Source organism: Esox lucius, chromosome 17 (genome assembly GCF_011004845.1).
Source record: "Esox lucius isolate fEsoLuc1 chromosome 17, fEsoLuc1.pri, whole genome shotgun sequence".
NCBI lineage: Eukaryota > Metazoa > Chordata > Actinopteri > Esociformes > Esocidae > Esox > Esox lucius.
Window position 1 is genome coordinate 28,925,299 of NC_047585.1, and position 230,713 is coordinate 29,156,011.

At 40.4% G+C, this 230,713-nt stretch overlaps 11 protein-coding genes and 1 long non-coding RNA gene across 20 annotated transcripts; 9 read left to right on the forward strand and 3 right to left on the reverse strand.

Moving 5' to 3' along the window:
- The first annotated feature begins 3,973 nt into the window (after window positions 1–3,973).
- Window positions 3,974–5,862, forward strand: LOC105017166 (protein mono-ADP-ribosyltransferase PARP3-like). Its single transcript, XM_010881552.4, has 3 exons — window positions 3,974–4,177; window positions 4,268–4,411; window positions 4,721–5,862. Exons 1-3 carry the CDS (start codon window positions 4,105–4,107, stop codon window positions 4,915–4,917), a joined length of 414 nt encoding a protein of 137 aa, XP_010879854.1. The 5' UTR covers window positions 3,974–4,104; the 3' UTR covers window positions 4,918–5,862.
- Window positions 5,863–19,355: 13,493 nt separating this feature from the next.
- Window positions 19,356–21,931, forward strand: LOC105017165 (snaclec coagulation factor X-activating enzyme light chain 1-like). 2 transcript variants are annotated; one of them, XM_029114302.2, is made up of 6 exons: window positions 19,356–19,395; window positions 19,534–19,621; window positions 19,754–19,869; window positions 21,029–21,142; window positions 21,266–21,350; window positions 21,433–21,931. In XM_029114302.2, the coding sequence occupies exons 2-6, from the start codon at window positions 19,570–19,572 to the stop codon at window positions 21,513–21,515; spliced, it is 450 nt and encodes a 149-aa protein (XP_028970135.1). In that variant the 5' UTR covers window positions 19,356–19,395; window positions 19,534–19,569; the 3' UTR covers window positions 21,516–21,931. The 2 variants fall into 2 exon arrangements, with proteins under 2 accessions (XP_028970135.1, XP_028970136.1); XM_029114303.2 differs by having other exon boundaries at window positions 19,377–19,395; window positions 19,539–19,621.
- A 66,711-nt stretch (window positions 21,932–88,642) lies between these two features.
- LOC105008840 (protein mono-ADP-ribosyltransferase PARP3) lies at window positions 88,643–104,203 on the forward strand. 2 transcript variants are annotated; one of them, XM_010868206.3, is made up of 11 exons: window positions 88,643–88,720; window positions 94,552–94,757; window positions 96,435–96,560; window positions 96,701–96,883; window positions 97,483–97,621; window positions 98,750–98,976; window positions 99,256–99,414; window positions 100,272–100,358; window positions 101,903–102,080; window positions 102,173–102,316; window positions 102,693–104,203. In XM_010868206.3, exons 2-11 carry the CDS (start codon window positions 94,572–94,574, stop codon window positions 102,860–102,862), a joined length of 1,599 nt encoding a protein of 532 aa, XP_010866508.2. In that variant the 5' UTR covers window positions 88,643–88,720; window positions 94,552–94,571; the 3' UTR covers window positions 102,863–104,203. The 2 variants fall into 2 exon arrangements, with proteins under 2 accessions (XP_010866508.2, XP_034142896.1); XM_034287005.1 differs by lacking the exon at window positions 88,643–88,720 and adding an exon at window positions 90,703–90,825.
- A 622-nt stretch (window positions 104,204–104,825) lies between these two features.
- Window positions 104,826–112,653, forward strand: gpr61l (G protein-coupled receptor 61-like). 3 transcript variants are annotated; one of them, XM_010868209.3, is made up of 3 exons: window positions 104,826–104,961; window positions 105,052–105,178; window positions 110,943–112,653. In XM_010868209.3, exon 3 carries the CDS (start codon window positions 111,043–111,045, stop codon window positions 112,333–112,335), a length of 1,293 nt encoding a protein of 430 aa, XP_010866511.1. In that variant the 5' UTR covers window positions 104,826–104,961; window positions 105,052–105,178; window positions 110,943–111,042; the 3' UTR covers window positions 112,336–112,653. The 3 variants fall into 3 exon arrangements, with proteins under 3 accessions (XP_010866511.1, XP_012993736.1, XP_010866513.1); XM_013138282.3 differs by having other exon boundaries at window positions 104,826–105,178; XM_010868211.3 differs by lacking the exon at window positions 105,052–105,178 and having other exon boundaries at window positions 104,826–105,006.
- An 11,325-nt stretch (window positions 112,654–123,978) lies between these two features.
- LOC106024224 (C-type lectin domain family 3 member A) lies at window positions 123,979–126,776 on the forward strand. 2 transcript variants are annotated; one of them, XM_029114299.2, is made up of 6 exons: window positions 123,979–124,013; window positions 124,144–124,242; window positions 124,367–124,482; window positions 125,925–126,038; window positions 126,165–126,249; window positions 126,331–126,776. In XM_029114299.2, the coding sequence occupies exons 2-6, from the start codon at window positions 124,188–124,190 to the stop codon at window positions 126,411–126,413; spliced, it is 453 nt and encodes a 150-aa protein (XP_028970132.1). In that variant the 5' UTR covers window positions 123,979–124,013; window positions 124,144–124,187; the 3' UTR covers window positions 126,414–126,776. The 2 variants fall into 2 exon arrangements, with proteins under 2 accessions (XP_028970132.1, XP_028970133.1); XM_029114300.2 differs by having other exon boundaries at window positions 123,981–124,013; window positions 124,149–124,242.
- Window positions 126,777–143,997: 17,221 nt separating this feature from the next.
- LOC114828939 (C-type lectin domain family 3 member A-like) lies at window positions 143,998–146,753 on the forward strand. The gene is made up of 5 exons (XM_034287490.1): window positions 143,998–144,077; window positions 144,202–144,317; window positions 145,760–145,873; window positions 146,000–146,084; window positions 146,166–146,753. Exons 1-5 carry the CDS (start codon window positions 144,023–144,025, stop codon window positions 146,246–146,248), a joined length of 453 nt encoding a protein of 150 aa, XP_034143381.1. The 5' UTR covers window positions 143,998–144,022; the 3' UTR covers window positions 146,249–146,753.
- A 2,856-nt stretch (window positions 146,754–149,609) lies between these two features.
- LOC114828880 (caveolin-2-like) lies at window positions 149,610–153,519 on the forward strand. Its single transcript, XM_034287215.1, has 4 exons — window positions 149,610–149,636; window positions 150,385–150,651; window positions 152,847–153,034; window positions 153,234–153,519. Exons 1-4 carry the CDS (start codon window positions 149,610–149,612, stop codon window positions 153,382–153,384), a joined length of 633 nt encoding a protein of 210 aa, XP_034143106.1. The 3' UTR covers window positions 153,385–153,519.
- Window positions 153,520–165,831: 12,312 nt separating this feature from the next.
- LOC105017030 (early activation antigen CD69-like) lies at window positions 165,832–168,486 on the forward strand. The gene is made up of 6 exons (XM_013138183.3): window positions 165,832–165,883; window positions 166,022–166,112; window positions 166,236–166,348; window positions 167,792–167,905; window positions 168,032–168,116; window positions 168,197–168,486. The coding sequence occupies exons 2-6, from the start codon at window positions 166,058–166,060 to the stop codon at window positions 168,277–168,279; spliced, it is 450 nt and encodes a 149-aa protein (XP_012993637.3). The 5' UTR covers window positions 165,832–165,883; window positions 166,022–166,057; the 3' UTR covers window positions 168,280–168,486.
- A 3,479-nt stretch (window positions 168,487–171,965) lies between these two features.
- Window positions 171,966–181,200, forward strand: cav3 (caveolin 3). The gene is given in 2 exon segments (NM_001311004.1): window positions 171,966–172,229; window positions 180,221–181,200. Coding segments are annotated over 2 exon segments (459 nt in total). The 5' UTR covers window positions 171,966–172,112; the 3' UTR covers window positions 180,563–181,200.
- Window positions 181,201–184,985: 3,785 nt separating this feature from the next.
- Window positions 184,986–198,891, reverse strand: oxtr (oxytocin receptor). 3 transcript variants are annotated; one of them, XM_010881323.3, is made up of 3 exons: window positions 198,766–198,891; window positions 197,125–198,208; window positions 184,986–186,154 (listed from the first exon to the last, which is right to left on the reverse strand). In XM_010881323.3, exons 2-3 carry the CDS (start codon window positions 198,044–198,046, stop codon window positions 185,982–185,984), a joined length of 1,095 nt encoding a protein of 364 aa, XP_010879625.1. In that variant the 5' UTR covers window positions 198,047–198,208; window positions 198,766–198,891; the 3' UTR covers window positions 184,986–185,981. The 3 variants fall into 3 exon arrangements, with proteins under 3 accessions (XP_010879625.1, XP_010879624.1, XP_034142941.1); XM_010881322.3 differs by having other exon boundaries at window positions 184,986–186,232; XM_034287050.1 differs by lacking the exon at window positions 198,766–198,891 and having other exon boundaries at window positions 184,986–186,232; window positions 197,697–197,750.
- A 26,732-nt stretch (window positions 198,892–225,623) lies between these two features.
- On the reverse strand, window positions 225,624–228,661 carry LOC114828879 (proline-rich extensin-like protein EPR1). Its single transcript, XM_034287216.1, has 3 exons — window positions 228,599–228,661; window positions 226,854–227,280; window positions 225,624–226,738 (listed from the first exon to the last, which is right to left on the reverse strand). Exons 1-3 carry the CDS (start codon window positions 228,659–228,661, stop codon window positions 225,624–225,626), a joined length of 1,605 nt encoding a protein of 534 aa, XP_034143107.1.
- Window positions 228,662–228,946: 285 nt separating this feature from the next.
- LOC105017027 lies at window positions 228,947–230,495 on the reverse strand. 2 transcript variants are annotated; one of them, XR_002198051.2, is made up of 3 exons: window positions 230,225–230,495; window positions 229,925–230,007; window positions 228,947–229,804 (listed from the first exon to the last, which is right to left on the reverse strand). It is a non-coding gene; the product is annotated as an uncharacterized LOC105017027 (long non-coding RNA). The 2 variants fall into 2 exon arrangements; XR_828498.3 differs by having other exon boundaries at window positions 228,948–229,804; window positions 230,236–230,495.
- Between the last annotated feature and the right edge of the window lie 218 nt (window positions 230,496–230,713).

The following is a 230,713-nucleotide window of genomic DNA, read 5'->3' on the forward strand; positions in this document are numbered from 1 at the left end:
TCACTAAAATCAACTAAACATTGTGCAGTGCTCACAAAGCAAACACTTTACTGGAATGCTATATGTAACTTTTACGCAATGATTCATACACACATTTGTGAAATTAAACAAAATTACTTTACACCAGTCTGCAGTAAGTAGTTCTGTTTTCCTAAAGCCTCTGAGGTCAAATCAAATTCCCCATATTTTATGTGTAATCTTACTGTTATATATATACTACTAATAATTGAAGGAGCTTATACAGCCATTGTTACAGAATCTCAAAGAGCTTCAAGAACATAAAACCATAATACATCATGAGAGGTCAACTGATAAATACTGTCTCTACTGCAACTGACTACAAATTATAGTAGCCTGTTGTCCTCACTATAAAACCCTCATCCTCAGTACTACTGTATTGACCTATCTAATATTCTTCTCATGCTTCAGATAAAAGCATATAAACAAAATGACAATCTAAATGTGCATAACTGATACTGGATGCTGTGAGGAACTTGTTACAATAAGTCCTGATGGATCAGAGTTCCCTATTTATTAATCCATAGTAAAATGGACCATGAGACACCACCGTAGATAACAGCATAGCATTGAGTTGTCAAATTACCTTGCATTAAGATTCGTTACCAAATCGCTCTAGAAATGTAATGTTATTGTTTATTATTATTATTTCACTTGTGGCTTCTACACATCATACAAAGAATCCCAAAGAACTTTAAAGCAACAAAAAAAGACAATTTAGAAAAAGTACACCGACACAGCTTTCACAGGCTAAGTAACTTTAAATCCGTCAATCCTTGATCCCATCCACCTCTAAAAAACATTGCATGAAACTGCTTTCATATCTTAATTACCATGCACATGTATTTCTTGCCTTTTCTTTTGTAAACGTTTGCGTGTTTGTATATATACATATAAATAAGAGGTTTTAAGTACATACTGTGCCCTTTAGCCCATATGTACTATGCATGTCACCAAAACGTTTCCCAAACAGTACACCCTGTCTAGTTCAGTGCAGTATGTACCATATTTAATGCAGCCTAATGCAGCCAGTTCTACTGGATATCAGTTTATCAAAACAGAATAGACAAGTCAATCATGTTAATGTAACTCAATTGGGCTGGATGCCCCCAAAGCTCTGAGCAATAATGCTTACCTCTTCTGGCGGATCAGGTATGAAAGAACAGAGACTTTGTCAATTGTTAAACGCTACAGAGTTCAGACTTGCACACACGTACACACAAAAGAGTCAGACAGACTGAGATTCATAAAAGACCATCACCAGATTCACAGGGATCAGCCTTTCTATCAGAGATTTTTACCAGAGAATTGTCAGGGAAACGGTCTGTGAGCTGAAGCTGAAACACAGCAGGACTCTGCAGCATGACAGTAATACGAAACACACAAGAAAGTATACATATGGATGCTTGAAGAACCGAGATTTTAAAGTGATGCAATGGCCTAGTCAAAGTCCAGGCCACAGTGTACCACATCTCCTTCGTCTTCATATGCTTTGTTTTTGTGTTGTTCATCGTAATTACTAATTACATATATTTTCTATGCATGTACTTGGCTCTTTTGCCACAAGGGATGTTGTACTGATTGCCCAAGTATTTTTGACAATAAGCAAGGTTCATGGAAGGAATGTACATTTTATGGACATTTGGTGCGAGAGGTGCCTCTTGGCACTATTCACAGCAAAAATAAACACATTTGGGGCATGCACCCAAGTCCTTTTGCTATTTGATTAGCAGTTCTCAAAAATAATTTGTAAGTAGCTAAAAATATATGGCTACATTTTCTAATTCATACCTGGTTTTTGATTTAGTTTGCTATTAAACATTTTTGGAGTAGCGTAGCCACTGCTATGTAGTGCCTGCTATTTTTTTTTTCTTTGCAGGTACTGGGCATAAAGAAATAATGGCACCGAAAGAAGGGCTGCCTCAACCACTAAAGTGGATCGAAAGAAGGTGAAGCAAGAGCCAGACAAACCAAAGGATGCCTTTACCTCTGCCAAAGAGGCTCTGAAGGCTGCAGGGCGCCAGGTCCAGGGGGAAAGGAAGGCTGATGAGCATTGCTGCCTGTCAGAGCAGCATTCAGGAGTGGTAAGTTGGACACCATGCCCATATCCAGGCAAGACTGACTCACCGTACCACTTACCAGACCAATTTATGCTGCATTAAGGCTGCATCCTTATTTCATGGTTATGGGTATAGTCCTCAGTACTTGCCAAAATTAATTCTACTTATTGAGGAATCTTAAAGGGGTTTATCTACTTGAGTTAATTATTCTTTAAAACTAAAATTAGCATTTTGTAAGTCTGTAGTTGGATAATTAAGATGCATTCACACGTTTCCTCTTCCTCTCCTCTACTGTGCCCCTGTACTACAACCAGACTTCTGTAAAATTATGAGATCCCAGCAGGCGACAACAGCCCAATGAAACACATTGGGCATCATCCCCTTTGCTGTGGCTACTATAATCAAGTGTTTGTGTAGAGGCATGAAGTTCGCTAGCTTTGTTGATATCAGTGTGTTTTTATTAAATGGATTTGATTATAAATATTCAAATACACACACTGCTTATTACTTTTGGTAGCTGAGTAAACACTTAATTTATTTTTTTTAAACATTAAACATTGGGTATAAAAAGATCATCCCAGAGAGGATGAATCTTTCAAAAGTAATAATGGGGAGTGGTTCACCACTCCTTGAAAGACTGCGCAGGCAAATGGTACAAACATTTTAGATTAACATTTCTCAATGTAAAATCACTGCATGGGATCAGGAACACTTCCGAAAACCATTGTTGGTGAACACAAGTTCGGCTTGGGTAAGCTTGGGAAAGTTGGTGAGAACACCAAACATGCTCTCAACCGCACTTAAGGTTTGAAAGCGCTCTTATGTTTTCTCCTAATTAATACGATTATTTAGATTATAAGTTAATTCAGATAGCTAACATCACCTGACACTATTGTACCTGCTCCACTTTTCTTTTGTGCTGTAACTGATAAAAATATTTAAACAAACAACTTAAGAAAGAAAAATCACAACGAAACTGGATTAATTTATGTTGCACTTATCGTTGGATGAACAAATAGGGTGCGCTGCAAAACATTTCTGTTAGCTAGCAAAACTTGCTTGGCCCAACGTCTTTGTTCAATATAACTGGTAATACAATATTGGCAGCAATACTGATATCTGCACATCTAGATGTGGTGAGAATAATTTGTTTTAACTAGTTATGTAATTAACGTAGTCAAGCAAACAAACAACAGGTACCGTAACGTGTGTTACTCTGGTGACAGGCCTGATCTGTCTGCTTCCTGCTGAAATAATTTATTTCACGCGCAATGCTCACAGGGTGAGCGACCGTTGTTTCGAATGCGGTAATGAATGTTTCTCATATATAACTCACCCACACAGCGCGTATTGTTGGCTCTGATTATGACATTGCGTCCTGTGTTTCTCAAATCGCATGCAGAAAATATCACATTGAGCGAAATATTCTTTAGAAAGATGGTTTACCCCGACAATTATTTGTCATTTGGGGTAGACACACTTTTTCCCACTGTCTGTCTAGCTTAGCTCGTTAGCTAGCTTAGTGCGCTACATTTCAAATAGCTTAAACCAGAGACAGATGCTTTAAAAAACATCCATAAAAACATACCACTATACTTTTTTTTAGTTTCTTCCTCATCTTTCCTCTTCTTTCTACACTGAACAAAATTATAAATGTAACACTTGTTTATGCCCCCATTTATCATGAGCTGAACTCAAAGATCTAAGACTTTCTCTTTATACACAAAAGGCCTATTTCTCTCAAATATTGTTCACAAATCTGTCTAAATCTGTGTTAGTGAGCACTTCTCCTTTGCAGATATAATCCTTCCATCTCACAGGTGTGGCATATCAAGATGCTGATTAGACAGCATGATTATTGCACAGGTGTGCCTTAGGCTGGCCACTCTAAAATGTGCAGCTTCACTGTATTGGGGGGGTTCGAAAACCAGTCAGTATCTGGTGTGACCTGGAGACCTGGTGTCTGTTGTGGCACGTTACCAATGTGGCGGTGGTGGCAGCCATCTTGAAGGGCGGCCTGCGGATTATGCCCCAGTCAGGGGGCCGCTTGGGCAGAGGGATCTACTTTGCCTCTGAGAACAGCAAGTCTTCAGCATACGGTCAGGCTTTAAGCATTATATAGAGAAGTATGCTACAGAGGTGTGTTTAAAAGGAGAGTTTTAACCGTCGTGTTTCTGTCCCCTGTGTAGTGCATACTTCAAAAAGCACAGGTGTGATGTTTTTGAACGAGGTGGCATTAGGGAAGGAGCACACCATCACCAAGGACGACAGCTCCCTGACGAAGCCGCCTACAGGCTACAACAGCGTGGTGGCTCGAGGACAGGTGGAGCCAGGTACGTCACGTCACACCACTCACAGTTCAACACTGACCTAATGTCAATCTCTTGGTCAGAAAACACTCACCTTGGCCATGACCAGTCTGTCTCCCTATACACTAAACAAGTAGTCACAGGAGTTTTAAAGATCTCCAGGTAGCAGCATCAGTACAGTATAATTGAATAGTGAACACTTGTGTGTTTCAGGTGTAGCGTTGTGTAGTGAACCCCTGTGGTTGTGTTTCAGATGTAACGTTGTGTAGTGAACCCCTGTGGTTGTGTTTCAGATGTAACATGGTGTAGTGAATCCCTGTGGTTGTGTTTCAGATCCGTCCAGAGTCATCTTCCTGACTTTGGATGGTAAGAAGGTGGCTGTGCCTCAGGGTGAACCCGTCAATCAGCCCCAGTACAAGGACAGCTACTTCGGCAATAGCGAGTGCTTCATCTACTCCCTGCAGGAGAACTTGAGTGCGGTGTCCCTAGAATGTTTTTATGTGAAACTCTTTACAACGATGGCTTGTTAGCCAATGATGCATGTTTTTAATAATGCATTCACTGTCAGTAATATATGCAATGTATGTAATGTGATTTGTTTGTTATATGATTATATATCGAGCGTAGGGACATCTTTGGAGTTTCTCAGAGACTGGTGTTTGTATGTGGGTTATTGCTTTTGGAAGGACTCTGGGTCTAGGTATGTTTGGATTATGTTATCATGGGCCGTTGTTGTGTTATAATGAGCTAAATGTGTTATGTCGATTACTGATATTGTATCGGGTGTGATGTGCCATTTGACAATGAACATCTGATTGTGTTTGTTCTTTTAGTGTTGGCCTACGCCACTTAGAGATTTGTAGGACTTCAGCACTAAGCACTTTATTGTACAAGTCTGATCTGTTACAGTGGATTGAGTTTGGTCCAATTGTGTCCTCAATTGGGTTATATTATTACTGTTCTTATTATTGTTTTGTTTCTTGAATGAACTCTTTTGTACTTTATGAGAACTCTCTCACTACCAGCCTCTTTATTGAAGGTCAACCTGGTTGTAAGTTACTGGACATTACAGTTTTATTCATGTTCAGTCTCCATCAGCTTGCATGTCTGGCAATCATCTTTTACAGGCCCTTTAAGTATAAACTGTATTGGCCAGCAGAGAGTGCTATGGTGCCATACAATGATTCTAACAATGACTTATCACAAGACTTGTGTCAGCAGATGGGTGTAAGTACTACATTAGTGCTGTAATGTTTTTACAACACAATCACATCCATAGGATTCATTCTATTCTATGTGTTTTATGTAGAGACACAGGAAGGAGTGATTCTTTGGTTTAATGTTTATTACAATAGCGAATGCAATACAATTGGTTTTAATCTATGAACAACATACACAAAAACATTTTGCAATGTTCCAGAAGGATCCTTAGACCATTTCCACAAACCCAGATGCACCATTCAAATGTCAATACATTATTGGCTGGCTATTACATTATTGGCTGGGTTAATAAAAAAATTCTAAATATTATTAAAATATATGTGTGTATATATATATATATATATATATATATATATATATATATATATATAATTGTAATAACTGGCGCTTATAAACTTATATTACTGTGTGTTATAAGTTTACCCTTACTTTTGCTTCTTTCAAATAGCTGCTCAAAAACCTGACCAATCCTGACCCTGAATCTTAGTCCTAACTCTGAGAAAACACACAACACACTCTCTCTCTTCTTGAATAGATATTTCAATAAAAAAAATTTAAACGCATGGCTATTGCTGTACTCCTCCATTTTCAATAGTACAAAAAGTAATTTTAAATAAATATTCTATAAAATATCACATATAACTCTGGAAACATTGGAGGGAGGTAACCTAGAGGCCCTGTCTAATAGCAAAACCTAAAAATGAGAGAATATCGGGGGTTTTCAATCTTTGAGGGCTCATAACTAGGTAGCTAATAATCAGATTGTTCTCGCTCATTCTCTTTATGGTAAGTATTTTTTGTCATACCGTACCACGTTTCAAGGAGGGAGGCGGAAGCAAACGCAGGAATAACTAAGATGGTTTAATATAATGAAAACAAAATGAGCACCAAAAGGAAGCACTACAATGGCCAAAAACCAACAGCCAGGAATGTAACAAAACAATGATCCACAAAGACTGGGGGACAAGGCCTGAACTAAATGTCCTTGTTTGGAAAGACTAAACAAGGACATGAAAAATAAAGAACACAGAGAAAACACGAACCGTAACAGTCCGGCTGAGACCGTTACACATATGAATAGACACAATCCATATTCATAACAACAGATATTCGTTATGTTATGAAAAATTAAATAATTGTTTGGGATACAAAGAAAAATCCACAGGTAACCTCGGGGGGAACAGGTTGCTCTGGAAAAAGACAGTGTGATTGTTTCAAGGAGCACAATACGAAGATACTGGAATGGTTGTGTTGCCAGAAAGAAGCTTTTACTGCACCAACGGCACAAAAAAGCCTGGTTACAATATGCCCTCACAGCTTCTGGCACACTAATTTGGAGTGACGAGACCACAATAGAGCTTTATGGTCACAACCATAAGCGCTATGTTTGGAGAGGGGTCAACAAGGCCTATAGTGAACAGAAAACCATCCCCACTGTGAAGCATGGTTGTGTGAGCTCTAAAGTCATTGGAAACCTTGTGAAAATTGATGGCAATATGAATGCAGCATGTTATTATGAAAATACTGGCAGACAATTTGCATTCTTCTGCACGAAACCTGCGCATGGGACACTCTTTCCAGCACGACAGTTACCATAAGCACAAGGTATGCAAACTTTTGAGCACAACTCTATATTATTGCTATAATTGCTATATCTATAATATTCGATACTTCTACTCATAATATTCATATTCCACTCCCAACTCCTAAAATTGCTGCTTGTTTACATTGTTATGTATATGATTGCTATATTTTGCTATGTTTTTGCTTTATATATTTCTTCATTCATACTACATAGATATCGTGTGCCATGTCACAATAATATTATTGTGCAGGATGACCCTGTGTTATTCGGTGCATTTCATAAATAAACGTTTGAACTTGAACTTATCCCGACCCCTGAATCTTAGTCCTAACTCTGAAAAAACTCTCCTGATTCTTCAATAAATATTTCTATTTGTTTTTTTTTTATTATGTAACTTTACGCATGGCTATTACTATGCTATACCAATTTCCATTGTTACAAAAGTTACGTTTTGTTAAATTCTGTAAAATGTCACACTTGTTAATGAAAACAATGGAAAGAGGTAACCTAGGTGTGATGGCTTTAAGGAAGGAGAAGTAGGAGGCCAAGGCGATGCGTATTTGTTTGTTTAATTGTAGCGAAGCGTAACAGTGCTTTTATAAACGAAGAGCGACAATAACACACAAAGACAGGGGAAGCAGAGGGAACATATATACTGGGGGGAATGATGAGGATGAGAACCAGGTGCGCTAAACAAGACACAGGTGAAATGTATGATGAGATGGGCGGTGGTGTCAGAAGGCCGGTGACGTCGAACGCTGGAGCCTGTCTGCTGCAGGGGGAGGTGAAGCAGCAGAGGGCGCATTTGTCACACTAGGGGCCCAATCTAATAGCATACCTAAAAAAAGGAGAATGCAGGTTGTTTTTTTTTTATCTTTGAGGGCTCATAACTAGGTAGCTAGTAATCAGATTCTTCTCTCATACTCTCCATGGTCGTTTCTTTTGCCATAAACAGGGGGAAATCATCGTGGTAGATTGCATGGTCGTGCAACGTATAGGGTTCGTAAAGGGGTTGTTAATTAAGAATGAATTGAACGCTTTGAAGGTTACCTTTCAGGATCAATAACTAACGAATTACACAGTAAAATCCTCTGATCCGGTTACAACCTTTAGAAACAAGTGTGTAGTTGCCAATTTAAAAGTCCCAAAATGTTACCTATTGTTATTTTGGCATGGTGGCATGTTGAGTGCAGTTACGAACAGTCAGCATTTAATGGCAATTTTGATTATAATTTCATAGATTCTTTGCCATATCTTGGGATTGGGATATGATACAGGTAAGCTGCTTCCCCCATTACTTCAGGTGTAGTCCCCAGTTGACATATCCAAAGCACAAGTTTTTTCAAATTTTACACCCTGAGGTTATGTGTCGCTGCATGAGCATGATTTAAACATTTTGAAGGGGAATTTGTAGGATCAATAACTTCAAAATTCCACAGTAATATTGACTTACACTCACCTAAAGAATTATTAGGAACACCTGTTACTGAAATGGCCCCCACAGTCACCAGATCTCAATCCAATAGAGCATCTTTGGGATGTGGTGGAACGAAGTTACCAGAGTGAAGATGTTACATATTGTTGTTTTTGCTACAAATGCCTTGTGCATTTTCCTCTGCTCCACCTGGGAGATGACTGTGTCGCAGGCCTCCTTCATCACCGGCGCGGTGGTGGTTATTCGTCGTCCTGGCTCGTCTATTCCATCGTGACCCGTGGCAGCCCATTCATCAGTTTGCTTCCGCCTATTCTGGACATTTTCCTTAAAACGGGTGAGCGCACTGCTAATCCCAGATGCATCGATGCTCCGTTTTTGCAGAATGTTGTATAAAACATCAACTTCTGGCATAAGGAAGAAAAAAATATCTAGCAGCTGCAGAAAGGCTCGGTCCCAGATGTTTTTTGACTGGCCGTATGCCTCACTTATGGTGGCCTCATCCCATCCTGGTTGTGTGCGTATGTCCTCCATACGCAGGAGCAGCGCAGCGTGTTTTTCTCAAACTGCATTGACAGTTCTACTTTTAAAGTTCAATCTTACAGTGGGTGGCCTTGGAATGCGTCTCTGTGTTGCCTCAGGAAGTGCCGCAACACGTTTTGGAGCGCCAGTAGCCCTCAGACGTTTCCACTCATTACAGCCGCACTATCTTAAGTCTGAGCGATCAGGTTTTCTCCCAGCTTCAGTGGTTCCAGCACACTCTTGATGCTATTAGAGAAGCCGAGTACAGTTTCATCATTGACTTGTCACTGTATTGTATGTATCGCAACACAACCACCATTTGTGATTTACAGGAGACATCAGTTGTCTCATCTGCCTGTATGGCAACACATTATGTCTCGTCCACTTGCTTGGCTCTCTCCTCCCTGTATACTTCATACATACAGCCTAACAGTTCATTTTGTACAGTGCTGGATGTCCCTATGTAGATGGGCTGAGCGTCATAGTGCATCTGAAGTCTCGAAAATGTATCTGAATATTCCAGGATTCAGGGAGTTCACCGACTCGTCGTGCCCCCTTAGTGCTGTTACACATTTTCCTCACAGTTTAATACATGTTATGATCCGACTGAAAACGTACCTGTTTTCCTCCACCTGTTTGTTATACTGCTCAATGGAGCGCCTGTATGCACTGTCAACTTGGGCTGCGACATTTACCCTTCCAAGTAAGACCAGTTTCACAGCATTGTCCAGATGACTCCCGCTGTTCTCATGTTTTGCAATCCTTTCAGAAAGATGTTTTAAAATCTTTGTAACCCGTCCTCAACCAAGTACCATCTCCACCAAACAGCAGACATGGAAAACAGAAGTGCCTTCTTTTGTATGTTAACCGTTAGCCACTTTTTCTTCAAAAAAATATCTGGGTTAATTTTACCATTTATTTGATTGATGACAATATCCCGTGGCTGATGGGTACCAAGTCGCTTTACTTCAAGTTTCTCCTCCAAATGTAGGGTTTCAAACAGGTGCTCAAGTATGAAATTCACTTTATTAATTTTCTTAAGTTATCTGGCGTTTGTAAAGCTAACAAGCTAGCTAAGATAATCTACCCTCCTCGCTCTTTTTGCTGACTAATGTTGGCGGCAGACAGACAGACAGCCAATCAGGTCTGAAATACGAAATTATGCTGTAGTGGGGCTACCGGCTGTCAGCCCCACTTGGCATAAGATTTGTGTGATCTACATTGATCACACTAACATTCTGAGCATGCGTATTCATATTTCCACACGTACAATGTACATTGCGTTGTGAGAGAGGGGCTAGCCCCACATTCCCGCTTAGCCTATGGCCTACTACTGCAAACTTGAATCGGCAGAACGCAGTCTGAAGCAGCAAGGCAGGGACCAATCAACATGAAATAAAATTCTAACACAAATGATATGCAATTTAGGAAGATGCTATATTTATAGGTAATATATTATAAAAATAAATTATAAAAATAACATAATTTTGTTGAAGTTTGTTGCAGCTGTGCCCAACCTGCCCCTAATCACCAGTCGCCCCTGTTCTTTCCTGGCTGTACAGGTGATTAGAATCACACTGCACAAGCTAGCTGTTTTCATCCTCAGAGACCTATATGTTGGCTTCAGCACTGTGAACCATCAGATTCCCCTCTCTATCTGTTCAGGGCTGGGAGTCTATCTGTAGACTGTTAAATTGCATCCTATTTGGCAGGCTGCCCTGGATTCATTCAAGACTATGTCGTCTCCACAGGCTCTCACGGCTGTTGTCCCCCTGGTCTCGGGTTCTAGACCCCTTTCTCACTATACACTGAGATACTTGACTCTGTCATATCCAGACATTGTCTCTCCTATCATTGCTATGCAGATGATACACTACCAGTTTCCTCCATCCCTCCTGACACCCACATGGATAACATGCATTTATATGTGCCTGGCAGACATCTCTGCTCCGTAAGCAATTCGCGAGGTATATTAACACATTAAATATTGTTCTTGGTGAAATCCAGTATACAGTATGCATCTATTCGTTGTGGTGAATACTTATACAAAAAGGTGTATATGTCACACATTCATCTACAGTGAAGATTCAAGCTGCTATTGCAACACAACTTCCTGTGCATACGTCTATAAGCTGTGTCCTCACTTTCTATTGAATTTCCTTTGTTTGCATTGCGTTTTGTTGTACAATTGTTGTAAGTTACTAACTCAAAATCAATTATTGTAAGGTGTCAACATTGTATTCATGTTGGGAAATAGATTGTGAGTTATTTAAAAACTCAAATATGTGGTGTTACAATAAGTATTTGATGCTTTTATTTACATCTGTCAGCTTAAGAATCGTCTTCAGGCAGAGCATTCTACAGTGCCATGGCTCTATACATAACTGACCAGTGCTGTCAAACACTGAAGAAACCCATTGTTGTGTGCCTGGTGGGGTATGTAATATATAGTTAAAGCAGTCAGTCTCTCCTTAACCCTCAGCTAAATAGCGTAGTGGTTAGAGATATAGACCTATGGACTATAGGTCCTGAGTTCACATCTTCTTGCAGTTAAAACTACCAGTGGCAAACCCCATACATTGACACTATTTGTGGTGGAGGTAGACTTTGTAAGAAACATTAGTCAAGTTTAACTGAATCAATGTCATTCATGAATTGGCCAATTAACTGTTAAAACGGCCAGTAGCAAAAGAGGATTTGTTCAGGATAGAGACAAGAGACTATATTGACACCCAGCAAATGTACAGCTCTGTGGTGGTTCATGATGCAGCTTTTCATATGGGTGTCCCGGGTTTGTATCTCGAGCGTGCAGCACTTTCAATTGTGGGCCGGCTGAACTGGGCTTGCCTGGTTTCTTGTTTTCAGAATATAGGCTACTAGCATAGTGTTTCGGCCTGAGTCATAATCCACAGCCACAGTGCTTTCGGAAGGTATTCAGACCCCTTCACTTTCCACATTTTGTTATGCACACTAGATATTCTAAAATGTGTTCAAGTTTTTCCTCGTTAATTTACAAACAGTACCCCCATAATTATGAAGCAAAATCAGTTTTTATTTAATGTTTTCAAACAGAAATGTCCTCTTTACAACAACAGAAATATCATAGTGTTCAGAGTGTTTCACTCAGTGGACGGTTGTTTCTCATGGTCTGCCTAGCATCCTGGAGTCATCTCTTCACTGTGTTTTGCGGGTACTATATGGTGAAGCTGCCAGTTGAGGACCCTTGAGTGTCTGTTTCTCAATCTAGACACTAATATATTTGTCCTCTTGCTCAGTTGTGCACCATGGCCTCCCACTTCTATTTCTATTCTGGTTAGAGCCAGTTTGCGCTGTTCTGTGAAGGGAGTAGTACAAATCGTTGTACAAGATCTTCAGTTTCTTGGCAATTTCTCACAAGGAATAGCCTTCATTTAATGGAACAAGAATAGACTGATGAGGCGCATCTCATCTCTCATCTCATCTTCATCTGCTTATCCGGTATCGGGTCGCGGGGGCAGCAGCTCCAGGAGGGGACCCCAAACTTCCCTTTCCTGAGCAACCTTTGCCAGCCGTTTGTACTTGCAATCTTGTTCTTTCGGTCATGACCCAGCCTTCATGACTATAGGTGAGGGTAGGAAGGAAAATTGACCGGTATATCGAGAGCTTTGCCTTCCGGGTCAGCTCTCTTTTCGTCACAACGATGCGGTAAAGCGAATGCAATACCGCTCCCGCTGCTCCGATTCTCCAGCCAATCTCCCATTGTCCCCTCACTCGCGAACAAGACCCCGAGATACTTGAACTTCTTTACTTGGGGTAACGCCCCATTCCCTACCCGGAGGAGGCACTCCATCGGATTCCTGCTGAGAACCATGGCCTCAGATTTAGAGGTGCTAATCCTCATCCCAACCGCTTCGCACTCGGCTGCGAACCGGTCCAGTGAGTGCTGAAGGTCACAGACCGTTGATGCCATCAGGACCACATCATCTGCAAAAAGCAGCGATGAGATCCCCAGCCCACCGAACTGCAACCCCTCCCCACCCCGACTACGCCTCGATATCCTGTCCATAAAAGTTACAAACAGGATTGGTGACAAAGCGCAGCCCTGGCGGAGGCCAAACTCCACCTGGAACGAGTCCGACTTACTACAGAGAACCCGAACACAGCTCTCACTTTGAACGTACAGGGATTGGATAGCCCTAAGAAGGGACCTCCTCACCCCATACTCCCGCAGCACCTCCCACAGTATCTCCCGGGGGACCCGGTCATACGCCTTCTCCAGATCCACAAAACACATGTAGACTGGATGGGCATATTTCCAGGCCCCCTCCAGGATCCTTGCAAGAGTAAAGACCAGGACGGAATCCACATTGTTCCTCTTCAATCTGAGGTTCGACTATCTGCCGAACCCTCCTTTCCATTACCTTTGAGTAGACTTTCCCAGGGAGGCTCAGAAGTGTGATACCCCTGTAATTGGCACACACCCTCTGGTCCCCCTTTTTGAACAGGGGAACCATCACCCTGGTCCACCACTCTTTAGGCACTTTCCCCCGACTCCCACGCAATGTTTAAGAGGCTTGTCATCCAAGACATCCCCTCCACACCCAAAGCTTTCAAAAATTCTGGACGGATCTTGTCAATCCCCAGAGCTTTGCCACTGTGGAGTTGTTTGACTACCTCAGTGATTTCTGCCATGGAGATTGACGATGCTTCCCCATCAGGCTCCAGCTCTGCCTCCACTATAGAGGGCGTGTTAGTGGGATTTAGGAGTTCCTCAAAGTGTTCCTTCGATCGCACAATTACCTCCTCAGTTGAGGTCAACAGTGTCCCATCCTTACTGTACACAGCTTGGATAGTTCCCCGTTTTCCCCTCCTGAGGTGGCGGACGGTTTTCCAGAAACACCATGGTGCCGACCGAAAGTCCTTCTCCATGGCTTCCCCAAACTACTCCCACCCCCGCTGTTTTGCCTCTTTCACTGCAGAGGTTGCAGCCCTTCGGGTCTATCGGTACAATGCAACCGTCTCCGGAGTCCTCCGGGATAACATATCCCGGAAGGCCTCCTTCTTCAGTCGGACGGCTTCCCTGACCACCAGGGTGTTCGAGGGTTACCGCCCCTTGATGCACCTAAGACATTTTGACCACAGCTCCCCGCCGCAGCTTCGCGGCAATGGAGGCTTTGAACATCGACCACTCAGGTTCAATGCCCCCAACCTCCACAGGGATGCCAGAAAAGCTCCGGTGTGAATTAAAGATCTTTTGGACGGGGGCCTCCTCCAGACGTTCCCAGTTCACCCGCACTACCCGTTTGGGTTTTCTCGGTCTGTCCAGACTTTTCCCCCACCCCCTGACCCAACTCACCACCAGATGGTGATCGGTTGACAGCTCCGCCCCTCTCTTTACCCGAGTGTCCAAAACATGCGGTCTCAGATACGATGACATGATCACAAAATCAATCATCGAACTTCGGCCTAGGGTGCTCTGGTACCATGTACACTTATGAGCATCCTTATGTTCGAACATGGTGTTCGTGATAGATAATCCATGACTAGCACAGAACTCTAAAAACAAACGACCACTCGAGTTCAGATCAGGGAGGTCGTTCCTCCCTATCACGCCTCTCCAGGTGTCTCCATCATTGCCCACGTGTGCGTTTAAGTCCCCCTGCAGAATTATGGAGTCCCCTACTGGAGCCCCATACAGGACTCCATTCAGGGTCTCCAAGAAGGCCAAGTACTCCGAACTGCTGTTCGGGGCATATGCACAAACAACAGTCAGAGATTCCCCCCCCACAACCCGTAGGCGTAGGGAGGCGACCCTCTCATCCACTGGGGTTAACTCCAACATAGCGGCACTCAGCCGGGGGCTTGAGAGTCTGCATAGGGGTGGCCTTCACTGCCACCCATATGGCAGCGCACCCGACCCCAGCGGTTCCTCCCATGAGTGGTGAGCCCATAGGATGGAGAGGGGGGTGCCATGTTGCTTTTTCAGGCTATGCCGACCGGGCTCCGTGGCAAATCCGGCCACCAGGCGCTCACCGGCGAGCCTTCCCTCTGGACCTGGCTCCAGACGGGGGCCCCGGGCTTCCTCCGGGCAGGGTAACTCCTCCTCTTCCTCGTTTATGCATTATTATTTTTTTTTTAACCATTCTTAGTCTGGCTCCTCCCCTGAGACCACTTTGCCATGGGAAACCCTACCAGGAGCACTAAGGCCCGGACAACACAGCCCTCAGGTTCATAGGAACACACAAGTCCCGGAGAGGAACTTAGAGTTTAAAGCGAATTAAATAGGTACTTAAAGAGTTACGTGAAGAATTCTAACATGATTATTGTTGAGTAGAATACATCTTACCATTTTGAAATAGGTTAGCTAAGAAATAACTAATTTGATGGGATGAATAAGTGACTATGGGATTGTTACTGTTCAGTTTGTTTGATATTTGATTAGAAGTAATCATATTAATCTCATGCATTATGGAATGAGTGGGTAAAAACATGCATGGAGCACATTTTGTTATTCCTTATATGTTTACTAAGTTTTGCTATGTTTTAATTGATACTGAGAAAGTAATTCTGCATCAAGTTCTATTCTAGAAAACCAAGTTGAGAAGTTCTAAATTGTAAAGAGAGGTACAGACCCCCCCTCACTAACACAAACACCAGTGCGTGGGGTGGGGGGCTGTTTGAGATGGGTTTTTTGACTTGTTTGAACTCTTTAGAAGAGAAACAGACTTACTGGTGACATTATCAAGATTGGGTATTCTAATTCGGCTTCATTATTCTGCTTCGGTGTTCATTATTCTGGTTTTGACTTGAAGGAACCGGAAGTGTCAATTCCATGTTTATTTACATATTCAATGACTCTTCATTATTTTTATAGACATGTATACCTATGTACGTAATTTCTTTCATAGTAGGCAATCATTGGAATGTTAATGGTTAACAGATGTTTTTGTTTTTTTTGGTGTATGTTGAGGCAAAAAGGTTTGCTTGCTATCGACTAGCTGGTTTGTTTCTCAAGATAACAACAATGTGTCCCTTATTGATAAGGGGACCATTCTTCAAGACTAGGGTCTGTTATACTTAGGTTAGTAGACCATCCCCCACTCTAGGGTGAGCTCTGGGGTGATAGGGCATAAAAGGGGGGGTCATGATTAATGACAGGATAACAATGTCTTATGGGTCAGTGCTTAGCAGAAACTGACACTATGCAACATTGGGTGTAGTAATTAAAGGTTAAATAAGCATTTTAAATTTGTGTTAACTGTATGCATTTTGTGTCAAAGCAACAAGAAATGTGTTAATTGTATAGCCTACAAAGATGGATGTTGTGCTAGCCGTGTTAAGAGTTTAGGAAACTTGTAAAATGTATTGAAAAAACTGTCATAGCGATTGTAAAAAACTGTAACACAAATTTAAAATGCTTGAACTTCTTTTACACACAGGCTCAACCAAGACCAAAACAATGTAATTTTACAGTCAAATTTACAAATGCTTTCACACTGTATGTCAGAACAGATAACACCATGTTCTAAACCTAACCTTACAGGCTAAAGTCAAGGTAAACAGCTGTGTATATTGTGAATTGAAACACAAATATATTCCCTGTATCTTATTCCATTGCTAATGAGAAACAGCTTATTGAAGTTATGCAAATATATAAATCACAGCTGATTCCCATCTAGGAAGCACACTCAGGTGTTAAGGTTCTTTCAATCGCATGATCATATGTTCTAAAAGAGTACTCTTTGGGCTGATATTGTGTGGAAAAGGAACAATATGGAGCAACACAAAGAAAGAAAGAAAGAAAGAAATGCCTGCACGAAGGAGAGGAAGACGAGTACCAGGACAAGGGAGAGGAGTGGGACAAGGACAAGGACAAGGGAGAGGAGTGGGACAAGGACAAGGGAGAGGAGTGGGACAAGGACAAGGGAGAGGAGTGGGACAAGGACAAGGACAAGAGAGAGGAGTGGGGCAAGGAAAAGGGAGAGGAGTGCTTTTTTTATTATTCCAGTGCTTTTTCTGTTTGTATATCTTGCAGCAATGTCCTTTTACAAATAAAGTCTTTACTGCAGCAATTCTGTCTCTGTCTTTTTTTTTTCATAAACTGTACATTCTATAAAGCTACTCTAAGATGCTCATTCATTTTTTGTATTGAATTTCTGCAGCAAAAGAAACAAAATGCATGCATTTACTAAACCCAACAAAACAAAAATGTAGAGAGGCATCAAAAGAAACTGCAGTGCAAAACACAATCTATGATCAATACAATATACTGTCTATTGTATAAGGGCAGACCTGATGCATAAAATAATGCAGTTTCTGTAATTTCAGCTGATGATAGTGTTTTTTTTGTCATTGTGTTATGATTGACTAAATGTTCCTGTTGGAAGAGAACATGTGTTAGTGTTTTGAATAATTATTTGATTTTGAAACATGTTTGCAGTGTTTTGTTAGACATAGTGTATTGTGTTAGTGTATTATTGTATTTTGTAAATTAGTTTTGGAGTTTAGTTTACAATGTGTGATTTTGAGCATGAAATTAACCGTTTTGCCAATTGTGTGTTTTAGGTGTGTTGGTGCGTTAAGAGTTTAGGAAACTTGTTAAAAGTATTGAAAAAACTGTCATAGCAATTGTAAAAAACTGTAATACTGTTATTGTTACTGTTCTTTAATGTGTTCAGTCACAATTTTGTAAAATAGTAAAGTTTTCATGTGCAGTTTTTGACTTATGTCCTTTCTTTACAAAAAATAAATTGTTCTGATCAGTTTTGACCGGGAACACAGCATTTGTTATTTTGTGCCACTCTTTAATAATTTTAAACGGTTTCAAAACAAATGTCCTTTTTGAACTTTGATACAATGTAGTATATGATAAATAGCACAATGTTTCATGTGAGTATTTGATAGTCAAAATAATTCATCCAAAAAAATTGATGGAGTTCATTCAATAGATTTTTCTGTTCACTGCAGGGTTTACGTTAGTGGGCAAATGCTGGCTTTTCGCCGGTATCAGGTGTACGATATCTCCGTTGTTGTTCCCGTGTGGGTTGCGTTGGGGGTGGAGTCATGGCAGTTTTCCTGTGATGTCACTAGGGGGGGGGGGTACAGGGTACTATCTGCAGTGGAAAACCACCCGAGGCGAGCCGTGTAGAGCCGAGTCGAGCTGGTACCATGCAGTGGAAAAGCGCCACAAGTCAGAGCCGGGCTACTCAGCCATGGCCTAATGTCTAACTGGCCCTGGCCCATATCAGTGAAAACTGAAAAAAGTCTGGACTTTAGGGTAAAACACCAGTGTTTGGCACCAATGGAAGAGTAGCATTTGTGTGTCTGTAATGAGACCAAACATTCAAGGGTATGTAAACTTTTGATCAGGGCCATTTGGGTGATTTCAGTTATCATTCAAATTTAAAAGGAGCCAAACAACTATGTGATAATAAATGGCTTCATATGATCACTATCCTTAAATATAACAAAGATCGGTCATATTTTCAAAATCATTGCCAAAATATCAAATTTTCTGCTAGGGTATGCAAACTCATAAGCACCACAGTACATACCTAGCAAATTAACCGGACTATTGACTGTATTTACTCCAACTTGCTCGACATCGAGCAAGACAAAATATATTATCTGTAAGTTGAATGTTACAGATGTTATTTTGTGCCACTATTTAATAATTTTATACGGTTTCAAAACAAATGTCCTTGTTAAACTTTGCCACAATGTAGTATATGATAAATAGCACAATGTTTCATCTGAGTATTTGTTAGTCAAAATAATTAATCCATTATGCTTATTTTACCCAAAAACAAGTTCTACATGTATGAGCTCAGGTCAGTGAGACCTACAGGCCATAAATAGCAAATAGAAAGTTCAAAATGTATAATGTTCACAAGAACTTAAGTTGTTAAAAAGATCTAACACAACTTCAAGTGATAATATTTGGATTATTATGGATTTATAATCAGCTGTAATGCCGCGGTCATTTTGGATCGGGAACACAGAATTCATTAACATGAAAAAAACACAAAAGGAAGTTTAAGAGTTCAATTCTTTTACTCAAATTGCACACAATTGCATTACAAATTTTAATGATTGATAAGTGATGCAACATCTGATAGTGATTAAGTTCCTTAAACAGAGAACAAAAACATGACTTGCTGATGATATATCTTTCAGCACTTCCCCAAATCTCTATTTATAAGGCCCTAATTTTTAATAAATAAAACACTGGAACTGTCAGAAGACATCAGCTTCTCTTTCTTGACTGTGGTAAGGATATATATGATCTTACTTAATAACAAATCTATGTGTGGCAAAATGAAAATAATTGATGTTGTACCTGTTTCTCTCAAAACAAAGTAAAAGTGAGTAATTGTGCATTTTTCATGGACATGAAAATTACGACAGTGAAGCCACCAGATCACCACCGTTCTCCACATCATCATGGGAGTCATGACTGTGTCTGTTTTCTGCATCCTCATCTTCCTGGTGACTGGTAAGTGACAGCCAGACTGTTTTGAGACAAAAAGAAAAATAGAAATGTTTCTCCATAATTTAATTCCAGATTAATTCTGATATGTTAAATCATTTTTTTTTATTGTGGAAATGATGACTGTCTTCTTCCCAGGGGGTTCTGCAATTCCAGGCCAGAATTATTGTAAATCTGGGTTTTCTCAACCAAACCCTTACTCACAGATTTGCTACCTTGCGGTCTCAGAGTTAAAATCTTGGGCTAGCGCACAGGTAACCGACATCCCTGACATGCATCCCGTTTAGAGTGTTGGTATTTGAAGTGGAAGATGAATAACAATAATGTTAATCCTGAATATTTAAATATTCTGGCAAATATCTGTCATTTAAACCTTTGTAAGTAGGACAATTATAATTTAAGGGGAGTTCACCAATTTTTATTGGCATCCTTGTCATCCTTTGTCATTGACCACAATGTATTGTGAAAATGAGTGTAAAGCATTTAGACAAAACAAACTACTAATACATCAGAATCCAATATTTTTGGGTTCTGATGAAGAGTGAATGTCTCTTACTGACTGAGTGAGTGACTGCCTGACTATTTGCCCATTTGTTAAATAATTTGACTATTTGTTAAATAATGTAGTGGTTAAAGACGCAGACACCAGAACAACAGGTCCTGTGTGTGAATCAAAGCAAACTATGCATTAGGCTATGTTCCGGATAGATACAAACATTGCTGTTTACCACCTGCAAGTAGCTGTTTTACAGTAAGTCTAAAATAAAACTGCTTAGCCTAAATTGCGACTATTTCTGGTGGATTTTCAAAGTACGCATCCAGGAATTATTTTTGGGGTAATATAGGCTAGATAAAAACCCATGCGGCATTAAGAGTAGGGGTTTTCACAATTCTCTGGTCTTTTCACTTGACAGAAATCAGTTATTGTCACCTATATTGAATGCTATAGCTATTGTATCATTTCATAAAAAAAGTTTTTTTCATTCAAGTCTGTGTTGTGGTCTCAGTCCATCTTTGGTGACAAGAGTAAAGGAAATGTGCATAGACATCATTCCAAAGTAATTTGAGGAGTTGGTTTAGAGTGTTTTGGTTTGGAGAATCACCTAGACAGTGTTTTTTAACCCTGTTCTTGGACACACCCCTGCTCTGCATGTTTTAGATCTCTCTCTGCTCTGTCACACCTGATTTAAATGATCAGCTCATGTAGTCCTTCATGAGCTACATCAGGTATGTTAGGGCAGGGAGAGATCTAAAACATGCAGGGCAAGAGGGGCACCCAGGAGCATGGTTGAGAAACACTGACCTAGGAGCATAGAAAGAGTGCAATTAAAGACACATAAAAACAAATTCCCATTTATTAAAAGAAATGACAGGCTTACACGTCAATTCCATGCTTTTCCTTTCTTAATACAGGAGCTGTGTCGTCAAAAAGGTGGAAAACTAGCTTTTATTGAGAACAACGATCAGTTAAAATATGCTTATGACATGATACCAAGCGGATATTTCTGGGTTGACGGAGACCATGAGGTAATGTACTTTTCCTCATCCTTGTGTCGTTTATTTTGGTTTGTCAAGCAAATCAGCTCCTACTAACTACTAGCTAAGTAAATGCTGATACTCATTTTGACTTTTTCCTTTTCTCCTCTGTAGTCCAGATTTATCCAGGAGAACTGGATGAAGGGTTATCAGCCAGATGGGATACACACCAACTGTTTGGTATTGGGTAAATACTCTGGTTAGTATCCGAAACATATTATTGCTTCCATAACATAAGAGTCATAAGAGCTACTGACTCACAAGAACATTCTTCCCAACAGCGGTAAAAGGCTTTAGGCAAGCTAGTTGTTCAGAAAAAGACAACACTGCCAACGTTCTCTGCCAGGCGGATGTTATCTACTGAAGAGTCCACTCGGAGAATGCAAAGGGATCTTGTTTTTGTTCTATCACACGCACACTTTTACTTTAAGTAAAAATGTATGCAATGGCTACCTACATAATTTTTTCAGTTGTGACTTTTTTACGTTTTCTTTTTTCACAATGGAAGTCCCTGTAAAATATAATGCATGACCGAATGTTTTTTTTTTTAATATATTTTAATATTTTTACACTATGAAGTACACACTGAAATTGTGAACATTATGATAATTCCCAGTTTGAGTAAAAGCAGTTTGACAAAGATGCATGGAATGTTGGGGGTTTATTAGCCATATAGTGATGATTTAAAAAAATACTATTACAAAGCATGCATGTTTGCTTTTTAGACACATTACCAATATTGTGGTACCAGTAAATTGTTATTTGGAATATTTAAATAGTAAGTTGTAAATAGTGTCTTGTTCATTCATCATTGCTTTTTTGCCTCTTTTTCAATAAAGACTTTCTGAAATTATTAAACTCTTGGATTGTTCCCAGATTTTTTTGTGTCACAAAGCAAAGCTGGTAGAGTCTTATTCAAATAGACTAATGGCTGTAATTGTGGCCATTGATGTTTACCAAATATTGACTAAAGGGGGTGAATACTTATGCAATCAATTATTTAATGTTTTGTATTTAGGTGGCCAAGCAACGAAGTTGCTGGAACCCTTTTATGTTTGTACATTTTATTATTATCATTAGGGGGCCAAGCAATGAAGTTGCTGGAACCCTTTTATGTTTGTACTTTGTATTGTTATTATTAGGGGACCAAGTACCGTAGGTATGGGACCCTATTGTTTTTGTTGGTTTTATTATTATTGTTATTATTATTAGGGGACCAAGTACCGTAGGTACGGTACCCTATTGTTTTGTTGGTTTTATTATCATTATTATTATTATTAATATTAGGGGGCCAAGCAACGAAGTTGCTGGAACCCTTTTATGTTTGTACGTCTTATTATTATTATTGTTATTATTCTCCAAGGCCATTTTCAGAGGTCCATAGCTCGGTCCCCTCTGGCTCAATATGCTCCAAACTTTCCTTCGGACCTTGGCCATCATGGTACCCATAATCTTCATGGTGGCGCTGTAGCACTCAGTCGAAAATGGAAAAAGTGAAGCTCAGATCTCATGAACCGAATGTCGTAGAGACATGCAACCAAGTTCCAGATATATCCCTTCTCATGCTGACCAAAAAAGTCTATGGGGTCTTTCAAATTCGCCCCTTGGATTTTCCTCCATTTTGAATTCGGTGAAAAACAAGTTAACGACATCTCCTCTGAGACTGCTGAACAGATTTGCATGCCGTTTGGTGTGAAGGACCTTTGAACCATTATCTTTAACAGCTGTGAAACGAAACATACTAGTACATGTGTCTCTCAAGAATGGACAGAAAAAGTCTCATACAGAAATACCTCTTGAGGGCGCTATAAACATCACCGATGTTTCTCACGATTTTGCTGTTAATAAAAACACACTTAAACGACATCTCCTCCGAAACCACTGAACAGATTTGGTTGACAATTGGTATAAAGGACCACTGGACCATTGTCTTTAAAAGTTATATAAGAAAAGTTGATATCTCAAACAATATGGCCTCCATTTTGACTTCTGTGAAATACTCGTTAACAACTTCTCCTCCGAGACAGCTGAACGGATTTGCATGTCGTTTGGTGTGAAGGACCTTTGAACCATTATCTTAAAAATGTATACAAAGAAAGTTGATATCTCAAACAATATGGCCGAAATCAGCGAATGAAATTGAGCTGGGCGGGTCTATGACTTTAGACGTCCATTAAACCCAAATAGAACATCAAACAGCTACGTAAATGTGTCTGCTAGGAATGGACAGGAAAACTCCCATACAGAAATACTGCTTGGGGGAGCTATAAACATAACCAATGTTTCTCACGATTTTGACGTTGATCAAAACACACTTAAACAACATTTCCTCCGAAACAGCTGAATGGATTTGGATGAAAATTTGGTGTAAAGGACGACTGGACCATTGTCTTTAAAAGTTATAATATTGTAAATGTTTCTGGTGGATTTTCAAAATATGCATGTGTGCTATTTCGGTTATTATAGATCACAACCCGGTGAGACAATTCAGTTTGTCTGCCAGCCCTGTGGTGTAGTGGGAACATCCCAGTCCTTCAATATTGTGACCCCCCGTTCGATTCCCTTCTCAGACGTTCCAAATTCTGTATTTCATAAATGCTTTCCACTAAGTGCTTTTCAGCCTTCACACAACAATACATATGTGAAATACCACAATTTCAATTTATTTGAGAGAACAATTGTATTACGTGACACTTCTATGCTGTTATTGTTTTCCAAAGAAAGGAACCAGCCACGGAGTGTATGGAGTCAATGATTTTGTTTTAAGTAGGATGTATAGCTAGCCATTTATAATAATCTTTGTACTACAGTACACTTTAGTTCCATTACAAACATTTGTTGCCAACTTTATCTCAGCAAAATTGTAATGGCTGGGGTAAAATTTACATTTGGAGAGGATAGAGAGCTGTAGGGACAACCTGTGGTGTAGTTGGGACATTCCTGTTTTGCAATATTCTGATCCTGGTTCAATTCCCCTCTGAGATGTTCCAAATATTGTATTTCAGCCTTCACACAACAATATAGACTCACCTAAAGGATTATTAGGAACACCATACTAATACTGTGTTTGACCCCCTTTCACCTTCAGAACTGCCTTAATTCTACGTGGCATTGATACAACAAGGTGCTGAAAGCATTCTTTAGAAATGTTGGTCCATATTGATAGGATAGCATCTTGCAGTTGATGGAGATTTGTGGGATGCACATCCAGGGCACGAAGCTCCCGTTCCACCACATCCCAAAGATGCTCTATTGGGTTGAGATCTGGTGATTGTGGGGGCCATTTCAGTACAGTGAAGTCATTGTCATGTTCAAGAAACCAATTTGAAATGATTCGAGCTTTGTGACATGGTGCATTATCCTGCTGGAAGTAGCCATTAGAGGATGGGTACATGGTGGTCATAAAGGGATGGACATGGTCAGAAACAATGCTCAGAAAGGCCATGGCATTTAAACCATGCCCAATTGGCACTAAAGGGCCTAAAGCGGCCTAAAGTGTGCCAAGAAAACATCCCCCACACCATTACACCACCACCACCAGCCTGCACAGTGGTAACAAGGCATGATGGATCCATGTTCTCATTCTGTTTATGCCAAATTCTGACTCTACCATCTGAATGTCTCAACAGAAATCGAGACTCATCAGACCAGGCAACATTCTTCCAGTCTTCAACTGTCCAATTTTGGTGAGCTCGTGCAAATTGTAGCCTCTTTTTCCTATTTGTAGTGGAGATGAGTGGTACCCGATGGGGTGTTCTGCTGTTTTAGCCCATCCGCCTCAAGGTTGTGCGTGTTGTGGCTTCACAAATGCTTTGTTGCATACCTTGGTTGTAACGAGTGGTTATTTCAGTCAAAGTTGCTCTTCTATCAGCTTGAATCAGTCAGCCCATTCTCCTCTGACCTCTAGCATCAACAAGGCATTTTCGCCCACAGGACTGCCGCATACTGGATGTTTTTCCCTTTTCACACCATTCTTTGTAAACCCTAGAAATGGTTGTGCGTGAAAATCTCAGTAACTGAGCAGATTGTGAAATACTCAGACAGGCCCGTCTGGCACCAACAACCATGCCACGCTCAAAATTGCTTAAATCACCTTTCTTTCCCATTCTGACTATCAGTTTGGAGTTCAGGAGATTGTCTTGACCAGGACCACACCCCTAAATGCATTGAAGCAACTGCCATGTGATTGTTTCATTAGATAAGTGCATTAATGAGAAATTTATCAGGTGTTCCTAATAATCTTTTAGGTGAGTGTATATGTATCAGTACAATAGTAACATTTTACATTATATTTTAGTAGTAGAATTGTTCAGATTTTTCTATGGAATTGAACACACTGGCTATAGTCAATCATAGCTTCAGTTGGCCTATAAGTATTCAAATAAGTCATTTGCCACATCATGCCTTATTCACTTCCAACTGGGCTGAGTGTTTACTGGTATGTTGGTGAATAATATTAATCACCCATTGTAAATTGATAATTCTGGAAAATTGTATGGTTTTTGATTCGTTAGTAAAAAAATGCTGTTTTAAATTCTTCAAAGCAGTGTGCAATGGGTGTTTAGTAGTGTCACTTAACCTATCAGCTTGCAGGTCTGGCAATCACCTGCCAAACTTTACTCGATATAAACTAATTGGTCAAATATCTATTTTAGAGTTTTACCAACGCAATATTTATCTGTTGACCTCTTACCCAACTTTTCTACACCGGGACTCTTTTTGGACATAATTAATATAACTACTCACCCCTGAACACCTGAGGCTAAGTATCATTACAATGCCTTATCACTGTAATTGTTGTAGCAACAACACGGAGGAGAATGTTCGTCTTAAGTTAAAGATAGCAGAGTTAGAGGCTCGGCTTCTGACGCAAATGCCAGGCAAGGATTATGCTAGTGTAGAAATAGAAAAATCTGCGTCAGTGCCACCAGGTAGAAACGATAGTTTTGTTAGTCCCCCGGCACAGCTCCTGCAGCAGGGCAATAACTTTCTCTTGGTCACTGGGAAGAAATGCCGTCGACCAGTTAAACCTGAATCGTTGCTAAAACCAACTGAGACTTTGAACAGGTTTTCCCCACTGGAGTCGGAGTCAAGGCCCGAGCCGTCTTCGGAGGGGAATGATCGGCAGGCATGTTCTACCGGTGGCCTTGAAAAACTGAAAACTTTAGTCATTGGCGATTCCATTACACGCAGTATTAGACTAAAGAATCAGCCGGCGATCGTACATTGTTTACCGGGGGGCAGAGCCATCGACGTAGCCGCAAATCTGGGGTTGGTGCTAGCGAAGTCTAAAACTGGCAAGTATAGAGAGTACAGAGATATTGTTATCCACGTTGGCACCAACGATGTTAGGATGAAACAGTCAGAGGTTACGAAGCAGAACATAGCATCAGCGTGTAAATTAGCTAGAAAGATGTGTCGGCATCAAGTAATTGTCTCTGGCCCACTCCCAGCTAGGGGTGGTGATGAGCTCTACAGCAGACTTGCGCAACTCAAACGCTGGCTGAAAACGGAGTTCTGCCCGTCGCAGGAGGTAGAGTTTGTAGATAACTGGCCTTCTTTTTGGGACTCTCCCAGAAATAGAGCCAGGCCTGATCTGCTGAGGAGCGACGGACTCCATCCTAGCTGGAGTGGTGCTCTTCTTTTATCTAGGAACATTGACAGGAGTCTCACTCCTATTGCTTTAACATGAGATAGGGTGCAGGTCAGGCTGCAGGCTGTTAGCCAGCCTGCTAGCATAGTGGAGTCTGTCCATAGCATAGCCAGAGTAGTTAGTACAGCTTTACCTATTGCCACTGTGACTCGTTATAGGCTGAGAAAAGTTAAACAAGGTAGTGCTAACAAAAACAACCTTATTAAGATAAAGCCTTCCTCCACCTCGGTCAAAAATAAAAATAATTGTATCACTTCGCATCTCAAAAAGGGACTCCTAAATATTAGATCTCTTGCTCCAAAGGCGGTTGCAGTAAATGAATTAATCTCTGATCATAAACTAGATGTTATTGGTTTATGTGAAACGTGGCTAAAGCCTAATGAATTCACTGCCTTAAATGAGGCCTCTCCTCCTGGCTATACTAGTGATCATATCCCTCGTGCGTCCCGAAAAGGAGGGGGTGTCGCTAATATTTATGACAGTAAATATAAACTTACTCTCAAACATATCACACAGTTTCATTCTTTCGAAGTTTTACTCATGAAAGTTAACCAGGCCGATAAATCATTTTACATAGCTACTATTTATAGGCCTCCCGGGCCATACACATTGTTCCTCAATGAGTTTCCAGAATTCTTGTCTAACCTTGTAGTCATGGCAGATAGTATTCTAATTTTTGGCGATTTCAATATTCATATGTAAAACTCCAATGATCCTCTTCAAAAAGCCTTTGAAGCCATAATTGACTCAATGGGTTTCATCCAACATGTCTCAGGTCCAACACATTGCCAAAATCATACCTTAGATTTAGTCCTGTCACGAGAAATAGATATTGTAGATCTAATAATTTACCCCCAAAATCCTGGATTATCGGATCACTGTCTTATTACATTTACCGTTAAAACAAGAAATCCACTTGCCCCCCAAACAATGAGTTTCAAATGCCGTACTATAAATTCTCGGACTACAAATAAATTCCTTGATATTCTTACTAGTTCGCTCATTAATGACAGAGTAAATAAATCTGTAAACGATCAAATCGAGGATCTAAACTCAATACTGCGAAATACATTAGACATAGTTGCACCACTAAAAACTAAAGAAATACGCAACAAGAAACTTGCTCCCTGGTACACAGACAATACTAGAGCACTTAAGCAAGCCTCCAGAAAATTGGAGCGAAAGTGGCGCTCCACCAAGTTGGAAGTATTTAGACTAGCCTGGATAGACAGTACAGTACAATACCGAAAATCACTCACGTCTGCTCGATCAGCTTATTTCTCCAACCTGATTGAGGCGAACAAAAACAATCCAAAGTTTCTCTTTGATACAGTTGCAAAGTTAACAAAAAAGCAAAGCTTAGCAAGTGAAGTGGGTCTTCACTTTAGTTGTAATGAATACATGAACTACTTTGATGAAAAGATCGTCACCATTAGAAAACAAATAACTGACTCCTTAAATAGTTATGGTCCTCAAAATCTCAGTTGTCCAAAACATTTCCTGAACCTTCCTGACCAGGTGTCAATGGGGACACTTGAATTTTTTGATACCGTATCGCTCGACACATTTACAAAATTTGTAATGAGTTCTAAACCCACAAACTCTCAGCTAGACCCGATTCCTACAAAATTACTTAAGGAGTTATTTCCTGTGCTAGGTCAGCCAATGCTGAACATAATAAATTGCTCCCTTTCCTCCGGATGCGTACCAAACTCACTAAAAATTGCGGAAATTAAGCCTCTCAAATCTAGATCCCGACATATTAAACAATTATAGGCCAATATCGAACCTCCCGTTCCTCTCAAAAATCTTAGAAAAATGTGTTTCCCAACAACTGAATGCCTTCCTAAAGACAAAAAACATTTATGAAATATTCCAGTCCGGTTTTAGATCCCATCATAGTACTGAGACTGCACTCGTGAAGGTAACAAATGACCTTCTAATGGCCTCAGACAAAGGTTCCGCATCCGTCCTGTTGCTTCTTGATCTTAGTGCTGCTTTTGACACTATTGATCACTCCCTTCTCTTAGAGAGACTGGAAACCAATATTGGGCTACGTGGACATGTTCTAGCCTGGTTTAAATCTTATTTATCTGAAAGATATCAGTTCGTTAGTGTGGATGGCATATCCTCTGACAAGTCAAAGGTATGCTTTGGAGTTCCTCAAGGCTCGGTTCTGGGCACCTTACTTTTCTCACTATACATGCTCCCTCTGGGCGATGTAATCCGAAATCACAATATTAACTTTCACTGTTATGCTGATGACACACAGTTATATATTTCAATGAAGCATGGAGAAGCCCCTAAATTAGCTATTTTGGAAGCATGCGTTTCAGATATTAGGAAGTGGATGACAGAGAATTTCTTGCTCTTAAACTCAAATAAAACAGAAATGCTCCTTTTAGGACCCAAAAAACAAAGAGCGTTGCTAGCAGATCTCACTGTGAACCTCGACGGCTGCATGGTCGTATCCCAAAAAACTGTAAAAAACCTTGGCGTTACCCTTGACCCTGACCTCTCCTTTGAGGAACATATAAAATATGTCTCAAGAGTTGCTTATTTTCACCTTCGAAACATCGCAAAAATTAGAAACTTTCTATCAAAAACTGATGCAGAAAAATGTATCCACGCTTTCGTTACTTCTAGATTAGATTACTGCAATGCTCTTCTCTCTGGTTATCCAGACAAATTAATAAATAAACTTCAATTAGTGCTGCACACGGCTGCTAGAATCCTAACTAGAACAAAAAAATTTGAACACATTACTCCTGTCCTGGCGTCCTTACATTGGCTGCCTGTTAGGGTTAGGGCTGATTTTAAGGTTTTACTCTTAACCTATAAATCAATACATGGACTTGCTCCTACTTACCTGGCTGAAATGATCCAGCCATACATACCTACACGTAACCTTAGATCGCAAGATGCAGGCCTTTTAATTGTACCTAGAATTTCTAAACAAACAGTTGGCGGCAGGGCCTTTTCTCATAGAGCTCCACTCCTGTGGAATGATCTGCCAATTAAGGTTAGAAATGCAAACTCAGTGCAAACTTTCAAGTGTCTACTAAAAACTAATCTCTACAGCACGGTTTATGATTAGGTCTAGCCTGGCCCGGGGGCGTGAAGGTGAACAGTAGGTTTGATACTGTCCACCCTTGCTGTCTTGCCAGGTGGGCTCTCGTCGCCACTGGGATGCCCTCCCTCCAATGCCTTTCGGGGGAAGAGTCACTGGCTTGTTGTTGACTCTCTGTTGCGCACTTGTGCAATTGGGCTGTACGCCGCTAGCAATACTCGGCCCTCATTCAGGGGGGTTGCGGTTGGTGGGTGTCCCTTTGGTTGATGCCTGGCAATGTGGTTGGATTGATTTCCTGCCTGTTGGGCCCTGTCCGGGGCCTCCCCCGGGTAGGGCCACAGTGTCACCGGACCCCCCCGTCTCAGTTCCAAGGTGTTACGCTGCTATATTATTGTGCTGGGGGATATGAGGGATGTACTACTAACTTTTCTCAGTTTCCTCCAGTTTTAAATTTTAGAAGGAGATGAGGTCCTGGTCCACACCTGCGGATTACCTGGTTCGGGGGGCCCGTTGCTGTCCCTGTCCTTGTCCACCTGGTCATACTTCTGACCTAGTCTAAATTCAAATAGACTCTGGATTTAGCCCAGAGAAATTTATTTATTCCAATTGGACTCTTAATATCTCACCCGGCACAGCCAGAAGAGGACTGGTCACCCCTCTGAGCCTGGGTCCTCTCTAGGTTTCTTCCTAAAATTCGACCTTAGGGAGTTTTTCCTAGCCACTGAAATTCAACACTACTGTGGTTTGCTCCTTGGGGTTTAAGGCCGGGTGTCTCTGTAAACCACTTTGTGACAACTGCTGTTGTAAAAAGGGCTTTATAAATAAATTTGATTGATTGATTGATTGATCTTTTACAGGCCCTTTAAGTACAAACTGTATTGGCCAGCAGAGAGCGCTATAGAGCCATACAATGAGTCTAACAATGACTTATCACAAGACTCAAGCAGATGGGTGTAAGTATTACATTAGTGCTGTAATGTTTTTACAACACAATCACATCCATAGGATTCATTCTATTCTATGTGTTTTATGTAGAGACACAGGAAGGAGTGATTCTTTGGAACACAATACAGAGTGGAGACTGAGGAATGTCAAAAAGCAAACAGATAGCATCCAGACAACCTCAGGAAATATGTTAAATGTGTGATTATGTGGTGCTGCCAGAAGCATCTTAAAGGAGAGGAGCATGAGTGAGCCATTCATTTGCCTGTCAGACCCTCACCTCATCCAAACACCCATCCCCTCCTCCCCTTCTGTCCGCCCACATGCAGTGGTTCGTCATCAGACAGTCCTTTTCTATCAAGCCCAAGCTTTGTTTTTGACACTTCCCTGATGACGGTTTGGTTATCGAGCTCCTATAGGTACAGCTGTATGGTGAGTGTGTATTAGATTAATCTTGTCAACCTGCCATTCACACGTCCCTAGCTCAGCAGGTGTCTGTCCATGTCTCCATGAATGATCAAATCCTTATCAGAATGGGCTGGCAGGCAGAGAGTAGCAAGCAGTGGACACATTTGATTTGATTTGTTAACAGGCTCAACCAGTGGATGTCTCTTTGATTAGTTGAAAACTGCCTGCCACATGTCAGCTGTGGTATGTTGAACCATATTTCCATCTGATTTATTAAATACATAAAAGCTGGGGCATAGGAGGAGACAGTAGCCTGTAAATTATTCACACAGACTAGGATCTATCACACAGACACACACACAATCACTCATTCTTGTTTAATTACACTCCAACACACTGACACACAGTGAAGATTCAAGCTGCTGTTGCAACACAAATTCCTGTGCATACGTCTATAAGCTGTGTCCTCACTTTCTATTGAATTTCCTTTGTTTGCATTGCGTTTTGACGTACAGTTCGACTGTTTCTGGCATGGAAAAGTTCATCTTCAGTCTCGCTAGAAAATGCTCAATTCTTATGATTATTCCTATAGGAAGTTAGTAGATACTAGTAAGCCTATAACTGGCTAATAATGAAATAGCTTTTTCAGATTTGCAAGCAATTGCTCAATCCTTATGACTATTCCAGTAAGTTAGTAGACAGCGGTAATGCTTATTACTGGCTAATACGCTGTTAAAACGGCCAGTGGCAAACGCAATACATAGACACTATTTGTGGTGGAGGTAAACTTGGTAAGAAACTTTAGTCAGTTTAACTGCATCAATGTCATTCACGAATGGCCAATTAACTGTTAAACGGCCAGTAGCAAAAGAGGATTTGTTCAGGATAGAGACAAGAGACTATATTGACACCCAGTAAATGTACAGCTGTGGTGGTTAATTATGCAGCCTTTCACATGGGTGACCTGGATTCGAATTTCGAGCAGGCAGCACTTTCTATTGCAGGCCGGCTGAACTAGGCTTGCCTGGTTTCTTGTTTTCAGAATATAGGCTACTGGCATAGTGTTTCGGCCTGAGTCCTAATCCACAGCCACAGTGCTTTTGGAACGTATTCAGACCCCAAACAATACCCCCAGAATTATGAAACAAAATCTTTTTTTTTTTATGTTTTCAAACAGAAATTTCCTCTTTACAACAACAGAAATATCAGAGTGTTCAGAGCCTTTCACTCAGTGGACGCTTGTTTCTCATGGTCTGAGAGACCTTTAGGTGCCTAGCATCCTGGAGTCACCTCTTCATTGTGTTTTGCGGGTACTATATGGTGAAGCTGCCAGTTGAGGACCCTTGAGTGTCTGTTTCTCAAACTAGACACTAATGTATTTGTCCTCTTGCTCAGTTGTGCTCCATGGCCTCCCACTTCTATTTCTATTCTGGTTAGAGCCAGTTTGCGCTGTTCTGTGAAGGGAGTAGTACAAATCGTTGTACAAGATCTTCAGGTTCTTGGCAATTTCTCACATGGAATAGCCTTCATTTATTGGAACAAGAATAGCCTGATAAGTTTGAGAAGTAAGTTCTTTGTTTCTGGCCCTTTTTGAGACTGTAATTGAACCCAGAAACACTGAAAATAATGAACTAGCTTGAAGAAGGCCAGTTTTATTGCATCTTTAATCAGCACAATCCTTTTCAGAGGTGCTAACAACCGAAAAAAGTTTTTCTTTTTAAATTATTATCTTGGCAAACACAACGTGCCATTGGAACAAGGGACCAATGGTTGCTGATAATGCGTATCTGTACGCCCATGTAGATATTCCATTGAAATTCACCCGACTCCAATTACAATAGTCATTTAGAACATTAACAATATCTACATTGTATTTCTGTTGAATTTGATGTTATTTTAATGGACAAAACATTTATTTTTCATTCAAAAACAAGAAAATGTCTATTGGCTCTTTCTACTGCATGGTATCGGCTCAACTCTACTCACCTCTACTCGCTTTGGGGGCTTTTCCACCGCTTAATACCAGCTCGACTTGGCTCTACACACCTCGGCTGGGTTTGTTTTCAACTGCAGATACCATGTATCCGTCCATAGTGACATAACAGGAAAACTGCGGTGAGGCCACCTCCAACGCAACACACACGGGAACAACAATGGAAGATATCTTAAAGAAAAATGTATTGAATTAACTCCATCGATTTTCTTTTAAATTGACAAGCTTTGAACGTAAAGTGTCAAATCTAAAGTAAACAAAATCTGAATAACATGGTTACAGACCCAGTTTGAAAAACAGTGAAAAGGTTTAATAGAATTATCGCTCTGCGGTAAAGGTGACATAACTGACCAGGGTAAAAGAGGTTTTATGTTCGATTAGAGTTTGCTTGTTAATAGCGCTCCCCAAAAACGTCCTACAAAGACGACAGCGATATACACTCACCTAAAGGATTATTAGGAACACCTGTTCAATTTCTCATTAATGCAATTATCTAATCAACCAATCACATGGCAGTTGCTTCAATGCATTTAGGGGTGTGGTCCTGGTCATGACAATCTCCTGAACTCCAAACTGAATGTCAGAATGGGAAAGAAAGGTGATTTAAGCAATTTTGAGCGTGGCATGGTTGTTGGTGCCAGACGGGCCGGTCTGAGTATTTCACAATCTGCTCAGTTACTGAGATTTTCACGCACAACCATTTCTAGGGTTTACAAAGAATGGTGTGAAAAGGGAAAAACATCCAGTATGCGGCAGTCCTGTGGGCGAAAATGCCTTGTTGATGCTAGAGGTCAGAGGAGAATGGGCAGACTGATTCAAGCTGATAGAAGAGCAACTTTGACTGAAATTACCACTCGTTACAACCGAGGTATGCAGCAAAGCATTTGTGAAGCCACAACACGCACAACCTTGAGGCGGATGGGCTACAACAGCAGAAGACCCCACCGGGTACCACTCATCTCCACTACAAATAGGAAAAATAGGCTACAATTTGCACGAGCTCACCAAAATTGGACAGTTGAAGACAGGAAGAACGTTGCCTGGTCTGATGAGTCTCGATTTCTGTGGAGACATTCATATGGTAGAGTCAGAATTTGGCGTGAACAGAATGAGAACATGCCTTGTCCATCATGCCTTGTTACCACTGTGCAGGCTGGTGGTGGTGGTGTAATGGTGTGGGGGATGTTTTCTTGGCACGCCTTAGGCCCCTTAGTGCCAATTGGGCATGGTTTAAATGCCAACGGCCTACCTGAGCATTGTTTCTGACCATGTCCATCCCTTTATGACCATCATGTACCCATCCTCTGATGGCTACATCCAGCAGGATAATGTTCCTTCACCTGTCCTTACAAAGGTACACCTCTCATTTTCCCCATTATTTGTCTTTACCTTATTACAATTCTAGCATATAGATGTGTTTTTCAATAAGTTTACATGTGCCTCTAAAAACAAGTGTATATCCATCTGTGCAATACCTTTTAATAGCTCATTATCCATATGAGATAGATATCTACAAACAAGTGTGGTGTGTTCCTGTACCTATCCTTTCAAAGGTACACTGATATTCAAAAGTCAATTCTCTGTATTTCATATTAAATATGTATATCAGTACAACTCAATTACCAAATACAGATACCTTTTAAAATAACCTTTTTTATAATTTCCAATCAAGAAGACTTGTACCTCTGAATCCACATTTATATTGGTCACTGACTTCTCCAGAGTACTGTCTGTGGATTTGCCACTCTCAATGTCATTAATTTTAGTAGCTTCTATCCTTCTCTACCGCTATTTTTAATACTTAGAAACTAGTTGATATGAATAAACGTGCCATCAGTTGTATTCTTATGAACGACTTGTTTGTCACTGAGTCAGTGTTGCTGATGCAAAGTAGGCCCATTACCAAAACACCAAGTAACTAAATTAGGATACAATTATGAGTTATTAGCAAAATCCCAGGATTTTCACTCTTTTCCAGGAGGGTCACATTGACCTGTCTGTAAAATGTGTATGTGTGTGTGTGTGTGTGTGTGTGTGGGGGGGTTACATTATACCCACTCCTCCAGGCACCACTACACCACTGTCTACAGGCGACATTTAATACCTACTGCCGACGTTTGCATAAGTGTCCACACCCTCTTATAACTGGGAATGTGGCTGTCTTCAGAATTAACCAATCACATTCAAATGTTAAATAGAGGTCATTACACACCTGCCATCATTTAAAGTGACTCTGATTAATCACAAATAAAGTTCAGTGGTTCTTCCTGACATTTTCTTAGTTGCATCTCAGAGCAAATGCCATGGTCCGCAGAAAGCTTCCATCGCATCAGAAGGATCTCATTGTTGAAAGATATCAGTCAGGAGAAGGGTACAAAAGATTTTCCAGAGCATTAGATATACCATGGAACACATTGAAGACAGTCATCATCAAGTGGAGACAATATGGCACAACAGAGACATTACCAAGAACTGGACGTCCCTCCAAAATTGCTGAAAAGATGAGAAGAATAACTGGTCTGGGAGGCTTCCAAGAGGCCTAGAGCAACATTAATGGAACTGCAGGAATTTCTGGCAAGTACTGGCTGTGTGCTACATGTGACAACAATCTTCCGTATTCTTCATATGGCTGTGTGCTACATGTGACAACAATCTTCTGTATTCTTCATATGAATAGGCTATGGGGTAGGGTGGCAAGACGGAAGAATTTCCTTACAAAGAAAACATCCAAGCCTGGCTGAAGTTTTCAAATTCAAACATCAAGTCTCCCAAAAGCACATGGGAAACTGTGTTATGGTCTGATGAAACCAAGGTTGAACCTTTTGGCCATAATTCCAAAAGGTATGATTGGCACAAAAACAACACTGCACATCACCCAAAGAACACCATACCCACAGTGAATCATGGTGGGGGCAGCATCATGCTTTGGGGCTGTTTTTCTTTAGCTGGAAGGGTGGAGGGAATTATGAACAGTTCCAAATACCAGGCAATTTTGGCAGAAAACCTTCAGGCATCTTGACCAGAAGAAGATTAATGTTTTGGAATGTCCCAGCCAGAGCCCAGACCGGAATCCAATTGAACATCTGTGGGGTGATCTGAAGAGGGCTGTGCATGGGAGATTTGGTGGTAGCAAATAATCTGACAGATGTGGGCAAATATTGCCTAGTCAAGATGTGCCATGCTAATAGACTCTTACCTAAAAAGACTGAGTGCTGTAATAAAATCAAAAGTGGCTTCAACAAAGTATTAGTTTAAGGGTGTGCACACTTATGCAACCAGGTTATTGTGATTTTTAAGATTTCAGTTTGTTTTTCAATTTAATTGTTCATGTTACAAGTCACATTAAAGGTAAAAAGTTCTGACATGATTTATCTTTGTCTCATTCTTTTACATCACAAGAACCTGGCAAAACACATGTCTTTTATTTCCTATAGGATTCACATTCAACTGTAGGTCATAACAGAATGGCACAATCATAAAACAAAACATGGCAACAAAGAAAGAAAATGACCCCTGTGCAAAAGTCTGAATACACTAAGTTCTTAATTCTGTCTATTGCCCATTTTAGCATCAATGTCAGTGTGCAGGCTTTTGCAATTGTTGTCCATGAGGGCCCAAATTCTTGCAGGTGGTATAGCTGCCTATTCGTCTTGGCAAAATGCCTCCAGGTCATGCAAAGTCATTGGTTGTCTTACATAAGATCTTCCGAGAGTCATGTCATCTTCTTCCGCTTATCCTGTGCCGGGTCGCGGGGGCAGCAGTCTAAGCAGGGATGCCCAGACTTCCCTCTCCCCAGACACTTCCTCCAGCTCTTCCGGGGGGACACCGAGGCGTTCCCAGGCCAGCCGGGAGACATAGTCCCTCCAGCTTGTCCTAGGTCTTCCCCGGGGTCTCCTCCCGGTGGGACGGGACCGGAACACCTTCCCAGGAAGGCGTTCCGGAGGCATCCGAAACAGATGCCCAAGCCACCTCAGCTGACCCCTCTCGATGTGGAGGAGCAGCGGCTCTGCTCTGAGCTCCTCCCGGGTGACCCAGCTTCTCACCCTATCTCTAAGGGATCGCCCAGCCACCCTGCGGAGAAAGCTCATTTCGGCCGCCTGTATCCGGGATCTTGTCCTTTCGGTCATGACCCAAAGCTCATGACCATAGAGAGTGTCTCTTCCGAGAGTGTCTCAATGATATTACAGTTTTTTTGGATTGCTTAAGCACGATTTTCAAAACAGGGCCCGTGTTTTCAAAACACTACACACAATAAGCACAACCACACACCCAATTAGCAAAACACTACAGATCCTTTGCATAATTAAACACTGTTGTAAAAACTATACACTTCTGTTTAAAAACCACACTTTGTTACCATTTGAAACACACACGTTTCACATTACTATACTCTGTTTGCACGAGTTACACTCTGCTGTGATAAACCTAAAACACTTTTAGCACTTCTACTTCCCTATGATTAGAGTAGGCTACCATCAACAAAGTACAAATATAATGTAAACACACCAAACACTACACAAGACCAATGTTGCAGACTGAAGAAACTCATTCATTTCTCAACACGCCCAAAATGTTGACATTCATAATACTGTAACAAAATGTCACTTTACGTATTGTACTGTAAGTTTACTGTAAAAAAAAACTAAAACAAAAACAACTAGACATTGTCTCTTCGCCTAGCTGGATCTGGCCAGAGAATTTCATCAACATCGCAGGCAATGTTGTCATTAGCAAGACACCTTGGAAAGAAATGTCTTGAATGACGAATCCATCCTTGCATCGCCGCTACCTCCATCTGGTCACAGGCCTCCTCCATGGCTTGGATGAGGGGTACCTCAGCCTGGAGACGGAGATCATATACCTTCCACCGCCATGCCGAGAAGAACTCTTCTATAGGGTTGAGGAATGGAGAGTATGGTGGAAGATATAGGACAGTGAAATGTGGATGTTGCTGAAACCAGTTCTGAACCAGAGCAGAGCGGTGGAAAGACACATTGTCCCAGACAACAATGTATTGCATATGATTGATTTGATTTGCTGCTGTTATGTTGTGCAATTGGTCCAAGAATGTAAGTATGAGTGCTGTGTTGTAAGGGCCCATATGGGCATGGCGGTGGAGGACCCCATTCTGTGTAATGGCTGCACAGAGTGTTATATTACCCCCACGTTGCCCTGGGACGTTGACTATAGCCCTGTGGCCAATGATGTTTCTTCCCCTCCTTCGTGTTCTCGTCAGGTTGAACCCAGCCTCATCTATGTAAATGAACTCATGCTGGATCTCCTCTCCATCCATTCGTAAAACTTTCTGAAGAACAGTGTCAGGCAAAATTGTGTAGTTCAGTGTAGATGTAGTATACATATTACAGTACAGTAAAAGATTGAGACAGTATGCAAGATCACACTGCTAAAGTGAATACATACCTCTGCATAATCATGCCACAGTCGTTTCACCCTTTCGGAATTGCGCTCGAAAGGCACTCGATAAATTTGCTTCATTTGAATATGGTTTTTATTTAGGATGCGTGCCAGTGTTGATATTGAGACCTGATGGATATTGTTGAAACTGGCGTGGTTATTGACAATGTTAGTTCGGAGCTGATTGAGTGTTATAGCATTGTTGGCCAAAACCATGTTTACTATCTCCCTCTCTTGCTGTTCTGTGAACAGAGTACTGTAAGCAGTTACTGAAACCGTGCAGATGTTTTTGATATGATGATATTTTTACAATACCTATTTTCCAGTCAAAATGTTCTTATCACACTTGCCACTGTGTATCGGCTTAGATTTGTCTGTACAGTCCAGCCTCCCTCAGCGTCGGGCCATGGTGGACAACTTGGTCAACCAGTGTTGCGCGGATCTCATTTGTCAAATTCGGTCCTCTTTGAGCACCTTCTTGTCTTCCTCTTCCTCTACCCCCAGCATGGCCTCCATCTCTTCCTCTGTTGATTCCTCTTCCTCCTCCTCCTCCTCCTCCTCCTTGTCCTCCTCCTTGTTCTCGTTCTCCTCGTTCTCCTCCTCGTCTTACTCTTTCTCTGACTCTTTCCATTGTGCTTGAAGACTGATGAACTCACCTGCTGCTTTTTATAGTGTTTATACACCTGATTGGTGTGTTTACAATTAAGCAAACAAGTGTTTGCACACCTGATGACTGTGTTGAACCAATTGGTTGGACGGTGCGGTAATTTGACAGTCAGTGCTTTGGTATTGCAAGGAAGTGACTTCATGATAGATTTTTGTGTGTAATGTATGTTAAGTGTGTTTAGTGTTTTGCAAATCACTGTGTGTAGAGTTTTGCAACAAGTGTGAAGTTGACATTGTGCTTATAGTTGTGCAAATATGGGCTGATGTTTTGCTTCTTGAGTGTAAGGTTTTGCTAATAGTGTACTACTTTTAATTTTAGTGTGTAAGCAATCCAAAAAAACTGTAAGGTCAGGAGACTGTGATGACCACTCCGGAACCTTCACCTTTTTCTGCTTTTTCACCCCCAAAACATTAGTGAGCTACCACCATGCTTTACCGTGGGTATGGTATTCTGTTCACTTTAGGCCTTGTTGACACCTCTCCTAACTGAGCGCTTATGTTTGTGGGTATAAAGCTCCATTTTGGTCTCGTCACTCCAAAGTACAGTGTGCCAGAAGCTGCGAGGCGTGTCATGGTGTTGTCGGGTCTATTGTAACCAGGTTTTTTGTTGCATTGGCGCAGATAAGGCATCTTTCTGTCAACAAAACCATGCAGCTAATTTTTGTTCAAGTATCTTCATATTGTGCTTCTTGAAACAACCACACTGTCTTTTTCCAGAGCAGCCTGTATTTTTTCTGAGGTTACCTGTGGGTTTTTATTTTGTATCCCAAACAATTCTTCTGGCAGTTTTGGCTGAAATCTTTCTTGGCCTACCACACCTTGACTTGGTATCAAGAGATCCTTTAATATTCGCTTCTTAATAAGTGATTGAACAGTACTGACTAGCATTTGCAAGGCTTTGGGTATATTTCTATATCCTTTTCCATCTTTATTAAGTTCCATTACCTTGTTACGCAGGTTTATTGACAGTTTTTTTCTGCTCCCATGGCTCAGTATCTAGCCTGCTCAGTGCATCCACGTGAGAGCAAACAAACTCATTGCCTATTTATACACAGTTTAAAAAGCCACAGGTGTGGGAAATTCACCTTTAATTGCCATTTTCACCTGTGTGTGACTCTTTGCGTGTCTGGAACAAGGACAAACATTCAAGGATATGTAAACTTTTGATCAGGGCATTTTGGGTGATTTCTGTTTATCATTATCATTTAAATAGGAGCCAAAAAACTATTTGATAAAGAATGGCTTTATATGATCACTATCCTTAAATAAAATTAAAAAATTCTCCATGACCAGACGTATTTTCTAAATCAATGCCAAAATTTCACAATTTCTGCCATGGTATGCAAATTTATGAGCACAACTGCATATTTACATTTCCTCAAAACAATGTTAAAATAATAAACTTGTGCAATCGTTTTTTAAGTGCAGTGACTCAAAAATGCATTCACCATTGGACTTTTTCACACACATTTTATTAGATTTCAACATAAAATCTGCATTTAATTAGAGGGTTTTGTCACAAATGTCAAATTGTATTGTTTTGTGAAACAATAAAATGTGGAAAAATCCAAGAAATTAATAATTTCAATTGAAGCAATTTTAGAGTCACTGTATTTCAAAAAAAAAAAAAAATGTATACATAATAATAATGTTCACAAATGAACGTATATAAAATAATGTAGACAGTCTACATACTACTTATAAAATTACTGATGGTTAATTTAAATTTCACAGTGGTAAACAGTGATCATACTGAGACAGAGTGATGCTGAAAGTCTTTATTAAAAAAGAGAGGCATGAAAGCAATGACGAATGAGCAAGACACAATTAACAACGTATTAATTAGAAATTCCAAATAACAATTTACTGGTATCACAATATTGGTATATTAAAAACCCAAACTGCTCTTACTCAAAAAGGGAATTATAATAATGTTCACAATTTCAGTGTGTTATTTCCACTTCATAGTGTAAAAATAATACAAAAAAAAATATTAGATTTTCCTTTTGCGTTCTCTGAGTGGACTCTTCAGTAGGTAGCATCGACCTCGCAGAGAATATTGGAAGTGTTTTCTGAGTTAGAAGTGTCAACAAAGCCTTTTCCCTCTGTTGGGAAGAATGTTCTTGTGAGTGAGTAGCTCTTATGACTTAGTTTTATGGAAGCGAGAATGTTTCAGATACTAACCAGTGTATTTCACCAATGTCAAGCAGTTACCATTTGTCTGACCTGGCTTCTCACCTGGCACCCAGTTCTCCTGGATAAATCTGGACTACAAAGGAGAAAAGGTAATAGTCAACATCAGTATAAGTATTTACTTAGCTAGTAGTTAGTAGTAGCTGATTTGCTTGAATAACCAAAATAAATAGTAAAGAACACAAGGACGAGGAATGTGGTACATTACCTAATAATCCCTGTCAACCCAGGAATATCCGATTGGAATTAGTTTATAAGCATATTCTAACTGATCACTGTTTTCAAAAGAAGCTAGGTCTCCATCTATTTGAAGGCATAGCTCCTGTGTTAAGAAAGGAAAAGCATGGAATTTACTTATAATTCCTATTAATAATTGGAATTTGACCAATTTTATATGATTCTCCATACCAAAGCATTCCAAACCAACCCCCTAAAACCCCTTTGGAATGACGTCTTTGCACATTTCCATTACTACTGACACCAAGGATGGACTGAGACCAAAACACAGACTTTGAAGAAATACATTTACACATACTCAAAAGTCTCCATTTATCATGTGTTAGGGCCACAGGTAATGCTACGTACCCCAAGAAAGATGTAAATCTCAATCTCAAACTAATTGCAGAGATGTAATAACTTTAGAGAACACACAGTTCAAGTAGCTACATATTAAACATGTTTTGAAATTTAAATTACTATGGCTAGCTGCTTCTTAGAGTAGCTACATAAATTTACTGCCTAGCAAGCTTATGTATATATAGCTCATTATTGAGGTTTTCTGATCTATTCTTCCTCCCCATCGCAATCTTTGCCAACTGCTTCAGCTGCTATGCTCATGCTAGTGGTAGCCTCACAGTCCCCGACTGACTCAGCTCACCTGTTACCTTCTGCTGGTGTTTGGAAGAATGGACAAATGGGCTGGTGCCAGACAGCGCAGGTGACGGTCCAGTCTGCCGGCCCTGGCAGCCCCTAATCTTTCCCCTGATGAAACACTGAAAAAACATTTGACCGAAATTCTCATATCAGATTCTTGGCCCACCAGCCCACAATCCCCTGTGCTCCAGAAATTCTCCCAGTTCACCAGGTGGCCAGTCCACTACTGACTGTTGCATAGAGATTTGGATGTTGTGGTGTAAACAGCATCACTCAAACATACATTTACGGCCCAGTGGGACGAATAAAAGAAATACTGTATTCTGATGTATTAGAAGGAGGTTTGAAGTGTTTTGTCTAAATGCTTGAGACACATTTTCAAAATACATTGTAGTAAATGCCAAAGGATGATTGGTGAACTGCCCTTAATAAATAATATTTTTACTACTAAAAAAGCTTAAATGACAGATATTTGCCTGAATATTAAATATATTTAGGATTAACATTACTGTTAACCATCATCCACTTCAAACACCAACACCCTAAATGGGATTCATGTCAGATTTTCACTCTTGGACTGAAAAGTAGCATATCTGCCAGGAAGGGTTTAGTCCAGAAAACCTGGAACTGAAGAACCCCTGGGACGAAGACAGTCATCATTTCCACAATAAAAAGATGATTTAACAAATCAGAATTAAATTAGGAATAAAGTTATGGAGAAACATTTTTCTTCTTGTCTGACACCAGACTGGCTGTCACTTACCAGTCACCAGGAAGATGAGGATGCAGAAAACAGACACAGTCATGACTCCCATGATGATGTGGAGAACGGTGGTGATCTGGTGGCTTCAGTGCTGTTCTTTTCATGTCCATGAAAGATTCACATTTACTCACTTTTACTTTGTTTTGAGAGAAACAGGTTCAACATCAATTATTTTCATTTGGCCACACATAGATTTGTTATTAAGTAAGATCATGAATATCCTTACCACAGTCAAGAAAGAGAAGCTAATGTATTCAGACAGTTCCAGTGTTTTATTTATTAAAAATTAGGGCCTTATAAATTGAGATTTGGGGAAGTGCTGAAAGATATATCATCAGCAAGTCATGTTTTCATCCTCTGTTTAAGGAACTTAAACTTTATCAGATGTTGCATCACTAATCAATCATTAGAATTTGTAATGCAATTGTGTGCAATTTGAATAACAGAATTGAACTCTTAACCTTCCTTTTGTGTTTGTTTTATGTTAATGAATTCTGTGTTCCTGATCCAAAATGACCACCGCATTATAGCTGATTATAAATCTATAATAATCCATATATTATCACTTAAAGTTGTGTTAGATCTTTTTAACATTTTAAGTTCTTATGAACATTATACATTTTGAACTTTCTATTTGCTATTTATGGTCTGTAGGCCTCACTGACCTCAGCTCATTCCTATAACTTCCTAACTTGTTTTTGGGTAAAATACTAATAAATACTCAGATAAAACATTGTGCTTTTCTATCATATACTACCTTTTGTCAACGTTTAGCAAGGACAATTGTTTTGAAACGGTTTAAAATGTTTAAATAGTGGCACAAAATAAAATATGTTGTGTTCCCGGTCAAAACTGATCAGAACAATTTTTTTGTAAAGGACAGTCAAAAACTGCAGTAACAGTAACAATAATAGTATTATTATTACAATAGAAACATAAAAATGTTCATATTCTGTCAGTCAATGTTGGTTACATTTTGTGTCCTGATGCACATGCTGGACAATAAGTAGTGGTAGTTGCATGTGCCTTGCCGATATATGCACTGCATTTATGGTATATAATGCTCGTTTTGACATCTGTTGGTGCACACAGATGGCACCTCTTCCTTTTGTCTCTTCTGTCTCTGGCAGACATAGATCTTCTATTCCGTCTCTCTCACAGTTGAAGTGTACCTATGATGACAATTACAGACTTCTACAAGTAGGAAAACCTGCAAAATCGGCAGTGTATCAAATACTTGTTCTCCCCACTGTAAATACAGAATAAATAAATAGGCAGCATGTGATGCCAGGACCAGCTATGCCTGGAACATGCAGGTTTACACAGGGAAACTTGCTGATGGTGTTCCCCAAAGGGACCAGGGGAAGCGGGTGGTCCTGGAAATGACTTCAGTTTTCCAGGGGTGCAACATAACATGTGACAAGTTCTTCACCTAATTTGCTCTTGGTCAGGAGGTGCCAAAAAAAAAATGACCATGGTGGGACGGTCAGAAGGAACAAATATTAGTTGACTCCTGCATCACTCGTTACCAAGGACAGGAATTTTCCTCTAAATTTGCCCTCACCAATACAAAATCTTGAAAAAAAATCTTGAAGAAAAAAAAAGAATGTGCTCCTCAAGACAACTTTACCCTGGGATGCGGCTGAGAGTACCAAGGAGGACAAGAAGCCCAACGCTGTCCTGGATTAGAACAGGAACAAATGGGGAGTTGACAACCTTGATAAGGTATGTTACTTTTTATCTTGAAGTATCAAGTACTTTTTTTCTATTGTTTTATCTGAGACTTGAAAATAAGACATGTTGTTGTCTGGTGAAATGCTTATTGAATTTGTGAACAATATGGAGTCCTTCAACACCATCCTCTGCTGGATTGGTGAGAGATATACAGTACAAGGGCCAGAAGAAGAAGAAGATCTATGTCTGCCAGAGACGGAAGAGACAAATGGAAGTGTTCTTCCTTTTGTCAGTGTGCACCAAGAGATGCAAGGCACATGCAACTACCACCACATATTGTCCAACATGTGCATGAGAACACAAAATGTAACCAACACTGACTGACAGATTATGAACATTTTAATGTTTTTATTGTACTAATAATACTATTATTGTTACTGTTCTTTAATGTGTTCAGTCACAATTTTGTAATATTGCAACATTTTCATGTGCAGTTTTTGACTTATGTCTTTTCTTTACTAAAAAATCTTTCTGATCAGTTTTGACTGGGAACACAACATTTGTTATTTTGTGCCACTATTTAAACATTTTAAACATTTTCAAAACAATTGTCCTTGTTAAACTTTGACTTGTTAAAGCTTATCCGGGGCCCGGGTCGCGGGGGCAGCAGTCTAAGCAGAGATGCCCAGACTTCCCTCTCCCTAGACACTTCCTCCAGGTATTCCGGGGGGACACCGAGGCGTTCCTAGGCCAGCCGGGAGACATAGTCCCTCCAGCGTTTCCCTAGGTCTTGCACACAATTGCATTACAAATTTTAATGATTGATTAGTGATGCAACATCTGATAGTGATTAAGTTCCTTAAACAGAGAACAAAAACATGACTTGCTGATGATATATCTTTCAGCACTTCCCCAAATCTCTATTTATAAGGCCCTAATTTTTTATAAATAAAACACTGGAACTGTCTGAAGACATCAACTTCTCTTTCTTGACTGTGGTAAGTATATTCATGATCTTACTTAATAACAAATCTATGTGTGGCCAAATAAAAATAATTGATGTTGAACCTGTTTCTCTCTAAACAAGTTAGTAAAATTGAGTAATTGTGCATTTTTCATGGACATAAAAAGAACAACAGTGAAGCCACCAGAGTACCACCGTTCTCCACATCATCATGGGAGTCATGACTGTGTCTGTTCTCTGCATCCTCACCTTCCTGGTGACTGGTAAGTGACAGCCAAACTGGTTTCAGACAAGAAGAAAAATAGAAATGTTTCTCCATAATTTAATTCCAGATTAATTCTGATATGTTAAATCATTTTTTTTATTGTGGAAATGATGACTGTCTTCTTCCCAGGGGGTTCTGCAATTCCAGGCCAGAATTATTGTAAATATGGGTTTTCTCGACCAACCTCTTCCTGGCAGATTTGCTACCTTGCGGTCTCAGAGTTAAAATCTTGGGCTAGCGCACAGGTAACCGACATCCCTGACATGCATCCCATTTAGAGTGTTGGCATTTGAAGTGGAAGATGAATAACACATATGTTAATCCTGAATATATAAATATTCTGGCAAATATCTGTCATTTAAACCTTTGTAAGTAGGAAAATTATAATTTAAGGGGAGTTCACTAATTTTTATTGCCATCTTTGTCATCCTTTGTCATTGACTACAATGTATTGTGAAAACAAACTACTAATACATCAGAATCCAATATTTTTGGGTTCTGATGAAGAGTGAATGTCTCTTACTGACTGAGTGAGTGACTGCCTGACTATTTGCCCATTTTTTAAATAATTTGACTATTTGTTAAATGATGTAGTGATTAAAGACGCAGACACCAGAACAACAGGTCCTGTGTGTGAATCAAAGCAAACTATGCATTAGGCTATGTTCCGGATAGATACAAACATTGCTGTTTACCGCCTTCAAGTAGTCTAAAATAAAACTGCTTAGCCTAAATTGCGATTATTTCTGGTGGATTTTCAAAGTACGCATCCAGGAATAATTTTTGGGGTAATATAGGCTAGATAAAAACCCATGCGGCATTAAGATTAGGGGTTTTCACAATTCTCTGGTCTTTTCACTTGACAGAAATCAGTTACTGTCACCTATATTGAATGCTATAGCTATTGTATCATTTCATAAAAAAAGTTTTTTTCATTCAAGTCTGTGTTGTGGTCTCAGTCCAACTTTGGTGACAGGAGTAAAGGAAATGTGCATAGACATCATTCCAAAGGCATTTGAGGAGTTGGTTTAGAGTGCTTTGGTTTGGAGAATCACCTAGACAGTGTTTTTTAACCCTGTTCTTGGACACACCCCTGCTCTGCATGTTTTAGATCTCTCTCTGCTCTGTCACACCTGATTTAAATGATCAGCTCATGTAGTCCTTCATGAGCTACATCAGGTATGTTAGGGCAGGGAGAGATCTAAAACATGCAGGGCAAGAGGGGCACCCAGGAGCATGGTTGAGTAACACTGACCAAGGAGCATAAAAAGAGTGCAATTAAAGACCCATAAAGACAAATTCCCATTTATTAAAAGAAATGACAGGTTTAGACGTCAATTCCATGCTTTTCCTTTCTTAATACAGGAGCTATGTCGTCAAAAAGGTGGAAAACTAGCTTCTATTGAGAACAACGATCAGTTAAAATATGCTTATGACATGATACCAAGCGGATATTTCTGGGTTGACGGAGACCATGAGGTAATGTACTTTTCCTCATCCTTGTGTCGTTTATTTAGGTTTTTCAAGCAAATCAGCTCCTACTAACTACTAGCTAAGTAAATGCTGATACTCATTTTGACTTTTTCCTTTTCTCCTCTGTAGTCCAGATTTATCCAGGAGAACTGGATGAAGGGTGATCAGCCAGATGGGATACACACCAACTGTTTGGTATTGGGTAAATACCCTGGTTAGTATCCGAAACATATTATTGCTTCCATAACATAAGAGTCATAAGAGCTACTGACTCACAAGAACATTCTTCCCAACAGCGGTAAAAGGCTTTAGGCAAGCTAGTTGTTCAGAAAAAGACAACACTGCCAAAGTTCTCTGCCAGGCGGATGTTATCTACTGAAGAGTCCACTCGGAGAATGCAAAGGGATCTTGTTTTTGTTCTATCGCACGCACACTTTTACTTTAAGAAAAAATACCAAAAGAAAATACATTTGATATATGCAATGGCTACCTACATAATTTTTTCAGTTGTGACTGTTTTACTTTTCACAATGGAAGTCCCTGTAAAATATAATGCATTACTTTATTTTTTTAAATTTTTTTAAATATTTTAATATTTCTACACTATGAAGTACACACTGAAATTGTGAACATTATAATAATTCCCAGTTTGAGTAAAAGCAGTTTGACTAAGATGCATGGAATGTTGGGGATTTATTAGCCATATAGTGATGATTTAAAAAAATACTATTACAAAGAATGCATGTTTGCTTTTTAGACATATTTGGAATATATAATTAGTAAGTTTTAAATAATGTCTTGTTCATTCATCATTGCTTTCTTGCCTCTTTTTCAATAAAGACTTTCTGAAATTATTAAACTCTTGGATTTTTCCCAAATTTTTTTTTGTCACAAAGCAAAGCTGGTATAGTCTTATTCAAATAGAATAATGGCTGTAATTGCGGCCATTGATGTTTACCAAATATTGACTAAAGGGGGTGAATACTTATGCAATCAATTATTTTATGTTTTGTATTTAGGGGGCCAAGCAACGAAGTTGCTGGAACCCTTTTATGTTTGTACATTTTATTATTATTATTAGGGGCGAAGCAATGAAGTTGTTGGAACCCTGTTATGTTTGTACGTTTTATTATTATTATTAGGGGACCAAGTACCGTAGGTATGGGACCCTATTGTTTTTGTTGGTTTTATTATTATTATTATTATTAGGGGACCAAGTACCGTAGGTACGTTACCCTATTGTTTTTGTTGGTTTTATTATTATTATTGTAGGGGGCCAAGCAACGAAATTGCTGGAACCCTTTTATGTTTGTACGTTTTATTATTATTATTATTATTGTTATTATTCTCCAGGGCCATTTTCAGAGGTCCATAGCTCGGTCCCCTCTGGCTCAAAATGCTCCAAACTTTCCTTCGGACCATGGCCATCTTGGTACCCATAATCTTCATGGTGGCGCTGTAGCACTCAGTCGAAAATGGAAAAAGTGAAGCTCAGATCTCATGAACCAAATGTCGTAGAGACATGCAACCAAGTTCCAGATATACCCCTTCTCATGCTGACCAAAAAAGTCTATGGGGTCTTTCAAATTCGCCCCTTGGATTTTCCTCCATTTTGAATTTGGTGATAAACACGTTAACGACATCTCCTCTGAGACCGCTGAACAGATTTGCATGCCGTTTGGTGTGAAGGACCTTTGAACCATTATTTTTAAAAGTTATATAAGGAAAGCTGATATCTCAAATAGTACGGCCGCAATCAGCGAATCAAATTGAGCTGAGCGGGTCTATGACCTTGGACATCCATTAATCCCAAATGGAATATCAAACAGCTATGAAACGAAACATACTAGTACATGTGTCTCTCAAGAATGGACAGAAAAAGTCTCATACAGAAATACCTCTTGGGGGCGCTATAAACATCACTGATGTTTCTCACGATTTTGCAGTTAATGAAAACACACTTAAACGACATCTCCACCGAAACCACTGAACAGATTTGGTTGACAATTGGTATAAAGAACCACTGGACCATTGTCTTTAAAAGTTATATAAGAGAAGTTGATAACTCAAACAATATGGCCTCCATTTTGACTTCTGTAAAATACTCGTTAACAACATCTCCTCCGAGACAGCTGAACGGATTTGCATGCCGTATGGTGTAAAGGACCTTTGAACCATTAACTTAAAAATGTATACAAAGAAAGTTGATATCTCAAACAATATGGCCGAAATCAGCGAATGAATTTGAGCTGGGCGGGTCTATGACTTTAGACGTCCATTAAACCCAAATAGAACATCAAACAGCTACGGAAATGTGTCGGCTAGGAATGGATAGCAAAACTCCCATACACAAATACCGCTTGGGGGCGCTATAAACATAACCGATGTTTCTCACGATTTTGCCGTTGATCAAAACACACTTAAACAACATTTCCTCCGAAACAGCTGAATAGATTTCGATGACAATTTGGTGTAAAGGACGACTGGACCATTGTTTTTAAAAGTTATATTATTGTAAATGTTTCTGGTGGATTTTCAAAATATGCATCTGTGTGCTATTTCGGTTATTATAGATCACAACCCGGTGAGACTATTCAGTCGGTCTGCCAGCCCTGTGGTGTAGTGAGAACAATATTGTGACCCCCAGTTCGATTCCCTTCTCAGATGCTCCAAATTCTGTATTTCATAAATGCTTTCTGCTAGGTGCTTTTCAGCCTTCACACAACAATACATATGTGAAATTCCATGATTTTCATTTATTTGTGAGAACAATTGTATTACGTGACACTTCTATGCTGTTATTGTTTTCCAAAGAAAGGAACCAGCCACGGAGTGTATGGAGTCAATGATTTTGTTTTAAGTAGGATGTATAGCTAGCCATTTATAATAATCTTTGTACTACAGTACACTTTAGTTCCATTACAAACATTTGTTGCCAACTTTATCTCAGCAAAATTGTAATGGGTGGGGTAAAATTTACAGATGGATGGAGAGGATAGAGAGCTGTAGGGACAACCTGTGGTGTAGTTGGGACATTCCTGTTTTGCAATATTCTGATCCTGGTTCAATTCCCCTCTGAGATGTTCCAAATATTGTATTTCAGCCTTCACACAACGATATAGACTCACCTAAAGGATTATTAGGAACACCATACTAATACTGTGTTTGACCCCCTTTCACCTTCAGAACTCCCTTAATTCTACGTGGCATTGATTCAACAAGGTGCTGAAAGCATTCTTTAGAAATGTTGGTCCATATTGATAGGATAGCATCTTGCAGTTGATGGAGATTTGTGGGATGCACATCCAGGGCACGAAGCTCCCGTTCCACCACATCCCAAAGATGCTCTATTGGGTTGAGATCTGGTGATTGTGGGGGCCAGTTCAGTACAGTGAAGTCATTGTCATGTTCAAGAAACCAATTTGAAATGATTCGAGCTTTGTGACATGGTGCATTATCCTGCTGGAAGTAGCCATTAGAGGATGGGTACATGGTGGTCATAAAGGGATGGACATGGTCAGAAACAATGCTCAGGTAGGCCGTGGCATTTAAACCATGCCCAATTGGCACTAAAGGGCCTAAAGTGTGCCAAGAAAACATCCCCCACGCCATTACACCACCACCACCAGCCTGCACAGTGGTAACAAGGCATGATGGATCCATGTTCTCATTCTGTTTATGCCAAATTCTGACTGTACCATCTGAATGTCTCAACAGAAATCGAGACTCATCAGACCAGGCAACATTCTTCCAGTCTTCAACTGTCCAATTTTGGTGAGCTTGTGCAAATTGTAGCCTCTTTTTCCTATTTGTAGTGGAGATGAGTGGTACCCGGTGGAGTCTTCTGCTGTTGTAGCCCATCTGCCTCAAGGTTGTGCATGTTGTGGCTTCACAAATGCTTTGCTGCATACCTCGGTTGTAACGAGTGGTTATTTCAGTCAAAGTTGCTCTTCTATCAGCTTGAATCAATCGGCCCATTCTCCTCTGACCTCTAGCATCAACATGGCATTTTCGCCCACAGGACTGCCGCATACTGGATGTTTTTCCCTTTTCACACCATTCTTTGTAAACCCTAGAAATGGTTTTGCGTGAAAATCCCAGTAACTGAGCAGATTGTGAAATACTCAGACCGGCCCATCTGGCACCAACAACCATGCCACGCTCAAAATTGCTTAAATCACCTTTCTTTCCCATTCTGACATTCAGTTTGGAGTTCAGGAGATTGTCTTGATCAGGACCACACCCCTAAATGCATTGAATCAACTGCCATGTGATGGCATGGTTCATTAGATAAGTGCATTAATGAGAAATTTAACAGGTGTTCCCAACTGTATTGGCCAGCAGAGAGCGCTATAGAGCCATACAATGAGTCTAACAATGACTTATCACAAGACTCTTGTGTCAGTAGATGGGTGTAAGTACTACATTAGTGCTGTAATGTTTTTACAACACAATCACATCCATAGGATTCATTCTATTCTGTGTTTTATGTAGAGACACAGAAAGGAGTGCTTCTTTGGTTTAACGTTAATTACAATAGCTAATGGAATACAATTGGTTTTAATCTATGAACAACATACACATTTTTTCAATGTTCCTGAAGGATCTTTAGACCATTTACACAAACCCAGATGCGCCCTTCAAATGTCAATACATTATTGGCTGGCTATTACATTATTGGCTGGGTGAATAAAATAAAAATAAGGTAATAACTGGAGCTTATAATGTAAAAATAAACATATGTCAATGTGTCATAAGTTTACACTTACTTCTGCTTCTTTCAAATAGCTGCTCAAAACCTGACCAATCCTGACCCTGAATCTTAGTCCTAACTATTATAACTGCTTTAATCCTCCATTTTTAATAGTACAAAAAGTAATTTTCTATATATATTCTATAAAATATCACATATTACTCTGGAAACATTGGAGGGAGGTAACCTAGAGGCCCTGTCTAATAGCAAAACCGAAAAAAGAGAGAATTTTGGGGGGTTTTCAATCTTTGAGGGCTCATAACTAGGTAGCTAGTAATCAGATTGTTCTCTCTCATTCTCTTTATGGTAAGTGTTTTTTGTCATACCGTACCACGTTTCAAGGAGGGAGGCGGAAGCAAACGTAGGAACAACTAAGATGGTTTAATATAATGAAAACAAAATGAGCACCTTGTGCTGGAAAAGGACAAAACTGAAAGGAAGCACCACAATGGCCAAAAACTATCCACAAAAACTGGGGGACAAGGGCTGAACTAAATACACAGACTAACGAGGAGAAGAGAAACGGGTGAGTGCTATACACAGTTGAACAAAATATAACTAATCAACTGAACTGGGAACCGGAAAGACCAAACAGGGACATGACAAACAAAGAAAACAGAGAAAACACGAATGGTAACCGTTTCACATATCAGATGGAACAAGAATACAGGAAATGAATAGAAACAATCCATATTCATTACAACATTACTACAGATATTTGTTATGTTATGAAAAATTAAATTATTGTTCGGGATACAAAGAAAAATCCACAGGAAACCTCGGGGGGAACAGGTTGCTCTGGAAAAAGACAGTGTGATTGTTTCAAGGAGCACAATATGAAGATACTGGAATGGTCGTGTTGCCAGAAAGAAGCTTTAACTGCACCAACGGCACTGAAAAGCCTGGTTACAATATGCCCAACAACACTTTGACATGCCTCACAGCTTCTGGCACACTGTATTTTGGAGTGACGAGATGAGAAAATAGAGCTTCATGGTCACAACCATAAGCGCTATGTTTGGAGAGGGGTCAACAAGGCCTATAGTGAACAGAAAACCATCCCCACTGTGAAGCATGGTTGTGGCTCACTGATGTTTTAAGGGTGTGTGAGCTCTAAAGTCATTGGAAATCTTGTGAAAATGTATGACAATATGAATGCAGCATGTTATTCAGAAAATACTGGCAGACAATTTGCATTCTTCTGCATGAAACCTGCGCATGGGACACTCTAGGACTTTCCAGCACGACAGTTACCATAAGCACAAGGTATGCAAACTTTTGAGTTCAACTCTATATTATTGCTATACTTGCTATACCTATAATATTCAATACTTCTACCCATAATATTCATATTCCCCTCCCAACTCTTTATAAAATTGCTGCTCGTTTACATTGTTATGTATATTATTGCTATATTTTGCAATGTTTTTGCTTTATATATTTCTTCATTCATACTACATAGATATCGTGTGCCATGTCACAATAATATTATTGTGCAGGATGACCCTGTGTTATTCGGTGCATTTCATAAATAAACATTTGAACTTGAACTTATCCCGACCTGTCACGGCTTAGAGGAGCAAGGAGGAACCGGAGAAGGCGTGGTGGAAGGATTGTTTAATTGTATCCCAGCGAAAGTATATAGCATAAGCTTTAACAAAGCGTCGTACAGCTCTTATAGTAGCTAGAGACAATTACACACAAAGACAGGGGGAGCAGAGGGAACATATATACCGGGGGAAACAGCGATGATGAGGAACAGGTGCATTAAACGAGACACAGGTGAAATGTATGATGAGACGGTGGTGTCAGAAAGCCGGTGACGTCGACCGCTGGGGCCCGCCCGCTGCAGGGGGAGGTGAACCAGCAGAGGTCGCAGTTGTCACACGACCCCTGAATCTTAGTCCTAACTCTGAGAAAACTCTCTTGCTTCTTCAATAAATATTTCAATATATATATTTTTTTATATATAACTTTACGCATGGCTATTACTGTAATCCTCCATTTCCATTGTTACAAAAGTTAAGTTTTGTTAAATTCTGTAAAATGTCACACTTGTTAATGAAAACAATGGAAAAAGGTAACCTAGGGGCCCAATCTAATAGCATACCTTTGAGGGCTCATAACTAGGTAGCTAGTAATCAGATTCTTCTCTCATACTCTCCATGGTCGTTTCTTTTGTCATAAACAGGGGGAAATCATCGTGGTAGATTGCATGATATCGTGCAATGGTTCGTACAGGGGTTGTTAATTAAGAATACATTTAACGCTTTGAGGGTTACCTTTCAGGATCAATAACTAACGAATTACACAGTAAAATCCTCTGATCTGGTGTGATGGTAATTCTATCGATCGACACTCCTAAAGGAGTAAGAAACAGAGACAAAATTCTCTTGGCACATTTAACAGTGTATTAATTATTTGCAAATAAGAGAGACGCGTCAAACGCTTACCAACATAATCGTCCGAGGAGTCTCTGACTACACACATGCACAATCCGTATGTATTACAGTGAAAAGGGGTGTGGTAAGTTGTTGCCCATCTTTCTTGTGTCACAAAGGCTTCATCCAAAGGGCGGCCTGTCCCCCCACCTTATTCTTCCTGCCATAATGTTTACTGTTGTGTTTACCTAAAGGGGCCAACTGATCTTACTTCCCCCCAAGGACCACATTCCTAAGGAACAGAGAACTGACACCCTTCTTTGTTTAGGCAGGAGGACATGGCCCAAATACCTAATAATCCTCTGATATTATACAGACGTGTGTCACAATCAAAGTAAAGATTTACATACCAGCCAGTGGAAAGACAGACATTTCTCAAATGCACCTTAGTAAACAAGTTCCATAACATCTGTTTACAACCTTTAGAAACAAGTGTGTAGTTGCCAATTTAAAAGTCCCAAAATGTTACCTATTGTTATTTTGGCATGGTGGCATGTTGAGTGCAGTCACGAATAGTCAGCATTTATTGGCAATTTGGATTATCATTTCATAGATTCTTGGCCATATCTTGGGATTGGGATATGATACAGGTAAACTGCTTCCCCCATTACTTCAGGTGTAGCCCCCAGTTGACATATCCAACGCATAAGTATTAATAGCATATTTTACACCAAGGTCATGAGTCGCTGCATAAGGATGATTTGAACATTTTGAAGGGGAATTTGTAGGATCACTCTTGATGCTATCAGAGAGGCAGAGTCAAGTTGTATCACCATTTGTGATTTACTTGAGACATCAGTTGTCTCATCTGGCTGTATGGCAACAAATGATGTCTCGTCCACTTCCTTGGCTATCTCCTCCCTGTACTCTTCATACAGTGTTATGGAAATCTTGAACTAAGGTGCATTTGAGAAATGTTTGTCTTTCTATTGGCTGGTATGTAAATCTGTACTTGTGACACACATGTCTGTATAGTATCAGAGGATTATTAGGTATTTCTGCCTAGAAGAAGGATGTATTCTTTGTCGTCCTATACATGTATGAATGAGTTACTAGTTAAAGATACCGAGAGGGGTCTGGTGTTTGAATAGGAGACATCCTTGACCGGCACGGGTGGATTAGAGGGGTACTCGTAAATCTGTATAACCCTTTAGTGTCTCTGTTGACTTTCCAGACATTGTGTCTCCTCAGGGGTTGAGAAGGATAAGGTGGGGGGACAGCCCGCCCTTTGGGTAAACTCTTATGTGTATAACCCTTTAGTGTCTCTGTTGACTATCCAGACATTGTGTCTCCTCAGGGGTTGAGAAGGATAAGGTGGGGGGACAGCCCGCCCTTTGGGAAAACTCTTGTGACAAGACCGATGGCAGCATCTTACCACACCCCTTTTTCTATGTGATATATACGGTTGAATGAGCTATATTGAGTCAAAGACTCCTCAGACGATTATGTGTGTGTAAGCGGTTGACGCGTCTCTCATATGTGCATAATAGTTAATAAAACTGTTCGAATGTACAAAGATAACTTTGTCTCTGTGTTCCTTACTCTGAGTGTCGATACATTGGAATTTCCATCACAACATACAGCCTAACAGTTCATTTTGTACAGTGCTGGATGTCCCTTTTAATATGGGCTGAGCGTCATAGTGCCTCTGAAGTCTCGAAAATGTATCTGAACATTCCAGGATTCAGGGAGTCCACTGACTCGTCATGCCCCCTTAGTGCGGTTTCACATTTTCCACACAGTTTAATACATGTTATGATCCGACTGAAAACGTACCTGTTTTCCTCCACCTGTTTGTTATGCTGCTCAATGGAGCGCCTGTATGCACTATCAACTTGGGCTGCGACATTTACCCTTCCAAGTAAGCCCAATTTCACAGCACTGTCCAGATGACTCCCGCTGCTCTTAGGTTTTGCAATCCTCTCACAAAGATGTTTTAAAATCTTTGTAACCCATCCTTGACCAAGTACCATCTCCACCAAATAACAGACATGGAAAACAGAAGTGCCTTCTTTTGTATGTTAACAGTTAGCCACTTTTTATTCAAAAACCACTCCATGTTAAACCCGAGGTTACTTTTACTAGCAGTTTGATTGATGACAATATCCTGTGGCTAATGGTTACCAAGTCGCTTTACTTCAAGTTTCTCTTCCAAATTTAGGGTTTCAAACAGGTGCTCGAGTATGAAATCCACTTTATTAATTTTCTCAAGTTATCTGGCATTGTGAAGCTAACAAGCTAGCTAAGACAATCTACCCTCCTCGCTCTATTTGCTGACTAATTTTGGCGCCAGACAGACAGACAGCCAATCAGGTCTGAAATCCGAAATGACGCTGTAGTGGGGCTACCGGCTGTCAGCCCCACTTGGCATAACATTTGTGTGATCTACATTGATCACACTAACATTCTGAGCATGCATATTAATATTTCCACATGTACAATGTACATTGCATTGTGAGAGATTGGCTAGCCCCACATTCACACTTACCCTATGGCCTACTACTGCAAACTCGAATCGGCAGAACACAGTCTGAATCAGCAAGGCAGGGACCAATGAACATGAAATAAAATCCTAACACAAATAATATGCAATTTAGGAAGATGCTATATTTATAGATAATAAATTATAAGAAGTAATTTTCGAGAAATAAAAATAACATAATTTTGTTGCAGTTCTTTCTGTTGACAACAAGTGGAGCTGTGCCCCACATGCCCCTAATCATAAGTCGCCACTGTTCATTCCTGGCTGTACAGGTGATGAAATCAGCACTTGCAAAAATGTACATACAAATAATTGTTGGTGCCATGATGTAGCCTAGAGAATGTAAGGTGGCATACAGACATAGATCCAGGAGAAATAGGTAATCATAGAATTTTGGTTGCCCAAACAATTTGGCAAAAGCTCACACAGGACACTATTGGGGGTTTTGCTAACTCAGCTCTCCCCATAAGGAATAGAGTCCTGTTGACCTCTATATTACAAGGAGCAGGAGCCCCACTACTGCTATTAAGATGTACCCCCAAAAGGGTGACTTCTTTTAGTGGTTTCAGCTAGGCCCAAGGCCTAGTCTTCCACACACAGATGGAGACTAGGAGCATTACTCAGCCGACATTCCATTCATTACTGCCCCTGAACACAGATAGTGACATCATGTGTTGCTGACAGGGAAAATACAAGTTGTTGAGTATATATAATGTTTCAAGCATACAGAGTACGAAGGTCTTCTAACATGGAAATTGAAGAAATAGGGATATAATAATAAATGCATGTTTTACAATTAGGACATTGTATTCACAGCACTTAGAGGACAACAAATTTGGGACAATCTTTTGTGTGACCTCTTTAATATCTGAAACAGCTGATTCTGGACTAGTGATTGTAGAACTCTGTTTACAATGTTTTGCAGCAAAAGGAACATGAGGCTCAGTCAGTCAGTGTTCACAAGGAAGAAGTCGTGGAGTCCACCACTTCTCGCCCATTACACACCGTTGGCACAATATTGGAGGCTGAAGCTGCAGAAAGAGAACAGTACATTCTCCTCAACATACGGTGGCCGAGAAGTGCAAAGCAACATTACAAGAATAAAACACTTTTACAAAGCCCGACACAAAATTACATTTTGGAAAACATTTTTACCTACCATAAAACACAAATACATGGGCTAAACACTTTTACCAAGGACAAAACAAATTGACATTTAAGAAAACAAATTATCATTTTAGAAACCAAATTAACAAGACGCAAAACACTTTTACCAGTCCCGAAACAAATTTACAAATAATAGATTCTTCACGGAAAGGGAATGTACCACATACCGGAAGTGACTAGGTGAAAGCGGGTGATAGGTGTTGCTGGTGAGCGCGGTCAATTCGTGTTGTCGTATGAAGTTTGTGGTGACCGAACATGGACTCCGGCCGAGGAATGTATTGCCCTTTTTGTGGCAAACACATGAACAGCATAACGCGGTTCTGCTTTGCGTGTGGTCGTTGTTTGGAGTTTTTAAAGGACGTGGACCAGACGGAAACACCAAACATACTGCATCATTGCGTTCACTATTTTAACGAGGGCCACTCGTACGCTGTAATCCTGGACATGATGTCAAGTCTACATGGTGTAAACATCAGCTTGAGGACTCTTAAAAGTAAACTGAACGAAGCAGGGTTGTACCGCAGGTAGGATTATTCCTCTCCAAACGCCATGCGTAACGCTATCAGATCTGAACTTCGTGGACCTGGACAACTGTTTGGTTACCGCTTGATGTGGCAAGTACTTAAACAAAAATACAATCTTCGAGTGAAGAGAGATGATGTGATGAATTTCCTCCGGGAGCTTAATCCTCGAGGGTGTGAGAACAGAGCACTTAGAAGGTTTACAAGAAGAACCTATCACTCAATGGGACCTAACTATATGTGGCACGCAGATGGTTATGACAAACTTAAGCCATTCGGTTTGGCCATTTCGGGATGCATAGATGGATTTTCACGTAAAGTATTGTGGCTAAAATGTGGACCAACAAATAACAACCCAACAGTGATTGCTCACTATTTCATGTCATGTGTGCGAAACCTCTTGTCATCCCCATGAGACTGAGGACTGATTGCGGCACTGAGAATGGCATAATGGCTGCAATTCAATGTACCCTACGCCACCATCACAGTGACTACTACTCTGGAGCGTCCAGCCACATGTACAGCTCCTCTATGAATAACCAGTGTATTGAGTCCTGGTGGTCTATATTTAGAAAGGGAAGGTTGTCTTCATAAAGGGTCATTGTATCTTTAGTCATTCGATTTTTCTTCTCAGGAATGAGTGATGAAAAATGAGCACAATAAAGATCAATACAAAATGTAAAACAAATCCTTCCCTTCAGGAAAAGTAATTGTTTCTGAAAAAGAAAATTGAATGACCAAAAGATGCACAGACCATAAATATCATTACAACTAAACTTAGATTTTATTATTCAAACATGTATATACTTGAAAGTATAACTGAACATTTTATCCATTTCTATAGGTCTCAGTTCTGGTTATTTGCAGACCTTAGAGATGCTGGATACTTCAACGGGAGCCATGAGCATCAGTGCCTATTGAGGTATTGCTTCGGTGACGTTCTTCAGAAGGACCTGGATGAGTGTGTGAAATTGTGGAACAGTCACAGGATTCGCCCTTCCAGAACAGCAGCATGTCCAGGAGGAGTGCCCCATGAACTCTACTACTTACCACACAGGTGATACATTGGTGATAAACAGATCAAAGTATTAATATAACATTAACTTAAATTATGTATTCTATTTAACATAGGTTTGGCTCCAGAGACTGTGGATTTCAAATTGAACAGGCTGAACTGGATGCCCTTACTGAGGCTAGCCTGTCAATGACTCCTTGTGGGGACCCAAACATGCAGGAGTACCTGGACTCTGCCATGGAACACAATCAGTTACAGAAGCCTGAGAACTGGGAGTCTGCATCAGAACTGTACATGAGACTAAAAGAAATGGCTCATCTATGAAATTATCAAAACGTTTTTTTCTTTAGTGGTGAAACACTGAATTGTGTTCAGACAGGCAGCAGTGTATTACATTTAATATAAATATTAAATTTAAGTGTGAAGTAAATGAATCATAGTAAAAAGTATTTATTACACTTTCTAGTATAGAAAACAACAGTTATTGTTTCTTTATCTAAAACAGCAATTCACAAAGTGAACATGAACACTATATTCATAATATAAAACATATAATATAACATATATAGTATACAGTATACATGTATACTGTAAGATAGAAACAAATTAAGCAACTGCACTTTAAAGTGCATCTTTAACAACTTTTTCAGGATTAGTTCACCTCAAAATGAAAATGTCCTAATAATTTACTCATCCCAATGCCATCCAAGATATCCATGTGTTTCTTTCCTCAGTGGAAGAGAAATTATGTTTTTTGAGGAAAACATGTCTGGATGTTTCTTCGAATAGTGGACTTCAATGGACTCAAACTTTTTGCAGTCCAAATCAATGCCGTTCCAAAGGTCTTTGAAGAGCTTCAAAGGGCTGGTGAACGATCCCAGCTGATCTAGCAAAACGATCGATCATTTTCTAAAAACAATTATAATTCCTATACTTTTTAACTGCAATTGTTCAGATTGAGTATATATATTATAATTTTTTAAAGAAAATGACAGATCGGTTCGCTAGATTTGCAGTCCAAATCAATGCCGTTCTAAAGGTCTTTGAAGAGCTTTGACGGGCTGTGCACTACCCCAGCTGAAGAAGAGGGTCTTATCTAGCGAACCGATCTGTCATTTTCTTTAAAAAATTATAATATATATACTGTAGCCTCTTGAAAAATCAATAGCATAACTACTGACTTTTATTCACATGTCCTCAGGTAGGTAGCCTTTTGCTACACTTAACAAGTGACTCCGGTTTCTCCAATGTTTCCGTCTGGTCCACGTCCTTTAAAAACTCCAAACAACGTCCACACGCAAAGCAGAATCGCGTTATGTGTTTGCCACAAACGGGCAAAACATTCCTCGGCCGGAGTCCATGTTCGGTCACCACAAACTTCATTCAACTTCATACGACAACACGAATTGACCGCGCTCACCAGCAACACCTATCACCCGCTTTCACCTAGTCACTTCCGGTATGTGGTACATTCCCTTTCCGTGAAGAATCTATCATTTGTAAATTTGATTCGGGACTGGTAAAAGTGTTTTGCATCTTGTTAATTTGGTTTCTAAAATGTTAATTTGTTTTCTAAAATGTCAATTTGTTTAGCCCATGTATTTGTGTTTTATGGTAGGTAAAAATGTTTTCCAAAATGTAATTTTGTGTCGGGCTTTGTAAAAGTGTTTCATTCTTGTAATGTTGCTTTGCACTTCTCGGCCACCGTATCAACAACTGTTCTATTGTTTACATTTTATTGATCAGTGGATTGAAAAGAACATGAATAGTTTAGGGGACAATTTAATGTCAAGATATATGTCAGCTCCCAAAAGTGGTGCTACCAACATGCTTAACATAATATGTGTGTAAATGACATTATACTTAAAAACGTAAAAACAGAAGCTTCAGTCAGGAAAAATGTGTCTGGGATTTTAGCTAGCAATTACTGCATCCAAAATATTGTAACTGCTTTAGACGACAACCAAATATAATCTTGGTGATTGTTCATCAAAACAGCATTATAAATGTAAAAACATCACTATAAAGTTTTTTGTTAACAAGTAGAATTACATAAATGTAGGCTGTAAAATGGGGGCAGATGGGATTGGCAGTATTTCTGTTAGCAAGATGCATGTGCATCCATGGTTGACCTCAATGTATTGTACTCTTTAAAAAGGTATATTTTAATAGTATTTATTGGCCAAACGTATAGTGCAATGGTCATCAGGGAAACTGTGTACAATGAATACAGATGTGTACTATTCATTGACCACCACTGACTATGCTGATAACCTCTGTATTCTATACAAATAGACTTTGACTGTGATGTGTGGTTATCTGAAGATCAATGCTCTCACTGTAAGTTGCTCTGGATAGTGTTTTTTAAATACTAAGAGCGCCTTCATTTAAAAAAAGAGATCTGGCTGAAATAAGTTCATGCTCAAACTAAAATATAATTGTATGTATTTAATATCTTATACAAGCATCCTTAATGGACACATTTTCATATGTGATGATATAATCGTCAATCCCCTTGAAAAGATTAGAGGACATGGCCCAGAAGTGGGACAAAGTCACCTGCACATTAGAATGTTTGAAAAGTGACTTTTAACAACGATGATAGTGAAAGTAACAATGGTGACATTGAAGGTTGTTTGGCTGCCTGCAGATCTGTTACCCTGAGAGAAGCTGGATCCAGGGCCGGTGGTGACGCTGAAGCGGGTGGTGGCCACGCGGAGTGAGGTGATGTTCTTCTGGGGTTGAAACAAGATGATGTGGGTCTTAGGAGCGAAAAGGCAGCCCAACACTACTGAGCCACTCAGACTGACAGAGATACACATGGTGGTGGTCTGCACCTGAAGGGGGGAGAGGAAAAGAGGGAGAGGGTAGGACCAGAGAAAATAAAGATTTCTTATCGGGTAAAGACCATAAAATATACACAACATGCCATATTCTGGAACACAATACAGAGTGGAGACTGAGGAATGTCAAAAAGCAAACAGATAGCAGCCAGACAACCTCAGGAAATATGTTAAATGTGTGATTATGTGGTGCTGCCAGAAGCATCTTAAAGGAGAGGAGCATGAGTGAGCCATTCATTTGCCTGTCAGACCCTCACCTCATCCAAACACCCATCCCCTCCTCCCCTTCTGTCCGCCCACATGCAGTGGTTCGTCATCAGACAGTCCTTTTCTATCAAGCCCAAGCTTTGTTTTTGACACTTCCCTGATGACGGTTTGGTTATCAAGCTCCTATAGGTACAGCTGTATGGTGAGTGTGTATTAGATTCAACTTGTCAGCCTGCCATTCACACGTCCATAGCTCTGTGTCTGTCCATGTCTCCATGAATGATCAAATCCTTATCAGAATGGGCTGGCAGGCAGAGAGCAGCCAGCAGTGGACACATTTGATTTGATTTGTTAACAGGCTCAACCTGTGGATGTCTCTTTGATTAGCTGAAAACTGCCTGCCACATGTCAGCTGTGGTACGTTGAACCATATTTACATCTGATTTATTAAATACATAAAAGCTGGGGCATAGGAGGAGACAGTAGCCTGTAAATCATTCACACAGACTAGGATCTATCACACAGACACACACACAATCACTAATTCTTGTTTAATTACACTCCAACACACTGACACACAGTGAAGATTCAAGCTGCTGTTGCAACACAAATTCCTGTGCATACGTCTATAAGCTGTGTCCTCACTTTCTATTGAATTTCCTTTGTTTGCATTGCGTTTTGTCGTACAGTTCGACTGTTTCTGGCATGGAAAAGTTCTTCTTCAGTCTCGCTAGAAAATGCTCAATTCTTATGATTATTCCTATAGGAAGTTAGTAGATACTAGTAAGCCTATAACTGGCTAATAAGCTGTTAAAACGGCCAGTGGCAAAAGCAATACCGTTCACAGACGCTATAATGGAGGTAAACTTAATAAGAAATCCTCAATGGAGTCTAGCGACTGTTGAAATGAGTAATGCCGTGGCGTAGTGGATAAAGGCAGTGCCTCTCATGTGGAAGACCTCATTTCGAATCTACTGAGTGCAACAACATATATTCGTTATTTCTGGTAGATTCCACAAATCTCTCGTCTTTTCACTTGATGAAAAAGTTATTGATAGTTATTGTGTAAATGTCATGTCATGTTGTTTTGCCATAAAAGAAAAAATAAGTTCTTATGCCATGAAATGAAATAGCTTTTTCAGATTTGCAAGCAATTGCTCAATTCTTATGACTATTCCAGTAAGTTAGTAGACAGCGGTAAAGTTTATTACTGGCTAATACACTGTTAAACGGCCAGTGGCAAACGCTATACATTGACACTATTTGTGGTGGAGGTAAACTTGGTAAGAAACTTTAGTCAGTTTAACTGCATCAGTGTCATTCACGAATGGCCAATTAACTGTTAAACGGCCAGTAGCAAAAGAAGATTTGTTCACGATAGAGACAAGAGACTATATTGACACCGAGTAAATGTACAGCTGTGGTGGTTAATTATGCAGCCTTTCACATGGGTGACCTGGGTTCGAATTTCGAGCAGGCAGCACTTTCTATTGCAGGCCAGCTGAACTGGGCTTGCCTGGTTTCTTGTTTTCAGAATATAGGCTACTAGCATAGTGTTTCGGCCTGAGTCATAATCCACAGCCACAGTGCTTTCGGAAGGTATTCAGACCCCAAACAATACCCCCAGAATTATGAAACAAAATCTTTTTTTTTTATGTTTTCAAACAGAAATTTCCTCTTTACAACAACAGAAATACACTGAAAATACTTAACTAGCTTGAAGAAGGCCAGTTTTATTGCTTCTTTAATCAGCACAATCCTTTTCAGAGGTGCTAACAACCGAAAAAAGTTTTTCTTTTTAAATTATTAACTTGGCAAACACAACGTGCCATTGGAACAAGGGACTAATGGTTGCTGATAATGCGTATCTGTACGCCCATGTAGATATTCCATTGAAATTCAGCCGACTCCAATTACAATAGTCATTTAGAACATTAACAATATCTACATTGTATTTCTGTTGAATTTGATGTTATTTTAATGGACAAAACATTTATTTTTCATTCAAAAACAAGAAAATGTCTATTGGCTCTTTCTACTGCATGGTATCGGCTCAACTCTAATTTATTGAATTAACTCCATCGATCTTCTTTTAAATTGACAAGCTTTGAACATAAAGTGTCAAATCTAAAGTAAACTAAATCTGAATAATATGGTTACAGACCCAGTTGGAAAAACAGTGAAAAGGTTTAATAGAATTATCGCTCTGCAGTAAAGGTGACATAACTGACCGGGATAAATGAGGTTTTATGTTCAATTAGAGTTTGCTTGTTAATAGCGCTCCCCAAAAACGTCCTACAAAGACGACAGCGATATACACTCACCTAAAGGATTATTAGGAACACCTGTTAAATTTCTCATTAATGCAATTATCTAATCAACCAATCACATGACAGTTGCTTCAATGCATTTAGGGGTGTGGTCCTGGTCAAGACAATCTCCTGAACTCCAAACTGAATGTAAGAATGGGAAAGAAAGGTGATTTAAGCAATTTTGAGCGTGGCATGGTTGTTGGTGCCAGGCGGGCCGGTCTGAGTATTTCACAATCTGCTCAGTTACTGGGATTTTCACGCACAACCATTTCTAGGGTTTACAAAGAATGGTGTAAAAAAGGGAAAAACATCCAGTATGCGGCAGTCCTGTGGGCGAAAATGCCTTGTTGATGCTAGAGGTCAGAGGAGAATGGGCCGATTGATTCAAGCTGATAGAAGAGCAACTTTGACTGAAATAACCACTCGTTACAACCGAGGTATGCAGCAAAGCATTTGTGAAGCCACAACACGCACATCCTTGAGGCGGATGGGTTACAACAGCAGAAGACCCCACCGGGTACCACTCATCTCCACTACAAATTGGAAAAAGAGGCTACAATTTGCACGAGCTCACCAAAATTGGACAGTTGAAGACAGGAAGAATGTTGCCTGGTCTGATGAGTCTCGATTTCTGTTGAGACATTCAGATGGTAGAGTCAGAATTTGGCGTAAACAGAATGAGAACATGGATCCATCATGCCTTGTTACCACTGTGCAGGCTGGTGGTGGTGGTGTGGGGGATGTTTTCTTGGCACGCCTTAGGCCCCTTAGTGCCAATTGGGCATCGTTTAAATGCCACGGCCTACCTGAGCATTGTTTCTGATGTGGTGGAACGGGAGCTTCGTGCCCTGGATGTGCATCCCACAAATCTCCATCAACTGCAAGATGCTATCCTATCAATATGGGCCAACATTTCTAAAGAATGCTTTCAGCACCTTGTTGAATCAATGCCATGTAGAATTAAGGCAGTTCTGAAGGCGAAAGGGGGTCAAACACAGTATTAGTATGGTGTTCCTAATAATCCTTTAGGTGAGTGTATATATAGAGAGAGAATAAGGTGAAGGTAGAGAGCAAGGTACACCCTTTGTTTTGTCTGTTTTACGTTACTTTGAATTGAGGGCTAAGGGTCCATCTTAAAAGTGCATTCGGCAGAAATCATTATTTCAACATTTTCTTTCTTGTGCCAGTCCATTTTTTTCTCCAAATGTATAATTAAAAAAGGTGTTATTATTTGTTTATACAAAAAAAATATAAACACAAATAAGCTAAATCATTATACAGATTATGATATTATCCAAGAGACATATTAGCTCTAAATCAATGTATGTTTTGATCACTGACCCAATTCCCCCGTTATAAATAGCAGTTTTTCCTTCTACTTTAATCTTTCATTCTAAACTGCATTTTTCTAGTAGCTCAAAACTCATATCAACGAAAGATGTACAGAAAAGTTTATGTTCCTTCACCTGTCCTTACAAAGGTACACCTCTCATTTTCCCTATTATTTGTCTTTACTTTATTACAATTCTAACATAGAGATGTTTTACAATAAGTTTCCATCCAGGTTACATGTGCCTCTAAAAACAAGTGTATATCCATCTGTGCAATACCTTTTAATAGCTCATTATCCATATGAGATAGACATCTACAAACAAGTGTGGTGTGTTCCTGTACCTATTCTTTCAAAGGTACACCAATATTCAGAAGTCAATTCTCTGTATTTCATATTAAATATGTATATCAGTACAACTCAATTACCAAATATAGATACCTTTTAAAATAATAATAATTTTTATAATTTCCAATCAAGAAGACATGTACCTCTGAAACCACATTTATATTGGTCTCTGACTTCTCCAGAGTACTGTCTGTGGATTTGCCACTCTCAATGTCATTAATTTTAGTAGCTTCTATCCTTCTCTACCGCTATTTTTAATAGCTCACTCTCCATATGAGCTACAAATCGACAAACACGTGGTGTGTTCCTTTACCTTTCCTCTATTATAAAATTATTGGTGTAAATTTTACTAACTACAATTTTGTTATTACAACACGATTACCTTTGAACTGTTTGGGAGTACCTAGCCTGTAGTATTCTCTATTGGAGTTTAAATGTTCTTACTACACTATTCATGTGTATGTGTCCTCTATACCTATATTCTGCATCTCTCAATAGATTCAGTGGTTGGAGTTGGGTGAATACTCCTTGTTCTGTTGCTACTTTCTGATTACGTTTCTGGCTACATTTAAAACATATTGATCATTTAATAATTGTTTACAAAGTGCTGAAATATTTGTTTGCAACTTCCAAATAGGTGTCCAATGATAACTGATTAAATGAGTGATTGCTAAATGATTGTACCCTAAATGAAGAAGTCGTTTAATAGGATTATGATTTGGCATACCATTGCATGAATGACTGCCTGACACATAATTTATTATTATATTTATGATAAACAATCAAATGATTAATTACTTAGAAACTAGTTGATATGAATAAACGTGCCATCAGTTGTATTCACTGACTCAATGTTTGTCATTGAGTCAGTGTTGCTGATGCAAAGTAGGCCATTCATTACCAAACACCAAGTAAATAAATTAGGATACAATTATGAGTCATTAGCAAAATCCCAGGATTTTCACTGTTTTCCAGGAGGGTCACATTGACCTGTCTGTAAAATTGTGTGTATGTGTGTGTGGGGGGGGGGGTGTCATGACCCCCCTAATTCTACGCCCCTGATTACATTACACCCACTCCTTCGCGCACCACTACACCACTGTCTACAGGCGACATATAGCTACTGCCACATATAGCATAAGTCTGCACACCCTCTTATAACTGGGGATGTGGCTGTCTTCAGAATTAACCAATCACATTCAAACTCATGTTAAATAGAAGTCTTTACGCACCTGCTATCATTTAAAGTTACTCTGATTAATCACAAACAAAGTTCAGCTTTTCTTCCTGACATTTTCTTAGAGCAAAACCCATGGTCCGCAGAGAGCTTCCAAAGCATCAGAGGGATTTCATTGTTGAAAGATATCAGTCAGGAGATGGGTACAAAAGAATTTCCAAAGCATTAGATATACCATGGAAGACAGTGAAGACTGTCATCATCAAGTGGAGACAATATGGCATAAGAGAGATATTACCAAGAACTGGACGTCCCTCCAAAATTGATGAAAAGATGAGAAGAAAACTGGTCAGGGAGGCTTCCAAGAGGCCTACAGCAACATTTCTGGCAAGTACTGGCTGCGTGCTACATGTGACAACAATCTTCTGTATTCTTCATATGAATGGGCTATGGGGTAGGGTGGCAAGACGGAAGCCTTTCCTTACAAAGAAAAAAATCCAAGCCCGGCTGAAGTTTTCAAATACAAACATCATGTCTCCCAAAAGCACATGGGAAACTGTGGAAAGGTGGAAAAAGTTCTGACATGATTTATCTTTGTCTCATTCTTTTACATCACAAGAACCTGGCAAAACACATGTCTTTTATTTCCTATAGGATTCACATTCAACTGTAGGTCATAACAGAATGGCACAATCATAAAACAAAACATGGCAACAAAGAAAGAAAATGACCCCTGTGCAAAAGTCTGAATACACTTAGTTCTTAATTCTGTCTATTGCCCATTTTAGCATCAATGTCAGTGTGCAGTCTTTTGCAATTGTTGTCCATGAGGGCCCAAATTCTTGCAGGTGGTATAGCTGCCTATTCGTCTTGGCAAAATGCCTCCAGGTCATGCAAAGTCATTAATTGTCTTACATGAGATCTTCCGAGAGTGTCTCAATGATATTAAGGTCAGGAGACTGTGATGACCACTCCGGAACCTTCACCTTTTTCTGCTTTTTCACCCCCAAAACATTAGTGAGCTACCACCATGCTTTACCGTGGGTATGGTATTCTGTTCACTATAGGCCTTGTTGACACCTCTCCTAACTGAGCGCTTATGTTTGTGGGTATAAAGCTCCATTTTGGTCTCGTCACTCCAAAGTACAGTGTGCCAGAAGCTGCGAGGCGTGTCATGGTGTTGTCGGGTCTATTGTAACCAGGTTTTTATGTTGCATTGGTGCAGATAAGGCATCTTTCTGGCTACAAAACCATGCAGCTAATTTTTGTTCAAGTATCTTCGTATTGTGCTTCTTGAAACAACCACACCGTCTTTTTCCAGAGCAGCCTGTATTTTTTCTGAGGTTACCTGTGCTGTTTTATTTTGTATCCCAAACAATTCTTCTGGCAGTTTTGGCTGAAATCTTTCTTGGCCTACCACACCTTGGCTTGGTATCAAGAGATCCTTTAATTTTCGCTTCTTAATAAGTGATTGAACAGTACTGACTAGCATTTGCAAGGCTTTGGGTACATTTTTATATCCTTTTCCATCTTTATTAAGTTCCATTACCTTGTTACGCAGGTTTATTGACCTTTTTTTCTGCTCCCATGGCTCAGTATCTAGCCTGCTCAGTGCATCCACGTGAGAGCTAACAAACTCATTGCCTATTTATACACAGTTTAAAAAGCCACAGGTGTGGGAAATTCACCTTTAATTGCCATTTTCACCTGTGTGTGTCTCTTTGCGTGTCTGGAACAAGGACAAACATTCAAGGATATGTAAACTTTTGATCAGGGCATTTTGGGTGATTTCTGTTTATCATTATCATTTAAATAGGAGCCAAAAAACTATTTGATAAAGAATGGCTTTATATGATCACTATCCTTAAATAAAATAAAAAAATTCTCCATGACCAGACATATTTTCAAAATCAATGCCAAAATTTCCCAATTTCTGCAATGGTATGCAAACTTGTGAGCACAAATGCATATTTACATTTCCTCAAAACAATGTTATAGTAACAAACTTGTGCAATCGTTTTTTAAGTGCAGTGACTTAAAAATGCATTCACCCTTGGACTTTTTCACACACATTTTATTAGATTTCAACATAAAATCAGAATTTAATTAGAGGGGTTTGTCACAAATGTCACATTGTATTGTTTTGTGAAACAATAAAATGTGGAAAAATCCAAGAGATTAATCATTTCAATTGAAGCAATTTTAGTGCCACTGTATTTTAAATTAAGAAAAAAATCGAAATTGTTTTAATGCATAATAATAATGTTCACAAATTAATGTATATAAAATTATGTAGACAGTCTACATACTACTTATAAAATTACTGATGGTTAATTTAAATTTCACAGTGGTAAACAGTGATCATACTGAGACAGAGTGATGCTGAAAGTCTTTATTAAAAAAGAGAGGCATGAAAGCAATGACGAATGAGCAAGACACAATTAACAACGTATTAATTAGATATTCCAAATAACAATTTACTGGTATCACAATATTGGTATATTAAAAACCCAAACTGCTCTTACTCAAAAAGGGAATTATAATAATGTTCACAATTTCAGTGTGTTATTTCCACTTCATAGTGTAGAAATAATACAAAAAAGAAAGAAAAAAAAGAAAATATTAGATTTTCCCTTTGCGTTCTCTGAATGGACTCTTAAGTAGGTAGCATCGACCTCGCAGAGAATATTGGAAGTGTTTTCTGAGTTAGAAGTGTCAACAAAGCCTTTTCCCTCTGTTGGGAAGAATGTTCTTGTGAGTGAGTAGCTCTTATGACTTAGTTTTATGGAAGCGAGAATGTTTCAGATACTAACCAGTGTATTTCACCAATGTCAAGCAGTTACCATTTGTCTGACCTGGCTTCTCACCTGGCACCCAGTTCTCCTGGATAAATCTGGACTACAAAGGAGAAAAGGTAATAGTCAACATCAGTATAAGTATTTACTTAGCTAGTAGTTAGTAGTAGCTGATTTGCTTGAATAACCAAAATAAATAGTAAAGAACACAAGGACGAGGAATGTGGTACATTACCTAATAATCCCTGTCAACCCAGGAATATCCGATTGGAATTAGTTTATAAGCATATTCTAACTGATCACTGTTTTCAAAAGAAGCTAGGTCTCCATCTATTTGAAGGCATAGCTCCTGTGTTAAGAAAGGAAAAGCATGGAATTTACTTATAATTCTATAATTCCTATTAATAATTGGGAATTTGACCAATTTTATATGATTCTCCATACAAAGCATTCCAAACCAACCCCCTAAAACCCCTTTGGAATGACGTCTTTGCACATTTCCATTACTACTGTCACCAAGGATGGACTGAGACCAAATCACAGACTTTGAAGAAATGCATTTATACATACTCAAAAGTCTCCATTTATCATGTGTTAGGGCCACAGGTAATGCTACGTACCCCAAGAAAGATGTAAATCTCAATCTCAAACTAATTGCAGAGATGTAATAACTTTAGAGAACACACAGTTCAAGTAGCTACATATTAAACATGTTTTGAAATTTAAATTACTATGGCTAGCTGCTTCTTAGAGTAGCTACATAAATTTACTGCCTAGCAAGCTTATGTATATATAGCTCATTATTGAGGTTTTCTGATCTATTCTTCCTCCCCATCGCAATCTTTGCCAACTGCTTCAGCTGCTATGCTCATGCTAGTGGTAGCCTCACAGTCCCCGACTGACTCAGCTCAGCTGTTACCTTCTGCTGGTGTTTGGAAGAATGGATAAATGGGCTGGTGCCAGACAGCGCAGGTGACGGTCCAGTCTGCAGGCCCTGGCAGCCCCTAATCTTTCCCCTGATGAAACGATGACAAACCATTTGACCAAAATTCTCATATCAGATTCTTGGCCCACCAGCCCACAATCCCCTGTGCTCCAGAAATTCTACCAGTTCACCAGGTGGCCAGTCCACTACTGACTGTTGCATAGAGATTTGGATGTTGTGGTGTAAACAGCATCACTCAAAATTACATTTACGGCCCAGTGGGACGAATAAAAGAAATACTGTATTCTGATGTATTAGAAGGAGGTTTGAAGTGTTTTGTCTAAATGCTTTAGACACATTTTCACAATACTTTGTAGTAAATGCCAAAGAATGATTGGTGAACTGCCCTTAATAAATAATATTTTTACTACTAAAAAAGCTTAAATGACAGATATTTGCCTGAATATTAAATATATTTAGGATTAACATTACTGTTAACCATCATCCACTTCAAACACCAACACCCTAAATGGGATTCATGTCAGATTTTCACTCTTGGACTGAAAAGTAGCAAATCTGCCAGGAAGGGTTTAGTCGAGAAAACCTGGAACTGATGAACCCCTGGGACGAAGACAGTCATCATTTCCACAATATATTTTTTTTTAACAAATCAGAATTACATCTGGAATTACATTATGGAGAAACATTTCTATTTTTCTTCTTGTCTGACACCAGTCTGGCTGTCACTTACCAGTCACCAGGAAGATGAGGATGCAGAAAACAGACACAGTCATGACTCCCATGATGATGTGGAGAACGGTGGTGATCTGGTGGCTTCAGTGCTGTTCTTTTCATGTACATTAAAGATTCACATTTACTCACTTTTACTTTGTTTTGAAAGAAACAGGTTCAACATCAATTATTTTCATTTGGCCACACATAGATTTGTTATTAAGTAAGATCATGAATATCCTTACCACAGTCAAGAAAGAGAAGCTAATGTATTCAGACAGTTCCAGTGTTTTATTTATTAAAAATTAGGGCCTTATAAATTGAGATTTGGGGAAGTGCTGAAAGATATATCATCAGCAAGTCATGTTTTCATCCTCTGTTTAAGGAACTTAAACTTTATCAGATGTTGCATCACTAATCAATCATTAGAATTTGTAATGCAATTGTGTGCAATTTGAATAACAGTATTGAACGGTTAACCTTCCTTTTGTGTTTGTTTCATGTTAATGAATTCTGTGTTCCTGATCCAAAATGACCACCGCATTATAGCTGATTATAAATCTATAATAATCCATATATTATCACTTAAAGTTGTGTTAGATCTTTTTAACATTTTAAGTTCTTATGAACATTATACATTTTGAACTTTCTATTTGCTATTTATGGTCTGTAGGCCTCACTGACCTCAGCTCATTCCTATAACTTCCTAACTTGTTTTTGGGTAAAATACTAATAAATACTCAGATAAAACATTGTGCTTTTCTATCATATACTACCTTTTGTCAACGTTTAGCAAGGACAATTGTTTTGAAACGGTTTAAAATGTTTAAATTGGGGCACAAAATATGTTGTGTTCCCGGTCAAAACTGATCAGAACAATTTTTTTGTAAAGGACAGTCAAAAACTGCAGTAACAGTAACAATAATAGTATTATTATTACAATAGAAACATAAAAATGTTCATAATCTGTCAGTCAATGTTGGTTACATTTTGTTTTCTGATGCACATGCTGGACAATAAGTAGTGGTAGTTGCATGTGCCTTGCAGATATATGCACTGCATTTATGGTATATAATGCTCGTTTTGACATCTGTTGGTGCACACAGATGGCACCTCTTCCTTTTGTCTCTTCTGTCTCTGGCAGACATAGATCTTCTATTCCGTCTCTCTCACAGTTGAAGTGTACCTATGATGACAATTACAGACTTCTACATGCTTTGTAAGTAGGAAAACCTGCAAAATCGGCAGTGTATCAAATACTTGTTCTCCCCACTGTAAATACAGAATAAATAAATGGGCAGCATGTGATGCCAGGACCAGCTATGCCTGGAACATGCAGGTTTACACAGGGAAACCTGCTGATGGTGTTCCCCAAAGGGACCAGGGGAAGCGGGTGGTCCTGGAAATGACTTCAGTTTTCCAGGGGTGCAACATAACATGTGACAATTTCTTCACCTAATTTGCTCTTGGTCAGGAGCTGCTCCAAAAAATAATGACCATGGTGGGACGGTCAGAAGGAACAAATATTAGTTGACTCCTGCCTCACTCGTTACCAAGGACAGGAATTTTCCTCTAAATTTGCCCTCACCAATACAAAATCTTGTGTCCTACTGCCTGAAGAAAATGAAGAATGTGCTCCTGAAGACAACTTTACCCTGGCACATCTTCCTTTTGTCTCTTCTGTCTCTGGCAGACATAGATCTTCTATTCCGTCTCTCTCACAGTTGAAGTGTACCTATGATGACAATTACAGACTTCTACATGCTTTGTAAGTAGGAAAACCTGCAAAATCGGCAGTGTATCAAATACTTGTTCTCCCCACTGTAAATACAGAATAAATAAATGGGCAGCATGTGATGCCAGGACCAGCTATGCCTGGAACATGCGGCTGAGAGTACCAAGGAGGACAAGAAGCCCAACGCTGTCCTGGATTAGAACAGGAACAAATGGGGAGTTGACAACCTTGATAAAGTATGTTACTTTTTATCTTGAAGTATCAAGTACTTTTTTTCTATTACCAGATTGTTTTATCTGAGACTTGAAAATAAGACATGTTGTTGTCTGGTGAAATGCTCATTGAATTTGTGAACAATATGGAGTCCTTCAACACCATCCTCTGCTGGATTGGTGAGAGATATACAGTACAAGGGCCAGAAGAAGAAGAAGATCTACGTCTGCCAGAGACGGAAGAGACAAAAGGAAGTGTTCTTCCTTTTGTCAGTGTGCACCAAGAGATGTCAAAACCATCATTATATGCCATAAATGCAGAGCATATATCTGCCAGGCACATGCAACTACCACCACATATTGTCCAACATGTGCATGAGAACACAAAATGTAACCAACACTGACTGACAGATTCTGAACATATTAATGTTTTTATTGTACTAATAATACTATTATTGTTACTGTTCTTTAATGTGTTCAGTCAAAATTTTGTAATATTGTAACATTTTCATGTGCAGTTTTTGACTTATGTCCTTTCTGTACTAAAAAATCTTTCTGATCAGTTTTGACCGGGAACACAAAATGTGTTATTTTGTGCCACTTTTTAAACATTTTAAACATTTTCAAAACAATTGTCCTTTTAAACTTTGACACAACGTAGTATATGATAAATAGCACAATGTTTTATCTGAGTATTTGTTGGTCAAAATAATTCATCCATTATGCATATTTTACCCAAAAACAAGTTTTACAGGTATGAGCTCAGGTCAGTGAGGCCTACAGACCATAAATAGCAAATAGTAGTTAAAAATGTATAATGTTCACAAGAACTTCCATCCATCCATCTTCTTCCGCTTATCCGGGGCCGGGTCGCGGGGGCAGCAGTCTAAGCAGAGATGCCCAGCCTTCCCTCTCCCTAGACACTTCCTCCAGCTCTTCCAGGGGGATACCAAGGCGTTCCCAGGCCAGCCGGGAGACATAGTCCCTCCAGCGTGTCCTAGGTCTTCCCCGGGGTCTCCTCCCGGTGGGACGGGCCCGGAACACCTTCCCAGGAAGGCGTTCAAGAGGCATCCGGAACAGATGCCCAAGCCACCTCAGCTGACCCCTCTCGATGTGGAGGAGCAGCGGCTCTACTCTGAGCTCCTCCCGGGTGACCAAGCTTTTCACCCTATCTCTAAGGGATCGCCCAGCCACCCTGCGGAGAAAGCTCATTCCGGCCTCCTGTATCACAAGTACTTAAGTTGTTAAAAAGATCTAACACAACGTTAAGTGATAATATATGGATTATTATAGATTTATAATCAGCTGTATTGCTGCGGTTATTTTGGACCGGGAACACCGAATTCATTAACATGAAACAAACACAAAAGGAAGGTTAAGAGTTCAATTCTGTTATTCAAATTGCACACAATTGCATTACAAATTTTAATGATTGATTAGTGATGCAACATCTGATAGTGATTAAGTTCCTTAAACAGAGAACATGACTTGCTGATGATATATCTTTCAGCACTTCCCCAAATCTCTATTTATAAGGCCCTAATTTTTAAGAAATAAAACACTGGAACTGTCTGAAGACATCAGCTTCTCTTTCTTGACAGTGGTAAGGATATTCATGATCTTACTTAATAACAAATCTATGTGTGGCCAAATAATAATAATTGATGTTGAACCTGTTATCTCTCTAAACAAGTAAGTAAAAATGAGTAATTGTGCCTTTTTCATGGACATAAAAAGAACAACAGTGAAGCCACCAGATCACCACCGTTCTCCACATCATCATGGGAGTCATGACTGTGTCTGTTCTCTGCATCCTCATCTTCCTGGTGACTGGTAAGTGACAGCCAAACTGGTTTCAGACAAGAAGAAAAATAGAAATGTTTCTCCATAATTTAATTCCAGATGTAATTCTGATTAATTCTGATTTGTTAAATCATATTATTGTGGAAATGATGACTGTCTTCTTCCCAGGGGGTTCTGCAATTTCAGGCCAGAATTATTGTAAATATGGGTTTTCTCGACCAACCTCTTCCTGGCAGATTTGCTACCTTGCGGTCTCAGAGTTAAAATCTTGGGCTAGCGCACAGGTAACCGACATCCCTGACATGCATCCCATTTAGAGAGTTGGTATTTGAATTGGAAGATGAATAACAATAATGTTAATCCTGAATATATATATATATATGTATATATATATATATCTGTCATTTCAGCTTTTTTAAGTAGGAAAATTATCATTTAGGATTTAGACAAAACAAGCTTCTAATACATGAGAATCCAATATATTTGCATAGAAGAGTGAATGTCTCTTACTGACTGAGTGACTGCCTGACTATTTGCCCATTGTTAAATAATGTAGTAAAGACGCAGACACCAAAACAACTGGTCCCATGTGTGAATCTCATCAAGCAAACTAGGCATTAGGCTATGTTACGGATAGATAAAAACTTTGCTGAGCACAACCTTCAGTTGTTGTTTTATAGTAAGCCTAAAATAAAACTGTTTAGCCTATATTGCAACTATTTCTGGTGGATTTTCAAAGTACACATCCAGGAATGATTTTTGGGGTAATATAGGCTAGATGAAAAACCCTTGTGCAGTAAGAGTAGGGGTTTCCACAATTCTCTGGTCTTTTCACTTGACAAAAATCAGTTATTGTCACCTATATTGATAGCTATTGTATCAATGTCATTCACGAATGAAAGAATAACTAAAGTTTTTGCGCCATTAAATAGCTTTGGCTGTGTTAAGTTCAAATTGTAAGTTAGATACTAGTAAGCTTATTTATGGCTAATAAGCTGTTAAAACGGCCTGTGGCAAAAGCCATATATTTTATAGATGCTATCTGTGATGGAGGTAATCTTTAAAAATAAACTTTAGTCAGTTTTACACAGTGCTTAATGTTGTCTAGCAAAATATTCCAACTTGGTGTGATGTTAATGCGTGACAAAATGATCTAATGTTGAGACGCTATACCGACACTGGGCAAATGTATAGGACCATGATGTAGTGGTTAAAGACACAGCCACTCATGTGGGAGACCAGGGTTTGAATGTAGTGAGGGCTACAACATTAACACCTTTAATTGCACTAGGCTTGCCTGGTACCTTTTCTGGTTTTAAATGGCCCACCTGGTCATAAATTAATACTTGAATGATGCTGTTTTAACCAAAACATCCAAATCTCAATTCATGCGACAGTCAGTAGTGCACTGGGAGAATTCCTGGAGCACTGGGGATTGTTTTGGTCCCGTTTTTTTTGTCATTGTTTCATCATTTTTTGTATACAGACAAAAAAATGCATTGGAATTAAAACAGTCAGGTTTTTACAATTCTATAGCTCAGCTGTCTCTAGGGGGACCGCATGAACTTCAACACCCCGGTATTTCTCTAGCTCAGCTGTGAGATAATCATTGCATCATGGCTCTCTCCAGGGGGACATTTATGCCATGTCTGTACATGCATTTTATATTCATCCTCAATGAATTATGGTTACCATAACTGTTTACTGTACCACCCCAGTATCTCAATCCTCATGCTCCAGCTCTTGGATAAACTCGTCAGTCCGATGACTAAACAGCAGCACAAGAACTTGCATTATCCGTCATCTGCAGATTGTTACATTTACACAGAGGTTATTCCTCTGATAGCTCCAGAACCTGCATTATGATTGGTAAAAGATAGCAAAATGTACATTTAAAAACAAAAAGATAAATATAAAATACAACATAATAATAAAACATAGAATAATAAAATAGAAATAGAATAAAACAAAATAAAACGTGATAAAAACATAGAATGCTATGAGGCTAAACAGTGTGGTTAAGTTTAAAAGCTCAGTCATAGGCACATGAAAAGAGAAGTGTTTTTAACCTGGATTTAAAAAATGGATACATTTGGTGCACGTCTAAGATCTTCTGGTAGGTTATTCCAGTTGTGTACAGCATAACTTCCCCATGTTTAGTTTGGACTCTACTATCTGATCTGTGTTCATGGATCTAAGATAAGAAAACGTCCTATTCCTAAACATGTTTAATATGTAGCTACTTGAACTGTGAGTTATTACATCCTGTAATTAGTCTGAGACTTTCTTGGGGTATGCAGCATTACCTATTTGTCCTAATACATGATAAATGGAGACTTTTGAATGACTGTATATGCATTTCTTCCAAGTCTGTGTTGTGGTCTCAGTCCATCTTTGGTGACAGTAGTAAAGGAAATGTACTTAGACATAATTCCAAAGGCATTTGATGAGTTGGTTTGGAGTGCTTTGGTTTGGAGAATCACCTTGACAGTGTTTGTCAACCCTGTTCTTGGACACACCCCTGCTCTACAGGTTTTAGATCTCTCTCTGCTCTGTCACACCTGATTTAAATGATCAGCTCATGCAGTCTTTCATGAGCTACATCAGGTATGTTAGGGCAGGGAGAGATCTAAAACATGCAGGGCAGTGGGGGCACCCAGGAGCATGGTTGAGAAACACTGACCATGGAGCATAGAAATAGTGCAAATAAAGACACATAAAGACAAATTCCCATTTATTAAAAGAAATGACAGGCTTAGACGTCAATTACATGTTTTTCCTTTCTTAATACAGGAGCTATGTCGTCAAAAAGGTGGATACCTAGCTTCTATTGAGAACAACGATCAGTTAGAATATGCTTATGAGATTACACCAGACGGATATTCCTGGGTTAACGGGAATTCTCTGGTAATGTACTATTCCTCATCCTTGTGTCATTTACTATTTATTTTGGTTTGTCAAGCAAATCAGCTCCTACTAACTACTAGCTAAGTAAATGCTGAAACTCATTTTGACTTTTTCCTATTCTCCTTTGTAGTCCGAATTTATCCAGGAGAACTGGGTGCCGGGTGATGAGCCAGGTTGGACAAATGGTCACTGCTTGACATTGGTGAACACCTATGGTTAGTATCTGAAACATATTCTTGCTTCCATAACATAAGAGTCCTAAGAGCTACTGACTCACAAGAACATTCTTCCCAACAGATGGAAAAGGCTTTAGGGCAATTAGTTGTTTAGAAACAGAAAACACTGCCAACGTTCTCTGCGAGGCCGATGTTATCTACTGAAGAGTCCACTCAGAGAACGCAAAGGGATCTTGTTTTTGTACTATCGCATGCACACTTTTACTTTAAGTAAAAATACCAAAAGAAAATACATTTGATGTATTCAATGGCTACCCACATTATTTAATCAGTTGTGACTGTTTTACTTTTTCTTTTTTCACAATGGAAGTCCCTGTAAAATATAATAAATGACTTTATTTTTCTTTCTTTTTAAAAATATTTTAATATTTCTACACTATGAAGTACACACTGAAATTGTGAACATTATAATAATTTCCCGTTTGAGTAAAAGCAGTTTGACAAAGATGCATGGAATTGGGGATTGGGGATTTATTAGCCATGTACGGATTATTTAAAAAAATACTATTACAAAGAATGCATGTTTGTTTTGACACAATACCATTATTGTGTTAACAGTAAATTGTTATTCAGAACATTTAATTAGTATGTTGTAAATTGTGTCTTGTTCATTCATCATTGCTTTCTTGCCTCTTTTTCAATAAAGACTTTCTGAAATTATTAAACTCTTGGGTTTTTCCAGATTTTTTTGTGTGTCACAAAGCAAAGTTGGTAGAGTCTTATTCAAATAGACTAATGGCTCTAATTGCGGCCATTGATGTTTACCAAATATTGACTAAAGGGGGTGAATACTTATGCAATCAATTAATTTATGTTTTGTATTTGTAAATCCTTTTGTCATTTTATTTCACACTTTAATATAATGGATTTCTTTGTGTTGATCAGTGACAAAACACTCTAATTAATCCTGATTTCATGTTATAATCTAATAAAATGTGTGTGGTCCAATGCTTTTGAGAGTCACTGCCCATACAAATACTGCACATTTGTTATTCTAACATTGTTTTGAATTTGAGGAAATGTAATTAACAAACTATTAAAATGTACAAGAAAAAGGCAACAACAATACAACTTCAATATGTTTGTCTAATAGTTTTGTAGTTGGTCTTAAATATGTTTTCATGGACATATTGAAGCAATTCTAATTATTTTCAAATGATTGTACTGACCATCTCACTGTTATATTTGGAATGTCAGCAGCAGTTCAAAAAATACATGTAAAGATGAGGACGGGTTCACCACTCTGTCAAAGATTACACAGGCAAATAATGTAACAGTTTAGGAATAATGTTTCTCAACAAAAAATTGCAAAATGTCTGGGGATCTCATCATATATGGCTCATGCTATCAATAAAAGATTTGAGATGGACTGAGGCGAATTGGAAAACTGTCCTGTCGTCTGACGAATCAACATTTGAAATTATTTTGGGGAATCATGGACGCAGTGTCCTCTGGACTAAAGATAAGGGGGACCAACCGCTTTGTTTTGAGCGCACAGTTCAAATGTCAGCATCCTTAATGGTCTGGGGATGCATTAGTGAACATGGCATGGGTGACTTGCACATCTGTGAAGGCACCATTAATGCTGAACAATACAGGTTTTGGAGCAACATGTGCTACCATCCAGACAGTGTCTTTTTCAGGGAAGGCCTTGCTCATTTTGGCAAGACAATGCCAAACCACATTCTGCACACATTAAAACAGCATGACTCTGTTGTAAAATAGTCCTAAATTGGCCTTCCTGCAGTACCCCTACCGTCCATCTCTGTTGTGTCCTTTGCTTTGGGTCAGTCATTCTGTAACCATTGTAGAAGGCAGGACGCAAGCGCAGAGGCATGTAAATAAATGGCTCTTTAATCAGAAGACTGACTTACATTCAGTGCTGTGCTCTCAGGAACATAAATGTGGAAACACAGCAACGGTGACATTAAACAATGACTGACTAGAAACCATAGGGCAGGTTGAACTTAAATAGGGACTTAACAACTGGTTAACAAGGTGAATGTAATACAGTAACAAGACTAAACTGAACAAAGAAACAGAAAAACTAGAACAGAACATAGAAATGGAACGACTGGCATGGCACAGGCCGTTAACATACAGTTAATATTGAATCCACTCCAGTCTACACGTTTGAAAGTTTGAATGACGTTTCTAGCGTAAACGGTGTAGGTGGGTCCTAAAGAATTATAATAAGTATGTTGAAGAAATAACCTGGGGCCAGTAATAGTTTACTTGACTCAGGGAGTAAATTATAGTAAATCTGTTAAATGTAATATATACTGTACATAAGATGTTTGTAATGTAGATTTTGGTGAACTGGTTTGTGCTTTCTTGCAATATATAAATAAAATGTGTTTTTTATTAATCTCAAAATTACAGATGAGTTGACGATTCTAAAACACCCTTTCACAAGCTGGATACTGTGTGCTCTAGTTAAATTGTCTCTCAATAAGAAGACCTTGACGAAGAAACCAAAGAGCTCAAACTCTAGTCTGTGTAGGCAGAAAAATATTGTACTGCATGGAAACCCATACTTCTCCTGAGAGAATGTGAGGACAGGTGAATTAAATTCATGACATTTAATTACAGAATTCCATCCCCCTTGGAGTCTCGCCATGGTCCCCTTAGGCTCAGAACTCCAAGAGCTTCAGACTCAACAAATTACATCAACAGTTGGCATTTTCAGAAGGTAATATGTGACTGCAATGGCCGAATCACAGGAACCCATTATTGATGAGAATATGCCAGCAGCTTTAAAGCGGACAAATCTTTTCTTGAGTTATTTGAGAATTCCAGTGGCATTTAACACTTGAATGTTCAAGCATTCAAATGCTACTGCTGTAACATCAGGAGGAATAATGCTAAAATGTTGAGACAGTGCATGAAAGCATAAGCATATATTCTGTTATTGAACTATTTATATCATACAATTCCATTCCAAAATGTGTATATATATGTATTTTTTTACTTATGCTTTACCGGTAAGTAAAATATGTAAGCTGCCAAATATTTGTCTACAGAATTTAATGTACTATTTACTTATGCCCAAGTATAAGTAAATATGAAAGAAAATTCTCCTCAGATGTTTTTGTCATACCAAAAAACACAAGACTTACAGCAGATGAGTTGAATTTTTTCTTTTTTTTCAGAACAATAGGCCATATCCCTGATTCAACACTGTCATCTTGTGTGCATGAAGTGAATTTTCTCTTCAAGTCCAGTATACTGATTATGTATTTAGATGGTGACAAACATGCAGCAAAATAGTTTACTACATCTGCATCATTGCAATCAAAACATGTTATTTTAATTAAGTGATATGACATAGTTGATGCTGATTTCTATAAAAATCACATACAGTACATAGAGAATTTCTAACAGTGCCAGATGATAAACATTTGACAATTGGCATAGGTTTCTGTTCTGCATATACATCTTTATTTGAAAATAAAACCTCTGCAGACCAAGGACTTTATTTTAATGTCATCCATGAAATGTAAATGCCTGGAGTGAAACAGCACTGATGCAGTTCCCATGGTCAGAAGACATTAAAATAGAGCCCTCAATAGAGCATGCGTGCTTGAGTAGGGATGTATGGTCTAAACATTGCCTGAGAGGGGGTTGGGAGGCACTATGATCTTGGAGAGGATGGGAGATTCAACTGGAAGCCTTGACAGTTTCCTGAGAAGTGGGGGTGCATGCTGGAGTGTTCTGGATAAGTTACAAGGGTGTGATGTTCGAAGCAGAGTCCTTCCAAACAGGAATGGCACAGTTCAGATGGGAGATGACAAGTGACTGGATAAGTACTTCTAGTACTACACTGCTTCCTGTGTTAAGTAGGGTCTTACTCTACGAATGTTGCTGAGCATTCGACTACAAGAGTAAATCCCAGCATTCACTTTGGCTTAGAACAACAAAATGTTTTCTGGGGTCATGTTAACATTCTTTGCACTCTGGGAGGGGGACGCTGGGGAGTTGCCAAACTTTGCACAAAGCCAAGCGGACCTTGCTAGTACATTGTCTGTTGATGTTGGAAAGGCCTTTAATCAAGTAGAATGGTCCCATCTATTTGCAGTTCTACTGAAAAGTGGTATTGGAAACAAATTGATGAGGCTTACAAAGCCATTTCCCATTCCGGAGGCTTACAAAAGCCATTCTGCTCCCCCACATGGGTCAGTCTGACCACCTCTCATTGTTTTTCTCCTCATCAAACAGGTGAAACCATCAGTGAGGTCAGTCAAAGTGTGGCCTGAGGGAGCAGACTCCCTACACCAGTTTCAAAACACAGACTGGAGATTGTTTTGCTACTCATGCCACCCTTGACTCCCATATGGACATTGAAATGTATGCTTCCTCTTACGCATGCAGGTACCCTGTATGTGCGATCGTGTTTTTCCCCTCCTGCCGTTTCCCCAGGTGTCCCTTGTGTTCCTGATTGTGCTCGTTGATGTTTTCCACCTGGCAGTCATGAGTGCATCGCCTGACTGCTGAGGTGGACCAATCAGTGGACACCCCTCCTAATTGCACCACCTGTTCCTTTTTCCATTACCCAATCACATCACACATCCGTGGTTTAAAAACCCAGTCAGTTTGTTCTCCCAGAGACTCTTTTGATTTACCTTAATGGACATAGACACTCTTGAGGTACATACCTTTTTTGATAGACACATTGTTCATTCATACATCACTTAGTTTAGCATCTTACTTTGTCTTGTTTCATGTGAATATGTACTGCTGTGGTGTTTGGTTTGGTGTTTAGTCCCTGTTGAACCTGAGTGTTTGGTTTGTCCCTGTGTCCCTGGGAAAAGTCAATTTTTTTTACAAGTCGCATATACAACCTGTAGGAAAACTTTGTCTAAAAACAATAGTTAGAACTGAGCGGACCACCCACTGTATTTTTGTATTGGTTAGTAGACAGCTAAGCGGTTCTTGAGGCAAGTTCAGTTTAGGGGTGTTTGTACTATTTCATATTTTGGGTCCAGCTCAGACCCATTTCCCTAACACCTTTACCGTGTGTTTATAATAAACGTTTTATGTTTGACGGTAGCTTTGGTTGTCTGTGTCGTTTGTTTTCACTGTGCCCTTACACTACACTAATTTGCATGTTACGAGAGTTTTATGTTACGGGTCTCTGTACCATCCACCCTAGACTGCTAGAGCCACAGGGTTCGTAACACTTCCTCCGTTCTGGATTACAACTGCACTGATGACGTCACCACCCATAGACTAATAAAGACCTTCCCCAACCAGAGGCCGTGAATGAAAAGTGAGGTCCGATAATCGCTAAAGGCACATGACGCCGTGTTCAGGCCTGGCGATGCGGAGGCCTACAGCTCATCCAGGGCCAACGGGAAGAGGGGAATCTAGATGGTGTGACGTCTGAGTAAGGTGAGTGTGTAAAAAAAGGTGAGGCAAAAAGGAAGGAGAACCAAAACGAGGAACAGCGAACAAAAGTTATCTTTTCCTTTGGCAATAATCTGACAGATCTGCACCTCATGGTCAGTAGTGACAAACAATAATCCACGAAGTGCAGTGGTGAATGAAACACTTAAATAAACAACTGATTAGTGGTGGGGGAACAGGTGCATCATCGGCATGCGCTGCTGCCATCAGTCTCCTGTAGCAACAGCCTACATATGAAAAAATATTTACACGATGAAAGATTTTGGTTGCATTGGACCTCTGTTTACTAAATCAGATCTCATTGCACCTGACAAGACAAAAGGCCAGTCAGCTGGATCAAGATGTGGAGCTTGCTGGACTTTCTGCAGAAGGTGCCTCAGTTGGAGTAGACTCTTTTGCTTGGGAATCAGATGGATGGGATTCATAAAGTACATTAGTACATAAAAGACAGAAAGCACACGTAAAAAATTAAGCATATAAAATAAGGATAAATTAAAGGTGCTTTTGTAATGCATAAGATACTGTTACAATTATGCATAATGACTAGAAATGCAATACTACATTTCAGCTTAAGACCTTTATGATGATGATCACAATAACACTTTTTTTCTTTGCATTATTTAGACATTTTATGGTGGGTTAAATATGAATTTGGAAAGAGGGAGAATATTTTTAGCGGGGAGGGAGAATGGGTGGGGTGGGTTAGGACTGATAAAATGATAAATAATGAAATTTGATTTTGCTCAAAATTATAATCGTGATTAGTAATGACCTTTATTCTCAGTTGAGAAATTGCAGAGAAAGAGACAGTTAACGTAAATTAATTGCATAATTAACGAATCAAAAGGGGTAAAACGGCCATTTTGCGTACTCTTTACAACCTAATTACCCTTCACCTAGGCTAGGCCTGAGATGGCCCGCCTTAATTTAAACAACTAATGTACTATAACTTCATCAGAGTGTAAAAATCTATACAAAATGCAAGGGTAGATAATTTTTAACACGCTAAATGTGGCTAAATCTTTCCATGTCTGTCTGTCTGCGATCATTGTATTGTTACATTTATTATTATTAAAACTAATACAGCAAAAAATAACGCATTATTTATAGAAGTCAGAAGAACATATCTTTACTTTCAGCTTGTCTTTCTTCCTCAAACATTTTCCTCTTCCTCTTCTCAGCTCCAGACAGATGGCGTTTGGATGCCATTTCTAATAAAATTCTGATTTCAATTCAATTAACTAAAAAGCATAGCTGAGTTGCTGACATGACTTCGACTCTGACGAGACTTCGTGGTTATGACAGACAAGAGGCAATCCAAATATGTGAAGTCGATATTACCATAGAGATTATAATATTTGGTATTTTATTTTTGACAGCACATTTTTGTCATGCAAAATGCCTAATATATAGGCCTAACCAACTAAGCATTACTAAAGTTTAGAGCAGCACAAATAAAAAAAAAATGTCTCGTTTCTAAAAAGTGAGAATTTTGGAGAGAAGTGTGGTGGAGTCCGTGTGTGTGAATACTGTGATAATTACGGTACTCGAGGTCTCCCACTATATCACGGGCAGCATTATGCAAATTAGTGTGTGACGCGCTACTGTGTATATTTCTTATGTTTTCGTATTTTATTCATTCTATTCTTATATATTTATCATCTTTTTCTGAAATTTGTCATGTATGAACTATAGCCTACAGAGCTATCCTTTTAATGTATGTAGTGGGTCTGGGTATTTTTGTAGCTACCGTCTTTGTGAACTGTATCATGTAAGGTCCACGCACAAGCTTTTAGTAACATTATTAATAAAATATTTATTATGAACGTCATAAGATTGGGGGCCACCCTTGAAAGGTGGGGCCCTAGGCGACCGCCTATATTGCCTAATGGACAGGCCGGCTCTGCATATAGTGCAAGTAGTGTCTGTGTATGGTGCGCGGCATCATCAGAGACCCTTCACACCCATGACACAAACTGTTTGCCCTCTTTCCATCAGGCAGGTGGTACAGGTCTCTTCGTTCCCGCATCAGAAGGCTCAAGGACAGTTTCTTTCCTTCTACTGTAACCCTGCTGAATTCTGCAACCAATCACTAACCTTACACACCTGCCCACCGCTTAGTACTGCACCTCAGGGAACTTGTTGCACTACTCTCTTGTACTACAGGATGATGACACTGCCTTGCAAATCCTCAGTTGTCACATGTACATTTCCCACTTGTACATACGTATACTTAATACTTATGCCCCATCATTTGCCTTCGTTGCTCATTTAAAATTGCCGTTTGCACTATATTTGCCTTCATTGCACATCTATATATTCCACTTGTAACATACACTATGCTTAATACTTGTACATTTCCTGTCCTCTTCTATTTGCATTTCTGATTAGATGCTAACTGCATTTCGTTGTACTGTTCAATGACAATAAAGTAATATATCCAATCTAATCTAAAAAAAATGTCTGACTGGTCTAACACTCCGGTACAGTAGATGGCGGTGTATGAAACATATAGATGCAATCTGACAACCCAATTCCAAAGAAGAAAACCGGTGTGTCCGGGTGTGACTGTCAAAATACTAAGGTTCTGACATTAGCGTCATGCTGGCAACATTAGAGATTCCGTAGCAACAATAAGACTTCCGGTTTTCGGATTTTGCCTTCAAAATAGAAGTCTGCGGTAAAACGAGATTTTAATAATATTAAATGTATCGATTTTGACACTTTGCTTAGTGTATATTGTTAAAATGTATTGTAGGAAATGTTCAGGAGAGTGGATAGAATAATTATTTGCGAAGAAATCAAGGGGCACTGTGTATTTGAAATTGTTGCTGGCATTTTACTCCGCCCACCCCTTTGGCCACAATGTAACTCAATGCATATGAAAAACACCAGCAACAATTGCAAATACACAGTACCCCTTGATTTCTTTGCATATATTCAATCTATAGAGTCTCCTGAACATTTCCTACAATACATTCACTGCGGCATATAGAATAGTTTTTCCTGTATGAGTCAATATGTATTTCATAACCATTGAGTTGCATTGTGGCCAATGGTATGGGCGGAGTAAAACACCAGCAACAATTGCAAATACACAGTGCCCCTTGATTTTTTTGCATGTAATCACTGTATAGACTCTCCTGAACATTTCCTACAATACATTCACTGCGGCGTATAGAACAGATTTTTTTCTATAGGGCAATATATATTTCATATGCATTGAGTTACATTGTGGCCAATGGGGTGGGTGGAGTAAAACACCAGCAACAATTATAAATACACAGTGCCCCTTGATTCTTTTGCAGATAAACACTCTATATAGTCTCCTAAACATTTCCTTCAATACATGCACTGCGGTGTATAAAATTGTTTTTTCTGTATGAGTCAATATGTATTTCATATCCATTAAGTTACATTGTGGAAAAAGAGGGTGTGGAAATATTGTGTTGCTAGATGTAGCACACCGTTCCCCATGATTAGATAGGTTTGTCTTACTCTACACATTCTCCTGGACATTTCCTACATTGCTTTCTCTGTGGAATATTCAATAGTTTATGAGCTATGAGCTATGTATTCCATATTCTGTCATTGGCATTGTCTCAATTTTACCCTTGGAACGTGTTTTAACACCCACTTTTTATTGAAATTACTCTTAAATATGATCATATTTGAATGGTTGTCAATGTTTTTAGAGGTACTCAAACCATTAATAAACTCAATTTATCTCCGTTTTTAAGTAATTTGTTAGTCTTTTATTTTGAAAAATTCCAGATTTTCGTGACCCCGAGGTGTTTCTTTAATGTTGCTCACAAGCCGCTGATGGTTCTGACAGCTCAAGTTGTAGATCTAGCAACTCACCTGGCTGTGGTAAGTAGCAAGTGCATATAGGTTTGCTAAATATTTAGCCAGCTAGCTATACATTTATGTCAGATATACAGAAGAGAGAAGCTAAATGTGACGTAGACTGTAAACTAGTTAGCTAATCTTTGAATGTCTTGCTAGCTGGCAGCTGCTTTTATGCCGGTTACAGTCCGGTACAATACTTAGTGCACACAAACACACCCACAAATTCAAGTTGGTACTGGACTTTGGATCAAGCTAAAGGATAGTTATCCAGCTCAAAAATTCCGTAGGTTTGTGAATGGATGGAAATCCAGTCAGGACAGCTATACTATTTAGTATACCAGACGTCTCGGTTTGCCCGGGATTGTCCCGGTTACAAGTTGGCTGTCCCGGGTCCCGACAAATATCTGTAAAACACTAAAATGTCCCGGGTTTCGACATTTACAACCAAATTGTCCCGGTTTTCACCACAATAATAATAATAAAACAATAATAGTCTAATAATAATACTCTAACAAACAAACAACTGCGTAGCAAAGCAACCACGGTCATCAAAGCTCAAAGCGCCCCTGTGCCACCAACCACAAGCACGCATGTTGACCACCATGCGTGCAGAAGCGCATACATGTGTGCATGCATTAACGTGCGGCTACACAAGGGTCCTGGTTTGGGGGTTTGAAAAATGTGGTCACCCTAATTTAGCACCCTCTCTCAGCCAATGCCTACCACACAGCCAGGTCAGTGACAACAAATATGTGATGCATATTAAAATTACTGCAATTTCCGAATTTGTTTTTTTATGTATGGTTAACAGTCTGGTGGTATCTGCAGTACAACCAACTAGTTATATATAGTTCCGGAAAAAATTGCACCTTTTTCTCTCCTTTCCTAAACATTTTAAAAGGTAAGTTTTGAGTGAGGAACAGAAGTTCAATTTACAGTGGTCCCTTCATTTTAATCCTTCTGTTCCTCGCTCAAAACCTTCCTTTTCGACTATTTTGTAAAAGAAAGAAAAAGGTGTGTGGTCTCTTATTTTTTTCCGGAGATGTGTATATGTGTAGGTATATGTGTATATATATATATTATTATTATTTATTTTTTTATTTATTTTATAGGGAGGGTTCTCATTGCTTCCTAGTTTCAGTTACATGGCTTCCTAGTGTCAGTTATTGTACAATGAATTGTGATCGGCTATCGACATCTTTAGTTGCACATGGTTACATTCCATATTTTCTCTTTACTTACAAACTGTGAAATTGAATGTGTACCTTGATATTAACAAACTTGTTAAAAATAGTTTTTCCTCATGGAAGCCCCACTTCAATTATTAAAAATGTCTGCAGAATGGGCTCGTGCTGCCACCGTGGACAGTGTTTTTGATAATCAAGTACACATCAGTTCTCAGGATTTTAAGTAGTCCATTTAGATTATTCACATGCCTTGGGTGACGGCCTGATGGGAAATGTGCTTTTGCCCTGACGGGAAACCTTTGAAAAGGCTTGTTTCCCCTCTACCTATATAACAATGCTCTAGTAAACTAGTACATATCGAATAATTGATTGAGGAGACAATTCTGTATTTGCAAAATAAGCTATTGGGATCCATGTAAACATCCATGAAATCATTATTACTGCGCAACAGTAATAATGACCAGATCTGTGCCCTGTAGAGTCATTATATTTACTGTGGGGAGAACCAGTATTTGAAACACTGCCGATTTTGCAGGTTTTCCCAACTGATGCTACATCTCTTCTTTTCCCCCTTCTCCCCTTCTCAATGCACATTTTTATGCGTTCCTGTGTATGTATTTAAATTCATGTATCATTGAGGAATAATAATATTAAAAAACTGCACCAACTTATGTCATCACCATTCTAAATGTAGTATCTGTCTTAACTGTTATTTGGGAATCTCATGTCCTGTAAAATATATTTTTCACATTTATTAAAAGCATTTCTTTCCTGGAAAATTTACTAAATTGATTGTATACATTGCTATGTTATCAGTTGAAATGGCAGTTGAGCATGAGTGACAGTAGAGGGTACATACAGCGATGAAGGACACTGTGTGGACGAAGATCTTCTGAATGACAGTCTTTCATTTGGAATTCCTCCGTGTGTGCTTTATAGGTAGTACAGTAGATTTAAAATGTCATTGATTATTGTATGAAACTTTATATTACATTGTAAAATACTTTTATGGTATGATTTCTCTACTTACAAATAGATTAAGTGGAAAATATAAACAGAAACATGTACCTATTTTACAAAAACAATGTACTGTGTAGTCAGAAAGAAAATGTTGCCCACGCCATAATTCAGATATAAAACATGTATTAACTCAAGTGTCGACAGCCGGCTGCCTTCATCTTAGTGTCTGACCAGACATTCTGACCATGACAACAATACATGTATATTAACAGTCTTTGCAACATTTCCTCTTTGCCTTTCGCTGTAGGGCTTTCTTGGGTGTTTAAAGAGAGGAATCAAGATATTTCAGTAAAAAGTTAGATTATTTTATAGTAATGGTTGTGTATTTATTATTTGTAGTTCTTTCATATTGCTGCAGCATACCTGTTAAGGCCTCTTCAGGGTGATCTTCTGAAGACAGAAGGTCCCTAGCAGGCAGGAAACAATTAAGCTTATCAAGTACGTCTTCCACCCACTGGCTTCTATCAGTGACAGTGGTTCCTGGGCTTGAGGCTTCATGTCCAAAGCTTCCTGGGTCAGCAGTTCCCATGTCAGAGGCTCCAGGGCCAGTGATTCCATGTCTAGTGGTTTCTGGGACAGAGTATTCTGGATCAGTGGTTCCATTTCCAATGGTTCCTGGATCACCTGGGTCAGGGTTTTCTTGGTCAGGGGTTTCTGGGATACCTGGGTCAGAGATTCCTTGGTCACCTGCGTCAGAGGTTCCTTGTTCACCTGGGTCAAAGGTAGTTGGGTCAGGAGTAGCTTGGTCAGAGGTAGCTGGGTCAAGGGTACCTGGGCTGGAGGTCTCTGGGCCAGTCGTGATTTTAGAAGATTAACTGAAGTCATGGTTTCAGCTGCTAGGGTCCCTAAAACAAAATCTTTTTTTTGCAGGGTTATTTGTGGGGAAAGCATTCTTGAGTCATAACTGTTTTCATTTCCTACCCAGAAGCTCCCTGGATTCCTCTTGGGGGGGGCTTTATTCTGGTAGTCAGGCCTATCAGTCTTTTAGAAAAATGATCCAGTACAGAGAGAATGTCCTCCTGGATGGCCAGATCCCAGACTCAAATCTTGGAGCAGTTCCTTGGTGGGGCCTGTGACAGTCTTCCAGCTGGGGGATAAATCAGGGCCACCTTGGTTCTCACCTGTTGGTGGTTATTTATCCCACACATCCAATGAGGCCTGGTCTGTGGCTGGACCACACTGGGTTTTTGGAGAGGCTCCTGCTGTACCACACTGTGTGTACGGAGAGGCTTCTGCACCACCAAAGGTGTTGGGAGAGGTTCCTTCTGGACCACCCCAGTTGTTGGGAAAGGTTCCTGTACCACCCCAGGTGTTGGTAGAGGTTCCTGCTGGACCACCCCAAGTGTTGGGAGAGGTTCCTGCTGTACCTCCCCAGGTGTTGGGAGAGGTTCCTGCTGTACCACCCCAGGTGTTGGGAGAGGTTCCTGCTGTACCACACCAGGTGTTGGGAGAGGTTCCTGCTGTACCACACCAGGTGTTGGGAGAGGTTCCTGCTGTACCACGCTGGGTGTTGGGAGAGGTTTCTGGGCACCAGTTGCGAATGTTTCCTGGGCCTCTTTGGTCCTCTGGCTGTTTAATAATCTTGTGGTGATCTTGGCTGCGGTCTCTGAAAGCTCAAGAACAAGATGGCCCAGGTCAGTAAAGAAGTTCCCCTGGAGGGGTGGGGTGCTGGCCCATTGTTTGGGTACCATTGGTGGCATCAAGTTGTCCTGGAAGTCCTGAAGATTTTCAAACTTGATGACCGTCACCATGGCCAGGAGGCAAAATGCAGTAAATAATCTGGAAGTCATTATTAAAGCAGCAGCCAATTCGTGTAGAGAAAGTTGAGTTCTGAGTCTTTTTTTCTGCCAGATTACTTTATTGTCATGTTTAATGGAATGTTTCTTTATGTTGTCACAAATGGCACATTATCTGTGGTCTTGAATGGTGAGAATTAGAATTCTAATTTCAAATTGTGCAAGGAGATTAAATGAAAGTCTGTGACATCATCAACAAATCGTGGACTGAAATGAATGCAAATAACTTTAGCAAGTTAATTTCATTTGCATACTATTTTGTCTTTTAGACATTGTCACATCATTTGAAGCCTTGTTAGCTACTCCAAAGAGCACACCTGGCATGAAATGAACCAATGAGTGCCCTTTCACTAAAACATTGTTCAGTGCTCGCAATGCAATTACATTTATATAACACTTTCTAATACTAGACTACTCTATGCAACTTTTACACAGATGTTATATGCACGCATTTGTGAATTTAAACAAAATAACTTTACACCAGTCTGCAGTAAATAGTTCTCTGTCTGTTTTCCTAAAGCCTCTGAGGTAAAATCAAATTCCCAATATTTAATGTGTAATCTTACTGGTATGTATTATAGTAATAATTGAAGGAGCTTATACAGCCATTGTCATAGAATCTCTAAGAGCTTCAAGAACATAAAACAAACCACAATACATCATGAGAGGACCACTGATAAATACTGTCTACTGTAACTGGCTACAAATTGTAGTAGCTGTATCTTATATTCTTCTCATGCTTCAGGTAAAAGCAGTAGAAACAAAATGACAATCTAAATGTGCATAACTGATACTGGATGCTTTGAGGAACCTGATATTAAGAAGCCCTGATGGATCAGAGTTCTAAGTATATTACTGTGCCCTTTAGCCCATATGTACTATGCATGTCACCAATTACATTTCCCAAACAGTACACCCTGTCTAGTTCAGTGCAGTATGTACCATATTTAATGCAGCCTAATGCAGCCAGTTCTACTGGATATCAGTTTATCAAAACAGTGTAGTCAAGGCAATCAAATGTCAAAAGTCAATGAAACTAAATTGGGCTGGATGCCCCTGATTCTCTGAGCAATAATGCTTCCTTCTTCTGGCAGATCAGGTATGGGGGAACCAAGACTTTCCCAATTGTGAAATGCTACAGTTTTCAAATGTAAACGCACATATGCACAACAGAGTCAGAGAGACTGAGACTGAGATTTATAAAAGACCATCACCAGATTCACAGGGATCAGCCTTTCTATCAGAGAATTCTGCCAGAGAATATTCAGGCAAACGGTCTGTAAGTGAGCTGAAATACAGCTGGTTTCTGCAGCATGACAGTGATACGAGAAACACAAGAAGGTACAGTGTAAATATGGATGCTTGAAGAACCGAGATTTTAAAGTGATGCAATGGCCTAGTCAAATTCCAAGCCACAGTGTACCACATCTCCTTCGTCTTCATAGGCCTTGTTTTTGTGCGTTTATTTATTTTAATTACTTTAATTTTTAACATCTATTTTCTATGGATGTACTTGGCTCTTTTTCCACAAGGGATGTTGTACTGATGGCCCAAGTGTTTTTGACAGTAAGCAAGAATGTGGTGCGAGAGCTGCCTCTTGGCACTATTCCTAGCAAAAATAAACACATATCCCCGTGCACCCAAGTCATTTTGCTAGCGGATTAGCAGTTCTCAAAAAAAATTAGTAAGTAGCTAAAAATATATGGCTAGCTTTTCTAATTCATACTAGGTTTTTGATTTAGTTTGCTCTTAAACATTTTTCTATTCCAAAAATGTTGCTTTTCAGGCAATCATTTTGGAGTAGCGTAGCCAATGCTATTTAGTGCTTACTATGTGTTTTTCTTTGCAGGTACTGGGCATAGAGAAATAATGGCACCGAAAAGAAGGGCTACCTCAACCACTAAAGTGGATCAAAAGAAGGTGAAGCAAGAGCCCGACACACCAAAGGATGCCTTTACCTCTGCCAAAGAGGCTCTGAAGGCTGCAGGGCCCCAGGTCCAGGGGAAAAGGAAGGCTGATGAGCATTGCTGCCTGTCAGAGCAGCATTCAGGAGTGGTAAGTTGGACACCATGCCCATATCCAGGCAAGACTGACCCACCATACCACCTACCAGACCAATGTATGCTGCATTAAGGCTGCATCCTTATTTCATGGTTATGGGTATAGTCCTCAGTACTTGCCAAAATTAATTAAAGGGTTTATCTACTTGAGTTAATTATTCTTTAAAACTAAAATTAGCATTTTGTAATTTTGCCGTTACAAGTCTGTAGATGCATTCACACGTTTCCTCTTCCTCTCCTCTACTGTGCCCCTGCACTACAACCAGACTTCTGTAAAATTATGAGATCCCAGCAGGCGACAACAGCCCAATGAAACACATTGGGCGTCATCCTCTTTGCTGTGGCTGCTATACTCAAGCGTTGGCGTAGAGGCATGAAGTTAGCTAGCTTTGTTGATATCAGTGTGTTTTTATTAAATGGATTTGATTATTAATATTCAAAAACACGCACCGCTTATTACTTTTGGTAGCTGAGTAAACATTGAAGGCTACAGTATCATCCCAGACACTTGGTGTGGTGTTAACATGTGTGGACTGATATGCGTGCATACTACTAATTACTTTTAGTCATTAGGCAAAATGGGCTACAGATCATGAATCATAAATGTTTGCTACTGCTATTGGGTAAACATCTACATGACTATTAGTTTTGCAGGCAGACAAATGATTTTCAGGCAGGGAAAACACGTTGCCTATTCTCTGGACTGGAAACATTAGCTGAATACACAGATGTTATTGGTGTGTGATAGATTGCTTCATTGGACAATTCTATGTGAATTGGGCCGTTGCAGAAAAAAATCTGAGGACTACATTCTCTAGTTGGTGCTCACACACACACACACACACACACACACTCTCTTTCTCTCTCTCACATCTACACCCAATGTTGTTGTATCCCCCTCTGCACTCTCATGTAAATAGTAATGCTAACGTGTTTTTCATATTTATATCCTGTTACTTAATTGTGTTTTTGTACTGTGTTGCTCAAAACACACATGGCAGGAGCAGTATGCTGCCCTATTAAAGTGTAATTTGTTACATTTAATGATGTGATTTAATTATTGAAGTGGTATCAGAACATTACATTTAGGTTTTTCCTCTAAATCTAAACCTAAAAAAATAGTTGGGAAAAACATTTAACATATTTTATAGAGCAGTGCTTTCTTAAGGACCCTATAGACATGTTCCTGGGGAGAGGGTGTCTCCTTGTTCTAGAGGTTGAACTTTGCTTTTTTATAATGCAGGGTACACTCCCTGAAGATACATGACACAATTAGTGTGTAAGATCACTCCTCTCTTGAACAAGGAGAGTTGAAGTTCTAGCTATTTTAAGACTGTGTTGGTGTTGCTCATTCTCAGAACTAAGTAGAGTGGATTATCAACATTTAAAGCAGCTTTCCCATAACTTAATCAAACCTTATCGTATTATTTTTTATATACCATTACAAAGCTCTGAATCTGGACCTTTATAAAATGTAATAAAAAGCAATAAGCCCCGTTCAGGAATTCTGTCACATATGCGGCAGAATCTGAGAAAATGTAGGTACTTGACTCAATAGTTGGTTTGATCTGTCTTGCAAGTAAATAAGACAGACTTTTGTGTATCACAATGAGTGTGCCCATATAGCTTAGGCTGTTTATTTCTAATGATGTTCCTGCTTATTCTCCCACAGGTTTATGAAGATTATGACTGCATGTTAAATCAGACCAACATTGGAAATAACAACAACAAGTTTTATGTTATTCAAGTGTTGCATATACGTGCCTCTTACTACTGTTGGACCAGATGGGGGAGAGTGGTGAGCTGAATTTCAAAGTTAACATGTTAAATTACCACACATCCCTGTGTATATTTAGAAAAAATATAACATTTTAGTTATTTTAAAATATTAAACTTGCCATTTTAAACATTCAGTTAAGCTTAACCTCATCTTAACAGGGAGAAACAGGCAAATGGAACCTGTCACAACCCTCCGACAGCCCTGACAAAGCCATCAAAGAGTTTGAGAAGAAGTTCAAAGACAAGACAAAGAACAGCTGGAAGGAGCGGGAGAACTTTGTGTCTCACCCTGGGAAGTACACCCTCATAGAGGTGGATGGGGACCAGGATGCAGAGGTCAAGGTAACAGTTGTACCTGGCTTAATGCCTGATGACAGCACTGTGTCTCGAATTGCATTGTGTGGAAGCTATTTCCATGGCAAAGGGCTGGTATTGCACAGGTACTGCCTGGCAGAGTGTAAACCCAGTCCTCTAAGAGACCTCGGACTCATCCAAAGACTTGACTGAGATATGTGTTGCAACAAGCGCATATTACATCTGTTTGTTTTTTTAGAACAGTTTGGCATAACATCAGGTAGAGAGTTTTACCTGGCTAGCAGGAGGAGAACCCTGGATCGTGCCGTCACTTGGGGACTGAAAAAGAAGGATGGTTTAAAATGGTGATGGGGATCTGAAACTAACTCACATCAGGCTTCACTATCCAAGTAGTTCCTTTCCAATGTTGTCAGAATAGAATATGCCTTTGCATTGTTCTAAGGCAGAGAACACAGCATAAGGCACAGCTTATAGGCCTGGTGTTTTCATTGAATATATACGTTTTATGTTTTGGGGTTCTCGGAACCGAAGGCCCCCCGACTGAGAGTTTGGTAAAAATGTAATGCCTTTACCGCACTAACAGATAAATCATGGCTTTGCTTTGTGCTCTCTTATGGCTTTTGCAGGTGGATATTGTTGACGGCAGCATTACCAAGAGGCCTAAAAACATTCTGCCCTGCACCCTGGACAACCCCACACAAAAGCTCATCCAACTCATCTTCAGCAATGACATGTTTAAAGAGGCAATGGAGTGCATGAACCTGGGTGGGTGCTGGTCATAGTCCAACATACCTGCTTAAACACCAAAGCAGGGAAATCGTCTATTCAGTACACTTGGGAGGGGTCGGATTTGTCTATGTACACATTCAATTATATAACATATCTGTTGTGAGGTCAGAAGAATGGTGCATATTTGGCTGCTAAACCAAAGTGAGCCCAGGGCTTTGTTCTAAATTTCAGATCCCAAATAATTAATTACAGATATGATAGTGTAAAGCTCCATGTCAAAGGCATACAAATACACAGTCTGTCACATTAATGATATACCAGGTTGTAAAAATCCACTGGCCACCTTTGTGAATTTCTAGTTTACTTGCTTTTGAGTGAGCAATTACCCTTTTAAATACTCATTTAATTTACAACCCAGTTTCCAAAAAAGTTGGGATTCTGTGTAAAATGTAAAGAAAAACAGAATGCAATGATGCATGGTGCAAATCATTTAAACCCTATATTCAATAGAAAATGGTACAAACACAACATGAGAAATTTTATTGTTTCTTGAAAAATACATGCCCACTTTGAATTTGATGCCAGCAGAACAGCAAAAAGCTGAACCAGGCTTGCCTGGTTTCTTGTTTTAAAAGAAGAGGTTATGCAACACAGTGGTAAAGATGCCCCTGTCCCAACTGTTTTGAAGCGTGTTGCTGGCATCTAATTCAAAATAAGCATGTCTTTTTCCAAAGACTATGACATTTCTCCGTTTTAACATTCGATTTGTTGTCTTCTGTACTATTTTCAGTTAAATATAGGGATAAATATGGGGGGGTAGTTTGTGTTTCATTTCTGAAGTATATAAAAAACACACTTGTTTAAGATCTGGCACCATAAAAATATGTTGTAAAACAATGCAATACATTTAGAAAATCTGCAAGGGGACAAATACTTTCGCTGCCCTTTACTTGAGTAATGAATCTAATATGTTAATGTATTCATTTCTGGTTGAAGTGTATTCCAATATAGGGAGTTCCTAACTGGCTACCAATGAAGAGGAAATCAGTCAACATAGGCCTAAATATACAGTAGAAATAGTACAGTTGTCTAACATTTGAACCCAGACAGATTTCATGTGTATATACTAATCTCTCTGCTTGTCACTCACTATGGGTCTTCCAGACATAAAGAAGATGCCTTTGGGGAAGCTGAGCAAGCTGCAGATTGCTAAGGGCTTTGAGGTGCTGGAGGAGATTGATGGAGCCATGAAAGAACGCAAGACCAGCAGGACCAAATTGGAAGAGCTATCCTCCAAGTTTTTCACCACTATCCCACACAACTTTGGGCGTAACCGGCCCCCGGTCATTGACAGCTCTGAGATTGTGGATAAGAAGAAGGAGATGCTTCTGGTAAAATCTGCCTTATCAATGACTAATATAAGTTTGATAAAAATCCCTTTTTTCCCTTGCAACGGGAACAAGCAAAAAAACTTGAGGTGACTTTCTTACCCCACATGTGAATTATGATTAGTTTCTCAATAATTGTTTGTTTAAGAATTCAGTGTTACAGAATGTTAAAAAAAATTCTAAATGCAGCTCAGGCCTGAGTAAGTAAAAGTCCAGGAAAACACATCTGGCCCTGTCCATGATGAGTCTTGTCCCGGCGTGACTACATCTCTTCCTCTGCAGGTGCTGGCTGATATAGAGATTGCCCAGAACCTGAAAGCTGAGACTGAAAAATTCCAGGAGGAGATGGAGGTGGAGAAAGTACCTCATCCACTGGACCAGAACTATCTGTCTCTCAACTGCAAACTCGGTCTACTACAAAGAGATACTCAGGAATTTAAGGTATTAGTGCTTCTCTACTCCGTGATACCAGCCAGGTTTCCATCCACGGTTATCATTTCAGTAAAAGAAAACGTGGGAGTCATGTCATTTATTCTGTTAATTCCGCTATGACTCCGTAGCATACTATTTATTACCTCCTACACCTGAAATATTCACTTCACCCAACTAGTACAGTATAATTGAATAGTGAACAGTGTTTAATTGAGATTCTCTGCCATAGATTTAAAACACAACATTTTGACATTACATGAAACAAATCTGAAATAAAACGTAAATTTTTTGGACATTAATTAGAATTACAAGTATTTTGCGTAGGTCTCTACCAGTTTTGCACAACCGTTTCTTGCAGAGTTTTACATTTTCTAAAATAGGATGGGCACCATGCTAAACAGCATCATTCAATTTAGGCCTCACTGTCACTGTCTGGACTTTGACTGGGCCATTTGAGGACAATCAGTTTTGTTTTTTTAAACCACCCCAATGTATCCTTGCCTGTCTGTTGGCTCCATCTATCTTGTCCTTATGCCTAACAAGTTTGGCGGTCCCCACCGATTAAAAGCATTCCAATAACATGATGCTGACATCACAATGCTTTATAATGGGGATGGTGTTCTCAGGTTGATGAGTTGGCTTTGTGTCATGTTACATCACAACAAGCTGGTTTTTAGTCTGTTTTGTGGAAACAAGCCACTGGTGGGAAACATTGTATATGTTAATGGATATTTTAGAATGGTCATATTTAGTGGCATAAGTCCTATATAATTTAGCATGTTTATGGTGACAAAACATGCAATTGCCTTTGTAGTCGGACATTATTGTTCAGCTTCCATTGGATTTCCATTCTTGTTTCATTAAAGGTAATTGAGAGCTACTTGAAGGCCACTGCACACAGTCACAGCCAGCCCAAGATTGTTGATGTCTGGGAGGTGGACAGAGAGACAGAGGTGGGTAATATAGGACACAACTGATGTCAATGCATAATAATCCTGTTTACATGTAATAAGGCATGAATGTTGTATTAATGAATGACTTATTTCTTATCAGGTTGTAATGAATGTAAGTATACAGGTGCATCTCCAAAAAAATATATATTGTGGAAAAGTAATTTTTTTCTCCCAAATTCAAATCAAAAAGTGACACCTTCAAATATTCTAAATTCATTACACACAAAGTGAAACACTTCAAGCCTTTTTTTGTTTGAGGATTACGGCTTGCAGCTCATAGAAATCAAAAATCCAGTATCTCAAAATATTACAATAAAAAATGTTCAATGCAGAAATGTCGACCTGAGAAGAGCTCTAATCAGCTAACTAACTCCCTGAGCCTTCAGTGCACACAACCACAATCATGGGGAAGACTGCTGAGTTGACAGTTGTCCAGAAGACACTCACTGACACCCTCCACGACGAAAGTAAGCCACAGAAGGTCATTGCTGAAAGGGCTGTCTGTTTGCAGGGTGCTGTATCAAAGCATATTCATGGAAAGTTGTCTGGAAGGGAAAAGTGTGGTAGGAAAAGGTGCACAAGCAACAGGGATGAGCGCAGCCTTGAGAGGATTGTCACGCAAAGCCGATTCAAGAACTTGGGGGAGCTTCACAAGGAGTGGACTGAGGCTGGAGTCAGTGCATCAAGAGCCACCACGCACAGACGTGTCCAGGAAATAGGCTAAACGTGTTGCCTTCCTAGTGTCAAGCCACTCCTGAACTAGAGTCAGCATCAGAAGCATCTTACCTGGGCGATAGAAAAAAAGAACGGGACCGTTGCTCAGTGGTCCAAAGTCCTCTCTTCAGATGAAAGTACATTTGGTCCCAGAGTCTAGAGGAAGAGTGCAGAGGCACAGAATCCAAGTTGCTTTAAGTCCAGTGTGAAGTTTCCACTGTCAGTGATGATTTTGGTGTGCCATGTCATCTGCTGGTGTTGGTCCAATGTGTTTCATAAAGTCTAGGAGTCAATGCAGGAGATTTTAGAGCGCTTTTATTTGCTTTATAGAGATGCTGATTTCCTTTACCAGCAGGACATGGCACCTGCTCACAGTGCCAAAACGACTGGTAACTGGTTTGCTACCCATGGTATTACTTTGCTTGTTTGGCCAGCCAACTCGCCTGACCTGTATTATCAAGAGCAAAATGAGGTGCACCAGACCCAACAACACAGATGAGCTTAAGGCCACTATCAGTGCAAACTGGGCTTCCATAACACCTCAGCAGTGCCACAGGCTGATTGCCTTCATGCCACGCCACATTGATGCAGTAATTTGTGCAAAAGGAGACCCAACCAAGTATTGAGTTCATTAATTAACATACTTAGGAAACCTTTTCAGGTGTTTTGAGTTCATTAGCTGATTCATAAGCTGTAATCGTCAAGATTGGAACAAAAAAGGCTTGAAATGTTTCACTTGAATTACGGGGGAAAATGTACATTGCCCTAATATTCTATGTTTTCTGAGATGCACCTGTATAATCAGTGTGTTTGGGGATTGTTTGGGGTAGGCAGAGAGGTTCAGGGAGAACGATCACCTGGACAACCGGCGTCTGTTGTGGCACGGTACCAACGTGGCGGTGGTGGCAGCCATCTTGAAGGGCGGCCTGCGGATTATGCCCCAGTCAGGGGGCCGCGTGGGCAGGGGGATCTACTTTGCCTCTGAGAACAGCAAGTCTTCAGCATACGGTCAGGCTTTAAGCATTATATAGAGAAGTATGCTACAGAGGTGTGTGTTTAAAAGGAGAGTTTTAACCGTTGTGTTTCTGTCCCCTGTGTAGTGCATACTTCAAAAAGCACAGGTGTGATGTTTTTGAACGAGGTGGCATTAGGGAAGGAGTACACCATCACCAAGGACGACAGCTCCCTGACGAAGCCGCCTATAGGCTACGACAGCGTGGTGGCTCGAGGACAGGTGGAGCCAGGTACGTCACGTCACACCACTCACAGTTCAAAACATCTCTTGGTCAGAAAACACTCACCTTGGCCATGACCAGTCTGTCTCCCTTTACACTAAACAAGTAGTCACAGGAGTTTTAAAGATCTCCAGGCGGCAGCATCAGTACAGTATAATTGAATAGTGAACCCCTGTGTGTTTCAGATGTAGCGTTGTGTAGTGAACCCCTGTGGTTGTGTTTCAGATGTAGCGTTGTGTAGTGAACCCCTGTGGTTGTGTTTCAGATGTAGCGTTGTGTAGTGAACCCCTGTGGTTGTGTTTCAGATGTAGCGTTGTGTAGTGAACCCCTGTGGTTGTGTTTCAGATGTAACATTGTGTAGTGAACCCCTGTGGTTGTGTTTCAGATCCGTCCAGAGACATCATCCTGACTTTGGATGGTAAGAAGGTGGCTGTGCCTCAGGGTGAACCCATCAATCAGCCCCAGTACAAGGACAGCTACTTCTGCAATAGCGAGTACCTTGTCTACAGGGAGGACCAGTGTCGGATCCGCTACCTGCTAGAGCTCAAGTTTTAACTGGAGACAAGCTCCCTGCTGAGGCACTACTGCCTTCTACAGGAGAGGGTCTTCAGCTCCTTCTCCATGGTTGAGTATGAACCGTAGTGATGCAGGTTGTTGTTAGAGACTAATGTCACTGACTACCATGTTCTACCAACGTTCTGTTATATCCCATACTTATCTGTGCCTTATCCTATGCAGTAGCTTAACAGGCTATGAGTTAACCTTCCACGGTCAATTTTATAAGCCAGCTGTTGACGGTTTTCCTCGTACCTTCAAATTTGTTTTATTATTGTACTTTAAGACATAATTCAGGATTGTCAATGATGCCCTCTCTACCCACCCCAGCGATTTCTTGTCAATGCATGCGGTTTAAAGAAAGTGGTGTTTTAGGAAGTGGAAGTGGTAGTGCATTGACTGGGAGTTATCATTGGCTCATAGAACTGCCTCTAAAGTCCTTCATTTTGCACACAGACATATAGTTACACATGGTATCCATACAATAATTTGACTATGGGAAAGTAGGCTTATGATTGTATGACAAGGCCTTTTCAATTATACAGTTTTTTGTTGTTAGAGGGATATTCAGTTCACCAATACTACATGCTAAGTGTGAATACTGTTCGTTTATTAATACACAGCAGCACCTACCTATATTTTCTGCACTATATCTGTTAAATGTAGATATTTTCTACTCTACTCTAAAAATACTGTCTATATTCACGCGCCATAGATGGGCAAAATGTATTGTACGTTTCTGTATCAAAAATGATGCATGCAACAGAAGTCAATGCACTAGAAATGTGCTGTATAGGCATGAAGAGAAAGTTCTGATGAAGGGGATTGATTGCAAGGAGGATTGCTGTGTTCTGTTTATGTATAAAGAACTTTGGAATTGGTAGCATTGTTTTATGGAGATCATGCAGCTTTGTCAATGTAGAATCCCGTGACCATGTCATTGTGTTACCTAGCAAGCCTCCCAAAGTGCCTTTGGTTTTGATCAATGTGCTTTTTTGAGTATTTGGAGTGTCACATTCCTGGCCTGATTCCATGATCAGTTCTGCCTTCAAGCCCAATCGGGAACCCCCAACACGTAAACAATTTTGTATAAGTTTGGTTAAAAGTCAAAAGTCAACTGGACCTTGGGACCATCTGGCAATTAGGTGAATGTAACATTTAATTACATTTGTTTTCTCAAGGGTTATCTGATTCATTACTGACTCTTGTCAGCTTGTTTATTCCCTACATCTTTCCTTTTGCTTTGTCATTTGAATGTAATCTGAATGTAACTGAGCTTTTTGCACCTGATCTACTTACTAGATTTCATGATACAAGCTCAATAAACTAAATGACACTTAAGCTTGTTGTCCAATCTCTTTTTGTCTTTTAGGACTGACTACATTTATTTGGTTGTTTGGTAAATAGGCTGTTGGTGGCCAGATATTTTGATAATTGTAATGTTTTATTTCGGAGACAGCTTTCTGATTTTCATCTGTCTTAGGACTAATTTATTGCATTTCAGAAAAACAATTTGAATTTCATAACCTCTCTTTTTTAGTTTTTAACCCTGAAATGGCAAACCAGATAATCAAAGGTTTCCTGATTAATTGACTACTCAGGAATGCTAATTTAGGGTTAAAACAAACCTGAAACATCTGGAGTTTGAGTATAAAGCTAAAAGAAGAAAACATGCTTACAGTCTCATTAATAATGGAGGAAAAAATAAGTATCTCCTTATTACTACAGCTGTGTAAAGTGGCGAAACACTACAGGCTTTACATAACTGTTGCCCTGAGTTATGGGATATTTGGTTGTGAAGAATAAAACTTGCAGTTGCAGTTTAAAATAGAGCTGAGGTCAGTCTTCCATTGGTGTGCTCTAAGACCCAGGGAAGACCTGACTCTTGAGAGGACAGTGGCGTGTGTGTATCTGGGGGGGAAAGAATCATCACACAGTGCACAATGTGTGACAGCCACTGCCATACACAGCTACAGAGCGGAGGAGGGAGGGAGCATCCTAACATCTATCAGGCCATTAGACACCATCCTGAATGGAGTAAAGTTATCAACTGTTTGTCTGGACTGGACCTACGCTATTCCCAAGAAGACACCAGTACAGTAGGCCTGACTTCAAAACCTCTGCACAACCCTCTCAGATTTCCTGTACGTGAAACCCTCAGAAGTGTGAAGCTTTTTCTGCTCTTCCAGGGAAACACCCTGGGTAACGTGTCCACAGGTCTGGATCTGCTCCAAAAGGGTCTCACAAACAGCTCCTGGGGCATCCAGAAAGGGGGAATCAGTTAATCTGGTACTCTTTGAATTAGACTCATCATGGGTAGGTCACGATACTTTTGTCATTCTGCTCTGACTTGGCCTCATGGTTAACTTTTAGTTGAAAAATGCAATTTTAGCTGAATAATTACTTTAATGTTTTATCACATCTGGCATTTGGGAGCTGTTTTTTGAGGGGACAAGGTATTCTGTGTATCCAGCCATTATACTATCTGTTCTGCCATGGGCAGAGCCATGGAGGCATTCTGTTTGTTAATATGATACATTTTGATACAATGATTTAGCTGATCCTTCCGCATGTCCCAGGTGTGATCACGACTGACTGGCTTGTAGAGAGTGATCAGCCAGTTAAGTTGGAATTCCCGGCCAGTTGACTACATTAACATGATAAATGCCTTCAACGTTGAAGGGGTCCATGAAGTCCATGCTAGAATGCATTTTCTCCTTATTTTGCCCTCTAACAATCTCTAAATTAATTAGAGGAGTACTAGACACCATAGGGCCCATCTATTATCATTCCAACTTACGTTTAACTGTACATCCACTTTTAGCTTAATTCACAGCTCTTTAGTCGATATAGAGAAGTAGATTTAATTAATTTGGATACTTATCTAGGGGTGTGGGGGGGGCAGTGACTGGGATGTTTGATGGAAAAGCATTACTCATAAAATCTACAAGAGTTCTTATGTAAGCACTATTGAACACAAGGTCATTGACCATTCAGTGCAAAAAAAATATTTTGATCTTTTACAGGTTTTCTCCTGTTAACACATCTTTCTGTGAAAAACAAGAGCTTTAGTTGTCAGATGTCAGGCTAGAATTGTTTTCCTTTTCTCTGTGAGTTAAGGTTGTTTTTGCCTAGTGTTTGGCTAGGGAGGACATTCTTACATAAGACTGTGTATACACTATATGTCAAAACACCACAATCACTCCATTTGCCAGTTATCTACTTAGTCTGTTAGGCAATTCCATGTCAGCATACCCAGAAATATGTTTGTTGTCTCAGATCACTTAGAGCAGCAAGCATATTTGCTTTTTATCTTCAGAACATAATAGATTGTTTAGAAAACAATGAAAATGTGTACATTTTAGTCCCTTGTTCGAACTATTCCTGCTCAATGATCTGTGTGATAGACATCAACTTGATGTCATTACATTTAATAGTGTGCTCTAAAATAATGGGCATTGCTACATTTTAAAATTAAATGTGAAAGAACTTCAATTATCATTGCAAAAATGACCTTAAGTTCATTGTGATCTATTGTGTATGCAAAAGTAGAATATGTCAAAAAAAATGTAAGCAATTTAAACAAATCCAGTCATTTATAAATTTTTCACTGCACTCCAACCGCATCAGAATGAGTAAAGAAAAAAAGTTTTATATTGCCATAATGCTCTTTTGTAATTTTAGAAGGGCTGTGATACTCAGAAAGCCTACTCTGGAAATGTGTTTGAAGAACAGGCTATTATTCCAGGCAATGTATTTAAGAACAAGTAATATCAGAATATTTTGTTTTTGGGGTGGGGGGGGAGTTTCATTCCTAATGATTTTTCCATTTCCCAAAAAGAGGTGTCCTGCCTGAATCACTACTGACCGCTAATTAACTTACTGGTCATCATTAAACATTTGCACACCTGGTCCTGTCCTCAAAACCATCATGGCGCCTCAAACGTATAACTTATAACTGCCACTGGCCTACAGAGCCATACAGGTCTGTGGATGAGTCTTAAAAAATTTACCTCCATTACATCCTTCATCACTCTGACATCCCAACGAGGCAAAGTCACCCTTTTAGCTCTGCGTTCAACACGACCATCCCAGAACAAGACGACCATCTCTCCCAGCTGAACATCTCCAGCTACAGTTGTGCTAAAATGTTTGCATACCCTTGGAGAATTGGCAATATACAGCGGGGAGAAGTATTTGATACACTGGCGATTATGCAGGTTTTCCTACTTACAAAATCCAGAAGATCACATTGTATGATTTTTAAATAATCAATTTGCATTTTATTGCATGACATAAGTATTTGATCACCAACCAACCAGTAAGAATTCTAGCTCTCACAGACCTGTTAGTTTTTCTTTAAGAAGCCCTCCTGTTCTCCACTCATTACCTGTATTAACTGCACCTGTTTGAACTTGTTACCTGTATAAAACACACCTGTCCACACATTCAATTGAACAGACTCCAACCTCTCCACAATGGCCAAGACCAGAGAGCTGTGTAAGGACATCAGGGATAAAATTGTAAACCTGCACAAGGCTGGGAGGGGCCAGCATCCAGATGGATCATCCATCTGGATGATCCAAAGGAGGAATGGGAGAAGGTCATGTGGTCTGATGAGACAAAAATAAAGCTTTTTGGTCTAAACCCCACTCGCCGTGTTTGGAGGAAGAAGATGGATGAGTACAACCCCATGAACACCATCCCAACCGTGAAGCATGGAGGTGGAAACATCATTCTTTGGGGATGCTTTTCTGCAAAGGGGACAGGACGACTGCACCGTATTGAGGGGAGGATGGATGGGGCCATGTATCGTGAGATCTTGGCCAACAACCTCCTTCCCTCAGTAAGAGCATTGAAGATGGGTCGTGGCTGGGTTTCCAGCATGACAACAACCCAAAGCACACAGCCAGGGCAACTAAGGAGTGGCTCCGTAAGAAGCACCTAGCCAGTCTCCAGACCTGAACAAAAAAGAAAATCTTTGGAGGGAGCTGAAAGTCCGTATTGCCCAGCGATAGACCAGAAACCTGAAGGATCTGGAGAAGGTCTGTATAGAGGAGTGGGCTAAAATCCCTGCTGCAGTGTGTGCAAACCTGGTCAAGAACTACAGGAAATGTATGATATCTGTAATTGCAAACAAAGGTTTCTGTACCAAATATTAAGTTCTGCTTTTCTGATGTATCAAATACTTATGTCATGCAATAAAATGCAAATGAATTACTTAAAAATCATACAATGTGATTTTCTGGATTTTTGTTTTAGATTCCGTCACTCATAGTTGAAGAATACCTATGATAAAAATGACAGACTTCTACATGCTTTGTAACTGGGAAAACCTGCAAAATCGGCAGTGTATCAAATACTTGTTCTCCCCACTGTATGTTCCATTTGTAAAAAAGAAACATGTGTGAGTGGGCAAAACACATCTTTTATTTCTTATGGGATTCACATTCAACTGTAGGTCAAAAAAAGAATGGCTCAATCATAAAACAATACCCTGTTCAAAAGTCTGCATGCCCTTAGTTCTTAATACTGTGTATTGTCCCCTTTAGCATCAGTGACAGCGTGCAGTCTTTTGTAAAAGTAGTCTATGAGGCCCCGAATTCTTGCAGGTGTTATAGCTGCCCATTCATCTTGGCAAAATGCCTTCAGGTCAGGCTAAATCTTTGGTCGTCTAGCATGAACCACACGTTTGAGATCTCCCCAGAGTGGCCTGATAATAATAAGGTCAGGTCTGTGAAGTCTGTGATGGCCACTCCAGAACGTAATTTTCTTTTTGCTGTAACCACTGGAGGGTCAACTTGACCCTGTGCTTAGGGTCATTGTTGTGATGGAAAGTCCAAGAGTGTCCCATGCGCAGCTTTCATGCAGAAGAATGCAAATTGTCTGCCAGTATTTTCTGATAACATGCTGCATTTAACTTACCATCAACTTTCACAAGATTCCCTGTGCCTTTAGAGCTCACACAACCCCAAAACATCATTGAGCCACCACCATGCTTCACAGTGGGGATGGTATTCTGTTCACTATAGGCCTTGTTGACCCCTCTTCAAACACAGCACTTTTGGTTGTGACCATAAATCACTCCAAATGACAGTGTGCCAGAAGCTGTGATGCGTGTCAAGGTGTTGTCGGGCATATAGTAACCAGGCTTTTTTGTGACATTGGCGCCGTAATGGTCTTCCTGACCTTTGTTTGGTATCAAGAGATCCCTGAATTTTCCACTTCTTAATAAGAGATTGAACCGTACTGACTGGCATTTGCAAGGCTTTGAAATATTTTTATATCCTTTTCCATCGTTATAAAGTTCAATGAGCTTGTTGCGCAGGTCTCTTGTCAGTTCTTTTCTGCTCCCCATGGCTCAGTATCTAGCCTGCTCAGTGCATCCACATGAGAGCTAACAAACTCATTGACTATTTATACACAGACACAAATTGTAATTTAAAAAGCCACAGGTGTGGGAAAATTACCTTTAATTGCCATTTTCACCTGTGTGTGTCACCTTGTGTGTCTGTAACAGGTCCAAACATTCAAGGGTATGTAAACTTTTGATCAGGGCCATTTGGGTGATTTCTGTTATTATGATTTAAAAAGGAACCAAACAACTATGTGATAACAATTGACTTCATATGATCACCATCCTTCAATATTATAATGTTTTGCCAAAATGTCACAATTTCTGCAAGGATGTGCAAACTTATGAGCACAACTGTATTTAAGCAAATTACTGACTTCTTGATCAAAAGGGGTCAACATGTCAACATGGTTATGCACGTTATGGACTCTAACCCTCAGTACTGGAGCGTCACAGAGTTCATGTGCCGTGGAAATGTTGAACATATTGGCCTAGTGTAGTTAAACTAACCTGCGATTCCAAGCGACCCCTCCTGTCTGGTTGGGTCAGCAACACAAGAGTTGTGGGTTCAGTTCCATGACGACTCTTACTGGAGGGTTTAACAACATGTCGTTACAACCAGAGCTGTGAGAGTCTTATTGTTTATTCCCATCTTAATTGTAGAACTTCCATAACCGCAGCTTATCGTTTGGTCACAAGTTACCCCAGACAAATCCACACTATGTGGACCGGTTCTGTAACCAGCTCTTTGTCTGCTTTGCCTTGCCAGCTCTCTAAGCAGCGCCTATACGACTGCATTGTAGAGATTCTCCTTTGCCTACAACAGCATAGACTGGATACACAGTCTCTCCACTAGGAGTGTGGTGGCGTATTAGACTTTGTTTCTGGGCCAGTGACTGAATGGGACCTCTAGGTTCTGTTGGCCCTTTACCATCACGCGTGGTGAAGAGGAAACTGAATCAGAATGGTAATGGCTGAACCGTAATTAGATAACCTGAAAGGTGGGGCTTGATAGGGGTGTTTGTTTAGTGACTTCATGTGTATCTGGTGGTAGCCACATTTTCTTAAGGGAACTGGGATTGTAGACATTTTCTAAAGCAAACATACGGTGTCTTACATTTTAGCAGTTTTCATGCACTACAATATATCAAAACTCAGCCTTTTTCAATGGAATGCCAGCTAATTCACCAATTACTCTTGTGAGAATAGCTAAAATATTCAAGATACCCTCAAAACAAGATTTTTATTTCATTAGGTTTGCTAAAATAAAGCCCTAAATGTTTTTGGACCTCTCATTTTCTTCTGTGTGAGACAGGGAAATATAAATAAAGGATGGTATATTCCACTCGAATCTCCACACAATTTTGATTAAGAAGTCACCCCTACAAGCTCTGTGCAAGAGTAAATGTTATGGGGATTTAACTTCTAAAGGCAAATTTCCCTTTAGAGCCCTTCAGACAGAATGTCTTTGATGTTTATGTAGAACATATTTCAATACAATGAAGGCTCTGAAGCCATCTTAAATGAAAGTTAATCAATTCAGTTTCTCTCACATGACATTGATGAAGACCGATTTAATACAAAACAGATGACCAAACATGATCATGAGGCTGCAAAGCAAAATGTCTGTAGGTGTAAACGTTCTGTAAACTTTATGTAAAGCTGACATTAATGACATTTCTAATTCATTAAAAAAATTTAATTTTCTTTTTACCTCTGTAACAGGACATACTGAACATGACGACAAGCACCAGAAGAGAGAAGCAAGTAAACATTCCAATGAGTCCTGCTGCTATAGTAGTGACTGACTAGTTTTCTCTGAACCATGGAGAAGACCGGGTCGATGCTAGCCTCTTTAACCAATCGCATAGAGGCCAACCTCACAACCAGCCTATGGGGACTTAATCCCACAGTCCCTGCCGAGGTAGGAGTTGTCACCAGCTCCCAGTCTCAGATCAAGGATCTGATTGGGTTGTTTTCAATGGTGACCCTAAACCTCATCGCCCTATTGGCCAACACTGGAGTCATGGTGGCCATTGCCCGAGCCCCACACCTAAAGAGGTTTGCCTTTGTCTGCCACTTGTGTGCCGTGGACCTGCTGTGTGCCATCCTCTTAATGCCACTAGGGATCATCTCCAACTCACCCTTCTTTGGCACTGTGGTGTTCACCGTGTTGGAGTGCCAGGTCTACATCTTCCTCAATGTGTTCCTCATCTGTGCCTCCATCCTCACCATCACCGCCATCAGCGTGGAACGCTACTACTACATCGTCCACCCCATGCGCTACGAGATGAGGATGAGCATCAACCTAGTCATTGGTGTCATGCTCTTCATTTGGGTCAAGTCCATCTTGCTGGCCCTGGTCACCCTTTTTGGCTGGCCTGCCTACGGGGCACACAGCTCCATCGCTGCCAACCACTGCTCCCTCCACTGGAGCCACAGTCGGCTCCGGAAGGTGTTTGCTGTGCTCTTCAGCACTGTGTGTTTCCTGTTACCCGCCCTGGTCATATTCACCGTCTACTGTAAGGTATACAAGGTGGCGCGCTTGGCTGCCCTGCAGCTCGCACCCCTGCCCACCACCTGGGCCTCTTCTGACCAGGACAAACGCACCAACCGCTCTGACTCCATCAACAGCCAGACCACCATCATCACCAGCCGTAGCCTGCCCCAGAGACTGTCTCCAGAAAGGGCCTTCAGCGGGGGTAAAGCCGCCCTCACCCTGGTTGTCATTATCGGTCAGTTCCTGCTCTGCTGGCTGCCTTATTTCTCCTTCCACCTTCACCTTTCCTTCAGCTCGTCTCTGCAGAGCCCCGGGGACGTAGAGGAGGCGGTCACCTGGCTGGCCTACTCCTCCTTTGCTGTCAACCCTTTCTTCTACGGCCTGCTCAACAGGCAGATCAGGGAAGAGCTCATCAAGTTCCGGCGCTGCTGCTCGTCCAGGCCGGTGGAGCTGGGTGCCTCCAGCCATGAGGGCTCCCTGCAGGAGAACTTCCTGCAGTTCATTCAGAGAACCAACAGCTCAGCCAACACACGCTCCAGCTGTGCCAACTCTAGCCGCAGGAACACCCTGGACCAGGGGGACAGGATCCCAGGACAGATACCAGAAGAACATGGCTGAAGTCAGATAAATGTGTACGACATATTCACTTCAGTATAGACTATTAATATTAACAGACCTCTCCACCTGTGATGACCAGGAAAACTCTGGGGCCTAATTATAACCTTTAGGGCACTTTTTCTGGTCAGGTCACATGGTTAGTAAAGACTTGAGGCCTATTCATAAGATCTACTTCTTATGCCTCTGATTAAGTGTTTGTTATTTATTTTTATGGATGTATTCAGGTTCGGTCTTTAAAATAAGACCATAGAGTTGTTGTTTTAACAGTAAATATTAATTTAATAGTGACAGATTATATAATTTTTACTCTTTAATATTGTTTCTTGACAGGCATACTGTTAACCTAAACATTATTTTAAAATGTTTGAATTATGAAATAATAGTATGAATATTCTGTATATATATAATGTTCTCAAATTAACACATTATGTAAATATGTATCAGTACAATAGTAACATTATATATTTTTCTTTTCATTTTAGTAGTGGAAGTGTTTCTCTATTGAATTTAACACACTATAGTCAATCATAGCTTCAGTTGGCCTATAAGTATTCAAATAAGTAATTTGCCACATCATGCCTTATTCACTTCCAACTGAACTGTGTGTTTACTGGTATGTTGCTGAATAATATTAATCACCCATTGTAAATTGATTATTTTGGAACACTGTATGGTTATGGATTCGTTAGTAAAAAAAATGGTGTTTTAAATTCTTCAAAGCAGTGTGCAATGGGTGTTTAGTAGTGTCATTTAACCTATCAGCTTGCATGTCTGGTTATCATCTTTTACAGGCCCTTTAAGTATAAGCTGTATTGGCCAGCAGAGAGTGCTATGGAGCCATACAATGAGTCTAACAATGACTTATCACAAGACTCTTGTGTCAGCAGATGGGTGTAAGTACTACATTAGTGCTGTAATGTTTTTACAACACAATCACATCCATAGGATTCATCCTATTCTATGTGTTTTATGTAGAGACACAGGAAGGAGTGCTTCTTTGGTTTAGGTGTAAACACTAACAAGCATATTTACTCAACAAGCAATCCAGATGTTTGTTGTGTGGTGTACACTTAGTTAGATTAGTAAAAGTGATTCTATTCGAGAGGTACATGTGGACCTGACTCTCCATTTTGTCTCTTCTTCGCCCCATCATGCACCATTTCTCAACACAATATATCCCATCATTAACTTTGACCTTTTAACAGGGACTCCTTGTAGGAAATAAGTGAACACAACAATGTTGACATGAATTGCAGTTTTTCACAATCACTAACACACTAAAACTGGGTCATTAAACAATACACACAAAACCCTTCTACTTTCTTCCAGAAGGAAGACCAACACTATTCAAATATTTTCACATAAACACCTGTTCAATTCACTCTTTTTTGGAAAACTATTCACGCAAGCACATTTGTCATCATGTTGTCAGATAGAAAACACTGCAACACAATATACCAAACACAAATCATCGTAATTCTAACACTAAACAAACCACCAACTATTGTTCTGACCAACCATTTCTGTTTTCTGACCCAATACATATTAGCCTATGCAGGACAGTACAGGATAATTACCTGAATTTGAGATTTGTTATTATGTAAAATATACATTTTCTTCTTTTGTATAATTGAGAGACCCGTTGATGGTAGTAGATCATGTGTAATTTCTGTGGACCACTGTGAACACAATTTAGAGAAATCCACTTAAGTTTAGACATTCAAGACAATGGTGTTTCTCAAGGGAATGCAGACCATCTGAAAATATAGCCTGAGCAATAGATGAAAATATCCAACCATGGTCAGATGCAGGATATTTATTTATAGTCATGTTTTCATGACTATAACCTATACCTGTATACTTGTTTTACAGTGTAAAAAAAAACCAAAACAATAATTATGTTATATGTGCATTTTCTGTACGCTTTGGCATACAATCTATCAAACAATGTGAAACATTCATTGGGTCAATTGCTGAACCCATTATGGTTGTCGTTTTATTCATACCTTTTCACAATAGTGTTTGAATTTCTCTCACCAGTGTAGAATGGGTCATTCAGTATTGTATTGTATTTTATGCCTTTGCGTGCATTTTGTGTGGAATTGTTTAATATATACGTTTGCCCACTGATAAATAAATGATCAGTCAATCATTTTAATAGGTTTATTTGAACAGTGAGAGACAGAATAACAAGAAGAATCCGGAAAACGCATGACAAATGTAACAAATGTTATAAATTGATTGGCATTTTAATGAGTGAAATAAGTATTCGACCCCTCTGCAAAACATGACTTAGTATTTGGTGTCAAAACCCTTGTTGGCAATCACAGAGGTCAGACGTTTCTTGTAGTTGGCCACCAGGTTTGCACACATCTCAGGAGGGATTTTGTCCCACTCCTCTTTGCAGATCTTCTCCAAGTCATTAATTATTCGAGGCTGACGTTTGGCAACTTGAACCTTCAGCTCCCTCCACAGATGTTCTATGGGATCAAGGTCTGGAGACTGGCTAGGCCAAAGGAGAACTGGGTGAAAGTGTTGTGGTCAGATGAGACCAAAATCAAGCTCTTTGAATTCAACTCAACTCGCCATGTTTGGAGGAGGCGGAATGCTGCCTATGACCCCAAGAACACCATCCCCACCGTCAAACATGGAGGTGGAAACATTATGCTTTTTGGGAGTTTTTCTTCTTAAAGGACTGGACAACCTCACCGCATCAAAGGGACGATGGATAAGGCCATGTACTGTCTAATCTTGGGTGAGAACCTCCTTCCCTCAGCCAGGCATTGAAAATGGGTCTTGGCTGGGTATTCCAGCATGACAATGACCCAAAACAAACGGCCAAGGCCACAAAGGAGTGGCTCAAGAAGAAGCACATTAAGGTCCTGGAGTGAGAAATTGCTAGCGAGTCTGCCAAAGCTATTTCATTTCATGGCATTAGAACGTATTTTTTTCATTCATGGCAAAACAACATACTTTTTTCATTCATTTGTGAATGACATTGATACAATAACTATCAATAAAGGAGACGATTTTTCATCAAGTGCAACGACAAGAGAATAGTGGAAATAAAATAAATAAATGTTGTTGTTCACAATATATTCAAACTTGAGTCTTTCATGTGAGAGGCACTGTCTTTAACCACAACGCCACGGCATTATGCATTTCACTAGTCCCTACACACTACTGAGCATTGTGATAAAATGACAAACTTTTTTACTAAGTTTACCTCCACCACAAATAGCATCTATAAACTGTTAGCTGTTTGCACTGGTCATTTGAACAGCTTATTAGCCAGTAATAGGCTTATTAGTATCTACTATCTTCTTAGGAATAATCATAAGAATTGAGCAATTGTCTTATTTCAGTCTTGCAATAATGTAGTCACTGGAGGTTTTAGCCAGCGACGTTTCGTCTGTACAGAATATTTCATAATGCGTACTATGCTTCGCCTTCAAGGAGATGAAAACTCGGACCTATAGTTGTAACCACTACGCTATTTAACAAGGTGTACAGTGTCAGTCAGTCAGTCAGTCAGTCAGTCAGTGGTGCCTGAGGGCCCAAAGATCACAGCCATCCAATATTGGTTTTTCCCCGTTGACTCTTGCAAACAGAGATTACTCCAGATTCTCTGTATCTTTTAATGATATTGTGTACTGTAGATGAGAATTGTATGTAATTTTTAAATTGTTGCACTATTTGCCTGCGCTGTCTTTCACAAAGTGGTGAACCCCTCCCCATCCTCACTTCTCACAGGCCCATCCTCTCTGGAATGATCTTTTAGTACCTAATCATGTTACTGTCATGTTGACAATTGACCTAATTAGTTGTGTGATATTCCACTAGGTTTAGGTTTCTTGCATTACACAATTTATTTTGTTTCCTCTGTCCCAGATTCTTTGAAATGTGTTGCTGGCATCAAATTCAAAGTTTCAGTTTCAGCATTTGATAAGATGCCTTGGTACAGATTTCTAATGTAATATAGGGTTTTGTATATCATTGCATTCTGTTTTTCTGTACATTTACACAGTGCCCCAACTGTTTTGGAAACAGGGTTGAATTTTGTATACAGGAAATGCATGTTAGCAATTGCAAAAAACATTAAAGAGGCACAGATAAGCTCACCTATGATTTGTAATAATAGATGACAACATCAGAGAGATTAGAGAGAGGTAGAGGAAGAAAAACGAACATCTCTAATGAGATTTGTATCACTGTATTTGACCCCGTTCCTTTACATGGGGGAAGCTGGGCTGAAAATGCAGCCATACTCGAGCCATGTTAGTGATGCATCAGTTGTTCTGATTTTCAAAATGTAATGTGCTGGCTACCCTCCTTTCTGTATTCTGAATCTTTATGCATCATCACAAATAGGTCAGTACAAGAAAATTGCATGAACCTTTCATGCATTCATAGCTGTGGGAAGTATACATGGAGGCCCCCTTGACATAGACTCAGCTCCTCCTGACTAGATTCTGGCCTCAACCAATATGTGCGTGTTGTCCGTTCTTCGGTTGGTGGGACATTCAGGCTGAAGTGCACTGTATCGGCTGAATTTGATTAATACATTATTTATTGGTAGCTAGTGTTGCACATGTTTACCTTGATTAACTAAGCATGTAATAATACATGCTTACTGGTAGCATGTATTATTACTAACGGTTGGGTATGAGACTAACTTAGCAAACATGAGGTTACTGTACTGTTACTGAGCAAAAACAATTGCGAATTCAACACACAAGTAGCTACAATAGGACTGTAGCTAGGTACTGTATCAAACATGTTGCTGTCTCGTGTCCACACAAAGTCTCGTCATGTTCATTTGGTTTACATGTGACACAAATCTAGATAGCTAACATGCATATAATACGACAATAATGATGTTCACTTTACAGAGCAACATTACCTAAAGCGCTTACATGAATCAAACTGATGTGCAACCCAGGATGGCCATTTGAGGCTTCATTACCGTTCTTCTAGCAGCAGGATATTATGCTAGCAGCGCTAACTCAGATTTTCTTAAAAAAAAAAAAAGCCATTATTGAAATATATAAGGCAATATAGTTAACAATCTAGTTGGTACATTTTATGTTTAATGTCTGTTCTAATTTTGTTCTCGTGTGTTCGCTTTTACAGACTAGATTATGCTGCCAGCATAATATCCTGTTGCTAAAATAACACAAATGAAGACTCGTTGGGCCATCACTAGCTGAACATGTACCCTCTAAGTTCCCTTTGGTCACTTGTAGTCAGCTGACATTAAGGACAAATATTACGCCACAGTAGATTGGCAAACCCGTAAAACCTGCTTCGTATCCGTAGACAGTGACCTGCATTCGTGGCCAGCAATTTGTATCCATGGACAAAGATTTGTATTCGTAGACAGCGATTCATATTCGTAGACAACAATTCATATTCAAGAAATTCAATTATGCAAATCTAACACACTTGCAAATATATGCATGTGTTTGAGCACACACACACACACACACCCCTCACTACTCTGCCTTCCATGGCGACCCCCAAAGGAACATTTCCCCATTAGAATATTTCACCCATGGAAACCACACCTGTTGGCATTCTCACAAACAATCAAACATTGTTTCAATAATATATAGAACTTTTTTTCACAGGTCTGGTATATAAAGCTTTTTTTTTTTATTCATTGGCAGCACAATGACCAAACAATGTACTGCACGTGAGGCTCTAGATCCTATCTTTGAGGCCAGGAAACAGATAGTGAAGATGCATTAAAGGAGGAAGTGTCAGAAATTGACACTTCCTCTAGATCAAGAGACAACAAATTAGGTAAAACGGCCAGGGTTATAATGAAGGGTAAACACTGATCACGTGCCTTTTTGTTTGTGAAATAGAGTTGACTCACATTTTCATTTAGTTAATTAGTGTTTACCTACTTATTACCACTTTCCCAGCATTTTCCCATCGTGGATTTTTAGATCCAGTTCAAATATGGTCTGTGTTTCGTGTAGGGTAACACCACCTCACCGTTATTGATAACCGAGTAAATATATATAAAACAAGGTGACTTATATCAATATATTTGTCTAAATTTAGCCAAAAAGGACAGAAATCTCAAAGAACTACAATTAGGTTCAACGTCATCACCAAGTGCAGTCTGTGGTAACAAAACAGCAAGAATATGGTTTGATTATTGAGCTTTTTTTTCTCCAAATCAGCCTTTGTAGTTTCTCATTTTAATAATTGATTGGCTGAGCACAAGTTTGATCTTTTATTGTTTTTCTACCTTGCCGAGGGAAAGGCATCGCTGGAGCCATGTGTCAATGTGTAAAATGTGTTAGCCGCAAACAGCATTTTGTATAATTTGTTGTAAAAAGTTGTTCATGATGTACAGGCAATAAACATGAACATGCTGGTGTGGGTTCATGTTTACAATTTTGGAAAACCTATGTACACTAACCTATGTACACTAGCTATGCTTGTATGCAAAATTTCCTGTGTGAGCCAGTTAACTTGTCGTGTCAAGAAATTTACAACCAGAAAGTTAACAAGCAAACCGATTAAATTGTGCGTACCACTACAGCTGGCACTAGACATTACAGGTAAATTATTTTAGTTGAGCACTACTTGCTAAACTGTTCTTATTTTGTTGGTGTATTTTCCCAGGCTATAATTACAATTTTCGTATGCTATAGTAGTAATATTAAACTTTTTTTATTTCAGTCCTGGCTGCACATATCCTTTCTAGTAGCCATTTGTCTGTGCTCCAATTCACAGATGTACACCCCGTCTAGCGTTTGTGAGCCCTTTTTAGCAGTGAAGTCATTTGCAAATCCTGAATTGCTGGCCCTCAACCTCCCATTCAGCATGATGTGCATTAAGGGGCTGGTGCGCTGATCCACCGTTACTAGTACAGTTCATCAACCACTGAAGATCCTCCTCTGTTGTTTCTCTTGACAGAGGGTGATAGTTATCAGCCATCTCCACAGACTGCACATTGTTAGAAGTTGATGGCCTTTTCCATTCACAGTGCATGTCTGTTTGTTTACTTCCTGCGTTATCCGAACAACTACAACAAGGGCCTCTTGGTAATACTATGTCTTTTTCTAATACTTGTCATGGTATTGGAGTTGTGTGTCGGGAATAAAGTAATCTGTTTGGTGAAGTCATGGTTCTTCTAAGGAGTTCCTTTGACACATATACATCTAATGTTGTGGATTGAAGTCAAGGTTCATCTAAGGAGTTCCTTTTACACATATACATCAAATGTTGTTGGATGAAGTCAAGGTTCATCTAAGGAGTTATTTTGACACATACACATCTGATGTTGTGCACCTCAAATATAGCCAGTGTAGCTGCATGGCCAGATTTATGAGTTTGGCAATTTAGCACAATATCCCAAACCTCTAATATGATCTGGTAATATTATATTCAGAATGTAAATAATGACAGCATTAGAAATGATAATGGTGTCCAATGTAGTATCCTGGATAATGTTTATTGATAATATATCAATTCAGTTTTTTTTTCTTGTAAGCTACACTCACCAACACAGGATAAACTTCTAACCTTCAAGATTGCTGCACCTCTGCTAATGTGCACACTTGTAGCGGTCTTCTGCCCTTTTGTTCATCCATAAAAATGACATTTGGACAAGAATTGACAGTAACGTTGAAAAACAAATCAGTAGAACAAAATGTATTTGTTACTGCACTGCCAGCTTGCTAATGTCAATAACTAGCATAGAACGAAAACAGAAGATATGTAATATTTAATTTCAACACAACAGCACAAGTATTTCGGAATGATCACGCTGGTCAATGTTAGTTAAGGTTAGAAATGACGTAAAGAAGTTTACTTTAGGGAATTGTAGTCTTACATTAGGTATGCTATGTTGCTAATTAGCATGTACACGTTTGTAGGGGTAATTTAGGCAAATATGTTGACATTCGTCACCATGTTCTGAGATTTAAACAGTTATCAAAACTGCAGGGTGGCGAGAGTCTACACGAAACACAGACCTTATTGGAAGTGTTTCTAAAATCCCTTATTGGAAAAATAAATGTGGAAAATGTGAAACAAACCAGAAACTAGCTAGTATAGCATTGTGCCGCTAGGTTTTATGTGGATTATGACGGGGCAAATATTTCGGTCTATACCACAGACTGTAAAATCATATGGACGTAGTAACCGTGACATCTCCCATAGGTGTCTGAATACTGGTTTTTAAGCAAATTTTTGGCAGAGATGGCCGGTGCCAAAAATGGACAAAGAGGTGGGGCGTGGGTGCAGCTGCGGTGCCTGGGTGCTGAAACAACGGCCACCTAGCACGACATTACCAAGTTAGCAAAGGCTAAGAAGCTAGGCTAAATGCTAACATTATGCTACTCTGCGTTGCTAGTGGTTGCTAGCCGGCAGTTGGTAGCCAGTCACTGTAAAGTTACCAGTTTACACTTGAGGCAAGTTAACCTGAAACTATAGTGTTTTTTTTCTTTATAAATGTGGTAATTTTGCAACTCTATATATTGTCGAGACAATAGACCAAAAAACTTGCAGATTACATATTACATTTTCACATAACTTGAGTTATGAGCACAGACTGGATTGTTACGAGTCGTCCAGTGATTGGAGTTAGCTAAGGCGATACTAGAAAGGAGAAAGCGCTAGGAGTGACACAGGTGACCGTGCCAACACAACACCTGCCACTCAATAGCCCAAGCCCCCTAATTATAAGACTTAATATAATTTAAACCGATGAGTTAAAAATTAAACCCCCCTCCCCCCCACAATTGTCACAATCAGGGAAATAAGCAATATATACCAAAAACATATTTTTTAACCTGGCTATAAACATGTTCATTTGTGCTGTAAAGTTGGGCATTTTGCCATAGATATTGCTCCCTTTTGCACCCAGCCTCAAGTGACCATTCAATGAACTGCAGTTTTTGGTACTTCCGGGTAGGCTTCATTTTTCAGCCTTGGAGTTTGCCCCTTGGTCTATACACTAATTATATTCCCTAAAGGAACACCCAAAGGTGTCCAGGGGTGCAACATAACATGAACATTTCTTTAACATGCTCTTGATCAGGAACGACTCCAAAAATGACCATGTTGAGGATGGTCAGAAGGAACAAGTATGAGTTGCCTCCTGCCCTACTCACCACCAAGGGCAGGGATTTTTCTCTAAATTTGCCTTCACCGATACACACTCTTGTGTCAGAAGAAAATGATGATGACAACTTTGCCCAGGGATGCCACTGAAATTACCAGGAAGGACAAGAAGCCAACGCTGTCCTGGATTACAACAGGAACAAATGGGGAGTTGAGTCCCATGTACTTTTTTTGTGTACGTTTTTTTTTTAAGATTGTTTTATCTGAGCCTTGAAAATAAAACATGTTGTTGTTTGGTGAAATTGAATTTGTGAAAAATATGGAGTCCTCAAACACCATTGTCTGCTGGGTTGGTGAGAGAGCACAAGGGCCAGAACAATTAGAAGATCTATGTCTGCCAGAGACAGAAGAGACAAAAGGAATCTGTGTGCCCCAACAGATGTCAAAACAAGCATTATATGCCATAAATGCAGTGCATATATCTGCCAGGCACATGCAACTACCACCACATATTGTCCAGCATGTGCATGAGAACACAAAATGTAACCATCATTGACTGACAGATTATGAACATTTTAATGTTTTTATTGTACTAATAATACTATTATTGTTACTGTTGTTCTTGAATGTGTTCATACACAATTTTCTATGAGAGTCAAGTGTTTATGTGTAGTTTTGTTCTTTTTTTCTGTCCTTTCTTTGCTAATAAAATCATATTGGTCAGTTTTGACTAGGAACACAGCAGATATTATTTTGTGCCATATTTTTTTAAACAGTTTCAAAACAAATGTTCTTGTTAAACTTTGACACAAAGTAGTCTATGATAAATAGCACAATATGTTTAATTTGAGTATTTTTTATAGTAAAAATAATTCATGCGTATGCTTATTTTACTCAAAAACAAGTTGTTTGAGCTCAGGTCAATAAGACCTACAGGCTATGAATTGCAAACAGAAGTTAAACATGTGTAATCTTCACAAGAAATGAAGTTGTTAAAATGATGTAACACAACATTTGGAGATAATATATGGATTTATAATCAGCAATAATGGGGCGGCCATTTTGGACCAGGAACACAGAATTAACATGAAACAAACACAAAAGGAAAGTTAAAAGTTAGATTCTGTACAGTCAAATTGCACACAATAGCAATACAAATTTTAATGATTGATTACACTGTGTAACACAATTTTTCTCCTGGGAAGTAAGTCTTATTTCGTAATTGCTTATGCCTAAAAACTAGAAAATGGCCATTATTCCCCACAATCTTTGCTTTTGTTACCAGGAAAACGGGCACATTTTTGTCTTTTGGTTCACATAAAGGCAGGAAAAAACAACATATGAGTCCAAATTAGCTTGTATTTATACTAAAGTAATACAAAAATTACTACAAAGATTTAGAAGTGAGTAGTTATTCGCAATTTATGATTATACTTTAAGTCACTTTCACAAATGAGCCCCCAAATGTACTCTCCCATTATGTTCTCGTTATATTGTTCTTGGTAGCAGTGGTCCAGTATATTGTTCAAGTCCAGTATATCTTGTTGGAAGCACTTGCCTTGCACCTTCGATTACGCTCCCATGTTCTTCTTGAGTTTGGACTTTGAGGGACATCCTACAGCCTATTGTGCTGTAGTTCTTCATCAGAGTCTCAACCAGCTCCACATAGCTTTCGGCCTTGTGATTGCCCAGGAAGCCCCAAACCACTCTGACAATGTTGTTCCAAGCCTTTTTCTCCTTATATTTGAGGTTCTTGGGGAATTAATTGCCCTCCAAGATTTTCTTTATCTTATCTTTATGTGGTCCAACAAAGACACCGGCTTTGACCTTTGCCTCAGACAGCTTAGGGAAGAAGACTTGAAGGTAATTGAAGGCTGTCAACTCCTTATCTAGAGCTCTGACAATTGTTTCATGAGGCCCAATTAGATTTTCCGGGGGTCCACCAGTGGCTCCCACTTGATGTTGTGCCTCCCCACAAAGAACTCAGTCCCCTGTGGACAGTCCCGCCTGTGGTAGTGCGCCTTGGGGTCCCTGCTGTCCCAAGGGCAAAGATAGCAGGGAATCTTGGTAAAACCACCTTGGAGACCAATCAGGAATGCCACCATTATGAAGTCTCCTATGATTTCCCAACCGTACTCAATCATATGTATCCAGTTAGGCAGCAGGAACTAAATTGTACTGCTGGGCACAAGGCCCCTGTATTTATACTACTATTTATATTACCGGAAAGTTCTAGAAGTTCCTGCACGTTTACTCAAGACTGAATCAATCTGGAATGATCTGGAAAATAGGTACATTTCTAAATCTCACTGTCCTGGCCACAAAAGCAAAGTTTGTGGGGAATAATAGCCATTTTTTATACTTTTTGAGGCATAAGCAATTAGGAAACAACACTTACTACCCAGAATTTTTTTTACAGTGTTAGTGTCGCAACATCTGATAGACATTAAGTTCCTTAAAAACAGCACGAAAACATGAATTGCTGATTATATATCTTTCAGCATTTCCCCAAATCTGTGTTTATAAGGCCGTACCTTCTAATAAAGAAAACAGTGGAACTGTCGGAAGACATCAACTTTTTATTGACTGTGGTAAGGATATACATGATCTTATTTAATAACCAAGCTATGTGTGGCCAAATGAAAATAATGGATGGTGTACCTGTTTCTCTCAAAACAAAGTAAAAAATAATAATTGTGCATTTTTCATGGATATGAAAAGAACAGCAGTGAAGCCACCAGATCAGCACTGTTCTCCACATCATCATGGGAGTCATGACTGTGTCTGTTTTCTGCATCCTCCTCACCTTCCTGGTGACTGGTAAGTGACAACCAGATTGGTGCCAGAAAAGAAGATGAATAGAAAAGTTTCTCCATAATTAAATTCCTGTATCTTTCTGATTTGTTAAAAAAAAAATTGGAAATTATGTCGGTTTTCTTCTCAGAGAGTTTTGCAGTTCCAGGCCGGAAGGAGTGTAATTATGGGTTTTCTCGACCAAACCCCTCCTGGAAGTCATGCTACCTTTTGGACCAAAAGTTAAGATCATGGTCTGATGCAAAGGTATATGACATTCATGACAAGCGTCCCATTTATAGTGTTGGTATTTGAAGTGGTTGATGGTTATCTATAATGTTATTCCTCAATTTATCCTCAATATATAAAAATGAGGTCAAATATGTGTAATTTAATATTTTTTAAGTAGGAAAAGTATAATTTAAGGGCAGTTCACCAATTTTCACCAACAGCCTTGTCATCATTTGGCATTGACTACAATGTATTGTGAAAATGTGTCTAAAGCATTTGGAGAAAACGCTCCGAACCTCCTTCTAATACATCAGAATAAAAAAAATAATGAAATGGCCCACTAGGCCATTAATTAATATTTGAATGCTACCAAAATATCCAAATATGTATTTATGCGACAGTCAGTAGTGGACTGGCCCTCTGGTGCACTGGGAGAATTTCTAGAGCACTGGGGAATTGATGGCTGGTGGGACAGGGACCTGATTTGAGAATTTCTGTCATTGTTTCATCAGGGGAAGGATTAGGACCTGCAAGGGCTGGCAGACTGGACTGTCATCAGCTCTCTCCAGCCCATTGGTCCATTCCTCCTATGGTGGGGTGTCAATGGCAATCCGCCCCTAGCCTCTTCCTACCGCCACCCACATGCTTACAGTGACAGGAGAAGTTGGTGTTAGCAATGAGCATTATAGAGAAAGAATTAGAAATTAGCGGGTCAATAAATTCAAGTCTTTTAAGTAGACACATTTAGAAAATGTACCGATACAGTATATTCGGTAGTGGTGCCACCATCGCACCTGTATTTGTGCAGCTGCTACTGTACAGTAACCAACTATGGAGACCAGGATGCAGCACCTGGCCCGGGTCAAACACTAGTAGATGGTAACAGCTGAGCTGAGTCAGTTGAGGATTGTGAGCCTACCACAGCGCGAGCAAAGTAGCTGAAGTGGTTGGCAAAGATGTAGATGGGGAGGAAGAAAAAATATATAAATATTGTGCTACAGATGTAAGCTAGCTAAATAACTAGAGTTAGCTAATTACCATGACGCCTGCCAGGCAGTAAATTAATGTACTGTAGCTAGCCTAAGCAGCAGCTAGCCATAGTCATTTCATGCCCTATTAAAAACTTTTGAACATGTGTCCTCAAATGTTATTACATATCTCCAATCAGTTTGAGTTTGAGATTTAAATCTTTCTTGGGGTATGCAGCATTACCTATGGCCCTAACACATGATAAATGGAGACTTTCAAATGTCTGTAAATGCGTTACTTCAAAGTCTGTGTTTTCTTGTCAGTCCATCCTTGGTGACAGTACTAAAATAAATGTCATTCCAAAGGGGTTTAGAGGAATTGGTTTGGAGAATCACCTAGAAGCACAGAAAGAGTGCAAATAAAGATACATACAACTTGTCGGATTTCCCTTAATTAATAGGAATTACAGATGTAGAAGTCAACTACTTGCTTTTCCTTTCTTTATACAGGAGCTATGCCTTCAAAAAGGTGGAACCCTAGCTTCTATCAAAAACAATGAACAGTTACAATATGCATATGAGATGATTCCAGACGGATATTTCTGGGTTGACGGGAACTATGTGGTAATGTACCACATTCCTCATCCTATTGTCATGTATTATATATTTTGGTTTGTCAAGGAAATCCAATACTACTACCTACTAGCTAAGTAGATACTGAAGTTGACTTCTACCTTTTCTCCTTTGTAGTCTGGATTTCCCCAGAATAACTGGTTGCCGGGTTCAAAGCCAGGTGGGACAAATGCCGACTGCTTGACATTGGTGAAATTCCCTGGTTAGTATCAGAAACATATTCTTGCTTAAATAACATTAAGTCATAAGAGCTGGAGACTCACAAAAACATTCTTCTCAACAGCGGGAAGAGGCTTTAGTGATATTGCCTGTTCCGAAAAAATTGACTCTGCCTACGCTCTCTGTGAGTCCTATGCTACCTACTGAAGTGTCCACTCAGAGAATACAAAGGGATGTTCTTTTTGTACTATTGCACACACTATTTAGACTTTACTTTAAGTGAAAGACACAGAGAAAATTATAAGGTATATTATGGCTACCTAGAGCATACCTACATTTATTCAGGTGTGACCTTTTATTAAATAGTTTCTTATTTTGTAATGGAATTGTAATAGTGTTATGGAAGCTTTTTAAAGGCCCTGTGAAGTCTAATGTTCTTTGTTTTTTTTGTTTTTTGTAATATTTCTACACTATGAAGTGGAAACAACACACTGAAATTGTGACCATAATTATTATTCCCTTTTTTTGTAAGAGCTGTATAGAATGTCAAGGATTTATTAGCCGTATAGTGAATAAAAAATATTACAAAAAACATGTTTTCTTTAGATACAATAGCAAAAGAATTATATTCAGAATATCTAATTAATAAGTCAATAATTGTGTCTTCTTCATTTGTTCTTGCATTCATGCCTCTCAATTTTCAATAAAGACTTTCAGCATCACTCTGTCTCATTATGATCACCTTTTACCACTGTGAAATAAAAATCAACCACAAGTAGTATGTAGACTGTCGACTAATATTTGATATGCATTAATTTTTGTAAGTTATTATTATCTGTTAAAGTAATACATATTTGCCCAAATTCATCCGAAGTGTTTTATTTTATTTTAAAATATGGTGTCTCACAAAATTATTCAAAACTCCAATTTGTAGAGTTTATTTCTCACTTACCCACTTACATGATGGACATATTTTTGTTTCAATCAGTGACACAACTCTCTAATTAAATCCATTCAGATTTTATGTTCTAACTTAATAAAATGTGGAAAAGGGGGGTGCAAGCTTTTGAGAGTTACTGCACTTAAAATATATTGCACATGTTTGTTATTATAACATTGTTTTGCATTTGAGGAAATGTAGAATACATCAAACATTAAAAATGTTAATGTACAAGCAAAAGGCATCATTTCATATTTATATACCAGGAAAACAGGAACAGGTGAAAGGTATCAAAAGAGTTAAATGAAAAGCATGGACCTTTACAAAAGATGCAACTTTGTTTGGATTAATTTTTAATATTCTTTAGAGGTGCCAATACGTTTGAGACCTGTAGAAAATAAATTGTAGATTTTTTTTTATTATTCAATAAAATGTTTCGTGTTTGAGAAATGATTGTGTTCAAATGGAAGTCCTTGTTTGATTATGTTTGAGCCCAAAGTGTGACTAATTATCTTGTGTTTTTGCCCTCACTTTTATTTCATGAATGGTGCTAATACTCCTTGAGTTGAAATTACTTGCCAAATGTGGTAGTACTCAGAACGGGACCTTTTGAACATGAAAGACAAATTATCCCAGAGATAAAGATTATTTTGCATACATCACCATATGAAAATAGTTAAAATGTAAATTTTTTAAAAGCTTAGAAACCGTCATTTAAAAAAAAATATTTATTGAAAATGTGTTTTCATTGATGTCATTTTTTTATTCTAAATGTCAGTTATTTGCTAAATTCTAACCCAAATCTAATGTCTTGTAAAATTTTATTTCAGGTTTCCAAGACAGTAACCCCCATGCCATATGGTCAGTGTAAAACATTCCTGGGGTTAGTAGAGCGCAACCTACAGAGAGATAATCTAAACAGAGATGTTTCTGTTGTTCTCATTATCTAGGCATATTCACTTCCAATGAAACGTACATTCATATTGTAATTAGTAATGCTCAGATTCCACACTGTTACTCACTGAGCGGCCTTGAGGACCAGCTGGCCCTTGTGGACCCTGCTCCAACACATTGTGGAATGAAACAAGAAGCTAGTTAGTAATGATCTCCACACCTCCACTTCCGTCTCATCCCTCTACCCCTCCCTGTTCTCCCCCTGCATGCCTTCTTTCAGATGAACTCTGGGCCCTAGTTAGTCACGGCTGATTACACAACATCACAGACTTGGCTACTTTTTGGTTGGTCAGTTTTATGACCACTGTAAGTCAAACACAATGGTATCTGCTTATTAACTAGTTCACAGCAGGCAGCTAAGTTACTGCAGAACTGAAAATTGTGATCCTTCGATGTCTGGGATCCATCTTCTAGAAGCTGTCTGTTTAAAACAGATCAGTGCACAGCACCCCTGCATAATGCATCTGCAGTTATATCTGAAAGGCATCATAAATCAACAGAGGTACCATAGAATATACAGTAAGCACTGGCGGTGATATCAAAACTATAAATAAAACCTGCAAGGCCAAATTGATCTCAACATTATTTCTGACATCTTCATGGGATGATCTATTAGGCTAGCTTGCAGTACAGAAATCTTCATCATACAATTACAGTGTTATCATCATAATCATTATTGTCTCTCATGTTCCAGACCCCCCACTCCACTCACCGGCTTCCCATCCTGTCCAGGTTTCCCAGGTTCTCCTGCTGTTCCCTGAAATGACGAAACACAACCGTGTTACACAAGCCCCAGTACCAGAACACAATGTCAACCCAGAATACAATGCCAACCCAGAACACATTGCCAACCCCGAAGACAATGCCAACACAGAACACACTGCCAACCCAGAAGACAATACCAACCCAGAACACACTGCCAACCCAGAACACGATGCCAACACAGAACACACTGCCAACCCAGAACACACTGCCAACCCAGAACACAATTCCAACCCAGAACACACTGCCAACCCAGAACACAATTCCAACCCAGAACACAATGCCAGCCCAGAACATACTCACTTGAAAACCGTCTAGTCCCTGCTCTCCCGATGGACCCCGGTCACCTTTATCCCCACGCGGCCCAACAATACCCTGGAACACACACAGAAATACACACATACAGCACCAGTCAAATGTTTGGACACACTTACATTCTGGGTGGGTGTGTCCAAACATATGATTGGTACATTACATCCACAAATACAAACAGCTGTTGGTTAAAGCAAAACATTTCTGTTTTCTGAATCTATTCTGCATTATCACAAATAGGTCAGTACAAGAAAATTGCATGAACTTTTCTTGCATTCATAGCTCTGGGAAGTATACATGGAGGGCCCCTTGACATAGACTCAGCTCCTCCTGACTAGATTCTGGCCTCAACCAATATGTGCGTGTTGTCCGTTTTTCGGTTGGCGAGACATTTAGGCTGAAGTGCACCAATCACCCATTACGATATCAACCATGATGAAAACCCCCCAGGTCAAAAGATCTTCCCGTGGCCATTTTTGTATTCATATTCTCTAAATGTATCTAAATGTACAGTACATAGGAGTCATACAGTTGTTCTTATAGTTTTTCATACATATCAATGTATTTTGCCTACAATAAAAATGTACAGATTCGTTGTGACAAAAATGGCCTTCATCAGTGTCTTCGGCAAGGTAACTGTATTTTGTTTTTTGAAATCCAGCTAAATATGTTTTACAGAGCACTATCATTCGGGGAGTGTTGTCTTTGGATTCAAATGAATGTGTACGTCTCTGATATTCAAATAACTGTGTACCACAAAGGACACTGTCAATTAAAATGCGATTTACAGCACTTGCCCTTGTTTGGGAAAGTTGTCACACGGGACAAAATCAGCTTTTTCATTTGGCCTTTCGGCTCTAGAATTTAATAAGTTGTCTTGAAAGCCAATTTTGGCTGCCACAATTCGGTCATTTGTCCACCATGTCCCACTGGGGTGCAAATGACTCTCTTCCAGGGGATGATGATTGTGGGATTTGTCTGTGGTGAGCCATCCCCAGGGTGTCACCCCAGTTCATCCTCTTTCCCAGCCCAGTGAGGGTGCACGACACTGTGGTGCACACACACCATGAGCACGGGACGTATACCAGCTGAAACCAGGCTAGACCTGCAGGGCACAGAGGAGCAAGAGGAGACCCTTCTGTGGGTCCCACCACTGGGGATCCATCCAGACAGGCACAATGCAAAGGGACTACTGCAGGAAGTGGTGGAGGTAGAGGAATTAGCCCAGGAGGGGGACTCTGGCTCTTTCTCCGTCTCCACTCACAGAGATGCCCAGCCTTTGCTGAAGGACAGGGACCCAAGGGGAATCAACAAGTGTCTAAAGGTAACTGACACTAATGGCAGCTCTGGCCAGTGAACCGTGAGGTAATCTGGAGGTGTTCACAGACCAGAGAGCTTTCTGCAGGAAATGTATTGCTGTGAGTGTTTGCACATACTCCACATACCACACCTCCTCTGTATGTTGACTTCCAGATAAAAAGATGGCTACAATATTGCTGAGACAGGAACTAAATGCTTGGATCATAAAACTGCAGCATTCGCTCCAGGACCAGGATGTTTGGGGCCCCAGATATTAACATAATATGCAGAATTGCATGACAATAGCTTTAAAAAGGCAAAACAAATCACAACGTAATGTCAAAATGTGAATAATAAAACAACACATTGTCCTCTACCCATGGCAAAAGTGGCTTGAAATATGTCTAAAAGAGTTTTAATGTTTGATTTGTGTCCTGATAATGTTTCCAAAAGTATTATTGATATTTAAATGTTGGTCTCTGTATCATGAGCAAAAGTATTGAACAGTCAGAAGTTCACACAGGATATCTACCATCTAACCAATGGTTCAGGCAATATGTAAACTGGATTATAATTTTTTAATAAAAACGTGAAACTTGGTAAACTTGTCACACGTGTCTCTGAACATTTTCAGAACAGAATTTTAGAAGCCTTAATATAGAATAGCAAAATGTTTCATGGAAAATCTAATTGACCAAACCAGAACACTGCTGAATCCTCCCACTATTCTTCTAAATATGTCTCCCTGGCAGGCAGAGGGCAGTTGGGCAGTACCAATCATGACCAAAATATCCTGCCACTTCAGAAGTGTCTTTCCCTGTGCTGTGGCCTTCAGCAACCATCTGCCCCACAGACTGTACATGACTAGCAACCCTTCCTGGACTCTGACAGGCAAATTCTTTGGGGAAACTCTCCATCCTATAGCAGCAGTTTTCTAGAAATCTCAATGTTATGGTAGTGCATATGGTAGTGTAGGAATATTGGCCGTTTTCGTATAGTGGTCCCTTTTGATAAGTACGTACCTGTCGAGAGCAATTCAATGTGTTTATTGAATAGTGTCACAGAGGTCATAGCCTTGTTTTTCGTCAACTCAATCTCACTGTAAATATGGTTGCTAGCTGGTCAATGTAAACATTTCACATTCCTGAGGTTGGCAGAGCGTGACCTAGAGAGAGAATCTAAACACTGAAAGTGGAATCTGAAAGTGGAATCTGATGTTGACAAGTAGTGTGTTGAACAATGCTGACCTCGTGTGGACTCAACTACAAATATCCCTTGTTTGTGATCTCGGAAAAACCTACATAAGACAATTGACCTACTCAGGGATTTCAAGAGCTAACCAGCTTCAGTTAAACATACAATATGATGTGAAGAGGCGTAGTAGTTGATTTGCAATATATAGCTTGGTTCCTGGCTACTGTGAAATTGTACATCAGAACTCAGCTCATGCGATTCCTTTCGCACTTTGAATTGAAAAGTTAATTTACATGCTAATTTACATATCTTTACTTTCTTGTGAAATGTGGTGGATATTTATATATGCAAATGCTTAACACAAAATATATGATTAATATAAGAAAGCGATGATGACTCAGTCTTTGTAAGAGTGAGGGAGTCTGAAATATTAGACTACAACTCAGGCTCAGTCATTTCTTTCAAGGTAAGTGGAGTTAGCCATGTGTTATTCCTTGGAACAGGAACGTTCTGAAAGATTTGTGGCCATATAAATGTAACTGGCACAAAATCAAGATAATTAGTTTGACTATTCATCCCTAGTTTGAACTCAAGATTACATTGCTATCTCGACAGATGTTTCCAATGAGTGAAACAATGTGAAAAGTGTATTTTCAAACAAAACGTCTTTTAAAAAATGTTTGCTACATTTTCCATTTCATTAAACTAGCAGACACTCTTATCCAGAGTGGCTTTTACAGTATGTGAATTTGCAGCGGCTACGTTAAAGTCTTAGGTCTTATCCACCAAGAAAATGAAAAGCTCTAAAGTTAAAATGTATGTATTAGTGTGTAAGGAGAAAGACATTACTGTACTGTGTAAGGGGGAAAAGGTATTAGGGTGTAAGGAGAAAAACCTATTAGTGTATAAAGGTAAAAACGTATTCTGACCATCACTGTTTATAGACCTTCTGTGAAGCACATTGATAAAGTGAGCAACCATCAAACAATTGCCTGACTGTAGACTATGTATCTCCTGAGGTAATGTTTGAAGACATGATTGCAGAGCCCCGCTCAGTACGGAGCTTTGATAAGGTGTGGTTGTGGAGCCATGCCCTGTTTGAAGTGTCCCGTCTCTGGTGCTACCGGCTCATATCTGTCCTCTTTGCTGTGCCCGTTTCTCTGTTGGCAGGGATCTTCTTTGCTGTCCTCAGCTGCATACATATTTGGTGGGTCCCCTCACTTTAATCTCTTATGATGGAATCCATTGAATGTCTTACAGTGGTGCTTGATGTAGATGGATATCATTTCAATGCATTTTGTGTACTGTAGCATGAACTTTCTGAGCTAGTTTCAATGCATATCGTTGCTTTAGGAGCTAGTGAACTGGCCTGTTAATGCTCAATTTGTTTCTCTCTCGTTCTCCAGGCTGATCATGCCCTGTTTGCAGCTTTTCCTGATCAACATGCACTGGGTTCTGACTGCCTGGGGCAGTGTTTTAAACATTGTTTTTGCCCCCCTTTGTAAGAGTATTTCGAAGTGCTGTGGTAACATCAATGTCCTACTGACCAAGGACTGAGAGATGGATGTTTGGTTCTGTCACTATGAGAGTGTGGATGGAGTGGACTGGATTGGGTGTAAGCTCCCCAAATAGAAACTGGTTCTTTGCAGTCATGTCAAGAAACTATGAAGTCTGTCATCTTTAATGAACTAATTGAGGATACATAAAAAAAAAAAAAAACATGTTTCATTAAATTCCACAGTTCTTAAAAATATACTTATTGTCTTCAATTATGTTTAATATACAATGAGTAACATTACCCACACACACACACACACACAAATGATTTGTTGGTATAAATGAAAAGTAACGCCTGACAGTCTAGATTGTAAGGCTACACTGTAGTTTCAACATCAGTTGTGTCTGGAATCTAAACTGGGTTAGGCAATTATACCTCAAACCTATACAGTAATTAAAATGATGTAAACCTTAACAGCCCTGCACAGTCAGTGTGAGACATTACTGCACATTACACCATGCTGAGAGTACACTCTTCTAACTGGGTTGGCTCCTACTCACGCACTAGGGTCCCATTTCACCACCAACCCTACCTCTTCTTTGACCCTCTTTCTCATTCTCTGTCAAAGTGGTGCATGTCACATTATCATAGGTTCTGACTTCTAAATCTAAAGTCAGATGATGCATTTCGACTACCAGCCCAACACTAAATGAAAGGCTACTGCTCAGTTACCATTGGCGACTGAATGTGAGCTTGTTTCACAGGTAGCTGTGGTAGTCTGCAGCATCCAAGCTCTGAATAAACAGACAGATATGGTCACTGATGGGATGGGCAGGAACAGCAAAGCGACATTGACTAATTAATACATTTTATTTAATACATTTTGATTTTCTCATTAGCCAAGTAGATTGTCATTTAACCTGTTATTTTACCAGGTAAGTTGACTGAGAACATTCCAATTGGCTTGTTCATCCCCTCTCTTCCGATGGTGACTATTCCCCCAGGTTATTGTTCTAAATGAGAGACAGGTATTGTTCTAAATGAGTACTAATGTTGTTGTGAGGCCCATATTTAATATTTTGCCATGACATGGTTTAAAACCCATACTCATACTAACAGTGCCACGGGATCTGTAGTGACCAGTCACGACCCCGGTTTAACATCCCATCCAAAAGACAGCACAATGTTCAGGACACTTAGAGCAAAGTCAGGTCTCCAACATATGGTCCTACCCTGCTTTTCTCAAGAGGAAGGTGAGCAATGTGATACAGAGGATTTCTATACATTGAACTTCAGTAAGCCATCCCTTACAATATAGTTAAGTATTCAAAAAAATTGGCTTACCAAGAATCATGGCAAATTTGTCAATTTAGGCTATATCAGTATTGGAAGCAACTACTGTATAGGGCTGAATTTAATAAATACATTATTTATTGGTAGCTAGGGTTGCACATGTTTACCTTGATTAACTAACAAGATACACATTACTGGTAGCATGTATTATTACTAACGGTTAGGTATGAGACTAACTTAGCAAACATGAGGTTACTGTACTGTTATTGAGCAAAAACAATTGCGAATTCAACACACAAGTAGCTAAAATAGGACTGTAGCTACGTACTGTATCAAACATGTTGCTGTCTCGTGTCCACACATAGTCTCGTCATGTTCATTTGGTGTACATGTGACACACATCTAGATAGCTAACATGCATGTAATACGACAATAATGATGTTCACTTTACAGAGCAACTTTACCTAAAGCGCTTACATGAATCAAACTGATGTGCAACCCAGGATGGCCATTCGAGGCTTCATTACCGTTCTTCTAGCAGCAGGATATTATGCTAGCAGCGCTAACTCAGATTTTATTTAAAAAAAATAAAAGCCATCATTGAAATATATAAGGCAATATACAGTGGGGAGAAGAAGTATTTGATACACTGCAGATTTTGCAGGTTTTCCCACTTACAAAGCAATAGAAGTCTGTAATTTTTATCATAGGTACTCTTCAACTGTGAGTGACGGAATCAAAAAAAAAATCCAGAAAATCACATTGTATAATTTTTAAGTAATTAATTTACATTTTATTGCATGACATAAGTATTTGATACATCAGAAAAGCAGAACTTAATATTTAGTACAGAAGCCTTTGTTTGCAGTTCCTGAGATCATAAGTTTCCTGTAGTTTCTTGACCAGGTTTGCACACACTGCAGCAGGGATTTTGCCCCACTCCTCCATACAGACCTTCTCCAGATCCTTTAGGTTTTGGGGCTGTCGCTGGGATACGGACTTTCAGCTCCCTCCAAATAATTTCTATTGGGTTCAGGTCTGGAGTCTTCTTACGGAGCTACTCCTTAGTTGCCTGGCTGTGTGTTTCGTTGTCATGCTGGAAGACCCAGCCATCTTCAATGCTCTTACTGAGGGAAGGAGGTTGTTGGCCAAGATCTCACGATACATGGCACCACCTATCCTCCCCTCAATACGGTGCAGTCGTCCTGTCCCCTTTGCAGAAAAGCATGATGTTTCCACCCCCATGTTTCACGGTTGGGATGGTGTTCTTGGGGTTGTACTCATCCTTCTTCTTCCTCCAAACACAGCGAGGGGAGTTTACTCCAAAAAGCTTTTTTGTTGTGTCATCAGACCACATGACCTTCTCCCATTCCTCCTCTGGATCATCCAGATCGTCATTGGCAAACTTCAGACGGGCCTGGTCATGTGCTGGCTTTAGCAGGGGGACCTTGCGTGCGCTGCAGTATTTTAATCCATGACGGTGTAGTGTGTTTACTAATGGTTTTCTTTAAGACTGTGGTCCCAGCTCTCTTCAATTCATTTACCAGGTCCTGCCGTGTAGTTCTGGGCTGATCCCTCACCTTCCTCATGATCATTGATGCCCCACGAGGTGAGATCTTGCATAGAGCCCCAGACCAAGGAAGATTGATCGTCATCATTAACCTCTTCCATTTTCTAATAATTGCGCCAACAGTTGTTGCCTTCTCACCAAGTTGCTTGCCTATTGTCCTGTAGCCCATCCCAGCGTTGTGTAGGTCTACAATTTGATCCCTGATGTCCTTACACAGCTCTTTGGTCTTGGCCATTGGGGAGAGGTTGGAGTCTTTTTGATTGAGTTTCTGGACAGGTGTCTGAACAGAGTTCAAACAGGTACAGTTAATACAGGTAATGAGTGGAGAACAGGAGGGCTTCTCAAAGAAAAACTAACAGGTCTGTGAGAGCCAGAATTCTTACTGGTTTGTAGGTGATCAAATACTTATGTCATGAAATAGAATGCAAGTTAATTATTAAAACATCTTACAATGTAATTTTCTGGATTTTTGTTTTAGATTCCACCTCACAGTTGAAGTGTACCAATGATAAAAAAAAAGTACAGACCTCTACATGCTTTGTAATTATGAAAACCTGCAAAATTGGCAGTGTATCAAATACTTGTTCTCCCCACTGTAGTTAACAATCTAGTCGGTACATTTAATGTTTAAAGTTTGTTCCAAATTTGTTCTTGTCTGTTCGCTTTTACAGACCAGATTGTTAACTATATTGCTTTGTAAATTTCAATGATGGCTTTTATTTTGAAAAAGAAAATCTGAGTGCTGCCAGCATAATATCCTGTTGCTAAAATATCACCATCGGTTTGGCCATCGCTAGCTGAACGTGTACCCCCTAAATTCCCTTTGGTCACTTGTAGTCAGCTGACATTTGGCACAAATTTTACGCCACAGTAGATTGGCAAACCCTTAAAACCTGCTTTGTATCCGTAGACAGTGACCTGCATTCATGGCCAGCAATTTGTATCCATGGACAAAGATTTGTATTCCTAGACATCGATTCGTATTCGTAGACAACAATTCATACATACATACATACATCTTCTTCCACTTCATCCGGGGCCGGGTCGCGGGGGCAACAGTCTAAGCAGGGATGCCCAGACTTCCCTCTCCCCAGACACTTCCTCCAGCTCTTCCCGGGGGGACACCGAGGCGTTCCCAGGCCAGCCGGGAGACATAGTCCCTCCAGCGTGTCCTAGGTCTTCCCCGGGGTCTCCTCCCAGTGGGACGGGACCGGAACACCTTCCCAGGAAGGCGTTCCGGAGGCATCCGAAACAGATGCCCAAGCCACCTCAGCTGACCCCTCTCGATGTGGAGGAGCAGCGGCTCTACTCTGAGCTCCTCCCGGGTGACCGAGCTTCTCGCCCTATCTCTAAGGGAACTCCCACCCACCCTGCGGAGAAAGCTCATTTCGGCCGCCTGTATCCGGGATCTTGTCCTTTCGGTCATGACCCAAAGCTCATGACCATAGGTGAGAGTAGGAACGTAGATTGACCGGTAAATCGAGAGCTTCGCCTTGCGGCTCAGCTCTTTCTTCACCACGACAGACCGATACATCGACCGCATTACTGCAGAAGCTGCACCGATCCGTTTCATATTCAAGAAATTATATTATGCAACACACTTATGCTAACACACTTGCAAATATTTTTGCCAGTAATTTTTTTTGACCCCCCTATCAGAAATTTCAAGTGAAAGGAGTTGTATCTGTAAATCGTGAGCTGTCCTTTTATTTGGTGTTTTGTGTGCATAAATAACTAGTTGTGTAATTCTTAAGTCATGTATGTGTAAATATTTTTTTTTATACTTGCACAAGAAACTTTAGCCACATATTCACAGATCTTTAAATACAACTACGAAATGCAAAACTGTTGTGTGGATTGTGATTTATAGGTGTGCACATCGCTTTATTCACCCACAAGACATTTGACAGTAATTTCAGCCCATAATGGACAGACTCCCTCTCACAGACCTCCACATGCATGTCTTTGAGCACACACATAGGCACACACCTCAATACTCTGGCTTCCATGGCGACCCCCAAAGGAACATTTCCCCATTAGAATATTTCACCCATGGAAACCACACCTGTTGGCATTCTCACAAACAATCAAACATTCTTTCAATAATATATAGAACTTTTATCCCAGGTCTGGTATATAAAGCTTTTTTTAATAATTCATTGACAGCACAATGACCAAACAATATACTGCACGTGAGGCTCTAGATCCTATCTTTGAGGCCAGGAAACAGATAGTGAAGATGCATTAAAGGAGGAAGTGTCAGAAATTGACACTTCCTCCAGATCAAGAAACAACAAATGAGGTACAATCCAGCAATGAGTAAAAGGGCCAGGGTTATAGTGAAGGGTAAACACTGTTTAAGTGCCTTTTTATTTGTGAAATAAAGTTTACTCACATTTTCATTTAATTAATTAGTGTTTACCTACTTATTATCACTTTCCCAGCATTTTCCCATAGTGGATATTTAGATTGTCGTAAAAAGCTGTTCATGATGTACTGTATGGAATTAGGTTTTCCACCAGGCAATAAACATGAACATGCTGGTGTGGGTTCATGTTTACAATTTTGGAAAACCTATGTACACTAACTTAGCTATGCTTGTATGCATAATTTCCTGTGAGCCAGTTAACTTGTCGCGTCAAGAAATTTACAACCAGAAAGTTAACAAGCAAACCGATTAAATTGTGCGTACCACTACAGCTGGCACTAGACATTACAGGTAAATTATTTTAGTTGAGCACTACTTGCTAAACTGTTCTTATTTTGTTGGTGTATTTTCCCAGGCTATAATTACAATTTTCGTATGCTATAGTAGTAATATTAAACTTTTTTTATTTCAGTCCTGGCTGCACATATCCTTTCTAGTAGCCATTTGTCTGTGCTCCAATTCACAGATGTACACCCCGTCTAGCGTTTGTGAGCCCTTTTTAGCAGTGAAGTCATTTGCAAATCCTGAATTGCTGGCCCTCAACCTCCCATTCAGCATGATGTGCATTAAGGGGCTGGTGCGCTGATCCACCGTTACTAGTACAGTTCATCAACCACTGAAGATCCTCCTCTGTTGTTTCTCTTGACAGAGGGTGATAGTTATCAGCCATCTCCACAGACTGCACATTGTTAGAAGTTGATGGCCTTTTCCATTCACAGTGCATGTCTGTTTGTTTACTTCCTGCGTTATCCGAACAACTACAACAAGGGCCTCTTGGTAATACTATGTCTTTTTCTAATACTTGTCATGGTATTGGAGTTGTGTGTCGGGAATAAAGTAATCTGTTTGGTGAAGTCATGGTTCTTCTAAGGAGTTCCTTTGACACATATACATCTAATGTTGTGGATTGAAGTCAAGGTTCATCTAAGGAGTTCCTTTTACACATATACATCAAATGTTGTTGGATGAAGTCAAGGTTCATCTAAGGAGTTATTTTGACACATACACATCTGATGTTGTGCACCTCAAATATAGCCAGTGTAGCTGCATGGCCAGATTTATGAGTTTGGCAATTTAGCACAATATCCCAAACCTCTAATATGATCTGGTAATATTATATTCAGAATGTAAATAATGACAGCATTAGAAATGATAATGGTGTCCAATGTAGTATCCTGGATAATGTTTATTGATAATATATCAATTCAGTTTTTTTTTCTTGTAAGCTACACTCACCAACACAGGATAAACTTCTAACCTTCAAGATTGCTGCACCTCTGCTAATGTGCACACTTGTAGCGGTCTTCTGCCCTTTTGTTCATCCATAAAAATGACACTTGGACAAGAATTGACAGTAACGTTGAAAAACAAATCAGTAGAACAAAATGTATTTGTTACTGCACTGCCAGCTTGCTAATGTCAATAACTAGCATAGAACGAAAACAGAAGATATGTAATATTTAATTTCAACACAACAGCACAAGTATTTCGGAATGATCACGCTGGTCAATGTTAGTTAAGGTTAGAAATGACGTAAAGAAGTTTACTTTAGGGAATTGTAGTCTTACATTAGGTATGCTATGTTGCTAATTAGCATGTACACTTTGTAGGGGTAATTTAGGCAAATATGTTGACATTCGTCACCATGTTCTGAGATTTAAACAGTTATCAAAACTGCAGGGTGGCGAGAGTCTACACGAAACACAGACCTTATTGGAAGTGTTTCTAAAATCCCTTATTGGAAAAATAAATGTGGAAAATGTGAAACAAACCAGAAACTAGCTAGTATAGCATTGTGCCGCTAGGTTTTATGTGGATTATGACGGGGCAAATATTTCGGTCTATACCACAGACTGTAAAATCATATGGACGTAGTAACCGTGACATCTCCCATAGGTGTCTGAATACTGGTTTTTAAGCAAATTTTTGGCAGAGATGGCCGGTGCCAAAAATGGACAAAGAGGTGGGGCGTGGGTGCAGCTGCGGTGCCTGGGTGCTGAAACAACGGCCACCTAGCACGACATTACCAAGTTAGCAAAGGCTAAGAAGCTAGGCTAAATGCTAACATTATGCTACTCTGCGTTGCTAGTGGTTGCTAGCCGGCAGTTGGTAGCCAGTCACTGTAAAGTTACCAGTTTACACTTGAGGCAAGTTAACCTGAAACTATAGTGTTTTTTTTCTTTATAAATGTGGTAATTTTGCAACTCTATATATTGTCGAGACAATAGACCAAAAAACTTGCAGATTACATATTACATTTTCACATAACTTGAGTTATGAGCACAGACTGGATTGTTACGAGTCGTCCAGTGATTGGAGTTAGCTAAGGCGATACTAGAAAGGAGAAAGCGCTAGGAGTGACACAGGTGACCGTGCCAACACAACACCTGCCACTCAATAGCCCAAGCCCCCTAATTATAAGACTTAATATAATTTAAACCGATGAGTTAAAAATTAAACCCCCCTCCCCCCCACAATTGTCACAATCAGGGAAATAAGCAATATATACCAAAAACATATTTTTTAACCTGGCTATAAACATGTTCATTTGTGCTGTAAAGTTGGGCATTTTGCCATAGATATTGCTCCCTTTTGCACCCAGCCTCAAGTGACCATTCAATGAACTGCAGTTTTTGGTACTTCCGGGTAGGCTTCATTTTTCAGCCTTGGAGTTTGCCCCTTGGTCTATACACTAATTATATTCCCTAAAGGAACACCCAAAGGTGTCCAGGGGTGCAACATAACATGAACATTTCTTTAACATGCTCTTGATCAGGAACGACTCCAAAAATGACCATGTTGAGGATGGTCAGAAGGAACAAGTATGAGTTGCCTCCTGCCCTACTCACCACCAAGGGCAGGGATTTTTCTCTAAATTTGCCTTCACCGATACACACTCTTGTGTCAGAAGAAAATGATGATGACAACTTTGCCCAGGGATGCCACTGAAATTACCAGGAAGGACAAGAAGCCAACGCTGTCCTGGATTACAACAGGAACAAATGGGGAGTTGAGTCCCATGTACTTTTTTTGTGTACGTTTTTTTTTTAAGATTGTTTTATCTGAGCCTTGAAAATAAAACATGTTGTTGTTTGGTGAAATTGAATTTGTGAAAAATATGGAGTCCTCAAACACCATTGTCTGCTGGGTTGGTGAGAGAGCACAAGGGCCAGAACAATTAGAAGATCTATGTCTGCCAGAGACAGAAGAGACAAAAGGAATCTGTGTGCCCCAACAGATGTCAAAACAAGCATTATATGCCATAAATGCAGTGCATATATCTGCCAGGCACATGCAACTACCACCACATATTGTCCAGCATGTGCATGAGAACACAAAATGTAACCATCATTGACTGACAGATTATGAACATTTTAATGTTTTTATTGTACTAATAATACTATTATTGTTACTGTTGTTCTTGAATGTGTTCATACACAATTTTCTATGAGAGTCAAGTGTTTATGTGTAGTTTTGTTCTTTTTTTCTGTCCTTTCTTTGCTAATAAAATCATATTGGTCAGTTTTGACTAGGAACACAGCAGATATTATTTTGTGCCATATTTTTTTAAACAGTTTCAAAACAAATGTTCTTGTTAAACTTTGACACAAAGTAGTCTATGATAAATAGCACAATATGTTTAATTTGAGTATTTTTTATAGTAAAAATAATTCATGCGTATGCTTATTTTACTCAAAAACAAGTTGTTTGAGCTCAGGTCAATAAGACCTACAGGCTATGAATTGCAAACAGAAGTTAAACATGTGTAATCTTCACAAGAAATGAAGTTGTTAAAATGATGTAACACAACATTTGGAGATAATATATGGATTTATAATCAGCAATAATGGGGCGGCCATTTTGGACCAGGAACACAGAATTAACATGAAACAAACACAAAAGGAAAGTTAAAAGTTAGATTCTGTACAGTCAAATTGCACACAATAGCAATACAAATTTTAATGATTGATTACACTGTGTAACACAATTTTTCTCCTGGGAAGTAAGTCTTATTTCGTAATTGCTTATGCCTAAAAACTAGAAAATGGCCATTATTCCCCACAATCTTTGCTTTTGTTACCAGGAAAACGGGCACATTTTTGTCTTTTGGTTCACATAAAGGCAGGAAAAAACAACATATGAGTCCAAATTAGCTTGTATTTATACTAAAGTAATACAAAAATTACTACAAAGATTTAGAAGTGAGTAGTTATTCGCAATTTATGATTATACTTTAAGTCACTTTCACAAATGAGCCCCCAAATGTACTCTCCCATTATGTTCTCGTTATATTGTTCTTGGTAGCAGTGGTCCAGTATATTGTTCAAGTCCAGTATATCTTGTTGGAAGCACTTGCCTTGCACCTTCGATTACGCTCCCATGTTCTTCTTGAGTTTGGACTTTGAGGGACATCCTACAGCCTATTGTGCTGTAGTTCTTCATCAGAGTCTCAACCAGCTCCACATAGCTTTCGGCCTTGTGATTGCCCAGGAAGCCCCAAACCACTCTGACAATGTTGTTCCAAGCCTTTTTCTCCTTATATTTGAGGTTCTTGGGGAATTAATTGCCCTCCAAGATTTTCTTTATCTTATCTTTATGTGGTCCAACAAAGACACCGGCTTTGACCTTTGCCTCAGACAGCTTAGGGAAGAAGACTTGAAGGTAATTGAAGGCTGTCAACTCCTTATCTAGAGCTCTGACAATTGTTTCATGAGGCCCAATTAGATTTTCCGGGGGTCCACCAGTGGCTCCCACTTGATGTTGTGCCTCCCCACAAAGAACTCAGTCCCCTGTGGACAGTCCCGCCTGTGGTAGTGCGCCTTGGGGTCCCTGCTGTCCCAAGGGCAAAGATAGCAGGGAATCTTGGTAAAACCACCTTGGAGACCCATCAGGAATGCCACCATCATGAAGTCTCCTATGACTTCCCAACCGTACTCAATCATATGTATCCAGTTAGGCAGCAGGAACTAAATTGTACTGCTGGGCACAAGGCCCCTGTATTTATACTACTATTTATATTACCGGAAAGTTCTAGAAGTTCCTGCACGTTTACTCAAGACTGAATCAATCTGGAATGATCTGGAAAATAGGTACATTTCTAAATCTCACTGTCCTGGCCACAAAAGCAAAGTTTGTGGGGAATAATAGCAATTTTTTATACTTTTTGAGGCATAAGCAATTAGGAAACAACACTTACTACCCAGAATTTTTTTTACACAGTGTTAGTGTCGCAACATCTGATAGACATTAAGTTCCTTAAAAACAGCACGAAAACATGAATTGCTGATTATATATCTTTCAGCATTTCCCCAAATCTGTGTTTATAAGGCCGTACCTTCTAATAAAGAAAACAGTGGAACTGTCGGAAGACATCAACTTTTTATTGACTGTGGTAAGGATATACATGATCTTATTTAATAACCAAGCTATGTGTGGCCAAATGAAAATAATGGATGGTGTACCTGTTTCTCTCAAAACAAAGTAAAAAATAATAATTGTGCATTTTTCATGGATATGAAAAGAACAGCAGTGAAGCCACCAGATCAGCACCGTTCTCCACATCATCATGGGAGTCATGACTGTGTCTGTTTTCTGCATCCTCCTCACCTTCCTGGTGACTGGTAAGTGACAACCAGATTGGTGCCAGAAAAGAAGATGAATAGAAAAGTTTCTCCATAATTAAATTCCTGTATCTTTCTGATTTGTTAAAAAAAAAATTGGAAATTATGTCGGTTTTCTTCTCAGAGAGTTTTGCAGTTCCAGGCCGGAAGGAGTGTAATTATGGGTTTTCTCGACCAAACCCCTCCTGGAAGTCATGCTACCTTTTGGACCAAAAGTTAAGATCATGGTCTGATGCAAAGGTATATGACATTCATGACAAGCGTCCCATTTATAGTGTTGGTATTTGAAGTGGTTGATGGTTATCTATAATGTTATTCCTCAATTTATCCTCAATATATAAAAATGAGGTCAAATATGTGTAATTTAATATTTTTTAAGTAGGAAAAGTATAATTTAAGGGCAGTTCACCAATTTTCACCAACAGCCTTGTCATCATTTGGCATTGACTACAATGTATTGTGAAAATGTGTCTAAAGCATTTGGAGAAAACGCTCCGAACCTCCTTCTAATACATCAGAATAAAAAAAATAATGAAATGGCCCACTAGGCCATTAATTAATATTTGAATGCTACCAAAATATCCAAATATGTATTTATGCGACAGTCAGTAGTGGACTGGCCCTCTGGTGCACTGGGAGAATTTCTAGAGCACTGGGGAATTGATGGCTGGTGGGACAGGGACCTGATTTGAGAATTTCTGTCATTGTTTCATCAGGGGAAGGATTAGGACCTGCAAGGGCTGGCAGACTGGACTGTCATCAGCTCTCTCCAGCCCATTGGTCCATTCCTCCTATGGTGGGGTGTCAATGGCAATCCGCCCCTAGCCTCTTCCTACCGCCACCCACATGCTTACAGTGACAGGAGAAGTTGGTGTTAGCAATGAGCATTATAGAGAAAGAATTAGAAATTAGCGGGTCAATAAATTCAAGTCTTTTAAGTAGACACATTTAGAAAATGTACCGATACAGTATATTCGGTAGTGGTGCCACCATCGCACCTGTATTTGTGCAGCTGCTACTGTACAGTAACCAACTATGGAGACCAGGATGCAGCACCTGGCCCGGGTCAAACACTAGTAGATGGTAACAGCTGAGCTGAGTCAGTTGAGGATTGTGAGCCTACCACAGCGCGAGCAAAGTAGCTGAAGTGGTTGGCAAAGATGTAGATGGGGAGGAAGAAAAAATATATAAATATTGTGCTACAGATGTAAGCTAGCTAAATAACTAGAGTTAGCTAATTACCATGACGCCTGCCAGGCAGTAAATTAATGTACTGTAGCTAGCCTAAGCAGCAGCTAGCCATAGTCATTTCATGCCCTATTAAAAACTTTTGAACATGTGTCCTCAAATGTTATTACATATCTCCAATCAGTTTGAGTTTGAGATTTAAATCTTTCTTGGGGTATGCAGCATTACCTATGGCCCTAACACATGATAAATGGAGACTTTCAAATGTCTGTAAATGCGTTACTTCAAAGTCTGTGTTTTCTTGTCAGTCCATCCTTGGTGACAGTACTAAAATAAATGTCATTCCAAAGGGGTTTAGAGGAATTGGTTTGGAGAATCACCTAGAAGCACAGAAAGAGTGCAAATAAAGATACATACAACTTGTCGGATTTCCCTTAATTAATAGGAATTACAGATGTAGAAGTCAACTACTTGCTTTTCCTTTCTTTATACAGGAGCTATGCCTTCAAAAAGGTGGAACCCTAGCTTCTATCAAAAACAATGAACAGTTACAATATGCATATGAGATGATTCCAGACGGATATTTCTGGGTTGACGGGAACTATGTGGTAATGTACCACATTCCTCATCCTATTGTCATGTATTATATATTTTGGTTTGTCAAGGAAATCCAATACTACTACCTACTAGCTAAGTAGATACTGAAGTTGACTTCTACCTTTTCTCCTTTGTAGTCTGGATTTCCCCAGAATAACTGGTTGCCGGGTTCAAAGCCAGGTGGGACAAATGCCGACTGCTTGACATTGGTGAAATTCCCTGGTTAGTATCAGAAACATATTCTTGCTTAAATAACATTAAGTCATAAGAGCTGGAGACTCACAAAAACATTCTTCTCAACAGCGGGAAGAGGCTTTAGTGATATTGCCTGTTCCGAAAAAATTGACTCTGCCTACGCTCTCTGTGAGTCCTATGCTACCTACTGAAGTGTCCACTCAGAGAATACAAAGGGATGTTCTTTTTGTACTATTGCACACACTATTTAGACTTTACTTTAAGTGAAAGACACAGAGAAAATTATAAGGTATATTATGGCTACCTAGAGCATACCTACATTTATTCAGGTGTGACCTTTTATTAAATAGTTTCTTATTTTGTAATGGAATTGTAATAGTGTTATGGAAGCTTTTTAAAGGCCCTGTGAAGTCTAATGTTCTTTGTTTTTTTTGTTTTTTGTAATATTTCTACACTATGAAGTGGAAACAACACACTGAAATTGTGACCATAATTATTATTCCCTTTTTTTGTAAGAGCTGTATAGAATGTCAAGGATTTATTAGCCGTATAGTGAATAAAAAATATTACAAAAAACATGTTTTCTTTAGATACAATAGCAAAAAAATTATATTCAGAATATCTAATTAATAAGTCAATAATTGTGTCTTCTTCATTTGTTCTTGCATTCATGCCTCTCAATTTTCAATAAAGACTTTCAGCATCACTCTGTCTCATTATGATCACCTTTTACCACTGTGAAATAAAAATCAACCACAAGTAGTATGTAGACTGTCGACTAATATTTGATATGCATTAATTTTTGTAAGTTATTATTATCTGTTAAAGTAATACATATTTGCCCAAATTCATCCGAAGTGTTTTATTTTATTTTAAAATATGGTGTCTCACAAAATTATTCAAAACTCCAATTTGTAGAGTTTATTTCTCACTTTTACATGACGGACATATTTTTGTTTCAATCAGTGACAAAACCCTCTAATTAAATCCATTCAGATTTTATGTTCTAACTTAATAAAATGTGGAAAAGGGGGGTGAATGCTTTTGAGAGTTACTGCGTTTAAAATATATTGCAAATGTTTGTTATTATAACATTGTTTTGCATTTGAGGAAATGTAGAATACATCAAACATTAAAAAATGTTAATGTACAAGCAAAAGGCATCATTTCATATTTATATACCAGGAAAACAGGAACAGGTGAAAGGTAACAAAAGAGTTAACTGAAAAGCATGGACCTTTACAAAAGATGCAACTTTGTTTGGATTCATTTTTAATATTCTTTAGAGGTGCCAATACGTTTGAGACCTGTAGAAAATAAATTGTAGATTTTTTTTATTATTCAATAAAATGTTTCGTGTTTGAGAAATTATTGTGTTCAAATGGAAGTCCTTGTTTGATTATGTTTGAGCCCAAAGTGTGACTAATTCTCTTGTATTTTTGCCCTCACTTTTATTTCATGAATGGTGCTAATACTCCTTGAGTTGAAATAACTTGCCAAATGTGGTAGTACTCAGAACGGGACCTTTTGAACATGAAAGACAAATTATCCCAGAGATAAAGATTATTTTGCATACATCACCATATGAAAATAGTTAAAATGTACATTTTTTAAAAGCTTAAAAACCGTCATTTAAAAAAAAATATTTATTGAAAATGTGTTTTCATTGATGTCATTTTTTTATTCTAAATGTCAGTTATTTGCTAAATTTTAACCCAAATCTAATGTCTTGTAAAATTTTATTTCAGGTTTCCAAGACAGTAACCCCCATGCCATATGGTCAATGTAAAATATTCCTGGGGTTAGTAGAGCGCAACCTACAGAGAGATAATCTAAACAGAGATGTTTCTGATGTTCTCATTATCTAGGCATATTCACTTCCAATGAAACGTACATTCATATTGTAATTGTTAATGCTCAGATTCCACACTGTTACTCACTGATCGGCCTTGAGGACCAGCTGGCCCTTGTGGACCCTGCTCCAACACATTGTGGAATGAAACAAGAAGCTAGTTAGTAATGATCTCCACACCTCCACTTCCGTCTCATCCCTCTACCCCTCCCTGTTCTCCCCCTGCATGCCTTCTTTCAGATGAACTCTGGGCCCTAGTTAGTCACGGCTGATTACACAACATCACAGACTTGGCTACTTTTTGGTTGGTCAGTTTTATGACCACTGTAAGTCAAACACAATGGTATCTGCTTATTAACTAGTTCACAGCAGGCAGCTAAGTTACTGCAGAACTGAAAATTGTGATCCTTCGATGTCTGGGGTCCATCTTCTAGAAGCTGTCTGTTTAAAACAGATCAGTGCACAGCACCCCTGCATAATGCATCTGCAGTTATATCTGAATGGCATCATAAATCAACAGAAGTACCATAGAATATACAGTAAGCACTGGCGGTGATATCAAAACTATAAATAAAACCTGCAAGGCCAAATTTATCTCAACATTATTTCTGACATCTTCATGGGATGATCTATTAGGCTAGCTTGCAGTACAGACATCTTCATCATACAATTACAGTGTTATCATCATAATCATTATTGTCTCTCATGTTCCAGACCCCCCACTCCTCTCACCGGCTTCCCATCCTGTCCAGGTTTCCCAGGTTCTCCTGCTGTTCCCTGAAATGACGAAAAACAACCGGGTTACACAAGCCCCAGTACCAGAACACAGTGTCAACCCAGAATACAATGCCAACCCAGAACACAATTGTCAACCCAGAAGACAATGCCAACCCAGAACACACTGCCAACCCAGAAGACAATACCAACCCAGAACACACTGCCAACCCAGAACACGATGCCAACACAGAACACACTGCCAACCCAGAACACACTGCCAACCCAGAACACAATTCCAACCCAGAACACACTGCCAACCCAGAACACAATTCCAACCCAGAACACAATGCCAGCCCAGAACACACTCACTTGAAAACCGTCTCGTCCCTGCTCTCCCGATGGACCCCGGTCACCTTTATCCCCACGCGGCCCAACAATACCCTGGAACACACACAGAAATACACACATACAGCACCAGTCAAATGTTTTGACACACTTACATTCTGGGTGGGTGTGTCCAAACATATGATTGGTACATTACATCCACAAATACAAACAGCTGTTGGTTAAAGCAAAACATTTCTGTTTTCTGAATCTATTCTGCATTATCACAAATAGGTCAGTACAAGAAAATTGCATGAACTTTTCTTGCATTCATAGCTCTGGGAAGTATACATGGAGGGCCCCTTGACATAGACTCAGCTCCTCCTGACTAGATTCTGGCCTCAACCAATATGTGCGTGTTGTCCGTTTTTCGGTTGGCGAGACATTTAGGCTGAAGTGCACCCATCACCCATTATGATATCAACCATGATGAAAACCCCCCAGGTCAAAAGATCTTCCCGTGGCCATTTTTGTATTCATATTCTCTAAATGTATCTAAATGTACAGTATATAGGAGTCATACAGTTGTTCTTATAGTTTTTCATACATATCAATGTATTTTGCCTACAATAAAAATGTGCAGATTCGTTGTGACAAAAATGGCCTTCATCAATGTCTTCGGCAAGGTAACTTATATTTTGTAAGCACTTTATTTTGTTTCTTGAAATCCAGCTAAATATGTTTAACAGAGCACTATCATTCGGGGAGTGTTGTCTTTGGATTCAAATGAATGTGTACGTCTCTGCTATTCAAATAACTGTGTCCTTGTCCACCTGGTCATACTTCTGACCTAGTCTAAAATCAAATATACTCTGGATTTAGCCAAGAGAAATTTATTTATTATTCCAATTGGACTCTTAATATCTCACCCGGCACAGCCAGAAGAGGACTGGTCACCCCTCTGAGCCTGGGTCCTCTCTAAGTTTCTTCCTAAAATTAGACCTTCTTAGGGAGTTTTTCCTAGCCACTGAAATTCAACACTACTGTTGTTTGCTCCTTGGGGTTTAAGGCCGGGTGTCTCTGTAAAGCACTTTGTGACAACTGCTGTTGTAAAAAGCGCTTTATAAATACATTTTGATTGATTGATTGATTGATTGTACCACAAAGGATACTGTCAATTAAAATGCGATGAACAGCACTTGCCCTTGTTTGGGAAAGTTGTCACACGGGACAAAATCAGCTTTTTCATTTGGCCTTTCGGCTCTAGAATTTAATAAGTTGTCTTGAAAGCCAATTTTGGCTGCCACAATTCGGTCATTTGTCCACCATGTCCCACTGGGGTGCAAATGACTCTCTTCCAGGGGATGAGAATTGTGGGATTGGTCTGTGGTGAGCCATCCCCAGGGTGTCACCCCGGTTCATCCTCTTTCCCAGCCCAGTGAGGGTGCACGGGACCGTATTCCAGCTGAAACCAGGCTAGATCTGGAGGGCACAGAGGAGCAAGAGGAGACCCTTCTGTGGGTCCCGCCACTGGGGATCCATCCAGACAGGCACAAAGCAAAGGGACTACTGCAGGAAGTGGTGGAGGTAGAGGAATTAGCCCAGGAGGGGGACTCTGGCTCTTTCTCCGTCTCCACTCACAGAGATGCCCAGCCTTTGCTGAAGGACAGGGACCCAAGGGGAATCAACAAGTGTCTAAAGGTAACTGACACTAATGGCAGCTCTGGCCAGTGAACCGTGAGGTAATGCTGGAGGTGTTCACAGACCAGAGAGCTTTCTGCAGGAAATGTAATTGCTGTGAGTGTTTGCACATACTCCACATACCACACCTCCTCTGTATGTTGACTTCCAGATATAAAAGATGGCTACAATATTGCTGAGACAGGAACTAAATGCTTGGATCATAAAACTGCAGCATTCGCTCCAGGACCAGGATGTTTGGGGCCCCCAGATATTAACATAATATGCAGAATTGCATGACAATAGCTTTAAAAGGCAAAACAAATCACAACGTAATGTCAAAATGTGAATAATAAAACAACACATTGTCCTCTACCCATGGCAAAAGTGGCTTGAAATATGTCTAAAAGAGTTTTAATGTTTGATTTGTGTCCTGATAATGTTTCCAAAAGTATTATTGATATTTAAATGTTGGTCTCTGTATCATGAGCAAAAGTATTGAACAGTCAGAAGTTCACACAGGATATCTACCATCTAACCAATGGTTCAGGCAATATGTAAACTGGATTATAATTTTTTAATAAAAACGTGAAACTTGGTAAACTTGTCACACGTGTCTCTGAACATTTTCAGAACAGAATTTTAGAAGCCTTAATATAGAATAGCAAAATGTTTCATGGAAAATCTAATTGACCAAACCAGAACACTGCTGAATCCTCCCACTATTCTTCTAAATATGTCTCCCTGGCAGGCAGAGGGCAGTTGGGCAGTACCAATCATGACCAAAATATCCTGCCACTTCAGAAGTGTCTTTCCCTGTGCTGTGGCCTTCAGCAACCATCTGCCCCACAGACTGTACATGACTAGCAACCCATTCCTGGACTCTGACAGGCAAATTCTTTGGGGACACTCTCCATCCTATAGCAGCAGTTTTCTAGAATTCTCAATGTTATGGTAGTGCATATGGTAGTGTAGGAATATTGGCCAGTTTTCAGTAGAGTGGTCCCTTTTGATAAGTACGTACCTGTCGAGAGCAATTCAATGTGTTTATTGAATAGTATCACAGAGGTCAGTAGCCTTGTTTTTCGTCAACTCAATCTCACTGTAAATATGGTTGCTAGCTGGTCAATGTAAACATTTCACATTCCTGAGGTTGGCAGAGCGTGACCTAGAGAGAGAATCTAAACACTGAAAGTGGAATCTGAAAGTGGAATCTGATGTTGACAAGTAGTGTGTTGAACAATGCTGACCTCGTGTGGACTCAACTACAAATATCCCTTGTTTGTGATCTCGGAAAAACCTACATAAGACAATTGACCTACTCAGGGATTTCAAGAGCTAACCAGCTTCAGTTAAACATACAATATGATGTGAAGAGGCGTAGTAGTTGATTTGCAATATATAGCTTGGTTCCTGGCTACTGTGAAATTGTACATCAGAACTCAGCTCATGCGATTCCTTTCGCACTTTGAATTGAAAAGTTAATTTACATGCTAATTTACATATCTTTACTTTCTTGTGAAATGTGGTGGATATTTATATATGCAAATGCTTAACACAAAATATATGATTAATATAAGAAAGCGATGATGACTCAGTCATTGTAAGAGTGAGGGAGTCTGAAATATTAGACTACAACTCAGGCTCAGTCATTTCTTTCAAGGTAAGTGGAGTTAGCCATGTGTTATTCCTTGGAACAGGAACGTTCTGAAAGATTTGTGGCCATATAAATGTAACTGGCACAAAATCAAGATAATTAGTTTGACTATTCATCCCTAGTTTGAACTCAAGATTACATTGCTATCTCGACAGATGTTTCCAATGAGTGAAACAATGTGAAAAGTGTATTTTCAAACAAAACGTCTTTTAAAAAATGTTTGCTACATTTTCCATTTCATTAAACTAGCAGACACTCTTATCCAGAGTGGCTTTTACAGTATGTGAATTTGCAGCGGCTACGTTAAAGTCTTAGGTCTTATCCACCAAGAAAATGAAAAGCTCTAAAGTTAAAATGTATGTATTAGTGTGTAAGGAGAAAGACATTACTGTACTGTGTAAGGGGGAAAAGGTATTAGGGTGTAAGGAGAAAAACCTATTAGTGTATAAGGGTAAAAACTTATTCTGACCATCACTGTTTATAGACCTTCTGTGAAGCACATTGATAAAGTGAGCAACCATCAAACAATTGCCTGACTGTAGACTATGTATCTCCTGAGGTAATGTTTGAAGACATGATTGCAGAGCCCCGCTCAGTACGGAGCTTTGATAAGGTGTGGTTGTGGAGCCATGCCCTGTTTGAAGTGTCCCGTCTCTGGTGCTACCGGCTCATATCTGTCCTCTTTGCTGTGCCCGTTTCTCTGTTGGCAGGGATCTTCTTTGCTGTCCTCAGCTGCATACATATTTGGTGGGTCCCCTCACTTTAATCTCTTATGATGGAATCCATTGAATGTCTTACAGTGGTGCTTGATGTAGATGGATATCATTTCAATGCATTTTGTGTACTGTAGCATGAACTTTCTGAGCTAGTTTCAATGCATATCGTTGCTTTAGGAGCTAGTGAACTGGCCTGTTAATGCTCAATTTGTTTCTCTCTCGTTCTCCAGGCTGATCATGCCCTGTTTGCAGCTTTTCCTGATCAACATGCACTGGGTTCTGACTGCCTGGGGCAGTGTTTTAAACATTGTTTTTGCCCCCCTTTGTAAGAGTATTTCGAAGTGCTGTGGTAACATCAATGTCCTACTGACCAAGGACTGAGAGATGGATGTTTGGTTCTGTCACTATGAGAGTGTGGATGGAGTGGACTGGATTGGGTGTAAGCTCCCCAAATAGAAACTGGTTCTTTGCAGTCATGTCAAGAAACTATGAAGTCTGTCATCTTTAATGAACTAATTGAGGATACATAAAAAAAAAAAAAAACATGTTTCATTAAATTCCACAGTTCTTAAAAATATAATTATTGTCTTCAATTATGTTTAATATACAATGAGTAACATTACCCACACACACACACACACACAAATGATTTGTTGGTATAAATGAAAAGTAACGCCTGACAGTCTAGATTGTAAGGCTACACTGTAGTTTCAACATCAGTTGTGTCTGGAATCTAAACTGGGTTAGGCAATTATACCTCAAACCTATACAGTAATTAAAATGATGTAAACCTTAACAGCCCTGCACAGTCAGTGTGAGACATTACTGCACATTACACCATGCTGAGAGTACACTCTTCTAACTGGGTTGGCTCCTACTCACGCACTAGGGTCCCATTTCACCACCAACCCTACCTCTTCTTTGACCCTCTTTCTCATTCTCTGTCAAAGTGGTGCATGTCACATTATCATAGGTTCTGACTTCTAAATCTTAAGTCAGATGATGCATTTCGACTACCAGCCCAACACTAAATGAAAGGCTACTGCTCAGTTACCATTGGCGACTGAATGTGAGCTTGTTTCACAGGTAGCTGTGGTAGTCTGCAGCATCCAAGCTCTGAATAAACAGACAGATATGGTCACTGATGGGATGGGCAGGAACAGCAAAGCGACATTGACTAATTAATACATTTTATTTAATACATTTTGATTTTCTCATTAGCCAAGTAGATTGTCATTTAACCTGTTATTTTACCAGGTAAGTTGACTGAGAACATTCCAATTGGCTTGTTCATCCCCTCTCTTCCGATGGTGACTATTCCCCCAGGTTATTGTTCTAAATGAGAGACAGGTATTGTTCTAAATGAGTACTAATGTTGTTGTGAGGCCCATATTTGATATTTTGCCATGACATGGTTTAAAACCCATACTCATACTAACAGTGCCACGGGATCTGTAGTGACCAGTCACGACCCCGGTTTAACATCCCATCCAAAAGACAGCACAATGTTCAGGACACTTAGAGCAAAGTCAGGTCTCCAACATATGGTCCTACCCTGCTTTTCTCAAGAGGAAGGTGAGCAATGTGATACAGAGGATTTCTATACATTGAACTTCAGTAAGCCATCCCTTACAATATAGTTAAGTATTCAAAAAAATTGGCTTACCAAGAATCATGGCAAATTTGTCAATTTAGGCTATATCAGTATTGGAAGCAACTACTGTATAGGGCTGAATTTAATAAATACATTATTTATTGGTAGCTAGGGTTGCACATGTTTACCTTGATTAACTAACAAGATACACATTACTGGTAGCATGTATTATTACTAACGGTTAGGTATGAGACTAACTTAGCAAACATGAGGTTACTGTACTGTTATTGAGCAAAAACAATTGCGAATTCAACACACAAGTAGCTAAAATAGGACTGTATGTCATGGTGCGGTGAGCAGCAGCGCCACCGTGCCATATTTCCACAAGTTCCCATATTCTCACGAACACATCCCGGACTGTCACATGTTTCCCATCTTCCACACCAGGTCCCAATCTAGCTCGTTTGTATGTGTATATATGTTTCCCCTCTGCTCCCCACATTGTGGATCATTGTTGCTGTTGCTTGTCATTGTTGCTGTCTGTTAGTATACCGGTGAGTGTTGTTAAATTACTGTTGAATGTTGATTGTTAAGACGCGTTGTCGCGCACTTTATTTTCATCAGTAGTTAGTTTCGTTTTCCGTTCGTGTTTGGTTTGTTTGTTGTTTTAATAAAAACCCACGAACGAGAGTACTGCCTGCGCCTGGTTCCTCCAACACTACACCGCGACGAGTTGTTACAGAATGATCCACCGCAACTGGAGCCAGCAGGCAGCCCCTCCAGAGAGGGTGTATACGTGGAGGGGCGATTGGGGGTCTGACTCCCTCTCATCGGACGATGATGAAGCGGTCTATGAGAGAGTGGAGGAGGATCCCCTTGGGGAGCAGTGCTGGGGGTTGCCCCAAGATGGGTTCGGGGTGCCGCTGTGGGGCATGGACCAGTATGGAGTGGTCAAGCCCCTCACCAAAGAACAAGGGGAGCTGGTGAAGGGTCTCCTGCAGGACATGCAGGAGGCAGGAGGGTCAGGACGTAGGCGAGGCCGGAGGAAGAAGAGGGCGAGGTGCCCAACGCTCGGTCCGAGGTCCCCCCAGGAAAATTTTAGGGGGGGGCTGAGTGGGTGCCCGGGGGAAGTCCCGACGACGCCCCCTCTATGTCCGGTGCCTCCTCGACCCCGTGCAGGCTGGCCAGGCTGTAGGCTGGCAATTAGGCGCACACCGCTTCCTGCTCCGCGGCCTTCCGCTGCCGAGGAGGAGTGGCCTGCACCGCCTGAGGCCGAGGAGGAGTGGCCTGCACCGCCTGAGCTTGCCGGGGTTTGGCCGCCCCGGCGCCCTCTCCTGTCCCGGCCGCCCCGGCGCCCTCTCCTGTCCCGGCCGCCCCGGCGCCCTCTCCTGTCCCGGCCGCCCCGGCGCCCTCTCCTGTCCCGGCCGCCCCGGCGCCCTCTCCTGTCCCGGCCGCCCCGGCGCCCTCTCCTGTCCCGGCCGCCCCGGCGCCCCTTCCTGTCCCGGCCAGCCCCGGCGCCCCTTCCTGTCCCGGCCGCCCCGGCGCCCCTTCCTGTCCCGGCCGCCCCGGCGCCCCTTCCTGTCCCGGCCGCCCCGGCGCCCCTTCCTGTCCCGGCCGCCCCGGCGCCCCTTCCTGTCCCGGCCGCCCCGGCGCCCCTTCCTGTCCCGGCCGCCCCGGCGCCTCCTTCGGCTCTTCCGGCTACCGACCCTCCTTCGGCTCTTCCGGCTACCGACCCTCCTTCGGCTCTTCCGGCTACCGACCCTCCTTCGGCTCTTCCGGCTACCGACCCTCCTTCGGCTCTTCCGGCTACCGACCCACCGTCGGCTCTCCCGGCCTCTGACCCTCCGCCGGCCACCGACCCTCCGTCGGCTCTCCCGGCCTCTGACCCTCCGCCGGCCACCGACCCTCCGTCGGCTCTCCCGGCCTCTGACCCTCCGCCGGCCACCGACCCTCCGTCGGCTCTCCCGGCCTCTGACCCTCCGCCGGCCACCGACCCTCCGTCGGCTCTCCCGGCCTCTGACCCTCCGCCGGCCACCGACCCTCCGTCGGCTCTCCCGGCCTCTGACCCTCCGCCGGCCACCGACCCTCCGTCGGCTCTCCCGGCCTCTGACCCTCCGCCGGCCACCGACCCTCCGTCGGCTCTCCCGGCCTCTGACCCTCCGCCGGCCACCGACCCTCCGTCGGCTCTCCCGGCCTCTGACCCTCCGCCGGCCACCGACCCTCCGTCGGCTCTCCCGGCTCCTGACCCTCCGCCGGCTCCTGATCTTCGGCCGGTTCTGCCTCCCCGGCCTGTCCCGACGGCTCCGCCACCCTGGTTAGTCTCGGCTGTTCCGCCCCCTCGGCGGGTTTGTGCCGATGGGGGTACTGTGCTGCCCCGCCCCCCCCTCCCTTGGGCTGGGGTTCGTCTTGGCCCGTCCGGTGGCCGGGCCTTTGGGGGGGGGTACTGTCATGGTGCGGTGAGCAGCAGCGCCACCGTGCCATATTTCCACAAGTTCCCATATTCTCACGAACACATCCCGGACTGTCACGTGTTTCCCATCTTCCACACCAGGTCCCAATCTAGCTCGTTTGTATGTGTATATATGTTTCCCCTCTGCTCCCCACATTGTGGATCATTGTTGCTGTTGCTTGTCATTGTTGCTGTCTGTTAGTATACCGGTGAGTGTTGTTAAATTACTGTTGAATGTTGATTGTTAAGACGCGTTGTCGCGCACTTTATTTTCATCAGTAGTTAGTTTCGTTTTCCGTTCGTGTTTGGTTTGTTTGTTGTTTTAATAAAAACCCACGAACGAGAGTACTGCCTGCGCCTGGTTCCTCCAACACTACACCGCGACGAGTTGTTACACTGTAGCTACGTACTGTATCAAACATGTTGCTGTCTCGTGTCCACACAAAGTCTCGTCATGTTCATTTGGTGTACATGTGACACACATCTAGATAGCTAACATGCATGTAATACGACAATAATGATGTTCACTTTACAGAGCAACTTTACCTAAAGCGCTTACATGAATCAAACTGATGTGCAACCCAGGATGGCCATTCGAGGCTTCATTACCGTTCTTCTAGCAGCAGGATATTATGCTAGCAGCGCTAACTCAGATTTTATTTAAAAAAAATAAAAGCCATCATTGAAATATATAAGGCAATATACAGTGGGGAGAAGAAGTATTTGATACACTGCAGATTTTGCAGGTTTTCACACTTACAAAGCAATAGAAGTCTGTAATTTTTATCATAGGTACTCTTCAACTGTGAGTGACGGAATCAAAAAAAAAAATCCAGAAAATCACATTGTATAATTTTTAAGTAATTAATTTACATTTTATTGCATGACATAAGTATTTGATACATCAGAAAAGCAGAACTTAATATTTAGTACAGAAGCCTTTGTTTGCAGTTCCTGAGATCATAAGTTTCCTGTAGTTTCTTGACCAGGTTTGCACACACTGCAGCAGGGATTTTGCCCCACTCCTCCATACAGACCTTCTCCAGATCCTTTAGGTTTTGGGGCTGTCGCTGGGATACGGACTTTCAGCTCCCTCCAAATAATTTCTATTGGGTTCAGGTCTGGAGTCTTCTTACGGAGCTACTCCTTAGTTGCCTGGCTGTGTGTTTCGTTGTCATGCTGGAAGACCCAGCCATCTTCAATGCTCTTACTGAGGGAAGGAGGTTGTTGGCCAAGATCTCACGATACATGGCACCACCTATCCTCCCCTCAATACGGTGCAGTCGTCCTGTCCCCTTTGCAGAAAAGCATGATGTTTCCACCCCCATGTTTCACGGTTGGGATGGTGTTCTTGGGGTTGTACTCATCCTTCTTCTTCCTCCAAACACAGCGAGGGGAGTTTACTCCAAAAAGCTTTTTTGTTGTGTCATCAGACCACATGACCTTCTCCCATTCCTCCTCTGGATCATCCAGATCGTCATTGGCAAACTTCAGACGGGCCTGGTCATGTGCTGGCTTTAGCAGGGGGACCTTGCGTGCGCTGCAGTATTTTAATCCATGACGGTGTAGTGTGTTTACTAATGGTTTTCTTTAAGACTGTGGTCCCAGCTCTCTTCAATTCATTTACCAGGTCCTGCCGTGTAGTTCTGGGCTGATCCCTCACCTTCCTCATGATCATTGATGCCCCACGAGGTGAGATCTTGCATAGAGCCCCAGACCAAGGAAGATTGATCGTCATCATTAACCTCTTCCATTTTCTAATAATTGCGCCAACAGTTGTTGCCTTCTCACCAAGTTGCTTGCCTATTGTCCTGTAGCCCATCCCAGCGTTGTGTAGGTCTACAATTTGATCCCTGATGTCCTTACACAGCTCTTTGGTCTTGGCCATTGGGGAGAGGTTGGAGTCTTTTTGATTGAGTTTCTGGACAGGTGTCTGAACAGAGTTCAAACAGGTACAGTTAATACAGGTAATGAGTGGAGAACAGGAGGGCTTCTCAAAGAAAAACTAACAGGTCTGTGAGAGCCAGAATTCTTACTGGTTTGTAGGTGATCAAATACTTATGTCATGAAATAGAATGCAAGTTAATTATTAAAACATCTTACAATGTAATTTTCTGGATTTTTGTTTTAGATTCCACCTCACAGTTGAAGTGTACCAATGATAAAAAAAAAAGTACAGACCTCTACATGCTTTGTAATTATGAAAACCTGCAAAATTGGCAGTGTATCAAATACTTGTTCTCCCCACTGTAGTTAACAATCTAGTCGGTACATTTAATGTTTAAAGTTTGTTCCAAATTTGTTCTTGTCTGTTCGCTTTTACAGACCAGATTGTTAACTATATTGCTTTGTAAATTTCAATGATGGCTTTTATTTTGAAAAAGAAAATCTGAGTGCTGCCAGCATAATATCCTGTTGCTAAAATATCACCATCGGTTTGGCCATCGCTAGCTGAACGTGTACCCCCTAAATTCCCTTTGGTCACTTGTAGTCAGCTGACATTTGGCACAAATTTTACGCCACAGTAGATTGGCAAACCCTTAAAACCTGCTTTGTATCCGTAGACAGTGACCTGCATTCATGGCCAGCAATTTGTATCCATGGACAAAGATTTGTATTCCTAGACATCGATTCGTATTCGTAGACAACAATTCATACATACATACATACATCTTCTTCCGCTTCATCCGGGGCCGGGTCGCGGGGGCAACAGTCTAAGCAGGGATGCCCAGACTTCCCTCTCCCCAGACACTTCCTCCAGCTCTTCCCGGGGGGACACCGAGGCGTTCCCAGGCCAGCCGGGAGACATAGTCCCTCCAGCGTGTCCTAGGTCTTCCCCGGGGTCTCCTCCCAGTGGGACGGGACCGGAACACCTTCCCAGGAAGGCGTTCCGGAGGCATCCGAAACAGATGCCCAAGCCACCTCAACTGACCCCTCTCGATGTGGAGGAGCAGCGGCTCTACTCTGAGCTCCTCCCGGGTGACCGAGCTTCTCGCCCTATCTCTAAGGGAACTCCCACCCACCCTGCGGAGAAAGCTCATTTCGGCCGCCTGTATCCGGGATCTTGTCCTTTCGGTCATGACCCAAAGCTCATGACCATAGGTGAGAGTAGGAACGTAGATTGACCGGTAAATCGAGAGCTTCGCCTTGCGGCTCAGCTCTTTCTTCACCACGACAGACCGATACATCGACCGCATTACTGCAGAAGCTGCACCGATCCGTTTCATATTCAAGAAATTATATTATGCAACACACTTATGCTAACACACTTGCAAATATTTTTGCCAGTAATTTTTTTTGACCCCCCTATCAGAAATTTCAAGTGAAAGGAGTTGTATCTGTAAATCGTGAGCTGTCCTTTTATTTGGTGTTTTGTGTGCATAAATAACTAGTTGTGTAATTCTTAAGTCATGTATGTGTAAATAATTTTTTTTATACTTGCACAAGAAACTTTAGCCACATATTCACAGATCTTTAAATACAACTACGAAATGCAAAACTGTTGTGTGGATTGTGATTTATAGGTGTGCACATCGCTTTATTCACCCACAAGACATTTGACAGTAATTTCAGCCCATAATGGACAGACTCCCTCTCACAGACCTCCACATGCATGTCTTTGAGCACACACATAGGCACACACCTCAATACTCTGGCTTCCATGGCGACCCCCAAAGGAACATTTCCCCATTAGAATATTTCACCCATGGAAACCACACCTGTTGGCATTCTCACAAACAATCAAACATTCTTTCAATAATATATAGAACTTTTATCCCAGGTCTGGTATATAAAGCTTTTTTTAATAATTCATTGACAGCACAATGACCAAACAATATACTGCACGTGAGGCTCTAGATCCTATCTTTGAGGCCAGGAAACAGATAGTGAAGATGCATTAAAGGAGGAAGTGTCAGAAATTGACACTTCCTCCAGATCAAGAAACAACAAATTAGGTACAATCCAGCAATGAGTAAAAGGGCCAGGGTTATAGTGAAGGGTAAACACTGTTTAAGTGCCTTTTTATTTGTGAAATAAAGTTTACTCACATTTTCATTTAATTAATTAGTGTTTACCTACTTATTATCACTTTCCCAGCATTTTCCCATAGTGGATATTTAGATTGTCGTAAAAAGCTGTTCATGATGTACTGTATGGAATTAGGTTTTCCACCAGGCAATAAACATGAACATGCTGGTGTGGGTTCATGTTTACAATTTTGGAAAACCTATGTACACTAACTTAGCTATGCTTGTATGCATAATTTCCTGTGTGAGCCAGTTAACTTGTCGCGTCGAGAAATTTACAACCAGAAAGTTAACAAGCAAACCGATTAAATTGTGCGTACCACTACAGCTGGCACTAGACATTACAGGTAAATTATTTTAGTTGAGCACTACTTGCTAAACTGTTCTTATTTTGTTGGTGTATTTTCCCAGGCTATAATTACAATTTTCGTATGCCATAGTAGTAATATTAAACTTTTTTTCTTTCAGTCCTGGCTGCACATATCCTTTCTAGTAGCCATTTGTCTGTGCTCCAATTCACAGATGTACACCCCATCTAGCGTTTGTGAGCCAAGGACCCTTTTTAGCAGTGAAGTCATTTGCAAATCCTGAATTGCTGGCCCTCAACCTCCCATTCAGCATGATGTGCATTAAGGGGCTGGTGCGCTGATCCACCGTTACTAGTACAGTTCATCAACCACTGAAGATCCTCCTCTGTTGTTTCTCTTGACAGAGGGTGATAGTTATCAGCCATCTCCACAGACTGCACATTGTTAGAAGTTGATGGCCTTTTCCATTCACAGTGCATGTCTGTTTGTTTACTTCCTGCGTTATCCGAACAACTAAACAGTGACCCTTTTGATGGGTCGGCAGGATAGAGTAAAGCAAGGTTTGTACCCCATACTATTTGTAAAATCATTGATTTTGTGGTGTTTCTCATTTGATAGTTTGTTGTGTTTCCCCTTTATGCTTGGTTGCAGTATAGATCATACAATATTGAGTGTAGAGTGCATAGTTTGTCATTTGCATGCCTTATTGGTACATGGGAGGGTAGCCATGTTTGGAAATCTCTGTTGTGCCCACATTGACCGGGGAACATAAAAGGAAGGCATTTGTGGAAGGTGGAACATAGGCGTTATAAATTGTTGTACTGTTCTGGTCTAAGTATTTTTCTATTACTTGTCATGGTATTGCAGTTGTGTGTCGGAAATAAAGTAATCTGTTTGGTGAAGTCATGGTTCTTCTAAGGGAATTCCTTTGACTCATATACATCTAATGTTGTGTGGTGAAGTCAAGGTTCATCTAAGGAGTTCCTTAGACACATATATATCTAATGTTGTGTGGTGAAGCCAAGGTTAATCTAAGGAGTTCTTTTGACACATGCACATCTGATGTTGTGCACCTCAAAATTAGCTAGTGCAGCTGCATGGCCAGATTTATGAGCTTGGCAAATATATAATTTTTTTCTTGTATCTTGTTAGCTACAATCAACAACACAGGATAAACTTCTAACCTTCAATATTGCTGCACCTCTGCTAATGTACACACTTTTTAGCCTTTTGCTCATCCATAAAAATGACATTTGGACAAAAATGTACAGTAACGTTGACAAACTAATCAGTAAAACAAAATGTATTTGTTACTGCACTGCTAGCTTGCTAATGTCAATAACTAGCATAGAACGAAGAAGGAAGAAATGTAATACTTAATTTCAACACAACAGCACTTTTTCGGAATGATCACGCTGGTCAATGTTAGTTAAGGTTAGAAATGACGTAGAGAAGTTTACTTTAGGGAATTGTAGTCTTACGTTAGATATGCTATGTTGCTAATTAGCATGTACACGTTTGTAGGGGTAATTTAGGCAAATACGTTGACATTCGTCACATTGTTTTGAGATTTAAACGGTTATCAAAACTGCAGGGTGGCGTGAGTCTACACAAAACTCAGACCTTATTGGAAGTGATTCTAAAATCCCTTATTGGAAAAATAAATGGGAAAATGTGAAACGAACTAGAAACTAGCCAGTATAGCATTGTGCCACTAGGTTTTATGGGGATTATGACGGGGCAAATATTTCGGTCTATACCATAGACTGTAAAAACATATGGACGTAGTAACCGTGACGTCACCCATAGGTGTCTGAATACCCGTTTTGAAGCTCATTTTTGGCAGAGATGGCCGGTGCCAAAAATTGACAAAGAGGTGGGGCGTGGGTGCAGCTGAGGTGCCTGGTTGCTGAAACAACGCCCACCTAGCGCGAAATTACCAAGATAGCAAAGGCTAAGAAGCTAGGCTAAATTCTACCAGTATGCTACTCTGCGTTGCTAGTGGTTGCTGGCCGTCGGTTGGTAGCCAGTCACCGTAAAGTTACCAGCTTACACTTGAGGCAAGTTAACCTGAAACTATACAGCGTTTTTTTTCTTATGAATGTGGTAATTTTGCAACTCTAGATAATGTTGAGACAATAGACCAAAAAACTTTCAGATTAGATATTAGATTTTCACATAACTTGAGTTATGAGCACAGACTGTATGGTTATGAGTGGTCCAGTGACTGGAGTTAGCTAAGGCGATACTAGAAAGGACAAAACTCTAGGAGTGACACGGGTGACAGCGCCAGCACCACACCTGCCACTCAATAGCCTAACTATAAGACTTAATATAATTTAAACCGATGAGTTATAAAAAATTTAACCCCCCCCCCCCCCACAATTGTCACAATCGGGGAAATAAGCAATATATACCAAAACCACTTTTTGAAACAGGCTGTAAACATGTTTATTTCTGCTGTAAAGTTGGGCATTTTGCCATAGATATTGCTCCCTTTTCCAGCCAGCCTCAAGAGACCATTAGATGAACTGCAGTTTTTGGTACTTCCGGGTAGGCTTAATTTTTCAGCCTCAGAGTTTACCCCTTGGTCTATACACTAATGATGTTCCTTAAAAGAAACACCCAAAGGAACACTGAAATGACTGCAGGTCTCCAGGGGTGCAACATAACGTGAACATTTCATTAACATGTTCTTGATCAGGAACTGCTCCAAAAATGACCATGTTGAGGATGGTCAGAAGGAACAAGTATGAGTTGCCTCCTGCCCTACTCACCACCAAGGGCAGGGATTTTTCTCAAAATTTGCCTTCACCGATACACACTCTTGTGTCAGAAGAAAAAGATGATGACAACTTTGCCCAGGGATTCCAGTGAAATGACCAGGTTGGACAAGTAGCCCAACGCTGTCCTGGATTGCAACAGTACTTTTTTTTTGTACGTTTTTGTCTCATGGGTTTTTTTTCTATTACAAGATTGTTTTATCTGAGCCTGGAAAATAAGACATGTTGTTGTTTGGTGAAATTGAATTTGTGAACAATATGGAGTCCTCAAACACCATTGTCTGCTGGACTGGTGAGAGATATACAGCACAAGGGCCAGAAGAATAAGATCTACGGCCACCAGACAGAAGAGACAAAAGGAAGCGTGCCATTGGTGTGCACCCAGAGATGTCAAAATAAGCATTATATACCATAAATGCAGTGCATATATCTGCCAGACACATGCAACTACCACCACTTATTGTCCAGCATGTGCATGAGAAAACAGAATGTAACCAAAATTGACTGACAGATTATGAAAATGTTTGTTTTTATTGGACTAATAATACTATTATTGTTACTGTTGTTCTTGAATGTGTTCATACACAATTTTCCATAAGAGTCAAGTTTTTCATGTGTAGGTTTGTTCTTTCTATCTATGTCCTTTCTTTACTAATAAAATCATATTGGTCAGTTTTGATTAGGAACACAACAGATGTTATTTTGTGCCAACATCTTTTCTTTTAAACAGTTTCAAAACAAATGTTCTTGTTCAACTTTGACACAAAGTAGTCTATGATAAATAGCACAATATGTTTAATCTGAGTATTTGTTATACTAAAAATTATTAATGCGTATGCTTATTTTACTCAAAAACAAGTTGTATGAGCTAAGGTCAATAAGGCCTACAGGCCATAAATTGCAACAGAAGTAAAAAATGTGTAATCTTCACAAGAACTTAAGTTGGCTTTGACCTTTGCCTCAGACAGCTTAGGGAAGAACTCTTAAAGGTACTTGAAGGCAGTCAACTCTTTATCTAGCTCTGACAAATTGTTTCATAAGGCCCAATTTTATTTTCCAGGGGTCCACCAGTGGCTCCCACTTGATGTTGTTCCTCCCCACAGAGAACTCAGTCCCCTGTGGACAGTCTCGCCTGTGGTAGTGCGCCTTGGGGTCCCTGCTGTCCCAAAGGCAAAGATAGCAGGGAAACTTGGTAAAACCACCTTGGAGACCCATCAGGAATGCCACCATTATGAAGTCTCCTATGACTTCCCAACCGTACTCAATCATATGTATCCAGTTAGGCAGCTGGAACTAAATTGTACTGTTGGGCACAATGCCCTGTATTTATACTACTATTTATATTACCGGAATGTTCTAGAATTTACTGCACGTTTACTCAAGACTGAATCAATCTGGAATGATCTGGAAAATAGGTACATTTCTAAATCTTACTGTCCTGGCCACAAAAGCAAAGTTTGTGGGGAATAATAGCCATTTTTTATACTTTTTGAGGCATAAGCAATTAGGAAACAACACTTACTACCCAGAATTTTTTTTACAGTGTTAGTGTCGCAACATCTGATAGACATTAAGTTCCTTAAAAACAGCACGAAAACATGAATTGCTGATTATATATCTTTCAGCATTTCCCCAAATCTGTGTTTATAAGGCCGTACCTTCTAATAAAGAAAACAGTGGAACTGTCGGAAGACATCAACTTCTTTTTATTGACTGTGGTAAGGATATTCATGATCTTATTTAATAACCAAGCTATGTGTGGCCAAATGAAAATAATTGATGTTGAACCTGTTTCTCTCAAAACAAAGTAAAAGTGAATAATTGTGCATTTTTCATGGACAAAAAAACAACAACAGTGAAGCCACTAGATCACAACCGTTCTCCACATCATCATGGGAGTCATGACTGTGTCTGTTTTCTGCATCCTCCTCACCTTCTTGGTGACTGGTAAGTGACAGCCAGACTGGTGTCAGACAAGAAGATGAATAGAAAAGTTTCTCCATAATTTAATTCCAGTATTTTTCTGATTTGTTAAAAAAAATGTGGAAATTATGTCGGTTTTCTTCTCAGAGAGTTTTGCAGTTCCAGGCCAGAAGTGTAAATATGGGTTTTCTCAACCAAACCCCTCCTGGAAGTCTTGCTACCTTTTGGACCAAAAGTTAAGATCATGGTCTGATGCAAAGGTAAATGACATTCATGACAAGTGTCTCATTTATAGTGTTGGTATTTGAAGTGGTTGATGGTTATCTATAATGTTATTCCTCAATATATCCTCAATATATAAATATGAGGTCAAATATCTGTGTCATTTAATATTTTTTAAGTAGGAAAAGTATAATTTAAGGGCAGTTCACCAATTTTCACCAACAGCCTTGTCATCATTTGGCATTGACTACAATGTATTGTGAAAATGTGTCTAAAGCATTTGGAGAAAACACTCCAAACCTCCTTCTAATACATCAGAATAAAAAAAATTTATGAAATGGCCCACTGGGCCATGAATTAATATTTGAATGCTACCAAAATATCAAAATCTGTATTTATGCGACAGTCAGTAGTGGACTGGCCCTCTGGTGCACTGGGAGAATTTCTAGAGCACTGGGGAATTGATGGCTGCTGGGACAGGGAGCTGATTTGAGAATTTCTGTCATTGTTTCATCAGGGGAAGGATTAGGGCCAGCAAGGGCTGGCAGACTGGACTGTCATCAGCTCCCTCCGGCCCATTGGTCCATTCCTCCTATGGTGGGGTGTCAATGGCAATCCGCCCCTAGCCTCTTCCTACCGCCACCCACATGCTTACAGTGACAGGAGAAGTTGGTGTTAGCAATGAGCATTATAGAGAAAGAATTAGAAATTAGCGGGTCAATAAATTCAAGTCTTTTAAGTAGACACATTTAGAAAATGTACCGATACAGTATATTCGGTAGTGGTGCCACCATCGCACCTGTATTTGTGCAGCTGCTACTGTACAGTAACCAACTATGGAGACCAGGATGCAGCAGCACCTGGCCCGGGTTAAACACTAGTAGACGGTAACAGCTGAGCTGAGTCAGTTGAGGATTGTGAGCCTACCACCAGCGCGAGCAAAGTAGCTGAAGTGGTTGGCAAAGATGTAGATGGGGAGGAAGAAAAAATATATAAATATTGTGCTACAGATGTAAGCTAGCTAAATAACTAGAGTTAGCTAATTACCATGACGCCTACCAGGCAGTAAATTAATGTACTGTAACTAGCCTATGCAGCAGCTAGCCATAGTCATTTCATGCCCTATTAAAAACTTTTGAACATGTGTCCTCAAATGTTATTACATATCTCCAATTAGTTTGAGATTTAAATCTTTCTTGGGGTATGCAGCATTACCTATGGCCCTAACACATGATAAATGGAGACTTTCAAATGTCTGTAAATGCGTTACTTCAAAGTCTGTGTTTTCGTGTCAGTCCATCCTTGGTGACGGTACTAAAATAAATGTCATTCCAAAGGGGTTTAGAGGAATTGGTTTGGAGAATCACCTAGAAGCACAGAAAGAGTGCAAATAAAGACACATACAACTTGTCGGATTTCCCTTAATTAATAGGAATTACAGATGTAGAAGTCAACTAATTGCTTTTCCTTTCTTTATACAGGAGCTATGCCTTGAAAAAGGTGGAACCCTAGCTTCTATCAAAAACAATGAACAGTTACAATATGCATATGAGATGATTTCAGACGGATATTTCTGGGTTGACGGGAACTATGTGGTAATGTACCACATTCCTCATCCTATTGTCATGTATTATATATTTTGGTTTGTCAAGGAAATCCAATACTACTACCTACTAGCTAAGTAGATACTGAAGTTGACTTCTACCTTTTCTCCTTTGTAGTCTGGATTTCCCCAGAAAAACTGGTTGCCGGGTTCGAAGCCAGGTGGGACACATGCTGACTGCTTGACATTGGTGAAATTCCCTGGTTAGTATCAGAAACATATTCTTGCTTAAATAACATTAAGTCATAAGAGCTGGAGACTCACAAAAACAATTTCTCAACAGCGGCAAGAGGCTTTAGTGATATTGCTTGTTCCGAAAAAATTGACACTGCCTACGCTCTCTGTGAGTCCGTTGTTAAGTACTGAAGTGTCCACTCAGAGAATACAAAGGGATGTTCTTTTTGTACTATTGCACACACTATTTAGACTTTACTTTAAGTGAAAGACACAGAGAAAATATAACGTATATTATGGCTACCTAGAGCATACCTACATTGATTCAGGTGTGACCTTTTATTAAATAGTTTCTTATTTTGTAATGGAATTGTAATAGTGTTATGGAAGCTTTTCTAAAGGCCCTGTGAAATCTATGTTAAAATACATGTTATTTGTTTTCTTAGTTCTTTATAATATTTCTACACTATGAAGTGGAAATAATACACTGAAATTGTGAACATTATTATAATTCTGTTTGATAAAAATGCATAGAATGTCAAGGATTTATTAGCCCTATAGTGATGATTTAAAAAAATTAAATATTACACTTAAATAGCAAAGGATTTATATTCAGAATATCTAATTAATAAGTCAATAATTGTGTCTTCTTTTGTTCTTGCCTCTCATTTTCAATAAAGACTTTCAGCATCACTCTGTCTCAGTATGATCACCTTTTACCACTGTGAAATTAAAATCAACCTCCAGTAATTCAACCAAAGTAGTTGTCAGGGTTGGTGTAGTGGTGGAGAGGAAAGAACCAGGCACAGGCAGAGTGGCAGACGATGTTGTGAATTTAATCGAAAATAAACGAAAACAAAAGGTTACAAACCAAAATGAACCAAACCGAAACGAACCGAACCACTCACCACGTACATGAACGCAAACAGAGACATGGAACAAAGACCGACAAATAAGGGGAGCAGAGGAGCAACATTTAAACACATACTAATGACTGAATAGGGACCTGGTGTGAGTGATAATCAAAGATGAGACACATGACAAGTCCGGGATGTGTTCATGAATGAAAAGAACCGGGATAATCGGGAGATGATGGGGCTGTCAATCACCTCACCATCACAGTACCCCCCAAAATCAACCACAAGTAGTATGTAGACTGTCGACTAATATTTAATATCCATTTATTTGTGAAAGTTATTATTATCTGTTAAAGTAAAACATATTTGCCCAAATTCATGCCAAGTGCTTTCTTTTATTTTAAAAATTTCTTAAAAATTATTAAAAACTCCAATTTGTAGATTTTATTTCTCACTTTTTGTCACATGCTTGAGTGTGGAAGGACACAGGCGCAGAGTCGAGATAATGGGGATAATCCATGTTTGATGAAAACAAAAACTCAGAGGGCGCCGCAGAGTCCGAGTCCGGAGAGGGCGCCGCAGAGTCCGAGTCCGGAGAGGGCGCCGCAGAGTCCGAGGCTCCTGGGAGGGAGAGGGCGCTGCTGGACGAGGCGGCCAGTCATCGGCGGGCTCGGACGGCGGCCAGTCATCGGCGGGCTCGGGCCACTGGGCTGGTGGCGACGAAAACAGGGCAGAAAACAGTTCTGGTGGCTGCGAAAACAGGGCAGAAAACAGTTCTGGTGGCTGCGAAAACAGGGCAGAAAACAGTTCTGGTGGCGACGAAAACAGGGCAGAAAACAGTTCTGGTGGCTGCGAAAACAGGGCAGCGGGAAGAGCTGGCGGCGTTGGCCACTGGGCAGGAGAGGGCGCCACTGGACGAGGCGGCCAGTCGTCGGCGGGCTCGGGCGGCGGCGGCCAGTCATCGGCTGGCTCGGGCACCTGCCTCCAATTGGAGGCCACTGGGCTAGATGTGCCACCTCCTGTCCTGTCCTGACTATGCCCCAAGCCCAGCCCAGAGATGGCTAGGGGCATTGCCAGGACCTGACACTTTTACATGATAGACTTTTTTTGTGTTGATCAGTGACAAAACCCTCTAATTAAATCCATTCTGATTTTATGTTCTAACTTAATAAAATGTGGAAAAGCGGGGTGAATGCTTTTGAGAGATACTGCACTTAAAATATATTGCAAATGTTTGTTATTATAACATTGTTTTGCATTTGAGGAAATGTAGAATACATCAAACATTAAACATTTCAATGTACAAGCAAAAGGCATCATTTCATATTTATATACCAGGAAAACAAGAACAGGTGAAAGGTATCAAAAGAGTCAGCTGAAAAGCATGGACCTTTACAAAAGATGCAACTTTGTTTGGTTTCATTTTTAATATTCTTTAGAGGTGCCAATACGTTTGAGACCTGTATTAAATAAATTGTAGATTTTTTTTTACTGTTCAATAAAATGTTAAGTGTTTGAGAAATGAATGTTTTCAAATGGAAGTCCTTGTGTGATTATGTTTGAGCCCAAAGTGTGACTAATTATTTCATGTTTTTGCCTTCACTTTTTTTTCATGAAGGGTGCTAATACACCTTGAGTTGATATGATTTGCCTAATGTGGTACTACTCAGAACGGGACTTGTTGAACATGAAAGACAAATTATCCAAGAGATAAAGATTATTTTGCGTACATCACCATATGAAAATTGTTAAAATGTACATTATTTAAAAGCTTACAAACCGTCAATATTTCTTGAAAATGTATTTCTTGAAAAAAAAAATGTTCAACTTAATGTCAGTTATTTGCAAAATGTTAACCCAAATCTAATGTCTTGTAAAATTTGATTATGTTCTGGTTCCATTTTTGTGAAGAGATGACATTTGGGACCAGTAAAATGAGCTCCACCATCTTTCATTCAAAATTACCCTTCTCTTTCGAAATTGGAAATATGCTAACAAATAACCCATTCTGTATGGAGGAATGTCTTAACAGACATTATTTAACATTCAAAATCGGTACATTTACACAGTGCCTTAGTTTGTGCAAGTGCACACGTTATTCTGAGAGGAAATCAACTTCCTGTTGCTCTGAACTCCTGCGACTGTCTCTCTCCCCATACACATGCCACAGGACTTCTATTTTGAAAAATTCTAGTTGTATTATATAATGCAGTTATTTTTGCTATTTATCAAGGGTGCCTATCTTTTTAACCAATCGCTGCACACTGCGTGCAAAATATTAGGAAAGTGAGTATTCCGATCGTATTACTATTACTATGCAAATTTTCCAACTCCAAACCATGTACATTGAGTGATTGTTTTTTTTTATCCCCTGCTGATTTTGTACGTTTCCCCACTGACAAAGAAATTATCAGTCTATAATTTTAATGAGGGACTGTTCAAATAAAAAAAAATCAAATTAAATAAATTGATTTGCATTTTAATGAGTGAAATAAGCATTTGATCCCCTCTCAATCAGAAAGATTTCTGGCTCCCAGATGTATTTTATATGGGTAACGAGCTGAGATTAGGAGCAGTGTCATTTCTCCAGTGTTGTCAAATAAAAAGATATGATCAAATATTTGCAAAAATGTGAGGGGTGTACTCACTTTCATGAGATACTGTATGTCCTACATGTTTTTCGTTCTGGAATTTTCTGGCTAGTTTGAAGTGGTTTGTAGTGTTTTGACCTGTTGGAGTAGGTGAAAATAGGAGTGGGAGAGTCCTCACTGCCTCACCCTAGGGTGGAAATTCATACCACCATGTAAGTCCTGCCCACCTGACCCCACAGCCAAGTGTGAAATGTGACACGGCTCTGTGGTCCTCTTTAAGACACGCTTTTGGGGGGAGGTTGCATACAGACATATGTGTGTATTGTGTGCGTGTGTGTGTGTGTGTGTGTGTTTGTTTGTGTGTGGGAATGTGAGTGCATGGTCCCAGGTCCACTAGGTTGCCTGCAGCAGCTGTCCACTGGCATTTGAGCCGTGTCGTCAGTAGTGACAGGGTGGGATCAGTTGAACTGACGGGGGCGGCCTGCAGTCTGACTCAGTGGGGTTGCTCTTGCCGTCTTTCGCCCAAGTCATCCACGCTTCACTTTCGTTGCCGCTGCCACATCCCGGGACCACCACTATGGCAGACCAGTACCAGTACAACACCAACGAGGAGAAGTTAGTGAAGGACAGCCACACCAAGGAGATTGACTTGATCAACCGAGACCCCAATTCGATCAATGATGATGTGATTAAGGTAGGTGAACCATGACGACGCCATGTCTAGTTAGAACATTTTCCTTTTCAAATAATGCAAGGAAAACCAAGTTTAAAGTCTAAACCTTTAAGTTCATGTGTAAAATTTAAAATCTAAAGTTTAATACATGTGTCTGTGTTGCTGTCATCAAGGTCCCAAAATAGTCTGCAGGCCAATTCCCTGTCCCCCAGCAAGGCACTCAGGGTTTATTTCTGGAACGGAGCTGAAGGGGCGTGACACACAGTGATATAATTATGCAGTTTCTTTTCAAAGCTTTATAATGTCATGTATTTATAGAAATGGAGTGGTATAAGTTGAGCCATTTCTTGCATTTAGCATCACTATGTCCAAGGCAAATATAGAATTCTTACAACAACAACAACAACAAAAGTATATTTATATATAAATATATGTATTTAAGGATGCGCTCTATCTATGAAATAATTTGATTGAATGTAAATCACCGGGAACAAAAGTGGTTTCCTGGCACAAGTGAACTAAGTATATTAATGAGCACAGCAGTAGGCTGGTGGTGTGTTGTGACAATGGGTAATGGTCCTGGTGCAGTATGGCCAAAGTAGTTGTGTGGAGTATGTTGAATGTATGCCTACATCTACATATAGATCTCTGTTTTACATCAATTAGTCGTCCATTTTCCTGGACAGTATTTTTTTTAGATCTGACATTGTTTTAGGAAAAGTTGGGATTTCAGGTTACTGAGCACAGGAATCAGGTCTGAGATGTTTTAGTTATGTTTAGCAAGTTCAGGCTCCCTTTTACCAGGCAATATTTTGTGTGCCTCTGCATCATTGCTTGCCTTTCACACAGGTACATGTTTGTTTTATTTTTGTGGTTTCATCCAATTGCCTATTTAGTGCCAGTTTTCTAAAATATACATGAAGATTGTATGCATTTTTCTTCAAGTTGTGGGTTTCCACCTAACATCCCTGTTGCAAATTAAAAGTGTTACATGACCACTACGGTCAAAAATAGTTTTGAACGGTCACCCATTTATGCAATAATGTATTTTCCTAAAAGTATTGAAGAACACTTGGTACAGTAGTGTTGATGCTACATATTTCAGGTTTTCCAAAATAACAAGATGCAAAGTTTGACAGGTGCTTCAATGAAACAAAATACATGCCCATTTTGAATTTGGGGCCAGCAACATGTTTCAAAAACGTTGGGACAGGTGCATGTTTACCACTGTGTTGCGTCATCTGTTAGCAATACTTTGTAAGCGTTTGGGAACTGAGGAGACCAATTGCTGTAGTTTGGAAAGTGACATTTTTATTTTTGCTTGATACAGGATTTCAGCTGCTCAACAGTTCAGGGTCTCCTTTGCTGTATTTTTTGTTTAATAATACACCAAATGTGTTCAATGGCTGACAGGTCTAGACTGCAGGCAGGCCGGTTTATGGGTGAGAAGGCAAAACACGTTTTTTATTTTTTATGGGATTCACATTCAACTGTAGGTCATAACAGAATGGCACAATCATAAAACAAAACACAGCAACAAAGAAAAAATGAACTGACCCCTGTTCAAAAGTCTTAATACTGTGTATTTCCCCTTAACATCAATGACAGCGTGCAGTCTTTTGGAATAGTTGTCTATTAGGCCCCACATTCTTTCAGGTGGTATAGCTGCCAATTCGTCTTGGCAAAATGCCTCCAGGTCATGCAAAGACTTTGGTCGTCTTGCATGAACCGGACATCTGAGCCTGGGTCCTCTCTTGGTTTCTTCCTAAAATTCGACCTTCTTAGGGAGTTTTTCCTAGCCACTGAAATTCAACACTACTGTTGTTTGCTCCTTGGGGTTTAAGGCCGGGTGTCTCTGTAAAGCACTTTGTGACAACTGCTGTTGTAAAAAGGGCTTTATAAATAAATTTTGATTGATTGATTGATTGATTGAGATCTCCTCAGAGTGGCTCGATGATATTAAGGTCAGGAGTCTGTAATGGCCACTCCAGAACCTTCACCTTTTTCTGCTGTAACCACTGGAGGGTAAACTTGGCAATGTTCTTAGGATCATTTTCGTACTGGAAAGTCCAAGAGCGTTCGCATGCGCAGCATTCATTCAGAAGAATGCAAATTGTCTGCCAGTATTTTCTGATAACATGCTGCATTCCTCTTGCCATCAATCAAGATTCCTTGTGCCTTTAGAGCTCACACACCCCCAAAACAAGTGAGCCACCACCATGCTTCACAGTAGGGATGGTATTCTGTTCACTATAAGCCTTGTTATCCCCTCTCCAAACATAGCCCTTATGGTTGTGACCATAAAGCTCTATTTTGGTGTCGTCACTCCAAATTACAGCTGTGATGCGTGTCAAGGTGTTGTTGGGCATATTGTAACCAGGCTTTTTTGTGGCATTGGCGGAGTAAAGGCTTCTTTCTGGCTACTCGACAATGCAGCTCATTCTTGTTCAAGTATCGTCGTATTGTGCTCCTTGAAACAACCACACCGTCTTTTTCCAGAGCAGCCTGTGTTTCTCCTGAGGTTACCTGTGGGTTTTTCTTTGTATCCTGAACAATTCTTCAGGCTGAAATCTTTCTTGGTCTACCTGACCTTGGCTTGGTATGAAGAGATCCCCAAATGTTCCACTTCTTAATAATTTATTGAACAACACTGACTGGCATTTGCAAGGCTTTGGATATCTTTTTATGTCCTTTTCCATATTTATTAAGTTCCATTACCTTGTTACGCAGGTCTTTTGATAGTTCTTTTCTGCTCCCCATGGCTCAGTATCTAGCCTGCTCAGTGAATTCACGTGAGAGCTAACAAACTCATTGACTATTTATACAAGGTGGAAAGTTCAAAGGTTTATTTGTCATTTGCAATAACAAGTTACGGCAATGAAATGCTTGGTTTTCCTACTGCCAACAGTGCAGTTAAAAGTTGAAAAGTAACAGTAATTATAATTTACAAAAACACACATCAATAATAATAACTATACAAATGTTGTGCAAGTAAAAGTGACGTGTGCATGATGTACACTCACCTAAAGGATTATTAGGAACACCTGTTCAATTTCTCATTAATGCAATTATCTAATCAACCAATCACATGGCAGTTGCTTCAATTCATTTAGGGGTGTGGTCCTGGTCTAGACAATCTACTGAACTCCAAACTGAATGTCAGAATGGGAAAGAAAGGTGATTTAAGCAATTTTGAGTGTGGCATGGTTGTTGGTGCATGACGGGCCGGTCTGAGTATTTCACAATCTGTTCAGTCACTGGGATTTTCACGCACAACCATTTCTAGGGTTTACAAAGAATGGTGTGAAAAGGGAAAAACATCCCCTATGCGGCAGTCCTGTGGGCGAAAATGCCTTCTTGATGCTAGAGGTCAGAGGAGAATGGGCCGACTGATTCAAGCTGATAGAAGAGCAACTTTGACTGAAATAACCACTCGTTACAACCGAGGTATACAACAAAGCATTTGTGAAGCCACAACACGCACAACCTTGAGGCGGATGGACTACAACAGCAGAATGTGGATATGGTAGAACGGGAGCTTCGTGCCCTGCATGTGCATCCCACAAATCTCCATAAACTGCAAGATGCCATCCTATCAATATGGGCAAGCATTTCTAAAGAATGCTTTCAGCACCTTGTTGAATCAATGCCACGTAGAATTAAGGCAGTTCTGAAGGCGAAAGGGGGTCAAACACAATATTAGTATGGTGTTCCTAATAATCCTTTAGGTGAGTGTAAGTGACAGATGTACATGATATAAAGTGACAGGTGTGTATGGACTATAAATGAAAGGGAAGATGGGTTCCTGGGTTGAGCAGCCTTACGGCCTGAGGAACGAAGCTGTCCCATAGCCTGTTAGTTTTGGACTGAATACCCCTGTACCTTCTGCCTGACGGCAGCTTGGTAAACAGTCCGTGGCATGGGTGGCTGGGATCTGTAATGATCCGTTTGCTCCTCCTCCTATACCTTCTGTGTAGAGATCCTGCAGGGATGGCAGGTCAGACCTTGTGATGCTCTCTGCTGTTTTAATCACCCTCTGAAGTGCTTTATGGTCGAGGGCGGTGCAGCTGCCATACCAGCCGGTGACACAGCCAGTCAGGATACTCTCAATAGTCAACCTGGTCTTTATAACATATTCTAATGACCTTGGTATTGCTGTTACTCGTCTTAAATCCTCATGTCTAATGTGGGGTAGTGGGTAAGGCAAATGCCTTCTCATCCAAATGTTGCTGTTTCAAAACACCGGTCAAACATTTTGTTAAAACATCGTCTTCCATAGCATTCGTAAATAGCAAAAACAATTCTGGCGTTCGTATGTTATTTTACATTTTAATAGCGCTCGTAACATTTGATACGTTGTAATAGTGTTTGTAAGATATGTTACGTTTTAATAATTTCATAATGTATCATATGTTTTGGTGGCACATTGCAATGTAACCAAACGTAACATCACATATCATACGAAATCGGGTGCCATGGATTTTCGTAAAATAGTCTACGTAGGTTCCTGAGACCAGGTTGCAACAGTGCATCTATAGAGGTTGGCGGGTATCCCGGAATCCATTCCAAATCTCCTTAATTGGCATAGAAAGAAGAGCCGTTTCCTGGCCTCCTTCACCACAATATTAGAGTGATGAGACCAGGTCTCATCCCTGATGTTGAGACAAGTCAACGCTGATGTTGACCCAGAGGAACCTGATGTTGTGCACTCTCTCTACACAGACACTAATTGCAATTTAAAAAGCCACTGGTGTGGGAAATTCACCTTTAATTGTCATTTTCACCTGTGTGTGTCACCTTGTGTGGCCAAACATTCAAGGGTATGTAAACTTTTGATCAGGGCCATTTGGGTGATTTCTTTTATCATTATGATTTAAAAAGGAGCCCAACAACAATGTGATAATAAATGGCTTCATATGATCACTATCCTTAAATCAATGGCAAAATTTCAAAACATCTGCCAGGTTATGCAAACATATGAGCACAGCTGTATATTGTTCAGCATTATTAATGGTGCCTTCATAAATATGCAAGTCATCCATGCCATGTGCACTAATTCACCCCCATACCATCAGGGATGTTGACTTTTCAACTGTGTGCTGATAAAATGCTGGATGGTTTCACTCCTCTTTAGTCCAGAGAGTGCAACATCCATGATTCCCAAAAATAATTTAAGTTTTCCACTTGCCTCATCTTAAATGAGTTCAGGCCCAGAGAAGGCAGTGGCGGTTCTGAATCTTGTTTATATATGGTTTCTTCTTTGCATGGTAAAGTTTTAACTTTTGTAGATGCAGTGACACACTGTGTTCACAGACAATGGTTTTCTGAAGTGTTTCTGAGCCCATGCAGTGATGTCCACTACAGAGTCGTGTCTGGTTTTAATGTAGTGCCGTCTGAAGGCCCAAAAATCACAATTGGTTTTCGGCCTTGCCCTTGCATGCAGAGATTTCTCTGAATATCTAAATGATTTGTCTGAATATTTAAATGATTTTATATACCATAGATTTTGAGACTCACAAATCCTTTGTAATTTTACATTGAGAAACATTATTCTTAAATTGTATCACTATTTGCCCCAGTGCGTACATGATTTACATGTACGCAGCGTCCCAACTTTTTTTTATAACGGGGTTGTATTAAACCTAATGTTTCAATGAAACAGAAATGCTCCACCTTGTTGTTAGATAATATACTGTAGAAGTTAAGACTTTCAGCTCAATTTCAGAATTATTCATACTTGGGGGGTCAGTGTTTTTACTGTAGAAGTAACATTATGCAATGCAGTGTTTTTTGGCCTTGGCCATTTTAAAGGTTTTTAGAAACAGGTTTGGTACAGGAATATAACAATATGCAGGTAATTCTGATTAAATCAGATGTTCCCAAATAATTGGTGCTGCTCTCACTTTCTTGCTCTCTGAAAAACATTTGGGTGGTTAAACATTGTTTGTTGGTTTGCTTTTTACCAATCAAAAGAAATTATGCAGAATTAATTTACATAATTTATTAATAATATACTATGGCTATGCATACAGCATATACATAAGACAAAATACAATTATCTTCTCTGGCAACAAGAAATTATGTCATCTTAAATATATGATCCCATGATTCATTTTGTTCATAGTTTCCTAGAAACAAGGGATAGTTCCACTAATAATTTGGCTTAATTTACCCAGGTCTCCCTTACACTACTTATCATGAAGCTGTATTTCTCTAGAACTCAGGAAATAATGGTTTACTGATGGGCTGAACAGGGCTAATGGAAAAACATAAATTGACTTGTGTTACATTTTAAGTATAACACTACAGTGTGTGCCAGAGCACTACACTGTGGAATTTTATTGTGAAATATTTTGTACATTTTATTTATCTGACAGAGCAGTGGCACGGAAATAGTTTTTATTACACTGTTACTTAAGTGTTACTGAAAGTTAGAAACATTTTCCTTAAGACTTGTTATACTGAATTTTACTAAAAGATTTTAAGTTTCAAATGAAAATGTTCCCAGCATGCTCTGCTTCATATTGATATTTTGGAATTGTTTTATTATCCATTTTTTGCATGTACATTGACTGATTAATTAATCTTAGCTACACAAGAATCAAACACATACATTAATCCAAAGTAATCCAATCATGTAGTAAATCAGATACTTTGCATCCACTATTTCAAAAATCTTCCTGTCAAAACGAATGCTGGAATCCAATGGGAATTGTGCATTCCTTTGCATAGAAATCTTAGACCAGTGCTTTGTGGGTTGCTTTGTGAAATTCCCAAATTTTTCAGAAATCTGAGCAGAAGCAGTGACTTCGTTTTTGGAAATCTGTGAATTTCCTGAAAGTTGTTTTAACCATGGGTTTCTGGCAAGTGGTCTAGGATTTTTAACTGACAGCACAGTGTATTTTGAGGACATCTGAAACAAATAGTCTGTGAGATGCAAGACTAGTATTCATAATTGACTATTTTATAACAATCAAAGAAGCAATATTATTGAAAATAAATGTGTTCAAAACCATGTCTCTCATTAACAAATACAGTCATGGGTGGTATCTCTAAAGTTCACTTAAAAGGGCATAGGTGTGGCTTAGTGTTTTACTAAAAGAAAGTCTAAATAATTAGGTGTCCTTTACTTCTATATTTTGAGTTAGTTTACTTATTATTTTCAAGGTAATTGGTTTCCTAAAAAGTATTGAGTTCACCGAACTTATCGGTGTACGGTCTAGTCTGACAAAGTGGATGGCAGTGTGGTAAATTACATCTTATTTATTTGAGAAGCTTTTCAGTGGCACCGCCATAGTCAAATATTGGTAGGGTATACTTTTTACAAGGCTCCTAGGTTAAAGGATGTCTTATTATGGAATGACAAGTTTCTTGCTGAATTCCTGCGGAATGTAGTCAATTTTCAAACAATAAAAATCCCCCTCCCAGATGTTCATCAACAGCATGGACCTGTGGGACCATAAATAAAGACTATGTTCTAGGATACAGAACAGATGGGAGCCTGGTAGTGTACTGTAATGTCCCTTGGTGTAGCTGTTTATTTCAATTTGTAAGGACACTGGGCTGGGGATGTGCTAAGCACATTGCTCTTTTTTTTAAAGGAAACTTACACCTGATCCGATATACACAGCATCTACTGTGAATGCTCTGTCAAAACTGCCTTCTTCACAAAATGTTGTTGATTGAATCCTGGCACTGGTGTCATTTAATCAGAAAACCCTAGCCTTTCTTTAACTTACCCGGGCTGATGATGGGCTGAACAGGGCTAATGGAAAAACATAAATTGACTTGTGTTACATTTTAAGTATAACATTACAGTATGTGCGAGGGCTGAAGGATCCATTAAATGTATAAAATATTTCACAAAGAAATTCAACAATAATGCATCTGGACAGGCAAATAGATTTGACTTTATAATTACACTGTAGGTACGACAGTTGATAACCAATTCTTATTTCCTATTTTGTCAGTGACAATCCACTAACATTGTCCATGGTATTCCCTTCCTGCAGGTGGAGTTTGAGGATGTGATCGCTGAGCCCGATGGCACACACAGTCTGGATGGGGTTTGGAAGCTCAGCTACACCACCTTCACAGTATCCAAGTACTGGTGCTACCGCATCCTTTCTGCCATCTTCGGTATCCCTGTGGCTCTGCTGTGGGGCTTCCTCTTCGCCTGCATCTCTTTCTGTCACATCTGGGCGGTGGTGCCCTGCATTAAGAGCTGCTTCATCGAGTCCCAATGCATCAGCCGCATCTACTCCCTCTGCATCCAAACCTTCTGTGACCCCTTCTTTGAAGCCCTGGGCAAGATCTTCAGCAGTGTGAAAGTAGCCTTGCGCAAAGAGGTCTAGATACTCCCACAACAGTGTTTGCATATGTTTGGATGAATCATACCCCATTTTATCTGGCAGACCAGATGACCAGTCCTGGTATCCTCATATTTCCCAAAACAACCCCCTCCTCCCATTTCTTTTCTCTTCACCCAAAGCTCATGGTCCCACCCACCTAGACCTTTGATTCCTGACATGTACAAAGTGCACAGTTCCACTAGGGGCTATGTGACAGCTGCAGCATGGTTGGCTTGGCAGTTTTGTCTCTGTTAAAAGGCAGATTGCTATCTGTTCACTGAGGGAATTGAAGTCTGGCAGCCATGGAATGGGCAGGACTTGTGTCTCAGTGTGAATGGATCATTAGAGGACAATGGTCACATGATATAAGCGACACAAACAGCATTTCATCATCTGTAAGACAATGTGGTCTATATAATATACTTTTTTGGCCAATTCTGAGTTAAACTGTCCGATATGTGTATCAGTTTGTGTGTGTGTGTGTGGTGGGTATTTGTGCGTTTTGTGCCTGATGCAACACTATTTAATGTTGTGTAATGGAAAGAATAATTGTAATCCGTGAACTAAATTATATCACATTTTACAATATTAATTAATAATATGCATTTTCTTTACTGAGTAATTTTGATTAAAAATATTAGAAATTGTGAATTTTGTTTCAGATTTCTTTTACATCATTTAGCAAAAATTTTAATGTATGTGCAGTTGTAAAAAAAAACAATACCCCCGCCGGGTCGCGGGGGCAGCAGTCTAAGCAGAGATGCCCAGACTTCCCTCCAGCTCTTCCGGGGGGGCAGCGAGGCGTTCCCAGGCCAGCCGGGAGACATAGTCCCTCCAGCGTGTCCTAGGTCTTCCCAGGGGTCTCCTCCCGGTGGGACGGGCCCGGAACACCTTCCCAGGAAGGCGTTCAGGAGGCATCCAGAACAGATGCCCAAGCCACCTCAGCTGACCCCTCTCGATAAATGAGAACCAAGTGTTAAAATTACAAGTTGTATTTTTTATTTGCATGTTGATAATAACAATTTTACTAAGGACAGATTAACTTATTGTATAGGCCCTCAACCCTGTCCTCAGGGACCCCAGCCATGGACCCCCAGACATTCAATTTGTTGTCTATTACAGTACTAGTGCACCTGATTAGACTTGTCCGCCAATCATCAATCAATTGATCAATGAATAAGGTGTGTCTTTCGAGGGCTGTGACAATATTGTAAATTGTTTGGGGGTTCTTGAGTAGAGGACTGAAGATCTAGGACAAAACTGAAACTATTTTGAATCAACATTTTGAAAAATAACTGTTGCTGATTAATTAAAGATGCAGATAGGGACTTTTGTGATTAACAAAATCCATTTTATGCATAATATGTTTTTTATATGTGCATAATCTGTAAGTCACTATCATTCCTCTTTCCATGGACTTCCAAGTTTGAAAACAAGGGGTTTTGATGACATAGGGTGAGAATCGTCACAGTAACAATCGTTATTGTTTTTGGCCAAAAACAACCAATGGCAAAAAATACTGCAGCCTGCATCTTGAATAATTTTTTACTAGTAGGATCAAATCTAATTTGCAAGCAATTTGCTCTATCACCATTTGCACAGCTGTTGTCTGCATTTGTAATATATTAGACTGTAGCTATTAATATTCCATGGATTATTGAATGGAAATCACAAATCATTTTTTATTGAAAATATTCAAAGGAGGTCACATGTCTTGGACACTCGGGTGAAGAGAGGGGCGGAGCTGTCAACTGATCACCACCTGGTTGTGAGTTGGATCCGATGGCGGGGGAGGAAGCTGGACAGACTCGGCAGGCCCAAGCGTACTGTAAGGGTCTGCTGGGAACGTCTGGCCGAGTCTCCTGTCAGAGAGATCTTTAACTCCCACCTCCGGCAGAGCTTTGACTGGATCCCGAGGGAGGCTGGAGATATTGAGTCCGAGTGGACCATGTTCTCCACCGCCATTGTCGAAGCGGCCGCTCGGAGCTGTGGCCGTAAGGTCTCCGGTGCCTGTCGAGGCGGCAATCCCCGAACCCGGTGGTGGACACCGGAAGTAAGGGATGCCGTCAAGCTGAAGAAGGAGTCCTATCAGGCCTGGTTGGCTTGTGGGACTCCAGAGGCAGCTGACGGGTACCGACAGGCCAAGCGGACTGCAGCCCGGGTGGTTGTGGAGGCAAAAACTCGGGCCTGGGAGGAGTTCAGTGAGGCCATGGAGAAGGACTATCGGCTGGCCTCGAAGAGATTCTGGCAAACCATCCGGCGCCTCAGGAGAGGGAAACAGTGCCCTACCAACGCTGTTTACAGTAGAGGTGGGCAGCTGTTGACCTCAACTGGGGATGTCGTCGGGCGGTGGAAGGAGTACTTCGAGGATCTCCTCAATCCCGCCGTCACGTCTTCCATTGAGGAAGCAGAGGATGAGGGCTCAGAGGTGGACTCGTCCATCACCCGGGCTGAAGTCACCGAGGTGGTTAAGAAACTCCTCGGTGGCAAGGCACCGGGGGTGGATGAGATCCGCCCTGAGTACCTCAAGTCTCTGGATGTTGTGGGGCTGTCTTGGTTGACACGCCTGTGCAACATCGCGTGGCAGTCGGGGACAGTGCCTCTGGGATGGCAGACCGGGGTGGTGGTCCCTCTTTATAAGAAGGGGGACCGGAGGGTGTGTTCCAACTATAGGGGGATCACACTTCTCAGCCTCCCCGGGAAAGTCTATGCCAGGGTTCTGGAGAGGAGAATACGGCCGATAGTAGAACCTCGGATTCAGGAGGAACAGTGTGGTTTTCGTCCAGGCCGTGGAACACTGGACCAACTCTATACCCTCTACAGGGTGATGGAGGGTTCATGGGAGTTTGCCCAACCAGTCCACATGTGTTTTGTGGATTTGGAGAAGTCATTCGACTGTGTCCCTCGCGGCATCCTGTGGAGAGTGCTTCGGGAATATGGGGTCCTGGGTCCTTTGCTAAGGGCTGTCAGGTCCCTGTACGACCGAAGCAGGAGCTTGGTCCGCATTGCCGGCAGTAAGTCAGACTTGTTCCCTGTGCATGTTGGACTCCGGCAGGGCTGCCCTTTGTCACCGGTTCTGTTCGTAATTTTTATGGACAGAATTTCTAGGCGCAGCCAGGGGCCGGAGGGTGTCAGGTTTGGGGACCACACGATTTCGTCTCTGCTCTTTGCGGATGATGTTGTCGTGTTGGCCCCTTCAAGCCAGGACCTTCAGCATGCACTTGGACGGTTTGCAGCCGAGTGTGAAGCGGTGGGGATGAAAATCAGTACCTCCAAATCCGAGGCTATGGTCCTCAGTCGGAAAAGGGTGGCTTGCCCACTTCAGGTTGGTGGAGAGTGCCTGCCTCAAGTGGAGGAGTTTAAGTATCTAGGGGTCCTGTTCACGAGTGAGGGAAGGATGGAACGGGAGATTGACAGACGGATCGGTGCAGCTTCTGCAGTAATGCGGTCGATGTATCGGTCTGTCGTGGTGAAGAAAGAGCTGAGCCGCAAGGCGAAGCTCTCGATTTACCGGTCAATCTACGTTCCTACTCTCACCTATGGTCATGAGCTTTGGGTCATGACCGAAAGGACAAGATCCCGGATACAGGCGGCCGAAATGAGCTTTCTCCGCAGGGTGGCTGGGCGATCCCTTAGAGATAGGGTGAGAAGCTCGGTCACCCGGGAGGAGCTCAGAGTAGAGCCGCTGCTCCTCCACATCGAGAGGGGTCAGCTGAGGTGGCTTGGGCATCTGTTTCGGATGCCTCCGCAACGCCTTCCTGGGAAGGTGTTCTGGTCCCGTCCCACCGGGAAGAGACCCCGGGGAAGACCTAGGACACGCTGGAGGGACTATGTCTCCCGGCTGGCCTGGGAACGCCTCGGTGTCCCCCCGGAAGAGCTGGAGGAAGTGTCTGGGGAGAGGGAAGTCTGGGCATCCCTGCTTAGACTGCTGCCCCCGCGACCCGGCCCCGGATAAGCGGAAGAAGATGCGATGCGATGCAATGCGATTCAAAGGAGGTTTTAGACACTCTTGACCCATTAGCTCCCTGGCCTCTACCTAATTCCTCCTGACCACCTTCCCCTTCCCTCTGTCCTTGCTTCTTTTTGTCACCAGAGGGAACCAAGAACAGTCCTGCTCTTTGGAAGGTAGGCATAGAAAAGCCAAATGAGAATGATTGGTCTGGATCCTGACTCATGTCAGCCAAGTGATTAACAAGATAAAAACCATATGCATGAGAAATCAGCCTCAACGCATCGCTTTTTCTCTCGTCTTTCTTTCTAAGAAGTATATGCATCATTCAGTCTCTTAAAATTGAATGGTTACACTAGAGATTCAGAAGTTCAGCATATGAGTTCCTCAACTATTGATGTAAAAACAAATCTATTCAGACTTAGTTGATAAAAGAAAATTTATTTCAAATAAATAAAAGATACATATGCACTTTCCCAAAATACAACACCAAATGTAAATAAGGCAAAGAAACATTCAGTAGATTTAAGGACAAGTTGAAAACCAAGACTTCTACAATAAATGGAGAATCCAAATTAGAAAACTGTAGAAAAAGCCTTTCTTTTAATACTGCCATTTGTGATGTGTACCAGGAACAGTGTTTCAAGTATATTAAATAAATGCATTGATTCATCCCGACAGATAAAAGCAGGATTAATAGAAAAAACTGAGTGTTCTGAGTGTTTGAAATGTATATTTCAGAATAAGAAGACACCAGGCCACAAAGTATATTCACCATAATTAACTAAAACTGTTTTTTCCCAAAATCCAGAATCAGAAACACATTTGTATTTTTGTTTTCTCCCTAGAGGGAAGAAAACAAACTGGCTATAGTTGCTTGTGAAATTTTACAAACTGTTTTATAGATTAAACATACTTTATGTGACCGAATGCATGGTGCAATGCTGCAGACATGGGCAACATGTCTCATGAAATATTCTATGTCAACATGTGTAAAACAATATAACAGGAGAGTAGCTTCTGGATGAAACAATTTATTAATAAAACAAGTTCCTCTGTTTTGGTCCGAATTCACAAGCCAAACCATAATGGGAGGCCTATTCACCAGTACATTGTGAGGAGTGAAAAATTATAATTTGGTCTTTTAGGTTGGGAATGAAAGACAATAATTTTCCCTTCACCACCTCCTGTTCGTCCCAGACCAAATGTATAAATAAGTCTGAGAACAAAGATAAGCAATGTTCGACTGTGAACTGCGACAGGACATTTGGCGGTGAGAGAAGCCATTCAACAAAATGTCTCCATACAGTATATAACTGTTTAATCCCTATAACAATCATTCATATTTTTCTTGACCAAAATATTTTATAAACAAGTATAATATATAAAAAGCAGTGCAATAGTTTAAGTAAGTCTCCTCCGGAGCTGGACAAAAGTAGGAGATGGTTATGACTGAGTTTGGGGTGAAGCATCTCATGTGGTGTTCTGTGTGATGCTCCTCTGGCTGCTGGTGCTTTTAACGACGTAAGTGGAGGAGTTGCTCTTACGACTAGAATCAGGGTCACGCTCGCAGTGGCACTGGGAGGACTTGAGGTAGCGAGCCGAGCAGCATAGGAAGTTCTGCCTCAGGTCTGAGAACAGGTGGCCTGCAAAGCACATGTAGATCCAAGGGTTACAGCAGCTGTTCAGACTGGCCAGCAGCATGGAGATGATGAAGGGCATGGCTGGGAAAACAAGCAAATACATTGTGATTTTTCATGATACATCAATCCCACACGATTGAAAATTGAAAAATGTAACATTGTGAAGGATTCTTCAGAAAATAACTATACAGTGTAGGACAATATTTATTTTTCATTGTCTTTTAAAATATTTTTGCATTAAAGTTGAGCATTGTCAGATGATTCACAGAGTGTTCTTTCATGGATTGTCTTTGAGCTGTAAAAACATGCCAGTGTGTCAAAACGCTTCACTCAGCATCGACAGCATCATCCATTTTGTGATCGTGTTAATTTAGTGTACAACGCTCCCGCTTTGAATTTAAAAGTCATATGACAAGAATGTCAAAAGTGGCGCAATTCAGAGGGTGATTAAAACAGCAGAGCGCATCACTAGGTCCCTGCAGGATCTCTACACAGAGAGGTGTAGGAGGAGGAGCAAACTGATCATTACAGATCCCAGCCACCAATGCCACAGACTGTTTACCAAGTTGCCGTCAGGCAGAAGGTACAGGAGTATTCCGTCCAAAACTAACAGGCTATGGGACAGCTTCTTTCCTCAGGCCGTAAGGCTGCTCAATTCAGGAACCCCTCCTCCCTTCCATCTATAGTCCCATGCACACCTGTCACTTTATATCATGCTCGAATGCCAATCATTTCATGCACACCGGTCACTTTTACATTGCACTACGGTTGTACAGTTGTATAGTTATTATTATTGATGTGTTTTTTTGTAAAGTGTTATTATCGATAGTATTGGTTTTCCGGGAGTAGGAAAACCAAGCATTTCATTGCCATAACTTATTATTGCAAATGACAAATAAACCTTTTGAACTAGACTGTTCTACCCTGCAGTGTCAAATTCACATGACCACAAGTGCTAGCCTACTGTATGCTGCATTGCTGTGCACAGGGTTGCCATATCTGCGGTTTTCACGCAATTTGTTGAATTTTCTAAAAATGTCACAGGTGAAAATGTATTGGCGGCAGGTGGCGGGTTTTTGGGCTACTTATGAACTTCACCGTGGCTGCACCATTTCTGCTTTATATGCTATATCGTGTGTTTGTATTCTGTTATCACAGTCAGATGTCAGCTCCGGAAGGATCCGCAGTGTCACATGCGTACAGTAGGGGAGAACAAGTATTTGATACACATCAGAAAAGCAGAACTTAATATTTGGTACAGAAACATTTGTTTGCAGTTACAGAGATCATAAGTTTCCTGTAGTTCTTGACCAGGTTTGCACACACTGCAACAGGGATTTTGCCCCACTCCTCCATACAGACCTTCTCCAGATACTTCAGGTTTCGGGGCTGTCGCTGGACAATACGGACTTTCAGCTCCCTCCAAAGATATTCTATTGGGTTCAGGTCTGGAGACTGGCTAGGCCACTCCAGGACCTTGAGATGCTTCTTACGGAGCCACTCCTTAGTTGCCCTTGCTGGGGGTTTTGGGTCGTTGTCATGCTGGAAGACCCAGCCACGACCCATCTTCAATGCTATTACTGAGGGAAGGAGGTTGTTGGCCAAGATCTCGCGATACATGGCCCCATCCATCCTCCCCTCAATACGGTGCAGTCATCCTGTCCCCTTTGCAGAAAAGCATCCCCAAAGAATGTTGTTTCCACCTCCATGCTTCACAGTTGGGATGGTGTTCTTGGGGTTGAACTCATCCTTCTTCTTCCTCCAAACACGGCGAGTGGAGTTTAGTCCAAAAAGTTCTATTTTTGTCTCATCAGACCACATGACCTTCTCCCATTCCTCCTCTGGATCATCCAGATGGTCATTGGCAAACTTCAGACGGGCCTGGACATGCACTGGCTTGAGCAGGGGGACCTTGCGTGTGCTGCAGGATTTTAATCCATGACGGCGTAGTGTGTTACTAATGGTTTTCTTTGAGACTGTGGTCCCAGCTGATCCCTCACATTCCTCATGATCATTGATGCCCCACAAGGTGAGATCTTGCATGGAGCCCCAGACCGAGGGAGATTGTCATCTTGAACTTCTTCCATTTTCTAATAACTGCGCCAACAGTTATAACCTTCTCACCAAGCTGCTTGCCTATTGTCCTACAGCCCTTCCCAGCCTTGTGCAGGTCTACAATTTTATCCCTGATGTCCTTACACAGCTCTTTGGTCTTGGCCATTGTGGAGAGGTTAGAGTCTGTTTGATTGAGTGTCTTTTATACAGGTAATGAGTTCAAACAGGTGCAGTTAATACAGTGGAGAACAGGAGGGCTTCTTAAAGAAAAACTAACAGGTCTGTGAGAGATGGAATTCTTACTGGTTGGTAGGAGACCACACCTCTTTTATGTCATGCAATAAAATGCAAATTAATTATTAAAAAAATCATACAATGTGGTTTTCTGGATTTTCCATCTCTCACAGTTGAAGTGTACCAATGATAAAAATGACAGACCTCTACATGCTTTGTAAGTAGGAAAACCTGCAAAATCGGCAATGTATCAAATACTTGTTCTCCCCATTGTATATATTGCATTTTAAGTTTTGCTCACTTCTAAAATAGTAAATGTTGTGCACCAACTCAAGTACATTTTGGGCTGGTTATGAACATTCATTGGCTTGGATTTTTTTTTGCTTAACCTGGCAACACTGGCTATAAACAGTTCATATGTTACTTACTGTGACAGCAGATCTTGTAAGTATAGCGTGTTACAGTTTTTTACAATCGCTATGACAGTTTTTTCAATACATTTAACAAGTTTCCTAAACTCTAACACGGCTAGCACAACATCCATCTTTGTAGGCTATACATTTAACACATTTCTTGTTGCTTTGACACAAAATGCATACAGTTAACACAAATTTAAAATGCTTGAACTTCTTTTACACACAAGCTCAACCAAGACCAAAACAATGTAATTTTACAGTCAAATTTACAAATGCTTTCACACTGTATGTCAGAACAGATAACACCATGTTCTAAACCTAACCTTACAGGCTAAAGTCAAGGTAAACAGCTGTGTATATTGTGAATTGAAACACAAATATATTCCCTGTATCTTATTCCATTGCTAATGAGAAACAGCTTATTGAAGTTATGCAAATATATAAATCACAGCTGATTCCCATCTAGGAAGCACACTCAGGTGTTGAGGTTCTTTCAATCGCATGATCATATGTTCTAAAAGAGTACTCTTTGGGCTGATATTGTGTGGAAAAGGAACAATATGGAGCAACACAAAGAAAGAAAGAAAGAAAGAAAGAAATGCCTGCACGAAGGAGAGGAAGACGAGTACCAGGACAAGGGAGAGGAGTGGGACAAGGACAAGGGAGAGGAGTGGGACAAGGACAAGGGAGAGGAGTGGGACAAGGACAAGGACAAGAGAGAGGAGTGGGGCAAGGAAAAGGGAGAGGAGTGCTTTTTTTATTATTCCAGTGCTTTTTCTGTTTGTATATCTTGCAGCAATGTCCTTTTACAAATAAAGTCTTTACTGCAGCAATTCTGTCTCTGTCTTTTTTTTTTCATAAACTGTACATTCTATAAAGCTACTCTAGGATGGTCATTCATTTTTTGTATTGAATTTCTGCAGCAAAAGAAACAAAATGCATGCATTTACTAAACCCAACAAAACAAAAATGTAGAGAGGCATCAAAAGAAACTGCAGTGCAAAACACAATCTATGATCAATACAATATACTGTCTATTGTATAAGGGCAGACCTGATACATAAAATAATGCAGTTTCTGTAATTTTAGCTGATGATAGTGTTTTTTTTGTCATTGTGTTATGATTGACTAAATGTTCCTGTTGGAAGAGAACATATGTTAGTGTTTTGAATAATTATTTGATTTTGAAACATGTTTGCAGTGTTTTGTTAGACATAGTGTATTGCGTTAGTGTATTATTGTATTTTGTAAATTAGTTTTGGAGTTTAGTTTACAATGTGATTTTGAGCATGAAATTAACCGTTTTGCCAATTGTGTGTTTTAGGTGTGTTGGTGCGTTAAGAGTTTAGGAAACTTGTTAAATGTATTGAAAAAACTGTCATAGCGATTGTAAAAAACTGTAATATGAAATAACGTATATATAAATGGAAATGTAAAAGAAAATACAGTACATTTTTAACACACAAAAATAGAAAGATTTTCTGTATTTGGCTAATTTCAGGATTTCCACGCAGTCCACAAAATCATGACTTTCTCAGGGCTTTGGACATAAGTTACTAATTAGCGAACTCTTAAGTTTGAATGAATGGTTCATCTAAGTCATTAGTCAGCATGGTACCTATCATTTAGATTAGATTAAACTTTATTGTCATTGAACATTATGAGTACAGTACAACGAAATGGAGTTAGCATCTAACCAGAAGCCAGATGAGGGCAAGTCTTAAGGGGATGAGTAGTTGTGCGAACCGGCAAATGCAAGTACAAATGGAAATTCTGACTGTGCAAAGTTGAAGGTGTAAGGTAGTCTGTACAAATGAAATGTGGGGATAGCAACAATGAGCTTCCGAGGTAGACGTGCATGTAACATCTGCAAAAAAAAGAAAAGCAAGTACAATGGCAATTCTAAATGTGCAGTGCAGGCAAATTAAAGGTGCAAGGTGGCATGTGCAACTGAAATGCAGGGATAGCAGGAATGAGGTTCCTGAGGTAGACAAGTAGTACAAGGGAGTAGTGCAACAAGGTCCTTGAGAGCAGTACTAAGATACGGTAAATGGGAAGAAGCTGTTCCTGAGCCTGCTGGTGTGGAGAACGAAGAGACCAGTTTGTGGAATGGATGTGAAGGGTCTCTGATGATGCCACACGCCCACGGAGCATCCGTCAAACCACACTGTGGCACATTTTGTTAAAACGCTCTCGATTGTGCAGCGGTATAAGTTCACAAGGATCTGGGAAGACAAACAGGCCTTCTTCAGCCTCCTCAAAAAGTACAGGTGCTGCTGTGCCTTTTTGACCAGGGCTGAGGTGTTGTGTGTCCAGTGAGAGATCCTCGGAGGATGTGGACACCAAGGAATTTGAAGCTGGACACACGCTCCCCCTCAGTGCCATTGATGAGAACCAGGGGGTGACTGCAGCCTTTAGATTCCTGTAATCCACAATGAGCTCCATGGTTTTCTCTTTGCATGAGGGCCAGGTTGTTGTCAGCGCACCATGCTGCCAAGAACGTGACCTCCTACTGGTAGGCTGACTCGTCATTGCCGTTAATTTGGATATTGATAGTCACTTAGTGTTTCTTTGACATCAACTTCAGTTCATAATAAATAACTACATAGATAACAACCAAAGAAGCAAACTAGCCAACTATCTAGATCAGAGGCCCAAAGAAAAAAAAAAAATTTGACAGGGCATGGCTGTTTTCCAACTATTGCAAACATTTCTTGGCATGTTGCAAATATTAACAGAAAAGTATATTTACATTATAAGATGTAAATATTATTTCAGTGTTATTTAAAAAATGTATGTCCATAACCTTTATTAGCAGCCATGATTGGCTGGACCTTTAGACATGTGTGTCGGAGGAGGGGTGCCTCTCCAATCCTGTAAAAGTGGCGACACAGCTTCTGAATTAAGTCATTCAAAAAAAGCAACATCTTCACTCATACTATCAGAGAACCCAGGTTTATTAATAATCTTAAATTCTGTTTAAAGTGTATGTTCCTGTATTTCATTATGGAATATTCTCATGTAATGCCAGAAAACTTGTCTTGACAACAGACTGCACTGTGCAGCTTTTCACACAGATGTCAATCTAGACCCTACACATAAAATAATGTGTTCAGAGCTGTAACATAAAACTTATAGAATCTCACAAATGTATTACATGACTTGCTATTGAGCAAACTTCCTGTATAGACTCACCCTTGAACAGAGCCCAGGAAGTGTCCATTCCTCTGGTAGAATGATCCTTAGACCAAAAGGAGTTGGAGGTTGGAGGCCCTTACTTGTGTACCTCAATGTAAAAGCCCACACTATACAGTGTGAAAGGCATTGTTTATTGTTTTAACGCTTTATTGGTATGGGACTTAGCCAAATAAATCACCCTTCCTGAACTGGCCAGTTTTATCCATATAAATGTGCAAAGAATCATCAGAAGACCACAGCGGGGGATAGAACACTGTTAACTCCCGAAGATGGTGCATCAAATTCTAGTTGAAAAACTTAGCATAAAGGCAGGTTGTTCCTCAATGACACTACCATTACCAGGACCAAAAGAGAAAAGGCTTTCTGTTTGTCCACTAATTCCTGCAGAAAAGGTACAGTGACTCTCAAAAGTATTAACCCCTCAGGGACTTTTTCACATTTTGTTGTGTTACAACATGAGTTACCAGTGATCAACAAAAATAAATTGACCCAGAGTTTCCCAGGTCAATGTGGGTCTGGGTGATCAGGGCTAGATGTGGAAAAGAGTCGATCAATGGGTTTCATAACATCAGATTTTGCCAGCTCAGTAGCTAAAGGTCTGAGCTGTGGAAGATAGCTGGCTAAAAAAACATAAAAAATGGAATGAAGATATGTCTGACACTACTTTAGTAAAGTTGATAAGCAGCAGCAACACGAGACGATTGATAGACGTAACGTTACAACGACACGGAGCATGGCAGCCTCAAGTGAGAAACGAGGGAAGACATTGATGATCCAGCTCCAACAGCAGGTACATGTTGTAAATGATGACGATGGGGGGCCAGATTTAATTGACAGCATACTGCAAAATCGTAGCCTAAATCTCACCAACTCAACAATTAATTGCTCAAAAGTAATTTTTGTGATACATCCGTATCTATAAATCAACCCGCCCAAGCTCATTTTTGCCCACACACTGTTGTTATAAATAGCCCAGTTGTGTGGGAAACCTCCCCATCTGTCAACACTATGTGGGGTGGGGACTCGTGCTATGTGCTATGCCTAGCACCCACCATGGGAGTGAAAGCTAAGCTCCAACCCTGCTTCCTGTAATAGGATTCTCACCAATGTCTTACTATTTAGTGGTATTTTAGCATACTATGTTTCCTTCATTATCCATTATTTAACAAAACTAGTCTATAATAGTAGCTTGCAAACTTGAGTAAAACAGCTTTGTAAAAATCAGTTGCTATATGCACTCTTTATTTTTGTATGTTTTCTATTTGATGTAATACTGCTATCTCAAGATGTTTTAAAGAGAGCTTTGTGCAAGATGAGGAAAAACAATGATTTAATGTGAAATTTAAGCCTCTATTTTTTCAATCAGATCAATCGCAATAATGATCAACAGGATAGTTGATTATCAAAATAATTGTTAGCTGCAGCCTGATTATCAAAATAATATACCAAACATTTAACAAACCGTGAACTTCAAACCACAAACATACTATAAAGTGGGTTAGGTGTACCATTGCACCCCTAGTTAAAATCCTTTAACAAATTAAAAGGCAAACAAAACACCAAAATGTTGTATTTGATCTTTTAAGAAACATAATCATTCACAGCCATCTGAATTGATCCAGACCTTTCAGATAAGCAGAGCAGGGGAAGTTCTTCCAAATCCAATTCCAAAACATGACCTTACAAGAGATGTTTACAAGCCTTGTTTTCTATCAATATGCTAGATACAATTAACTACTTAAATGGAAGAGGTGCAATAACAATCTATTTACTGTAGTTTCTGATTGCATGATTGAGTCAGTGCAACTGATAATGGCTACTGATAATGGGGGGGGGGGGGGGGGGGGGGGTCAAGTATTTTACTTAATTATGTTACCAGTCCAAATGAATTGTAAATGAACTATAATGTTGTGAAGCCCATAGGAACAAGCTCAAGGTAGGATTAAATTGCATTTGTGTGTGTGTGTGTGTGTGTGTGTGTCTATTTTTCCGTGAAGGTATGAGAGTGTATTCATGTCCTAAATCCCTAAAATATGAGCTATGGGAGTTGTGTAGCAAGAGGTGGGCAGAGGTTAACATTGACTAGAGGTTCAATCAAGGATATTGCTGTTGGTTGCTCTTTAGGCATTATGTTTCTGCTGAGTTCACCCCTCTTCAGGGAAAGGAAAATACAGAACATATAATGTTTTAGTGTTTGAAGTTTGATTTATGGTGAGATAGGTGCACAATTATTTACTTATTTGAGCCCGTCTCTGGGGAGCCAATGAATAATTGTTTTCAGGAAAAAAGACGCCACTGACAACTATTCTTTACCGCTCTATTGTATTTACGGTATTATAGCTTCTCTGCAACAGGAAAAAAATACATCAGGTTGTCAAAGATATCCAAACTACATCTTAGCTCTATAAAGGGGCATAACAAGTAATCTTTAACTCTAGTAGTGTCATATTTTAGTATTGTATTAACATTAGAGATTTGACAAGTGTCTAATAGGTTCTTTCTGAATGTGAATGCTTGTAATGCTGGCATCGTTATCTGCCATGATGGAGGTAATAAGCAGTGTGGTGTGGTTCTTATCCTGAAGGGCTAAACCTTCCATACAGTACATTAGTAAAGCGCCACATGTGTTACTAATGGCCTTCTCAGTAATAGCCTTTCAGTCTGTTGGGCTGTCTGGGCTCTTTCTGCTGGCTGTGGTGCAGCAAGCTAATGGACACTTTATCTCCCCGTGACCTCATGTAGAGCACATACCGTGCACTGTATGTGGGAGCTCACAGCAGGACCAGCGCTGCTCCTGTGTAGAAATACTTCCATCAAACTTCCAGTGGCCCATACCCAAGCATCACCTGATCTTCCAGAATGGCTGCTTAACAACGTTTATAATTTACTGATAGAATTTTCAAAGCGTATACATTATGGACTGTTCAATAGAGTTATACAGAAGCCTACTTCAGCGATTTGCACTGGTTTTGTTGCTGTTGCATTACTGTTGCATCCCCCATGTCTCCGCTGTCAGAGTTAATGCCCAATATTGCATTTTAACTCAATCATTAATATTCATTGAAAAGCTTTTTAATTGGGAGAATTCTGTGTGGTCCTCAGAAGGGTAAAAGAAAATCCTTCAGTGAGTGTTGTGCTCCACAGTGGTTATCCTTGGGAGATCAGTTTTCTATTCAAGGATGAGAAGAGAAGCGCCGTGAATAAACATAAATCTCTACCAGGGAGCAGCAGCCTGCCTTCTGGCATGAACCGGACACACTCTAATAGGCTATCAGAGACTAAAGATTAAACATACTCATCTGGTATCACTACGTTCTTGTTAATTGTAATTTTTAAAAATTACTATTAACTTGTAATGCACAATTGATTTGAGGAATCAAATTTTTTGCCAATTGGTTTCCTGTTGTTTGTCTTGAAATAATTATTTGTGATGCAGCTCTAAAAGGAACACTATGGAACACTTTCAGATCTCAGTGTGTACACCCTGAAGGGGTTAAATCAGATACTTTGAATAAGGGTTGATTTCTGGCACTATTTTATTTCCCTTTACATAAATTATATTTTGTCTATCTGCTGAAGTTTGTAACCTGCATCTCTAAGCAGATGACACTGTGTTATATGCTATTGCTCTCATGGTTGACTAGACTCTTTGTGGGCTATGATCTGCATTTGATGCCCTGCAGACATTTATTTTTTATATGTACGTTCTGAAAAAAAACGATTGTAGGATATGTTCTAAATCTAAAAAGGTGCCTGTAAATTTGGGTTTGTTTACTCTTGCTTGATTATTGTACTTTCCTCTAAAAAAATATGTAGAAGAACTTGTTAGAAAATTTAGGATGAAAATTGGCTTTTTATATAGAAATAGGTAATGCCTTACATTATCTAGCAGAAAGCAAATTGTCCATGCCGGTTATTGATTATGGCAATATTATTTATATGAATGCTTCTACCTGTTTAAAAACCTCTCAACAGTTTATCATAGTGCATTAGGCTTTATTACCAGGGACTGTTTCAGTACACATCATTGCTCTCTATATCAGAAAGTAGGTTGGCCTTCTTTGAAGTCACGTAGATTCATGCATTTCACACTTTTGTTTTTATAACTGTCCTGCATAACTTACCATCACATATTACTTATCTGCTGGCATACAGCAATACAAACAATTTTTTTTATAAATTAATAGATAAAAAACAAAAATCAAACAAAGCCTCTAATACTAGAGATCCCTTCAATCGCCACTGAGTTACAGTAGGTAGACCAGCTTCTGTAACTAACATTTCAAGCGATTTCAAAGATCATTTGAAACTGAATTAATTGGTGCCTCTAGGGCAATTCAAAAGGATGATAGAGCAATATTTATATGAAGAACTTGTTTGTGTCTTATAAATTGTGTTTTCATGTTTTTATTTGTAATTTTTCGGGGTGTGTACACCCTATACTTTTTACTTATATTTTCTACAGCCAAAAAATACTAAAGGTTTTTATTTTATTAGCATAAAATATGTATTTTACTTGTTTATATAAATAAAATATAGCTTATTATCCGTGTTAATTTTCATAATTTTCATAATTCCTATATTTTGCTTTATCTTTACCAAGAGTCCCAATAAAATTGAAGATGACTGATTAGATGCAGATCACTGCCAGGATGTACTGTAATTGTTATTTTTTTCTTAGTATTATTTTATCATAGAGGTAAGTATTATATGTACATTGTTATTTAGAGCAACATCTGTGGAACTATAGGGAGAATGGTATTGTCATAACCCCACTGTCGGAGTGGGAAGGCTACGCCAAAATGACGCGTCTAATCTTATGTTGGGTTAGGTTACATCTGATTGGTCAACATTCCACGCGTAATAGTGCAGCGTTAAATCTGTGGAAATGTCAGTGGACAATAGATGCCAAAGGCTTGCACAGCCATTGCCATTTTTACTTTAAGAGGGAAATGTCAATGGCTATAGCCTAGCATTGATAACCTATGTGAAAATAGCTCCAATACTTACATAATCTTAAAATACATAATGGATTTAACTGGTTGTTTTCGATGTGGAGCATGAATTTACCTTCACGGGGCGCCATTGGATCCCAAGCCGTCCACATCTGCACGGTGAAAAAAGGTGTCCAGCAAACGATATAAGCTAGAACTATGACAAATGTCATTTTAACGGTGGTAATCTTCGCTTTGGAGATTAGCTTTACACTGCTTACGCGTGCGAGCGTATGGCCTTTCGATGTCTTTGGGGTGAGGTTTATGCACTGGTCTCTCTTGGTTTTCATTCTAAAGTTTTTCCATATCTTAAAGCTTATTAGTCCATAACAAAGGCTCAATATGGCCACGGGTATAATGTAGATGGTGAGGCTAATCCAAGTTATATACGCTTTGGCACCCCAGGGCTCCACGAAGTCTCCCCAACAATCATACACTCCAGCTCCAACGTCCTTCAGAGAAAATATGTACACCTGTGGGCTGCTGAACAACAGACTAAGGACCCAGGAGATAATCACATAGACCCGGTCTTTTCTTTTGTGCAGAGACCGAAGCGGCTGACATATCGCCAAGCACCTGTCTATGGACATCAAAACAAGCATATACGTGGAAGCGAACATTCCGACGATCTGAAAGTATTTCACCAACCTGCACAAGATATCGGGTCCATAGAAACGGAAAGTAATGTCCCAGATTAGTTGTGGCAGGACCTGAAATATTGCCACAACCAGATCCGCGATGCTGAGGTGTTTCATGAAGTAGTACATTCGGGACTGAGAGTGCTTGGTGGTGTGGATGGCCACCAGGACACACAGATTTCCGGCCAACGCCAGGAACAGGACCAGGGCAAGTACAGTCACCTCCACTTTAGCCACCTCTTCATTCCGTTTAAGGGGATTCGTCCGGTTTCCTCTGGTGGCTTCATTGCCAAGGGTTAAGTTCCTCCAGGATTCGTTGAAAGACCACAAGGCTTTTTCATTTAATATGGTATTTTCCATTGTGTTTACCGTATCCTCTGGCAGGCTTTCTGCAACGCGCAAAAGTATGCAATAGCTGCAATGTTCAGCCAACTTCAAGCATTGGATGATGATTATAAACGTGTGTCTTCTTGCTCTTTACCGAACAGGTATCAAAACGAAGCGTGATGCCGAAATAAGACACTGAAAGAAAGGAAATAAAACAGACATGTAAACGAACCTTGCTTGAAGTTAAAACAGTGAAATAACGATATTAATGGTATGTATGCAATTGGTTGCATTACATTTTTATACTTAAAAAGCAATTTATATATATAACCCTAACCCAATATACGCATTACATCAAATATATCTTATAAATGCATCAAGAGGTTAGTTCAACGGTGGTAACCTTTTCAGATCCCAACATATTACAACATATTCTAAAAATCGTGAACAAACATTGTTTAGTCAATAAATATAGTTTAAATGACAATTTACAAGTGTTTGGTTCCAACGTTTATTTTGGTGTTCTTTGCTATTACGTAAATTGCAGATTTCTTTTATTAACAATGATCCACAATGTGACGTAGCATATTAGTGATTTAGGAGGCGCATCTAATTGTCCAACTGAAAAAACGCGGTCACACTTTTGTCTACGAATGTTCTTCAGATACCCAAATTATATTTTTTATATATGCTATAATAAACTATTCCTGGTAAGATTGTTTCTGAATTTAGGCTAAATGAAGACTACTTACATGCACAACAGCTTTACAGTAGCTATGTCTTGAAAATAAAACACTGGAACTCCAAAGGTTTTCTCTGCATAAACCAATGAGACCTGAAAGTAAAGCATTCAGCCTCCTTCAGTAGTAGCGAGCGTAATGGCCTGCATCATGATATTTATACGAGTTGTATATGCGTGGCCAGGATTACGCACGAGAAATGGATTTCCACAATGTTGCCACTAGGTGTCCATGCACGCCACTTTACAGGGCATAGTTCCTACAAATGAACTGGATCTAAAAGGAAAACACGTATTACATGTTTTATGCGGTGGACTTCATTCCTATTCAACATGTAAAGACAAAGACATAAACATGTTTTATAAAATAACGTCAGTTGAGACCAAAATCAAGATTTTTGCCCAGACCTTAAGCCCATCGGACACACTGAATGTGTCAAGCCATATGCATTGTGGCAGAAGTACACTCACTCCAATGGAGTAAAATCCACACCAATGAAACTCCTTGGTTGGACAAGGTTGGGGATCTTGCGGGTGTTACACGTGCTGCTGCCACTCTGCGATCCGTCGACCGACTGGCAGTGAAATAACAATAATTATTTTTTAAAAACATTTAACTGGGATCTGGCCCTGCCTGGAGTGGACAATCTGATTGATTATAAAATATTTTTTGTTACATTACAAAACAAACGAGTTTCATATTATGGTAACTTGCCATGTTAAACATTAAACACTTTTGACATTTTAGAGCATACAATAAAATTATGATATTCCATGCTTAATACTAATTTAGAAATTAGATGGGTGTTTATTTGAAGAATTGCATAGATCATACTCTTTTTTTTGTTCAGCAAATGAAATCAAGCCTTTAAATATCAATTGTTTGTAGGTGCATTAAAGCAAAATCATGAATATTACATAACAAATTGGTGTTACCACAAATAGGATACCTCCAGTACCAAGAATTTCCTTTTAGCATGGACATTGCCATTTTGGCCTTCCATTCATTTAATGCAGTCCTCTGTATATTACTTTCACTTTCATTGCTCGTTATTGCCAGATTCGGGCTGATGATCGTGTTTGGAGCCATGATCGTGTAACTGATGAGGCCCTCAGAGGCACTGGACATACATTCAGAGACACCATTATGAGAAATACACAGGAATGTTTCTAACCTACTCTGCTGGCCATGAATCCAGATCTGAATTGAATTACATAAACAGAATACTATGGTGCATAGCTTTATGTAAAGCAGTTGGAAAAACACATTTTCTGGGTTGTTAAAAGTAGAATTCCAAATCGACCCTTAGAAGCTGAGCTCTGGTAGGATGATTTTGGGCCTAGAGGTTGTTTCTGCTTCCAATCTCCATACATGCCGTAATGATCTGCAGTGACTGTACACATACACACACATACACACGCACTCACACACACACACACACACACACACACACAGTCACTCACACAGAGGGATGCCTGAATACAATCACCCAGATCCAATGGTTTCCAGTCCAAAGTGTCCGGCATGACGAATGTTGTCTTTCCTTGAATGACTCATACCAATCAAGACCTAGAAAAAAAATTGATTATTTTAATGGAATAGGGGCGTGGTATTTTGTCTTAAATGTGTTCCTACTGTATATTCAGATAGAGATCACTCTGTTCAATATCACTTGCCTGCACTTCCCTTTCTTGACCATTTCTCAGGGACTGGGATGTGGATTTGATTAGGCAATTCATAGTCAAATACTTTTCATTTGAGGTAAGTATTGACAAAATGTAATCATAATTTGTATGGGGTATGTTAAGCCACTGGCTCAACTTGCACCTGGCCAAATGGCATGATTGAAAACAAAGCATCCATTTTGATTATATTACACAAAAGGGCTACATGGTTGCACTTTCATGCTAGGTTTAATACCTCATTTTGTAGCTTATAGAAACCCCAACTCATATTTAAAACAATCTTAAAACTGTCTGTTTTGAATTAGGTACAAGTATAATCAAATCTGCAATAAAATTAATTTCCGTAACATGGGGAATTTTTTTTCGTTACTTAACTTTCCTACAACTTTTTGTAGGAAAGTTTCCTACAACAGTGGCTATGGAATGATATCTTCTTATATATTTGGTAACATGATCAATTTAGTTTCCTAGAAACAAGGGGTGGCTAAACTAACCATTTGGCTTTATTTACCATACCCTCCCCAACTGATCTGACATGAATTCAAAATGCTCACCATACGAAAGTTGTTGCCAGACAGTCCAACCTCCTCTGTGAAACCTTGGGTAGCGTAATGAAAACTTGTAGCCACCAATCGATGGCCATTGGCATTGTAGCGGGGGGGGGGGGGGGGGCATGTCCGAACGAGTTTATGAAATACAAAAACATTTCGAATGTAGATGATTATAAACCCCTTTTCTTAGATATTGACATATATTACCAATCATATTTGTTTTGAAATTATCTGTTTCACTTGCCAGTGAAGGAGATCCCTGTGTGCTTTGGTGCCAAGTGGAGAATCAGGAGATCTTGATTCATCAACAGCCATGATGGTTGGGGGGAACTGACATCTTCTCCAATTGGTCTGTGTCCCAGTGCAAAGAACAATAACAATTTATTTAGTAACAGTTGGAAAAAAGTAAATAGTTTAACTCCATATGATTGTTGCAAAACATGGCAACAAAGAAAAAAATTAACTGACCCCTGTTCAAAAGTCTGCATACCCCTAATTGTTAACACTGTGCATTGTTCCATTTAGCATCAGTGACAGTATGCAGTCTTTTGTAATAGTTGTCTATGAGGCCCTGAATTCTTGCAGGTGGTATTGCTGCCCATTCGTCTGGACAAAATGCCTCCAGGTCATGCAAAGTCTGTGGACGTCTTGCATGAACCGCCCATAACATCAGTGAGCCACCACCATGCTTCACAGTGGGAAAGGTATTCTGTACACTATAGGCCTTGTGACCATAAAGCTATGTTTTGGTCTCGCCACTCCAAAGTTCAGTGTGCCAGAAGCTGCGGGGCGTGTCAAGGTGTTGTTAGGCTTATTGGTACCAGGCTTTTTTGTGACACTGGCACAGTAAAGGCTTCTTTCTGGCAACTCGACCATGCAGCTAATTTTTTGTTCAAGTATCGTCATATTGTGCTCCTTGAAACAACCACATTGTCTTTTTCCAGAGCAGCCTGTATTTCTCCTGAGGACACATGTGGGGTTCTTTTGTATCCCAAACAATTCTTCTGGCAGTTTGGGCTGAAATCTTCCTTGGTCTACCTGACCTTGGCTTGGTATCCCTGAATCTTCCAACTCTTGATAAGTGATTGCACAGTACTGACTGGCATTTGCAAGGCTTTGAATATCTTTTTATATCACAGTATCTCAGGCTCAGTATCTAGCCTGCTCAGTGCATCTACAAACCTGATTCCAAAAAAGTTGGGACACTGTACAATTGTGAATAAAAACAGAATGCAATGATGTGGAAGTTTCAAATTTCAATATTTTATTCAGAATACAACATGTTTAAACTGAGAAAATGTATCACTTTAAGGGAAAAATAAGTTGATTTTAAATTTCATGGCATCAACACATCTCAAAAAAGTTGGAGCAAGGCCATGTTTACCAATGTGTGCATCCCCTCTTCTTTTTATAACAGGCTGCAAACGTCTGGGACTGAGGAGTACAAGTTTGCTCAGGTTGTATGAATAGTAATGGTGTCCCATTGTTGTCTAATACAGGCTTCTAGTTGCTCAACTGTCTTAGGTCTTCTTTGTCGCACCCTTCCTCTTATGATGCGCCAAATGTTTTCTATGGGTGAAAGATCTGGTGACGGCAGGCTGGCCATTTCAGTTCCGGATCCTTCTTCCTATGCAGCCATGACATTGTAATTGATGCAGTATGTGGTCTGGCAGTGTCATGTTGGAAACTGCAAGGTCTTCCCTGAAAGAGACGACATCTGGATGGGAGTATATGTTGTTCTAGAACTTGGATATAACAGTCAACATTGATGGTGCCTTTCCAGATGTGTAGGCTGCCCATGCCACAACGCATTTATGCACCCCATACCATCAGAGATGCAGGCTTCTGAACTGAGCGCTGTAACAATTTGGGTTGTCCTTGTCCTCTTTAGTCCGGATGATAGGGCTTCCCAGTTTTCCAACAATGAACTTTGAACGAATTTTGATTAGTCTGGACCACAGAGAACAATTTTCACTTTTGCACAGTCCATTTTAAATGATCCTTGGCCCAGAGAAAATGCCTGCGCTTCTGGATCCTGTTTAAACATGGCTTCTTTTTTGACCTGTAGAGTTTTAGCTGGCAACGGCGAATGGCACAGTGTATTGTGTTAACCGACAATGTTTCTGGAAGTATTCCTGAGCCCATGTTGTGATTCCCTTACAGTATCATTCTGTATGTGATGCAGTGCCGTCTGAGGGCCCGAAGATCACGGGCATCCAGTATGGTTTTCCGGCCTTGAACCTTACGCCACAGAGATTGTTCCAGATTCTCTGAAATCTTTGGATATATTATGCACTGTAGATGATGATAACTTCAAACTCTTTGCAATTTTTCTCTGAGAAACTCCTTTCTGATATTGCTCCACAATTTTTCGCTGCGGAATTGGGGAAATTGGTGATCCTCTGCCCATCTTGACTTCTGAGAGACACTGCCACTCTGAGAGGCTCTTTTTATACCCAATAATGTTGCCAATTGACATAGTAAGTTGCAAATTGGTCCTCCAGCTGTTCCTAATCTGTACATTTAACTTTTCCAGCCTCTTATTGCTACCTGTCCCAACTTTTTTGGAATGTGTAGCTCTCATGAAATCCAAAATGGGCCAATATTTGGCATGACATTACAAAATGTCTCACTTTCAACATTCAATATGTTCTCTATATTCTATTGTGAATTAAATATCAGTTTATGAGATTTGTAAATGATTTTTACTCACAATTTGTAGTGTCCCAATTTTTTGGAATCAGGTTTGTATATGAGAGCTAACAAACTCATTGACTATTTGACACTAATTGCAATTTACAAAGCCACAGGTGTGGGAAATTCACCTTTAATTGCCATTTTCACCTGTGTGTGACCTTGTGTGTCTGTAACAAGGCCAAACATTCAAAGGTATGTAAACTTTTGATCAGGGCCATTTGGGTGATTTCTGTTATCATTATGATTTAAAAAGGAGCCAAACAACTATGTGATAATAAATGGCTTCAGATGATAACCATCCTTAAAATATTTTTTCTAAATCAATGCCAAAACAGTTTCTGCCAATTAAGTTCATTCTTAAAATCACCTACCAGGATCATTGCCAGGTGTTTATTTTCCAATCTCATTCTTTCGGAAGAAACATGAATGCATCGCCATCATTAGGTCCAGGTACTGTATTTTCATGTGAGCAAAAGTTATCACTGTTCCCTTCAGATAACTACCCTGTATGAACGTCAACATCACAAGTCGATACTTTGCTGACAGAGGTGCTAATTGGCTCTCACAAGTGCTACATGTGTTCTATAAGTGTCTATCTTTCTGTCAATGCCAAACCCACTTCTGTTGTTTGTAGCTCTATTTCGGTCTCATCTGATCATAGAACCAGGTCCCATTTAAAAGTTCCAGTGACAATTGGTAGTCACTAAGGGTTTGTTCTTTGATTACAGCAAGATGTTTTCATGGCAAACCTCTCAAACAACTTGTGGTAATGTAGGTGAATGTATCTGTTCATAGTTTCCTAGACTTTCTGACCCCAACAACCCACTGACATCTGCAATTCTCCATCTGTGGTCCGTGGAGATTCTTTGGCCACCCAAACCATCCTCCTTACTGTGTGTTGGGTCAATATAGCTCTTCCTGGCTGATTGTTAACATTTTCAGTTGCCTTAAACTTGCATTTTCAACCATTGAGCTATTTTCCTATGACCATCCTCTGATTTGTCCAACTCAACATCCTTTGTCACACATCATGGCTGTAGTTCTCAGGTGCTTTCCCATAGAGATGGACAGTGGCATTTTTATATGTAAAAACTCCCTCTTGCTACTGATGTGTTTATTTAACACTTCAACAAACAGCATGGCTCCACAAAACACTTTTCATGACAGAGCGGCTTGCTTTTACCAGGTGTTGTAGTACACATACTGGAGAGAGAGAGAGAGAGAGAGACCTTCTTGTGTAATTGCTCTCCTTCTCTCTCACACACATGTGAAATTACCACTGTCACATTTACAAACCTAAATTAGGAATGCAACCAAGCTCAGAACCAATGTGCCTACAGGGCCATACGCAAACAGCAATGATCTCAACACCACTGAAGGCCACAATGAAGCGGAAAGACAACTTTTTAGGGATACAGATCCATTCTATGACAACAACCTTAATAGAAAAGCATGGACACACTGACACTCGTCACCATCTATATTAATTGATCCAGCACAAAAATATGACCAATGCACGGACCAGCACCACAAAGGCAGGATGATAAAATATGCTTTCACTCACCAAGGCTGAGGGCTCACTTGAAGAGAAAGGTGGCACAGCGTTTCTTCCTCTGTGCAAACCTTTCGATGACTTTGGGAATCGTATGTATCTGCTGTATCAGCTGGCTTTCAATGGACAACGTGGCCAATGCGTTGAGTCGGGGCTGTCCCATGGTATTGCGAGTGAAGGTTTTTACCCTCTTCAAGGTGGAAAAGTTCCTCTCTGACTCGGATGTTGTCATAGGTGTTGTTATGATAATTTTCAGCAGAGTGATGGTTACAGCAAAGCCTCCTCTAGATTGTTCTCATGGATGATCTTAACAGAGACAGGGCCGTCTTACCAGTGTGAAGCTCAGTGTGGCGGTACAGAGTGTCGGCTCAGACTTCAATTTCTTCTCGTTTCCTAGAGACCATAGTTTCAACACACAGTCAAGCTCAGATGTAGGGAATGACAGGACAAATTGTGGGACGAGCGAGTTGTTAACCAGCTTGGCAGGGATCAGGTGGTCACTTTGTGAAAACCTCTGCTCCACGTGTGTCGCATGCCTCCTTCATCACCGACGCTGTGTTGGTTACTCGTTGGCCTGGGTCGTCTGTTCCATCGTGAATGGTGGCAGCCCATTCATCAGTTCGCTTCTTGCATATTCTGGACATTCTCCTTGAAACGGGTGAGCGCACTGCTATCCCAGATGCATCGATGCTCCGTTTTGCAGTGTTGTATAAAACATAAACTTCTGGCATAAGGAAGAAAACAAATCCAGCAGCTGCAGAAAGGTTCGTCCCAGAAGTTCTTTGACAGGCCGTATGCCTCACTTATGGTGGCCTCATCCCATCCTGGTTGTGTGCGTATGTCTTCCATACACAGGAGCAGTGCAGCGTGGTTGTCCCCAACTGCATTGATATTTCTACTTTTAAATTGGAGATGCATCTCTGTGTTGCCTCAGCAAGTGCCAACACGTCTTGGAGCGCCAGAAAATCACATTGTATGATTTTTAAGTAATTAATTTGCATTTTATTGTATGACATAAGTATTTGATACATCAGAAAAGCAGAACCAAATCTTTGGTAACCCATCCTCGACCAATACCATCTTCATCAAATAGCAGACATGGAAAACAGAAGAGTGCCTTCTTTTATATGCTTTATCTTCAAAAACCACTGCATGTTAAACCCGCTGTAACATTTACCAGCAATTTGAGTGATGACAATATCCCGTGGGTAATGGGCACCAAGTCGCTTTACTTCAGGTTTCTCTTCCAAATTAAGGGTTTCAAACCGTTGCTCGAGTATGAAATCCACTTTATTCATTTTCTCAAGTTATCTGGCATTTGTGAAGCTAACAAGCTAGCTAAGACAATCTACCCTCCTCGCTCTTCTTGCTGACTAATGTTGGTGCCAGACAGACAGACAGCCTATCACATCTGAAATACGAAATTACGCTTTAGTGGGGCTACCGGCTGTCAGCCCCACTTGGCATCAAATTTGTGTGATCTACATTGATCACACTAACATTCTGAGCATGCGTATTAATATTTGAGAGAGGGGCTAGCCCTACATTCATGCTTAGCCTATGGCCTACTACTGCAAACTTGAATCGGCAGAACTCAGTCTGAAGCATCAAGGCAGGGACCAATGAACATGAAATAAAATCCTAACACAAATGATATGCAATTTAGGAAGATGCTATATGCATAGATAATATATTATAGGAAGTCATCTTCGAGAAATAAAAATAACATTGTTTTGTTGCAGCTCTTTCTGTTGACCACAGGTGGGGCTGTGCCCCAACTGCCCCTAATGACCAGTCGCCCCTGATGATGGATGAGCATGGAAAATTGGCCTGTGTCACTTCATTTTTATACCCCAGTGAAACAGGATCTTCCAACTTAATTGTTCCTAATCAGTTTCTAGGGGTACCAATAATTCTGGCACTTGCTGTGGATTTCATTTATTGCACAAATTTCATTTATTTCACTTTAAATTTTCTCAATATTTTCTTTTCTGTGAATATATTGAATGAAAGGCCCAATTAACAGAAAACACTTTTTTTTACAACCCATTTCGCTCATATTTAAAAAAGGGTGCCAATATTATTGGAGGGTACTGTACAGTTCCAGTGTGGACTTTGGATGGAGAGGAACAGGTGGGCTGTAGATATAGACAGGAGATGTCAGGCAGATTCTTGTTCAGCAACACAACCAGTGCTTCTTTACATAGAGACATCAAAACGTCATCTGGCCAGGTATTGCTGAGATGTGGTCTTGGGGTTAAGGTCATGACTGAGCAGTTGGTGTCTGATGATCACAGGGTTTTGTTGGTACGAACAAGCTGTTTGAGTCCGATTATCACAGAGTTTTGTTGGTATGACCAGGCAGTGGTAGTCTGAATGCTTGGGTGCATCATCCTTGAGGACCTTAAAGGAGAGCAGAATAATCTTAAATTGGATCCTATATTCAGGCAGCCAACTGAATGAAACAGGGGTTTTGTTTTTTGTTGTTGTTTATTATCCCAGTAACAGAATTCTGGATAATTAAGAGTTTAAACAGAAACCTTCCTGATATTCCTGTGAGCATTACATGGCAGTATTAAAGTCAAGTTGATACAAGGGAAGGCACAAGCTTTTCTGTGTCAAGAATGACCTGATCCTATCGATGTTATGATTAACTCCACTGGTCAGTGCTTGTTTCCTCACATTAACATTAATTGATTGAACGATATAATTTTAGCAGCCAGGAAATTTCAGAGGGATTTAGCTTGCCCCCGTCTGCTATTGTTCCTCTATGTTTTTGGGGGGAGTTGACCACGTCTCCTGACACCTATGGAAGAAAAGGACGGTGACCGTTTTTTGAAATGTGTTCCAGTGTATTAAAATAAAATACTGAAATATCTAATATACATGCTAAAAGTATTAAGACCCTTTATTCGGTACTTTGGTGTGCATCACAGGTTTAAGTCTTCTTGGGTATGCCTCTACTAGCTTTGCACGTCTGTATTTTGGTAGTTATTCCATTCTTCCTTACAGATACTCTCATGCTCAATCAGATTGGATGGTTAATCTTTGTGAACTGCAATCCTCAGATCTCAGTGCAAATGTTCAATCATGTTCAAAGACATTTATAGACTAGTCCAAAAGCCACTTCAGTCTTGTGTGTTCCAGGCAGTTGTTGTGTTAAATATGAATATTTGTCCCAGTTTGAGGTCCTATGCACTCTGGATAAGGTTCTTATCAAGGATCTATATATACTAGGCTCAGTTCTTCCTTGTACCTCTACTGTGAAGTGTTACAGTAAATACAGTAAATAAGCTATATTTCACAACAAATATATTGAACTTCAATGATTCACAACAATCAACCAAGTACAAAGGTATCGAATAATTCATGTTTCCCCCAAAAAGTCACAATTATTGGCACACTTAATGTCATTTTGTTAGGAAATAGCACAGAGTAATTCCAGTGCAAGTCAATGGTAAAAACAACTACTACAGCTGCCCTCTTTCTTCTGTCCCTTGCTCACAAGCATGCTTGTGCACGTATGCACACAAATATCACAACTTAGACACACATATGTGTGCATTGTTATGTGGTATGCGGTATGCAGTGTACTAATGGAAATGATGCATTTATTTAAGCCTCTTAGTCTGGTACACATGTACTGCTGCTGCATAAGTTTGAGTACGGCCTTCTGCTCTTTTAGCAAAAATATGATCTTTCTACTGTACTGTCTAACATCCATGTTACATACATGGGAAAATACAGTGTAGACATTGTTAATGTTGCAAATAACTATTGTAGCTAGAAATGGCAGATTTTTTATGGAATATCTACATAGGTGTACAGAGGCCCATTGTTACGTCCCCTCCTTAGAGGCAATATAATAACACGCCTAACCAAACACACACACACTATTACAGGAAGAAGAATGGGAGGGGGTGGACTAAACTGACACAGGAACACCCAACTGAACTAAACTGACACAGGAACACCCAACTGAACTAAACTGACACAGGAACACCCAACTGAACTAAACTGACACAGGAACACCCAACTGAACTAAACTGACACAGGAACACCCAACTGAACTAAACTGACACAGGAACACCTGAGCTCTCTCTAATCAAAAAGTACAGAGGGTGGCCCGCCCAGATACTACCCTAGTGTTTCTAGACGGAGGACTCACTATGGGTAAATGTATGCCCATGGGCCTCTTGCCTATCTGCACACCCCCGATGCAATCCCCTTTCCCAAGGGAAAACAAAAATATAACAGTGGGAAGTCTGAAGGTTATGATTGATCAACTGAACAAAGAAATGCAATACAAAAGGATAACAAACCAAAAACACACTTTGCCCTGTAACTCCTAAAAGTACACACCAACCCTACACAAACACCTGTCACCTTCCTCACAAAACCAATTCTCCTCAAAACATCTCTCTCAAACAAACAAAAAACATGGAGGGTATTTAAAACCAATGACACACACTGATTGGATAATAGGGAAAAATTATTTGATCCCCTGCTGATTTTGTACTGGACAACTTCACCCACAGACAAAGAAATGATCACTCTATAATATTAATGTTAAGTTTATTTGAACAGTGAGAGACAGAATAACAACAAACCAATCCAGAAAAATGCATGTCAAAAATTTTATCAATTTATTTGCATTTTAATGAGTGAAATACATAATTTATCCTTTCTCAATAAGAAAGATGTCTGGCTCCTCTTAAAGGGAGTGCTCCTAATCTCAGCTTGTTACCTGTATAATAGACACCTGTCCACAGAAGCAATCAATCAGATTCCAAACTCTCCACCATGGCCAAGACCAAAGAGCTGTCCAAGGATGTCAGGGACAAGATTGTAGACCTACACAAGACCGGAATGGCCTACAAGACCATCACCAAGCAGCTTGGTGAGGAGGTGACAACAGTTGGTACGATTATTTGCAAATGGAAGAAACACAAAAGAGCTGGATCTCACCTTGTGGATTTGCAATGATCATAAGAACGGTGAGGAATCAGCCTAGAACTGAAGTTTGCCAATGAATATCTGAATGATTCAGAGGGGAACTGGGTGAAAGTGTTGTGGTCAGATGAAACCAAAATCGAGCTCTTTGGCATCAACTCAACTCGCTGTGTTTGGAGGTGGAGGAATGCTGCCTATGACGCCAAGAACACCATCCCCACTGTCAAACATGGAGGCGGAAACATTATGCTTTGGGGGTGTTTTTTTGCTAAGGGGACAGGACTTCACCGCATCAAAGGGACGACGGACGGGGCCATGTACTGTCAGGAACGTAACACCCATTATCAGCAACCATCAGTCCTGTGTTCCAATAGAACATTGTGTTTTCTAATCTAAGTTTGTCATTTTAAAAGACAAATTGATCATTAGAAATATTTTTGCAATAATATTAGCACAGCTGAAAACTGTTGTGCAGATAATAAAACTGGCCTTATTTAAACAAGTTGAGTATCTGGAGCGTCAACAATTGTGGGTTTGATTACAGGCTCAAAATGACCATAAACAAAGAACTTTCTTCTGAAACCTGCAGTCTATTCTTGTTCTGAGAAGTCAAGAAACTGAAGATCTGTAGCAACAATGTATACTACTCCCTTCATAGTACAGCACAAACTGTCTCTAACCAGAATAGAAATAGGAGCGGGAGGCCCCAGTGCACAACTAAGCAAGAGGACAAATACATGAAAGTGTCTAGTTTGAGAAACAGATGCCTCACAGGTCCTCAGATGGCAGCTTTATTAAATAGTACCTGCAAAACACCGGTCTCAGCGTCATCAGTGAAGAGGAGACTCCGGGATGCTGGCCTTCTAGGCAGACTAAGAAAAAGACATATCCCAGACTGGCCAATAAAAAGAAAAGTTTAGGATGGGCAAAAGAACAAAGATACTGGACAGAAGAAGATTGGAAAAAGTGTTATTGCTGGCATAAAATTCAAGATTGTACAGGGCAAAATGGATCTTGAAGAATGAAGACTATGAACTCCATTTTGCAACACCATGCCCTACCTTGTGGATGGCACTTGATGGGAGCCAATTTCCTCCTACAACAGGACAATGACTCAAAGCACAGCCCCAAACTATGCAATAACTATTTAGGGAAGAAGCAGTTAGCTGGTATTCTATCTATAATGGAGTGGCCAGCACAGTCACCGGATCTCAACCATATTGAGCTGTTGTGGGAGCAGCTCTGACCGTATGGTTCATAAGAAGTGTGCATCAAGCCAACTTATGGGGGGTGCTTCAGGAAGCATGAGGTGAAATTTCCTCGGATTACCTCAACAAATTGACAACTAGAATGGAAAAGGTCTTTAAGGCTGTAATTGCTGCAAATGGAGGATTGTTTGACGAAAGCAAAGTTTGAAGGATACGGTTATTATTTAAATATTTGTTCTAACCTGTATTTCCTATTAGTTCTGCTATTTTTCCTATTCAGACACATTTCATGCATGTTTTCATGGAAAACAAGACATATTCTAAGTGACCCCAAACTTTTGAACTATAGTGTAAAATTCAAGCCATTTTAATTAAGTATTTAGGCCTTAATCTTCTGCTGCAGGCTGCTGAGGAAAGATAACTCAAGTGTTTCAGAGGCATTCATTTAATAGAATTTGGTTACAGACTAACTCTAAAGCTAGAGTACAAACTGTGCCTTTCAAAGTATTCAGACCCCTGACACATGCTCTTATTACTGAATAACAAATGGTAGTTTACATATCATTCTGTTTGATATTTTAGAACACGGACACTCAACACTGCCACCACCAGAGACATCCACTAGTATTGATGCCCTTGGTAAATATGAGCAAAATAGGCTATGCAAACATTGTCTTTGCTGTCTTTTATTCAAAGGAGTCACAAAACTTGAACCCTCAATTGAAGTAAAAAAAAAAAATGATATTAATATTTGTGACAATTATTATTTCCACTATCAGGGCAATTATTAAGAAGTTTAAAGCAACTGGAGATGTTACCAATCGGCCTGGAAGATGGTGTGTCAATATTGACCCAATGCACAGTGAGGAGGATGGTTCTAGTGGCCAAAGAATATTCAAGGATCACAGCCGGAGAATTGTAGATTAGTTGGACTTTGGGGTCAGAAAGTCTCTAAACTACAATCAGATAATACCCACATAACCACACATTGTTTGTGAGGTTTGACGTAGAAAAGTATTTGCTTTCATCTAACAAAAAACTCATGCAACTACAGTTTCCCAAACGTTGCTGTAACTTTCAGTGGGACCAGGTTCTATGGTCAGATGAGACCAACATATAGCTTTTTGGAAACAAACACCTAAGTTGGGTTTGGCGCAGACAGAAAAGTACCTCATCACCACTGTGAAGTATAGTGGTGGATCTTTGATGTTTCAGTGCTGTTTTACTTCCAAAGTCCCTGGACAACTTGTTAGGATACATGGTAACATGGACTCCATCAAGTACCAGACACCTGACTGCCTCTGCCAGGAAACTTAAACCAGGACATGGTTGGATCTTCCAGCAGGACAATGCTCCAAAGCATACCTCAAAATCAACACAAGAATGGTTCACTGACCATAGAATCAAGTTTCCCCTGACCTAAACCCCATAGAAAACCTGTTGGAGCTAAAGAGGAGAGTCCGTAAATGTGGACCTCGAAATTTGAAATATCCGGAGAGATTCTTTATGGAGGAATGGTCTCAGATCCCTTGCCATGTGTTGCCCAACCTCATTACGCTTTATAGAAGAAGACACCCATAACTATTAACTTGGTAAAGGGATGTTGCACAAAGTATTAAATGAAGGGGTGCCAATAATTATGGAACACATATTCAGAACAAATATTTGTGTTATGATGATAATTTGTTTTTTTCTTTGAAATTTTTATTGTATATGCATATATGACAACTTGAAACTTTTTTTACCGTCTGCAATAAAAAAAATGCAACCAATAAAATATTATGACTTTGGAACACCAGTAATTAATTCAGGCATTTGGCTTTATCAACAAATCAACCAGCCAGCTAATTCAGTTAAAAGGGCTGGTAATAGTTTCTTTGACATAAGCTCTGGGCATCAGAGGCCAGACCACATTAAACCCAGTAGTACTTCCCTCGTTGTTGAGTGGCTTTTGGTGCGAGATTGTTTCTGGAAAATGGAGGCACTAGTGGTAGGGTGAGCTATAATAAACCTAAGGAATGGGACATAACTACACCACTACAGCACAACAGAATCTGCCAGCAGATACCATGCAATTAACTGACAACAAAGCTTATGTTGTGCTCTATGCCTGTAAATGGTCAGAGCTGCTCACCGTTTACAGAACCGTATTCATCTTTACACTGTATGTATCACCTAATAATTGTTTTAAGTTATTGATCACATGCTTACTCCAGTCAATGTAATGTTTTTGATGTTTATTTATCTTAACTGAGTGTTGCCCTGCAATGAATCTGGTTAAATAAAAGGTAGTATAACTCAAACACAAGCTTTCCTTATATTTCTCAAGCAGCAGAACAAAAAAGTGTCCATAGTGTTGCCATCTTCAGGTTTTGGTCCAATTTGGAGTTGTAGAGTAGCAGGACTTTCATTCCATGGTAGTTTGACCGGACTGTGGCATGTCCTTCACTCGTATATTACCAGTGGTGTCACTGTAGCGAGCTAGGTCCATTAACACATTATAACAACATAGAAACAGTAGCATAGAGTATTTTTCACTCTTCAAATGTGAAGAGTTTGGCATGTTTCCACTGAAAAATATTTTAAAATGTACATAACATTCCTGCAATCTAGAATAATGAATGGGGTGGTATTGGGGCACAGCATCCGTACTGGGTTAGCAGGTGGGGTAAAGCAATGCCTTGCACGGTTGCACCAGCCTGCAACATATTGCACCCTGTCGTCAAAGAGCTATAAATTACAACTGTCAAGGCCAGGTGAAGTGGGACATATAACATCCAGGCTCTTAGCTGAAATAATGCTTAATAATGACCTGCAGATGACCTACTTTTCTGAAGTGGTTTTGCTGGTCCTAAGGAGTAACCCATGCTGACAAGTCTTCCTCCTCAGATCCCCCTCAGAGCCTGACTGAGTATGTTTTTAAAGGCAGGATCCAACCTCTTTTTCTATCAAACAATAGCAGGATAAGACACCCTGTGATGTCTGTGGAGTGGTTTAGCAAGAGGTCTTTATTTTGACAAGCTCACTCCTAGAGGCACAAAAATGGGCAAAGGTGGTTAACCCAGATCCCTCTTCATGGGGAAATTCAACAAACATGCTCCACAATACTTCTCATTCCAAAGTATAGTGTTCATGTTCATATGTTACACGAAACACTGTGGAATGGGATGTTGCTGTCTTAAACATAGATCCAGTGTTAACTAAAGAATAATTCACATTTTCCTTATCTCCAAAATGAAATGAATCCCTTATCATAACAGTTTGATGCGGATGAGTTGTGCTCTTCTATATCTAGGATTACATATTGGAAATAGTTAAAACAGTGTGTGTGATGTTATGTTATATATTATCATCCTCGACTTTTTATGTCAGACCCAAAAAGTATGTTTGCTAAGGTCACAATACAAAAAGCTTAGCATCTGAGAAAATGTACTATATGTCTTAGTACCACTATATAAGTAAGCATAAAACACAGGCTGAGTGGGTTGGAAGCATAGCTTCACTAATAGTTAATCTTAAGCTAGCGGACTACTGCTTTATCAAGTGGTGGTAAATCATGTATTATGTTGTTTATAATGTATTTTTTGCAGGCTTCACAGTCTTTCTGGACATTGTATTATGGTTTGACAGGTGCTAATTGTATTTGAAGGAAAAGGGAGGCAAGGGATGGGTGGTAGTCACTTCTAATGGCAAGGCTGATAGATAACCTGAGAAGTTCGGCTGCCAGGTTCAGGGAGAAATATCTGCCAGGTTCAGGGAGAAATATCCACCAGGTTCAGGGACAAATGTCCACCAGGTTCAGTGAGAAATATCCGCCAGGTTCAGCAAGAAATGTCCACCAGGTTCAGCAAGAAATGTCCACCAGGTTCAGGGAGAAATGTCCACCAGGTTCAGGGAGAAATGTCCACCAGGTTCAGGGAGAAATGTCCACCAGGTTCAGGGAAACGTGTCCACCAGGTTCAGTGAGAAATGTTCACCAGGTTCAGAGAGAAATGTCCACCAGGTTCAGAGAGATATGTCCACCAGGTTCAGAGACAAGGTTAAGAATGTTCGGCAACGGCGAACATTCTCCTAATGTAATTAAGCCTCTAACTAGTTTCCAATCTATATTTATCATGACCAATTTGGTTGGTGCATTTTCTGGCTAGTGACTGGTGCCTCTACAGATACTAAAATCTTATGTGTTGGAATTAAGATTTCCTCAGAGATATTTACCTATTTTGGTATTTTAGTTACAAAGTGATACTCCTCAATATTAAAGCTAACTTTCTCCTGGTTGATGATTTAAAACAAACATTACATGACAGACATTACATTATATATGAATTCATGCCATCACTTGCCACAATTGCTTTAATTATTTCAGAATTCTCCAATATTCATACCGAAGTGCCTTAATAAACAACTGGACTCTATTTCCATAACTTTTACTGATCCACAGATACCCATGCTGCTAAGTATTGGCTTGATAGATTTAACTAAAACGTATTTGAAAGCATCATCACTATTCTTTGGTTCCTCCAATTGCTGAGTATGATGTATTCTTTTGAATATCAAAATCTGCATTTTGAAAGAATTTCACCTACATTAAAGGTTTGATTTCTGTCTTATGTTTTAAGTGAAATTACTGCTGATAAACAACAGATTATTTGTAGCCTTTTTCTGTGAACTTTATGTAGGGTTCCAATAATTGTGGAGGGCAATGTATGTACCTATAGCGTAAAAAGGCTGGAACTGAGTGTGAACATACTACACTCAGCTCATAAACAGACGCCTGAGTAAAAGGATAATCTTCAGTACTAAATCTTAATCAAACATCCCTCATGTACAGGACTATATAGAGAAGAAATGAATGCATACATCATTTAGCCTGTCCCTAGTGCTTGTTTAAACATCCTGCTTTAAATTGTCCAGACGATATGGATCTGTAAGAGAGAAAAATGTTATTGTGCAGCTACAGCTGAGTACAAAGTCAAGCAGTCAACAAGTCATCCTGTGAAAACCTGATTACAGATGATGACTGATCCTGTTTCTGCTTTGCTGATGCCCGGTCGATAACTGCACGTGTCTCAGCCACTGGTCCTCAACCTGTTTAGGATGAACATTACCAGGGCTTCAGGAACACGCTATCACACCTGGAAGGTCAATATTGTTTATCTTTATCGACAACCACACCCCCGTTGGTCTCCTGCAGTAATCCTGCCTGAACACTTTTCACTATGAAATTAGTCACAAAAATGAATTAATTCATAGTTTCTGTGAGAGAAATGTCTGTTCTGTTACTTGAACATTAACTTCAGAGAGATGTGTTTTCCTTCTATGGACTAGCCTCATTTGGAGGTTAGAGTCCATCCAGAGCAATACATTATTTTATTTTTAAATCTATGAATTGTATGGTGACCTTTAGAACACCACCATTTTGAGCCAGGCTCTACTCCGTCTGCAGCCAGACCTTGAAGTCAAACTGGGAACTGAGAGGAAGCTGCCAGAGAAGTGTAGAGCTGTAATGCTAGCTAATGGACGGTGCGTGGGCTTGAGGGCTGGGAAGACAGGCAGCTCCTGGATGAGCCAAGGGCACTGTGGCTGTGATTGGAAATGGACTAGACACCCTTCTAAAGTCACCGGTTACAGAGTGAGTCACCCCCACAGGGATGTTCATTTCTTTTGTTTAGTCTTTGTTTTAATTTAATTCTGGAGAACTATTGAGATCTGGGCCCCATTTACAAAGGTGGTCTGAGGACAGTTCACACTTGAAAAAACACTAAAAAAACACCATACTCACAACATAGAATAAAATAAAAGAAATTCTGATTGCAGTTACAGTCACAGAAATCACAGATTCTTTAATGAATGCGTATAAGATGGCCCAATCAAAAATGGAATCAACATAGTAAGAATTTCAATTTTTATCCCCAATTTGAAAAACAAAGAAATTATGAATACTCAAAGGGGCAATGTTTAGAGTCCTGCCTCTAAAGTTCACAAGACTGAATTTTTACAACAGCACAACTTGTCTCATCCTCCCATTACAGTACCTTACCGAATGTGACCAGAATATTATTAACTAGTCCAGGGTGGTTTAGGGTCGGGGGATAGAACTGTGAATATCTTAAGCAATTAGGAGACAAGTTAATGACAACTGACAGATTGGCAAGAAAGTTTAAATAGGCACTAGGCAATAATTAGTTTGAAAAATTAACTTGAAAACTGAACAACTGTTCTGTTCATTTATACACTGCTGCAAAAAATTAAGGGAACCCTTAAATCACACATCTGGTCTGGATGATCGAAATATATTAAAGATCAAAATCTTTACTGTACATTGTGTCATTTGTTGAGAACAAAATTACATAACCACAATCAATGGAAACCAAAATCACCAACCTAGTGAGGGCTGGATACACCGAAAATCAAAGAAAACAATTGAAATCCCAGGCTGTTCACAGCAACTCATAATGTGACTCAGTAGTGTGTATGGCCCCCATGTGCCTGTATGCACTCCTGACAACATCTGGGCATGCTCCTGATGAGACGGTGTCTTGTGTCCTGAGGGATCTCCAAGATTGTGATACCCTGGACTTGATGATGAGATTTAGGTTTGGGTTGAAGTTGGGATTTAGAGTTATTGTCCATCTATATTAACTAACTGCTCTCAATTTCTGTACATGCTGTACAGATAGAAAGGCCCATCATGCTTGTAGGTATATAAGGAATTAAAAAATCTTTATTATTTTGGTTTATATTATTTCAGCCATAATTCCTCTACTCCTGGCAGCTAGGCTTGATGTTAGCATTAAGCCCAATTTGGGATTACTTCTATCTGTGTATGCAAGTGTGTGTGTGTGTCAGGGTGATTTTACCCTGACCATCACTTCTGACACACCAGGTACCCGATCAGAGTAGTCTACGGTGGGGAGTTTGGTTTCTGTGGACTGGATGGGATTTAGTTGGGATTCTCATATTTCACACCAGCGGGACGGCATCCAAAGCTGTGATCTTTGCCAGGGCAAGGGTTGAGCTTTTGGATCTCATTTCAGATGTAATTAATATCAGACCACCTCTACTATCTGTCACAACATCATGGTGAGTTAGCATACCACATGGGAGCTCACAGTCAGGAAATCAACTCAAGGCGTGTTTCTTTTTTGTTGCCGTGGGAAACATGTTTTTGAATCTTGTATCTATTAAAGGGGTTGTGCATTTGAAATATATGGCTAGAGAATTTAATTTACATTTGATCTATAGCAGTAGTAATTAGTATCACCGAAGTCTGAAAAATATTGCTCTAACCACTGCGCTTGATCTTGATCTAATCACATGACCTGTATGTATTTTTTTCATCAGCCCTCATTTGTGTACAAAAAATGGCAGCTAGGTAGCTACCGGTAGACAAGAAAATGGCTTGGTTTTACGGCCATAGTCTGTAAAATCTATTTAAATTAGTTTATCTTCCCCAAAATAGAAGATAGGTAGAAGAGGGTTACACTTGTTTTCCAAGCTCCAGATACACCTTAGTTAGTCACAAGAGTTCTGTTTGCAGGGGAGGTTTTGCAGTGCTTTGAGAACTTGCAGCAATAAAAGATTTATCATACCTAATTATGAAGTGATATTTGAGTTGCCTCTGACAGTTCCAAGTGCAAGATTAGATCCTCATGTAAGTATTTAGCTAGCTAGCTTATATAGAAATGTTGACATTGGGTAGCTAATTTATTTGTCAATGTAAGCAATCTTTACCTTCAAAATAGCAGTACTATGTCAACTATTTGACCATTTTATTTAGCTACAGTGGGGAGAACAAGTATTTGATACACTGCCGATTTAGCAGGTTATCCTACTTACAAAGCATGTAGAGGTCTGTAATTTTTATCATAGGTACACTTCAACTGTGAGAGAGGGAATCTAAAATCACATTGTATGATTTTTTTTAATTAATTTGCATTTTATTGCATGACATAAGTATTTGATCACCTACCAACCAGTAAGAAATCCAGCTCTCACAGACCTGTTTGTTTTTCTTTAAGAAGCCCTCCTGTTCTCCAACTGTATTAACTGCACCTGTTTGAACTCGTTACCTGTATAAAAGACACCTGTCCACACACTCAAACAAACCGTCTCCAACCTCTCCACAATGGAGAGTGTGTAAAGACATCAGGGATAAAATTGTAGACATGCACAAGGATGGGATGGGCTACAGTACAACAGGCAAGCAGCTTGCTGAGAAGGCAAAAACTGTTGGCGCAATTATTAGAAAATGGAAGAAGTTCAAGATGACGGTCAATCTCCCTCGGTCTGGGGCTCCATGCAAGATCTCACCTCATGGGGCATCAATGGTCATGAGGAAGGTGAGGGATCAGCCCAGAACTACACGACAGGACCTGGTCAATGACCTGAAGATAGCTGGGACCACAGTCTCAAAGAAAACCATTAGTAACACACTACGCCGTCATGGATTAAAATCCTGCAGCACACGCAAGGTCCCCCTGCTCAAGCCAGCGCATGTCCAGGCCCGTCTGAAGTTTGCCAATGACCATCTGGATGATCCAGAGGAGGAATGGGAGAAGGTCATGTGGTCTGATGAGACAAAAATAGAGCTTTTTGGACTAAACTCCACTCGCCGTGTTTGGAGGAAGAAGAAGGATGAGTACAACCCCAAGAACACCATCCCAACCGTAAAGCATGGAGGTGGAAACATCATTCTTTGGGGATGCTTCTCTGCAAAGGGGACAGTACGACTGCACCGTATTGAGGGGAGGATGGATGGTGCCATGTATCGCGAGATCTTGGCCAACAACCTCCTTCCCTCAGTAAGAGCATTGAAGATGGCTGGGTCTTCCAGCATGACAACGAAACACACAGCCAGGGCAACTAAGAAGTGGCTCCGTAAGAAGCATCTCAACGTCCTGGAGTGGCCTAGCCAGTCTCCAGACCTGAACCCAATAGAAAATCTTTGGAGGGAGCTGAAGCACGCCCAGGCGGTGTGTTTGGGATCATTGTCATGCTGAAAGACCCAGCCACGTTTCATCTTCAATGCCCTTGCTGATGGAAGGAGGTTTTCACTCAAAATCTCACGATACATGGCCCCATTCATTCTTTCCTTTACACGGATCAGTCGTCCTGGTCCCTTTGCAGAAAAACAGCCCCAAAGCACGATGTTTCCATCCCCATGCTTCACAGTAGGTATGGTGTTCTTTGGATGCAACTCCTCCAAACACGACGAGTTGAGTTTTTACCAAAAAGTTATATTTTGGTTTCATCTAACCATATGACATTCTCCTAATCCTCTTCTGGACCATCCAAATGCTCTCTAGCAAACCTCAGATGGGCCTGGACATGTACTGGCTTAAGCAGGGGGACACTTCTGACACTGCAGGATTTGAGTCCCTGGCAGAAGTGTTACTGATGTTAGCCTTTGTTACTTTGGTCCCAGCTGTCTGCAGGTCATTCAGTAGGTCCCCCCGTGTGGTTCTGGGATTTTTGCTCACCGTTCTTGTGATCATTTTGACCCCACAGGGTGAGATCTTGAGTGGATCCCCGGATCCAGGGAGATTATCAGTGGTCTTGTATGTCTTCCTTTTTCTTATAAGTGCTCCCACAGTTGATTTCTTCACACCAAGCTGCTTACCTATTGCAGATTCAGTCTTCCCAGCCTGGTGCAGGTCTACAATTTTGTTTCTGGTGTCCTTTGACAGCTCTTTGGTCTTGGCCATAGTGGAGTTTCGAGTGTGACTGTTTGAGGTTGTGGACAGGTGTCTTTTATACTGATAACAAGTTCAAACAGGTGCCATTAATACAGGTAATGAGTGGAGGACAGAGGATCCTCTTAAAGAAGAAGTTACCGGTCTGGGAGAGACCGACATCTTGCTTGTTTGTAGGTGACCAAATACTTATTTTATCAAGGAATTTACCAATAAATTCATAAAAAATCCTACAGTGTGATTTTCTGGAATTCTTTTCTCATTTTGTCTCTCATAGTTGAAATGTACCTATGATGAAAATGACAGGCCTCTCTCATCTTTTTAAGTGGGAAAACTTGCACAATTGGTGGCTGACTAAATACTTTTTTGCCCCACTGTAATGAGTTTGTAAAAGCAATGACATTTCAGTTACTCAATACACAAACATGCACATAAGATTATTATTACTAATGTGGTGGTCATTGAAACATTTACCTAATCCCAGCTGAACGATGAGCCAGAAAGTCACCTTAGAATATTGTTCTTCAGATGCACCTTTGTCTTGAATTCATTTCTGTCTTCAGCTTTACATTTCAACTCTTTTTTCTGTCAAGTTACTTTAAATGTTTTTAATTAGATTTCTTTTATCCATCTAAAAAAAAAAAAATGTATAGTGTTTTCCCGAGCAAAGAAACAGTTACGGTCCAGATGAATAAGTAAAAAGAAAATACATGTCTACTGAAACCTTTGATTGGTACTGTATACTGAGTGTAGTATATAGCCTGGTGCAGAAGGCCATAGTGGGTCAGGTCGTTCCCTGCCTACAAAAATGTGTCATTAAGAAATCCCTAGAATAGGAGGTGTATCATCATCTTCTGGACGTCCTTAGGATGGCCACAGTTTGCTGGGTTGACTGATCTAGCGCTAGCTTTAGCAAAGTACCATGGTTTCCAACATGTGCCAGAAGTCATAGAGGTTTAATTATATTATTGTTGGGCAGAATTACAAGAGCAAACATTCACTGCCCATCTCAGCACCAAAGAGCATCAAATCATTGTGTGGTAAATCTCATGTACTTGAAACAAAAATTCATCCTCTTAGCTCATGAAATGTAGCCAATTAGTAACCAGGGCGAGTCCATTCTGTGTTAAGAATTTGATTTAGGATTCAACCCCCCTTAAGCCAGTCTATTGTTTGACTTTTTTTTTTTCTATTCACACTTAGGGTGAGGGCAAATAATAATAAACATTGTACAGCATTGTAGCATGTTGCTAAATGTCCATATAGTCAAAACAATCTGAAGGTTGTTACTAGGGATGTATCAAGTACTGAGACAAAATGAGTATCATAATGGATATGAGTGTAGCACAGTTGGTACAACAAGGTGTTTACAGCGCAATGGTTTGATGGGAACCAGAGTGGGAAGCAGATGTAGGCACTCACTACTCTAGCTCTGAGAGAGCTTCTGTTAAATTACTTTAAGTAAAACATTTTCTGAATATTATTTGGATTAAAAAGCACAGACTTCTGTCCTTCAAACAGTGTGAAGCAATGTGTGATCTAAAAACGAGTTCTGGCTTGTGCTTCAAGTAAAGAAACAGGCTGAGGTTGAGCATAGTGCCCATGATTGGATGAGAACAACAATGAACATCACTTTAGCTTCTCCTTCAAAATGCTCAAGACCCAAGAAGTTGAATCTGGAAAAGGAGTGAGAATAAAGGGGATTCTAGAGCTGAAGTAAATGGCGGATTGTTTTGCAGGAAGTCCCAGCCCAGATCGTATTTTGAGTGGTCTGTAGTTGACCCCCTCTCCTCTATCTCCGGGTTCACTCCATATTCCTGGCTGGTTTACAAATCCCAATCTCACCCCATTACCATTCAGTTTCCTTTGTTTATTTGTTTCTCTTCTACATAACATATCCCATGTTTCGCATCACATTGTGCTTGTCTTGGTAGCTGACCCTGTCATCCCAGAGAAATAGCCTCTCGAATGTCTTAATTCATATAGATTACAGACCACAATATCTGCTCATGGAAAGGATTCCATCAAATAAATACGCAATAAACCACATGCACTCACATTAGAGATGAACAAAATAATTTTCCATAATATTTTGATTGGACAGAAAATATGTGAAAGGTACTGTTCAAGCATCCAGAAAGGAATTAGCAGGAGAAAATGTGGATACTCTAGACTCTGGCGTCTGTTTCACTTTATCACCAAATACAATCAAAGTCAGCTATTGAACTAACTTGTGGCGGAAATTAAAGTATAAAGATCTTGGCCATTGACCACAAATATACTATTGCAACTCATAATCTACTGTGGTGCAGGGTGTGTGCTGTGTCACTTACAGGGCAACAACAGGACTGTTTAATATGTCAGACAGGTCCCAATTCACGGGTCTTAATTCAATTCCTCGCAGCATTGAGATCACCATTGCTATGATCAGAGAATGAATTTTTATCTGACTTTGAGCTGTTCATCTAAGACCCCAGAGGAGATCAAAATGACATTTCATAGTAATTGTATGAAACAACTATTTGTTCCTTTATCTGATTTATGTTATGTAGACAATGGGACCTCAAATTAGATTTGACAAGATTCGATAATATGTGAATGGTTTAAATAAATTCAAGCAAACATATTGGACTAGGTGAAAGGTCAAAACTGAGCTAGTATGTCTGAGAGTGCTGCTAGGTGCATTGCATGCTGAAACATTGAGTGGTCTGAGTATTGTCTACACTGATACTGTTTACACAGTGGGCAATGAATAGACTCCACAGTTCAAATTGTGCCATAATGCCATGCCAAAGTTACAGAGTATCAATCAAATTGATTTGGTGGTCTTCAATATTCCTGGTCAGTTTCCTAAAGAAGTGTCACTTTACTATAGACAAAGAATCTATACAATAACCTCATTGTATTTTCATATAGTAGGGAGAATAGAGTACATACCCACTCAGCATTTGTGCTCAGTGGACGTTGGATTGTACGCAAAATCAGGTTGGCCTGTTGTGCCTGTTTTTTTGCCTAAAAATAGTAGTCCCAAATTGGGCCAAGTGCTCACAGAAGGAGTACTGCCAGAGCCCTACAAAATGACCTCCAGCGGGCTACTGGCGTGCATATTTGTGACCAAACTGAAACAGACTCCATGAGGGTGGCATAAGGGCCCGACGTCCTTTAGTGGGACCTGAACTCACAGCCCAGCACCATGCAGCTTGATGGGCATTCGCCAGAGAACACCCGTATCGGCAGGTGTTCTCTTTACAGATGAGAGCAGTTTCACACTGAGCACATGACAGACTTAAGAGTCTGGAGATGCTGTGGTGAACGTTATGCTGCCTTCAACATCATCCAGCATGACCGGTTTGGCGGTGGTTCAGTGATGGTCTGGGGAGGCATATCATTGGAGGGTGCACAGACTTCCATGTGCTAGCCAATGGTACCCAGACTGTTGTTAGGTACCGGGATGATGGTGCACCTTACGCTGGGGCAGTGGGCCCTGGGTTCCTCCTGGTGCAGGACTATGCTCGGCCTCATGTGGCCAGAGTGTGTAGGGAGTTCCTGGATGACAAAGGCATTGATGCCATTGACTGGCCCTGACGTTCCCCAGACCTGAATCCAATTGAGAACCTCTGGGACGTTATGTATCGGTGCATCCGATGCCGCCAAGTAGCACCACAGACTGTCCAGGAGCTCACTGATGCCCTGATCCAGGTCTGGGAGGAGATCCCCCAGGACATCATTCGCCATCTCCTCAGAAGCCTGTCCAGACGTTGTCAGGAGTGCATACAGGCACATGGGGGCCATACACACTACTGAGTCACATTATGAGTTCCTGTGATGAAATTCACGCAAGTTGGAACAGCCTGTGATTTCAATTGTTAACTTGGAGTTTCGGTGTGACTTTGAATCCACCCCTCAATCTGTTGGTGATTTTGGTTTCCACTGAAAGTTGTAATTTAGTTTTGTTCTCAACGATTTACACAATGTACAGCAAAGATTTTTATATTTCATATATTTCGTTCATCAAGACTCGATGTGTGATTTAAGTGTTCCCTTAAGTTTTTTGAACAGTGTATAACAAACAAACACTACTTTTGTCTGTTTTTATTCATCAATGATTAAGCTTTTGTAAAATGTATAGCTTGTGTCCAACACAATGAACTATGGGGTTGGTGTTATTCTGTCCCATTCCATAATGTTTCTCATTCCCCAGGTACTCAAGTAATAATTTTCATCTGACTTTTCAAAGAGTCTTTAACTAATAAATATGTGTGCATCAATTTTTGTCATTGCAAATAGTTTTTAGTGCATGAACGATATGATCTTGATGTGCTTGCTTTTTGTAGTCAAGTGGTCGGCCAAACCAAACCCACACGTTTTACAGAACGCGTGACAAATTACTCTCTCTCCATAGATTTATGAGAAAATAAAATAGTTTTAACGGTCCAACAAAAAGATCATGTTATTGAATGTGGAAAATATGGGCCACAGCATATCATTGCTCTCAGAGGGATTGGTTCTTACAGGACTTAGAGGGCAGGTCATAAATTACTTGCAACTTCATTGGATGGTGTGAAGTGGAGGAGTTTGGAGTGGTGCGGAGTGGTGTGAGGTGGAGGGGTGTGAGGCAGATGGGCGTGAGGTGGGGGGCGAGGTGTGGAGGGGCGTGGAAGGGTATGGGGTGGTGGGGCGTGGAGTAGAGGGGTGTGGTGTGGAGGAGAGTGGGTGGAGGGGTGTGGAGTAGAGGGGCGGGAGTAGAGGGGCGAGGTGTGGAGAGGTGTGGAGGGGTATGGGGTGGTGGGGCGTGGAGTAGAGGGGTGTGGTGTGGAGGAGAGTGGGGTGGAGGGGTGTGGAGTAGAGGGGCGGGAGTAGAGGGGCGAGGTGTGGAGGGGTGTGGGGTGGAGGGGTGAGGAGTAGAGGGGTGTGGGGTGAAGGGGCGTGGGGTGGAGGGGCGAGGTGTGGAGGGGCGTGGGGGGGAGGCGTGAGGAGTAGAGGGGCGAGGTGTGGAGGGGTTGAGGAGTAGAGGGGCAAGGTGTGGAGGGGCGTGGGGTGGAGGGGTGAGGAGTAGAGGGGCGAGGTGTGGAGGGGTGAGGTGTGGAGGGGTGTGGAGTAGAGGGGTGAGGTGTGGAGGGGTGAGGAGTAGAGGAGCGAGGTGTGGAGGGGTGAGGAGTAGATGGGCGAGGTGTGGAGGGGTGTGGAGTAGAGGGGCGAGGTGTGGAGGGGTGTGGAGTAGAGGGGCGAGGTGTGGAGGGGTGAGGAGTAGAGGGGTGAGGTGTGGAGGGGTGTGGAGTGGAGGGGTGTGGAGTAGAGGGGTGAGGTGTTGAGGGGCGTGGGGTGGAGGGGTGAGGATTAGAGGGGGCGAGGTGTTGAGGGGCGTGGGGTGGAGGGGTGAGGATTAGAGGGGGCGAGGTGTTGAGGGGTGTGGAGTAGAGGGGCGAGGTATGGAGGGGTGTGGAGTAGAGGGGCGAGGTGTTGAGGGGTGTGGAGTAGAGGGGCGAGGTATGGAGGGGTGTGGAGTAGAGGGGCGAGGTGTGGAGGGGTGTGGAGTACAGGGGTGAGGTGTGGAGGGGTGTGGAGTACAGGGGTGAGGTGTGGAGGGGTGTGGAGTACAGGGGTGATGTGTGGAGGGGTGTGGAGTACAGGGGTGTGGAGGGGCCTGGGGTGGAGAGGTGAGGATTAGAGGGGGCGAGGTGTTGAGGGGTGTGGAGTACAGGGGTGAGGTGTGGAGGGGTGTGGAGTACAGGGGTGAGGTGTTGAGGGGTGTGGAGTACAGGGGTGTGGAGGGGCCTGGGGTGGAGAGGTGAGGATTAGAGGGGGCGAGGTGTTGAGGGGTGTGGAGTACAGGGGTGAGGTGTGGAGGGGTGTGGAGTACAGGGGTGAGGTGTGGAGGGGTGTGGAGTACAGGGGCGAGGTGTGGAGGGGTGTGGAGTAGAGGGGCGAGGTGTGGAGGGGTGTGGAGTACAGGGGTGAGGTGTGGAGGGGTGTGGAGTACAGGGGTGAGGTGTGGAGGGGTGTGGAGTAGAGGGGCGAGGTGTGGAGGGGTGTGGAGTACAGGGGTGAGGTGTGGAGGGGTGTGGAGTACAGGGGTGAGGTGTGGAGGGGTGTGGAGTACAGGGGTGAGGTGTGGAGTACAGGGGTGTGGAGGGGTGTGGAGTACAGGGGTGAGGTGTGGAGAGGCTCTGGACCAAAGTAAGGAGGCTAATGAAGTTAGTTTTTATAACATTTACAAGAAGAAAAAATGCATGTATTTGCCATTTATTTGAATAAGTTAGTTATCACTAAACCTGTTTAGATTTCATTTATTATCTGCACATAATTATAAACTGATTCAATTGTTTTATTTTTGGTCTTTTTACTAATTGGTCACTTATAACTATTGCTTTCAGCATACTATTTAAACATCTTCCCAAAGGGGTTATTAATATGTAATCTGTGTGTTTAGGACGTTATCTGTGTAAAAGCCAATTTTCACTGTGAATTGGTCACTCAATGCATTCGGCTATGGCTTTCAGCATACTATAAAATATTACACATCATATGAGTTTACCAAAGTATGATAAACAATCTTTGGGGTCTAAGATGTTGAGAAAAGTGTAATTGAAGAGTCTGAAATTAAATATATACCCTAACCCTAATCTGTCATCTGAGTAAAACAAGATTTTGACAGCACATTTTTCACTTTCAATGCCTTTGGCATGAGTACATAAAGGGGTTATTAACAACCTTCAGGTCAAAGATGTTGAGAAAAGGGGAAGTGAAGAGTCTGCCATTAAATTTAACCCATTGACTTTCAGCAAATCAAGTTTGCTAAATCACATTTGGAAGCTCTTATCAGGGCTCATCAAGACTTCACAGGCAATGTTTCCATATCCTATGGACAAAGGGGAGCTCTTTGGACATATTATTATATCAGACAAAAAGCAAACACTGCATTCCACAGTAGTGACCCCATATCAAAGGTTAAACATGGTGGAGATAGTATGTTAGGATGACAAACATGAGTTTCTAATGGTGGCATGAGTACTCGAGCATGTTCCAGGGGGTGATATGCCACAAAATGTTCACATGTAAATGTATTATAGCATTTCAGTATACACTGAACCAAAACCTTATGACCAGTCACAGGCAAAGCGAATAACGTTGATCGTCTCCTAATAAGGGCACACATCACGGCCTGGGTAGATTAGATGGTAAGTGAACAATCAGTTCTCATAGTCAACGTGTTGGATGCTGGAGAAATGGGCAGGAGTAAATGATGCAGGAGAAATGGCCAGACTACTAGGCCAAGGCATCTCTGAAACAACAAGGCTTCTGGGGTGCTCCTTGTCAGCAGTGTTGAGTGCCTAAAGACAGTGGTCCGAGGAGGGAAAAACCACAAACAGGGTGTTGGGCGTCCAAGGCTCATCAATGCGCGAGGGCAACGAAGGCTATCTCGTCTGATCCGAACAGAGGGAAGGTCTACTGTGGCACAAATGATGGTTACTGGAGGGATATGTCACACCACAGTGCATCACACCCTGCTGTGTATGGGGCTTTCTGCTGTGCTTGTCTTGTCATGGCCAATTTTCTCCAGAAGCATCATGTCATATTTTATAACCATAGGCTACATTGGACTTGGTATTATTTAGACCAACCACGGCAGACATTGGATTTGTACATGTTTTGTATGACATAATGCGTTACCGTTACATGCCGTTATGTCATAGCACATACTTTGTCTTGTTACCTGGAGCACTGATACTAGTTAATAACTTCACCTGACCAAAATGCACTATGGTTGAACTTGAGATAAACAATACAGCATCGTTAAAGTTATCTCCTTTGTAAGTATTATTTTATTACTGTCAGGGTAATTGCAAGAATAACAGAATTATCAATAACCTATCCCTGACGATTTCCCCTCCCTGAAAAAAAAACAGGTGGTGATGGGCTGGACAGGGCCAGACAGAGCATATAATAACCAGAATCCCATTAGAGAAGAATATAATGGTTGTCCATACAGAGACTGAAATATGCTTCCTCACATAATAAATAAATAAACTGGTATGCAGATAACCAAAACAGCTGCACCCATTTTTGAATTTCTGTATTATCTACACATGAACTCAAAACCAACTTCAAAGCAGTAATCACTTATGTGAATATAATGAAGGCGGGATGAATTTTGAAGGTACAGAGCCTGCGTTTCGCTGGGAGCGGAATGTCCTGAGGAATGTTTATGATGTGTCTGATGGCATGTAGGAGTTCGCAGTGGGATCCGGAAGTAAAGAGGAGGGTATGGGATAGGGAAGCGATGCTCTGTAAGACTGCAACATTGAGTCTAGTTTATTCTACCACATATGGCACCTGGATTTAGGAATGGAAGAAAAACAGTATTAATGAGATACGTTTTTGAAGGTGTTGTGTTATGATTCTATAGATATCAGGGTATCTGCAGATGCCTTGTGGTAAGCGTATTGGGCAAGTAACAAAGGTAACTGGTTGGGAAACTAGCGCCAACAAAGCAAAAATAATGTGTCTTTGTGCCCTTGAGCAAGGAACTGAACTCAGTTTCTCCCCTGCAAGTTGTTCAAGATAAATGTGGTGTATTTGGCTACAGTCTGTGGATGTCAGCTGGATGTCAGCATGATTGCCTAACATATTTCCTTTACACGTCTCTCCAGGTTCGTGATCTTCTGGCTTGTCCGAGAGCTGCAACTCTCCTCCCTGCAAGCCTGGCATGCTACAACACACAGCCACACACACAGACTGAATTCAGACTGAATTCAGTCTGAACACATCAGGAAACACGCCCTGCCCCTTACCTCAAACACACATGCACCCCCCCCCCTTTTAATCTTACCTGTCCCAGAGTCCATTGGATGGTTTCTCTGCTTCCCCCAACATGCCCATGGTCAGGCCTCCTGTCACAGGGACCAACAGGTCCTGGATATGAAGATATGTGTTAGTACATAGTGGGTTCTGGCAGTGCAGAAGGAAGTAATAGTGATGGGACACAAAGTCCGGTTTACTGCACAGCACAGACCATCTGGAGCTGGGAGTTGTAGAGTTTGTTGAAGGTGTTATGGTTAGTGCTAGATTAGCAGTATGAGTTCCATATGTGTTTATGGATGGATTAGAATTGTCAATTTTCAGTGCATACCCAACGGTTACCTGGAGGCCCAAGGGGCTTGTGCCAGGCTTGGCCTGGGTTCTAAAGAATGCAGTCAGACAGGACTGGGTTTCGGCTAGCAGAATTGAAAAAAATATAGCCTGTCACAACGGTGTCGTCGTGGTGTGTTGAATAAAAATAGCCAAACGCAGGGAGGCGGGAAACGTAGCTTAACTTAACTTATTTAAATGGCACGCAAAAAACAAAAGCACACAAGCGCAAAACAAGCATGCATCAGTATTCTCCAGGGCAACACCAAACATAGAACAATACCTCAAAAAGACGCCCAGAAACACAGGAACTAATATAGGCAACCTAACGAGGGAATGGACACCAGGTGTGTGCAATAACAAGACATGACAGTGCCGTGGGATGTGGAGCGGCGTGACTAGAAGGCCGGCGATGATGCACGCCGAACACCATGCCCGGGGGGGGAGGGCGTGCGTTTCCCACGCGAGTCCTCGTTACAAAGCCTTTATC

Coding starts and splice junctions, on each gene's coding strand:
- LOC114828939 (XM_034287490.1), top strand. CDS start 144,023: ATGGGAGTCATGACTGTGTCTGTTTTCTGCATCCTCCTCACCTTCCTG. Junction 145,874..145,999: donor GGGTTGACGGGAACTATGTG/GTAATGTACCAC, acceptor TCTCCTTTGTAG/TCTGGATTTCCCCAGAATAA. Junction 146,085..146,165: donor GACATTGGTGAAATTCCCTG/GTTAGTATCAGA, acceptor TCTTCTCAACAG/CGGGAAGAGGCTTTAGTGAT.
- LOC105017166 (XM_010881552.4), top strand. CDS start 4,105: ATGCCCCAGTCAGGGGGCCGCTTGGGCAGAGGGATCTACTTTGCCTCT. Junction 4,178..4,267: donor CAGCAAGTCTTCAGCATACG/GTCAGGCTTTAA, acceptor TCCCCTGTGTAG/TGCATACTTCAAAAAGCACA. Junction 4,412..4,720: donor TCGAGGACAGGTGGAGCCAG/GTACGTCACGTC, acceptor GTTGTGTTTCAG/ATCCGTCCAGAGTCATCTTC.
- LOC114828880 (XM_034287215.1), top strand. CDS start 149,610: ATGGCCTTCATCAATGTCTTCGGCAAG. Junction 149,637..150,384: donor TCATCAATGTCTTCGGCAAG/GTAACTTATATT, acceptor CCTCTTTCCCAG/CCCAGTGAGGGTGCACGGGA. Junction 153,035..153,233: donor CTCAGCTGCATACATATTTG/GTGGGTCCCCTC, acceptor CTCGTTCTCCAG/GCTGATCATGCCCTGTTTGC.
- LOC106024224 (XM_029114299.2), top strand. CDS start 124,188: ATGGGAGTCATGACTGTGTCTGTTTTCTGCATCCTCCTCACCTTCCTG. Junction 124,483..125,924: donor GATCATGGTCTGATGCAAAG/GTATATGACATT, acceptor TTCTTTATACAG/GAGCTATGCCTTCAAAAAGG. Junction 126,250..126,330: donor GACATTGGTGAAATTCCCTG/GTTAGTATCAGA, acceptor TCTTCTCAACAG/CGGGAAGAGGCTTTAGTGAT.
- LOC114828879 (XM_034287216.1), bottom strand. CDS start 228,661: ATGCTTCTGGAGAAAATTGGCCATGACAAGACAAGCACAGCAGAAAGC. Junction 227,281..228,598: donor AAAGCCCCATACACAGCAGG/GTGTGATGCACT, acceptor TAACTTCATTAG/CCTCCTTACTTTGGTCCAGA. Junction 226,739..226,853: donor CCAGGCCCCTCCACACCCCT/GTACTCCACACC, acceptor TCTCCACCCCAG/GCCCCTCCACACCCCTGTAC.
- gpr61l (XM_013138282.3), top strand. CDS start 111,043: ATGGAGAAGACCGGGTCGATGCTAGCCTCTTTAACCAATCGCATAGAG.
- LOC105017030 (XM_013138183.3), top strand. CDS start 166,058: ATGGGAGTCATGACTGTGTCTGTTTTCTGCATCCTCCTCACCTTCTTG. Junction 166,349..167,791: donor GATCATGGTCTGATGCAAAG/GTAAATGACATT, acceptor TTCTTTATACAG/GAGCTATGCCTTGAAAAAGG. Junction 167,906..168,031: donor GGGTTGACGGGAACTATGTG/GTAATGTACCAC, acceptor TCTCCTTTGTAG/TCTGGATTTCCCCAGAAAAA.
- oxtr (XM_010881322.3), bottom strand. CDS start 198,046: ATGGAAAATACCATATTAAATGAAAAAGCCTTGTGGTCTTTCAACGAA. Junction 186,233..197,124: donor TCCAATGGCGCCCCGTGAAG/GTAAATTCATGC, acceptor TTGTTTTCCCAG/CCATGCCCTTCATCATCTCC.
- LOC105008840 (XM_034287005.1), top strand. CDS start 90,783: ATGACAGTCTTTCATTTGGAATTCCTCCGTGTGTGCTTTATAG. Junction 90,826..94,551: donor CCTCCGTGTGTGCTTTATAG/GTAGTACAGTAG, acceptor TTTTCTTTGCAG/GTACTGGGCATAGAGAAATA. Junction 96,561..96,700: donor GGACCAGATGGGGGAGAGTG/GTGAGCTGAATT, acceptor TCATCTTAACAG/GGAGAAACAGGCAAATGGAA.
- LOC105017165 (XM_029114302.2), top strand. CDS start 19,570: ATGGGAGTCATGACTGTGTCTGTTTTCTGCATCCTCATCTTCCTGGTG. Junction 21,143..21,265: donor GGGTTGACGGAGACCATGAG/GTAATGTACTTT, acceptor TCTCCTCTGTAG/TCCAGATTTATCCAGGAGAA. Junction 21,351..21,432: donor GGTATTGGGTAAATACTCTG/GTTAGTATCCGA, acceptor TCTTCCCAACAG/CGGTAAAAGGCTTTAGGCAA.